Below are 222,041 nucleotides of genomic sequence, written 5' to 3'. Positions count from 1 at the left end.
AATCCATTTCTGCTGTAAGAAGGGATGACATATTAGCGGGTTCATCAAATTAGGCTATTTGGGTGGAATTGAGAAATAGAAAAGGGGCATGCACCTTACTGGGTGTATACTACAGACCCCCAAACAGTCAGAGGGAAATAGAAGAACATATTTGTAGGCAAATCTCGGGGGTGTGTGAAAACAACAGGGTAGTAATAGTAGGGGATTTCAACTTCCCGAATATTGATTGGGATAGCCAAAGTGTCAAGGGCCCTGAGGGTGCAGAGTTCCTAAGGGTCATCCAGGAGGGCTTTTTGAGCCAATATGTTCAAAGTCCAACAAGGGAGGGGGCGGTATTGGACTTAATCTTGGGAAATGAGGCCGGACAGGTGGCTGAAGTGTCAGTGGCAGAGCATTTTGGTGACAGTGATCACAATTCAGTGATATTTAAGGTGGTAATGGAAAAGGATAAAGAGGGACCAGAGGAAAGAGGAAAATTTCTAAATTGGGGCAAGGCCGATTTTAATCTGATAAGGCAGAAGTTGGCCCTGGTGGACTGGGATCAGCTTCTCGTGGGGAGGACAGCATCAGAACAGTGGGAGTCATTCAAAGGAATAATTGAAAAAGTACAGAGGAAGCATGTTCCCCTAAAGTTTAAGGGTGGGACAAACAAGTCCAAAGAACCTTGGATGTCGAACAATATAGTAGGAATGATTCGAAAAAAAAGGGGGGCTTTTGGAAGGCATAAAGAACTTAAGGCACAGGCATCATTAGAGGAATACAGAAGGTGTAGGGCGGTTCTTAAAAAAGAAATTAGGAGAGCAAAAAGGGGCCATGAGATAGCACTAGCGGGCAAAATAAAAGAAAATCCCAAAGTGTTCTATAAGTATATCAAGGGTAAGAGGATAACGAGGGAAAGAGTGGGGCCCATCAGGGACCATAGTGGAAAGCTGTGTGTGGAGCCAGAGGATGTAGGAGATGTTTTCATGTACCAACTTCTTAATTTTTTTTATTTTATAATTGATTACAATGCATATAACAACAACAGTAAACCCCATCCCTCCCCTTCCCTACATAATCATGAAAACAAACAAACAAAAACAAACAAATAAATAAATAAAAATACATTTTAAAAAAACATAACTACAATGTAACAAAAAAAGACAAAAGCACAAAAACATGAGGCAAGGTAATTTTCACAAGTCAAATATTTCAGTATTTTCACTGCTGGATTCAAAGAAGGTACAAAAGCATGTGGCATTGAGGGGATAGTTTTACTTGTCCTTAATATGCTGCAGCACTGGGTTCCATATGTTGAAGAACTTTTGAGGGTTGCCAGACAATTCATATCTCAACCTCTCTACGTGTAATATGCCCATTAATTCTCTTAACCAAGTCTCAAACTGAGGAGCAGAGTCTGATTTCCATAGTTTCAAAATACATCTGTTGGCAATTACCATACCATAAACCAAGATTGTGCGAGCATTATGGTCTAGCTTCTCAAGCGTTGTGGAATACCCGAATAGAGCAGTTTCAGGGTCCGGAGTTAAAGTGACGTTTAAAACAGTGGAGTACCATTGAAATAAAAGACACCAAAAGTTGTGAAGTTTTGGACAAGCTTTTGAGATCCTGTGTGCTTTATATCCCCAAATAAATGGCATAATGATAGAATCGATTAACTTAAAGTAGGATTTGGGGATAAAAACAGGAACATTCTGAAATAAATACAGAAATCTCGGCAGGGAGACCATCTTTACTGCGTTCACGCGGCCAATCAAGGAAATAGGCAACGTTCTCCATTTCTCTATGTTCTCCTTTAGCTTGTTCAACCTTTCGGTAAAGTTAATTTTAAAAAGGGTCTTGGGGTTTTTAGATATTTTAATGCCCAGATATTTTATACTATCCGGATTTGTTTTAAACTGCATGTTGGCTAAGAATACAGGGTCTAATTCTGTTGTTATCGATATAAGTTCACTCTTCTGCCAGTTTATAGTGTAACCTGAGACCTCGCCAAAGGAATTAATAAGCTGGAATAGGTAAGGAACAGAATGTTCAGGGTCAGATACAAAGATGGCAATATCATTCGCATAAAGCGAAATCTTATGTTCCACCCCACCCAGTATTATCGGTTTTATAAGCGCATGCCCTCTTATGCCGATTGCCAGCGGCTCAATGGCTAACGCAAAGAGGAGCGGCGAGAGGGGGCAGCCCTGTCGCGTACCCCTCTGAAGGGCAAAAGGGGGTGACCTATCCTGGTTTGTGAGTATGGAAGCGGTGGGATGAGCATATATAAGACGTACCCAGGAAATAAAAGAGGCTCCAAGACCAAACTCTTCCAGCACTCTGAGTAAATATCCCCACTCAACCTGATCGAAAGCTTTTTCTGCGTCTAAACACAGAATGGCTTGTTTGGAAGAACTATCGAATTTGTGATACATAATGTTCATTACTCTTCTAACATTAAAGAAAGAGAACCTATTGGGGATGAACCCGGTCTGATCCGTATGGATAATGGATTCTATACACTTATTTAGTCTAGTCGCCATTAGTTTAGTAAAAATCTTGAAATCCAAATTAAGCATAGAAATTGGTCGGTATGAGGAGGGATTGGTTTCATCCCTGTCTTGTTTCAATAAGAGAGAAATATTAGCATTGTACAATGACGGTGGGAGCTTTTTCAACTCGATTGAGTGGGAGAGCATCCTGTGCAGAATCGGAGTTACCTGGTCAGCAAACTTCTTATAAAATTCGACTCCAAAACCGTCTGGCCCAGGGCTCTTGCCGTTTTGCAACGACCTAATTGCATCCTTGATTTCTACAGAGGAGGGTTCTGAGTTTAAGGCCTCACAAGAGGCACTATCTAATTTTGGTATGTCCAACTTTTTTAACCATGCATTGATATCACCGTTAGCTTTGGATTTATACAGCTCTTGATAATACTCCTCAAAGCGTTCATTTATTAATTTTGGATCGGTTAAAGCAACACCCTTGCCTGATTTTATTATATGTATGGCCCTACTTGCTTGTTGCCCTCTAAGCTGACGGGCTAACAATGTATGCGGTTTGTCCCCTAATTCAAAATATCGCTGTTTCAGTCGCAGTAGCTGGTCACTGACTTGATTTGTTAGAATCGTGTTATACTCATATTTAAGACTGAGCATATTTTGCAGCGTTTGGGGGTTGTTTGTGCTCCGATACAACGTCTCCATTGGAGAAAGCTCCGAATCAATTTCTTGTAGACGTCTCTCTCTGGATTTCTTTAAAGACGCTTCATACGAAATAATATGACCCCTCATAACTGCCTTGAAAGCTTCCCACAAGGTGGAGTCCGAGACATCAGAAGTGTCATTGGTCTCCAAATATTCTGTAATTTTTTCAGACATGTATTTACAGAAAGTTCCATCATTAAGCAAGGAAAGGCGTAGTCGCCATTTAGCACATCGTTTAGACAGCTTAAAGTCAAAGATAATTGAGGTTGGAGCGTGATCTGAGATCAAAATGTTATGATATTTGGTATTTATTACATTAGGTATGAGTTTCGAGTCTAATAAAAAATAATCGATACGAGAGTATGAATTGTGCATTTTAGAAAAAAAAGAGTATTCTCTGTCTGTGGGATGCTGTATCCTCCAAATGTCAACTAAATTGGTGGAGGAGATGAGATTTTTCAAAACCGTGGATGCATTCGAAGGGCTACACATTTTATTTGATGACCTATCCAGGTGCCAGTCAAGGATTGTATTATGGTCCCCTGCAACAATCACATTCGTATTAGAAAGGTCAGGTAGCTTATCAAAGATTTTGCGAAAGAAAGAAAGCTGCATCATCAATATTCGGACCATAAATGTTAAGCAGTGTTACATGAACAGAGTAAAGGTACCCAGTTACTATGAGAAATCGACCATTCGGGTCACTTACTGTAGAAATATGTCTGAAATCTATGTTTTTCTTAACCATAATTGCCACCCCGCGGGCTTTGCTAGAAAATGTGGATTGAAATATCTGATCTGCCCATCTGCAGCGCAACTGTCTCTGCCCCAATGTTCTAATGTGAGTTTCTTGGAGGAACACAAGGTCGGCAGATAAAGACCTAAGATGTGAAAACACCTTAGCTCGTTTAATTGGGTGGCCCATGCCGCGGACATTCCAGCTCACCATGGTAACCCTCCCACGCACATCATCATCCCCAGGTACCATCAGAAGGTGTAAATTGTATTACATAAGCAGCGACATAATAATTTGCCTCAAACAAAAAAACAGGAAGACCACCAACACAAAAACACACACAAAACTCGGACTTTCCCTCCCCCCATCCCCACTCTCCCAAACAAAGTGAGAGAAAATATCCTAACATACTGTAAATGGGGGTTACTTCAACTATCTAGCCTGTTAAGCCCAAAGGCTAGCTAAAGGCTAAATTGTGAAACCGCTAGCTAGTTAACTACAAATTCAGTCGGCATCCGCTCCGATGAACAAACAAAATTACGGATCTGTTCAACAAAAAAAACGTTTCCCTTTGAAAAATTAGCAGGAACCCATCCTGTAAAATCATCCTATTCCTGAAACGAATTAAGCACATTAAACAAAGTTAAAGTTAAATCTATTGAGTCCAACGTCTACCTTTCGTGTGAATGACCATGTCCATGGCTCAGAGTTAACTCGTTCGCATGTTAGCCGACGCCCGCCGTCCACTCCGGGCCAGCGGCTTAAACATGGATAGACATGGGAGAGTCAGTGCACTTGGACAAAAGCTTGTATCCTCAGGATTTAAGCTTACTCGACAAGAGGGTGACCATGCCCCCACGTTGAGATTGGCTGAAACAGCTGGTCTGGAGACCAGCTAGTCAGTGTTAGTCTGTTAGCCGACATTAGCCCACCGTTGTCACCGGGCTGGGCGGCAGGTTATCCGCGAATAGTTTGGCCTCCTCCGGGGTGCTAAATATCGATGTGTCGATACCCTGGGTAACCCGGAGGCGAGCAGGGTAGATATATCCGGTTCGCAGGCCTGCCTCTTTGAGCTTCTTCCTCGTGACCTCGAAAAGACGACGTTGTTTCATTATCTCTGCCGGGAGATCAGGAAAAATGTGAATTTGCTTCCCATTGTAGTTCAGCAGGTATTGTTGTTGTGACAGTCGCATTATCCGCTCTTTCTGATGGCCGCTGTGGATCTTAACTATCATGACTCTGGGGCGCGCGAGATCGTTAGCCGATTGTCCTCCCAGCCTATACGCCCTATCAACTTCTATGGGCATCGAGAAATGTTCTGCCCCCAACAAGTCCCGAATAAAGTTACCAATGAACTCCATGGGGCGGCCGCCTTCAATCTTTTCTGGTAGTCCGACCACTTTTATGTTCTGGCGTCTGGAGCGCGCCTCCAGATCAATAACTTTATCCTGGAGGGCCTTGTTAGCATATTCTAGCCTTAGCCACTGCTGCTCCAACTGAATTAGTCGAGTGTCATGGTCACTGCTCGCATCTTCTACCATAGATATCCGTGCTCCATGTTCAGTCAGAGTGGCTTGGGTAACTTGGAGGGACACCTCCAGGGTATTAAATCGGTCATCCATCTTCTTGCTCATTTCATTTATAGCTGTAAGAATGATGGCTGTTTCAGGAGTTCCTTCTGCCGATAGTGTGATTAGCTCCGGCTCTCCACCACTAGGCCGCTCCTCATCCAGTGACGATGCTGGGTTTTCATTAAATTTCCTGACGGCTGGCTGCTTTCTGGACGACTTCTGCGTTGTCATTTTATGTCGGTCTGTTATTACAGCAGTAGACACAACTTAAAGTGGGAGTTGTACTATAAATAGTCTTTTATTCCTTAATCTCGATTTATCGGAGGGGAGCTCTAGCAAAACACGTCTATTACATCATATGCACACTAGCGCCCCCCCGTAGGAGATGTTTTAAATGAATTTTTTGCATCTGTTTTTACGAGGGAGGAGGGCGATGCGGACTTAGAAATGGAGCAGGAGGGTTGTGATGTTCTTGAGCATATTGCTATTGACAGGGAGGCGGTGCTGGAGGCTCTGGCAGGCTTAAAAGTGGATAAGTCTCCGGGCCCTGACGAGATGTATCCCAGGATGCTGAGAGAGGCAAGGGAGGAGATTGCGGGGGTTCTGGCACAAATTTTCAGAGCCTCTCTTGCAACAGGGGATGTACCGGAGGACTGGAGGATAGCTAATGTGGTGCCATTATTTAAAAAGGGCAGTAGGGATAAACCTGGGAACTACAGGCCGGTGAGTCTGACATCGGTGGTGGGGAAGCTGCTAGAAAAGATTCTGAGGGACAGAATCAGTCTTCACTTGGAGGATCGAGGGTTAATTAAGGATAGTCAACATGGCTTTGTTAAGGGAAGGTCGTGTCTGACTAACTTGATTGAATTTTTTGAAGGGGTGACCAAGGAGGTAGATGGGGGTAGTGCAGTGGATGTGGTATACATGGATTTCAGTAAGGCTTTTGACAAGGTCCCACACAGGAGACTAGTCAAGAAGGTAAGAGCCCATGGGATCCAGGGCACCTTGGCAAAATGGATAAAAAACTGGCTTAGTGACAGAAGGCAGAGGGTGATGGTAGAATGGTGCTTCTGTGATTGGAGGCCGGTGTCCAGTGGGGTGCCGCAGGGATCGGTGTTGGGTCCCTTACTGTTTGTAATCTACATAAATGATCTGGATGTCAACGTACAGGGCATGATCAGCAAGTTTGCAGATGACACAAAGGTAGGGGGGGTGGTGAATAGCGAGGAAGGGATCTGCAAGCTGCAGGAAGATATAGATGAGATGGTCAGATGGGCGGAGCAGTGGCAAATGGAATTTAATCCTGAAAAGTGCGAGGTGATGCACTTTGGCAGAAATAACTTGGAGAGGGAGTACACCATGAATGGAAGGACCCTAGGGAAGACAGGGGTACAGAGGGACCTTGGAGTACAGGTACACAAGTCCTTGAAGGCAGCAGGACAGGTGGACAGGGTGGTCAAAAAGCATATGGGTTACTGGCCTTCATTAGCCGGGGCATCGAATATAAAAGTAGGGGGGTAATGATGGAATTGTACAGAACATTGGTGAGGCCACAGCTGGAGTATTGTGTGCAGTTCTGGTCACCACATTATAGAAAGGATGTGATAGCTTTGGAGAGGGTGCAGAGGAGATTCACCAGGATGCTGCCAGGGATGAAGGGCCTCGGCTATGAGGAGAGACTGAGCAGACTGGGGTTGTTTTCCCTGGAGCAGAGAAGGCTGAGAGGGGACATGATCGAGGTGTACAAGATCATGAGGGGCATAGATAAGGTAGATGGCGGGGAACTTCTTCCACTGGTGGAAGGTTCAACAACGAGGGGACATAGATACAGGGTAAGGGGAGGGATGTTTCGGGGGGATGTGAGAAATAACTTTTTCACCCAGAGGGTGGTTGGAGTCTGGAACTCACTGCCTGGGGTGGTGGTGGAGGCGGGAACACTCACAATGTTTAAGAGGCATTTGGATGGGCACTTGAAATGCTACAACATTCAGGGCTACGGTCCAAATGCGGGAAAATGGGATTAAAATTAGACTATATTTGGTAACGGGCGGCGCGGACACGATGGGCCGAAGGGCCTCTTTCTGTGCTGTAGGATTCTATGACTATGAGAGGAATAGATCGGGTAGATGCACAGAGTCTCTTGCCCAGAGTAGGGGAATGGAGAACCAGAGGACATAGGTTTAAGGTGAGGGGGGAAAGATTTAATAGGAACCTGAGGGGTAACTTTTTCACGCGAAGGGTGGTAGGTGTATGGAATGAGCTACCGGAGGAGGTAGTTGAGGCAGGTACTATTGCAACGTTTAAGAAACATTTAGATTGGAGCATGGATAGAACATGTTTAGAGGGATTTGGGCCAAATGCAGGCAGGTGGGACTTGTGTTGATCGGACATGTTGGTCAGTGTGGGCAAGTTGGGCCAACGGGCCTGTTTCCAGAGGTCTCCTGGAGTTGGAAGGAAATTTATTTCACTGCGATCATTGATTGTGGAGACAAGTATATTGGAATCCATTAATTTTCAGGCAAAATAAATAATACTTGGTATAAAATGACATACACTAGATAGTGTGTGAGCCAAACTCTACGACTCTGAGTTTGCTTGTAGCAATGTTTGGTGTATGAAGGTGAAGTGAAATACATTAGTTGTAGAGATTGTGGCAAGTAAATGATGTTGATGGGGATTCTTCCACAAGTTAGTCGTACAATTATTTTTAGGGCAAACAATGTAACCCCCCCCCCTTTTGAATGCGTTTTGTTGTAATTTTCACAGATTTCAATGTGCACTACGAGAAGGTTTTTGATATGTTTTGGCATATCTTCAAGCATAACATTATTTGGTGGCGGTGGGGCAGTGATCATCCATCAGGCATCCACTGACCATGGGGCAGAAAGGTCATTAAATCAGGAACCATCTTGCTGAAAGAGACAATGTGACATTCTCTGAAGAATGTGACCCTTCTCCGAAGAAGGGTCTCGACCCGAAACGTCACCCATTCCTTCTCTCCTGAGATGCTGCCTGACCTGCTGAGTTACTTCAGCATTTTGTGAATATATACCTTCGATTTGTACCAGCATCTACAGTTATTTTCTTACACTATGTGACATCACGGATTAATTACAAATAGACATTATGTATTACATAAAGATGATTTATATGCAAATATTTCTTGACTAATAATATTAAGCGATTGTTTAAATTGTTGTTTCATTGTCCGTATAATTGTAACATTTTTCAGAATTCTTTTTACAGGAGTTTACTTTTAACATTAGTTAAATGTAACAGTCTGTTGGTCTTCTGGTGAACTTTTTTTTCTTCAACCCACATAACTAGGCGTGCTGTGTATGTTTTTGTTTTCTCTTCAAAGGAACAGCTGGCTCGTGACATATGCGTGACCAGAGCCTCCAGTCATAATTCAGTGTAAATAGGTCAGTTGTCCCAAAGTTCTGTTATACTTTAACCTAACGCATAAGTCAATGTACATTTTTCTAACCAAAGTGGAGCAAGGAAAGATTTATAAAGGGAATGATGTTTCATTTCATTTAAATTTGCTTACATTTTGCCAACATGCATTTACATCCAGCAATACTTGGCACCAAAGGCTTAAGCAGAGCCTTTCATTTGTTATTTTAACTTTTCATGTGAATTAGGAGTTAGAAAAGGCATTTATTGAAGTAATGAATAGCAACTTGGAAGTATTGTAGCCATTTATTTTCAATGGACCCACCACAAAGTCTGCCTTTGCCAAGAACTCAATTTCCTCCTTGGCTACTGTTCCAGCTTGAAGCAGACTTTTCACCACTTCAGAATTCCATTCAACTCCAGACAGGAATTTTCATCTCATTCTCTTTCCCTGTAAAGACCATGTATGTCTGTGCTATGCTCTGCAATGCCTTTTCTCTACATGACTGCTGTTCCCACACCTTTTCGCTTCCAGGCTAGTTATAAATGATCAGCCTTCTATCCTTCTTCTGTAAAATTCAGCTCACCCAATACTATACCACAACCTGCACCAACCCTCATTCATTCATTCATTCATTCATTATCTTGCTTACCTCCAATGATTCATAGTCCTTTAATGCCCCAGTGCCTCAGAGTCAAATTTCTTAAATGCTTTCTCAGCAATAAGTTCTTTCAATTGAATTTTCATTTTGCTGGTGCACTTCATATTCATTTAATATTCATTTTCATTTAATACTGATTAATTGAAAATATTTTAAGTTGATCAAAATGTTGATTGCAACTTAAAAAAAACAAACATGCCAAACATGACCTGTGGAGACAGGAACACTGAATATTTCAGTCCAAAATCCTGGAAATCTGAAATAAGAGCAAGTGAAATTTAAAATACACAGCAGGTAAGAGAGCATCTGTGAAGAGAAAAAAAGAGTTAATGATTCAAGTCGAAGATATTTTATTCTGCTTTGGAACAGTAAGGGGCCTGTCCCAATTAGGCGTTTTTTTAGGCGACTGCCGGCGACTGTCATAGTCATAGCAGGTCACCGAAAAATCGGCGACTGGATCCCCCCTACGACAATGTCTACAACAAGCTACAACAACCTACCACCTAGTCGAAGTCAAGCTATGGCAAGCTACCGACAACCGGCGACCCAGTCGTCACGACTTAGGACGTCCACCTACGACCGCGCCTACGACAACCTAAGACCACGCGGGCAATAACCTACGACAACTGAAGTCAACCTACGTCTACCCGCTACGACAAGTTACGACCGTGTTGGCGACAACTGAAGACAATTCACGTCATTTTGGCCTCCAGTTGTGACGCCGGTACCTGCTGCCGGTTGACGTAGGTAGTCGCCAATGAAATTTAACGAAGTCAGCACCGGCGCCAACCTACGTCACCTGGTGACAACCTACGACAGCGCCCACGTCAAGAGACGTCAAGCTACGATCATTGGCGTCAAACCAACAGTCGGCGAAAAATTTTAAACATTTCAAAATCCAGCGGCAACCAGAAAAACGCTACGACTCTTTGGAGACGACTCACGACCAAACAGGCGACACCCCGGCGACCGTGTGACAACAGCCTAGTCACCTGTAGTCGTCTAAAAAATCGCCTAAGTGGGACAGGGGTTTAAGAGATAAACGTAATTTCAGATCAATATCTAAATTAGAACTAGAATTTGTCAGTCGGAGAGCTTTTGAACCATTATGGCACCCAGGAATGGGAATAAGCATGACCTGTGATAGGGTTATAGGTTCAAAATAAAAAGAATTGATAATGAGACCAGTGTTGAATCAAACATTAGTCTCAAAGAGGGAATAATGGTTATTTGCAGGAAAGAGCAGAAAGCATGGTAATGGAACTGTATTGGCAAAGAGGCAGATGGGATACCAGCGTGTCCAAACGTGGATGATCATTTTGTTTGTTTTTGTGTCTATCTTCGGTTTAAACCTGCATCTGCAGTTCCTACCTACACAGACAGGATAACCTTACTGGTATACGAAAGTAGGCTACACCCATTGATTTAAAATAACATAATGCCAGCACTTAGGTTGAACTCGCAGAGTCGAAAAAGCTGATAGCTTTAAAAAATATAAAATAATTGAAAAAAAATTTAAAGAGAAAAAGAGAAGTAAAGTTGTGTTATTGTTTAGATTTTCATCTGATTATAAAAAGAACATTGTTGAGGCTTTTTATAAAATGACATAACCTTTAGCCTTTAAGCTTATTAATGAAATGTTAAAAAATTACTTTATGCATCTCATGTCTGAAAATATTTAAAATTAACTAGGTTAGCAGGTGCAAAATATTGATCTTTCCCTCTGCTTTCTAATCAGCGGCAATAGATTTCATAATAATGGTCTCCTGGAGTTGGGAAGAAATCTATTTCACTGCGATCATTGATTGTGGAGACATTTTTTTTAATTTTTAGATTTAGAGATACAGATTTAGAGATTATGGATATTTAGATTTAGATTTAGAGATATTGGAATCCATTTAATTTCAGGCAAAATAAATAATACTTGGTATAAAATGACATATATTAGGTAGTAGACACACAATGCTGGTGTAACTCAGTGGGTCATGCAGCATCTCAGGAGAGAAGGAATAAGTGATGTTTTGAGTCGAGACCCTTCTTCAGACTGAAATGTTGACCCGAAATGTTACCCATTCCTTCTCTCCTGAGATGCTGCATGACCCGATGAGTTAATCCAGCATTGTGTGTCTACCTTCGATTTTAACCAGCATCTGCAGTATTTTTTCTGCATTTATATTAGGTAGTGTCTGAGCCAAACTCTATTTGGAGATTCTATTATCTCACAGCTCTACATTGTTGAGAAATACCCCAAGTGGAGTGATTTTTGATTTTTATGTAAGTACATGATTCTTATCAACAGTTTTAAAAACAATTCTGGTGCCTGAACCACTGGCAGCTAGGACTGACATCATGCTGTTAGATCTTGCCCTTACTTGCACACAATTAATTATTAAGCCCAACCAAAGATCATAGAGATGGAGGCTCTGCAAACCATAGCCATAGGATGTGAACTGCATGTTTGTGCACCAGGGAAATATCACAAGTATAACATTATTAGTAACTTATCAGACTGTTTAGTTTATTTTTATTTCTAGCCCATACACTATCAAGCTTGACATTCCATTCTGGAGTAAAAATTGATAAGAACCCCATCGATGCTATTTTGCATTGGCAGGGCAATTAGTTTTGGGTCATACTAATCAGTACTTTCTATGGCTGAATAGGTTGGTCGGTTTTTCAAACCTTGTTTGGATTTTCCAGCTCCATGCACTATTACTACCTAAGATACATGTAGCCAAATAGCAAGCCTTGAGTTAGGTCTTTTATAATTGACCATTAGGATTATGCGATGGTGTGTTTTGTGTGGTTTCGTGGAGGCATCCGATCTCTACTCTGAGCCTTTCCAGATCATTGCGATCCATGTGTTAGTTGAGATCTAAAACCCGGCAAGCATTTTTTTTCTGGGGTGGGTGTTAGTAAATCGATAGCCACAACAGGTGCACATTCGACCAGCTTGAAGAGGGAAAGAAGCTGCTTATAATCTGAAATATGTAGGAAGGAGCTGCAAATGCTGGTTCAAACCGAAGATAGATACAAAAAGCTGGAATAACTCAACGGGGTCAGACAGCATCTCTGGAGAAAAGGAAAAGGTAATGTTTCGGGTCGAGACCTTTCTTCAGAATCTGAAGAAGGATCTCGACCCGATACGTCACCTATTCCTTTTCTCCAGAGATGCTGCCTGACCCGCTGAGTTACTACAGCTTTTTGTGTCGATCTATAATCTGTAATGATTTGGCTACTGTGACATTGCAAAAATATGAAGATTGTATATTGACAAAAAATACACTACATATGTATATTGACATAAAATTTAAGGCAATAGAACCATACTTGGCTTTCACTGCATTAACAATTGAATGTAAATGGTTTCTCCAATGGAACAAACTTTTTCACTTCACTAAAGCTACTAGCAAAATAACATGATTGAATTCTTAATGATGGATTTATAGAGAAAAATTCTTGTTTAAGAAAGAATACTACTCTTGCTAGAACCTTGATAAATGACATGTTAACAATATTACATTCTTCTATACCATTATTTTCAAATCTGCATGTTTTGCCAAGTTCAAGTAGTTAATTATGGAGAAAAATAGCCTTCTGCTGCTTATTGTTAAAAATAGGAGTTTTATCACTGTGTGTTCTTGTCAAAAACAACGTTCAACCACATGCTAAGATTCAAATAATGAAATGCTTATCACAGACAGACATCAGTATAATGGGAACATTGTTGAAAGCATTTTTAAGTTAAGTTTTATATATATAATAATAACCCAAATATTGATTGTGAGAATATCATTTCACAATTTGTGGTCAGACAACACTCTAAACTGTAGGGAACAATCATGAGAATACCTCTCCTGAAAACATGGCTCAGCCCACAGTGGATGAAATTACAAATGCAAATCTGTAAAGTGATACATTTTGGTAGGAAGAAAGCAAAAAAGGAGATAAAATATAACTGATATAATGTTAAAGGCGATGCAGGAACAGAAAGAAATAAGAATATACAAACTCAAAACTTTAAAAGGTGGCAAGACATAAAGCAAAGAAAACTAGCCTTTAATATTGGTTAGATTTCATCAGGAGTATTGGAATAGGCCATTCAACCTCACGTCCCTCCCTCACTTATCAATGACTTGTAGATTCACATCTGGGATGTCCTCATTCTTCAGGGAATGGGGATTCCCCTCTTTTATCATAGAGGCGGCCCTCACATGTGTCTCCTCGGTACTCTGCAGTTCTGCTCTTGATCCCCCTACCTCCAGTCGCATCAGGGACAGAGTCCCCCTCGTTCTCACCTTCCACCCCATCTGCAGTTACATACAGCACATAATCTTCCAAATGTTTGCCACCTCCAACGGGATCCTACCACTAGTCGCATCTTTCCATCTCCACCCCTTTCTGCTTTCCGCAGAGACCATTCCCACCGCAATTCCCCAGTTAACTCATCCCTTTCCACCCACACCACCTCATCCCTTTCCACCCAAACCACCCCCCTCCCTAGGTACCTTCCCCTGCAACCGCAGGAGATGCAACACCTGTCCCTATATCACCTCCCTCGACTCTGTCCAGGGACCTCAACAGACCTTTCAGGTGAGGCAAAGGTTCACTTGCACCTCCTCCAACTTCATCTACTGTATCCGCTGTCCTTCGTGTGGACTACTATATATCAGCGCAGACGAGGCGATTGTTTTGCTACTCACCTTCGCTCAGTCCACTTTGTCTCCCGGTTGCCAAACACTTTAACTCCCCTTCACATTCCTATAGTGACCTTTTTGTCCTGGTCCTCCTCCATTGTCAGAGTGAGGCCAAATGCAAATTGAAGGAACAGCACCTCATATTTCGCTTGGGCAGCTAACAACCCAGCTGTATTAATATTGATTTCTCTAACTTCAAGTAACCCTTGCATTCCCTCTCTCTCTGTCCCTCCCCAACCCTAGTCATTCTACTAGTTTCACTGCAGACCTGCTTGGTTTCACTGTTTGTATCCACTTGTTATCACCTTTCCCACAGCCAACAAGGCCAACTATTGCCTCCAGCATTCCTTGATCATCGTTGCTGGCTTTGATTTGTCTTTTTGCATAGCTTTTATTCATTTGTTCTTTGCCCCTTTTCATGCCTGTAGATTCCCTCCCCCCTGATTCTCAGTCTGAAGAAGGGTCTCGACCTGAAACTTCACCCATTCCGTTTCTCCAGAGATGCAGCCTGACCCGCTGAGTTACTCCAGCAATTTGTGTCCGTCTATTTGTAGATTCAATGCAGGTTGCTCGGCGTTCTTTGTGAAGCGTGTAAACAGCACATTGAGGTTAGTTGTCTGACCGCATGGTGTACTCCATGTTATTTGGTGTTCATCATTGCACCAAGGATAATATGTGACTTCTCTCTTGTGCTGATCTCATAGCTTGACAGATGATTGATATAAGACACATTATGTCCCGGGATCTTTATGTCAATCATCTTGGAGGAAGCATGAGTGTGAAAAATCAAAAATTATAGACACTGTTCCTTTCATTTTATTGTTTGCCCAAAATAAGTCTGTCATGTGGCCTGCTATTTTGGACAAACAATTATATGGCAAAGCAAATCAAATTCATCCTCCTTGCCCTGCTCCCAACACACCCTGGAGTCCCAAACCGAGCCAGAGATGTTGCGAAGAGTAAGGTCTCACTCAACTAGAGGGCTCTCGTCATTCTGCTATCAATGCAACATTGACTTGATCAATGGCAGGGGCCACCTCCTGACCGACACAAATTCTGTTCCTGGCGGCATCTAATAATAATAATATTCATTTATTGTCATTGCAACGAGTACAACGAAATTAAAAAACAGCCAATCCTGACGGTGCGTACAAACATATATGCAATAAATGCAAAAACAAATAAATACATAAATACAATTAAATTAAGTACAAGATTTTTTAACGGTGTTGCCTAGTGCACAGGTAGTGTTCAGTTCTCGTATGGCCCTGGGGTAAAAACTGTTCTTAAGTCTGTTTGTTCGGGATTTGATTGACCTGAAACGTCGACCAGAGGGCAGATGAACAAACAGACGGTGGCCGGGGTGGGATGGATCTTTTATTATTTTGCCTGCTCTACTGAGGCAGCGCAGGCTGAACAGGTGCTCCAGGGAGGGCAGTGAGCAGCCGATGATTTTCTGGGCCGTCGTGATGACCCTCTGAAGGGCCTTCCTGTCCTTTTCTGAGCAGCTGGCATACCATGTGGTTATACAGTATGCCAGCACACTCTCGATGGAGCAGCGATAGAAGGACAACATGAGCTTCTCCTGCAGGTTGGTTTTCCTGAGGATCCTCAGGAAGTGGAGTCTCTGCTGTGCCTTCTTTACTGTGGTGATGGTGTTGGTAGACCAGGTGAGATCCTCTGCGATGTGCGTACCCAGGAACCTGAAAGCTGGTACCCTTTCCACGCAGACCCCATTGATGTAGAGTGGGTCGTAATCTCCACTGGTTTTTCTAAAGTCAATTATAAGTTCCTTTGTTTTGGAGGAGTTCAGGACCAGATTGTTCACTGAACACCATGCTGCCAGCCTTTGGATTTCATCCCTATAGGCTGTCTCATCTCCTTCTGAGATAAGTCCAACCACAGTCGTGTCATCCGCGAACTTGATGATGGTGTTGGTGGGATGGGTGGGGGCGCAGTCGTGAGTGTAGAGGGAGTAAAGGATGGGGCTCAACACACAGCCCTGTGGTGAGCCGGTGCTCAGTGTAATGGTGGAGGAGAGGTGAGGGCCTATTTTGACTGTCTGGGGGCGGTTGGTCAGGAAGTCCTTGATCCATTTGCAGATGGTTAGGGAAAATCCAAGGTCGGAAAGTTTGGTGACCAGTCTGCTCGGGATGACCGTGTTAAAGGCAGAGCTGAAGTCGAGAAAGAGCATCCTCACATAGCTCCCCTGGTGTTCAAGGTGGGTCAGTGCAGTGTGAAGAGCAGTGTCGATGGCATCCCCTGTAGACCTATTTGCTCTGTAGGCAAACTGGTATGGGTCGAAGGTGGGTGGGAGGCTGGCTTTGATGTGCTGCAGGACCAGTCTCTCGAAGCACTTTGTGATGACCGGTGTGAGTGCTACCGGACGGTAGTCGTTAAGACCGCTGATGACAGGCTTTTTCGGCAGTGGGATGATTATGGCGGACTTCAGGCAGGGAGGGATGGTGGATTTTAAAAGGGACAGGTTGAAGATTTTTGTGAAGACCTCAGATAATTGGTCTGCACATTCCCTCAGCACTCTGCCCGTCACACCATCGGGGCCTGCAGCTTTCCTGGGATTCACTGCTCTGAGCACTCGCTTAACGTCATACTCCTGCACAGTGAAGGTGTTGCTCTCAGGTGCTGGAGAGGGTGTAATGTCTGCCACTGTAGCTTTCACCTCGAAACGAGCAAAGAAACAGTTAAGTTCCTCAGCCAACGAGGCGTCGCCGTCGGCAGTCGTGCGGTTGCTGGTCTTGTAATTGGTGATGTGCTGGATGCCTTGCCATACCCGCCGTGGGTCATTGTTGGAAAAGTGGTCCTCAATCTTCCTCTTGTAGGACGCTTTGGCATCCTTGATGCCTCTCTTCAGGTTGGTTCTAGCAGCACTGTATAGAGCTCTGTCACTAGACCTGAAGGCGGTGTTACGGTCCTTGAGGAGAGACCTGACATCCTTTGTCATCCAGGGTTTTTGATTGGGGTACAACCGGATGCGTTTGTCGACGGTGACATTGTCAACGCAGTTTTTGATGTAGCAAAGTACAGTTGATGTGTACTCCTCCAAGTCCTGATCCTCAAAAATATCCCAGTTGGTCCTTTCGAAGCAATCCTGCAGCTGCGAGGAAGCTCCTTCAGGCCATGTCTTCACAGTCTTTATGGTGACTGGAGCTTTCCTCCTGAGTGGGGTGTATGCTGGGGTTAGGAATATGGACAGGTGATCTGACTGCCCCAGGTGTGGTAGTGGTGCTGACCTGAACCCCTTCTTAATATTTGAGTAAACCTTGTCTAGTTGGTGAACGATTGGCCGTAAGGTGACAGGCTAGGTAACTGGCAAGCCGCTCTGCCAATATGGGTATCATTCAACTCAGAACATGAGTAAGTCCCAGCACCGAGTCCAGTAATCCTTTGGATCAAAAAACAGAATGCTAGATATACTCAGTGGGCTAAAACAGTGTTTGTGGAGACAAAGGGTGTAAGTTGGCAGCTTGTGTCCAGTCCTTGCATCAGGAAGAATGGGCAAGCTGCACACAGATAGCACCCAGGACCAAGACTGAACCTGGGTTACTGGCACCGTGAGGCAGTGGCTCTACTAGCTATGTCACTGTGTCTCCCTGCACTTTAGTGGTGAACTCTATGAAAAGAGCAAAGGAGTGCCTTTAATTGGATAATTCTGCCTTTCGAGCCAGTACAGGCATCATAGAACAAAGAGCAGCACTTTGGCCCACAATGTTTGTGCTAAACATGATGTCAAGTTAAACTGATGTCATCTGCCTACACGATCCATATCCCTCTATTTCCTGCACTTCCATGTGTCTACCCAAAAGCTTCTTAAACACTGTTATCATATTTGCCTCCACCACCAGCCTTGGCAGCACGTTCCAGGCCCCGACCACATATTGTGTAAAGAAACTTGCCCTGCACATCTCCATTAAACATTACCCCTCTCACTTTATAGCTATGCCCTCTAGAGTTGGACATTTCCACTCTGGGAAAAGGGTTCTGACTGTCTACCATATCTATGCCTCTCATAATTTAATATATTTCTATCAAATATATTTCTCTGAATCTCCGGCATTCCAGAGAAAACATTCCATCTATTTAAGCCCTCCCTGCAGATGAAACACTCTAATCCAGGCAGCATCCTGGTAAATCTCATCTGCACCTTCTCCAAAGCCTCCATATCTTTCCTATAATGGTGTGACTAGAATGATGTAGCAGATGGCTTCCTTTGTGCTGGTCAATAGAATAAGCCTGGATGGGAAAGGCATGAGTGGCAGTTTCATACCAACCTCTTTCTAAGTGGCTGCCTTCTTTGTTATAAAGATATCATTGATGATTATCAGACATCATCCCGCTCTACTACAATGTACTACTATATATATTTTTGCTTTCAATTACAATCCTCACAACTTGTGCCTGCCTCACTGACTTTAATGCAAGAGTGGATATGGGTAATAATCAAGAAACAAAAAAAAATGTCCCGATGCTGGAAATCTAAAATAAAAATAGAATGTATTGGAAATACTGAGCAGGTCAGGAAGCATGAGCAGAAAGAAAAAAAGTGAATCTTTTTGAACAATGCGATTTCATCAAAACTTGGCAGAGTTAGGAAGTTAACATGTTTTGATACTCTTTTTATATGCTATAATCTGGCATGAAATAAATTGTCATTTGGAAAAGGAAAGGTTAAATGATTGCCAAAAGGATTCCTAAAAAACAAATCATTCCTGCTCAGTTTGATAGTTAATTAATAAAAGACCAAAGAGGATGGTTTCATATTCTTGTCTTTGAAGTTTTTTTCTTTCATTGGCCCCTCCCAATTTCATGCTCTGAGCCTCTCAGAAGGACGAAGGTAATATGCATCTGGGAACTACACTGCCTCCATTCTCCTCTCGTACACAGTCTGGATATCTACAAGTCTACATTGCTGTTACTCCATCATTGCTGGGTCCAAATACTAGATCTCCCTCTCTAACGGCATTACAGACATCCAAGAAAGTGCATCACCACCACATTTTCAGCAGCAATTGGGGATAATCAATAAACGTGAACATCCCATGAGGAAATATATAAAATAATATATATAATAGCATTGAAAGTATGACGAATGATTAGGAATGATGCCAGTTTATCTGTACCTTTTTTAACTGTGGTGTTAACAGCAACACCTCATTTCCTAATTAGAAGCTTTTATATTAATGCAATAAAGGATTGAGGGAACTTTCACCCACTGTGGAGAATGTTGTGATGATTATCTTGCATCTACCCATATTAGATTTTAAGCCTTCTATAGTCATCGAGTCATAGAGTGATACAGTGTGGAAACAGGCCCTTCGGCCCAACATGCCCGCACCAGCCAACATGTCCCAGTTACACTCGTCCCACTTGCCCGCATTTGGTCCATATCCCTCCAAACTTGTCCCATGCAAGTAGGTGTTGGAATAGTCCCTGCCTTAACTACCTCCTCTGGCAGCTTGTTCCATACACCCACCACCCTTTGTGTGAAAAAGTTACCTCTCAGATTCCTATGAAATCTTGTCCCCTTCACCTAACACCTATGTCCTATAGTCCTCGATTCACCTTCTCTGGGCAATCTACCCGATCTATTGCTCTCATGATTTTATACACCTCTATAAGATCTCCCCTTGTCCTCCAGCGCTCCAGGGAATAGAGTCCGAGCCTACTCAACCTCCCCCTATAGCTCAGACCCTCTAGTCCTGGCAACATCCTTGTAAATGTTCTCTGTACCCTTTCCAGCTTGACAACATCTTTCCTATAGCACGGTGCCCAGAACTGAACACGATATTCTAAAGGCAGACTCACCAACGTCTTATACAACTGCAACATGACCTCCCAAAATTCTCTTTCTATTCCTAAAAGTTTTATTTTAGGGGACAGCTTATGAAGTTTTGCAGGGCATAAAGGTTTCAATTGTCCTTTGCAATGTAACAATATTTTTGTTTTAAACTCCTGAAAGCCTTTCTGATTCTGTCCCAATGCTATCAGAACCCACTTCATCATCCTTACGGTGCTATTTATTGCCAGATATGGATAAATACATTTATGTGTCTGATGTCTACACATTAAAGCAGAAATGCAGGTACATTCTTTGGAAGAAAAAGTGTTATATTACTTCGAAAGATCTACAGCTCGGGAACACAATTTTTTAAAATACAAAAATGATTGACTTACCTCTGCTGACCTAAGCAGCTTCCAGTTTCTTGTAAAATTGAAGTTCATAAATGGTAACGTTTTTATTCAATATTTCAAATCCATTTAGGTGAAGAGCTAAAGATAACACAAAAAGCAGGAGTAACTCAGCAGAACTGGCAGCATCTCTGGAGAGAAGGAATGGGTGACGTTTCGGGTCGAGACCCTTCTTCAGACGAGTTAGGGAAAAGGGAAATGAGATATAAAAGATGATGTGGAGAGATAAAGAACAATGATTGAAAGATTTGCAAAAAAGCAACAATGATAAAGGAAAGGCCATTGATAACTGTTTGTAGGATGAAAACGAGAAGCTGGTGCCACTTGTGTGGGGGAGGGATAGAGAGAGAGGGAATGCCGGTGTTCCTTGAAATTAGAGATCAATATTCATACCACTGGGCTGTAAGCTGCCCAAGCGAAATATGAGATGCTGTTCCTCCAATTTGCATTTAGCCTCACTCTGACAATGGAGGAGACCGAGGACAGAAAGGTCAGTGTAGGAATGGGAAACCAGTTATGTTAGAAGTCACCAAGCTACAGGCAAAGACAGTGGGCTTAAATTTCTTTGGCGTTGAGCGCATTTAATGGAGATCAATTTTTAGATGTGGAGAGAATCTGTTCAACTTAGATCTCTGACGCTAATCATCAGCTCAAGGATTCATTTCAGCTTAACAAATATTATATTTCTAAAAAATAAATGACATGCTGTTTCAAATTGTATATGTTGGGAGATGTTTGCAATATTGCTAAAATTTAAATTTGGAGAATGCTCATATATTGCATAATTTCTCTACGTGTTTTGATCGGCCACGGTGGCGCAGCGGTGGAGTTGCTGCCTTACAGCACTTGCAGCACCAAAGACCCGAGTTCGATCCCAACTACGGGTGCCGTCTGTACGGAATTTGAACGTTCTCCTCGTGACCACGTGGGTTTTGACCGAGATTTTCGGTTTGCTCCAACACTCGAAGACGTACAGGTTTGTAGGTTAATTGCCTTGGTGTATGTGTAAATTGTCCCTAGTGTGTGTAGGATCGTGTTAATGTGCAGGGATCGCTGGTCGGCGTGGACTCGGTGGGCCGAAGGGCCTGTTTCCGCGTTGTATCACTAAACTAAAAAAAAACTGTTTCTTCTAAACATACATTTAAATAAAAACTTTCCAATCTATAATGGCCACCATAATAATAGTTTGATAGAATAGTTTGATAGTAGAAGTTTCACTAATTCTACACAAGCAAGAGTGGACTTTCATTCATAAACGTTTTACGAACAGTAAAGTCAACTAAAAGGTTAAATAGATATTATGACATACTTACTTCGTAACTGCAGAAAGATGTTCCAAATCTTAATTGTACAAAAATGAAGAATAGACCAGCGGCTTCCCCAATTCCTATTTCAGGTGCAATGAGTCTGTGCTAAACTTTCAAAGGTAAATATGTTCCCAATTTTCCCCCTCAGTTTTACAAAAGGAAACTTTATCAGCCTATTTGTTGCAAAAATCATCATTTATCATCAATGTTCACTGCTTTTGACTTCAAACTCAAAGATTAAATATCAGAAAGTGGCAAAACATGTTGCTGCCTGTTAATTCCAGTCGCGCCATCACCAATTCTGCTTATCTTCACTTTGATAGTGGGACTGACACAAGTGAAGTGAGAGTTTTCATTATTGCTCAACTTGCCCCTGTTCTTTAAGACTGGTATTTTTCTAATTGTTTATTGATTACAATGAAAACACAATGTATGTGCTATAAGTCAAGTCAAGTCAAGTCAATTTTATTTGTATAGCACATTTAAAAACAACCCACGTTGACCAAAGTGCTGTACATCTGATTAGGTTCCAATGGGAAAAAAAATGAAACATACAGTAGCACGCAAACAGTTCACGGCGCCTCCTCAATGAGCCTCAAACGCTAGGGAGTAGAAATAGGTTTTGAGCCTGGACTTAAAGGAGTCGATGGAGGGGGCAGTTCTGATGGGGAGAGGGATGCTGTTCCACAGTCTAGGAGCTGCAACCGCAAAAGCGCGGTCACCCCTGAGCTTAAGCCTAGACCGCGGGATAGTGAGTAGCCCCAAGTCGGCCGACCTGAGGGACCTGGAGTTAGAGAGGGGGGTTAGAAGATTTTTGATGTAGGGGGGGGGAATGTCCATTTCGGGCTTTATACGTGAATAGGAGGAGCTTGAAGTTGATTCTGTACCGTACAGGGAGCCAGTGGAGAGAGGCCAGAATCGGGGTGATGTGGTCATGATGTATAATACCAGGATAAGTGCTCACCCAAGAAAACCAAGTTCAAAGCCCATTGTCCTTGGCACAAGTTGGTATCATCAGTTTAAATAGTACTATCTAAACTGATTATACCAACTTGTGCTAAGGCCAATGACTAACTCCAAATGCTATAATCAGCTCCCTACATGTTAACAAGCACATTAAAAAGAACTGATCGTGGAGATGCAAGTTTATCATTGGGATTATCAAGTGGGCACCTCCCTTCACTGGTGTTTCGTTGAGTTAGGCCCATGACACCTCGGGAAGGCTCAACAGTTAGTTCTGGCCAAAGATACTAGAGGAGCAAGATGAACCACTCCATCAAAATCGCCTATACTGAAGTGTAGTACGCAAAGGAGCGTAACATTCGCCATTTTCGTAAGCAAAACCCACCGTTCGCTATGCCTCTCGCAGTGTAATCAGTGTTTTGGGGGAACTGTACATAGACATAGACATAGAAAATAGGTGCAGGAGGAGGCCATTTGGCCCTTCGAGCCAGCACCGCCATTCATTGTGATCATGGCTGATCGTCCCCAATCAATACCCCGTGCCTGCCTTCTTCCCATAAGCCTTGATTCCACTAGCCCCTAGAGCTCTATCTAACTCTCTCTTAAATCCATCCAGTGATTTGGCTTCCACTGCCCTCTGTGGCAGAGAATTCCACGTGTGATGATACCATAAAATGCAGAACATATCTCATCTATCAATTCACAGATTTTTGTTCTTTTTCTTTTTAAATGTTTCTGCAAGTTTCTGCCTACTAAAATGGCCCCGTGACATACTACAGTTTTTAGGGTCGAATGGTCTATCGTGCTCTGCTCTATTATCTTTGGTTCTGGTGTCCCAGAACAACCCCCCTCAATTCCTGCTCGCACCACCTATGCTACCAGTATCTACTAAGAAAAGGAAACGACAGACAAATAATTCATTAACAATTGTACAGAGACATATTCTGCAAAGAGCATGAGGATAGATAAATGTTAGGTTTTAGAAATTGCTATAAACATGTGTGAAGCAGCTTCGTAGCAGAGAGAAAACAGCAGAAAAAGAACATGTTGCACTGAAAGTATTGAAATATCAGAATTGATGAAAATAGTTAAACATAAAGTCACAAAGTGCTAGAGTAACTCCAAGTAAAACATATGTCGATATAAAGTTTTTTTTGATGAAAGATCCTGATCCAAACTTTTGCCTATCGTCCTCCAGAGAAACAACCTGACCTGTTGTTACTCCAGCACTTTGTGTTTCGATAAAGCATTGTTCATGCTGTTTTTATAAGTTGCAGAGGTATTTACCATGAATGTAATAGAAGAAGCGCTAGTGAAAGGATCTTTTGCGTAATTGCAATAGAGTTTTGTGAAGTAGGGTAGAAAGAAGTGCTGAGGGCAACACCATCCAGGACAAAGCACCACCACCAAGAAATAAAAAGACCGAGTTGCACAGGAGCAATCTGCCAGTTGATTAGGTTCTGCAAATTGCACACCATCCTGACGTGGAAATATATCTTCAATGAGTCAATACTACAGCTCTGTAGTCTTCAGCCAAAGAACTGCAATGTTTCAAAAAATATCTCAGGGCCACCTTTTCAGTGATATTCAGAATTAATGCTAACGTTGCTAGCATCCACTGCCCAAATCTCAAAAATAAATAAAAATTAAAACTCAGATTTTGAAGGGAAATATGGGATGTTGTGTGTATAAATGTAAATATTTCCCTGCAAATTCCAGGACATGATCTCCAAAAGGCTGCCTTTATTTTCACATAATTTATAGCATTACTTTAGGAAAGAAACTTTAGTTACTTCTTCTTGTACATAGTTCTGAAGGAGACTTAAAATATATCAATGGAAGTAAAATAAACAGGAAGCCTGCCCCTAAATTACTAAAAAGGGAAGATGAAATGGGGTGAAAGCAGGATTAATAACAGGCTGAATCCTTTGGGGAGTTGTCAACATATCTTCCGTTAATTGCCTTTCAGTTTGGGATTGCCATACAAACGCTGAAATTCTGGACTTGCCAGTAATTTTCCAACTGAAGTCTGATGTAGAATTCCTCATGCAGCTCGGTAGAAGAGTGTAAATTTACAGTAATTCTTGAAGACCCAAGATCAGTGTCTCTAATCATTTGAATGAAGAAGAATGCCTAAGGGAATGAGGTAAGTATTAAATAATTTAGGGCAGAAGCCAAGCCACTGATGCAACTCAACAGGTCAGCAGATGAAGTTTTGGGTCATTTACTTTGATTTGAATTAATAGAATTTAATAAAATGATTTTAATATTTAATATCTCCTCCACAAGTAGGATGTGTTAAATGCTGAGACTGTCTAGGTGAAGATTTACAAATACTTCTTTAGCAAGTGATTTTAGGGTGGTCCAAGGAATATCACAGCCAAGACTGAAATATTATTGGTCAGTGGAAATTACATCTTATTAGACGATGGTGTTCAAATGGCTGGAGCTAAAATGATCATATACTGTACATGAAGGCCATATGACACAGCGAAATGCAAGGTAAAAAGCAACAATAATTACCACATGGTCAACACAAAATGCTGGAGTAACGGCGCGGGACAGGCAGCATCTCTGGAGACCCTTCTCCAGTTTCAGGTTCAATAATTACCGTATCATTTCTTTTTCTTTTGCAGAACAAGGATTCCCTGAGAAAACTGTGTTTTATAATGGAAGCCAACTTACCCAGAGAGAATTTGAGAATATGTAGTCTTGGCTCCACACTCTCCAATAGGATATGGTTTCACACAGAGATATGTCCAGCCAAGAGAACCATTATCAAATGCAGAGATACAAAGGGAGACGCAAACCTTGAGTTATTGGTGCTCCAAGATACACCTCGAATATTGAACTGAAATCACCAGATGGGTTAATGAATGATAGAAAGTACAAGATGACTTCACCAAGAAGGTCTCCACACGACAAGAAGAAGACATGGACTGACTGGTGTGCATTAATGGTACCCAACACAATAGCCTTTAAAAATACACACAGTAATGAATAGGTTCCAGTTATAGAAACCTGAAATCAGCTGAAGTTCTTAATAAATTTAATATCCCGAGGCCATATATGATCAAGACCTAGATAGCTCTTAGTTGAGATGGGACAGAAAGCATCACCAGCATACACTAGTACTGATAACACAGAGTGTATCACCAGAAACATTGCAGACCAACAACGTCAGCAACAACAGCAAGAACATCATGTGTAACTTCCAAGCCAAGAGTATCTGGCATCACATCTCCAAAGCAGTGTACCAACTCATTGTGGAGGGAGTTTACTTCATCGACATCTACCTCTTAACCTTGAGTAGAATTAATTACGATGCTTTAAGAAGCATGACAAATAATAATACTTAAGTTACATTTTAAAATAGATTATTTGAGGGAATTGTTTTCAAGGAAATAGATGGGAGAAGAAAACAAATAATGAATAAGAAATGTTTAATTTAGAAGAATAAATAGGAAACCATAATGTTATAAGTATTTCTATCGCATCACTCATAATGCACTATATTCTGTATGCAAAATAATCAATGTATCATTCAGCAGCACATGGCCTTGTTTTATGAAAATAAATTAAGGTGTAAGCCACAGAATTTAAATGTAAGGTGTAATTAAGGAACGGAGTCCAGGGACAAGTTTTATTTGCCTTTTTCGAATGACAATGTGGAAAGTGACAAAAGATAATTAACTTGAAAGAAAATTACATTTTCAGTTAATTTCCAAATACTTAAGAGTGTGACATGACTTTTGAATTGTTGTTGCTGTAATCTATTATATATTGTAAAACAACGCGCTGTTAATTTTAAAATGTGATAGGCACAAGGCTGCCTGACCCTTCAAATATTATTTAAGGGAAATTTAGAGTGATTTATACCATTTTCTCTAGGTATAAATGAACTTTCACATTGTTCAATTCACTGTAACATATGAGACATTATATATGGTTGGCATTGAAATACAGTCAGTAATCGAATTCAACAGCCACCTCATGTCAACCTTCCTTAATATAATTACTTCCATTCTTTCTTTATAATGTACCATTTTTCATTTCTATTCTTTACAACATACAATTTATAGTATTTATCATTTAGTAGCAGATTGCCGTGATATTGCTCTTGAATAGTCCACAGGCTAGATTGGACCGATGGTACTTGCCTGAGCCAGGCATTGCTACTGCGTCTCACTTTCACCTCTGACTCTGCGGTTGTGGTTTTAAGAACTGAAGTGGGGTCTCGACCCGAAACGTCACCCATTCCTTCTCTCCAGAGAAGCTGCCTGACACGCTGAGTTACTCCAGCATTTTGTGTCTATCTTAGCTGATTTACCTTTACGTTTGCATTTCCCCTTGTCATATGGCTAGAAACTCTGACCACACCAGCTGCTTATTAATGGACATTACCTATGTTGGAAGAGTCCAGTTACATATGAGCCAAGCTCAATTTTTCTCCCCATGAAATTGCAGCTCTGACTTATCCTGCAAATACTCCTCATTCTTTCCCCAGAATCACTCGAATCAAACTGCTCAGACTCGTGTAAAAAGTGTTATGATTGATTGCCCATGGCTAGTAACCCTGAACTGAGGAGAAGATTAAGAGTCAACAAATTGGGTGAGTCTGGAGTCACATATTGGTCGGCCAGGTAAAGAGAACAGATAGGCTTCCTGCAAGTACATTAGTGAATCATGTTAACTTTTATGGTAATTCAGCAGATTCACAGTCACCATCGCCAATACTATTTATTTAATGCACATCAGTCTGAAGAAGGGTCTCGACCCGAAATGTCACTCATTCCTTCTCTCCAGAGATGCTGCCTGACCTGCTGAGTTACTCCAACATTTTGTGTCTACCTTCAATTTATTTAATGATGCCCTTAAGATCCTCCAGCTATCACAATGGCGTCAATGATCCAAACTTCTGGCTATCTGTCCCAGATATTAACTATTATGTAGTCATATCCCTCTCAATCTTGGTCCAAGAGATGTCCCTGTTGGCCTCACTCTCCCCATGTTCCCTGATCAGAATTTAAAGTAAGACCTAGGTTATGCTAAATAAATATTACTGTCCTCTCACTGAAAATTAAGTTCAATTTACTTCACATTGGAAAAGTTTAGGCAATCGCCTATAGGTTTATTTATTTGTTTTATGCTGAAGATATATTTCATTGTAGCAAGGTCAAGGTGGCGCAGCGGTAGAGTTGCTGCCTTACAGCGAATGCAGCGCCGGAGACCCGGGTTCGATCCAGACTATGGGTGCCGTCTGTACGGAGTTTGTATGTTCTCCCCGTGACCTGCGTGGGTTTTCTCCGGGATCTTCAGTTTCCTCCCACACTCCAAAGTTGTACAGGTTTGTAGGTTAATTGGCTTGGTAAATGTACAACATTGTCCCTAGTGGGTATAGGTTAGTGTTAATGTGTGGGGATCGCTGGTCGGCACGGACCCGGTGGGCCAAAAGGGCCTGTTTCCACCCTGTATCCCTAAACTAAACGAAAAGGAGAGAAAATAACAGTTTCAGGTCAATCATTTGGTGGATGTATGTAGTTCTGCGGATTTTATGGTTGACTTGTTTTCTTTTAGCAGATAAAACACATGGTGTGACTGGTTTTGGTTGGCTACATGTACAAATACTGTTACTCCAGTCATGACTGAGGTGCCAAGATTTGTACACAAGATTCATGATTACAATTAGATATGAACTGTAATTCACGTGTGATAGAAACATCACAGTCACTCAACTATCAAGCCTGTGCTGGCTGTTTGCATGGGCAATCTAGCTGGTCCCATCCACTACCTCTCCCCTAAAACCTACATTTCATCCTTCAAGTACTTGGCACCATAGAGTCATATGGAACCGAATTAGGCCCTTCAACCCAACTTGCACATGCTGACCAAAATGCCCCATCTACCCACTTTTGGTCCATATCCTTCTAAACCTTTGCTATCATTGTACCTATATTTTAAATGTTATTGTAGCTGCCTCAACTACTTCATCTGGCAGCTTATTCCCCATACCCATCACTCTTTGTGTGAAGAAGTTGCCCCTCAGGTTTCTATTAAATCATTTTGCTCACCTTAAACCTATGCCCTCTCGTTCTTGATTCTTCTACCCTGGAAAAAAGACTGCATTCATCTATTCCCCTTATGATTTTCTACACGTCTATGAGAATACCCCTCAGCCACCTGCATTACAGATTTTATAACGTTAAATTTCAGTATGTGTACTTTTTAGATTAGATTCTACGACTTTCTCCCCCTGGTTCCTCCTTTACGATCTCCAAACTCCTGCAATCCAGGAGATACAGGACTTGCTTTATCGATTAGAATATCTGCCAACCTAAACTTCCACAGGAGGTAATGATTGTCAGTGCTAGAATCATAGCGACACTTGTGTACTGCCTCGGTGTAATCTGCTGTATAATTTTACCGGGTTGAATTCAAAACAAAGCATTTCACAGTACCTAGGTACATGAAACAATAAAGTGTCATGGAATTGCATTTTGGGCGGCACGGTGGCGCTGCGGTAGAATTGCTGCCTTACAGTGAAAGCAGCGCCGGAGACCCTGGTTCGATCCCGACTACGGGTGCTGTCTGTACGGAGTTTGTACGTTCTCCCCGTGACCTGCGTGGGTTTTCTCCGAGATTTTCGATTTCTTCCCACACTCTAAAGACATACAGATTTGTAGGTTAATTTGTAGGTTAATGTAAAAATTGTCCTTAGTGGGTGTAGTATAGTGTAAAAGTGCGGGGATCGCTGGTCGGCGTGGACTCGGTGGGCCAAAGGGCCTGTTTCCGCACTGTATCTCCAAACTAAACTAAAAATTGAATGGTTTGAATTGTTTCACCCACAGTTCCCTCTCTTTCAGATCACTTTTCAAAAAGATTACCCAACATTTATGCACTTGAACGCAAGACTTCTTCCCATCTTTCTCTTCGATCTCATTGAGCTTGTTACTGCTTCCTGAATCTCTTAATTTCTGACATGACTTTCTCTGATTAGATTACTGCTCCTGTCAGCAACACTAATACATTCCGGGTCAAAATACTAAACTAATCATTGCAATTGTGTCCAAATACATTATCTTTTATCACCCTTTCCAGAGTTACTAACACAGCGTTTGTCATCCAGGGTTCCCTGGAACCCTGGGGTTCCGCGAGAGGTCACGAGGGGTTCCGAAAGAAATAGTGATAAATAGGCTAATCATATGTAAATGCATTTTTGAGTAATTTTTTTGTGTTTAATTTCATATTCGTAATTTTATTATACACGTACGGCATATTCTTGGAAAATTCTTGAGTATTATAATAAAGTTTTCAACCTGTTATCTATTTTCCCTCGCCGTCAGCCGTGTTGAACGTCACAATGGGACCCGCCCGAGTGACGGGAGTGGCGGCTAATGAGGGGGGGGGGGCACTGCCGAGCCGTTCACCTGCCGCTGTTGCTGAGCCATCGAGCTGAAACTTTAATAAATGTGCTCCCCCCCCCCACCAGGAGGACCAGTACCCGTCCCAGCGTGCCCCATGCCTGACCTTCCTCCTGTGGTGCAGTGCGGCGGCAGAGGGTCAAACAAGATGGCCGTGGCCGGTGTGGCTGCTGCTGCAGGAGTGGTTTCCACCCAACGGGACCACGCCTCGCTCTGGCCAACGCGATGGCCGCCCGGGGCCGAGGTGAGTGGCTCCCTCTCCACTTTCCTGTCCCCCCTCGCCCACCCACGGCCCCGGGGGACACTCCCCGGCCGCCAACAGGTCCACGGATCGTCAGCTGGGGAAGGGTTGCCAGGCCCGCAGGAGAGGTTTGCATGAATGGTTCAGTTTCATTTGTTTAAGTGTCATTTACCAAGTTAATAAAGATATATAATAATTTTAATGTAGGGGTTCCGCTGCTCTAACATGATGAAACATGTAACCCCCTGCACTGCATGTCCTCCATTGCAAAGTTCACTGGAACTAACCTATTTGGTTCTGCTCATGTATACCCAATTGTACTTGGAACGTCTTCCCATCGAGTCACTTAGTCAATGCTGCTCTCAAATCTTCAAGCAATCCTTTGATGAAATCAACTACAAGCACAAGATCAGCATTTACACGCATGCTGATGACACTCCGTTTCACCTTCAACCCGCCTTGCTAACCCCCTGCTCTCCCTGTTAGTACACTGCCTATTTATCATCCACCCTATGATCAAATCACAATTTCATTTTGTTTAGATTTCTTTAAATAGAGTCATAGAGTCATAGACAACAGCACATTGAACTGGCTACAGCGCCTGGAGGGCATTGCATAACTTCTGCTGCCTCAAACGCAAGAAGAAGAAGATAGTCAAGGAGTGATACAGTGTGGAAACAGGCCCTTCTGTCCAACCTGCCCACACTGGCCAACACGTCCCAGGTACACTGGTCCCACCAGCCTGTGTTTGGTTCATAACCCTCCAAGATAATATATCTCTCCAATATCCAATATCGCTTTTATATTAATGATTTGGATAAGGGGATTGAAGGCTTTGTGGCCAAGTTTGCAGATTATTTGAAAATAGGCGGATGGGTAGGTAGTGTGGAGAAAGCAGGGTCTCTGCAGAAGGACTTGGACAGGTTGGGAGAATGGGCAGAGAAGTGGCAGAGAGATGGAATATAGTGGAGTCATGCATTTTGGTAGTAGGAATAAAGGCGTAGACTATTTTCCAAATGGGGAGAGAATCCAGAAATCGGAGGTGCAAAGGGACTTGGGAGTGCTGGTGCAGGATTCCCAAAACATTAATCTGTAAGTCAAATCAGGAGCGAATGAAAGTAAGCTCAATGCTAGCATTTATTTCAAGAGGGCTTGTATACAATAACAGGGATGTAATGTTGAGGCTCTATAAGGTGCTGGTTAGGCCGCATTTGGAATATTGTGAGCAGGTTTGGACACCATATCTGAGAAAGGATGTGCTGGCTCTGGAGAGGGTCCAGAGGAGGTTTACAAAAGTGATCCCAGGAATGAGTGGGTTAACATATGATGAGCGTTTGTCGGCACTGGGCCTGTACTCGCTGGAGTTTAGAAGAATGAGGGGGGACCTCATTGTAACGTACAGAATAGTGAAAGGCTTGGATAGAGTGGATGTGGAGAGGATGTTTCCACTAGTGGGAGAGTCTAGGACTAGAGGTCACAGCCTCAGAATTAAAGGGCATTCTTTTAGGAGGAGATGAGGAGAAATTTCTTTAGTCAGAGAGTGGTGAATCTGTGGAATTCTTTGCCACAGAAGGCTGTAGAAGCCATGACAGTGGATATTTTTATGGCAGAGATAGATTTTTGATTAGTACAGATGTCAGAGGTTATGGGGAAAAGGCAAGCGAATGGGACTACAAGGGAGAGATAGATCAGCCACGATTGAATGGCGGAGTAGACTTAATGGGCTGAATGGCCTAATTCTACTTCTATCACTTATCCCCTTATGACCTTATGACCTGTCCTATCTATTTACCTGTCTAACTGTTTTTTAAACGATGGGATAGTCCCAGCTTCAACTACCTCCTCTGGCAGCTTGTTCCAAACACCCACCACCCTTTGTGTGAAAAAGTTACCCCTCAGATTTCTATGAAATCTTTTCCCCTTCATCTTAAACCTATGTCCTCTGGTCCTCGTTTCACCTACTCTGGGCAAGATTCTGTGCATCTAAATAGTAGGATCAAAAGTTGCATCTTTGAAAATGCAAGTATCACAGATTAAGAATAAATAGCCCCCTCCCCCCCTCCCTCCACCCCCCCCCCCGTACTTTTTCACTGACTGATAATATAGCTGTACTCCAAAGACGTACAGGTATGTAGGTTAATTGGCTGGGTAAATGTAAAAATTGTCCCTAGTGGGTGTAGGATAGTGTTAATGTACGGGGATCACTGGGCGGCACGGACTTGGAGGGCCGAAAAGGCCTGTTTCCGGCTGTATATATATGATATGATAGCAAAGGGGATTACAGCGTATAGCAAAGGGGATTACAGAAGCATGAGGCAGGAGCTGGCCAAAATTGACTGGAAGGAGGCCCTAGCAGGGAAGACGGTAGAACAGCAATGGCAGGTATTCCTGGGAATAATGCAGAGGTTGCAGGATCAATTTATTCCAAAGAGGTGGAAAGACTCTAAGGGGAGTAAGAGACACCTGTGGCTGACAAGGGAAGTCAGGGACAGCATAAAAATTAAGGAGAGGAAGTATAACATAGCAAAGAAGAGTGGGAAGACAGAGGATTGGGACTCTTTTAAAGAGCAACAAAAGTTAACTAAAAAGGCAATACGGGGAGAAAAGATGAGGTACGAGGGTAAACTAGCCAATAATATAAAGGAGGATAGCAAAAGTTTTTTTAGGTACGTGAAGAGGAAAAAAATAGTCAAGGCAAATGTGGGTCCCTTGAAGACAGAAGCAGGGGAATTTATTATGGGGAACAAAGAAATGGCAGACGAGTTAAACCATTACTTTGGATCTGTCTTCACTGAGGAAGATACACACAATCTCCCAAATGTTCTAGGGGCCAGAGAACCTAGGGTGATGGAGGAACTGAAGGAAATCCACATTAGGCAGGAAATGGTTTTGGGTAGACTGATGGGACTGAAGGCTGATAAATCCCCAGGGCCTGATGGTCTGCATCCCAGAGTACTTAAGGAGGTGGCTCTAGAAATAGTGGAAGCATTGGAGATCATTTTTCAATGTTCTATAGATTCAGGATCAGTTCCTGTGGATTGGAGGATAGCAAATGTTATCCCACTTTTTTAAGAAAGGAGGGAGAGAGAAAACGGGTAATTATAGACCAGTTAGTCTGACATCAGTGGTGGGGAAGATGCTGGAGTCAATCATAAAAGACGAAATTGCTGAGCATTTGGATAGCAGTAACGGGATCATTCCGAGTCAGCATGGATTTACGAAGGGGAAATCATGCTTGACAAATCTACTGGAATTTTTTGAGGATGTAACTAGGAAAATTGACAAGGGAGAGTCAGTGGATGTGGTGTACCTCGACTTTCAGAAAGCCTTCGACAAGGTCCCACATAGGAGATTAGTGGGCAAAATTAGAGCACATGGTATTGGGGGTAGGGTACTGACATGGATAGAAAATTGGTTGACAGACAGAAAGCAAAGAGTGGGGATAAATGGGTCCCTTTCGGAATGGTGAAGGTGTGGAATTCTCTGCCTCAGAAGGCAGTGGAGGCCAGTTCGTTGGATGCTTTCAAGAGAGAGCTGGATAGAGCTCTTAAGGATAGCGGAGTGAGGGGGTATGGGGAGAAGGCAGGAACGGGGTACTGATTGAGAGTGATCAGCCATGATCGCATTGAATGGCGGTGCTGGCTCGAAGGGCTGAATGGCCTACTCCTGCACCTATTGTCTATTGTCTATTGTCTATTGGCAGGCAGTGACCAGTGGGGTACCGCAAGGTTCGGTGCTGGGACCCCAGCTATTTACGATATACATTAATGACTTAGACGAAGGGATTAAAAGTACCATTAGCAAATTTGCAGATGATACTAAGTTGGGGGGTAGTGTGAATTGTGAGGAAGATGCACTAAGGCTGCAGGGTGACTTGGACAGGTTGTGTGAGTGGGCGGATACATGGCAGATGCAGTTTAATGTAGATAAGTGTGAGGTTATTCACTTTGGAAGTAAGAATAGAAAGGCAGATTATTATCTGAATGGTGTCAAGTTAGGAGGAGGGGGCGTTCAACGAGATCTGGGTGTCCTAGTGCATCAGTCAATGAAAGGAAGCATGCAGGTACAGCAGGCAGTGAAGAAAGCCAATGGAATGTTGGCCTTCGTAACAAGAGGAGTTGAGTATAGGAGCAAAGAGGTCCTTCTACAGTTGTACCGGGCCCTGGTGAGACCGCAGCTGGAGTACTGTGTGCAGTTTTGGTCTCCAAATTTGAGGAAGGATATTCTTGCTATGGAGGGCGTGCAGCGTAGGTTCACTAGGTTAATTCCCGGAATGGCGGGACTGTCGTATGTTGAAAGGCTGGAGCGATTGGGCTTGTATACACTGGAATTTAGAAGGATGAGGGGGGATCTTATTGAAACATATAAGATAATTAGGGGATTGGACACATTAGAGGCAGATAACATGTTCCCAATGTTGGGGGAGTCCAGAACAAGGGGCAACAGTTTAAGAATAAGGGGTAGGCCATTTAGAACGGAGATGAGGAAGAACTTTTTCAGTCAGAGAGTGGTGAAGGTGTGGAATTCTCTGCCTCAGAAGGCAGTGGAGGCCAGTTCGTTGGATGCTTTCAAGAGAGAGCTGGATAGAGCTCTTAAGGATAGCGGAGTGAGGGGGTATGGGGAGAAGGCAGGAACGGGGTACTGATTGAGAGTGATCAGCCATGATCGCATTGAATGGCGGTGCTGGCTCGAAGGGCTGAATGGCCTACTCCTGCACCTATTGTCTATTGTCTATTGTCTATTGAACCACAGTTGGGTGTTCTTTGGTAAATAAATAATTCTGTTATGCTTAGCTTCTGCTCATTGCTTGATTTATAATCTTAACCAGGTACTTAGCTTCTGCTCATTGCTTGATTTATAATCTTAACCAGGTACGTTGCTTCATTACGTTGGGTCTAGATTAGTGCCAGCTCATGGACAAATACCATTGATCACTGACTATGGCTTCAAGACCCAGGCATTTCAGCTGTTCTCCAAATCTTCCATATATCACTGATGTTATCTCACAACACGATACCCTCCATCTTTGTTAAGTATACTGTACAGGTTAAATGCTTAAAATTATTTATGCTTAAAATAACTTTGCCGCAAAAGTTAAAATGAAACTTTTAAAACAAAATCATTGCATTTATAAAATGTCGAAAGGTTTTACTATGTATCTGAATAGTAGATAAACAGAGTAAACATTTGCAAACAGTTATGTCAAAAATTAAGTGGGGGAGAATATATATTTTAAAATATCTTGATAAATGGTTCTGCAGAATTTGCCAGATGTCAAATGGTAAAATTTAATGTCTTGATTTCTAGAGCAATACATTTTTAAACATGTTTTTGGCCTTGTTTTTAATTTCAATTATTAGTGGCAGTCTTCATAAAAAGATTTGAGTATTCAATTAATTAAAATACAATAATTTTAGTCTTTGTATGATTTTAAAGGTCATGTCACTTGAAAACAACATAAAACTACTTTGTAGCTAGATCGATGAAGAAATTGCCTCAATTCTCTTACAAAACTAGTTATTACCAAAAAAGTAAATTAGTGGAGGATCTCAATAGGTGAGGCAGCATCTGTGGAGGGAAATGGACAAATGATGTTTTGGGTCTGAAGAAGGATCTTGACCTGAAAGGTCTCCTGTCCATTTCCCCCCAACGTTACCCCTCGGATTTAATAGGAATCCAAGGGGTAACTTTTTCACACAGAGGGTGGTGGGTGTATGGAACAAGCTGCCAGAGGAGGTGGTTGAGGCTGGGACTATCCCATCGTTTAAGAAACAGTTGGACAGGTACATGGATAGAACAGGTTTGGAGGGTTATGGACCAAGTGCAGACAAGTGGGACAAGGGTAGCTGGGACATTGTTGGCCAGTGTGGGCGAGTTGGGCCGAAGGGCCTGTTTCCACCCTGTATCACTCTATGACTCTACTGCCTGACCTGCTGTGACCTCCAGCAGTTTGCTTTTTATTCAGGTTCCAGCAACTGCACTCTCTTGTATCACCAGTTATTGATCAGAACCCAAGTAACCTTTGCATTCATTCCTTTGTCTTCCTTTCACAGCATTATCAAACATAAGACACTCTGGATAAATGTATCACTCTTTCAATATTGCTTTAGTCCTTCTGCCTTTGGACTAAGAATTGAAATCTCAGGGTGTGCTACCAATTGCCATCATTCAAATCAATGGTCTGCCTTAAACCACTTGAAAATACCTATAACAATTTATTGATATATAAATGTCTTTCTAGATATAAGCACAGAAAGTTCCCAACCCGAAATGTAATGTATTCACGTTACCAGCTGGACCCGTTGAGTTACTCCAGCACTTGGTATTTTATTTTGTAAACCATCTTCAGTTCTTTGATGACCTAAGTGTATTATTTATTATTTCATATGCTGAAATTAAATGCTCAATTCCATGTTTCCTCATAGACGAATGAAAGGCGGAACCAGTAATCTAAAATTGACATGTTCATTCACACAGGTGCATACAGTCAAGTTATGAAAGAAATCTAAGTGAAACATGTAAATGCTATTGAAGAAGAACATGACTTTATTGTTCACTCAATGCAATGTGATGGTCATAAATCCATCCCGGATGATAAGAATAAATAATAAAAGAAAATATTCGTTTCCGCGTTCCTCTGCATGCAATGTTCAGTGACTGGTCCCCTAAAGAGAACGTTTGCCTTCCTTGACACTGCTAGAAAATGAAAGATGATGGATTCAGATTTGGTCCGAAGATAGACACAGAATGCTGGAGTCACTCATCATCTCGAGATAGAAGGGATGGGTGACGTTTCAGGTCGAGACCCTTCCTCAGTCTGAAATAACGTCTTGACCCGAATCATCACCCATTCCTTCTATCCAGAGACGCTGCCTGTCCCACTGAGTTACTCCAGCATTTTGTATCTATCTTCGGTTTAAACCAGCATCTGCAGTTCCTTCCTACACAACTCAGGTTTGGTAATATGCAAATTTATGAGATTCTGCATATAGAGTATCCAATATTGAGCAATGCAGCCATTTTTCTTACTTGCACTGTACAGCAAGGTGCATTTGTTCGACAAAAAGTTGTCTAAATTGCAATTACTTAATTAGACAGTTGAGCAAGTTCCCAAGTTCACAAGTTAAAGGAGTAGAATACGGCCATTCGCCTCATCGAGTCGACTCCACCATTCTATCATGGCTGATCTCTGCCCCCTAATCCCATTTTTCTTCCTTCTCCCCATAACCCTTGACACCCGTTCTAATCAAGAATTTGTCTATCTCTGCCTTAAAAATATCCACTGTCATGGCTTCTACAGCCTTCTGTGGCAATGAGTTCCACAGATTAACTACCCTCTGACTAAAGAAGTTCCTCTTCACCTCCTTTCTAAAAAAGCGCCCTTTAATTCTGAGGCTGTGGTCTCTGATCGTAGACTCTCCCACCAGTGGAAACATCCTCTCCGCATCCACTCTATCTAAGCCTTTCATTATTCTGTAAGTTTCAATGAGGTCCCCCCTCAACCTTCTAAACTCCAGCGAGTACAGGCCCAGTGCCGACAAACGCTCATCATATGCTAACCCACTCATTCCTGGAATCATTCTTGTAAACCTCCTCTGGACCCTCTCCAGAGCCAGTACATCCTTCCTCAGATATGGGGCCCAAATTTGCTCACAGTATTCCAAATGCCTTATAGAGCCTCAGCATTACATCTCTGTTTTTGTATTCCAGTCCTCGTGATATAAATGCTAGCATTGAATTTGCCTTCCTTACTACCGATTCGACTTGCAAATGAACTTTTTGGGAATCCTGCACCAGCACTCCCAAGTCCCTTTGCACCTCCGATTTCTGGATTCTCTCCCCATTTGGAAAATAGTCTACGCCTTTATTCCTACTACCAAAATGCATGACTCCACTATATTCCATCTCTCTGCCACTTCTCTGCCCATTCTCCCAACCTGTCCAAGTCCTTCTGCAGAGACCCTGCTTTCTCCACACTACCTGCCCATCCGCCTACTTTCGTATAATCTGCAAACTTGGCCACAAAGCATTCAATCCCCTTATCCAAATCATTGATATACAACGTGAACAGTGGCGCCCCAGCACCGACCCTTGCGGAACTTTCACAAATATACCATTCCTCTTCCACCTGTACGTAAGAAAGCATGATTCCACATTTAACAAAGTATAGAAAGATATAAATGCAAATGAAATCTGTTCCATAGGGTAAATTAAGAAATAAAATTGGCATAACTTCACATGAGACAGAGGTGTATATAAATCTGTTTTACAAAGGCTAGCATTCTGTCAAAAATAATTTGCATCTTTCAGACTTTTAGTAACAATTGGCTGGGCGGCATTGCACAGATAAAAATTTGAGAGCAGTATTTTAGTGTAACATTATCCATCTAAAGGCTGAAGATCAAAATATTTGGAATTAAATATGAAACGCTACCACTGAGGTATTCGAGACATGATAAAAAATTAGTTCCTCATTTTAAAATTATAAATTGATCATTCGCTCAGAAAAATGGTTTTGTTTTGGTTTACATTTATTACAGCATGGAAAAAAGCCTTTGGGCCCACCGAGCCTGTGCCGACCGATTGAACCAGTCCAATGTCATCTCATTTTCGCATCTACTCCTTATGCACTCGTGCCAATTTACACCGACCAATGAATCAGCAAACAGGCACATCTTTGGGATGTGGGAGGAAACTGGAGCACCCAGTGGGACCCCCACATGGTCACAGGGAGAACGTGCAAACTCCACACACACAGACAGCACCCAATCCAATCCAATCCAGGTTTCTGGCGCTGTGAGGCTGCAGTTCTACCAGTTGCTCCACTGTGCCACTTACAATACGATACGATATGACACGATACGATACGATAGAACTTGATTTATCCCAGGAGGGAAGTTGATCTCATGGAAACTTGTTCATCTTCTGAATTTGTTTGATCCATCATGCTTTTTAAAATGCACTTCTTCTTCTTGCGTGTGAGGCAGCAGAAGTTATGAAGCTGCTTCTGCTTCTGCTGTCTCTGTTTGATGTCGTTCGCCTGACTGAGGTCCAGTTGACAGGGCTCACCACGGGGAGCTCGACAACATGAGCCCCTAAAATGCACTCAGGGCCTGTTTGTGCTGCATGCATTATAAACCATGAAAAGGTGTGCTGATAAATCTTAATCATATGATAAACATTTTGCTTTATGGAATTATTGAAGTTTCTTGATGCCATTTTGATTGTTGTTCTGAATTGTGTGGGTTCTTCACCAACTGAAACATATCTACAGCACAGTAGTTTTAGATTGTAACCTTTCCATTGTTGACTTCTATATAGGTTTACTCTTCTGCTATTCCTCTAAATAAAACAGTTCATCTCTCTAAATGCCTTGTTTTAAATGCCCCTGTTAGACTATCTTTAGATTGATTAAATACAATTGATCTGCTGTCTGAGGATACAGTTATCTTGCAACTTGAGCTGCAAAGCAGTTTCTGCTCCAATGCATCCAAGAAGTTCTGATGCAACTACAAAGTCACCCTGGAGATCACATGAAAGATGTCACCTTACACCACTGGGATTAATACAGCAGGGAGGATGAAAGAGCAATATTATATCAGAATAATATTTTGTTCATTTCTAATAGGGGCAATATTTAAACATTTTATTATCGCTTAAATGTACTGTGTATCCAGATAGACGCAAAATGCTGGAGTAACTCAGCAGGACAGGCAGCATCTCTGGAGAGAAGGAATGTCTGATGGTTTGGGTCGAGACCCCTCTTCAGACCAGACATGTCACCCATTCCTTCTCTCCAGAGTTGCTGAGCGACCCGCTGAGCTACTCCAGCATTTTGTGTGTATCTTCGATGTAAACCAGCATCTGCACTTCTGAACACCTCTGCTCAGTCCACCTAAACCTACCTGATCTCCCGTTTGCTAAACACTTTAACTCCCACTCCCACACTGACCTTTCTGTCCTGGGCCTCCTCCATTGTCAGAGTGAGACCCAGCGCAAATTGGAGGAACAGCACCTCATATTTCGCTTGGGTAGGGGTACACCCCAGGGGTATGAACATTGACTCCTCTAACTTCAAGTAACCCTTGCGTTTCCTCTCTCTCCATCCCTCCCCCTTGTCAGTTATCCGACCAGTCTGTCTGTCTCCAATTACATTTTATCTCTGTTTGCTTTATTGTTACCTTCTCCCAGCTAACCATGACCTATTCTACAATCTCCATGACCTTCATCCCCTTTGTCTCGTTTTCACACCTTACACTTCCTTATCTCTGTATCTCCCTCTCCCCTGACTCAGTCTGAAGAAGGGTCTCGACCCAAAACGTCACCTATTCCTTCTATCCAGAGATGCTGCCTGTCCCGCTGAGTTACTCCAGCATTTTGTGTCTATCTGCAGTCCCTTCCTGCACATGTGTATCCAGATACTTCTGCCTGTACACTGACCCCAGAGATACTTGTTTGGGCTTTAAGACTGGAAATGCTGGGAGCAGTCAAGGATCACCTGTGTGAAAGTAACAGAGTTAAGGTGTCAGGTTGAAGACTCGTTATCAGAAAAGGCCTCTGGAGATTTTTAATTATCAATTCACGTTTTTTTAGAGGTTGGATGGCAGGCCGGGAATGTGTGTTGCAAGTGACAGGGCACGGAGCTCTCTCCTGGAGCGGACAGTACAAGTTAGCAACACAAGATGACAGGAGACAAACTGAGACCAAGATCAGGTGCAGTGACTCCATTGATTATGATTGAAACATTACAGGAGTGCAACACTTGCAAACACATGCAGGCTAAAAGGACTCAGCCGTCTATTATTTGGGAACAGCAAGACCCCTACAGGTCCAAAACAGCAGCTGCAATGTGCACACAGGACAGCAGCACAAATTGTATCAGGTGCCATGCTGTTGAGTGAGACAGCACAAACCGTGAGTGACTGCCGAGTGGGTATGCCAAGTAGCCAGTTCACCAAGTCAGCCATAGTATTCAGTGCCAACTAGGGATGTCAACTTTCTCACTCCTAAACAAGTGACACGGTGATGTTGCCACCCCGCGCCCCACGTGACCTCATCCAGCCAGCGGCCACGTGCTCTCGCTCCACCAATGGCGGCCACCCGGGCCGGGAGACGGGTTGCTATGCAACCTCCGTTAGGCGGCGCCCAGGCCTCCGGACCTACACTGTCCGGCCCTACACTGTCAGGACCTACACTGTCCGGGCCTACAGCGTCTGGGCCTACAGCGTACGGGCCTACAACGTCCGGGCCTACAGCATCCGGGCCTACAGCGTATGGGCCTACAGCATAAGGGCCTACAGCTTCCGGGACTACAGCATACGGGCCTACAGCGTATGGGCCTACAGCATATGGGCCTACAGCATAAAGGCCTACAGCGTCCGGGCCTACAGCGTACGGGCCTACAGCGTAAGGGCCTACAGCGTAAGGGCCTACAGCGTAAGGGCCTACAGCATCCGGGCCTACAGCATACGGGCCTACAGCGTCTGGACCTACACTCTCCGGACCTACAGCGTCCAGTCCTACAGCGTCCGGGCCTACAGCGTATGGGCCTACAGCGTCCGGGCCTACAGCATACGGGCCTACAGCGTACGGGCCTACAGCGTATGGGCCTACAGTGTAAGGGCCTACAGCGTACCGGCCTACAGCGCCCCCCTTTCGTGGGCCTAATACGGAACAAGGGCGGTCCCATATGGAACAAACCAATTTAGCCCAATATATCATATCATATCATATCATATATATACAGCCGGAAACAGGCCTTTTCGGCCCTCCAAGTCCGTGCCGCCCAGCGATCCCCGTACATTAACACTATCCTACACCCACTAGGGACAATTTTTACATTTACCCAGCCAATTAACCTACATACCTGCATATACGGGATGTCCCGGCTAATATGGGACAGTTGGCAACCCTAGTGCCAACAATGTCACATTAGAGATACAGATTAATTCCCTACCCCACATTACACATTTGAAATACGTTCAGTTTCAGTTTAGTTTATTGCCACGTGTACCGAGGTACAGTGAAAAGCTTTTTGTTGCGTGCTATCCAGTCGGCAGAAAAACAACACATGATTACAATCAATCCATTTACAGTGTCCAGATACATGATAAGGGAATAACGTTTAGTGCAAGGTAAAGCCAGCAAGCCCGATCAAGGATAGTCTGAGGGACATCAGAGGTAGAAAGTAGTTCAGCGCCGCTCTCTAGTTGGGTAGGATGATTCAGTTGCCTGATAATAGCTGGGAAGAAACTGTCCCTGACTCAAAGGTAGTCCGAGGGTCAGCAAGGAGGGTAATTCAACAACAGATGGTATTCCACCCACACAAACAACCCCACCCACCACCACTAAGATAGCATGAAGTGACCACTGTGGTTGCGACCAAGGTGCCAGAGGAGGTAGATGAGGCAGGGACTATCCCAACATTTAAGAAACATTTAAGGGCCTGTCCCACTTAGCCGATTTTTTTGCCGACTGCCGGCGACTGTCAAAGTTGCAGCAGATCGCCAAAATTTTCTTTTACCCGACGACAATGACTACGACAATGCCGAGTCAGGTCGAGATTACAGCGTCTTCGGAAACATCGCAAAATCCCCACGCTGTCAATGCTTCTCCGGCGTCCTGATTTTCGTTGAAATCACTGACAAGTCGGTAAGTACTTGAGAGTTTTGAACATCTTGTATGGGTTACTTAAAAACCAAGCTTCACTGTAACAAGGTATAAACTGGATTTACTTCCAGTTTATTAATAGCTGTATTAAAAACACTAATTTTAAAAGTGGTTAAGTGGATTTTTGTGAAAAGTGTGTGGGCATTCTTTGAAAATGTACGGGAGATGCATATCTGGTTTCTGGGTTGCATATCTGGGTTGGGAGCCCACTTTAAATGTAACGGCTGATGGCCATAAACATCGCGAAAATTCCCACGATTACCTGACCGTCAAACTGTCGCCTCCAATCTACCTGTCAAATGTCCTGACGGTAAATAAATTGGTTAAACACAAGCATTTTATGGTATCTTGAAATGACTTTACTTATTTTAATATTACTTGCTTCTAAATGCATCTAAGACAACCTAGCAAACCTGGGGACAGCATGCGACAGCGCCCGCAATAAGCAACGATACCTGGCGACAAGCCAGCTGTCGCCGAGAAATTTCAAACTGGATGATTTCTCAGCGACATTAAATTTTACCATTTGACATCTGGCAAATTCTGCAGAACCATTTATCAAGATATTTAAAAATATATATTCTCCCCCACTTAATTTTTGACATAGCTGTTTGCAAATCTTTACTCTGTTTATCAACTATTCAGATAAATAGTAAAACCTTTCGACAATGCTTGATATTTTATAAATGCAATGATTCTGTTTTAAAAGTTTCATTTTAACTTTTGCGGCAAAATTATTTTAAGCATAAATAATTTTAAGCATTTAACCTGTACAGTATGCTTAACAAAGGTGGAGGGTATCGGGTTGTGAGATAACATCAGTGATATATGGAAGATTTGGAGAACAGCTGAAATGCCTGGGTCTTGATGCCATAGTCAGTGATCAATGGTATTTGCCCATGAGCTGGCACTAATCTAGACCCCAGCTGAGGTTGCTAATGAAGCAATGTACGTGGTTAAGATTATAAATCAAGCAATGAACAGAAGCTAAGCATAACAGAATTATTTATTTATCATAGAACACCCAACTGTGGTTCATTATCAGTCAGTGAAAAAGTACGGGGGGGTGGAGGGGGCTATGTATTCTTAATCTGTGATACTTGCATTTTCAAAGATGCAACTTTTTGATCCCACTATTTAGATGCACAGAATCTTGCCCAGAGTAAGTGAAACGAGGACCAGAGGACATAGGTTTAAGATGAAGGGGAAAAGATTTCATAGGAATCTGAGGGGTAACTTTTTCACACAAAGGGTGGTGGGTGTATGGAACAAGCTGCCAGAGGAGGTAGTTGAAGCTGGGACTATCCCATCGTTTAAGAAACAGTTAGACAAGTAAATGGATAGGACAGGTCATAAGGTCATAAGGGGATAAGTGATAGAAGTAGAATCAGGCCATTCAGCCCATTAAGTCTACTCCGCCATTCAATCGTGGCTGATCTATCTCTCCCTTGTAGTCCCATTCGCCTGCCTTTTCCCCATAACCTCTGACATCTGTACTAATCAAAAATCTATCTCTGCCTTAAAAATATCCACTGACATGGCTTCTACAGCCTTCTTTGGCAAAGAATTCCACAGATTCACCACCCTCTGACTAAAGAAATTTCTCCTCATCTCCTCCTAAAAGAATGTCCTTTAATTCTGAGGCTGTGACCTCTAGTCCTAGACTCTCCCACTAGTGGAAACATCCTCTCCACATCCACTCTATCCAAGCCTTTCACTATTCGGTACGTTTCATTGATGTCCCCCCTCATTCTTTTAAACTCCAGCGAGTACAGGCCCAGTGCCGACAAACGCTCATCATAGGTTAACCTACTCATTCCTGGGATCACTCTTGCAAACCTGCTCCTGAGAGAAGGAATGAAGTGACGTTTCCCATCGCCCATTCCTTCTCTCCAGAGATGCTGCCTGTCCCGCTGAGTTACTCGGTCATTTTGTGCCTATCTTTGGTGTAAACCAGCATCTGCAGTTCCTTCCTGCACAACCTGCAAACCGTGTAAGTCTTTGGAGTAAGGGAATAAACACCCGGAGAAAACAGGGGCTATGGACCAAAAGCGGGCAGGTGGGGCTAGATAGTACGGTTGCCAACTGTCCCGTATTAGCCGGGACATCCCGTATTTTGGCTAAATTGGTATGTCCTGTAAGGGACCGCCCTTATCCCGTATTAGGCCCGGGGGGCACTGTAGGCCCAGACGCTGTAGACCCCGACGCTGTAGGTGTGGACACTGTTGGTCCGGACAGTGTAGGTCCGGACAGTGTAGGTCTGGACACTGTAGGTCCGGACAGTGTTGGTCCGGATAGTGTAGGCCCGCAAAGAGTAGGCCTAGAGGCCCGGGCGCCGCCTAACGGAGGTTCCCTGCCCGCCTCCCTGCCCGGGCGGCCACCATTGGTGGAGCGGGAGCACATGGCCGCTGGCTTTGTGAGGGCATGTGGGGTGCGGGGCGGTGACATCACCTTGTCCCTTATTTGGGAGTGAGATAGTTGGCAACCCTACAAGGTAGACACAAAATGCTCAGCAGGTCAGGCAGCATCTCTGGGGAGAAGGAACAGGTGGGACCAGTGTAGCTGGGACATGTTGGCTGGTGTGGGCAAGTTGGGCTGAACGCTGTATCACTCTATGACTCTATGACAACTGGTTAGTTACTGCGTGATGTCTTTTAGCTATTGCTACTCTTGGGTGTGGGCCATCTTTCAAGTTATGTTGGTAGCAGCCAATAGTACAACCAGGAACTAATCTACATGAACTATTTGCAAATGTAAACTGCAAGCAGTAATCAGCTTTATAATTAAAAGTACAGTGAGGCAAACAAAGAATTCTATCTGCAGAGCACAGACCACTGGCTCACAGCAAAGGCCACTCAAGATTTATGGTTTGTAAACTGACAGACCATGAAGCATTCTCATGTATATTGATCAAATGAAAGACAATGGGACTGTTATTCGCCTACGTCAGACATCGTCTAAGTTATTTTGCACCATTTTGATAGAGATCAAAGAAGGTTTCAGGCCAGACTGATTATTTTTTCACTTAGCACATCAAACATGGTCACAATCATACATGCTCTGCCAATCAATATTTGGAGTGTTTGTGTACCCAGAGAGTCAGCGTGTATTAGAGATACAGCATGGAAACAGGCCCTTTGGCCCACCGTCCATGCCAACCAGCGATCACCCCGTACACTACCACTGTCCTATACAATAAGAATCATAGGAGGAGGGGGAGTTCAACGAGATCTGGGTGTCCTAGTGCATCAGTCAATGAAAGGAAGCATGCAGGTTCAGCAGGCAGTGAAGAAAGCCAATGGAATGTTGGCCTTCGTAACAAGAGGAGTTGAGTATAGGAGCAAAGAGGTCCTTCTACAGTTGTACCGGGCCCTGGTGAGACCGCACCTGGAGTACTGTGTGCAGTTTTGGTCTCCAAATTTGAGGAAGGATATTCTTGCTATGGAGGGCGTGCAGCGTAGGTTCACTAGGTTAATTCCCGGAATGGCGGGACTGTCGTATGTTGAAAGGCTGGAGCGATTGGGCTTGTATACACTGGAATTTAGAAGGATGAGGGGGGATCTTATTGAAACATATAAGATAATTAGGGGATTGGACACATTAGAGGCAGATAACATGTTCCCAATGTTGGGGGAGTCCAGAACAAGGGGCCACAGTTTGAGAATAAGGGGTAGGCCATTTAGAACGGAGATGAGGAAGAACTTTTTCAGTCAGAGGGTGGTGAAGGTGTGGAATTCTCTGCCTCAGAAGGCAGTGGAGGCCAGTTCGTTGGATGCTTTCAAGAGAGAGCTGGATAGAGCTCTTAAGGATAGCGGAGTGAGGGGGTATGGGGAGAAGGCAGGAACGGTGTACTGATTGAGAGTGATCAGCCATGATCGCATTGAATGGCGGTGCTGGCTCGAAGGGCTGAATGGCCTACTCCTGCACCTATTGTCTATTGTCTATTTACAATTTATAAAGAATTAAATTGACCTACATATCTGAAAATAGACACAAAAAGCTGGAGTAACTCAGCGGGACAGGCAGCTCCTCTGGAGAGAAGGAATGAAGTGACGTTTCCCATCACCCATTCCTTTTCTCCAGGGATGCTGCCTGTCCCGCTGAGTTGCTCCGGCATTTTGTGCCTATCTTTGGTGTAAACCAGCACCTGCAGTTCCTTCCTGCACAACCTGCAAACCGTGTAAGTCTTTGGAGTATGGGAAGAAACACCCGGAGAAAACCCATGTAGTCACAGGGAAAACGTACAAACTCCGTACAGACAGCACTCATAATTAGGATTGAACCCGGGTCTCCAGCGCTGTCAGGCAGCAACTCTACCACTGTGCCACTCTGGTGCTCACAACTCTTACTTTGAGTGACTGGTGTTTTTGTCCTCAGAGGTATTTGAACTATTCATGAAAATTATTTTGTCCTACAGAAGGATTTTCTTGACAGTTACGATATGTTTCAATTCAGTAATTTAATGGTGCTATTTACGTACCCCCCAGAAATTGAGGAAACTATGCAAAAATGTATTTAATCACCTGCTGGTAGATTTCTTCTTTAGAGTATAAAAACGCGATGTTCAGGGAAATCCTATCGAGAGGTTTTCCCAGGAGAGATTGTTCCATCATGTCTCTTTCTAAATGGCTGCTCGTGTGGATTAAATACCTTTTACATCTGCAACTCTGGTCTCTGGCTTATTCAAAATAACAACAGCTACAACTCCACATGTGTTTCATGTGTTCTTCATCGATTTCAAGTTGGAATCAAGTTGGAAAATCTAAAAATAATATGTCGCGAGTGCTCCCGAAGGTTCCCGAACCAAAACGTCCTGTCTGAAGAAGGGTCTCGACCCGAAACGTCACCCATTCCTTCTCTCCCGAGATGCTGCCTGACCTGCTGAGTTACTCCAGCATTTTGTGAATAAATCGTCTCCTATCCATGTTCTCCTGGCCCGTTGAGTTACTCCAGCACTTTGTGCCCTTTTTTGTAAACCAGCATCTGCAGATCCTTGTGTCTTTTCAAGGGCTTTTTCTTGGTTCCTTGGCTTTTGCGCGAATGAGATGTTCCTTGACATTGGCACATTAGTGGTCATTACCCTGGAAATATCACGTGCCTGGGAAAATGCAAAAAAGACATAGATGGACATAGAAAATGTCAAAGAGGACGAAGAAGATGTTGTTGGAAGGGATTACAATACCCCACAATTACAGGAGTAAATCTTATCCTTAAACTCGAGATGCAGGGTTTTGAATCCACGTTGGCACAAATCACCTGGACACGGCAGTAAATGTGCCAGTAAATGTAGTATTTTGTGTTTGGGTGATCAGACTCTCGGTTGGATAGTTAATTGCCTGTACTAGCTGTGAAATGTTAACTAACCTTATGTATGGGAGGATAGGGTGAAAGAATGATGTGTGAGCCGTAACTGATGCATATTACTGATGGGCGAATAATGATGAATTGAGCCACATTTGAGGCTAATGGTGCAATTGGAAGGATGATGCATTCGAACATGAGTGTGATTATTCATTAAATATTTGTGTGGTACAGCCTCTAGATTTTGGGGCTTGATTTCTTTGTGTATCAATATTGAAATACGTTCTAGCAATTACATTTGTTTCAATTTTCAAATGTTGTAATAATCTGTAAAATTCTATTATTGATAATTGTCTACTCGACTAAAATTGAAAGGAAAGCTTGAAGAATGTTGTGACTGCATCATTCAAGTTCTCAAAACAGGTAGCTATAAGCATTTTACTTTTTCATTGTGAAGTTTCAGAAATAAGGAAGAATTTCTGAAAGAGAAAGGTTTAGTTTAAATTTAGTTTCGTTTCGTTTTGAAATACAGCGCGGAAACAGGCCCTTCGGCTTACTGAGTCTGCACCGACTAGCGATCCCCACACATTAACACTATCCTACACATACACACTAGGGACAATTTACACCTACACCAAGCTAATTAACCTACAAATCTATACGTCTTTGGAGTGTGGAGGAAACCGAAGATCTCGGAGAAAACCCACGGGGAGAATGTACAAACTCCGCACAGACAGCATCTGTCTGTACCTGGGTCTCTGGTGCTTTAAGGCAGCAACTCCACCCCTCCGCCACCATGCTGTCTAGCGTAACTTTCCAATTAGTGCATCAATACAATTAATATCCGTCAATAAATATCAAACAAAATTAAAAGTGGTAATCAAATATTAGGAGTTCAATATAGATACAAATAATAGAAAGCTTGTCAACTTGGGTAACTCTCAGTGAGGCAAGCCTTTGAAATAGACATCAAAACTGAACCGGACAATTAATTAACGTGAAGTACAAAGGGAAGTATCGAACAAAACAAGAACTATAGCATAAACATTTTAGATGTCATACTGACATTCTATACATGCATCTAAGCACCGACATGTCTCAGTAAAATGACAATTTCAATCTCCCCTGCATTCTTGGGTGAGGTCAATTAGTCTTTCAAATCAGTTCATCCATTCAATAACATCCTGGTCAATCTGATCTAATTCTATCCCGAAGATAGAAACAAAATGCTGGAGTAACTCAGCGGGCCAGGCAGCATCTCTGGAGAGAAGGAATTTTAGACTTGAAGAAGGGTCATGGCCCAAAACGTCACCCATTCCTTCTCTCCAGTGATGCTGCCTGTCCCGCTGAGTTACCCCAGCATTTTGTGTCTATCTTCAGTGTAAACCAGCATCTGCAGTTCTTTCACTCAGAGAAGCTGTGGAATTCTCTGCCTCAGAAGGCAGTGGAGGCCAATTCCCTGGATGCTTTCAAGAGAGAGTTAGATAGAGCTCTTAATGATAGCGGGGTCAAGGAATATGGGGAGAAGGCAGGAACGGGGTACTGATTGTGGATGATCAGCCATGATCACGGTGAGTGGCGTTACTGGCTCGAAGGGCCGAATAGCCTACTCCTGCGCCTATTGTCTATTGTCTATTGTCTACACTAATTATATTCCTATCTTATTAACTTATTCTATCTTATTCTTGATAAAAATTTATCAAACTAAAAATTAAAATGAGTGTTTGATTTTGCATTTGCTGCTTTTTAGAAAAGCATAGAAAAATAGATGCAGGAGTAGGGCCTTTGAGCCAGCACTGCCATTCAATATGATCATGGCTGATCATTTAAAATCAGTACCCTGTTCCTGCTTTCTCCCCATATCCCTTGATTCCTTTAGCCCCTAGACCTAAATCTTTCTCTTGAAAACATCCAGTGAATTGGCCTCCACTGCCTTCTGTGGGAGAGAATTCCACAGATTCACAACTCTGTTGGTGAATACGTTTTTCTGCATCTCAGTCTTAAATGGCCTACCCCTTATTCTTAAACTGTGACCCTTGATTCTGGACTCCCACAACATCGGAACATTTTTCCTACATCTAGTCTTTCTAATCCTTTAAGAATTTTATGTTTCTATAAGATCCCCTCTCATCCTTCTAAATTCTAGTGAATACAAGCACAGTCGACCTAATCTATCAATCCCGCCATCCCAGGAATTAACCTGGTGAACCTATGCTGCACTCCCTCAATAGCAATAATATCCTTCCTCAAATTAGGAGACCAAAACTGCACACATTACTCCAGGTGTGGTCTTACCAGGGCCCTGTACAACTGCAGTAGGACCTCCTTGCTCCTACACTCAAATCATCTTGCTATGAGGCTAACATGCCATTAGCTTTCTTCACTGCCTGCTGTACCTGCATGCTTACTTTCAGTGACTGATGTACAAGCATACTCAGGTCTTGTTGCACCCCCTATTTTCCTAATCTGACACCATTCAGATAAAAATCTGCCTTCCTGTTCTTGCCACCAAAGTGGATAACCTCACATTTATCCACATTATACTGCATCTGCCATGCATCTGCCCACTCACCTAACCTATCCAAGTCACCCTGCAACCTCATAGCATCCTCCTCGCAGCTCACACTGCCACCCAGCTTAGTGTCATCTGCAAACTTGGAGATGTTACATTTAATTCCCTTGTCTAAATCGTTAATATATATTGTAAATAACTGGGTCCCCACACTGAACGTTGCGGTACCCCACTAGTCACTGCTTCCGCTTCTGCTGTCTCTGTTTGTTGTCGTTCGCCTGACTGAGGTCAGTTGACAGGGCTCACCATGGGGAGGTTAACAACATGAGCCCCGCAAAGAGTGGGTCGCCCTGAAACGGCTCCGCACAGCGGTCGGCCAGTTCAACGCCAACATGCATCATTGAGGGTTGCGTTCATCAGCAGCCTGCGTGTGTGGAGCAGACCAGCAAACAGCGTAGCACGTCATTCTCGACTGCGCTGCCTCCTGGTGGAGGGGTAGACCTCACGGCCCTCGACTACAGCACAGTGCACTGGCTACAGCGCCTGGCAGGCATTACATAACTCCTGCTGCTTCAAACGCAAGAAGAAGACTAGACACTGCCTGCCATTCTGAAAAGGACCCGTTAATTCCTACTCTTTGCTTCCTGCTTGCCAACCCAGTTCTCTATGTCAATACCCTACTCCAATACCACGTGCTCTAATTTTGCACATTAATCTCTTGTATCCTCAAAAAATTCCAGAAGATTAGTCAAGCATGATTTTCCCTTCATAAATCCATGCTGACTTTGACCGATCCTGTCACTGCTTTCCAAATGCGCTTCTATAACATCTTTAATAATCGATTCAAGCATCTTCCCCACTACTGATGTAAGGCTAATTGGTCTATAATTCCCCGTTTTCTTTCTTCCTCCTTTCTTAAAAAGTGGGGTTACATTGGCTACCCTCCAGTCCACAGGAACTGATCCAGAGTCGAGAGAACATTGGAAAATGATCACCAATGCATCCACGATTTCTAGGGCCACCTCCTTGAATACTCTGGGATGCAGACCATCAGACCCTGGGGATTTATCTGCCTTCAGTCCCAACAGTTTACCTAATACCATTTCTTGACTAATGTGGATTCCCTTCAGTTCCTCCCTCCCACTGGACCCTCAGTCCCCTAGTATTTCTGGGAGATTGTTTGTGTCTTCCTTAGTGAAGACAGAACCAAAGAAATTGTTTAACTGTTCTGCCATTTCCTTGTTTCCCATAATAAATTCACCTGTCTCTGATTATAAGGGACCTACATTTGTCTTCACAAATCTTTTCTGTTTTACATATCTAAAGAAGCTTTTACAGTCAGTTTTTATATTCCCTGCAAGCTTTTTTTCATGCTCATTTTTCCTCCTCTTAATTAACCCCTTTGTCCTCTGCTGAGTTCTAAATCTCTCCAAGTCCTCCGGTTTGCTGCTTCCTCTGTCCAATTGAAAGCCCCTTACTTGGCTTTAACACTATCCTTGATTTCCCTCGTCAGCCACGGTTGAGCTGCCTTCCCCGTTTTATTTTTTCGCCAGACAGGGATGAACAATTTTTGGAGTTCATCCATGCAGTCTTTAAATCTTTACTATTGCATCTCCACCGTCAACCCTTTAAGTATAATTTGCTGGTCTATTCTAGCCACTTCCCGTCTCATACCTTCAAGGGCCTGCCCCACTTTAGGTGATTTTAAGGCGACTGCCGGTGACTAGGCTGTCGCCGACAGTTCGCCGGGGTGTCGTGGACATGATCGTGAGGAGTCTTCCAAGAATCGTAGTGGATCTCAGCGTGTCACTGAGAAATCAACCGGATTGAAATTTCTTGGCGACAGCTGGCTTGTCGCCAGGTATCGTTGCTTATTGCGGGCGCTGTCACATGCTGTCCCCAGGTTTGCTAGGTTCTCTTAGATGCATTTAGAAGCACATAATATTAAATTAAGTTAAGTCATTTGAAGATACCATAAAATACTTGTGTTTAACCAATTTATTTACCGTCAGGACATTTGACAGGTAGATTGGACGCGACAGTTTGACGGTCAGGTAAGCGTGGGAATTTTGCGATGTTTATGGCCATCAGCCATTACATTTAAAGTAGTCTCCCAACCCAGATATGCAACTCAGAAACCAGATATGCAACTCCCGTACATTCTCAAAGAATGCCCACACTCCGCACAGAAATCCATTTAACCACGTTTAAAATTAAATTTCTTAATACTGCTATTAGTAAACTGGAAGTCAATCCAGTTTATGCTTTGTTACCATGAAGCTTGGTTTTCAAGTAACCCTGGCAAGATGTTATATTTCAAAACTCTCAAGTTATTACTGACTTGTCAGTGATTTCAGCGAAATTTAGGACGCCGGAGAAGCATTGATAAGGGCTTGGGAATTTAGCGATGTTTCCGAAGACGGAGTAATCTCGACCTGACTCGGCATTATCGTGGTCATTGTCGTGGGGTAAAAGAAAATTTTGGCGATCTGCTACGACTTTGACAGTCGCCGGCAGTCGCCTAAAAAATCGCTTAAGTGGGACAGGCCCTTCAAAGTCTCCATTCTTTAAGTTCAGGACCCTAGTCTCTGAATTAACTGTGTCACTCTCCATCCTAATGCAGAATTTCACCATATTATGGTCACTGTTGCCCAAGGGGCCTTGCACAACAAGATCGCTAACTAATCCTTCCTCATTACACAATACCCTGTCAAGGATGGCCTGTCCTCTAGTCAGTTCTTCTACATATTGGTTTACAAAACCATCCCGTATACATTCCAGGAAATCCTCCTCCTCAGCGCTGCTGCCAATATGGTTCGCCCAATCTATATGAGGATTAAAGCCCCCCATGATAACTGCTGTACCTTTGCTACACACATCCCTAATTCCCTGCCTGATGCTATCCCCAACCTCCCTGCTGCTGTCTGGTGGTCTGTACACAACTCCAACAAGCGTTTTCTGCCCTTGGCTATTTCGCAGTTCTACCCATACTGATTCTACAGCATCCAAGCTAATGTCTCTCCTTGCTAGTGCATTAATCTCCTCATTAACCAGCAATGCCACCCCACCTCCTCTTCCTTTCTGTCTATCCTTCCTGAATATTGAATACCCCTGTTGTTTAGCTCCCAGCCTTGGTCACCCTGGAGCCATGTCTCCGTAATTCCAACTATATCATATTCCTTAACTACTAACTGCACATTACGAATGATCCTCGCATTGAGGCACAAAACTTTCAGGTTTGTTTTTTTAATCTCCCTTCTACCTTTTGCTTCTGTCCTCCTTTTATATCCCTCTGTCTCCTTGAGTTTAGAAGGATGAGAGGGGACCTCATAGAGACATATAAAATTATAAAAGGACTGGACATGCTAGATGCAGGAAAAATGTTCCCAATGTTGGGGGAGTCCAGAACCAGGGGCCACAATCTTAGAATAAAGCGGAGGCCATTTAAAACTGAGATGAGAAGGAACTTTTTCACCCAGAGAGTTGTAAATTTGTAGAATTCTCTGCCACAGAGGGCAGTGGAGGCCAAATCACTGGATGAATTTAAGAGAGAGTTAGATAGAGCTCTAGGGGCTAGTGGAATCAAAGGATATGAGGAGAGGTTGGGCACAGGTTACTGATTGTGGATGATCAGCCATGATCATAATGAATGGCGATGTTGGCTCGAAGGGCTGAATGGCCTCCACCTGCAACTATTTTCTATGTTTCTATGTTTCTAAGTAAATGGGGCAGGCAAATGCAGACAGCACCAAATTCTTTTCACGTCAAAGCAAACACATGTGTTAGTAATGGACTTCATTGCTCCAGCCTATTAAGCATGAGAAAAAGCATGAACAAACAAAGATATAATGTGTAGGAAGGAACTACAGATGCTGGTTTAAACTGAAGATAGACACAAAATGCTGCAGTAACTCAGCAGGTCAGGCAGCATCTCTGGAGAGAAGGAATGGGTGACGTTTCGGGTCTCGACCAAATCACTGGATGCTGCCTGTCCCACTGAGTTACTCCAGTATTTTGTGTCTGTAAACACAAATATAATGTGAAGAATAGAACTAAAATGATTTTCTTCAGTAGTTTTCAAAAATCTATTGGCAGTGCAAGTTTTAGAGTCATAGAACTGTCCCTAAATTTCTAATATTTATGTATGTGTCCATGGCCAGGAGCTCCAGAAACGATGCCGTTACATTCTGCACGCTTCCCTGCCAGGAACCCATAGCGCACTGCTCAAGGTACAGCGGGCTCTGGGATTTTCCTTCCTTCTTGTCACGCCCCAATTGTAGAATGACTTACTTCCACTCCAGTTCAGTTTAGTTTTTATTTAGTTTAGAGATACAGTGCACAAACAGGCCCTTGGCCCCAACGATCCCGTTATCGCCAGGTTGTCACCAGGTGATTAAGGTTGTCGCCCGTGCTGACTTCGACGAATTCCAAGTGTGGACTTGATCTGATCATCCATCAGTGTAATGTGTCCATAGCTGTTAGGTTTTGTATGTTTTTGCACTGGTATTCTGTTTAAAGTTTGAATTTTAAAGTTTGAAATTTGAAATTTATTGAAATTTATTCTAGTTTATTAGAATATTTTTGTATGCACTTTTGTATGTTCTTATCAACCTTTAAAAAATTTTTGTTTGTATATCAATAAAGGAAATTCTTGACATTTTGACGGAAAATTGATGTATGAAGTTATTGTATTTCAGAGTAGTTTCTCATGGCATCACTTTCAAATAGTCATGATGCAGAATGATTGGAAACCCTACCATACACCACCTTTTATAGGGAAAGTGGGTGAAACGTGAATTGTCTTCAGTTATCTTCAGTCTTCAGGGTCATAGCTTGTCGCGGGTGGACGTAGGTTGACTTTGGTTGTCACCTCTGTGTTGGTAGGTTGTCGTAGGTGCGGTCATAGGTGAACGTTCTACTTGTGACGATAGGGTTGCCGATTGTCGGTAGCTTGCCGTAGCTTGACGTCGACTAGGTGGTAGGTTGTTTTAGCTTATCATAGACATTGTCGTAGGTGGGTTCCAGTCGCTGGTTTTTCGGCGACTTGCTAGGACTATGACAGTCGCCGGCAGTCGCCTTAAAAAACGCCTAACTGGGACAGGGCCTTAGGCAGGAAATGGTGTTGGGTAGACCGATGGGACTGAAGGCTGATAAATCCCCAGGGCCAGGATGGTCTGCATCCCAGGGTGCTAAAGGAAGTGGCTCTAGAAATTGTGGACGTATTGGTGATCATTTTGCAATGTTCTATAGATTCAGGATCAGTTCCTGTGCATTGGAGGGTAGCTAATGTTATCCCACTTTTTAAGAAAGGAAGGAGAGAGAAAACGGGAAATTATAGACCAGTTAGTCTGACATCAGTGGTGGGGAAGATGCTGGAGTCAATTATAAAAGAAGAAATTGCAGAACATTTGGATAGCAGTAACAGGATCGTTCCGAGTCAGCATGGATTTATGAAGGGGGAAATCATGCTTGACTAATCTTCTGGAATTTTTGAGAATGTAACTAGGAAAATGGACAATGGCGAGCCAGTGAATATAGTGTACCTGGACCTTCAGAAGTTCCCACATAGGAGATTAGTGGGCAAAATTAGAGCACATGGTATTGGGGGTAGAGTACTGACATGGATAGAAAATTGGTTGGCAGACAGGAAACAAAGAGTAGGGATTAACGGGTCCCTTTCAGAATGGCAGGCAGTGACTAGTGGGGTACCGCAAGGCTCGGTGCTGGGACCGCAGCTATTTACAATATACATTAATGACTTAGATGAAGGGATTAAAAGTAACATTAGCAAATTTGCAGATGACACAAAGCTGGGTGGTAGTGTGAACTGTGCTATGAGGATGCAAGGTGACTTGGACAGGTTGTGTGAGTGGGCGGATGCATGGCAGATGCAGTTTAATGTGGATAAATGTGAGGTTATCCACTTTGGTGGGAAGAACAGGAAGGCAGATTATTATCTGAATGGTGTCAAGTTATGAAAAGGGCAAGTACAAAGAGATCTGGGTGTCCTTGTTCATCAGTCACTTAAAGTAAGCATGCAAGTACAGCAGGCAGTGAAGAAAGCTAATGGCATGTTGGCCTTCATGACAAGAGGAGTTGAGTATAGGAGCAAAGAGGTCATTCTGCAGTTGTACAGGGCCGTAGTGAGACGACACCTGGAGTACTGTGCGCAGTTTTGGTCTCCAAATTTGAGGAAGGACATTTTTGCTATTGAGGGAGTGCAGCGTTCACTAGGTTAATTCCCGAAATGGCAGGACTGTCGTATGTTGAAAGACTGGAGTGACTGGGCTTGTATACACTGGAATTTAGAAGGATGAGAGGGGAATTTATTGAAACATTTAACATTATTAAGGGATTGGAGAAGCCAGAGGCAGGAAACATGTTCCCAATGTTGGGGGAGTCCAGAACCAAAGGCCACAGTTTAAGAATAAGGGGTCGGCCATTTAGAACGGAGATAAGGAAAAACGTTTTCACTCAGAGAGTTGTAAATCTGTGCAAATCTGTGTAAATCAGAAGGCAGTGGAGGCCGATTCTCTGGATGCTTTCAAGAGAGAGTTAGATAGAGCTCTTAACGATAGCGGAGTCAGGGGGTATGGGGAGAGGGCAGGAACGGGGTACTGATTGTGAATGATCAGCCATGATCACGTTGATTAGCGGTGATGGCTCGAAGGGCCGAATGGCCTACTTCTGCACCTATTTTCTATTCTATTGTCTATTAGAGAAACAGCGCCCTTCGGCCCACTGGGTGCGTGCCATCCAGCGATCCCCGCACACTTACGCTATCCTACACACACTAGGGACGATTTACAATTTTACCAAGCCAATTAACCTACGTGTTTGGAGTGTGGGAGGAAACCGGAGCTCCCGGGAAAACCCATGCAGTCACGGGGAGAACGGACAGGGAGTCAGCCCGTTTCCCTCCACAGATGCTGTCTGACCTGTTGAGTTTCTCCAACAGCTTGTTTTGTTATTGTCTTTCCCTGTGCGGTGACAATGGTACTGAATCAGGTGGTCCATGCTCAATGCCCGGTTTTGATGTCCATACAGATCAATGAACTTTACATTGTTTGATAAAGTATCGTTCAATTCCTGCCAACTCCCAAAGTGGTAGGTACGACAGTCGCTCCGTTTCTCGGTCCCTGCTGCAACTGCTCCAAAGATGGGGTACCCTAGAGCTCCACAGAATCAGGCGGAGACATTGCAATTTACAAGGAGATTCACGAAATCAAGCCGTCAAATCTTCCGTCATCCCAGAGCACCAACCGCCATGAAACAAGACAAAATACCGGTCTCTACATCATCAACTCAATAAACCTTGCCACCAATATCCCCTTTACCCGAGGACGATAAGGGAATGGAATAGTGTAAGAAAATAACTGCAGATGCTGGTACAAATCGAAGGTATTTATTCACAAAATGCTGGAGTAACTCAGCAGGTCAGGCAGCATCTCAGGAGAGAAGGAATGGGTCACGTTTCGGGTCGAGACCACTTCTTCAGACTTCTTCAGACTCCTTCTTCAGGGAATGGAATATGTTACCACCCAACACCCACTCCCGATGTTGTCATTTAAAAAGGGGATTGAGCAACGAGATCCACTCAAATTGGTCAAAAAGGCCCACTTCAAAATGTAATCACTGCTCTACTCACTCCGACCTGCGCGAGATCACCACTTATGAGGTGTTTGTGCAGTAATCAACCAGAAAGATGAGGTTTTCATTTTAGGACATCTGAGATCTTTCTTGATCAAATATGGTTCCCCCCGACCCCCACCTCCCTCAGTTGTGCATGAGGCCCTCACCTGTGCCTTTTCCATTTCCTGCAGTTCTGCTCCCATCCCCTCCCCACACACAGCAGCGATAGAGTTCCCCCGGTCCTTCCTTGTCACCCCACCAGCCTTTGCATCTAACACACAATTCCACAACAATTCAACCAGCTTCAACACAATCCCGCCACCTGTCACATCTCCCCTTCCTTCCCATCCCACCTTTCCGCTTTCCGCTGAGACCATACTTCTTACAACTCCTTGGTTCAATCATCCCTCCCCACCCACTCCTCCCCCCACCTCCACCCCTCTGACATTCCCCTGCAGTTGCAGTCGACACAACTCCCATCTTTGCACCTCCTCCATTCAGGGACCATGTCAGGCCTTTCAGGTAAGACAAGGGCTTACATGCACCTCCTCCAACCTCATCCACTGTATTCAGAGCTCTCAATGTGGCATCCTCCATCGGTGAGAACAAATGTAGACTGGCCAACCAATTTGCCTTAGATAGACACAAAAAGCTGGAGTAACTCACCGGGACAGGCAGCATCTCTGGAGAGAAGGAATGGGTGACACTTCGGGTCGAGACCCTTCTTCAGACTAGTCAGGAGAAAGGGAAACGAGAGATACAGACGGAGATGTCGAAAGATAAAGAACAATGAATGAAAGATATGCAAAAAAGTAACGATGATAAAGGCAACAGGCCATTGTTCATTGTTTGTTGGGTGAAAACGAGAAGCTGGTGTGACTTGGGTGGGGGAAGGATGGAGAGAGAGAGGGAACCACTTCACCTTGTTGTCTTTCAATTTGGCAGTAAGGCATTTGTCAACGTTCTTCATGGTGGGCTGATCCAGAAATTAAAGATGTACAGCATCCCAAGTGGGTTGGGAGATTGGATTCAGAGCTGCCTGACCCAGAGAAGCAGAGATCCCAAGTGGGTTGGGAGATTGGATTCAGAGCTGCCCGACCCAGAGAAGGCAGAGGATAGTGGGGGAAGGGTTTCAATCTGGCTGGGGGTCTGTGACCAGTGGTGCCCATCAGGAATCAGTGCTAGGACCTCCTGTTGTTTGTGATCATTTATCTACTTAGGTTTGGTTAGCAGGTTCCCATTCGCCATGCAAATTTGTGGAGTTGCAGACAGTTAAGATGGCTGACAAATGATACAGGAGAAAACAAAGAATTTCATTGAATCTAGTTACATGTGACAATGTGATGAAACGTCACACATTTCCTTCTCTCCACAGATGCTGCCTGACCTGCTGAGTTATTCTGGCATTTTGTGTCTATCTCCAGAGTTTGGACTTACTCCGATTGCTTTCTCTGGAGCACCAAAGGCTGAGTAGAAATGGTAGAAATGTTTGACATTAGAGTCGTAGAGTCATAGAGTGCTACAGCATGGAAACAGGCCCTTCAGCCCAACTTGCCCACACCGCCCAACATGTCCCATCTACACTAGTCCCACCTGCCCATGTTTGGCTGATATCCCTCCAAACCTGTCCTATCCATGTACCTGTCTAACTGTTTCTTAAACGTTGGGATAGTCCCTGCCTCAACTACCTCCTCTGGCAGCTTGTTCCATACACACGCCACCCTTTGTGTGAAAACGTTCCACTCAGATTCCTATTAAATCTTTTTCCCTTCACCTTAAACCTATGTCCTCTGGTCCTCGATTCACCTACTCTGGGCAAGAGACTGTGCATCTACCTGATCTATTCCTCTCATGATTTTATTATGATGAGAAGCAAAGATCAGGCGGGAAGTCGGAATCTTTTCCCTGTGGAGGAAATATCAAATACTAAAGGGCATAGCTTTAAGGCGAAAGGGGGAAAGTTTTATGGAGATGTTATGGGCAAGTTTGTTTTACGCAGAGGGTGCGTGGAATACGCTGCCGGGGGTGGTGATGGAGGCAGGGACCATTGTGGTGTTTAAAAGGCTTCCTGATAGGTACATGAATATGAATGAAATATGAGGGATATAAATCACGTGTAGGCAGAAAGACTTCGTTTAATTGGGCATCATGTTGGGTCCAGACATCATGGGCAGAAAGGTCAGTTCCTATGTTGTACTATCCCATGGTCTTGATTATGATCTAAGATTAGATTCTTGGAGTCTAGGAGGGAGAGGTAGAGTAGACCTGATGGGCCGAATGGCCGAATTGCACTCCTATCTCATATGATCTCTCGCCCTTGACCGGCAACCTGCGGTTTTGGTCTGAAGAAGAGTCTCGCCCCGAAACGTCACCCATTTCTTCTCTCCACAGATGCTGCCTGACCCGCTGAGTTACTCCAGCATTTTGTGTCTATCTTCGGTGTGAACCAGCATCTGCAGTTCCTACGCAACCTGCGGTTTAAACAGATGATGGTACATGTGCAAGAGGGGACTGTAGATGCTGGGTCTCTGGAGAGAAGGAGTTTGTAACGTTTCGGGGCGAGACCCTTCTTCAGACAGTGGCACAGTTTGATTATTAGCGTGAGGTTACGTGTAAATAGTTTTCTTTTGATGATTGGTACTGGTTTGAACTAACAAGCTGCTACCCTCCTAAAAGATGTCCCACGCCGAAATATCCCCGACGCTGCGCGATGGCACTGATTGATCAATCGCAGCAATGTTTCCAAACGCTATTTAGAAGTAACGGCTCATTAAAACAAAGACCTAAATGTTTGTGAGCCAAGGGGCAGTAAACAAACTTCCCATCGCACATGGGAACCGGCGACCAAGGCGGCACTTTCATGTTCCAGAGAGAACATTCTTTAAACTTGCTTGACTGATAAGCCCATTTCATTGGTACACTTGTTGGCAATCTAATAAGTATCCGATCATGATCTTACAGCCTATGGAAAAATAGTTAGAGAAAAATAAAATCAAATGCTAAAAAAAAAGAATAACGAATAACAGGGTTTTTTCACTGAAGATAGACACAAAAAGCTGGAGTAACTCAGTTGGTCAGGCAGCATCTCTGGAGAGAACGAATAGGTGATGATTCGGGCCAAGACTGTCTGACCCGCTGAGTTACTCCAGCGTTTTGTGTCTATCTTCGGTATCTGCAGTTCCTTCCTACACACCCAGGACTCACTGAATAGATTCAAGAACAATCTCAATTATTCTTACCATTCCATTGTGTCACCAGCTCCTAGAGTTATTAAACTGATGTTGAATACATTTTCGTCTGAATTCGTGTCTTGAAATATTACCGTCTGCCAATGTAAAGGGTAGTTCAAACTCAACAACGAAGCAAAGTGAAATCTTGGTCGTTGGAACATTCTCTTTGATTGTTGAAAAACAAGGTGCGCATTACACAAACAGCAAGATGAAGAGCATAAACTTCAATTAAAAGGCTCGATCTTCAGGCCGCTGTTTATTTGTGTTTGTATTTGTGGGTTATTTGTGTCTGTGGCGATGTTACTAATGGCCCGTTCACAGTCAGACTGATTTCTCCTTTGACTTGACAATATAAATGCCTGCATAATATCACTCTGGACAATAACCCAGTTCTGCTCCCGGGACTTGTATATAGGCATAAATAAATACAATTGACTGCAACATGCCAGTCCAGACATGCCTAGCCTCAGGGGAATCCTGTTGAAAATGGCAACTGTTAACTTCTGCCGAAGGCATCAATAAAGTGTTGGGCAATCAAATGGAAAGAGAGCTCGGTCCGTACAGTTTTGGACAGTATTTGGTACTGTTGCTGCCTGTCCCGTTGAGTTACTCCAGCGTTGTGTGTCTATCTTCGGTTTAAACCAGCATCTGCAGTTTCTTCCTACACAGTATTGGTGGTGTAGCGGGTTCGCTGGCTCTCCGGGCGGCCACCGACCAAACTGGAGGGGCAGGTATAAGGACCACTTGTACCCCTGTACATTGGTGAAGCGGAATCATTAAGCAGTTTAGAAATAGTATGAACACAAACGGTGGCTGGGAGAAGTTCCTTAACTTCGTCAAAGGGGAAAATAAACATTAATTCAATCAGAAAGTGCCCCACTACTAATCTGTCTTAAATGGGGTGTGAGCGTTCTTGTCTATGTGGGTATGCTAGACAAATGTTGCACTTTAAAACGTCCTGGCATCCCGGTGAATGGTGATACAATGGGATTTATTTATTGGCTTTTGATAAGTTCTTCAATAAAAGGAAAGCCATATATATACACTGTGTTTTGCGTCGAGATGGTGATTACAAGTCTGTTTCACGCAGGGAATGGTTTGTCGGCATGATTTGTCAGCTTGTTGTCGCTAACATCTTTTGAAGGCATATTAAAACTGTCGACCATGACTTGTTAAAACGATCGAAAACGATTTCCACATTTCAGCACAGCACACAACAATTTGCACTCCGTGCGTCTTAAGTAAACGTGAAAAGAAATATAAAATGTCCCAGGTTATAATATAACGTTGAAGAGAAGTCTGAAGAAGGGTCCCGACTCCAAACGTCATCTATCCATGTTCTCCTGACCCGCTGAGTTACTCCAGCACTCTGTGACTTGTTTCGTCAACCAGCATCTGCAGTTCCTCGTTTCTAAGTAATTTTTTCGACCATCAGAACCGACAGGTGGATGGGTACAAGTCCACCCACGAGAAAAGACAAGACCCAAACCACTTTAAAACAAAATTAATAACCCATTAACTGTAATTTATAAGTATTAGAATGCATGTGTTAACACCAATCCAGGGCGCCTAAGCGCATATAATGACTGCTAACCATTAATAAAACGACACGGCTGTCCGCTTATGGTGGTGAATGATTATAGGGAAATGGAAATGGGCAGCTATTTGACTCAATTTAAGTACTGGCAGTGAAAAAAAGTATTGTCATTGAGAAAATGGCACATTAGATTTTCATTGAGAGAATCGCATATTAGTGACAACTTTTTGGGCCCCTTCTCTCTCTCCCTCCTCCTCCTCCTTCTCTCTCTCTCTCTCTCCCTCCCTCTCTCTCTCTCTGGGCTGAGCAGTGACATCAGCAGACAGAGTTAATAAGGTAGGGTCCATGCAGACTCTGCTCCCAGGTAGTCGGTTCTCTTCACCAGGACACAATGCAGAGGTCACCTATAGAAAAAGCCAATGCCTTCTCCAAGCTCTTCTTCAGGTAAGATCAAACATTACCAACCCCCGAGCCCACCTTTCACTGGCGCACACGTTCTAGTTTCCATGGCAAAGGAAACTCGCAGAGGTGAAACTTTAACAGTAGTTACAAGAGTTTTTGTTTTAATGAAACTGCCGATAGTTTTTGTTTCACCGATTAGCAGGTCAGTGCTCGCCGGGCACGGAGGTCGGTTACTTTCAACCAGTTTAGTATTTTACGCTTGAAGAACAAAAGTGTAAATTGCGGATTGCCGTGATTCGGAGAGAAAAATCAACTGGAAACTTCAGACAAAGATTTGTCACAGTTGACTTGCCGCTAACAACTCCTACCAGCTGCACCGACCTACCCGGTCTACTGCCCTACGAATGATTCCGCAATCGTTGCCGAGCCTGGAGATCCCACATCACTTACCGGGACTTCTCGCAACCCCCAGCACCTCGTTCCTCCCATTAGATTTCCTCCCCAAATTTACCAACATTTTATTAGACTTTTTTTCATGACACGCATCGACCCTGACCGTACAGAGTGCAAAACCAAAACAAAAATCACGGGCTCATTTCGACATTCATTGCTGTAAGAAAAAGGAAGTATAAAATGATCCATTGATTTTAAAAAAAACTAAAATCGCTTGATATGCAACTGCATTGAGAAAGTTTTAACCGAGATCTGTGACCTGGATGTGAGTTACAATTGGCACATTGCGAAGCATGTGGTCGTGTGGAGAAATCATGTGCATCTATGTTTTCAGGTGCAGACATTTATAGGGATGTAAAAAATCTGTTTATTAAGAGTTGGATATTTCTCGTGCCCAAGGTGAGGTGAAGTTCAATTCAGCAGCGGGTAGCAATGTGAGAGCTTCTGTTAGAAATAGTTCAATATCTAAAAGATAACTCATTGACTCCATTTGTTGGCACGGTCATTTGTCAGTCTTTTATGTGAAAAAATGATAATAACTCCGAGGTGGCAATAGTGACAACTTTGAATCCGCAAAGCTTAAACATGTACATGTGATATCCTAGACTTCCGCCAATCAAATCGCAGAATGTCTACAGGTAATCACATCCTAGAAATGGAACCACTTATATCCTATTGTCCATTGTCCACATTTACCCAACCAGTCCGATTCCCAAGTCACCAAACAATGGGATTCAATCACCTATTTTCATTTTGGTCGATTGAAGACAGGGGGTGGGTGGGGGGAATGGCAGTTCACAGAGCACTAAAGAAATAAGTTCCCCTAAAATTCTTCAAAGGTAAAATTGTTAAGTAGACAATCAGACATAAGAAGATAAGATAGGCACAAAATCCTGGAGTAACTCAGCGGGCCAGGCAGAATCTCTGGAGAGAAGGAATGGCCGATGTTTCGGGTCGAGACCCTTCTTCAGACGAGAAACATCACCCATTCCTTCTCTCCATAGATGCTGCCTGGAGTCACTCCAGCATTTTGTGTCTATCTTTGGTGTAAACCAGCATCTGCAGTTCCTTCCTGCACATAACAAGATAAGAAATGGCTACAGGAATCAACCTCAGTTCCATATCCTTCACAACCCCCATAACCATGGATTCTTTAATGTTCAAAATATATTCCATTCTTAACCATCCGAACATAATGGACCACTGGGCAGCACAGTGGCGCAGTTGGCAGAGCTGCCGTCTCACTGTGCCAGAGACATGGGTTTGATGGGTGATATGGAAGATAATAATAATAATGCATTACATTTATATAGCGCTTTTCTAAACACTCAAAGATGCTTTACAAGGTTTACTAAAACATAAAAGAAAATAAATAGATAAATAAGTAAACGATATTTACGATATACATTAATGACTTAGATGAAGGGATTAAAAGTACCATTAGCAAATTTGCAGATGATACTAAGCTGGGGGGTAGTGTGAATTGTGAGGAAGATGCAATAAGGCTGCAGGGTGACTTGGACAGGTTGTGTGAGTGGGCGGATACATGGCAGATGCAGTTTAATGTAGATAAGTGTGAGGTTATTCACTTTGGAAGTAAGAATAGAAAGGCAGATTATTATCTGAATGGTGTCAAGTTAGGAAGAGGGGATGTTCAACGAGATCTGGGTGTCCTAGTGCATCAGTCACTGAAAGGAAGCATGCAGGTACAGCAGGCAGTGAAGAAAGCCAATGGAATGTTGGCCTTCGTAACAAGAGGAGTTGAGTATAGGAGCAAAGAGGTCCTTCTACAGTTGTACCGGGCCCTGGTGAGACCGCACCTGGAGTACTGTGTGCAGTTTTGGTCTCCAAATTTGAGGAAGGATATTCTTGCTATTGAGGGCGTGCAGCGTAGGTTCACTAGGTTGATTCCCGGAATGGCGGGACTGTCGTATGTTGAAGGGCTGGAGCAATTAGGCTTGTCTACACTGGAATTTAGAAGGATGAGGGGGGATCTTATTGAAACGTATAAGATAATTAGGGGATTGGACACATTAGAGGCAGGAAACATGTTCCCAATGTTGGGGGAGTCCAGAACAAGGGGCCACAGTTTAAGAATAAGGGGTAGGCCATTTAGAATGACAGTTAAAGAGAGAAGCTAGAGCCTCCACATAAACAGCTCAGTTCCAGAGGTCAGGATTGCTGTGGCTGTGAGTCAACAGGTCTACTAGCTGCATCAATGTGCCACTCTTAACAAGATCAATTGCAGTAACAGGCCAAAGTTTTATTACCACCTTGAAATCGGTCACGTTATCATGGCTATCATAGTGTCATAGAGTCATAGAGTCATCCAGCATGGAACTTGACCTTTCAGCCCAACTCGTCCAAGCCAGCCTATATGCCCCATCTCAGCTAGTCTCATTTGCCTGCATTTGGTCTATATCCCTCTCAACCTTTCCGATCCATTTATCTTTTAAAGGTTGTTATTGTACCTGCATCAACTATCTCCTTTGCCAGCTCTTTCCACATCATCATCACCCTCTGTGTGAAAAAGTTACCCCCTCAGGTTCCGATTAAATCTTTTCCCTCTCACCTTAAACCTATGCCTTGATTTACCCTATCCTGGGTAAAGGAGTGTGCATTTACCCTATCTATTCCCATCGTGATTTTATACACCTCTATAAGATCACCTCTTAGGAATAAGGTCCTGCCCAATCCCTCTCTATAGTTCAGGCCCTCAAGTCCCCGCAATAATTGAAATTGAGTGCAGGAAACTATTGCAAATGAATATGGAAAACTCATTCAAAGATGTTTTAGTGATACAAGCAGTACTAATTTCAGAAGAATTTTTAAATGGGATCTCTCCTGAAAAAAAGTACTTTCACCTCTTAATTTTAGTAATGACCTGGTCACCACATTGAAAGTCAAGGTTCAAGAAGGAGTCCCATCATCACCTTTCATAACTAGTTTGGGTTATCAATAACCATGAATAAATGATTAGATATTTTAAATCAAAAGGAAAAATGTACATGAAATATTCTTACTTTGCATCCCACCACGTTAGTTAAAAAAGTAAATCTCTCAGCACAGCAAGTTTCCATTTAAACACCTGTACAACTATTCTCAGTGCTAACATATAGAAACATCTAATTTGGATAAAATCTTACTCTCTTGAGCATGTGCATCTTGTTTGCCAGCAGATGTTTGCTTCGAAAGACCCTTTTAAAAATTCTCTGCCTCTGCTTTGATTACAAATGCTTTATTATCTTTACAATTTATAAAAAAGTCAATGTTAATTATAATTTTCGATGTTAATTATGTTGACAAATCTGGTATTGGCAAATGCATTGTGAGGGCATTGCATGATTACATGGTGAAGTGATCTGTATATAGTGGCGCCTGGCCCACAGGTATGAGGATGCAATATTAAGTTATCTCCAAAGCAACATTGACTCCATAAAGTTAATACATGTTTGGTTATTACACAATGCTAATTATTATAACACATAGCATTGCGTGTATGCATCAACTTTGTGGAAATAATGTGCCTTTGAAGATAACCCAATGTTGCAACCTCAACAAATTTCCATTTAAACACCCGTACATCTATTTTTAGTGTTAACATATAGAACCATTTCATTAACACTTAATGCTTTACATTAATACTTAATTACTTAATACTCCCCGTTAATACTTAACAACATTAATACTTTCCGCTGCTTGTGTATGGTATGTTTGAGATTAATGGCAATGTTTCTGAGATTTACACAATTATTTACAAAATGTATATATTTCATAGATAACACTTAACATTGCTGACTTCAGACAATACCCAACTTTTCACTTATAATTATGATTGCAACATGAATTTAGAAAACTATCACAAACAGTTTTGCAATGAACCAGTGATACCACTTTCAGAAGACACGGTCTTACCTTCCAGAAGCAAGTTCCTATCAACTTCAGTCAAATTCATCTTTTCTATTCATTTGACATTACATAGGATTTTTAAATGGATGGGTTGGAAGTGGTTCCTATATTTGAATTGAATTGGATTGAACTTTATTGTCACATTGACAAGTCATAGTGAAATTCTTTGCTTGCGTACCCAAAGTATGCAAATAGTCGCCACGTAAAGGGCGCTGACAAAGTTACAAAGTATCCCGTGTCTGGTCCTCCTTTGTGCAAATATAATAATATATTCCTTTATTCGTCCCACACCGGGGAAATTTACAGTGTTACAGCAGCAAAATGGATAGCAAGAGATAAATATATGCAAAATATGATGCTGAAACTATTGAGTTTACAGACTTACGTTATTCTGATGGTTGCAGTCTGAATCATTTGCAACAGAGAAACAGATTCTTGGTTTATTTCAATTTAATATTGACAGAATCGGCAGATTAATTTTGAATTTGATGGTGAAGAGTATATTGCTGGAAACAGCAATGTGATGTAGCAACCACAGGTTATAGGTTAATTGCATTTTCTCCTTGTGAGTGTGTGGCCTTCCTTCACGTGATCCAGTGACAACTGACATTCCAGAGATCATAAGATCATAAGTGATAGGAGTAGAATTAGGCCATTCAGCCCATCAAGTCTACTCTACCATCCTACCTTCTCCCCATAACCACTGACACCCGTACTAAATCAAGAATCTATCTATCTCTGCCTTAAATATATCCACTGACTTTGCCTCCACAGCCTTCTGTGGCATCCTCCCCAAGTCCACTCTATCCAAGCCTTTCACTATTCTGTACGTTTCAACGAGGTCCCCCCTCATTCTTCTAATTTTTTCTAAGATGTGCAGGTCGGTGGAATAATTTGCTTACGGTCTGTAGGTGAATGGTTGAATGTGGGGAAATGATGGTGGGAATGAAAAGAGAATAAAATGAGAGTAATGTAGGATTAAGGTAATTGGATGCTTGATGATTGGTATGGACTCGGTGGACCAGAAGGCTGTTTCTTGCTGTATGACTGTATCACCATGGCTGAAATCTTCTCTTAGTGTAAGTGTTTAGCTGTGGGGAATTGATGGGTATGTGTACGAGAAAGGTTTACAGGGAAATAGGTGGGGCAATGGTATTGACGTGGGTACTCTGAGAACCAGCATAGACTCAATGGGGCAAAGGCCTTTTTCTGCAATGTAAACATATAACATATAACATATAACATATAACAACTACAGCATGGAAACAGGCCTGTCCGGCCCTACCAGTCCACGCCGACCATTCTCCCTGACCTAGTCTCATCTACCTGCACTCAGACCATAACCCTCCAATCCCCTCCTATCCATATACCTATCCAATTTACTCTTAAATAATAAAATCGAGCCAGCCTCCACCACTTCCACCGGAAGCCCATTCCATACAGCCACAACCCTCTGAGTAAAGAAGTTCCCCCTCATGTTACCCCTAAACCTTTGTCCCTCAATTCTGAAGCTATGTCCCCTTGTTGGAATCTTCCCCACTCTCAAAGGGAAAAGCCTACCCACGTCAACTCTGTCCGTCCCTCTCAAAATTTTAAAAACCTCTATCAAGTCCCCCCTCAACCTTCTACGCTCCAAAGAATAAAGACCCAACCTGTTCAACCTGAAAAACAATCCTGTCAAATTAATTCCCAAATTACACAAATCCTTGTGCGCATTAGGAATTGCATCAGACTGACATGCAATTGAGAATACAAGGTATTTGTAATCAACTTTGCTCTGACCATTGTAAGAAAACACAATATATTTTGAAGATAGACACGAAATGCTGGAGTAACTCAGCGGGACAGGCATTATCTCTGGAGAGGAATGGGTGATGTTTCGGGTCGAGACGCTTCTTCAGACTGAGAGTCAAGGGAGAGGGAGACTAGAGATATCATATCATATCATATATCATATATCTACAGCCGGAAACAGGCCTTTTCGGCCCTCCAAGTCCGTGCCGCCCAGTGATCCCCGTACATTAACACTATCCTACACCCACTAGGGACAATTTTTACATTTACCCAGCCAATTAACCTACATACCTGTACGTCTTTGGACCATATGGAAGGGGAAGGTGTGAAAATGACAGATCAAAGCAGTGAAACCATGAATACCTCTGCTCAGTCCACCTAGGCCTACGCGATCTCCCAGTTACTAAACACTTTAACTCCCCCTCCCATTCCCACACTGACCTTTCTGTCCTGGGCCTCCTCCACTGTCCGAGTGAGGCTCAATGCAAAATAGGGGAACAGCATCTAATAATTTGCTTGGGCAGCTTACAACCCAGCGGAGGTATTTATTCACAAAATGCTGGAGTAACTCAGCAGGTCAGGCAGCATCTCGGGAGAGAAGGAATGGGTGACGTTTCGGGTCGAGACCCTTCTTCAGACTGCTCCACTTACAACCCAGCGGTATGAATATTGATTCCTCTAACTTCAAGTAACCCTTGCTTTCCCTCCATCTCTCCCCAACCCTAGTTCTCCAACTTGTTTCACTGTCCTCCTGATTAATTTTACTGTTTGGATGCCTCATTGTCACCTTCCCCTCAGCTAACAATGAACCATTCTACATTTCCTTGATCAACGTCTGCTTTGATCAGTTGTTTTCACACCTTACCCTGCCATATCTCTAATCCCCCTCTCTTCTGACTCCCAGTCTGAAGAAGGGTTTTGACCCAAAATGTCACCCATTCCTTCTCTTCAGAGAAGCTGCCTGTCCTGCTGAGTTACTCCAGCATTGTGTGTCTATCATCAGTGCAGACCAGCATCTGCTGTTCCTTCCTACAGAATATATTTTGAGCTGGTCCCAAGCAGATCAGTGGATTGTATCATCCTGCATCTGGGGTGCTGCTGGAACCCATTCCATGCCAAGAGTCAAGAGTCAAGAATGTTTTATATGTTCCTGATAGAACAATGAAATTCTTATTTGCAGCAGCACAACAGAATATGTAAACATCGTGCTCTGTAAACAATATAATAAACGAGAAAAAATGTTCACTATGTGTATGTTTCCACATATACACACACATATACATACATACATATACACACACCCATATATATTGCATGTTTGTATATAGTGCCTGTATGTGTACTATATATATGTGTGTGTGTGTGTGTGTGTGTGTGTGTGTGTATATGTGTATACATACAAATACTGAACTTTTTTTTCTCATTAATTATATTGTTTAGAGTGTACTGTTTACATATTCTGTTGTGCTGCTGCAGTGTATGTGTGTATATATATATATATATATATATATATATATATATATATATATATAATGTGTACACACACCAAACACACCAGCATACACATAAAAAGTAAACAATAATAGTGCAAAAAGACAACCAGTGCCCCCAAGTCTATAGTTCAGAGCTTATTTGCAGGTTGTAGTGTTTAATAGCCTAATGGCTGTAGGTAAGAGGCTGTTCCTGAACCTGGACGTTACAGTTTTCAGGCTTCAGGAAGGATATAGGTGGAGACAGGACGATAGAGGAAGATTTTCTTTAGTCAGATGGTGGTGATTGTTGAATTCTTTGCTGCAGAAGGCTGTGGAGGCCAAGTCAATGAATATTTTTAAGACAGAGACAGATAGATTCTTGATTAGTACGGGTGTCAGGGGTTATGTGGAGAAGGCAGGAGAATGCGGTTAGGAGGGAAAGATAGTTTAGCCATGATTCAATGGTGGAGTAGACTTGATGGGTCGAATGGCCTATTTCTGCTCCTATCACCTATATCACTTAGTACTTAAGGTCACCCCAATAAACTGATAATGCGCTGGGAATCAGTGGAAACCCTGTGTTTCTGTACTTAACTGCGAACATTCATGCTGTGAAAATTTCTCTGCAATGGGGATTATCACAATCTCATTCAGGCTAACGGGACCTTTTGTTCTGACCCACTGGTAACTACTTTCTACTTTGGTTAATGTGCCTGTTCGTCCTATTCATGAATGCCAATTCTAGGTTTATATCGAACTCTATGAAGATGATCTAATAATTTTTGTTAAAACTGTAAGAAAAAGGCTTAAAGATGTAGTGATTTAGCACATATATATAGAGCGATTCTTCTGTTTATTTACATCTATGCCTTATTGTCCCAAAAGATCTTACAAATGATTTGGAGTTAAAGTCAAATACATAGAATAGATAAGCTATCCACTGGCCTTTCTTCCGCTGCAGAAGTCATTGTTCGCAGTTGTTTGATCCTATTATGCTCGTTAGAATTTAGCAACAGAATTGGCCGTGACTTCAAATAAAATATATTTTAGTAAGCATGAATAACATATTTTATGTGTGCATATTATTTATGATTAATGCAAATCTTCGGTTTATAAAATACCCATTGAATGCTCACAATTTTTAGAATCAACTTTTGATACATTGTGCCCTTTGTTAGTGGGTTGTGAAGGGAATCCTGCAGCCACATAAGTTCTGGAAGCCTGAGACGGTGTAATTTAGGGATGCATGGGGTGACAGTGCATCTCTTACACTGCTCAGTCGATAAGCCCCACTGGAGTCCCAACGAAACGCTGGGGGATCTGGCCGTTGCAATCTTTAAGAATAAGGACTGAGATAGGAAAAACTTTTTCACCCAGAGAGTTGTGAATCTGTGGAATTCTCTGCCACAGAAGGCAGTGGAAGCCAATTCACTGGATGTTTTCAAGAGAGAGTTAGATAGAGCTCTTAGGGCTAACGGAATCAAGGGGTATGGGGAGAAATCAGGAACGGGGTACTGATTTCGGATGATTGGCCATGATCATATTGAATGGGGTTGCTGGCTAGAAGGGCCGAATGGCCTACTCCTGCACCTATTTTCTATGTTTCAATGTTTCTAATCTCACATGGACAGATTTAGCACAGTTTCAGAATCCCTATTTATTTCAAATGCCAATTCCAAGACTGAAGCAAGGAGGAAAGAGCCAAGTGAAGTTTTTTTTTCTTATTTTAGTTTAATGTTTTTGCATCAGTTATTTGTGTTTTTAATGTATTTTAATTTTCTGGTATTTTAATTTAATGTATTTAATTGTTAATTTTTATATCAGAGATAAGAGGTAAAGCTACTTCACCTGTATTCAAGAGAGAGTTAGATTTAGCTCTTAGGGCTCGTACGGAATCAAGGGATATGGGGAGAAGGCAGAAACGGGGTACTGATTTTGGATGATCAGACTTGATCATATTGTATGGCGGTGTTGGCTGGAAGGGCTGCTTGCACCTATTTTCTATGTTTCCATGTATGCCCTTTTTTTCAAATTCTACAGGGACCTATTTGGACACTTCTCAGATGCCGAAGGCCACCTCAGCTTCTGCTCTGTGTGCAGTTCAGGCAACAGCCTCATATAAAGTCCAGCAAAAGTTTGCTTAATAACAGTGTCTTAACTATACCAAATGTATGAACATGTAGAACAGAAAAAAAATCAATGGGTGCTTTTGCAATGCCTTTAGCTGCACGATTCCCAACGTCAACGAGACCTGGGTGTCCTTGCACACCAGTCACTGAAAGTAAACATGCAGGTACAGCAGGCAGGGAAGAAAGCTAATGGCATGTTGGCCTTCATTACAAGAGGATTTGAGTATTGGAGTAAAGAGGTCCTTATGCAGTTGTACAGGGCCCTGGTGAGACTACATCTGTGGAGTATTGTGTGCAGTTTTGGTCTCCTAATTGGAGGAAGGACATCCTTGCTATTAAGGCCATGCAGCATAGGTTCACAAGGTTAATCCCTGGGATGGCGGGACTGTCATATGAGGAAAGATTGGAAAGACTGGGCTTGTATTCACTGGAATTTAGAAGGATGAGAGGGGATCTTATAGAAATGTATAAAATTATAAAAGGACTGGACAAGCTAGATGCAGGAAAAATGTTCCCAATGTTGGGGGCGTCCAGAACCAGGGGCCAAAGTCTAAGAATAAAGGGAAGACCATTTAAAACTGAGATGAGAAAGAACTTTTTCACTTAGAGTGTTGTGAATTTGTGGAATTCTCTGCCACAGAAGGCAGTGGAGGCCAAATCACTGGGTGAATTTTAAAGAGAGTTAGAGAGAGCTCTAGGGGCTAGTGGAATCAAGGGATATGGGGAGAAGGCAGGCACAGGTTACTGATTGTGGATGATCAGCCATGATCACAATGAATGGCGGTGCTGGCTCGAAGGGCCAAATGGCCTCCTCCTGCACCTATTTTCTATGTTTCTATGTTTCTATAGAAATACTCTCCCAGTTATGTTACTTCTTGGAGAGTGTTACAAAAAAGATAATTTACAGAAAAAAAAAGATTTTGCGTTTTCTTTTCGATGTAAATTGACTATGTTAATGTTATTCAGTATCTCGCCGAAAGGTTATATTCTTGGATATCCGAACAAAAGATGAAACTAAATGATCTGAGTTTCTTTAAAAAAAAGGTAACAAATTGGCACGCAGTGGAAAAGCCACAAATGAGTGAACTGACCTACAACACATCAGATATCTAGTGAAACATGAGACTGCAGGTGCTGCAGTCTGGAGCAAAAACATGCTGTTGGAGAATTCAGCGGCTTTCAACCCAAAACTGATCCTGCTTAACCTGCTGAGTTGCTCCAGCAGTTTGTTTTTCACAACTGATATCTACCTTTGTTTTTCTCATTTGCGACTTAAATACAAGATGCTACAATGTGAGGAAATATTACATGATGGAGGCAATAGAAAAATAATTTCTTGCTTTCTAACATTGAGAAATGAGAAAATGTTGAACAACCTTATGTGCTGGTTCACGAAACACAGAAGGTAAACATACAGATACAAACAGCAACCAGAAAGATATTGAAACATAGAAAATAGGTGCAGGAGGAGGTCATTCGGCCCTTCGAGCCATTCATTGTGATCATGGCTGATCGTCCACAATCAGTAACCTGTGCCCAACTTCTCCCCATATCCCTTGATTCCACTAGCCCCCAGAGCTCTGTCTAACTCTCTCTTACATGGTAGTATGCTGATCTTTATAGCAAAGACTTTAGGGTAGGAGTACAAATGTAAACAGTTGCTGAAATTGTGAAGGGACACTACACCAGAGTACTGGACCCATAGCTAGACTGATTCTTTGGAAAACGGACATGGAAGGATGTCTTATAAAGAGCGATTGAGCAAGGATTGCCAATAAAAATTGTAAATCAGAAAAATGAAATCGAGGCATTTACGATTCTGAGAGGGATTGGCATGATAAGCAATAAAAAACTATTTGTTCAAGCTGGAGAATTTTGATCTATGAGCACACTGTCAGGATAAGAGGTCAGTTATTTTGCAGTAAGATGAAGGTAAACACAAAATGCTGGAGTAACTCAGTGGGACAGGCAGCATCTCTGGAGAGAAGGAATGGGTGACGTTTCAGGTCGAGACCCTTCTTCGGATGAACCAGTTTGTAAACCTTTGCACTTCTTCCTCAGAGGGCTGTGAATATCCAGTTGTTGAGAATATGCAGGGCTGATGCTGACAGATGTTTGTATACTTAAGGAGCCTGGGAATATGGTAGTTGGGAACGAAGGGAATTTGAGATATAGGGTCAACCTGGATCTTAACGGTTATCCAAACATGTTTGAGGAATAGGGTTGTCACCTATCTCACTCCCAAATATGGGACAAGGTGACACCCCACATGACCTCACCCAGCCAGTGGCCATGTGCTCCCACTCCACCAACGGCGGCCACCAGGGCTGGGAGGTGGGTTGCTCCGCAACCTCCATTAGGCGAACACACTCCATTAGCCTACACTGTCCCGGCCAACAGCTGCCCGCGGGCTGACAGCGGTCCGGGATGTCCCGGGACAAGGGCGGTCCCGTATGGGACAAACCAATTTAGCCCAAAATTACGGGATGTCCCGGATAATACAGGACAGTTGGCAACGCTATTGAGGAATCATATAACCTACTCCAGCATCTGTGTACTTTTCTTACAACTAGACAATAGACAACTAGTTAACCCTGATCTATCTCATTGACAGAATCCATTAAAGAAACATCAACTGCACCTTCTATATTTTAATAAAAAAGTATATTCAATTGGTCTCAAGGAGTTTATTCATTCACAATGTAAATATTCCCATCCATCAGTGATTGAAATGCATACTTTTCTTGTCATTTATCTTGGATCTTTAACTGAAGGTTTTATAGTTTGCTTCTTGTGAATAACCCAAAACTAGGCACCTAACTAGAATATTATCTAAAGAAAGAAGACAATGCATTCAACTGTACATCACATTATCCTAACAATGGAATTTAACATATTACTTTCTTAAATAAAATCAGAAAATGCTGAAGTTGCACAGAAGACTAGGCAGAGATGGTGGAGAGAGAGACAAATTTAATTTTTCATTACATGAGGTTTGGTGAAAAATCATATATCTAAAGTTTTAACAGCCTCCTTCTCTTCAAATTCTGTTTGAAGTCTTAATTATTTCTACCATTTGCTTTTATTTCAATTTAAGGAGATCTTATAGCTCAATAAACATTTTCTGAAATACATTCTCAGGTAGATGTCGTGAGGATATATAGGGATTGAGTTCCATTGAGATTTCTAATGCTGTCCATGATGGCATCTTTTTTGTCTCTTTATTGTCCCATATGTATCATGATACTCAATATCGGTAAACTTTTTTTCAGAGATAAATAAATGATTTGTATGGGAATGTACAAGGCATGGTTAATATGTTTGCTGGTAATACTAAAATAGGTAGCATTGGAGGCAGTGAAGAAGGTTACCAAGAATTACAGCGAAATCTGGGTGAGCGGGCCGAGGAGTTTAGTTTAGAGATACAGTGCGGAAACAGGCCCTTCAGCCCACTGAGACCGCGCCGACCAGCGATCCCCGCACACTAACACAAGCCTACGCACACTAAGGACAATTTACACTTATACCAAGTATACAAACCCAAGCCAATTAATCTACAAACCTGTACGTCTTTGGAGTGAGTGAGGAAACCAAAGATCTCGGAGAAAACCCACGCGGTCACGGGGGGAACGTACAAACTCCGTACAGACAGCACCCGTAGTCGGGATCGAACCCAGGTCTCCGGCGCTGCATTCGCTGAAAGGCAGCAACTCTACCTTTTTTTTATTACCAAAAAATACTTTATTCAAGAAATAAATATATACAAAACATGTTCCTTCCAACACTCCATCCGACATTCTCGGAGGCTATACATACATTCAATACATACATTCAATACACCAATTACATAAAATTACCCCCCACCCTTGCCACTCATGTGGCCCACTGGCATGGAATCCCTTCCCTTATTTGGAGGGGCGTCTCCACCACACCCTGCCCCACGTGTCCAGCAGCGGAAGGACCCTAGAATGTGGTCCTCCCCCACAGAGCCTTGGCGTTGGCCGCACCGAGCAGACGAACAAGACAGGGGAGAGAGGGCAACCCTGCCTGACTCCAGACCTGACGGGGAAGCTGTCTGATTCCCACCCATTAATTGGACTGCACTACAGATATCGGTGTAGAACAGTTGGATCCAATTCCTGATTCCCTCCCCAAAGCCCATTTTGGAGAGCACGTCCCTCATGTACTGTACGTGTGCGATATCCTGTCGAAGGCCTTTTCCTGGTCCAAGCTGACCAGGCAGGCATCCACCCGTCTGTCCTGCACGTAGGCAATGGTATCTCTCAGCAGCGCCAGGCTGTCTGAGATTTTCCTGCCAGGTACAGCACAGGTTTGGTCCGGCTGGATCACCTGTCCCAGAGCAGACTTGACCCGGTTGGTGATGACCTTAGACAGGATCTTGTAATCTACATTCAACAATGTGATGGGTCTCCAATTCCTTATATCATCCATCTCCCCATTCTGCTTGTTGCCCTTCCTCATAGAGTCTGACATGCTGTCAGCTAGAAGCATGTCATTGTACACTTCCAGCAGGTCCGGGCCCACCCAGTCCCACAGAGCCCAATACAACAATTCAACTGCTGTGCCACCGTGCCGTGAGGTAATGTGAGGTTGCATTTTGGAAAGTCAAACCAGGGTAAGACTCTTACAGTAAACAGTAGGGCCGTGGAGAGTGTCATTGAACAGGGGGACTTAGAAGCATAAGTATATAGTTCCCAGAATGTGGGGTCACAGCTAGGCACGGCGGTGAAGAAGGCTTTTGGCATCATTCAGGGCTTTGAATTGGTGAGGCTGCACTTGGATTATTTTGTTCAGTTTTGGTCACTCTGCCAAAGGAAAGATGCCATTAAACTGAACTGTGTACAGAAAAGAGTTATGAGGATGTTGCAAAGACTCAAAGACATGAGTTATAGGGAGAGGTTGGGCAGGCTAGGACTTGGGTGAGACGGAAGGGTGATCTTATAAAGGTGTTTAAATCATGAGTTGTATATTCATTTCCCCAGGGTTGGTGAATCAAGTGCTGGAGAGCATACATTTAAGATGAGAATGGAAAGGTGGTGGGTGTATGGAACGAGCAGCCAGGGGAGGTAGTTGAGGCAGGGACTATCGCAACATTTAAGAACCAATTAGACAGGTACATAGATAGGACAGGTTTAGAAGGATATGGGCCAGATGCAGGAGTAAATGGGACATGTTGATCGGAGTGGGCAAGTTGGGCCGAAGTGCCTGTTTCCACACTGTTTGACTCTATGACTATTTAATAGGAACTTGAGAGGCAACTTTTTCACACAGAGGATGATTCCTATGTGGAGTGAGCTGCCAGGACAAACTGGGGCAGGTGCAAAAAACAACTTTTAAAAGACATTTGGACAGATACATGGATATGAAAGGTTTAGAGGGATATGCTGGGACTTTATTCCTTGGAGGACGGGAGGTTAAAGGGTGATCTTACAGAGGTGCATAAAATCATGATGGGAATAAATACAGTCTTTTTACCCAATATGGGGGAATCCAGACAAAAGGCATTGGTTTTTGGTGAGAGGGGAAAGATTTACTAAGAACCTGAGGCCACCTTTTCTCACAGAGGTTGGTGATTATACAGAGAGAGCTGCCATAGGAGGTTCATAGGTTTATGTTACAGAAGCAGAATTAAGCCATTCAGCCCCTCGATTCATGATTGGTACGGGTGCCAGGGGTTTTGTGGAGAAGGCAGGAGAAAGGAGGTAGGAGGGAGAGATAGATCAGCCATGATTGAATGGCGTAGATCTTATGGTCTGAATGGCCTAATTCTGCTCCTATCACTTATGACCTTATGATCTTATGAGTCTACTCTGCCATTCAATCATGGCTGATCTATCTTCCCCTCTCAACCCCATTCTCCTGCCTTCTTCCAGTAACCTTTGGCACACTTACTAATCAAGAACCTGTCAATCTCTGCTTTAAAAATACCCAAACACTCCTTAACCACCTGTAGTAATGGATTCAACAGACTCACCACCCTCTGAGCAAAGAAATCCCTCCTCATCTCCTTTCTAAAGGTTCTGTGCCCTCCGATCCTCGACTCCACGTCCACTCTATCCAGGCCAAGGTAAGTTAAGGCAGGTACACTAACAACATTTAAAAGACAACTGGACAGGTACATGGAGAGGAAAGGTTTAGAGGAATATGGACCAAATGCAGGCCCATGGGTCGAGTTTGGATGGGGCATCTTGTTGGCATGGACGAGTTGGACTGAGGCACCTGGATGGGGCATCTTGTTGGCATGGACGAGTTGGACTGAGGCACCTGGATGGGGCATCTTGTTGGCATGGACGAGTTGGACTGAGGCACCTGGATGGGGCATCTTGTTGGCATGGACGAGTTGGACTGAGGCACCTGGTTCCATCTCAAACCAGAGTTTGTGTTGCAAATAATGCTGGGATTATCAGTGAATATCTTTGTCAGATTGTAGCACATGAATAACTGGAGATGGAACCAAGGACGTTGTGTTCTGAGTTGCCATGCCCCTCTCTTAGTTTTGCAGTGACAATATGGCTTCAAGAATATTAACACTGAAAAATATCAGATGCTGCACTGTAATTGAGTTGAGTGATAGACACGCTTAAGACAGACACAAAATGCTTGAGTAACTTCAGTGTCTATCTTCTGTGTCAACCAGCATCTGCAGTTCTTTCCTACACATGATAGATGCACTTGCCTGAAAACGGTAAAACTTGGCCAGGCCAGAGCAATTACATTTTTAACTGTGTGATAAGGCTTAATTATTACCAAACAACCTCTCTTGCATTGAAGATTAACTTGACTTTTATAAGTGTGAATTCCCATTCCTGCAGTATGTTGGGGATTTAAAGCATATTAAAACACTTTGCATTTGTAAACACTTGCTGTGTATTTGATCTCTCTAATCTCAGTCCCCTCTCCTTTTGTCCTTCTCTGCGGATTTGGACATTGGATGAAGTATTCTAACTGGCTTTTACCATTCAGTCTTCACGACTTGGTGATCTTTCTTGCACCAAATTGGTTCAGGAGAAGCATTGTTGATTGGCCTCTGTGCGTAGGTCGCTAGTCCGTTGTGGAGTTTGCTTTGCTGAAAAGTTTTTTTTAACAGTGTGTTCCATTGCAAGTCCTCATTAAAACGCTGTAGGTATTTGCAATAAATAGCTGGCAATGTCTCTTCATTGCGAACCACAAAATCCGGCCCATGGTATTTAAACAGCAGGACCGACCTTGATTTCTTTATAATGTTAAATGCAGATCACTCTGCAGATGCCAATCTGCACAGTAAGCTACCATAAATTCAAGTTCACTGGAGTGCGTGGCAATCTCAAAATGTCCACTTTGGTTCACTTCTGTGAAAAATACAATTTAAAAGTATTAGAGCTTTTATTATACACTTCCATTTGAATTTCATCCTTCTTGCTCTAATAGCTGCAAGATAAGAGGCTGGTCGTTTAAAGCAGAGATGCAATGAAATTTCCTTTTGCAGAGACTGGTAAATTTCTGGAATTTTTTTACACCGGAATGTTTGGAGGCTAAACAAGTACTAAATGTACTTAAGGTGTATGTAGACAAATTTTGAAAGCAAACACAAAGTAACTGGAGTAACTCAGCAAGTCAGACAACATCTCCAGAGAACATGGAGAGGTGACATTTCGGGTCAGAATCTGTCCGAAGAAGGATTCTGACCCGAAACGTCATCTATCCATGTCCTCCGGAGATGCTGCCTGACCTGCTGACACTAAGTTTTTTTTTGTAAATCAGCATTTGCAGTTCCTTGTGTCTGATTTTCTGCAAGATCGGGAAATTGAAGGCCAGGAGAACTGGCCCAAGTTGAGGGAGCGTGGGTCAACAATGATCATACTAAATGGTGGGGTGGAATGGAAGGCCAGGAGCCTACTCTTGCTCTCATTGTCTTGAATGTTTGTGTTTTCTAATGGATGCAAGATATTTGTAGGGAATTGAGTAGGATTATGGTGGAATTGGCTTCACAGGACCCAAGGTCCAGGAAGCAGAACTATGAACACGTCAATGATACCAATATGAAAGCTGTTGTTTACTTTTGGAAACAATAAAACTAGTCTGTTGAGACAAAGGTAGATAAACTGTTGTACTTCTGCTGGATTAGTGCTCAGAGTTCTGGACTCTTCATAAAATACCGAACTTCTAATCGCACCACAGTTGGTGTGAAATAAATCTGGTATTTCAAAAACATTAGTGTTATTTGCATTAGATAGTTCAAGACCTATCTCAATTTATTGGCCTCAGGGAAATAAATCTGGGATATTTAATTAATTTGGGTTTACGTTTGATTCCATATCCATCAGTTTGGTTGACAAATAATTGACCTATGAGATGATTTAACCAATCAGCTCAATATGTAATTGAAGAAAAAGGCAATAAATTGTTCTCTTGACGTCCAAATACATAAAATGAATAAATAAATGAACGTGTAATTAGATGGCTGAACAGAAGGTGATGCTAGAAAATATTGAGAGTTAAGAAAATTCATGGATGTTGACCTTAATTTGTGTTATTATTTGTCATATTTCTCAATGTAATGAACATGCTATGTTTGTGTTTCTCAGATGGCCAAGGCGCATTTTGAGAAAAGGCTACAGACAGAAGCTGGAACTGTCAGACATCTATCAGATTCCTTCATCTGACTCTGCCGACGAACTATCGGAGAGGTTAGAAAGGTACAATATTCGTCTTTCAATAAAGGTTTTTAAATATAACATTCAATAACTTATTAAATGGTTTACACCGAAGATAGACACAAAATGCTAGAGTTACTCAGCAGGACAGACAGCATCTCTGGTTATAAGGAATGGGTGACGTTTCAGCTCGAGACCCTTCTTCAAACGTCACCCATTCCTTCTCCCCAGAGATGTTGCCTGTCCTGCTGAGTTACTTCAGCATTTTGTGTCTATCTTCAGTGTAAACCAGCATCTGTAGCTCCTTCCTACACGTATTAAATGGTGGTGGATGGGACTGGGTAACTGGACTGATGGAACTATCATTTCAGTGGGGCACTCGGGACTGCAAGCTGGTCGCAGGATGTTTGCGGGCAGCATCTTTCCTTATGTTGAAAAACATATGGCCAACAAGTGGCAGTCAGCCAACACATGGCTAGGTGCTGCCAGTTCCCAGCAATGTCCCAACAGCATGGATGATTCATTGTAGCAAGAGTTACGGTGGCACGGTGGCGTAGCAATAGAGCTACTGCCTTACAGAGCCAGAGACCTGGGTTCGAACCTGACTACCGGTGCTGTCTGTACGGAGTTTATACGTTCTTCTCTGACCACGTGAGTTTTCTCCGAGATCTTCAGTTTTCTCCCACACTCCCAAGACGTACAGGTTTGTAGGTTAACTGGCTTGGTATAAATATAAAATTGTACCGAGTGTGTGTAAGATAGTGTTAATATGCGGGGATCGCTGGTTGGTGCGGACTTGGTGGGCCGAAGGGCCTGTTTCCACGCTGTATCTCTAAACTAAACTAAACTAAACTAAAAAATATCAAAGGTGATCCAGTTTGGCATGAAGAACACACAACCAAGGAATTATTGCAATAGTAAGAGAATATTAGCAAGAGTGCAGAGGTTTGAAGTGAGGGGAAGATGTTTTAAAGGGAATTTGAGGGCAGAAAGTTTATTTTAGCAGAGAGTGCAATTCACTGAGGCAGGGATGTGTGGGGGTGATTGGGGGGAGTTAGATAAACTTCAGAGGCATTTAAACAGGCACTCAAATAGGGCAGGCACAGAAGGACAGAGACCTAAAGCGGGCAAATTAAATGAATGTAGATGGCCAAAACGGTCGGCATGGATGCGTTGGCTGTAGGGTCCTTTTCTGTGTGGCTCAACTTTATGACTCCATCTCTGAGGGAAATCAGGCCTGGCCGATCCAATCACTCCCGATATCTAAAGTCCAGCAACCCAGGTGAATCTTCCTGGTCATCCTGGTGAATTTTCTCTCTGGTCCATCATCTCCAGTGCAACCACATCCTATAAGATCTGCGAGGAAGCATGAAGAGGGATATCAGTGTAAAATTCATCAGCTGGATTTTCCTCAGCTACAATACCCCAATTTGGGGTACAATTTGTCAGCGACAATACCCCTACGGCAATCAAAGGGAATCGGGCGGGGAGACACCATCTCTTTGCACAGCAACAGGTATAGAGCCCTATTCTCTAACCTACTGTCAGCTCATTTCCTGAGTTCGTCAACAATGTGTCTTCGTTTTCATGAACTTCATGTTTAGGTAACAATCTCTTTTGAAAGAAATGTTCTGAAAACCCATATCTGTTATATCTCCAAACATTCGCCCATATCATTTTGTCATCTTTTCAAAAGCATTTTTCGTCAGATGTGAACTATTTATTACCGATTTGTATTTACTCTCAATCGGTCAGTGTCTAGTGATTCGATTTTTAATTATTAACGCTGATAATTTCCTGATAACACGTCAATAAATGTCTAGATTTCGTACTCCTCTTAGATAGTACCATGTAATGTTCCAATCTAAAGAAGTTAATGGTTTCCAAATCGAGAACTTTAGCGGAGGGAAGGATATCTTCATATTTTTAGTCATGCACTTAAAAATGTTGGAATGGAAGTAAATGGTTTTAGTTTAGTTTAGTTTAGTTTAGAGATAGAGAATGGAAACAGACCTTTGGCCCACCATGTCCGTGGCAACCATTGATCGCCCTTTCACACAAGATCCATATTATCCCGCTTTCTCATCCACTCCTGACACACTTGGGGCACTTTACAGAGGACAATTAACCTACAAACCCGCACGTCTTTAGGATGTCGGAGGAAACCAGAGCACCTAGAGGATGACTTTGAGTATAGGAGCAGGGAGGTTCTGCTGCAGTTGTACAGGGCCTTGGTGAGACGGCACCTGGAGTATTGTGTACAGTTTTGGTCTCCTAATCTGAGGAAAGATATTCTAGCCTTAGAGGGAGTACAGAGAAGATTCACCAGATTGATCCCTGGGATGGCAGGACTTTCATACGAAGAAAGACTAGATAGACTAGGCTTATACTCATTGGAATTTAGAAGACTGAGGGAGGATCTTATTGAAACATATAAAATTCTTAAGGGGTTGGAGAGGCTAGATGCGGGAAGATTGTTCCCGATGTTGGGGAAGTCCAGAACCAGGGGTCACAGCTTAAGGATAAGGGGGAAGTCTTTTAGGACCGAGATGAGAAAACATTTCTTCACACAGAGAGTGGTGAGTCTGTGGAATTCTCTGCCACGGAAGGTAGTTGAGGCCAGTTCATTGGCTATATTTAAGAGGGAGTTAGATGTGGCCCTTGTGGCTAAAGGGATCAGGGGGTTTGGAGAGAAGGCAGGTACAGGTTACTGAGCTGGATGATCAGCCATGATCATATTGAATGGCGGTGCAGGCTCGAAGGGCCGAATGGCCTACTCCTGCACCTATTTTCTATGTTTCTATGACCACAGGGTCACAGGGAGAATGTTCAAACTCCACCCAGATAGAACCCAAGGTCAAGATCACACAGTGGAACTCTGGCACTGTGAGGCAGCAGCTCTAACAGCTGTTTTTGTCTTTAGTTTCTTCCCCATTTTATTTGGGTTCCGTCAATTTTGGTGAGTCCTCATTATTGATTTAATATTAGTCTGATTAAGATGCAGAGCAAGTTGTTCACTTTTTCTATAGTACTTAAAAACTTACCATATTTCAGGCACAAGCATTTGATTGACTTGGTTTGTAATAGCAAATTATTGACTTTGTTCAGTTTTAATTTATTTAATTATTTTGTTTTAATTTATTGACTTTTTTCATCAATAGTATATACTTGAAGTTTCATGCACTTTCCTGGCCCTTTCATTATGGTTGTGACAAAAGTATAGAGCTCTTAAGGATAGCGGAGTCAGGGGGTATGGGGAGAAGGCAGGAACGGGGTACTGATTGAGAATGATCAGCCATGATCACATTGAATGGCGGTGCTGGCTCGAAGGGCCGAATGGCTTCCTCCTGCACCTATTGTCTATTGTCTATTGTCTATCCGCAGTACACATCCAGAATCTTGACACATTCAGCTGGTGATCAATGCTTCCCGGTGGCAGCAGAATATGAATCCTTTATGAACTTTGTAGTGTTGACATGGTGTTTAATAGATCCTGGCAAGTGCTTGAATTGACCTTTTAAAATTATTTTACTCTTTGATAGCTCCTGTGCTACCTCTCACACATATTACTTTTGCTCAATGTTATGCTGTTAGTTCTGGTGCATGAAACTCTGTGTATTCACCATCCAGTGTAGTAGGTTATTCAGGATAGATTTCACCCTCGATGGCAAATTTTCAGTGAGAAAGTGATTTCTATGCTGTTATCGACAACGGTCTGTCTTCGTCATTTTCATTCTTTGTGTTTTTAGTTTGTTTTAAAATGTATGTTTTAGTTTATCTTTAGTTTTGTATTTGTGGGGGGTGGGGGGGAAACTTTTTAAATCTCCTCGACGGAGATGCGACTTTTTCCGTGTCGTGTCTCCGTCTGCACGTGGAGTTGGTGGCCACTTGTTTGGGACTTCTCGAGCTCCAAAACCGCAGAGCCTGCGGACTTTACCATCTTAGAGCGGGTGATCCCTTTGCCAGGGGTTGGACTATGGTGCTCCAACCCGCGGGAGCTGCGGACTTTGACGTTGTGGAGCTCGCCGTCCCTGGTTTGGGACTGACCTCGGGAACTTCGAGTCGCAGGAGTTTCGACCGTCCCGATGCGGTAGCTTAGACCCCCCGACGACCGCGGGAGGAAAGAAGATAAGACTTTATCACCGTCCATCACATTGGGGAATGTGGAGGAGCCGCTGTGGTGGATGTACATGTTAATTTTTATGTAGTTGTGTGTCTTGTTGCTTTTTTGGTATGACTGTATGGCAAACCAAATTCCTTGTATGTTGCAAAACATACTTGGCTAATAGATTATGATTATGATTATTATGATGATTATGCATTTTTCTTCGTTTTTTTAAAATGGACTAATCTTGTCAATTCCCATGGACTCCATATTGTGATTCTATGTCATATTGTATTTGTTATGAAAACACCTGAACCACAAGAAACTCGGTTGTGGCAACCAAATCCTTAGAATTATTACAGTAATACCTATGGCAGGTTATATTTGTAACGCATCTTTACTGTAGTAAAATATCTCTGGGTTTTTTATAACAATTAGCAGGGAGAGCTTGCTTTCATTTCATCATTCAGATTTGGAACTGTTGAAATGAGAGAATGTTTACCATCCTCTATATTGATAATCCCAGTTTTTTAGGATTTTGTTTGAAGACATCATTGTAAGTAATAGGGGAAGATCTTTTAGGGCAGTTAGAGTATTGTAATATAAGAAAATAACTGCAGATGCTGGTACAAATCGATTTATTCACAAAATGCTAGTTAGAGTATTGTGTTCAGTTCTAGGCACCATGTTGTAGGAAAGATGTTGTCAAGCTGAAAAAGGTGCAGAGAAGATTCACAAAGATTTTGCCAGGACGAGCCTGAGCTATCGGGAGAGATTCAGCAGGCTAGGACTCTACTGAGCTATCAGGAGAGATTCAGCAGGCTAGGACTCTATTCCTTGGAGCTCAGGATTTTATAGAGGTGTACAAAATCATGAGAGGAATAGATCGGGTAGACGCACAGAGTCTTCTAACAAGAGAAGGGGATTCGAGAACCAGAGGACATAGGTTTAAGGTGAGGGGGAAAAAATTTAGTAGGAACCTGAGGGGTAACTTTTTCACACAGAGGGTGGTGGGTGTATGGAACGAGCTGCCAAAGGAGGTAGTTGAGGCAGTTACTATCGTAACATATAACAAACATTTAGACAGGTACATGTATATTAGAGATTTAGGCAACTGGGACGAGTGTAGGTAGGACATACACTGGAATTTAGAAGGATGAGAGGGGATCTTATCGAAACGTATATGATTATTAAGGGGTTGGACACATTAGAGGCAGGAAACATGTTCCCAATGTTAGGAGAGTCTAGAACCAGGGGCCACAGTTTAAGAATAAGGGGTGGGCCATTTAGAACAGAGATGAGGAAAAACTTTTTCAGTCAGAGAGTTGTGAATCTGTGGAATTCTCTGCCTCAGAGGGCAGTGGAGGCCAATTCTCTGAATACATTCAAGGGAGAGCTAGATAGAGCTCTTAAGGATAGCGGAGTCAGGGAGTATGGGGAGAAAGCAGGAACGGGGTACTGATTGAGAATGATCAGCCATGATCACATTGAATGGCGGTGCTGGCTCGAAGGGCCGAATGGTCTACTCCTGCACCTATTGTCTATTGTCTATTGTATATTGACATGTTGGGACTAGTGTAGATAGGACAGTGTTGGCAAGTTGGGCCGAAGGGCCTGTTTCCATGCTTTATGACCCTATGTTTCTATGATTCTATCCTTTTTTTGGAGAAAATTGATTAATGATTTTATCAATTGCTTCTGTGTCATATTTTTCCTAGAAAGTCACATAAATAAAATAATCCTGTGGATTGGAGGGTAGCTAATGTCATCTCACTTTTCAAGAAAGGAGCGAGAGAGAAAACAAGGAATTATAGACCAGTTAGCCTGACATCGGTGGTGGGGAAGATGCTGGAGTCAATTATTAAAGAGGTAATAATGGCACATTTGGATAGCAGTAAAAGGATTGGTCCAAGTCAACATCGATTTATGAAGGGGAAATCCTGCTTGACTAATCTTCTGGAATTTTTTGAGGATGTGACAAGTAAAATGGATGAAGGAGAGCCAGTGGATGTAGTGTATCTAGACTTTCGGAAAGCCTTTGATAAGGTCCCACACAGGAGATTAGTGGGCAAAATTAGAGCACATGGTATTGGGGGTAGGGCATTGACATGGATAGAGAATTGGTTGGCAAACAGGAAGCAAAGAGTAGGAATAAACGGGTCTTTTTTAGAATGGCAGGCAGTGGCGAGTGGAGTGCCGCAAGGCTCGGTGCTGGGGCCGCAACAATTTACAATATATATTAATGATTTGGATGATGGAATTAGAAGTAGCATTAGCAAGTTTGCAGATGACACAAAGCTGGGTGGCAGTGTGAACTGCGAAGAGGATGTTGAGAGGTTGCAGGGTGACTTGGACAGGTTGAGTGAGTGGGCAGATGCATGGCAGATGCAGTATAATGTAAATAAATGTGAGGTTATTAACTTTGGCAGCAAAAACTAGGAGGTAGATTATTATCACAATGTTGTCAGGTTTGGTAAAGGGGAAATGCAACGAGACCTTGGTGGCTTTGTACACCAGTCACTGAAAGTAAGCATGCAGGTACAGCAGGCAGTGAAGAAAGCTAATGGCATGTTGGCCATCATAACGAGAGGATTTGAGTATCGGAGCAAAGAGGTCTGCCCTGGTGAGATCACATCTGGAGTATTGTGTGCAGTTTTGGTCTCCTAATTTGAGGAAGGACATCCTTGTAATTGAGGCAGTGCAGCGTAGGTTCACGAGGTTAATCCCTGGGATGGCGGGACTGTCATATGAGGAAAGATTGGAAAGACTGGGCTTGTATTCACTGGAGTTTAGAAGGATGAGAGGGGATCTTATAGAGACGTATAAAATTATAAAAGGACTGGACAAGTTAGATGCAGGAAAAATGTTCCCAAAGTTGGGGGAGTCCAGAACCGGGGGGCACAGTCTAAGAATAAAGGGGAGGTCATTTAAAACTGAGGTGAGAAGAAACTTTTTCACCCAGAGTGTTGTGAATTATGTGGAACTCTCACAGAAAGCAGTGGAGGCCAATTCACTGGATGAATTTAAAAGAGAGTTAGATAGAGCTCTAGGGGCTAGTGGAGTCAAGGGATATGGGGAGAAGGCAGGCACGGGTTACTGATTGTGGATGATCAGCTATGATCACAATGAATGGCGGTGGTGGCTCAAAGGGCCAAGTGGCCTCGTCCTGCACCTATTTTCTATGTTTCTAAGTGATCATTTTGCTAATGGATGAGAAGGAGCAGGATTAGAAGTCATGACTATTTATAACGATGCTTTAAAATCTTGACTATTTTAAGTTTATACTTATAAAACAGTATAGTTATGGAAGAAATCTTAGTATCGTAGAATAATCTAGCATGGAAAGAGACCTTTCCACCCAACTCATACATGCCAACCAGGATGCTCATCTCAACAAGTTCCATTCACCTACGTTTAGCCCAACATCCCTCTAAATCTTTCCTCTCTACACACCTGTCCAAATGTCTTTCAAATGCTGATATTTTACCTGCCTCAACTACTTTAAGTGGCAACTCGTTCCACATCTGCACCATCCTCTGTACGAAGAAACTTCCCTTCAGGTCTCTTTTAAATACTTTCCCTCTCACCTTAAATTTATGCCCTCTAGTTTTTAATTCCCCTTCCCTGGGAAAAGACTGTTTGCATTTACTTTATCGATGCTCCTCCTGATTTTATATATCTCCGTAAAATTAATCCTCAATCTCCTACATTCCAAGGAATAAAATCCCAGGCTGCCGAACCAGTCCGTGTAACTCAGGAACTTGAGTTCTGGCAACGTTCTTGTCAATCTTTGATGCATTCTTTCTATTGCAAATAACAGAAATTATACACAATTCTCCAAGTGTAAGCCTCACGAACATCTTGTACAACTGCATCATAATATCTCAACTCAGCATCCTGACAGATGAAGGTCAGCATGGCAAATATCCTACTCAGCCACCTTGTCCGTCTGTAATGCCATTCTAATTGGAACTACATGCTTGTACTAGATCCCTCTATTATACAACACTCCCCAGGGCCCTACTGATCACTCTGAAAGTCCTATGCGGATCTGACTTCCCAAAATTCAACACCTCACACTTAAGATAAACACAAAAGCTGGAGTAACTCAGCGGGACAGGCAGCATCTCTGGAGAGAAGGAACGGGTGACGTTTCGGGTTGAGAACCTTCTTCAGTCTGAAGAAGGGTCTCGACCCGAGATGCTGCCTGTCCCGCTGAGTTACTCCAGCTTTTTGTGTCTACCTTCGGTTTAAACCAGCATCTGCAGTTTCTTCCTACACACCTCACACTTATCTGAATTGAACAACATTAGGGTCTGAAGAAGGATCTCGACCCAAAACATTACCTATTCCTTCTCTCCAGAGAAGCTGTCTGGCCCGCTGAGTTACTCCAGCATTTTGTGTCCATATTCAGTGTAAACCGCATTTGTAGTTCCTTCCTACACGTTTGCCATTGCCATCAGGCTGTAGATTTTCATAACCCTGTTCACTGTCTATGTTGCCACCTATTTTAGCGTCGTCTGCAAACTTGCTAACCAAATCTTGCACATTCTCATCCTCTTGGTAAATGGCGCTGAGGGATCAGTCACTTTGGATTAATTTATTGATAATTAATTGCCATGAAACCATCAATAAGCATTCCATTTGTAACTTCCCTAGAGAGGACAAATGTGTGTAAATGCTCTAATTACCCTAAACAGCCGTGACAGATCTCCCAGACCTAGGGTGATTAATTAATTAATTAAAATTGTTGAAAACATTAGCGACGAGGTGGTGCTGGTTTGCGACGGGCACAGTGATGGACGCCCCACACATCTCTGTCCTCCATACAGCTTGCCAGCTCCTCTGTTGTCTCTACATATGCGTCTTCCATCAACGTCTTCAGCATGGTCTTGTTTGGTGGTCCTGGGTTCCGTCTTCCATGGGTGGGTTCCCACAGCACAACCTTGTTTGCTGGTATTTCTGGATGGCAGTGGCAATGACCAGCGGATGGTTAGTAATGTGTTCCACAATCACATTAGTTAAGATTGTGCACTTTCATTACCAGTTTGGACAGATACTATATAGGTATCCTGTTGAATTTTGAATAGCTTTAATTGCGGGCAATAAGACTGAATCAATACCTTGATTAAAGTATTGAGATACTGTTTTAACCTTGACTTAAAACAGTAATTAAACCTTTATTTCCATTGTAGTCATCATGAACTTAAAGGATACCATATTGGTTTACAGCCAAAATATACATAATTTTGGCAAAGTAATAGATAAAAGTAATATTTTACAGGCAATTTAACTGTATCGGCAAAAAGGAGTGTTATCAAAGGTTTATTGATTTGTGTCTGCGAAAATAAATCACAAAGGGAATCATTTTGCCTATGATTAGTATAACTGAATGTTGCTTTGCTCACTCACTTGCACAGATTCAGGGAAGACATGATCAGGAAAGCCACCACTGGATTTGAGATTAAGTCCTTCAGAATCCAGATGTGAAAAATCTAACATTTTATGACACCTGTGATTTCTTGCAGCTTCCATTTTTCAGAACTTGCACCTTTAAGGTGTGTCACAACATTACAGCAAAGGCCAGGCCAGCTTAAACGCATGGCAAATTTATCTTCAGGAACAAAGTTGTGCAACCAATTTTCTGTACTTTAAATCTTCCCATTTCAAACTTGAATCTTTCTTCTCTTGACTATATTTTGAGATATTTAGGGAACAAAAATGGAGCGAGGCAAGAAGAGAAAGAGGGAAGGGAAGTATAAGTTTGAAAAGAAGATACAGATTGTTCATTGCTGGGTCATTGCAGGAGAAAGGAGAGGGAAGGAGGGACCAGATGTGAACAATGGCTGCAACGGTGGGGCAGAGAGGCTGCAACGGTGGGGCAGAGAGGCTGCAACGGTGGGGCAGAGAGGCTGCAACGGTGGGGCAGAGAGGCTGCAACGGTGGGGCAGAGAGGCTGCAACGGTGGGGCAGAGAGGCTGCAACGGTGGGGCAGAGAGGCTGCAACGGTGGGGCAGAGAGGCTGCAACGGTGGGGCAGAGAGGCTGCAACGGTGGGGCAGAGAGGCTGCCTCAGCTCCATGCCATTTGACTGACTGTCCTCCTGATTAAATTTTACTTTATCTGCCTTGTTGTCACCCCCCCCAGCTAACAATGATCTATTCTACAGTTTCCTTGATCTTCGTCCCCTTTGACCAGTCGTTTTCACACCTTACCCTTCCATATCTCTCGTTTCCTTCTTCCCTGACTCTCTTTCTGAAGAACGGTCTCGAGCAGAAACGTCACCCATTCCTTCTCCCCAGAGATGCTGCCTGTCCTGCTGAGTTACTCCAGCATTTTGTGTCTATCTCCCCATACCTCTGGTTCTCTGTTTCTCTCTGTCATCTGCATGGAACGTTGACATCTTTAGACACCATTGTATTCCATATTCGCCCGTCATTCATTGTCCTTTACTTTTCCATCTGTTCTGGGCAGGTGTCAAGGAGACACTTTCATTTCTTTACTGCTTTGCTGGCAAGTATCCGCCATTAATCTAGAACAGCACTATTGTGCCACCAAGTGGAGATTTTAAATTATTACTCTGCATGGGCAGAAAGGGGCCATATTCAATCAGTCACACGTCATGAAACATTTGACGGCACAACATCGAGCTCATGGAGGCAAACATAAAGACAAGAACAATGTAACCCTACCTTTTAAGAAAGGAGGGAGAGAGAAAAAGGGGAATTATAGACCAGTTAGCCTTACATTGGTAGTGGGGAAGATGCTTGAGTCGACTGTTAAAGATGTTATAGCAGCGCATTTGGAAAGCAGTGAAAGGATAAGTCAAGTCAAGTCAAGTCAAGTTTATTTGTCACATACACATACAATAGACAATAGACAACAGGTGCAGGAGTAGGCCATTCGGCCCTTCGAGCCAGCACCGCCATTCAATGTGATCATGGCTGATCATTCTCAATCAGTACCCCGTTCCTGCTTTCTCCCCATACCCCCTGACTCCGCTATCCTTAAGAGCTCTATCTAGCTCTCTCTTGAATGTATTCAGAGAATTGGCCTCCACTGCCCTCTGAGGCAGAGAATTTCACAGATTCACAACTCTCTGACTAAAAAAGTTTTTCCTCATCTCTGTTCTAAATGGCCTACCCCTTATTCTTAAACTGTGGCCCCTGGTTCTGGACTCCCCCATCATTGGGAACATGTTTCCTGCCTCTAACATGTCCAACCCCTTAATAATCTTATATGTTTCGATAAGAACCCCTCTCATCCTTCTAAATTCCAGTGTATACAAACCTAGTCGCTCCAGTCTTTCAACATATGGCAGTCCCGCCATTCCGGGAATTAACCAAGTAAACCTACGCTGCACACCCTCAATAGTAAGTGCAGTATAGCGATGTGCAGTGAAATGAAAGTGGCAATGCCTGCGGATTGTGCAAAAAAAGAATTACAGTTACAGCATATAAATAAAGTTAATACAGAGAAGACAAAATTTAGTCCCTGGAGTTATAATAGTTAACAGTCCTGATGGCCTGTGGGAATAAACTCCGTCTCATCCTCTCCGTTTTCACAGCGTGACAGCGGAGGCGTTTGTCTGACCGTAGCAGCTGGAACAGTCCGTGGCAGGGGTCCCCCATAATCTTGCTTGCTCTCGATCTACACCTCCTGATGTATAGGTCCTGCTCAGCTATCTAAGGTGGATCAGTCAAAGTCAGCATGGATTTATCAAAGGGAAATCATGCCTGGCTAATCTTCTGGGATTATTTGAGGATGTAACAAGTAGAATAGATAAGGGAGAGCTAGTGGATGTGGTGTAACTGGACTTTCAAAAAGCCTTTGACAAGGTCCCACTCAAGAGATTAGTGTGCAAAATTAGAACATATAGTTTTGGGGTAGGGTATTGACATGGATAGAGAACTGGTTGGCAGGCAGGAAGCAAAAAGTAGGAATTAACGGTTCCTTTTCAGAATGGCAGGCAGTGACTAATGTGGTGCCGCAAGGCTCGGTGCTGGGACCCCAGTTATTTACAATATATATTAACGACTTAGACGAGGGAATTATATGTGACATCTCCAAGTTTGCGGATGACACAAAGCTGGGTGGCACTGTGAGCTGCGATGAGGATGCTATGAGGCTGCAGGGTGACTTGGATAGGTTGAGTGAGTGGGCAGATGCATGGCAGATGCAGTATAATGTGGATAAATGTGGATTGACATCCTAAAATGTCACCATATGTAGGATGGTGAAAATGTGCAGAGATTGCTGGTCGTCGTAGGCTCGATGGGCAGAAGGGCCTGTTTCCATGCTGTATCTCTAAACTAAACTAAACGAAACTCTTTTATTTGAAGTTATAAATATATATTTTATTGTATTCTGATGGTAGGCTACGTTGTGATCGAGGTGGACAAAAATTCACACAATGAGTAATGTGTGATACAAAAGTCTTTAGTTGGGAGGTAGTTTCCACAAATTGTTTCAGTGGATGTCTTAACTGATTTCTATTAAAAATTGGTCAGTGGAGAATGAATCAGCAGGTTGGAACATTTGGAGAACATATAATTTTTGAAAATATGCATAAATAAATTTAAAATACATAAAAAGTAAAGCAATAAATAAATATCTCGTGCTGAACATTCACATTGAATGACAAACGAAACTCCGAAAGAAACTTCCAAAAGACTTATTAACACACAATCACCACGTGGCAGTAACTTACTTCCCTCAAGATCCATTGGAACTAGTCATAGTGAAATTTAGTTTTAAATTACTTGATTAGATAGCTGGGACACACACAGTGGTGATTGCACAGTGCTGTCCAATGTCTTTCATGCAAAGAGTGGTGGGTGTATGGAACAAGCTGCCAGAGGAGGTGGTTGAGGCTGGGACTATCCCAACGGTTAAGTAACAGTTAAACAGGTACATGGATAGGACAGGTTTGGAGGGATATGGACCAAACGCTGTCAGGTGAGACTAGTGTAGCTGGGACATGTGGGCAAGTTGGGTCGAAGGGCCTGTTTCCATCCTGTATCACTCTATGACTCTATGAATAGACATAAATAAGTAATTTGCCATGACAACAGCAGAAATCCTAATGCTCAGTAGGACAGGCAGCATCTGTGAAAAGTGGAACAGAATTTCTGATTTTCATATAAATAAAATTCACAGCTTATCCTATTCTAATACACTGCATTACCATACATGAGCCAAGAAATATAAATGACCAGGATTTAACCTGATTTAAAGTTAGATAGAGCTCTAGGGGCTAGTGGAATCAAGGGATATGGGAAGAAGGCAGGCACGGGTTATTGATTGTGGATGATCAGCCATGATCACAATGAATGGCGGTGCTGGCTTGAAGGGCCGAATGGCCTCCTCCTGCACCTATGTTTCTATGTAAAAAATAATTGGATGTCTTTTTAAGTCTGAGAAAGGTTTATTGCACACATGCACTTGCCCAGTTTAGCAAATAGCTTTATATTGAAAATGAAGAATTGAATTGAGCAAGACACGAAACAGAGACTGGTACAATAAAGTTAATGGATAAGTGAAGTGATAGCTGAGTACAGAACCTCTCAGATTAAAGTTGGAGGAAGTATTACAATTCTTCATAACAACAAGTTAACTCCGTCAGCTACAGTGCCCTCCATAATGTTTGGGACAAAGACCCATTCAGTTATTTATTTGCCTCTGTACTCCACAATTTGAGATTTGGAATAGAAAGAAAATCACATGTGGTTAAAGTGCACATTGTCAGATTTTAATAAAGGCCATTTTTTGTACATTTTGGTTTTACCATGTAGAAATTACAGCTGTGTTTATACATAGTCCCCCAATTTCAGGGCACCATAATGTTTGGGACACAGCAATGTCATGTAAATGAAAGTAGTCATGTTTAGTATTTTGTTGCATATCCTTTGCATGCAATGACTGCTTGAAATCTGCGATTCATGGACATCACCAGTTGCTGGGTGTCTTCTCTGGTGATGCTCGGCCAGGCTTGTATTGCAGCCATCTTTAGCTTATGCTTGTTTTGGGGGCTAGTCCCCTTCAGCTTTCTCTTCAGCATATAAAAAAGGCATGTTCAATTGGGTTCAGATCGTGTGATTGACTTGGCCACTCAAGAATTGACCATTTTTTAGCTTTGAAAAACTCCTTTGTTGCTTTAGCAGTATGTTTGGGATCATTGTCTTGCTGCAGAATGAACCGCCGGCCAATGAGTTTTGAGGCATTTGTTTGAACTTGGGCAGATAGGATGTGTCTATACACTTCAGAATTCATTATGCTACTACCATCAGCAGTTGTATCATCAATGAAGCTAAGTGAGCCAGTACCTTCAGCAGCCATACTTGCCCAGGCCATAACACCCCCACCACCGTGTTTCACAGATGAGGTGGTACGCTTTGGATCTTGGGCAGTTCCTTCTCTCCTCCATACTTTGCTCTTACCATCACTCTGATAGAAGTTAATCTTCATCTCATCTGTCCACAAGCCCTATTTCCAGAACTGTGGTTGCTTTTTTAAGTACTTCTCTGTAACCTGGCCATCCTATTTTTGCAGCTAACCAGTGGTTTGCATCTTGCAGTGTGGCCTCTGTATTTCTGTTCATGAAAGCGGACAGTGGTCATTGACAAATCCACACCTGACACCTGAAGAGTTTTTCTGATCTGTTGGACAGGTGTTTGGGATTTTTTTTAAATATAGAGAGAATTCTACTATCATCAGCTGTTGAGGTCTTCTTGGCCTGCCAGTCCCTTTGCGATTAGTAAGCTCAACAGTGCTCTGTTTCTTCTTAATGATGTTCCAAACAGTTGATTTTGGTAAGTCTAAGGTTTGACTGATGTCACTTAACAGTTTTATGCTTGTTTCTCAGTCTCATAATGGCTTCTTTTACTTTAATTGGCACAACTTTGGTCCTCATGTTGATAAAATTTATCAGTAAAAGTTGCCAAAGGACTCTGTATAAACACAGCTGTAATTTCTACATGGTGAAACCAAAATGTATAAAAATGGCCTTAAAATCTTAAATTCTTAAATTATTGGCTATTTTTTAATGCTTTTACTTATTTAAAATTGTTGAGTATCGTTTTTGTGTTGCAATTTTTAAGTTTTAAAATTATTTTTACGATGACTTCTACGTTTATTTTTTTAATAAAAAGTACTGAAAGTGCTTCTCAAGGTTGAAACATTGAAAAATCTTGTTAGCTTTGTAGCCAACAATGCTGGTTTTAGGACTTTGCCTGGTGCCAAAAAGTTACGAAAGATTGTAATTGATGGGGCGTGCTCTGTTCCATTTATATTGCTCATTTATATCGTTCAAGACAGAGCCACTGTTTAAGCACTTGCTCTATGGGTCCAGGACTGGCTAGGTCTGCAGAATCAGCATTTTCAATTTGGTTAAGTTTGATGGAATGGGGAACACAGGCAGAATGGATGGTGGGCTAGTGTCAGTAAAGTTGTGGCTTATTTCACATTGAAATCACAATTAATTCTTGTTTAAATTTTATCTTACTCTTTAAAAATTTCAATATCCTCTTAGCATGTGGGACTAATAACAGGAAGGTTGTCTAGTGGGAACAATTGTTCAGTTAGAAATCAAGTACATGCCAAATCCTGGGATGACATAGAACTTGTGCACAGGTGGTCGTTGGCTGGTGTGGGCTGAAGGGCTATCTCTAAACTCAACTAAACTCAACTAAACTAGTGGTACTACGCAGAAGAAAGAAAGCTGAAAGTTATAGGAAAATGAACCTCATGTGGCTGGCACCATGAGGCACAACTACTGTAGAGATTACACCTGCTGCCACTCAGGGCCAGAAACCTGGATGTGATCCTGACCTCATGCAGAGTTTGAACGTTCTCCCTGTCAACAAGTGGGTTTCTTCTGGGCGATCTGGTTTCCTTTCACTTCCCAAAGATATGGGTCTCATCGGTTATTTGGCCTCTGTAAATTGCCCCTAGTGTGAAGGGAATAGATAAGAAAGTAGGATGCATAGAACTAGTGTGAACGGGGGATCGATGGTTGGCGTGGACAGGGTGGGCCGAATGGCCTGTTCCAATGCTGTATCTCTAATCTATAATTGAGAATTTTTTAGAATCCATCATTAAGGAGGAAAAAACCCCCTCAATACGTATTGAAAATCATAAGGCCATCAAGCAAAGTCAACATGGTTTTATGAAATGAAAATCATGTTTGACAAACTTGCTAGAGTTCTTTGAGGATGTAACAAATGATGAAATAAAGGACAATTGACACCATCTTTTTGACTTCAGGAAGGCATTTGAAAAGGTTCATGCAATAGCTAATAGCACAAAGGGATGGGCGTGAATAGGAGAGTAGCTCAGTAACGGGAAAGAGTGTTGGGATAAATAAGTCGCCTTTAGATTACAGCTACCAACTAATGGGGTGGCATATTGCTGGGGCACAGAATGAAAATGAAAGGGCGTTTTCATACAGCTGAGATTCCACACAAGGGTGCTTATGAGACCAGGCTGGGAATACAGCATGTTGTTTTGGTTTCCATATTTAAGGATGAGTGCAAAGTCAGTGCAAAAGAGGTTCACTGGGTTGATTATGGACATGAGGGTGTCAAGTTTGAGGGGGCTGGGGTGGTCTCATTGGAGTTTAAAAGAATGAGAGGTGATCGGATTGAAACATGTAAGATTCTGAACATACGAGACATGGAGGTTCCTAAAAGGATGTTTCTGCCAAGGGAGTATCTATTGGTTGCCCATTTGAGACCATAAAGAGGAGGGATCTCCTTCCTCAAGGAGTGTGAATCCATGGCATTCTCTCTGCTAAAGCTCTGTGGAAGTAGTCAATGAATAGATTTTCTGATGCTTTTTCATTTGTTACATGTCTTATGAAGATGTTTGTTATTGTTTCACAAAATGCTGGAGTAACTCAGCAGGTCAGGCAGCATCTCAGGAGAGAAGGAATGGGTGACGTTTTGGGTCGAGACCCTTCAAGATCTTATGAAGATGTTTGTTGTTGTTTCACAAAATGCTGGAGTAACTCAGCAGGTCAGGCAGCATCTCAGGAGAGAAGGAATGGGTGACGTTTCGGGTCGAGACCCTTCAAGATCTTATGAAAATGTTTGTTATTATTTCACAAAATGCTGGAGTAACTCAGCAGGTCAGGCAGCATCTCAGGAGAGAAGGAACTTTTCGAGTCGAGACCCTTGAAGTGACGTCACCCGAAACGTCACCCATTCCTTCTCTCCTGAGATGCTGCCTGACCTGCTGAGTTACTCCAGGATTTTGTGAAACAAATACCTTCGATTTGTACCAGCATCTGCAGTTATTTTCTTGCACTGTTTGTTATTGTTTGTATGCCCCAAAATATAATGGCACAATCTGAACGTCATGTTTCTCTGCATTGTTTTTCTTTTGGTTTTGTCATGTTCACAAAGATGTTGATTACCTATCTCATTGGGTATCCCTGGAAGGTGTTTTTACATAAGTTAAGCAGAAAAGAATGCAGCTGGCAATATTGGATATGGGATTGCTGTGTGGTTTTGTAGAAAGGATGCAGTCTGTAATTTCTCTGTGGCGTAAATAGTGACGGCAACTTTACTTTTCATATCTTTCTCTAGTTTTAGTTTAGAGATACCGCACGGAAACAGGCCCTTCGGCCCACCGAGTCCGCGCCGACCAGCGATCCCCACACATTAACATGATCCTACACATACTAGGGACAATTTACATTTACATCAAGCCAATTAACCAACAAACCTTCACGTCTTTGGAGTGTGGGAGGAAACCGAAGATCTCTGAGAAACCCCCCGCAGGTCATGGGAAGAACGTACAAACTCCTTACAGAGAAGCACCTGTAGTCAGGACAGAACCCGGGTCTCTGGCGCTGTAAGGCAGTAGCTCTACCGCTATACCACCATGCTGCTCCTATTCACTAATGGCAGATGGAAAATCAGGTGGGATTTTGTGATGTGAAGTTGTTGGCAGATGTCCCTGACATTATTACTGCTGACCAATGGCCTGTTGTCCATGCTGACTGGACAACATAACACACTGGAGAGACCCAATTAAATTCTGAGGTGGTATCTTTAACATACATAGAGATGACAATTTCTACCATGGAGAATTTGGTCTCATCATTCAACTTTATGTGCAAATGATGACCAGAGTACAATCTGCAAAACCAGTTTCAACATCAACCCATGACCTTTTGGTTAATTCTGACTTATATTATTTCTTCCCTTAGATTTGTCATCATAACTGCTTAATGACGTTTATTGATACTGCATTCAATCTATGATCTATTCCTGGGAACCACATCTTTTATATCATCCATTGTTTTGTTTTCACAATGGTTTGATTGACTTTGTAAGCAAAATCTGCCATATCCTTCATTAGTGATGTTAACATCTCACAGCACAACATACAGGGTAGGTGTAATTGTGAGTTCATCACCAATGTTGTGTAAATCTCATAGTATACATACGATTTCACAAGAGAATGTAGTTTCCATGAATTGTTTTTATTTTTGTTACTGGTTTTCTGTTAGACACAGTGCAAAAGCACTGTTATGGCCAGTTTACTAATTTTCAGTGTTTAGGGCATTGGGTTCATGCTCACATAAGTCTTATGCTGTTCTATTATCTTTTCTTTGTGAGGTGAAGATATTTGAAGGGTTTGCATTTGTGAACACTGCAGTGACAATGGTTGTTGCTGTGCTGAAGCTCAAAAACGTATCACAGTCGCTCAAGATTCAGAAGTGTTGTGTTGACACTTTTGAATTTGAACGACTTTTCCAATGAAAAAGTCCCTCTAAAACGTCAAAGATGTGGTGCTTTTATGAGGGAATATCCCATCACCTCATCACTGAGTTGGAGAAGGATTGAAAGGAAGATCGCTGAAGGCTTTTCACATCGTTTGCTAGCTGTACAAGTTGTAAATGTTCGCTTCCACCCCTGGCTGAGAGCTCTGAGCAGTCTGGTGAATAACAAACCAGTGTATTGTTGATCTTTGCATGGCTTCAGTACTCGTTACATTCTTTGGAGATTTCTGACTCAGAGTTTGCCGAATGACAAATTTTGGCAGAAGGGTGGGTTTTTCCACACGACCTACAGTGCTTCCCTTCAGCAGATCAAACCGTTTTGTGGGGCGAGCTACCATCAGAATAATAGCACGGTTTGGAGATATAATTATCTTGCTGATGCTGATTGTTGTTCTGCATTACTGGCGTGGAGAAAAAAGTTCAGCTCTAGAGTTTTTTCCCCTTTTGCTGCCTTTCACTGCAACGTTTAATATTTCATAAGTTATTCATACCTCCTTACCACCCTTACGTAACAAGAGTACTTTTGTTTATTGAATCCACAATCCTGTGACACACCTCCACATTGGAGAACCTGTAATGTGGCACGACCATCACTGAATTAACAAATGAAGCGCAAGTGCATATTGAGCATTACTACTTATGCAATTCTAAATTTCTGATTAATGTTGACTTGACGATTAATTAGGTTTGGTATGACATCTCCAGCCTTCTCCACAACCATACCTCAGATACTGAACATGGTCTTAAAGGTCATTAAACATAGTTAAAAGTGAAATGTTGCAACATAACATAATAATAACATCACAAGATGCATTAAACCATCTGTAGCATATTAATCTTAATTATAACTTGTTGGTTTGTAAGTTCAATTATATCCAATGAAACAGGGCAGTTGAAAGTAAACATGCAGGTACAGCAGGCAGTGAAGAAAGCTAACGGCATGTTGGCCTTCATAACAAAAAGATTTCAGTATAGGAGTAAAGAGGTTCTTCTGCAGTTGTACAGGGCCCTGGTGAGACCACATCTGGAGTATTGTGTACAGTTTTGGTCACCTAATTTGAGGAAGGACATCCTTGTAATTGAGGCAGTGCAGCGTAGGTTCACGAGATTGATCCCTGGGATGGCGGGACTGTCATATGAGGAAAGATTGAAAAGACTAGGCTTTTATTCGCTGGAGTTTAGAAGGATGAGAGGGGACCTTATAGAGACATACAAAATTATAAAAGGACTGGACATGCTAGATGCAGGAAAAATGTTCCCAATGTTGGGGGAGTCCAGAACCAGGGGCCACAGTCTTAGAATAAAGGGGAGGCCATATAAAACTGAGGTGAGAAGGAACCTTTTCACCCAGAGAGTTATGAATTTGCGGAGCTCTAGGGGCTAGTGGAATCAAGGGATATGGGGAGAAGTTGGGCACGGGTTACTGATTGTGGATGATCAGCCATGATCACAATGAATGGCGGTGCTGGCTCGATGGGCCTAATGGCCTCCTCCTGCACCTATTTTCTATGTTTCTATGATAAGCAAGTTCAACTATGGTCATTGGAAAGATATATGGGCTTCTTTGGTTCTCCCCTCTGAATATTTGCGTCCACGTTTGATCTATGTACACTGATAGTACAACATATTACTACCCATTTTCCACTTGTAAGGAAAGTTGAATTTCTTCCTTAAAATATCAATAACTTCTGACATTAAAAAGAAGTGCATGCCTTTAATGGAGACAATGTTCCCGTAGTAAACAACCTTACATTTTCCAATCATCTGGGTTTTGGTTTGTTCTCATTTCTCCTTCCAAAAAGGGGCTGGGAAAATTCCACCCACGTTGGTTTGGTTGTTATTTATGCTGGTGCTCCTGAGACTCTTGGCCGTATTGTAACTCAGCATGGAACATGACCTTTTAAATAATTAAACCCCAACAGAGTGATATATGGTTTGGGGGGGGTGGGGGGTAGTCTGCCAAAAATGTGGCTCAGTTGGAATGTGAACTTTCATTCACTTATAATGTTTGCCAAAGTTACATCTCCATTATCTCCTCCTGCATTTTTCTTTATCTAATTGGCTACCTTTGCCAAATCTCCTTGGCTATGCTGATGTGGAACAAAGTATTCCTGAGATCTCCACTGTTCCTTTAAGGACATTTACATGTGACTAATCGTCTTGTCTTTGTTCGCTTGCAGAGAATGGGACCGAGAGTTAGCAACATCAAAGAAAAACCCCAAACTTGTCAATGCTCTTCGCCGATGCTTCTTCTGGAGATTTTTATCTTATGGAATTCTGCTGTATTTTGTGGTGAGATTTTGTTCAATACAGTTTCTATTAAGTGACCCAATGAAGTGTTAAATATTTTGGTATTAGAGCAAATGTATTTTGCGATTTTATGTAAATCGTTTGAGTTATCTTAGCAATTAAAGCGTGATTGTATTAATAGAGTAAGCTAGCCAGCCTGTCGTATCTGTACATATAGCTTCTGGTTGAACCCCCATAGCAGAACGCAAGAACAATAACACCAGAAAACAGGAACATGAACAGATTATCAAGTACCTCAAACCTGCTCTGCCATTCATTACGATCAGGGCCGGATTAACATAGTGGCAAAAGTAGCATTTGCTATGGGCCCCACTCTTTCGAGGGCCCCGCGCTAAATGCCCTAAATCGGCATCCCACTGGGGGGCGCTGTGTTATGTGCGCTACTCCCCAACCACCATGGTTTGAATGTGTTGGCAGGGCTGCGCGGACCAATGAGCAGCCGGCGCATCACCGCCCAACCGCCAACCCCGAGACACAGACCCTCACTCCCCCACACACACCCAGAGGGACAGAGACCGGCAGCAAGGCAGAGGCAGACAGTGGCAGCAGCACAGAGGTGAGAGACCGGGGAAGGGTAGACTGTGGGGTGGGGGGAGCACCCACGGTTGCCAAATGTCGAATATTGGCCGGGACATCCCGTATTTGGGGCAAAATTTGTTTGTCCCGTTACGGGACCGCCCTTGTCCCGTATTAGGCCCAGGGGCCCCTGTAGGCCCTGACACTGTAGGCCCGGACAGTGTAGGTCCTGACACTGTAGGCCCGGACAGTGTAGGCTAATGGAGCTCATTAACGTTAACGGAGTTCGGGGAGCGGGGCCGAGTGTGTTCGGGGAGCGGGGCCGAGTGTGTTGGGGCAAGTGTGTTCGGGCCGAGTGTGTTCGGGGAGCGGGGCTGAGTGTGTTCGGGGAGCGGGGCCGAGTGTGTTAGGGGAGCGGGGCCGAGTGTGTTCGCTTAACGGAGGTTGCAACCCGCCTCCTGGCCCGGGCGGCCGTCATTGGTGGAGCGGGAGCACATGGCCGCTGGCTGGGTGAGGTCACGTGGGGCGCGGACTGTGACGGCATCTTGTCCCGTATTTAAGGCCCCTTTATAACATATGCTATGGGCCCTGCACTAGCTTAATCCGGCCCTGATTAGGATCAAAACTGATCTGTGCTGGCCTCAACTCCTGTTCGGGACCAGTTCCACAATGACCATTACTTTGTTTAATGAATCATTTAACATATCCAATAATCCAGCCTACATCACCATCAGGGCAGAGAATTCTAGAGGTTCACCACCCTCTGAGAGAGGACTTTTCTACACATCTCTGTTTTAAATGACTGGCTCCTTATTTTTTCATTATGTCCCCTTGTTTGTATTTTGCCCGCTAATTAGAACATTTCAACATCTACCCTGTCAAGCCTCCTTAGAATGTTTCAAGGAAGTCAACTTCTTTCTTCCAAGGGATAGTAAACCAAACTATCTAGTCTCTCTTAGAGTCATAGAGTCAAACAGCATGGAAACAGGCCCTTCGGCCCAACCTGGCCTGTGAAAAAGTTGCCCCTCAGGTTCCGATTGAGTTTTTTCCTCTCTCACCTTAAATTTACGTCCTCTGGTTCTTGATTCCTCTTCTCCGGGTAAAAGGCAATGTGGATTCAGTCTGACTATTCTTCATAGACCAACTTTCCCATCCCAGGGATTAGCCTGGCGAACATCCTTTGGACTGCCTTCAATGCTATCATATCTTTTTTTAGTGAAGGGGATCAAAACTGGGCACAGTTTTTCAGGTGTGGCCTTACCAACGTCCTTGTGGTTAGCCCCCAACCTCATTGCATAAAGGCCACAATGTCATATGCCTTCTTAACTATTTGTTGGAGCTGCCTGCTTGCTTTTCATGATCCATGAAGTTCGATCTTCCTGAACTTCACCGATTTGCAGTCTCTCTTCATTTTGAAAATAATCTGCATTTTGATTCCTCTTAGTGAAGTGCATGAACAAAAGTTTGAGGAGAGACAGAGCTAAGGACTGTGATGACAAAAAATAGATTTAATTGTTGCTAAAATAGACAACTGTTATACAAAATAACATGGTTGTAGTCTAAATTGGCCATTTCTCGAAAGCAGGTTCTGCGACTGCAACATATTATTTGAAAAAGGTTCAGACAGCTATCAAATTAGTACTACAACATTCTTGTCATAATTACAGTCCAAACCACAGTACATTGCCTTAACGAGTAATTGCTGGGTTTAATTTTATGAATGGCCAGAAGCAGGTTATATTTACCAATACTGATTAAAGCCAGCTGGACCATTCACAAAGGAGGTGTTCTGTGGCAGGAAGAACTGCTAAGAGCCAAACTACACCTTGGCAGCTTGGCAGGGGAGATGTCAGAACATGGGCATGTAGGTACTCCAATTTTCTCTGCAGCTTTAGAAGACTCCGACAACAGGCAGGGGAGGAAGAGAAAGACCCTCTACAACAGAGCTCTAGGAAGTTCCCTTAACACTGTGTCAGCGAGCAAATGAGGTTTAGTCGCGTTACACACATAGTGAAGATGAATTGATACTGGCACATAACACGCTCATGGATAGGCACATGGAATTGCAGGCCATTGAGAGATATGGATGACGCGCAGGCAGGGGAGATTAGTATAACTTGGCGTCATGCTTGGCTTGGGCACTGTGGGGACATTTTGCAATGGAGCAGTAAAATGGAGCTACAAGGAACGGAGTGGTACATTGCCGACTGTGGCGAAGAATATTTTAGATCACAGGAGGACGTGGAAAGGTTACATGCAGTGTTTTGCAAAGTAAAATATACCTTATAGCTTCTCCCAGGACTCCATCCAGGGACCCCAACGGTCCTGTCAGGTGAGGCAGAGGTTTACTTGCACCTCCAAAAAACCTCGTCTACTCCGTCCGTTGTTGGTGGTGCGGGCTCCTATATATCAGCGAGACCAACCACAGATGGTTTCGCTGAACACTTACTCTCAGTCCGCCGTGGCCTAAGCAATCTCCCGGTTGCCAAACTGCCCTTCCCATTCCCACACTGACCTGGGCCTCCTCGACTGTCAGTGTAAAGCCCATCGCAAATTGGTGGAACAGCACCTCATATTTCAATAGACAATAGGTGCAGGAGGAGGCCATTTGGCCCTTCGAGCCAGCACCGCCATTCAATGTGATCATGGCTGATCATTCTCAATCAGTACCCCGTTCCCGCCTTCTCCCCATACCCCCTGACTCCGCTATTCTTAAGAGCTCTATCCAGCTCTCTCTTGAATTTCACTTGGGCAGCTTACAATCCAGTGGTATGAACATTGATTTGTTTAATTTCAAGTGATTCCTGCATTCCCTCTACCCCCACCCTGGTCATCCTATCTGTTCCACTGGTCACATCCTTGTAACCCTCTTGTTATCAGAGCTTCCCCCGCCAACAATGAGCCATTGTGGGCTCCTCCCTTCCTGAGGTCTTCTGTTGCTGGCCCTGATTTGTTCCAGTCTTTCCTTGGCTCCAGTTTATTTCCTCTCCCCCCACCCATCCCCCCTCCCCCCACCTCTACTTTCAGTCTGAAGAACGGTTCTGACCCGAAACGACACCTACTCCTTTTGTCCAGAAATGCTGCCTGACCCACTGAGTTACTCTGGCAATTTATCTCTATCTTCGATATGAACCAGCATATGCAGTTCCTTCCTAAATAAACTATAAGGGATATATTTTGGGAAAAGCAGCATTGAATAAAGATGTACTATAAAGGCTAATTTATTTAACAAAGTGAAGGAGGGAGGTCAGGTGAATGCACTGATATGTAAAGCTTAATAGATGGGAAAGAAGGTTGAAAATGCCAGTAGTATTCTGGGTTCTTAGATAGACAATTAATCTGTAGAAAACATTAATAAGCCACTTATGAAATATTAGTCATAAGAATCATAGAGTGATATAGTGTGGAAACATGCCCTTCGGACCAACTTGTCCACACCGGCCAACATATTCCAGCTACACCTGCCCGCGTCTGGTCCATATCCCTCCAAACCTGTCCTATCCATGTACCTGTTTAACTGTTTCTTAAATGTTGGGATAGTCCCAGCCTCAACTACCTCCTCTGGCAGCTTGTTCCATACACCCACCACCCTTTGTGTGAAAAAGGTACCCCTCAAATTCCTATTAAATCTTTTCCCCTTTCACCTTAAACATGTCCTCTGGTCCTCGATTCACCTACTCTGGGGAAGAGACTCTGTGCATCTACCCGATCCATTCCTCTCATGATTTGTGTGCTGCATAATAAGATTGCAGAACCATGGAAAATGCTCTCTCCCACTTTCCCATTCTCAATCACCACCCTGTCAAATCCCAAACATCCTTGCGGTCTCAGCTTAGACCCGAGCAAGCAGGTTCAACTCAAGCCTGATTGGAGGCAGCAGGTCTGCTGATGTATTCTGATGCAAACTCCATTGTGCAGACAATCCCCAGGTTACATGACCGTTCTGCCTTGAGAATAGTGCAGAAGCTGAATTCTGTGTACGTTAACATCTATTTTCTATAGTAATCCATACACCATGCACAAACTTGCTGCAATTCTTAAATTTCATTCAACAATCCCCCTAACGCAATCCATAATTAAACTAATGGAATATATACTGTGTCCAGTCAATGATGGATACTCTGAAACATTATTACTGGCTTGAAAAGTACTTTAAAAATAGATAGGCGAATTTGTGTTTGTAATCCAAGGAGATACGATGTCTTGATCTTCTCTTGAGTGCGACTCGTATCCAAAAACATCTAAGAAAAAAGATCTCATTTGGAAAAGATGAATATTAGAGCCAAACTGGGAATGTGTTTTTAAATACAAACAGTTAAAAACTTAGCTTTTTAAAAATCTGGCACATGTGATATGTTGATAGTTGCCACATAATCAAATACAACTCCTCCGGGCCTTAACTAGATCGGGAGCCACTCCAGTACATCACGCGCGTGGACCGGACTTTGGACTGTTTGTAAATGGTGCTAAAATATGGTAACTTGTGCATGTGTGATCTATGCAAAAAACGATTTCACTGTGCAGTGCACACATGACAATAACGCACCATTGATCCATTAAATAACGATGAAAATTAACGCCATTTCCGCTTGATTTCAACAGGAATTCACGAAAGCTGTTCAGCCTCTCTGTCTCGGACGTATAATAGCATCGTATAATGAGAAGAACACCTATGAACGGGAAATAGCATACTACCTAGCATTAGGCCTCTGTCTCCTATTTGTCGTGAGAACCCTCTTTCTACATCCTGCGGTTTTTGGTCTCCAGCACTTGGGAATGCAGATGAGAATAGCGTTGTTCAGCTTAATTTATAAAAAGGTAACTATATTAAAGTATATAAATGTAATTTTAATCAGGATAACTAAGCGGCATCATTTGGAAGGTGGAACTGAGTGTTTGGGATACTGGTGGGTGGTGGGTGGCACACTGTGTAGATCAGTTAGCAATGGAGCCTCATGGCTCCAGTGACCCAGGTTCCATCCTGACCTCTGATGCTGATGTGTGCTGTTTGCACCAAAGATACTAGAGGAACAAGATAGACCACCCGACCCTAAAAACCATAGTATGTCATGGCACCATTTTAGAAGGCAGAAACTTGCAGAAACATTTTAAAAGAAAAATAACAAAAATCTGTGAATTGATAGACGAGATATATTCTGCATTTTAATGGTATCATCACACATACTGTTCCCCCAAAACACTGATTACACTGTGAGAGGCACAGTGAACGGCGGGTTTCGCTGACTAAAATGGTGGACGTTACGCTCCCTTGCGTACTACACTTCAGTATTGGCGATTTCAACTGAGTGGTCCATCTTGTTCCTCTAGTGTCTTTGGTTTGCACATTCTCCCTATGACCTTTTGGTTGTCCTTTGAGTCAAGGAGAATGATAGAATCATTCGGTTTCCTCTCACACTCCAAAGAAGTACAGGTTTGTAGGTTAGTTGGCTTGTAAAAGAAATTGTCCCTAGTGTTTGTAGGATAGTGTTAATGTGCGGTGATCGCTGGTCAATGCGGTTTCGGTGGGCTGAAGGCCCTGTTACCCCACTCTATCTCGAAAAAAAACCTAAACTAAACTAAATCATGAATTGCAGCACTTATTTGTTTATCCAGTATTCAACTGTGAACAAGCACGTTCCACCAAAATATCAACTTAAACCTGTTAGCTCCCAACAAAATCTCTGTGTTCGGTGCTTTTGCCTTTCTCAATGACTGCTCAGTCAGTTTGTTTAAATCATATATATATATATATCATATCATATATATATATACAGCCGGAAACAGGCCTTTTCGGCCCTCCAAGTCCGTGCCGCCCAGCGATCCCCGCACATTAACACTATCCTACCATTGAACTAGTTTGAACCATTACCAAACAGTGACATGCTCCTGGATGAAACTGAACTGCATTAACACTTGTATCCAACCTGGTACTGATTTGTCCTCACTCAAATTATCAATCACACACATTCCTTTCCTCTCTCTATCTCACAGCAACCAAACAAACAGGCTTATTACTCACTTTTTCCAGTTCTGATAAAAGGTCATTGATTTGAAACGCAGAGTCTGTTTTTCTCCCCACAAATGCTGTCGGACCTGCTGGTTAACTCTAGCATTTGCTGTTATTTTAAACGTCCAGCATCTGCAGTTCTTTGTTTACCTTGTCGGGATTAGATTCGGCAGAGCAGTTTTGTAAACTGGACATGTTACCGGAACAATAAGCAACGATACGATTGAAGTGCTTTGGCATCTAAAGGAATTGTATAACGTGGACCTTGAGAAATAGTTTTACTTTGCACAGAGCTAGAAAACCTTAATGAGGACAATTACAAAATTGTCGAGCATTATTTCAAGGAGCAATTCATCAATCAGGTCGAGCATTATTTCAAGGAACAATTCATCAATCAGAATAAACAAAGACAGTGTTGTTTCATTCAGGAGTTATTTAAATCACATTTATTTCAGGAAGTAGTCCTTTGGGTTTATGCTACGCAAGTAACGTGACAACACTTAAAAGCTATGTTTTTGCCAGGATTACACATTCAAACTTTCCATCTTTGAAAATGAAGATAATTATTTGAAAATAATAATCTGTCAAAGGAACTAATGTCACTGAACAGCATGGTCCTAACACAGCATCCTCCCAATTGACTCCGAGCATCGTAACACATGGCATCCCTGTGTGGTATCTCAGCTGCACGGAGGCAGAGAGGAAAGCTCTTCAGCGGGTAGTCCATAGAGCTCAGAGGACCATCGGAACACAGCTACCAGCCTTGGAGGGCATCTACAACACACGATGCCTCAGAAAAGCCACCAGCATCCACAAAGACTCTTCACACCCCTGCAACAGTCTGTTCGAACTTCTACCATCGGGCAGACGATACAAGGCCGCCTGCGCCCACACCTCCAGACTCAGGAACAGCTTCATCCCCAGGGCCATAGCTGCTATGAACCGGTCCTGCTGAGCAAGATGGTCACATTGCACAGTGAACCGGCACAGATCTACTTGCACTTTATTCTGTTTTAAAACTGTTCTAATTTGTTTCATTGGGTTGTTTAAATTAATACTGATTAGCTAATTGATTTATTGCATCGTATGGGAGGCACATTCCCAATCTCATTGTACCCCTGTACAATGACAATAAAGATATATTGTATTGTATTGTATTAAGTGCGTATTCAAAGATTCAAAATACATGTTAAATTAAGCAGTATTTCTCACACAAATCTATGTGATAAATTGTGGTAATGAAACTAAACATGATTTAATGACTGCTTTGCTAAAATGTTGTTTCATTTTCTTCGCAGATCCTAAAAATGTCGAGCAGAGTACTTGATAAAATTGATACTGGGCAACTTGTGAGCCTTCTATCCAATAACCTCAACAAATTTGATGAGGTAGATACATTTGTGCACAATTCATTATGCACAAGTAGGGAGAGATTTTGGTTTGCGTCTGTCCTGTTTAAATAAAGGTGTCAATTTGTTTCGGTTATACACAATATCAAAGCAAACAAGCTGTCTTTTATATAGTACAAGGAAGTAAAGCTGCAGTGGAGAATGTCAATGCATATTGTCCATGCAACTGAGATGCTCAATTTCATGACAATAATCCCAATAGTGGGTCTTGTGAAACAAAACAATTTTGTTTATAGAAACATAGAGACAGAAAATAGGTGCAGGAGTAGGCCATTCGGCCCTTCGAGCCAGTACCGCCATTCAATATGATCATGGCTGATCATCCAAAATCAGTACCCCGTGATCTCTCCTGAAATCATTTGCGGCACGGTGGCACAGCGGTAGAGTTGCTGCCTTACGGCGAATGTTCGATCCTGACTACGGGCGCCGTCTGTACGGAGTTTGTACGTTCTCCCCGTGACCTGCGTGGGTTATCTCCGAGATCTTCGGTTTCCTCCCACACTCCAAAGACGTACAGGTATGTAGGTTAATTGGCTAGGCAAATGTAAAAATTGTCCCCAGTGGACAATTTACCATATAGTGTTAGTGTGCAGGGATCGCCGGGCGGCGCGGACCCGGTGGGCCGAAAGGCCTGTTTCTGCGCTGTATCTCTAAATCTAAAAAAAATCTAAAAATCTACCCCGTTCCTGCTTTCTCCCCATATCCCTTGATTCCCTTAGCCCTTAGAGTTATTTCGAACTCTCTCCTGTAAACATCCCTTTTACTGATATAAGGAGCAAATACCTGATAAGGTCTTGAAAGGTGAGCCATGAGACGTTGTCATAGTGTGCTTTATAAAGTGGTGAATAATAGTTTCCTGAGAAGCATAATTTTTACTTAGGCTTGACAGGTTACAGAGAACATCCTATCCTCCATTTCTTTAAGTAAATGGACAGCAACTGAGAAATGTCTACAGAGTGAAGGGCAAAAATGTACCTTTACTTCACATCTACTTTAAGCCCAAATCCATCCAAAATAGATCAGGTATCCATTAATAACATTATGAGAGCTAGTTAGAAGTAGTTCAGAAGTTCCAGTACTTCGATTCCACTGTGACCACTAGCCTTGAGACTCATGTGTTCTCATTGGAAATACTTACATCACCTTGAAAAGACGAACTGAAAGCAATTAGAAACAACTCCCAACCTATCGCTAAGACCAAAACACCAGTTCTCATTGTTAAATTTACTTTATTAAAGTATATATTCAAAAGTCATTGTCTGTTTCTGTAGTAAAACTCTCTATACACAAAGGAAAAATAAAGGGAGAGCATTGAATATCCTTAAAGAAAGTTTAATATTATCTTCCTTGGATCATTTACCATATTTAATTAAGGTTATTTAGAAATTTAATACTGGTCTCAGCTTTTCGCCCCATCAATATATCAAAACCCAGTATCAAAACCTAAGTGCATTGTTGAAAGAGCGTAATCCATCGTAAACTTTTCAACAAAATATCATACATAATTATTCAGTTAAATTCAGTTACCTATAAAATATCATCTTAAACCACCAACTAAAACAATAAAAAACAAAATAGCAGTTTAAAATAAATAAGATAAATAAGCTCGAAGGGCTGAATGGCCTACTCCTGCACCTATTGTCTATTGTCTATTGTTACCAAAAATTATTACAGTTTTATTATCTCTGACTAAAAGCACGTTCACCATCTATATCTTCTTATTTCACGTTCTAGTTAAAAACTTCCTCTTTGATCAAAACTTTGGTTAACCATCTTAACCATTTCCTTGATTAGACCTCTCCAGTATTTTGTCATCTGTTTCTACAAAAAGTTACAAGCATCTGATGTTGAATTTCCCATTCTTGGTACAAGGAATCAAATTACACAGGCAGACAGTATCTCACTCTATTCCTTAAATTATATGAATTTACAATATTTGTTTCCTTTTCTTAGTTTTTTTCCCCCATTATTCTATGATAGTTGTTGATTTAAAATAATAATTGAATGGGCAGATAGGGCAAATTACCAACTAAAGTGAAATGGAACCAAATTCCATATCCACTCAGAAAGATAACCATTTACTGCATCCCACATTAAGTTCATCAAATCATTAACAAAATGAGTAGGAAGAATGGCCTACTGCTGCACCTATTGTCTATAATGATTTGAAGCTTCCTCTAAACTGGACTGAATTCAGCAATTTTGGAATCAAGGTTGGATCTTATTTTGGGTTTATTGTGGGTTATCCTAACGCATGTGTTTAAAATAACAGTTTAGCAATTTATATTGCCAATCCTCTCATTTCCTGTATTGAAGTAAAACGTACCATCTATGAGTGATTGTGTACTCAGTGTGACTAAACTACATGATAACACAAGGTCAATTGCTTCCTTTGCAGGGCGTAGCAGTTGCTCACTACGTGTGGATTGCACCAGTACAAGTGGTCCTTTTAATGGGATTGCTGTGGAATGAATTGACTGAGTTTGCATTTTGTGGATTGGGCTTCTTAATAATACTGGCCCTTTTCCAAGCCTGGCTGGGAAAGAAGATGATGCAATACAGGTAAGAAAAATAATTAACTCGGTGTCAAAAAATCAAAAGCAAGGAATATGTGAGTGGCTGTAATAACAGTAACTGTTCAAATAATTTAGCACGCAACAAAAGCTTTTCACTGAACCTTGGTACACGTGACAATAAAACTAAACTGAACTAATTGTAGGAAGGAACTGCAGAAGCTGGTTTAAACCGACGATAGATATAAAAAGCTGGAGTAACTCAGCGGGACAGGCAGCATCTCTGGAGAGAAGGAATGGGTAACGTTTCGGGTCGAGACTGAAGAATGGTCTCGACCCAAAACTTCACCCATTCCTTCTGTTAAACTAAACTAATTCCTTTCAGCTGTCCTGCATAATTTTTAAATACACGTGAAGAAAGTCAATTGAAATTTACAGATATATAAAAGAGAGGGAAAAGGGTTACAAGACAAAAGAGAGACAGAAAAAGTTGAAGTAATGTAAAACATTTAACAAAATAATGTAAATATCAAACTTTAACATTCTTTGGAATAACTTGCTGCCTGCAGGAATGAGATCCCGGAGTTTCAGTTGTTCCATCTGGGGGTCAAAAAGGTTGAAGGTAATCATGGGATATCAATCTGATCATTAAAATATAGTGGCCTAACATTCTGGAGTAAGTTTCATTGATAGTCGATGTTCAAATGCAGCAATTTCTTGAAATTCATTAGAAAGTTAATGTCCAGTTGTCAATCTTGCAATGCTTCCAGCTGAGTGTCACATTATCACTTGGTGTGTGTCACATTGTCACTGGGTGTTTGTAGCTGATGGGGGTTATCTCCCTGACGAGAAATGTCTGGATGATTCATGGACAAAAATTGTCAAGCATAGAGTCATAGTGTAATGGAGCAATGCAATGTAGAAACAGGCTCCGGCCCAAATCACCCATGCCATCAAACATTGTTATTTTGCAAACAGATTTTGACCCACAATGTCAACAATAACAGCTAAGAGCACACAGAAAACTGATGACAATTTATGTATCTTTTATTTATAATGAATGATCTCTTGCTCTCTTGCTATCCACTTTGCTGCTGTAACACTGTAAATTTCCCCGGTGTGGTAAGAATAAAGGAATATATTACATTATATATTATATACTCTTAGTCTTGGCACAACACCAATTAAATACATTCAAATGCCAGCGCTTGAGCCCAGCAGCAGTGTTATTGTGTTGCTGGGGTTTTCACCCAAAACAGTTCAGTTTAGTTTAATGTCACGTGTACCAGGTGCAGTGAAAAGCTTTTGTTGCCTGCTATCCAGTCGGCAGGAAGTCAATACATGTTCACAATCGAGTCATTTACAGTGCATCGATTCATGATAAGGGAATAACGTTTAGTGCAAGGTAAAGCCAGCAAAGCCCAGTCAAGGATAGTCCGAGGGTCACCAATGAGGTAGATAGTAGTTCAGGACTGCTCTCTGGTTGTGGCAGGATGGATCCACAACAGAGTGGATTTTGAACTGATTGGAGGAATAATATTTACCAATAGATATCACTTGTTGAATATTTTTTATTATTTTGAATTTCAGGAGCAAATAGTTGTGACTAGCATTAAGACTTATGATAGTGTAAGAAAATAACTGCAGATGCTGGTACAAATCGGAGGTATTTATTCACAAAATGCTGGAGTAACTCAGCAGGTCAGGCAGCATCTCAGGAGAGAAGGAATGGGCGACGTTTCGGGTCGAGACCCTTCTCCTCATACTCAAACAAATTAATTTATTGATTGAAGTAAAACTGCTGTTAGGAACCTTATTTGTCTTATTCTGGCATCTTATGCACATCATTTCCCCCATGTTATTGGAAGTTAATGATGACTCTCCAAGGCAGGATGATTAATACTGCTTGCTAGATGTGAGCCAAAGTTTCACAAAAAGCAGTTACTGAATGACCTGCCAGTTGATTTTACTTGGCACCAATGGCAATTATTGAGCCGTAAAATCATACATCATGGAAATAGTCCCTTCGGCTAAACTCATCCATGCCGACAAAGTTGGTTAGAGGGATTTATGGGAAACATGGGAAAATGGGCTCGATGTTAGCCCATTTCCCCATGTTTGACCCAAATTCCTCTAAAGCTTTTGTAATTCTGTATATGGACAACCACGACATAGCCCCAAATGTCTGAACAGTGACTTTCAGATTGAGAAGTTAACATTAACCGAACAGTACAATTAAAATAACCTTCTGCTAGACCTAGTGAATGCCCTTTTGCTCATGACTCAGTTATTTGCAGCTGGTAGACCCTCTGCCCCACTGCCTCCAAGTAACTTGGGTTAAGTTCTGACCTGTCGTGCTGCTTCTTTGAGGTGTGCATGTTCTTCCTGTGACCAAGCGGGTTTCCTCTGGGCACTGCCGTTTCCTCCCTCATGCCCCACTGTAACTTAATCGGCCAGTGTCAATTTCCGTCAGTGTGCAGATAAGTGGGAGAATCTGGGAGAGGTGGAGGGAATGTGGGGAGAATCAAAAAGATGCAATGAATGTAAGGGGGTGCTTGATGGTTGCTGTGGGATTGAGGGGGCAAGCGGTCTACTCCTGTGATGTATGACTGAGTATAATGTGAACCAGAGTGGGCATGATTGTGTGAGTTGATTATATGTGTGGGAAAAAATGTCGGCGGGACCAAGTGCAGGCTCGGCGATTGTTTCGCTGAACACCTCCGCTCCGTCTTAACCAACCTAATCTCCTGGTGTCTCAGCACTTCAACTCCCCCATCCCATTCCCAATCTGACCTTTCTGTCCTGGGCCTCCTCCATTGTCAGAGTGAGTGAGGCCCAGTGCAAATTGGAGGAACAGCACCTCATATTTTGCTTGGGTAGTTTACAGCCCAGGGTATGAACATTGACTTCTGTAACTTCAGATAGTCCCTGCTTTCCCACTCTATCCCCTCCCCTTCCCAGTTCTCCCACTAGTCTTCCTGTCACCGACTACATTCTATCTTTGTCCCGCCCCCTCCCATGACATCAGTCTGAAGAAGGGTCTCGACCCGAAACATCACCCATTCCTTCTCTCCCGAGATGCTGTCTGACCCGCTGAGTTACTCCAGCTTTTTGTGTCTCCCTTTGAGTTGATTATATGTTCTCTTTTTATCAATAAACAGAGACAAACGTGCAGGAAAAATAAATGAACGACTTGCTATTACCTCTGAAATTATCGACAATATTCAATCAGTGAAGGTGTATTGTTGGGAAGATGCGATGGAAAAGATTATTGATGACATACGACAGTGAGTTATATTATGATTTACTCTTATGAAAATAATATAACTTGTGAATTTAGAAATTCCCTGGAAACTAGCTACTTTTGCCATGTTATTTAGATCTAATTGACTAGATTTTCAGTCGGTTTTAGTTTTAACTAGACCAAGAGGACCCGTTGGGCCCAAGCCTCTCCTGCATTGGTGCAGCACCCTCTCCTACCCCTCTCCCCTCCCCCTCCCTTCCCCCTCTCTCCTCCCCTCCCTCTTTCCCCACTCGCCTCCATCCCTTCCCCTCCCCTCTCCCTCCCTCCCCTCCCCTCTTTCCCCTCCCTCCACTCCACCCCCCTCACCCCCCCTTATCCTCCCTCCTCCCCCTCCCTCCCTAGGGGATAGATTTAAACTTTAAAATGTGAATAACTTTTAAAATATAACACCGATTTCAATGAAACTTCTTCCATTAGCACCAAAGGGATGATGGTGAGTAAGGTGGGCCTAAAATTGTTGCTCTATCGTGTACCGTTTTGGCTGTAGTTCAGGAACAAACAAACAAACAAACGAGAGTTTTAGTATATAGCTTTTAGAGATACAGTGCGGAAACAGGTCCTTCGGCCCACCGAATCCTCGCCGACCAGCGATCCCCACATGTTAACACTATCTTACACACACTAGGGACAATTTACACTTATACCAAGCCAATTATCCTACAAACCTGTCGGCCTTTGGAGTGTGGGAGGAAATTGAAGATCTCAGAGAAAACCCACGCGGTCACGGGGAGAACGTACAAACTCCGTATAGACAGCACCCGTAGTCAGGATCGAACCTGGGTCTCTGGCGCTGCAAACGCTGTAAGGCAACAATTCTACCGCTGCGCCACCGTGCTGCCTTGGGGGTGACAATTTATTTTTAGTCTACATTCAATGTTATTAAAGGATCCTAACTGAAGTAGATTGAATTATTAAGCAACTTTCCTGCTGTGATATCAACACTTACTAAAACATACAATTGCTTTAGACTCACCTCCCTCATTGGTTCTGTGGCATTACTTGACTAAATTCCCAACCATCATTATCCTGAGCGTTTCCATTGTCCAGAAATCTATCTGTGCCAGTCATATTAATGTAGTGGCTGTAAGAACAGATCAAAGCCTATGTAAGCTGTGGCTCCTGCCTCTCCAAATAATTTCCACATGGTACAAATCAGAGGTGTGATGAAATATTATCCCGTTTAGTTCAGTTCAGTTTAGTTTAGTGATGTAGTAGGGAAGCAGGCCCTTCGGCCCACCGAGTCTGCACTGCCCAGCGATCCGCTCACATTAACACTATCCTACACACACTAGGGACAATTTAAATTTATACCAAGCCAAATAACCTACAAACCTATACATCTTTGGAGTGTGGGAGGAGACCGAAGTTCTCGGAGAAAACCCACGCAGGTCACGGGGAGAACGTAGAAACTCTGAACAGACAAACACACGTAGCCAGGATGGAACCCGGGTCTCTGGCACTTTAAGCGCTGTAAGGCAGCAACTCGACCGCTGCACCACCATGCCACCCTTGTATCAGCTCAGATACAACAACACTCAGGCTTGGCACAATACAGGACAAAGCAGCCTGCTTCACTGGTAATTCAACCATTGGCTACAAGAAGCATTCCCTCGACAAGAAACAGATCAGTGAAAGAGAATGTACCTGTGAGGTGCACTGCAACACATCGCCAAGGTTTCTTTGAATGCACTTGACTAACTCACAACTCAGTCGGCTAAAAAGACAGCAGATACGTGGGGAAACCCACTACCTTTAATTGAAGCAGAAAATGTTGCAAGTATCCAACTAGTCCGAGCAGGATCAGTTGAGAGTCAATGCTCCAGTCAATGGTGGTAAGAATAGGAAGGCAGATTATTATCTGAATGGTGTCAAGTTAGGAACAGGGGACGTACAACAAGATCTGGGTGTCTTAGTGCATCAGTCACTGAAAGGAAGCATGCAGGTACAGCAGGCAGTGAAGAAAACCAATGGAATGTTGGCCTTCATAACAAGAGGAGTTGAGTATAGGAGCAAAGATGTCCTTCTGCAGTTGTACAGGGCCCTAGTGAGATCGCACCTGGAGTACTGTGTGCAGTTTTGGTCTCCAAATTTGAGGAAGGATATTCTTGCTATTGAGGGCGTGCAGCATAGGTTTACTAGGTTAATTCCCGGAATGGCGGGACTGTCATATGTTGAAAGACTGGAGCGACTAGGTTTGTATACACTGAAATTTAGAAGGATGAGAGGGGATCTTATCGAAACGTATAAAATTATTAAGGGGTTGGACACGTTAGAGGCAGGAAACATGTTCCCAATGTTGGGGGAGTCCAGAACCAGGGGCCACAGTTTAAGAATAAGGGGTAGGCCATTTAGAACAGAGATGAGGAAAAACTTTTTCAGTCAGAGAGTTGTGAATCTGTGGAATTCTCTGCCTCAGAGGGCAGTGGAGGCCAATTCTCTGAATACATTCAAGAGAGAGCTAGATAGAGCTCTTAAGGATAGCGGAGTCAGGGGGTATGGGGAGAAGGCAGGAACGGGGTACTGATTGAGAATGATCAGCCATGATCACATTGAATGGCGGTGCTGGCTCGAAGGGCCGAATGGCCTCTTCCTGCACCTATTTTCTATTGTCTATTGTCTATTGTCATCCATGTGCGGCAAATATTTACCCCCTGTTAGCAATGTGTTTCCACTGTCTAAAAGGTTCAAGATCGTTGACTTGAAACATTTTTTCTCTTCTTCTCTCTTTGCTGAAGCTGCCTGTGCTGATGAGTATTCCCTGCAATCTCTGTGTTCTCTTTATCTCAGACTTCCAGAAACTGTGGTATTTGCGTGTGGACCACAACACTCATCACCCTGACATGGAATTGCAATGCCGTCATTTTGTTATTGTGGGGCTACAGTCATAGTGTTATAGACTCATACAGTGTGGAAATAGGCCCTTTGGCCTAACACCCACACCAACCAACATGCCCCATCTACACTAGTCTCACTCGCCTACATTGGGTCCATATCCCACCAAACCACTCCAATCCATGTATCTGTCCAAATGATTTTTAAATGTTGTGATAGTACCTGCCTCAACTACTTCCTCTAGCAGTTCATTCCAAAAACCTACCATTCCTTTGTGTAAAAACATTGCCCCTTCGGTTCCTATGAAATCCTCTCTGCCTCACCTTAAACCTCTGTCTTCTGGTTATGATTCCCCTACAGGTAAAAGACCCTGTGCATTTACCCTATCTAGTCCTCCCAGGATTATTTTCACTTCTATCACCCTCATCCCCCTACACTACAAGGAATGAAGTCCTAGCCTGCTCAACCATAAGTTCCTGGAACCTTGGCTAACAGAGAAACCTTCAGCAGGGGTTCAGCAGAATGGCCTGGATAGAGTGGATGTGGAGAGTCAAGGACTAAAGGTCATAGCCTCAGAATTAAAGGACGTTCCTTTAGGAAGGAAATGAGGGGGAATTTCTTTAGTCAGAGGGTGGTGAATCTGTGGAATTCATTGCCACAAAAAGCTGTGGAGGCACTGGCAATGGATATTTTTAAGTCAGTGATAGATTCTTGAATAGTACGGGTGTCAGGGGATATGGGGAGAAGGCTGGAGAATGGGGCCGAGAGGGAGAGACAGATCAGCCATGATTGAATGGCAGAGTAGATGATGGCCGAATGGTGTAATTCTGCTCCTGTCACTTATGACCTTATGAACACACAAGCTGAAACTTTCACTCACTTTCTGGAGAGTAATTGGGAAAAGGCAATAAACGTCACCTGTAAGTGATTACTTCACCCCCTAAATGAAACAAAAGCTCTCCCTTGCTGATGCTGGAAGCCCTCGTGTTAGTGCTAAAGGCAAGGTTGAAGTAATGAGAAACAAGTCCAGTCAGAAGTGCCAAGTAAGGCTTCCTCCTGTGATCAGTACCATCACTTTAGCCAATATCAGGAAATGGCTAAGGGCGTTGGAGACAGCAGCAGTCCCGGGATAATATCCCACTTGTAGTACTGAAGTCTTGTGCACCAGAACGGGGTGTGCTCTGGCCAAGCTACAACTACAACACAGGCAAACACACGACAATGTCAAAAATAGCCAGGGTCTGTCCTGGTCAAATCCTGTCCAACGTATGACACCCCAATCAGTCTCAATCACCCACACAACTATCAGATGGTACTTGCTCATCAGTAACTTGTTTCCTATTGTAAAACTTGACATTTGACTATCCCAGCCATGGCCCAAAGAGCTGAATTCCACTGGTGGTGTGAAAATGATTCCTTGATGGTGTGGCAGCCAGGAACCCTGATAACACTGGTCCATGGGCATCGAGGGAAAAACACTGAACTCCAGAGTCAGACCTCCTGCAAAGGAAGAAACCTACATTTCCATGAGCTCGTGTCTTAACCATTCTTGATCTCAACACTACTTTCCCACTCTTTTTAATCTCCTAAAATTGTACACCTGTTGCAGATTCATTGTCAGTCGATGTCTGCTTTGACTCTGCCCCCCCAGGCAAATGATCTAGGATAGATAATTTAAGTGATTCCTCCTCACCTATCTGAACTGTAAGGATCCCACCCCCTCTTCTTGAAACCATGGCCAGACCTCCCAACCCTTCCGAATTTGGCGGAAAGTTTCCGCTTTCTTATTTCATTTCTGCCATTCTGATTTCGCCTCACATTTTTCTGCAAAACACATCACTCGCCACTCGCCTCGCCTCGCCGCTAGCCTCACCTCGCCGCTAGCCTCACCTCGCCGCTAGCCTCACCTCGCCGCTAGCCTGGCCTCGCCTCGCCGCTGGCCAGGCCTCGCCTCGCCGCTAGCCTCACCTCGCCGCTAGCCTCACCTCGCCGCTAGCCTCACCTCGCCGCTAGCCTGGCCTCGCCTCGCCGCTGGCCAGGCCTCGCCTCGCCGCTAGCCTCACCTCGCCGCTAGCCTGGCCTGGCCTCGTCGCTGGTCTCGCCGCTGGTCTCGCCGCTGTACTCGCCTCGCCTCGCCGCTGTACTCGCCTCGCCTCACCGCTAGCCTCACCTCGCCGCTGGCCTGGCCTCGCCTCGCCGCTGGTCTCGCCGCTGGTCTCGCCGCTGTACTCGCCTCGCCTCGCCGCTGGTCTCGCCGCTGGTCTCGCCGCTGGTCTCGCCGCTGTACTCGCCTCGCCTCGCCGCTGTACTCGCCTCGCCTCGCCGCTGTACTTGCCTTGCCTCGCCGCTGTACTCGCCTCGCCTCACCGCTAGCCTCACCTCGCCGCTGGTCTCGCCGCTGGTCTCGCCGCTGGTCTCGCCGCTGTACTCGCCTCGCCTCGCCGCTGTACTCGCCTCGCCTCGCCGCTGGTCTCGCCTCGCCTCGCCTCGCCGCTGATCTCGCCTTGCCTCTGGCCCGGCCTCGCCGCTCACATGGCCTTACTTTGTCGCTGGCCCGGCCTCACCTCGCCGCTGGCCTCGCCTGGGCGCTGGCCTGGCCTCGCCGCTAGCCTCGCCTCGCCTCGCCTCGCCTCTCGCCCGGCCTCGCCGCTGGCCTAGCCTTGCTGCGGAGCGAGTGGGGGGAATAGGGGGGAGGGGTGGGGGGGGGTGGGGGGGGTCGGGGGGACATGGACTGTTGTGATTTGCTGTTGAAGACCACTGGAGCAAGTATGTCTTCAATTAAATTAGGTATGTGCAGTTTTAAATGAAAGTCTTTCTTCATAACTTAGTCATTCATTTTATGACCATTATTCTTTTATTCAATACCAAGAGAATTGGGATGTGTACGGAAAAAACAAAATAGAAAAAACAAAACAAAACAAATTTTTCTTTGTTGTAAAAAGTATTTTGTTCAATAATCTTTCTATAATAATAGAATATACTCATGATAGGCCTGACATTGTACATGTAGTCCAAGAACTACAGACTGTTGGAAATAATAGTAGTTTTTCACATGTGAATGTATCGTAATGCGTATGCGCATTTGGCGTGCATACTTTCTTTTGCTGAAAAGTTGCGCCATATTATGAATTTTGATGTAAAATTCTGAATTTTGGACATCAAAATTCTGAATTTGTAAAATCAAATGTTGGGAGGTCTGCATGCCCCCCCTAACATCCACGCTGTCTCAATCCCTTTCAGAATCTTTTAGATTTCATCTCTCATTCTTCTGAGTGTACACCCAACCCAGTCTGCTCAACCTTGCTTGTGCACACGTGACAATAAACAGACCTTTGAAACCTTTGTGTAGGAAGGAATTGCAGATGCTGGTTTAAACCGAAGATAGACACAAAAACCCAAAGAAGGTTCTCGATCCGAAACGTCACCCATTCCTTTTCTCCAGCTCAACCCTTCTTCACAGATTCACAGACGGCTGTGGAGGCCAAGTCATTAGGTATTTTTAAAGCAGAGATTGACAGGTTCTTGTCTCTTAAGGGTGTCAAAGGTTAAGGGAGAAGGGAGGAGAATGAGCTTAAGGGAAGGATAGATCAGCCATGATTGAATGGCGGAGTAGGCTCGATGGACCGAGTCTGTCTCGGCCTTTTCCTTCTTTGTTGTTTTTTAGTATGTGTTAAATGTATGTTTTAGTGTTCTTTAGCTTGTTTTATGTGGGGGGGGGTTGGGGGAAACTTTTTTTAATCTCTTACTCAATGGAGATGAGACTTTTTCCGTATCGTATCTCCGTCCGGGGCATAATATCGTGGAGCTGGCGGCCTCTTGCTGGGGATCGACCTTGGGAGCTCTAACCGCGGGAGCCTGCAGACCTAACATCTCGGAGCTGGCGGTCTCTTTGCCAGGGATCGACTCCGGAAGCTCCAACCGTGGGGGCCTACAGACTTAACACTGTGGAGCTCACGGTCCCTGGTTAGAGACCGACTTCGGGAGCTCCAAGCCGCAGGAGCTTCGCCCACCCCAATCACGGGAGCTTTGATCGCCAGCTGCAGGAACTTCGATCGCCCTGACTGTGGATGGTTCGACTCCCCCAACCGCGAGAGAATAAAGAGGGAAGCAGATTAGAAATTTTTGCCTTCCATCACAGTGAGGAATGTGGGGAATCCGCTGTGGTGGATGTTTATGTTAACTTTTATGTAGTTGTGTGTCTTGTTGCTTTTTTTAGTATGGCTGTATGGTAATCGTGTTTCACTGTACCTTAATTGGTACATGTGACAATAAACAGGCCTTGAAACCTTGAAGTATGGAGAGCATAGCTACACAACGTACTCCAAGCACGGTCTCACAAGTATCCGGTAAAATTGCATCACATTTCTCTGCTCCCCTCAACAATAACCAATATTCCATTACTTTTCTTAATTATTTGCTGCACTTGCATGCTAACATTTGTGTTTCAAGCACTAAGACTATTATATCGCTTTGTACAACAAGATTTTGTAAGCTCAGGTTAATTAAATAATCATTTGTTTTTCTATTCTTGCATCCAAAGTAACCAACCTCTAATCTCCCCATGTTATACTCCTGCCAATCTCATGTCATTTAATACCTGTGTCCCTTTGCAGGTTCATGGTGAACTCCTCATAACTTGCTGACCAACTCTTTTTGCATCATCAGTAAATTTGCCCACAGAGCACTAAGTCCCTTCATCCAATTCATGAATATAGATTGTAAATAGTTGTGGCCCTACCACTAATCACTAGGGTCCCATTCATTTGTTCTATATCTCTCTACATCCCCATCTATATCTCTTGTTTCCTTTTTACATCGATTCTCAGTCTGAAGAAGGGTCTCGACCAGAAACGTCACCCATTCCGTCTCTCCAGAGATGCTGCCTGTCCCGTTGAGTTACTCCAGCATTTTGTGTCTATCTATGGTCCCATTTGATATTGCTTGCCATTTGGAAAATGCTATCTTTTTTGTTAGTTAATCATTCCCTAACATGTTACTTACAATCTTTTGACATGAAAATAAAATTGTTGTATGCACCAATTATCACGAGTTAACACATATGGAAAAAATATTCCAATGATTTCTGTGTAATAATTTTGTCCTCATTCTAATTTGACAGGGTTGAACTGAAGTTGACCAGGAAGGTTGCCTACTGCAGATACTTCAGTAGCTCAGCTTTCTTTTTCTCTGGCTTTTTTGTTGTGTTTCTGTCTGTGGTGCCTTATGCCTTAATTCACACCGTAAAACTGCGGAGGATATTCACCACCATATCGTACAACATCGTGCTTCGAATGACGGTTACCAGACAGTTTCCAGCGTCAATACAAATGTGGTATGATTCTTTAGGAGCCATACGCAAAATACAGGTATGTCAGTGAAATATTGCTGTGGATGGAGTGAGTCAAAATCCTAATGTTTCTAATAAAATGTATATTTTACATCTCATGTTCCTAATAATAATCAATATTCCCAACTCCCTCTTGGCTGTCGCTATTACTAGAATAAAATCCAACTGTTTGACAATTTACCTATTGTTTATTGCTAATGTGAGCATTATGTTAAATATTCTGCAACAAACTAGATTGCAACACTCCTCTAGATTCAGACTTTAGAGTACTGTGTGGAAACAGGCCTGTGCCGACCAGCGATCACCCCGTACACTAGCACTATCCGACACACTAGCGACAATTTACAGTTTTACCTAAGCAAATTAACCCACAAACCTGTACGTCTTGGAGTGTGGGAGGAAACCGGTGCACCCGGAGAAAACCCACGCGGTCACAGGGAGAACATGCAAACTCCATACAGACAGCACCCGTAGTCAAGATTGGACCCCGGTCTCTGACCCCGCAGGGAGCAACTCTACAACTGCGCCACTGTGTCGCCGAATTCATCTTTCCTCTTTTAGAGAATACACGTGGATATTTTAACTATCTGAATGAATTTAATCTTGCAACACAGTAATCCAAACACCTGCTTATAACAATCATTCACAAATAGGTTATGATGCATACAAAGATTTGAATCTTGAAAAGTAAAATCAGACTTTTACGACTAGAATTCCAGTCATGAATTTCATCTCCGCTAAACAGGAAATTGATGAATTATTTTTTACAAGTGTCAATACTGTGTCACACATGTATGCTTGAACGCTGTTTAATGATGGATATTCTTTGTACTACATTCAAGTTGGCAGTGATAACAATAGATAACCAGTTTAAGTATTATTTTCTAATGAACCAGTTTAAAAAAATAATTTCCTGAATGCCTAAGTAAAATTACATTCAGGTACATAATAATCAATGCTTTCTATCATTTAAATAGAAGTATGGATGAATGCAATCTGAATTAGTTGGGCTTTTGTCAGGTTGTGTTTCTATAACACTCATAGCTTGTGAAATTATGAATTTTCCGCATTGATCCAAAATATACAGTAGTTAATGTCCTGTGCCCAGCTCACAAATGTCAACATCAAGAGTTTAATAATATTTTGTCTTTCAGGACTTCCTGCATAAAGATGAACATAAGACTGTGGAATACAACTTGTCAACAAAGGAGGTCGAGATGGTAAATGTCACGGGATCTTGGGATGAGGTGAGAACCCAATTTTTGAAGCTCAGTGAACCTTTTAATCCTTCATGTACATTTGTAAATATACAAATATACAAGTTTATGTTTCTGAAGCTCGTAAACAACAGTTAAAGATATCCTGTCTGATATCCATGGTTAGAACCTTCAGGTAGACACAAATGCTGGAGTAACTCAGCGGAACAGGCAGCATCTCGGGAGAGAAGGAATGGGTGACATTTCAGGTCGTGAACCTTATTCAGACTGACCTGGGTCTCGACCCGAAACGTAACCCATTCCTTCTCTCCAGAGATGCTGCCTGACCCGCTGAGTTACTCCAGCATTTTGTGTCCACCTTCGATTTAAACCAGCATCTGGAGTTCTTTCCTACACGTTAGAACCTTCATATTATCATCATCATATTATTATTATTATTGTTATTGTTATTGTTATTGTTATTGTTATTGTAATTGTTCTTGTTATTGTTATTGTTATTAGTGTTGTTATTATTATTGAATTATTATTGAATTATTTATTGAATGTTCAAATAATCAAAATTCCCATTGAAATGAGTGGTGTGTTTCTGGAGATTCTCACCAAGCTTTCCATCCACTGCCACATCCAATATTGTAAATGCAATCAATAAATGTTCTTTCAAATCTTTCGGATAGAAATACCACACATAATGTTATGTTACAATACGTCAGTGAGACGGCACGTAGAGTATTGCATTCAGCTCTGTTTTCTCTACTCTAGGAGAGGTTCTATTGAGCTGGAAAGAGTGCTGAGGTGATTATGAGAATGTTGCAAGGACTTGATGGCCTGCACTCGAGCTGATAAAGTCCTAGCTTACACAACCTCTTCCGTCAGTCCTGGTAACAATCTCGTCATTCTCTGCGCTCCTTCCAGCTTAATTCTATCCCTCCCACAGCAGGCAGCAAGGTACTTCTCACCCACATCGCAAGACAGCGCCCCGACGTCTGTACTCCGAACCCCGACTGATGAAGGCCAATGGACCATAACCCTTCTTTATCACCCTGTGATGTCACTTTCAGGGAACTACGTACCCCCTTGACTATAATAGGGACTGTCAGTAAGACATGTCCATTAACTTAAAGTTCACCAGCCTTCACGTTTTTCTCCATGGTAAAAACAGAGGAGAATTACAGAGTGAGGACCTTGCTCATCTCCTGTGGAGTCACACATAGATGGCTGCTTTTATTTCTGAAGGCCTTCATCTCTCTTTTGTTAACCTCTTTCCCTTATTTACCTATAAAATCTCTTTGGGTTCACCTTCATTTTATCTGTCAAAGCTGTCTCTCCACTGTCTCTTTTTTTGTTCTCCTGATTTCCTTCTTAAGTATGTTCCACAGTTCCCGAAACCCCTCCAAGGATACTGTGAATCCCACCTGCCTGTACCTGGCCCAAGCCTCCTTTCCACTGACCAGAGCCACAATTTCTCCCATCATCCAGGGTCCTGTCTCCCCTGCTGCCTTGCCCTTCACTCTAACGAGAAGGTGCACGATTTAAACTCTTGCCATCACCCTTTTAAAAGCATCCCACTTTCCAGACATCCCTTTGCCCGCAAACATCCTACTGCAATCAATTTGAGCAAGCTTCTGTCTTACGCAATCAAAGTTGGCCTTGCCCCAATTCAGAACCTTAGCCTTTGGGCCTATCCTGTCTTTATCCATAACTATTTTAAAGCTAAGGCAGACACAAAATGCTGGAGTAACTCAGCGGGTCAGGCAGCATCTCGGGAGTGAAGGAATGGGTGACTTTTCGGGTCGAGACCCTTCTTCAGGCTGATATCAGGGGAGGGGGTGGGACAAAGATAGGATATAGACGGAGACAGGAAGACTAGTGGGAGAGCTGGGAAAGGGGAGGGGATAGCGAGGGAAAGCAGGAACTAACTGAAGTTAGAGAAGTCAATGTTCATACCGCTGGGGTGTAAACTACCCAAGCGAAATACGAGGTGCTGTTCCTCCAATTTGCACTGGGCCTCACTCTGACAATGGAGGAGGCCCAGGACAGAAAGGTCAGATTGGGAATGGGCCACCAGGGAGATCAAGTAGGTTAAGACGGACTGAGTGGAGGTGTTCAGCGAAACGATCGGCTACTATTTTAAACCTATTAGAACTGTGGTCTCTGGTCTCAATAAGTTTGCCACTTCAGTCATCTGTCTAAGTCTAATTGAAACCTTTTTCCAATTTATGATAAACATTTTACCATAGAATTTGTACCCTCTGTGGCATAAACTATAAAATAACTGTTGGAGCTTCACCCGAGCACATGCCATCGTGCCAATAAATTGAACATTAGGGCATAACATTGTCAATATTTCTGATCTAAAGATTGTACCAAAAGTGAGCGGATTGTGTGAATGCTGTTCTCTCCATCCAACACAGACACTCACAAGTGATTTGGGCGGAAGAAGAGGTATTTTTCTTGTTGGTCAGAGTCATACTCAAGCAGGATGTAGAGGCCGACACACATGAGAGGGCAACACTGGATCTAGTATTGGGAAATTGGGAAGGGCAAGTAAATGAAGTGTTTGTGGAGGAGCCTTTTGGGACCAGTGACCATAGTTCGATTAGGTTTAAGATAATAATAATAATTTTTTTATTATCAAAAAATACTTTATTCAAGAAATAAATATTTAGAAAACATGTTCCTTCCAACACTCCAGCCGACATTCTCGGAGGCTATACATACATTCAATACATATATTCAATACACCAATTACATAAAATTACCCCCCACCCTTGCCACTCATGTGGCCCACTGGCGTGGAATCCCTTCCCTTATTTTGAGGGGCGTCGCTCAACAACCACACCAAGCCCCCCATGTCCAGCAGCGGAAGGACCCTAGACTGTGGTCCTTCCCCACAGGGCCTTGGCGTTGGCTGCACCAAGCTTCAGTGTGTCCCTCAGCACGTACACCTGCAGTCTGCAGCGGGCCAGTCGGCAACATTCCCCGACGGACAGCTCGCTCCGCTGGGAGGTCAACAAGGCTCGGGCAGACCAAAGAGCGTCTTTCACCAAGTTGATGACCTTCCAGCAGCACTCGATGTCAGTCTCCGAATACGTCCCTGGGAACAGTCCGTAAATCACAGAGTCCTCTGTGACGGAGCTGCTTGGAATAAATCATGACAGGGACTCTTGCAAACCCCTCCAGACTCTCTTTGCAAATCCACACTCTGCTAAGAGTTGGGCAAAATAGGTGTGGAGAGGGTCCACGTGTTAAAATGCTCATCTGGGGTAAGGCCAACTTTGAGGGTATGAGAGAAGGTCTCGCTCAAGTTGACTGGAGCAGGTTATTAGAGGGGAAAGGAACATCGGCCAAGTGGGATGTTTTTAAAAGTGTGCTGACAAAAGCTTAGGATACGTACGTCCCCGTTAGAGTGAAGGACAAAGCATGCAAACGTAAGGAAGCTTGTCTGACGAGGGAAATTGAGGCATTGGTCAAAAACAAGAAGGATACATGGGACAGGTATAGGCAGCTGGGATCAAGTGCATCCCTGGAGGAGTTTCGGGAACTAAGGAGTAAACTGAAAAAGGAGATCAAAAGCGCAAAAAGGGGCCGGGAGATAGCTCTGGCGGGTAGAGTTAAGGACAATCCCAAATACATAAGGGGGAAAAGGGTAACTAGAGAGAAAGCAGGACCTCTCAGGAATCAAAGCGGTCACCTCTGTGTGGAGCCACAGGAGATGGGCAAGGTTCTCAATATTTCTCTGTATTTACCGAGGAGAAAGACAGGAGGACGGAGGAACTTGGGGCAGTCACTGGAAGTGTCTTGATAGCAGTCAGTGTTACCGTTGAAGAAGTACTGAAGGTACTGTCGTGTTTGAAGGTAGACATATCTCCAGGGCCTGATCAGAAATATCCGAGGACATTGTGGGAAACTAGAGAGGACATTGCGGAAGCCATGGTTGAAATTTACGAGTCGTCCATAAATACAGGAGAGGTGCCGGGAGACTGGAGGGTGGCAAATGTTGTGACTCTTTTCAAGAAGAACTGCAGGGAAAATGTTGGGAACTATAGGCCGGTGAGCTTAACATCTGTAATTGGAAAGTTACTTGAGAGTATTCTGAGGGATAGGATATACAGGCGTTTCAGGTCAAGTCTGAAATGTGATGAAGGATCTTGACCCAAACGGTCACCTATTCCTTTTCTCCAGAGATGCTGTCTGACCTGCTGAGTTATTCCAGCTTTTTGTGTCTATCTTCATGTATGGCATATATATATGCATGAAGAGGATTTGGAGGCCTGTAGGCCAAATGCTGGTAAAAGGGATTGACCACTTGATTGGTTCATAGAAACGTAGAAACGTAGAAAATAGGTGCAGGAGGAGGCCATTCGGCCCTTCGAGCCATTGTGATCATGGCTGATCATCCACAATCAGTAACCCGTGCCCAACCTCTCCCCATATCCCTTGATTCCACTAGCCCCTAGAGCTCTATCTAACTCTCTCTTAAATTCATCCAGTGAATTGCCATCCACTGCACTCTGTGGCAGAGAATTCCACAAATTCACAACTCTCTGGGTGAAAAAGTTCCTTCTCACCTCAGTTTTAAATGGCCTCCCCTTTATTCTTAAGACTGTGGCCCGTGGTTCTGGACTCCCCCAACACGGTGAACATTTTTCCTGCATCTAGCTTGTCCAGTCCTTTTATAATTTTCCCCTCTCATCCTTCTAAACTCCAGTGAAAACAAGCCTAGTCTTTTCAATCTTTCCTCATATGACAGTCCTGCCATCCCAGGGATCAATCTCGTGAACCTACGCTGCACTGCCTCAATTACAAGGATGTCCCTCCTCAAATTAGGTGACCAAAACTGTACACAATACTCCAGATGTGGTCTTACCAGGACCCTATACAACTGCAGAAGAACCTCTTTACTCCTCTATTGAAATCCTCTCGTTATGAAGGCCAACATGCCATTAGCTTTCTTCACTGCCTGCTGTATCTTCACACCAACCTTCAGTGACTGGTGTACAAGGTCACCCAGGTCTCGTTGCATTTCCCCCTTGCCTAACCTGACACCATTGAGATAATAATCTGCCTCCTTGTTTTTGCCGCCAAAGTGGATAACCTCACAGTTATCTACATTTTGCTGCATCTGCTAGATACGATACGGTACAATAATACTTTATTATCAGATCAAGTCTAAAATGTTTCTTGCATCTCAGCAGTTTCACTTGCAACATCAACAAAGACAAAGAATGTAAGACAAGAAACGAGGATACATATATTCACCATAACATTACAATCACACATTCAAGACCCTTCAATGTACATTTGATCTGGGATTAAGTTCTATGTTTGGTTTCAGGATTAACTGGTGCACAAAAGAGTGCTTCAGTCCAACCTTATTAAACCTTGGTACCCTGTACCTCTGATTTGATGGTAACAATTCATATTCACTGTTCAGGACATGGTTGGGGTCAGAGACAATGTTGTTGGCCAACCTTAGCATGTTATTGTGGTAGGCTGATTCATAGAGTTTCTTAAGGGGTTGATCGACGATCTTTGAGCAGATTTTCATTTGGTGGAGCAGTTTTGACTTTAAAGTGGTGGATAAACACTTGTACCAAGTCAAGTCAAGTCAAGTCAATTTATTTGTATAGCACATTTAAAAACAACCCACGTTGACCAAAGTGCTGCACATCTGACCAGGAAAAAAAAGAAACATACAGTGGCAGGCAGCCAAACACAACGGCGCGGCCATCTTGAACAAAATGTTAATTCAATCACCCACAGTCCAACAATAAAAGCACTAAACAGGCACCCAAAATTACCCAACCCCAAAAACCCCCCAAAACACAGTCCAACAATAAAAGCATTAAATAGGCATTCAAATCACACACCCCAAAACCCCCAAAAACACAGTCCAACAATAAAAGCATCAAACAGGCACTCAAACCACCCAACCCCAAAAACACACAAAAAAAGAAACATCCATCAAAGAAACATCCATCACAGTGAGTCTCCTCCAGTCCTCTCTCTCCTCACTGTGATGGAAGGCCACAATGTCTTTCCCTTCTCCCGCTGTCCTCGCCCGCAGTCAGGTTGTTGTGGTTGCAGGCCGCACCGGACGGTCCACAGCGGGCCGAGCCCAAGGCGCGTCTACAATACTGAAGAACACTCATAATCACAGACATAAGGAACAAAAGAAGAATTTATCCACTCGCCCCAAAGGACCTAAAGCAGCGGAGAAAATAAATTCTTTGTTTTGTCCTTTTGCAGACAGATTCAATGTGGTCTTTCCAGGATAGCAGATGGTCTATCATTACACCCAAGTATTTAAATGAACACACCTGCTCAATTTTTTCATTATGGATAACAATGGGAACTATATGAGAGTCAGATGGTGAACCAAATACTATTTCTTCCATTTTCTCTGCATTAATCTCAAGAGCATTCTTATCTCTCCACTCGATCACTTTGTTTACACCATGTTGTTGCAGCTCAGAGTTGTCTGATTTACTCAACAGAGATATTAAAACTGTATCATCAGAATACATTAGAATGTATTGATTTGGTTTATTCGTACGACAGTCGTCAGTTTAAAAAATAAATGGTTCTGGACAAAGTGAGTTGAAATGCCTATTTCTGTGCTGTACAGCTCTGAGACTGTCATGTTTTCTAAAACAAACAGGGAATCGGAGAGCTATTTGAAAAAGTTAAACAGAATGATTCTGAACGTAAGATGGTGGATGGGGATGAAGGACTGTTTTTCAGCAACTTCTCACTTCATGTTACACCGGTCTTGAAAAACATCAGCTTTAAGTTAGAGAAAGGAGAACTCCTGGCTGTGGCTGGCTCCACCGGTTCTGGCAAGGTAGGAGTTTCTATGTTTGGTGGCCTACTCTCAGTGTTTCCATAATACCGCTGAAAGCAGTGATTTACTCACGGGATCAGCTGCACAGTTACATTGCACTTGAAAGCAGTGCTGACCGTTAAATATACCTCCTGAAATGTAGAGACTTCCAATTGAAAACAGATACTGTGACTGTGCGGCAGCAAAACTTTACATCTGTCGCTATGTTCATGATATACATAATGGAAATTGTCACCTCCACTCTGCTGTGGTGGAGCCAACAGATTTGCGATATTATTCCAATCCTTGCCATTTCACTTCAAGGGATGGGAAGAAATTTGCCTTTAGCTAATTAAATTGGGGGGGGGGGGTGGGGGTGTATTTGCAGCACTTAGATTCTGGCATTTGAATCTAATTAAATTGCTGGAATTAATAACACGAAGCAGGGTCAAAATGTCAGTTACATAGAAACATAGAAACACAGAAAATAGGTGCAGGAGGATGCAATTTGGCCCATCGAGCCAGCACCACCATTCATTGTGATCATGGCTGATCATCCACAATCAGTAACCCATGCCTGCCTTCTCCTCATATCCCATGATTTGCCGCTAGCCCCTAGAGTGTCTAACTCTCTTTTAAATTCATCCAGTGAATTGGCCTCCACTGCCTTCTGTGGCAGAGAATTCCACAAATTCTTAAAGATAGCGGAGTCAGGGGTATGGGGAGAAGGCAGGAACGGGGTACTGATTGTGGATGATCAGCCATGATCACATTGAATGGCGGTGCTGGCTCGAAGTGCCGAATGGCCTACTCCTGCACCTATTGTCTATTGTCTATAAATTCACAACTCTCTGGGTGAAAAAGCTTTTTCTTATTTCAGTTTTAAATGGCCTCCCCTTTATTCTTATACTGTGGCCTCTCCCCCAACATTGCAAACATTTTTCCTGCATCTAGCTTGTCCAGTCCTTTTATAATTTTATATATTTCTATAAGATCGAAAGATCCAGTTAATACTCTTCTATACATTGAGCTCTAGCAACCAAAGATGATTTCCTCGCCCATAATGTCTTGATCTTGGTCACTAAGATAACAGATTACATTGATAAAGTGTTTTGCTTACAATGGCGAGTTCACTGCCGCAGGGGGTTTTGGTTGTAATGGGTACCGACCGGGACGTTGGAATTTTAATAGCGGCACACATAGTGGATGAATTTGAACACAATGTACTTTAGTTCAAACAATGACGGTATTGTCAATAGCTGTTTCTGTCATGTCTTATGTAGAGCTCACTATTGATGATGTTAATGGGAGAACTGGAGCCGACAGAGGGCAAAATTAAACACAGCGGGAGGATTTCCTTCTCACCACAGGTGCCCTGGATCATGCCCGGGACTATTAAGGAAAACATTATATTTGGACTTTCATTTGATGAATACAGATACACCAGTGTCGTCAATGCATGCCAACTGGAAGAGGTAAGTTTGCTGTTTCATGGCATGTCGATTTATCATATTTGATTGCATTGATTAAACAATTAAACAGAGAACATAGTAAAGTACAGACACAAAAAGCAGGTCTCAGCCTGCCTCCAGAGAGAAGGGACGGGTGATGTTTTGGGTCGAGACCCTTCTTCAGATGTCTCCACCCGAAACGTCACCCATTCCTTCGCTCCAGAGATGCTGCCTGTCCCGCTGAGTGACTCCAGCTTTTTGTGTCTATCTTCGGTTTAAGCCGGCATCTGCAGTTCCTTCCTGCACATAGTGAAGTACACTATGACCCACAAAAGCCATCAAAGGCTCTGGCATGAAGGTAGTCCTTCTCAATATTAGGAAAGTTAAAGCTACCCACTATAACAATCTTTCCATAGCCTGTTTACAAATCTGTTTCTCTATCTGGCGCCAGCTATTGAAAGGCCAGCAGTATAAGCCCATCAAAGTGGTTGCACCTTTCTTATTTCTGAGCTCTATTCACACAGCTTCAGTGGATAAACCTCACCCCCATTACTTCACTTCACATATTTAAAATAAGAAATAACTAAGAGTTGAGATAATAAAGTCACTCTTTATTCTCTTTTGTGAATGTCGTCAAGCATCAGGAATATAACTGACAAACCGTCCTCATTTAAACACAAAATGCTGGATTAACTGAGCGGGACAGGCAGCAGCTGTGGAGAGAAGGAATGGGTCTGAAGAAGGGTCTCGACCCGAAACGTCACCCATTCCTTCTCTCCAGAGATGCAGCCTGTCCCGCTGAGTTACTCCAGCTTTTTGGTGCCTATCTTTAGCTTAAATCAGCAGCTGCAGTTCCTTCTTACACACGTCCTCATTTAAAATTTGGGCAACACAGAACAAAAGGTCTATATTGAAGTGCAGCACAAGGAACACAAGGCTTATTCTGATTAGTTAACATGCCCATTATCGGTTGGTCAAGATTCACTCCTGAATTCCTCAATTATGTAATGCCATGTCGTCATTGAGTCATACAGCACAGAAACAAGTCCTTCAGGCCAACTTGGTCATACCAACCGAGATGCCTCATCTAACTTAGTCCTAGTCCTAATGACAGTTAATTAAAACTGAGAGACAATAACATTTAAAAGGCATTTGGACAAGTACGTTATTAGGAAAGATTCACAGGGATATATGGTCCCTATCCCTCTAAATCTTTCCTAATAACGTACTTGTCCAAATGTCTTTTAAATGTTATCATATTCATCATCATCATCATCATCATCATCATCATCATCATCATCATAATCATACTTTATTAGCCAAGTATGTTTTGCAACATACGAGGAATTTCATTTACTATACAGTCATACCAATAAAAAGCAACAGAACACACAAATACAGTTTAGTATGAACATCCACCACAGTGACTCCTCCACATTCTTCACTGTGATGGAAGGTGAAAAAAAGTTTGATCTCTTCCCTTCTTTGTTCTCCCGCGGTCAGGGGCCTCGGGCCTTCCGTTGACGGGACGATCTTACTCCCATAGCTGGCGGTCAGGCCCTCTGTATCGGGGCGATCAAGCTCCAGCATCGGGGGGAAGTTTCAGCTCCCCCGCGCCGGGCGATCAGACCCCGGATCGGGGCTAGTCGAACCTTCCGCGTTCTTTGGAGCTTCCTGACATCGGTCTCAACCCGAGACTGCGAGCTCCTCGATGTTGAAATCCGCAGGCCGCAGATGGAGCGTGGATCCCAGGCAAGGGATCGCACGCTCCAATGGTAAGTCTACAGCCCCACGGTGGGGCTCAAAGTCAGTCCCAAGCAAGGCTGCCAGCTCCATGATGTTAGGCCGCAGAGCGACCGGAGATACGGTCTGGAAAACAATCGCATCTCCGGTAAAGTAAGAGATTGAAAAACGGTTTCCCCCGACCCCCTCCCCCACCCCCCACATAAAACAAACCAGGGAACATTAACACATACTTTTAAAACGCACTAAAAATAATTTAAAAATACATGAAAAATACCAGACAGACTGTTGTCTCTCAGTTTTAATTAACTGTCATTATATAAATTGAATATTGTACAATTTTCTGCAGCTTTTATATTAGAGTTGTTTGCAGTTAAGAGATGAAAAATCAGTTTCAAACATTATCCTGTCTATTTCTTGATTGTGATTTTATTTTTAGTTCTTTCACAAATTTAGGTGAATTTAAATGGTAATAATTCAAGTATAGTGCATTCCTAACTTAGGACATTGCTGCTCCATCTTCTCCCTTTTGTCACCTTAAATCTTAGACGACAAACCATCACTCCATCCCACACCTTGGATCCATTTCCCGTGCCACCTCCCTCTGCCCACCATCTCCCTCTACTCTCAACACTCTCCCCCCCCACCCCTGTATGTTTTACTAAACTTGTTTTGTCTTCTGGGCACCTTATTCCACAGTGCAAAACAATGTAGGAGTGAGGTTTGTATCTGGGCTTGTGATAACTGAAAGCCGTGCAAAATAAATCCTTTATCTAATCCACACTATATTACTCTTGCAAAAGCAAGCACTTATTTATTAACAGTAATTTTCCATCTTGTGAAGCAATTCTGATCTGCGTTAGCCTGGGAATAGTAAGCATATCATGATCGCAAACATCATAAAAATAGAAGCAGGTCTGACTGATACTGTTGCCCAAGGTCAATTATACTGCAGAAAATCTGGGAATTTTAAAGGAGTGTTGGTTAGTGAATGGGTAGAATCTGATAGACAATAGACAATAGACAATAGGTGCAGGAGTAGACCTTCGAGCCAGCACCACCATTCAATGTGATCATGGCTGATCATTCTCAATCAGTACCCGGTTCCTGCCTTCTGTTAGGACCTTGAGAATAATCATATTTGTTTTCTTTTTCTTTCTGTTCTCAAAATGGGTAAAAGTTTATTTTAAAGTACGAGTGCATGGTGGTGATTATTCAATTAGCCATTTAAACTGAGGCTGATACTCTGTCCCATTGAAGCCAGGTGCCATAGTTTGCAAAAGGAGGTGAGACTGAAGTGTCATAAAACCATTAGGGATTGCCTTGAAGTGACCTTGAACTAAAGATTAAAATAAATGATTAACCTCATGAAACTTAGTAGGAAAATAACTGCAGATGCTGGTTCAAATCGAAGGTAGACACAAAATGCTGGAGTAACTCAGCGGGTCAGGCAGCATCTCAGGAGAGAAGGAATTGGTGATGTTTCGGGTCAAGACCCTTCAGTTTCCAAAGACATTTTGAGCATATCTTTTAATCTTTTTTTCTGCCATCAGGCAACCTTTTCCAATGACAGAACTTTGAACAACATATCTATTTTAGAAGCCTTGTGTTATTAGATTTTGTTTCATGTCTTTCTTATGTATATTACAGCGTGGGGTCTCAATCATTCAATACCTGAAGATAGGTTGCAAATTACAGAGTCACCCCGATAAAAAAAGTCTGTTCAACCAGCCTTCCACCAAAGAGAAGATAGGGACACAAAATGCTGGAGTAACTCAGTGGGGCAGGCAGCATCTCTTTGGAAGACAGCTCAATTTGGCTAATTATTTGCTCCTCATTTTGGTTTAGTCTACAGTACCTCTTTATAAAACCTCTTATTTTTCCCAGGCCACGTTAAAGACATTACAAACAAAGATTGTTGAGTCTTTATCATTTTTTTTCCGAATTGAGTACACTAACATTCTGTCTTAGTTGTGTAACCAAGTAAATAAGCTTTGATTTCCTTGTTTGTGTAATAGAAGTCCATCAGCATGGCTGTTTGGAAGCTCATTAGAAATCATGGTATCATAGAACAGAATCAAAACCGGGCTAGTCAACCTAACACCACTGATAAAGAAACTACCAAGATAATGACTCAGGCCAAACTTAATAGACATTCAGGAAATGATGAGCCAATTAAAGTAAGACAGCATCCAAATATGTGTAGGAAGGAACTGCAGATGCTGGTTCAAACTGAAGATAGACACAAAAAGCTGGACTAATTCAGCGGGTCAGACAGCATCTCCTGGGATAAGGAATAGGTGATGTTTCAGGTTGAGACCGTTCTGCAGACGAAGGGTCTTCAGGAGAAGGGGTCTCGACCCGAAACGTCAGCGATTTATTTTCTCGAGCGATGCTGTCTGACCCGCTGAGTTACTCCAGCTTTTTGTGTCTATCTTCAGCACACAACTATTATAAGGTAAACTGATTCTCACAAACTTGATTGAGTGTATTGATGCTGTAATGGAAATGGTTGCTATGGTTGATGCAGCATAAAAATGTGCCTTTTCAAAAGGTTTTTGATAAAGTACCACATAAAGAAGTTGTCAACAAAGTGAAAGCCCGGGGAATTAAAGGAGGAAAGGTTACATAGACACAAAATTGGTCTAGTGGGGGAAATTGAGAGCAGTGGCAGATAATAATTCTTTGGCTGCCAGCAAGTTTATAGTGGTGTCCATGGGAGGCATTATAAAGGCTGGCTTCTTTTGTTCATATTTTACTGACATAGACAAGATTAATAAGTTCACAGATAATACAGGAGTCAGAAGTATTGTAAGGTGAGCTGCATAATGTGCATCTAAATGATGTAGACTAATAAAATACGCTGCAATATAGCTGAGGAAGTTTAATGCGGAAGAATGTTAAGTGAATGCATATGATGGGAAAAATTGGAGAGGCAATTTAAGAAAGTGGTACCGAAGGGGTTAAGGAACAAAGATTTATGGATGATAGACACAAAAAGCCGGAGGAACTCAGCAGGAACAGAGTACTGATTGAGAATGATCAGCCATGATCACATTGAATGGCGGTGCTGGCTCGAAGGGCCGAATGGCCTCCTCCTGCACCTATTGTCTATTGTCTATAGGACAGGCAGCCTTTCTGGAGAGAAGGAATGGATGTCGTTTCGGGTCACCAATTCTTTCTCTCCAGAGATGCTGCCTGTCCTGCTGAGTTACTCCAGTTTTTTGTGGTTGACCCATTATAGTTCTCCTCCTGCTCCCACTCCATCCTGACATTTTGTGGCCTCCAGCACTGATGTGATATTACCCAATGCAAGCTGAAGGAATGGCATGTCATTTTCTGTCTGAGTATGTTGAGGCCTCGATTCAATGGAGAATTATAGTTTCAGATAACTCACCTTCTCTGTCTCTCATAGAACTGGCTACTTCTGCTCTATGTCACCCTTCTATGGCATGGGGTCTGTGTCTCTCTCCAATAGCACTGCCCTGCCTGCTGGTACGTACCATCAATCATGCTTTGTTCATCTTTCATTGTCTATGCTCTCTTCCTGCCCCCCTGTCACTTTTTTCTCTCTCTAAATGCTCCCTTTAATTCATTCACAAAATGGAATCTACAACCTTTTCCCAGGGTAATCTTGGCTCTAATCTAATAATCCCAATTCCTATCAATCTCTCCTCCACCTTCTCTGCAACATTAAATGAACACCTTTTCTCTTTTCCGTTGTTTTGATGGAGCGATAATGCATGGAGATAGGCCTCCGGCCCACTGAGTCCATGTCAGCGATCATCCATTTTCACTAGTTCAAATGGGAAAAGGTTGTAGATTCCTTCTTGTCCACTTCCTTCTTACTAGGAAAATTTTACAGAGTCCAATTAGCCTTCAAACCCGCGCGTCTTTGGGATGTGGGAGGAAACCGGAGCAAATCCACATGCTCACATGGAGAAGATGTAAACTCCACACAGACTCAAAGTCAAGATCAAACCCAGGTTTCTTGCACTGTGAGGTAGCATCTCCACCACCTATGCCACCCAGTTCTGTCAAAAGTTTTTCAAACTTCTCCAACTTTAGATAGTTCTTCTGCCCCTCTCTTCCCCTCCTCCTTCCCAGATCTCCCTCTATCTTCCTGTCTCCACCTATATCCTTCCTTTGTCCCGCCCCCCCCCCGACATCAGTCTGAAGAAGGGTCTCGACCCGAAACGTCACCCATTCCTTCTCTCCCGAGATGCTGCCTGACCTGCTGAGTTACTCCAGCATTTTGCGAATAAATACCTTCGATTTGTACCAGCATCTGCAGTTATTTTCTTATATTATTCAACCTACAATGTTAACTTTGTTTCTTTCTTCATGGTCACTGCCTGACTTGCTGAATGTTTCAAGCATTTTCTGTTTTATAATCAGAAGTTGGTTTGCTTATGGCCTTTCTAAATAACAAACGAGTCTTGAGTTATAGGATCATAGCATCGTAGATTAGAGAATGGGTCCTTTGGCCCATCATCCAATGCTGACCTTTTTTGCCCATCTACATTAATTCCATTCGCCTACTTTAGGATTCCATTCTCCTAGGTTACAAGGCAGCTTCTGAAATGTTGGACATCCCTGATAATTTTATCCCTGCGTAGAATGTTGCAATCAACAAGTAAAAATATTCATTCTTAATCATTACAAAACAAGGATGAATTATCAACTGCCGATGATAAATGAAACCTTGTGAAGCCTATTCTGATAAAGGCAACGCAAACAAGAACACATATAATAAAGTACTCGGCCTAAGGTCATTTTAACCTAAAATATTTATTTGTGTATAATAAATTCATTTAAATTATATTCAGGCACTAAAGCACTAAGATTATTTTTAACCATCTATTCTGTTGGCATTTTGCATCATAACGTAGCTACTGGTCATTTAACACTGGTCATTTATTTTTGTCACTGTCGACTAATTGACCTTATATTGCTAGTTATGCACAGGATAATAATTTTGTACAAATCTTATAAATTTACAAAAGACAAAATAACTCAACTGCTCTGCCTTTAAACCTCAAGAGATCCAAAATGTAACCATCTGCATACAACACTATTCTAATACTTACAGTGAATAGAATTGCCACTGTACGTTCTAGGAAGTGTAAGAAAATAAGTGCAGATGCTGGTACAAATCGAAGGTATTTATTCACAAAATGCTGGAGTAACTCAGCAGGTCAGGCAGCATCTCAGGAGAGAAGGAGGGTCTCGACCCGAAACGTCACCCATTCCTTCTCTCCTGAGATGCTGCCTGACATGCTGAGTTACTCCAGCATTTTGTGAATAAGTACGTTCTAGGAAAGTCACTTCCTCCTCTCTGTCACCACCTCAGTGGTCAATTAGCACAATTTCTCCTGTTAGCCTGTTCAATTTTCACAAATGCTTCTTCTGTTTCGGTGCTTGTTACAGGAGTTAAGGCATGGGCTTCCACTGACACATTGCGGGTGCTGGAAATCTGAATTTAAAAACAGGAAATTTTGCAAATGCACAATAATTCGGGCAGCGTTTATGGAGAGAGAAATGAAATTAGCATTTCAGGATTGAAGGTTTTTCACCAGAAGTTTTAAAAAATAAAACGAAATCCTCTTCCAGAGGGACAAAAGAAACTGCAGATGCCGGAATTTTGAGCAAAGCACAAAGTACTGGAGGATCTTTGCAGGTCAGGCAGCATCTGTGGAAGAGTTTGAAGAAGGGTCCTGACCAGAAACGTCACCTGTCCATTCTCTTCATAGCCGCTGCCAGATCTGCTGATCTCCTCCAGCACTTTGTGTTTAAATCCTCTTTCACATTTGTTTCGACGATGAAGCCTGTGCAGAGAGTTTGGTCTATCACTACCACATCTAAGAAATAGTTACTTATGATAAGAATCAGTCCTGTTCAAAATAGCTACTTTTAAAAATGTGATCAGCTATATTGAGAAAGGAACCTGAACTGTAATGCCTTAAAATCCTGGGTAATTCTGGATTCCGGGCGATAGCTTGATCCAGGTTAGATTTGGGCTCATTTCATGTGAGGCAGAATCAGGCATGAAGATTTGCCATGTGCAGGTGCTGAACATTACATTATTCCAGCCTTACCAGGATATACGTATTGGAGGAACAGCACCTCATATTTCGCCTGGGCAGCTTGCAGCCCAGTGGTATGAACATCGACTTCTCCAACTTTAGACAGTTCCTCTGTCCCTCCCTTCCCCTCCTCCTTCCCAGATCTCCCTCTTATCTTCCTGTCTCCACCTATATCCTTCCTTTGTCCCACCCCCCTGACATCAGTCTGAAGAAGGGTCTCGACCCGAAACGTCACCCATTCCTTCTCTCCCGAGATGCTGCCTGACCTGCTGAGTTACTCCAGCATTTTGTGAATAAATACCTTTGATTTGTACCAGCATCTGCAGTTATTTTCTTATCTTACATCAAAGTGAGAGACTGAAAATTCTTTCTAACAGACCTCGGGTCTAAAAATCTTACAATTTAACTTTTGTGAAATTATTGTCACTATTTTTGACCATTTACAAATGAATCATATGCTTCACTCATTGTTCATACTTATTTTTAATAGCTCTTGATAAACAATGTACTTTTATGGTCAATGAGTTAATTAATGTTATCAAACAACAAGGCTCTGGGAAAGTTGTGAAGACTGTAGCAAATATATCTGAGAGAATTAGGAAATATATCTTATACCCAAATTAGCCTTTAAGTTTTCACTGTCTCTCACTACACTAAAACTGGTAGCTTTAATCATACAAAAATATAGAAAATTACCTGAAGGGTTAAAATTGCTTTATAATAGAAAAGTAAGGATTTTACACGTTTTTAAATAAGATGTTAGCTGCATATTGGCATTTGGTCAGATTATAATGGCAATGATTTAAATGAACAAAAATTGAATAGTGAATAAAGAACATGCCGTGGAACACACTTGTGGAAATGCTTCAAAAAAAATTAAACATCAATAAACATAGCAACCTGTCAATGGAAACAGAAAGGTTGACTGTAAAACAAAACATTATTTATATAAGAATGTAGAAGTGCAGGTTTTCAACATTGGATCCTTTCAGTATCAATTCTTATCTAATAACTAATGTTCCATACAAACTTATTGTTAAATATTATATATTACATTTCTATTCATTTGACTTCTCGGCTTTCATGCCCAGATTTTCACACAGAGTTTCATCAGTTATCAGATACAGGTCCAAGTTCATGGTCTATTTATTCAACCACATGACATGTTTTTATGCTTTTATGTAATTGTGCTATTGTGCAGAGTCAATCGCCACGTGCCATTGGGACCTTCGAGTGCTTATTCCACCACGTCTTCTCCAGCAGCCTCTTTGGTTAGAGGATGACTTGCTACCATTCTGTTTTTATTGGTTCTGGTGGACTAATGAAGCCAACGTGGGAACGACAGACTTCCACAGATAGGGCAGGAGGTAGCTGATGGAACTACTTGTGTGTAGGAAGGAACTGCAGATGCTGGTTTACACCAAAGATAGACACAAAATGCTGGAGCAACAGCGGGACTGGCAGCATCTCTGGAGAGAAGGAATGGGGGACATTTTGGGACAAGACTCTTCTTCAGACTCGGCCCATGTGGTGGTGTACTCCTTCTATCACTTGTGCTGGGCGTCCGTGTGCTCCCAACACATGACCCTTAGGTTCTCCACACCAACTTGAGTGCCCCTTCTTTACTTTGAGTGGTCATGGGCAGAAGGAATGTTGCACTATTTGACTTCAGACTCAGTCTTGACCCAAAACGCATTCCTTCTATCCAGAGATGCTGCCTGTCCCGCTGAGTTACTCCAGTATTTTGTGTCTATCTTCTGTTTTTTTTTTTTACTTTATTTTTATTATTTTTTTTTTTACATACATACAAACACACACTAAACAAACATAGGAGATGCATATTGAATGTAAATACCCTTACTTTAAGTTCCCAAAAACGGAAGAGACTCGAGTCCCGGCATTGCCTGTATTAATAATGACCATCTTTTATCAAACATGTCTGTTGTCAACTGTAACCTTGCTGTGATTTTTTCCATTATATACACATTTTTTACCCTATCTCTCCATTGCATTATGCTTGGAGGCTGTGGTTTCAACCACGAAGTTGTTATCGTCTTCTTTGCTATCAGCAGCAGGATTGTCAGTAAATGTTTCGAACTCTTATCTGTCATACTGTCAGGAATTATACCCAAAATGTAAAGTGCTGGTTCCAGAGGGAAGTTAATGCCCATAATCTGTTTAATTTCCTTTTGAATATTCTTCCAGAAATCCTGTATTTTTGGGCAATCCCAGAATATATGAGTGGAGTCCCCAACTTCTCCACACTCCCTCCAACATAAATCAGTTGTATTACTATATTTCGATGTAATGAATGGAGTATAAAAGTAACGCATTTTAACTTTCCAGTCAAATTCCCTCCATGTTGGGCTCTTAGTTAGTTTATGTCCCTCTTTAAATGATTCCTCCCACCCTTCTTCTGATATTATGATATTCGCTTCCAGTTCCCATTTTTCTTTGATATGTAAGTTGTTCTCTTTGGATTCATGTTGTAGTGCTTCATAAATTTTTGATATAATCCCTTTTTTTGACTTGTCTTCCGAGAACCCCCACAACACTTCCTCTAATTTAGATGGAGTCTTGCAGATGTTCTCCCATTCCTGATGTTTCTGTAGGTAATCTCTTAGCTGTAAGAATTTGTAAAAGTCATGAGCAGGTAAATTGAATTCTTTTTGAAGTTGTGTGAATATTTTCATTGTTTGTCCCTGAAACATTTGATCTATGTATATTAGCCCTTTGTCAGCCCATCTGTCAAATCCTGAGTCCATGGTAGATGGTACAAAGTCTGGGTTTTTTGCTATTCTAGTAGCCCTGCTTACCGAATTTGACAGCTTCAGCTTCTTTCTTACTGCTGACCAGATTTTCATTGTTACCCTAATCCACTCGTTGCCCATCCTGAGCCTCTTCAGGGCCTTCTCGTTTAAAAATGGGAGTGATTCTAAAGGCAAATTTTTACAAGCGTTTTGCTCCATCTCCACCCACATTGAATCTTTCTCTTTAGTGGTCCACATGATTAAGGCTCTGAGTTGCGTTGCCCAATAATAATTTCTTAAATTAGGCAAGTTCAACCCTCCCTTTTCTTTTTTGCTAAGAAGCGTCTTGTATTTAATTCTTGCTTTTTTACTTTGCCATAAGAATTTCGATATAATTTTATCCAGTTTTTTTAGAAAAGCTCCCGAGATCATAATAGGCAACGATTGGAACAAAAACAACAGTCTTGGCAATATATTCATTCTGACTGTTTCTACTCTTCCCACCAGAGTCAACGGTAAAATCTCCCATCCAGCCAAATCATCCTTTATCTCAGATATCAGTTTCCCATAATTAGCTTCAAATTGCTGTGCTGTATTCGAAGTGATAATTATACCAAGGTATCTAAACCCTTTTTTGGTCCATTTAAAATGGACTTTTTCTTTAAGTTCCACTGGACAATCTCCTGAGAGCATCATTGCTATTGATTTGGCTTCATTTGTCAAATATCCTGATATTTCACCATATTCTTTTAGGTTATCTAGTAGAGCTGGTATAGACGTGGAGGGCTCCACTATGTATGTTAATAAATCGTCCGCAAATAATGACGTCTTGTGTTCTATGCCCCCTTCATCTTTTATTCCTTTAATGTTTTTATTTTGTCTTATTGACTCTGCTAACGGTTCAATACTTGCAGCAAACAGTAGCGGGCTCAGGCAATCTCCTTGCCTGACTCCTCTTTTGAGGTAGAAGAAGTCTGAGCAGCAGCCATTAATTCTGATCCGTGATTTGGGATTTTTATAAACAATTCTTACCCAGTCTATAAACGTTGAGTGAAACCCAAAAACCTTCAATGTTTGATATAAAAAGTTCCATTTCACACGGTCAAACGCTTTTTGTGCATCTAGGCTAAGCAGCATGGTAGGTCTGGGATTATTTTTAGCACATGATATAAGATTTAGCGTTCTCCTGATATTGTTAGCCCCCTGTCTCCCCGGGATAAACCCCGTTTGATCTGGCTTGATTAATTTAGTTATATGTTGTTGCATTCTCTGTGCTAGTATGCTTGTTAATATTTTTAAATCATTACAGAGCAAGCTGACCGGTCTATATCCCTCACATGAAGTCGGATCTTTGCCCTCCTTATGTAATACGGAAATTATGGCTTCTGACCAAGTATCTGGGCGGTTTCCTGTTGATAGCGCATAATTAAAAACTTTACATAATTCTGGTGTTATGTCTTCTGCAAAACATTTATAATACTCCCCTGAGAAGCCATCTGTACCTGGGGATTTGTTACTTTTAAGGGTTTTTATAGTATCGGCTATTTCTTGTGACGAAATTGGTTTTATCATTTCAGATGCTTCTTCTACCTTTAATGCTGGTAAATGTAGTTTTTTGAAAAATTCTTGTGTTTTGGTCTCAGTGAGATTAGATTCTGAGTCACTGTATAAGTTTTTATAATATTCTGCAAAGGCCTTTGCTATCTCTTTTGGCTTAGCCATAATAAAATTGGAAGTGGGATGTCTTATTTTTGTAACTATTCTATTTGTTTGAGCTTTTCGCAGTTGGAATGCCAGTAACCGGCTTGCTCTGTTACCCATCTCATAATATCTTTGATTTATAAAACGAAGAGCTCCTTCTGCTTTATATGTTAAAAGTTCGTCTAACTCTTGTCTCATTTTTTTTAATTCGACGAGAATAGAGTTGTTTCTTGTTCTTTTATGTTCTAACTCCAACTCTCTGATTTTACTTTCTAGCTTTCCTTGCCTTTCCATTCGGGTTTTTTTCAATCTGGAAGTTATCTCTATTATTTTCCCTCTCATGACTGCTTTTCCTCCCTCCCATAATGTCGATGGTGAGACCTCGCCATTGTCATTTATTTGAAAATATTCCTTTAAGTTTAGTTTTAGTTCTTTGACAACCTTTTCATCTGATAGGATTGACACATTAAGTCTCCAGTACTTAAAGAAGGATTCCCTGCCCAGCTCAATGGATAGTATGACAGGGGCGTGGTCACTTATAGTTATGGATTCTATACTGCAGTCCCTGACTGTATGTATCTGTTGTTTTGACACACAAAAAAAGTCTATTCTCGAATAACTCCCATGTGGGTTAGAATAAAAGGTAAAATCTCTTCCTTTAGGATTATTATGTCTCCATGGATCAACCAGACCTAATTCTTTTATAACATTATTTAGGACTCTGGATTTTTTTGTTTTTGGTCCCCTCTCAGATGGCAACCTGTCTAAGTTACCATTCTGTATGGTATTAAAATCCCCTCCCAAAATTATCATCCCTCGTCCGTTACTGGTAAGTATATTGGCTATGTTTTTAAAGAATGTTTCATTTTCTTCATTTGGGGCATAGATGTTTAATATTGAAATACTCATATCTCCTATTGTGCCAACCACCATGATATATCTTCCCATATCACCTTTAATCACTTTCTCTACAGAAAATGGTAGGGATTTATTAATTAGTATGGCCACCCCCCTTTTCTTGCCATATGAAGCATGGAATACTTGGTTTACCCATTCCCTTTTCAGTTTTTTATGTTCATTTTCACTCAAGTGAGTTTCTTGGATTAGTGCAATGGCACATTGTAGTTTCTTCAACTGACTCAATATTTTCTTTCTCTTAATAGGGTGATTTAGACCGTGCACATTATAAGAAACAAGGTTCAACTTATTCATGACATTTTAAGATGTAGGCCATAAACTCGGTTCCTCCTATAAATCAAAACAACTGTGCAAAACGATACACAGCGAACAAACAAACAAACAATACACATCTCCCTCTGAACTACTATACAAAAATAACATGTGACTCCCAAAAGTCCCGTCATCAGAGAGTGTGGCAATCTCTCTGGGGAAATAGCACAATGTGCACCTGCAACTTCTCAGAATTAAGTTGCTCCTTGCTCAAATTGAGATCCAGCTTTGCTCCTTCAACCAATTTTGACATTATTCAGTATAAGTGTTACTTAAATCCCATAACTAGCTCCTTTTCAATTCTTTGAACATTAAACATAAATTCAGATTGTCCGCATTATATATACTTCAGGATTGTCATTATTTTTTTACCCTTAGTTCCAGGCTGTTTTTTTTTTTTTTTTAGTCCTTACCACTGTGAACCTCAGAGTTCACAGACCGAGGGCTTGTATGTCCGCCTCTGTGATGGGTGGCTGTCTCCTCTTTCCCTTCTGTCCTGTCCCCGTAGTCCAGCTGCCCTCCATCCTCACTCTCTGTAGTTTCTCCCACTCGTCCTCCTCCACATGGATCCCCATGTCCTTCAGCATGGGGGCAGCCTCCATCAGTGTATTGAATGTCTTCGTCTCTGTTCCCAGAAACACCTTCAGTCTTGCAGGATATGGGGACTGTGCCTTTATGTTTTTCTCCTTCAACTTTTTTATTACTTCCCGCACTTGTTTCCTCTTCTTCTGTATCTCGGTAGTGTAGTCATGGTTGAAGTAAATGGTCCGTTCCTCATATGTTATTTTTTGTTTCCATGCTTGTTGTATGATGCGGTCTTTCACCTGGTGGTCAATGAAGCGGGCGATGATGGCTCGCGGGGGAGCCGCACTCTCTTTCGGTTTGGTAGTCAGCGAGCGGTGCGCTCTTTCGATGCGGATATCGACGGCCGCCGAGATTTGTAATGTTGTTCGGATGAAATCAGTCACAAATCCTATGGTGTCGCCTTTCTCAGCGCCCTCCGGGATCCCATGTATCCGTATGTTATTACGTCTCGCTCTTGCTTCCAAGTCGTCACATTTTGCGGCTAACGCCGCCTCTCTTTGAAGAAGAAAGGCGACTGATCTTTCCAGCCGCGCTGCCCTGTCTTCCGTCTCCCCCAACCTTTCTTCTATGTTCACTGTTCGTCGCTCCAGTGAAGCGGTTCTCTCCAAAAGCTCCTTTAAATTAGTTTCTAGTCTCACCAGAGCTTTTTTGTTGTCATTTACCGCTTCTGTGTGCTTTTGTCTTAACTTGCGTAGCTCCGCCAATATTACGGAGTCTTGTTCCCCACAGCTGGTTCCCTTATCTGGCGTGGCTCTCTTTGCCGAGTCCGTAGCTTTAGTATCCGCATTATCCTTTTTGTTTAACCTTGTCTCCATATTTTTATTTATCGTTAACTTTCGTTGTCGATATAACTTGCGATTGGCCCGCTTCCTGTTGTTACTAATGTTTAAAAGAGCTAGTTTTAATTGGTTTCTTTGAGAGCTAACTTTTTAGATTGTCTAGTCCAACATGGCGCCACCGGAAGTCGTCTATCTTCTGTTTAAACCAGCACCTGCAGTTTCCTCCTCCAACATTACACTTTTTAATTTAAGCTTTGTATATATCTTTGATTCTTTCTCTGTTTATCTGGTAATCTCCTCCCACGACAGACAGTGGAATAGTGGGCAACACATGGGGTGACAGCAACCCTTCTAACATTCACAACTTCACAGAGGAAGAATGCTAAGTAGGTCCAAAGGAAAAAAAGGTGCAAAAACCATCTCTGTGCAACCTAATAAAGGATGCATCGTAGTCCCATTGATCCGGGGAAAGAACCAAACATGAAATCTCTCTTGCAAAGAAGGTTGAAAGGAAAGGGCATTAGGGCCTTGTGTTCACCCAGAGAGTGTGCTTGCCATGGTTCAGTCACTGTTCTCACTAATGGGGACAAGCAGTCTTGTGTTCTCGCCTCCCATCTCCACAGCGGGCTCTTGGTTATGCTGGTGAGCATAATAATAGTGATGCCAAATGCAATTGCGTGGAGTGTGCCAACGCGATCCTCAAGATAAAATGACAGTGGAGGTTCCCCATCCAAGGGGGAAGGCCATGTGATTATCAACCACAAAGTGTAGAGTATCTTGAGTGTAAATTTACATTCTATTTCCAACAGAGTGGCACAGATGGTAGAGCTGCTGCCCCACAGCACCAGAGACCTGACCTCATGTGCTCTCTGCATGGAGCTTGCACGTTCTGCCTGTGGTTGCATGGCTTTCCTCAATGGTGCTCCAGTTTTGTCCCCCGTCCTGGGTTTGTACATTCATTCGCCTCTGCAAATTGTCCCGAGCGCGAAAGGAACGATGGGACAAAAATGGGACCACTTATAGTGTGAACAGGTGATTGATGGTCAGCATGGACTCGGTGGGCCAAAGGGACTGTTTCCATGCTGTATCTCTGACCTAAACTAAACTACTGTCCAATTTTTATTATATTGCACGTTCATTGTATTTTGAACAAATAATTCATCTTGAAAGCTTCAAAATTAAGCTAGATGGGACCCCTGGTATCAGGTCATGTGATAGGAGCAGAATTAGGCATTTCAGCCCATTGAGTCTAATTTACCATTCAATCATAGCTGATCTATCTCTCCCTCTTAACCACATTCTACCTTCTCCTAATAACCCCGGACACCCGTACTAATCAAAAATCCATCTATCTTTGCCTTTGCCCCTCAGTCTTCTAAACTCCAGCGAGTACAGGCCCAGTGTCGTCAAACACTCATCATATGTTAACCTACTTATTCCTGGGATCATTCTTGCAAACCTCCTCTCGGCCCTCACCAGAGCCAGCACATCCAATACGGTGCCCAAAATTGCTCACAATACTCCAAATGAGGCCTGATCAGCACCTTATAGTGCCTCAGCATTAGCTTCAGCTGTTTTTTATTCTAGCCCTCTTGAAATAAATGCTAGCATTGCGTTTGCCTTCCTTACTACTGATTCGACTTGCAGATTCACTTGCTGGGAATCCTGCACCAGCACTGCCAACATGCATGACTGCTCACTATGCTACACTGTATTCCATCTGCCACCTCTCAGCCCACTCTGCCCAAGCTCTTCTGCAGAGTCCCTGCTTTCCCTACACTACCTGTCCCTCCACCTATTTTTGTATCTTCTGCAAACTTGGCCACACAGCCTTCAATCCCCTCATTCAAATTGTTACTATACAACGTGAAGAGTTGCGGCCCCAACACCGAGCCCTGCGGAACTCCGCTAGCCACTGGCAGCCACCCAGAGAAGGCCCTCTTTATTGCCACTCTTTGCCTTCTGCCATCTAGCCAACCTGCTATCCATGCTAGCCCCTCTGATACCGTGGGATCTCATCTTACGCTCCAATACGATAGAACTTTATTTATCCCAGGAGGGAAATTGATCTGCCATCAGTCATAAAACACACGGTACATGAAACATGAAATTAAAGTGATGAGTGGAAAGGATTGGGGGATGTACAAAGATTGGGAAGTGGGGGGGGAAGTCAGTCTCAGTCTACCCCACGACAGAAGGGGGAGGAGTTGTACAGTTTGGTAGCTCACAGGGAAGAAGGATCTCCTGTGGCGTTCTGTGCTGCATCTTGGTGGGACCAGTCTGTTGCTGAAGGTGCTCCTCAGGTTGACCAGTGTGTCATGGAGGGGGTGAGCTGTATTGTCCAGGATGCTCCGCAGTTTGAGGAGCATCCTCCCCTCCAAGACCCCCTCCCATGAATCCATCTCCACCCCCAGGACGGAGCCAGCCTTCCTGATGTTTGTTGATCCTATTGGTGTCCGCACTCTTCGCCCTGCTGCCCCGGCACACGGCAGCGAAGGAGATGGCACTGGCCACCACCGATTGGTAGAACATCTGCAGCATCTCACTGCAGATGTTGAAGGAGCGGAGCCTTCTCAAAATGTACAGCCGGCTCTGTCCCTTCTTGTACAGGGCCTCAGCGTTCCTGGACCAGTCCAATTTACTGTCCAGGTACACTCCAAGGTACTTGTACTCCCTGGTAAACTGCACATCCACACCATCGATGGAGAATAAACTGCATATCGATACAATTGAAGTTAGTGGAGTGGCTATTACTAAGGAGAAGCTGAAACAGCTGAAGGTGGATAAGTCACCTGGACCGGTTGGACTGAACCCTAAGGTTCTGAAAGAGGTTGCTTTAGAGATTGGGGAGGCATTAATAGTGATATTTCAAGAATCACTAGAGTCAGGAGTGTTCCAGACAATTGGAAAGTTGCCAATGGAGGGGAGAATGCATCTTATGGCTAACCGGCCTATAATTTCCACTATTCTGCTTTGCTCCCTTCTTGTGCAGCGAGGTAATATTGGCAATTTTCTCCCTCTCAAATTGCAGGTTAAATCTTATCATGTTGTGGTCGCTACCTCCTAATGGTTCCTTTACCTTGAGTTCCCTAATCAAATTTGGTTCATTACGCATCACTAAATCCTGAATTGCATTTTCCCTGGTAGGTTCCACTCTAAGAATCCATCTCGGAGGCACTCTACAAATTCCCGCTCTTGGGGTCCAGTACCAACCTGATTTTCTCAGTCTACCTACATATTGAAATCCCCCATGACCACCATAACATTGCCTTTCTTACATGCTGATTGTACCTCCTGATGTAATGTATCGTTTATCCAGGCTACTGTTTGGGGGCCTGTAAATAACTCTCATTAGGGTCTTTTTATCCTTGCAATTTCTCAGCTCCACCCACAATGACAACATCTTCTGATCCCATGTCACCCCTTCCTAAGGACCGAATTTCATTCCTCACCAACCTAGCTAACCCACCCCCTCTGCCCACCTGTCTGTCTTTCCGATAGGGTGTGTTACCTTGAATATTCAGCTCCCAGCTGCAATCCTCTTGCAGCCACGTCTCTATAGTTCCCACAACATCATAGCTACCAATTTCTAACTGTGTCATCCACTTTGTTCCTTATACTACGTGCATTCAAATATAACACCTTTAATTTAGTATTCATATAACACCTTTAATTTAGTATTCACTTCCCCTCCTCTCACACTGGTCACGAATGTGCACCAACCTCACTTTCTTACCCTTCTTAAACTTTCCGTCCCATTAATTCTGGAGACTTCTGTAACTTTTCCTGCACTCTTTTTCCCTTTAGCTTCACCCGTACATTTCCAATTTGTTAACCCCATACTGTTTAGTTTAAAGCTCTATCTACGCCCCTGGGCGTACGTTATACGGTTTGCCAGGACCCTGGTCCCAGTCGGGTTCAGGTGGAGTTCGTCCCTTCACAACAGCTCCATCCTTCCCCAATACTGGAGCCAATGTCCCACAAATTCACAACCACCTTTTCCACACCAGACTTTGAGCCACACGTTTAACTCTCTCATCTTCTCAACCCTGTGACAATTTGCACATGGCTCAGGGAGCAATCCAGAGATTATTACCTTCTTGAGTTACTCCAGCATTTTGTGTCTATGTTCGATGTAAACCAGCATCTGCAGTTCCTTCCTGCACATTATTACCATCTTGGTTCTGCTTTTCAACTTGGTGCCTAGCTGTTCAAATTCCCTCAGCAGAACCTCTTTCCTCGTTCTACCTATGTTATTGACACCCAAATGGACCATGACAGCTGGATTTATTCCCTTCCTGTTCCAAGTTCCTCTGCAGATCAGACGAGATGTCCTGGACCTGGGCACCAGGCAGGCAACACAGCCTTCAGGGACTCCCGATCCTCGTGACCCACAACAGTGTCAATGCCCCAAACTATACAATCGCCAACGACAACAACATTTTTCTTCCCCATCTCCTCTCGAATGGCCCCCTGAACCACTGTGCTCTGGTCAGGTTGCTCATCCTTCCTACAACCTCCACTCTTGCCTGCACTGCGAGCAAGAATCTCAGACCTGCTTGACAAGCTCAAGGGCTGAGGGTCCTCTAACTCAGTCCTCACCTCTGCTCCCCAGCCTGCCTCACTAGCAGTCACACCCTCTACATCACCACGGACCACCTTGGAAGCAGTTACTCTAGCGGGCGTATCTGCCTGGATACACAGCGTCCAGGTCATTCTCCCCGTCTCTGAAGTACCGCAGCGTTTGAAGCTCAGAGTCCATGTCGCCCACCTTCAGTCTGAGTTCCTCAATTAACCAGCATTGGCTGCAGATGTGGTCACCAACATTCACCAAGGGGTCCGTCCCCCAGCTCCTACATCATGCAGCTGCAGCACATCACGTCATCCTGCATGTCTCCTTAGCGTATCATTCTCCTTCCTTTTTTTTTTTTTCATCAAAAAATACTTTATTCAAGTCATAAATATTTACAAAACATCTTCTTTCTTAACAACCCCATCCGACATTTCCGGAGGTTACACATTCGATACAGGCATTCACTTCCAAATTTACAGACATTTACACAGTATCCCTTATTTGGAGGGGCGTCTCTCTCCACCACACCCTGCCCCCCATGTCCAGCAGCGGAAGGATCCTAGACTGTGGTCCTCCCCCACAGGGCCTTGGCGTTGGCTGCACCGAGCTTCAGTGCGTCCCTCAGCACGTACTCCTGCAGTCTGCAGCGGGCCAGTCGGCAACATTCCTTGACGGACAGCATTCTCCTTCCTGCTTGCTGCTGCTCTGGGTCTGACAGGTCCGCTCCTCTCAGCCCTTCTCACAAAAGCCTCGCGAGCCAAAGCCTCAAGATGCACTTTTCCACCACAAGGCACTTCACCTCAACACAGCCGCCCGCTCCCAGCACGCTGCTCCGCCTGTGCTTCATTGTTATTTACTAACTAAGACCACAAGACGCCTGCTTCATGCTAATGTCCCGCCTCCACAATTAGCAAAATCTGAAAAAGCAACTCTGCAACTTCTTCCCGACGGTTTTTAAAAAACCTTTTTCTTTTAAAAAGCAGATTCTTACTTGCAGCAAGATGCCTCTTCTCCCTCCGTCTAAAGTCTTGCAGCAGAAACAATCTGTTGCTGTCATTTCAGTCTGCTGAAAGCAAAGATAGGACACTTAATTGGAGTACAATAGAAAGAAACATGTTTTAGCACTGTGAAATGAAAATAAATGACAAATGGCCTTTCACTCTTATCCACCAGGATATCACAATATTTCCTAACAAGGATAAAACTGTTCTGGGAGATGGCGGGATTACTCTCAGCGGAGGTCAGCGAGCAAGAATCTCCCTGGCAAGGTTTGTTTTGCAACTTAACTTTGTTAACAAAACATTTTTATACAAAAGAAAAACGATGTGTCTGATTTGGGAAATCTTTTTAAGGTGCCCTGATAAGGCAATCCTTTTTCCACTCCAGACAATGAACAAATAGTGCATGAGAATGGACGATTCTTGGCAAAGTTCTATCATCCGTAGAATGTCATTCCACTGTGGCAAATTCATACAGAATGTTACTTTTTGTTTCATCAAAATAAACTTTATTCAGAGTAAAAAAAATATACAAAACAGGTATTGTGCAAAAATTCTTCCGACATTCTCGGAGGCTATCCACACATTCAATGCGTCGCAGTGAAGTGTTCACACAATTTCCAATGCGTCGTAATGTGGCGTTTACACAATTTTACCCGAAACGCTCACAACTCATGTTATCCTTCCCTTATTTGAGGGATAATACCCCCCACCCCCCCACAATGTGTAGCAGCCAATGCACAGAATGTTACTTAAGTTAAATGCCTTTGGTTACTGAATGGGCACTGATGGTTGCTGGTGAGGTAACGTCCAGAGAACTGAGACCGTTGTTGACCAAGGTCCTTCAATAAAGGAGGAAATATGACATCCCTGGAATTTAGCATGTGACTCCAGTCCCACGAATGTCGTTGACTCTTAAAATTACCTCACTCATTCACCAAAACTGCAAAGCGACTATTCAGAATTTGTATTAGTGGACAGCATATCACCTCAGGAAGTTAATCAAAGGGCAGAATAAGGTTTAATTTAAGCATAGAGTCATAGAGTGATACAGTGTGGAAACAGGCCCTTCGGTTCAACTTGCCCGCAACGGCCAACAATGTCCCAGCTACACTAGTCCCAATTGCCTGCGCTTGGTCCATATCCCTCCAAACCTGTCCTATCCATGTACCTGTCTAACTGTTTCTTAAACGATGGGATAGTCCCAGCTTCAACTATCTCCTCTGGCAGCTTGTTCCATACACCCACCACCCTTTGTTTGAAAAAGTTACTCCTCAGATTCCTATTAAATCTCTTCCCCTTCATCTTGAACCTATGTCATCTGGTCCTCGATTCCCCTACTCTGGGCAAGGGACTCTGTGCATCTACCTAATCTACTCCTCTCATGATTTTGTACACCCCTCATCCTCCTGCACTCCATGGAATAGAGACCCAGCCTACACAACCTCTCCCTATAGCCCCCACCCTCTAGTCCTGGAAACATCCTCGTAAATCTTTTTTGAACCCTTTCAAGCTTGACAATATCTTTCCTATAACATGGTGCCCAGAACTGAACACAGAATAGTCTAAATGCGGTCTCACCAACACCTTATACAACTGCAACAAGACCTCCCAACTTCTATACTCAATACTCTGACTGAAGAAGGCTAAAGTGCCAAAAGCCTTTTTGACCACCTCATATACATGCGACTCGACCTCTAAAGAACCATGCACCTGTACTCCTAGATCCCTCTGCTCTACAACACTCCCCAGAGGCCTACCATTTACTGTGTAGGTCCTGCCCTTGTTTGACGTCCCAAAATGCAACACCTCACACTTCTCTGTATTAAATTCCATCAACCATTCCTCTGCCCACCTGGCCAATCGATCCAGATCCTGCTGCAATCGTTCACAACCATCTTCACTACTTGCAAAACCACTAACTTTTGTATCATCAGCAAACTTGCCTTGTATGTTTACATCCAAATCATTGATGTGGATGACAAACAGTAACAGGCCCAGCACCGAACCCTGAGGCACACCACTGGTCACAGGCCTCCAGTCCGAGAAGAAACCTTCCACCATCACCCTCTGCTTCCTTCCATGGAGCCAATTTGCTATCCATTCAGCTATCTCTCCTTGGATCCCATGCGATCTAACCTTCCAGAGCAGCCTACCATGCGGAACCTTATCAAATGCCTTACTGAAAGCAGTTTTAGAGATTAGAGATACTGTGTGGAAACAGGCCCTTTGGCCCACTGAGTCTATGCCAACCAGCGGTCCCCGTACGCTAACACTATCCTACACACTAGGGAAAATTTCACAATTTTTTAACAAAGCCAAATTAACCTACAAACCTTTGGGCACCATATCTGAGGAATGATGTGCTGGCTCTGGAGAGGGTCCAGAGGAGGTTTACAATAGGCTACAGAGAGTGGTGGACATTGCCCAGTCAGCTCATCACAAGTACTGACCCCCCCCCCCCCCCCAACACTGAAGGGATCGCGAGGAGGTGCTATGTCTAAAAGGTGACCAATATCATCAAAGACCTTGACCTTCTGCTGCTATAATTGAGAGAGATATGGGCCAAACACAGGGAAGGAACAGGAGGCTGAGAACCATTACCTCCGGATTCAAGAACATCTTCTCAACTGTAGGGATCTTGAACAGCTCTTAAGTATAGCCCTACCTCAGCACTGAACCACTCAGGCTTTGTACTGCTAAGGTTGCTTTCTGCACTGTGATTTTCGCACTATCATCGTCTAGTTTACATAGATTAACTGATACCATTATATATTTATTGTTGTCGTTGCATCTGATGTGCCTGAGAAGCTGCAGCAAGTAATTTTGATGTTCCAGTTCAAAACCGGTGCATACGACAAATAAACACTGACTCGATATAGTTTTTCAAAAAGTAACTTAACTTTTCATTTGCCTTTTCACCTGAAGCCATACAATTCCCAGTGAAATCAGACAGCCCTCAGATTCTGTGGCAGATTGGACCTGGAGCAGAATCTGAGGTGATAATTGAGGGTAATGCTGAGGTACATCAGCCCCAGACTGCTTGGTGTTTGGCAGAGGAATGAATTGGCAGATCAGGTTCTCCAGTCTATTCGTAAGTCTAGGTGTTGAGTGGCCAATAAAGCCCGCACAAATGTCAAGGACATTTCGACATCATAAACTGTTAAATGCTGTTGCTTCTGAATGCTACTTCAGGCATTAGCCAGCAAGATCGGGCCCATTAGACTGACATGCTCATGTTCTTTCCTTCTGCCACAGGGCCCTGTATAAAGATGCCGATCTCTATCTACTGGATTCACCATTTAGTCACCTTGATGTAACAACAGAAAAGGACATTTTTGAAAGGTATCTTTCAATATTCTATGAAAAACTTATTTAGTTTAGCTTCGTTTTTAGTTTATAGATACAGCATAGAAACAGACCCTTCGGCCCACCGAGTCCACCAGTGATCCCCGCACACTTACACTATCCTGCATGCACTAGGGACAATTCACAATTATACCAAGCCAATTTACGTATAAACCTGCACGTCACTGGAGAATGGGAGGAATCCTTTCAGAATGGCAGGCAGTGACTAGTGGGGTACCACAAGGCTCGGTGTGGAACCGCAGCTATTTACAATATACATTAATGACTTGGATGAAGGGATTAAAAGTACCATTAGCAAATTTGTAGATGATACAAAGCTGGGTGGCAGTGTGAACTGTGAGGAAGATGCTATGAGCTTGGACAGGTTGTGTGAGTGGGCGGATGCATGGCAGATGCAGTTTAATAGACAATAGACAATAGGTGCAGGAGTAGGCCATTCGGCCCTTCGAGCCAATGTGATCATGGCTGATCATTCAATGTGATCATGGCTGATCATTCTCAATCAGTACCCCGTTCCTGCCTTCTCCCCATACCCACTTACTCCGCTATCCTTAAGAGCTCTATCTAGCTCCCTCTTGAATGCATTCAGAGAATTGGCCTCCACTGCCTTCTGAGGCAGAGAATTCCACAGATTCACAACTCTCTGACTGAAAAAGCTTTTCCTCATCTCCGTTCTAAATGGCCTACCCCTTATTATTAAACTGTGGCCCCTGGTTCGGGACTCCCCCAACATTGGGAACATGTTTCCTGCCTCTAATGTGTCCAACCCCTTAATAATCTTATATGTTTCGATAAGATCTCCTCTCATCCTTCTAAATTCCAGTGTAGACAAACCTAGTCGCTCCAGTCTTTCAACATATGACAGTCCTGCCATTCCGGGAATTAACCTAGTAAACCTACGCTGCACGCCCTCAATAGCAAGAATATCCTTCCTCAAATTTGGAGACCAAAACTGCACACAGTACTCCAGGTGCGGTCTCACTAGGGCCCTGTACAACTGCAGAAGGACATCTTTGCTCCTATACTCAACTCCTCTTGTTATGAAGGCCAACATTCCATTGACTTTCTTTACTGCCTGCTGTACCTGCATGCTTCCTTTCAGTGACTGATGCACTAGGACACCCAGCTCTCGTTGTACGTCCCCTTTTCCTAACTTGACACCATTCAGATAATAATCTGCCTTCTTATTCTTACTAATTCTCTGAATGCATTCAAGAGAGAGCTAGATAGAGCTCTTAAGGATAGCAGAGTCAGGGGGTATGGGGAGAAGGCAGAAATGGGGTACTGATTGAGAATGATCAGCCATGATCACATTGAATGGTGGTGCTGGCTTGAAGGGCCGAATGGCCTACTCCTGCCTATTGTCTATTGTCTATTGAAACTGGACACCTGGGGAAAAACCACGCAGGTCACGGGAGAACGTACAAACTCTGCACAGACAGCATCCGTAGTCAGGATCAAACCCAGGTCTCTGGCGCTGTAAGGCAGCAACTCTACCGCCGCGCCACCTTCCAGTTTTTAAACAATTCCTCAAAATAAGTTAAAATAAAATAAGTAAGTAAAGTGAGAAGTAGGTTGTGATAATGTATCATCATTGTATCACATCGACTGTGCAATGTTAATGAGATCTGACTTCCGAGACATTCTCTATGTCTATGTGCTGAAGTTATCCATGGTGTGAGTAATGAGGAACAGGTGAAGCTGCTCACAAAACAGATTACCTAATCAGTGAATCTGAAACCATTATGTTTCCAAGCCCACAGAATCATCACTTGTGGTTTGCTTCTGGCTACTTAATATATATTTTAATTGATTGATTTGGATACAGCTTGGAAACAGGCCCTTCGGCCCACCGAGTCCACACCAACCATTAATCACCCATTCATACTAGTTCCATGTTATCCCACTTTCTCATCCACTCCTTGCACACTAAGGGGCCACTTACAGAGGCCAATTAACCTTCAAACTCGCCCGTCTTTGGGATGAAAGATCCTTTCGTGTCCATTTTCATGTATTGAACGTCTTTCTCAGTTACTTATTTATATCGGCGAAACCAAGCACAGGCTTGGCGATCACTTCGCTGAACACCTGCGCTCGGTCTGCATTAACAAAACTGATCTCCCGGTGGCCGAGCACTTTAACTCCCCCTCCCATTCCCAGTCTGACCTTTCTGTCATGGGCCTCCTCCAGTGCCATAGTGAGGCCCACCGGAAGTTGGAGGAGTAGCACCTCATATTTCGCCTGAGCAGTTTGCAGCCCAGTGGTATGAACGTTGACTTCTCCAACTTCAGATAGCTCATCTGTCCCTCCCTTCCCCTCCTCCTTCCCAGATCGCCCTCTATCTTCCTGTCTCCACCTATATCCTTCCTTTCTCCCGCCCCCCTGACATCAGTCTGAAGAAGGGTCTCGACCTGAAACGTCACCCATTCCTTCTCTCCCGAGATGCTGCCTGACCTGCTGAGTTACTCCAGCATTTTGTGAATAAGTCTTTCTCAGTTAAATGATTCATAATCTATTTAGTTTGTCAGAGTGCATCCGCGTACATTAATGCAGAGGATATTTTATTTGCATCGATATCTTTTATAATGAATCTCTCAAAAATCAAATGTAAAGCTGCTTATTCATAGTCATAGAGTCATGCAGCACAGAAACAAACCTGTAGCCCAACTTGTCCATGCCAACCAAAATAGCCCATCTGAGCTAGTTCCAGCTGCTTGTGTTTGGCCCATATTCCTCTAAACCTTACCTGTCCAAATGTCATTTCAATGTTGTTAATGTACCTGCTTCAAATACCTCCTCTGGCAGCTCACTCTATATACTCACTGCTCACTGAGTGAAAAGGTTGCCCCTCAGATTCCTATGAAATATTTCCCCAATCATTTTAAACCTTTGTCCTATGGTTCATGATTCCGCTACTCTGGGTTAAAGACTGTGCATTCACCCTATCAATTCCCCTCATGATTTTTAAACACCTCAACAAGGTCAACCCTTAGCCTCCTGTGCTGAATGTTCTAATGGAAGCACTCTAGAGCCATAGAGTGATACAGTGTGGAAACAGGCCGTTCGGCCCAACTCGCCCACACCGGCCAACAATGTCCTGGCTACCCTAGTCCCACTTACCAGCGCTTGGTCCATAACCCTCCAAACCTGTCGTATCCATGTACCTGTCTAACTGTTTCTTAACCGATGGGATAGTCCCAGCCTCAACTACCTCCTCTGGCAGCTTGTTCCATACACCCACCACCCTCTGTGTGAAAAAGTTACCACTCGGATTCCTATTAAATCTTTTCCCCTTCACCTTGAACCTATGTCCCCTGGTCCTCGATTCCCCTACTCTGGGAAAAAGACTCTGTGCATCTACCCGATGTATTCCTCTCGTGATGTTATACACCTCTATAAGATCACCCCTCATCCTTCTGCGCTCCATGGAATAGAGACCCATCCTACTCAACCTCTCCCAATAGCTCACACCCTCTAGTCCTGGCAACATCCTTGAAAAGATTATATTTTCTGTTTTTGTTTTAAACAGTTGTCTCTGTAAGCTCATGGCAAACAAAATTCGAATCTTGGTGACTTCAAAACTGGAGCATTTGAAGAAGGCGGATAAAATTCTGCTCCTTCACGAGGGCCACTGCTACTTCTACGGAACCTTTTCTGAACTTCAAGGAGAAAAGCCCGACTTCAGTTCACAGCTGCTGGGTTCGGAGGGCTTTGATAGTTTCAGTGCCGAGAGAAGGAGCTCGATTCTCACTGAAACCTTCCGCCGGTGCTCGGTAACCTCAGGAGATGGAGCCGGTCAGGGAGGCTTCAGTGAAACACGGAAAGCATCCTTCAAGCAGCCACCAACAGAAATTATCGAGAAAAGAAAATCCTCGCTGAAGCTCAATCCTATAACCTCAAACAAGAATTTCTCCCTGATACAAACAGCGATGTCGTTCCCACAGACCAACGGTGTAGAAGACAGCGGCACGGAGCCGGGGGAAAGGCGTTTCTCTCTCATTCCTGAGAATGAGCTGGGGGAACCTACGCAGCCCTGGAACAACTTGTTCAAAAGCGAGATGTCTTTCCAGCCTCACAGGCGCCAGTCTGTTCTGGCACTCATGACCAACTCTTCCGCAGCCCAGAATAAGAGCCGCTCGCGCCGCAGCACAGTACGCAAGCTGTCCATGGCTTCCCAAACTAACTTTGCCTCTTCAGATATTGATCTTTACTCAAGACGTTTGTCCGAAGACGGATCTTTTGAAATTAGTGAAGAAATAAATGAAGAGGATCTAAAGGTATGTGGAATCATCCCAGTGCTGAACATTATAATTTAACAGAATAATTGCAAGAAAATACACATCAACATTTTTTTATGGCTGATCTCTGCCTCCTGATCCCATTTTCCTCCCTTCGCCCCATAACCCTCGACACCCGTTGTAATCAATAATTTCCTTATGTATGCCTTAACAATATCCACTGACTTGGCCTCCACAGCCCTCTGTGGCAACGAGTTCCACAGATGAACTACTCTCTGACACAGTGTCCTGTGGGGAAAGAGGTTTTGTTAGCCGTATATGTGAACCGAGAGCTGCATTAGACAATAGACAATAGGCAATAGGTGCAGGAGGAGGCCATTCGGCCCTTCGAGCCAGCACCGCCATTCAATGTGATCATTCTCAATCAGTACCCCGTTCTGCCTTCTCCCCATACCCCCTGACTCCGCTATCCTTAAGAGCTCTATCTAGCTCTCTCTTGAATGCATTCAGAGAATTGGCCTCCACTGCCTTAATGTGACTGGTCCTAACCATGCTGTGACATGGTGCAGCAAGCCACATAGTTCAAGGGGTGGGCAAAAACTAATGCCTAATCAGCAGTACTCACACCTGTGAATGAATAGAAAGAATAAACTGCACTGGCTTTGTCAGGATTATCATATTTGTTTCTTTATTATTCTGGGGTTAAAAAGATGAAAATGTAACTAAAGAATGCCACAATGTTGGTCAGACATTATCTAAAGTAGCATACGAACATAGGGAAAACATTCAGCTCTTCAAGTTTGTTCTGCTATTCATTGAGATCATGGCTGATATGTACCTTAACTCCATCCACTTGTGTTAGTTCTGTAGAAGGTCTCCTCTAGCTTTAGTAGAAATCTCCGTACTTTGCATTGACAACCATGCACCTTAATGAAACTTCAAAGAGTGCTGGAGATCATAGAAACTGACCCTCTAACCTCCATGTCCATCCCAATCTCGTTGTACCCCTGTACAATGACAATAAAGATATATTGTATTGTAAGTAATCATCTATTAAAAATCCCCTTTAGCAGCAATTAGTTTGCAGTCTACAGTGCTTTAATATTTCAAGTGCTCTTCGAGATGCTTCTTAAATGTCATAATAGAACCTGCCTTCACTATTTTCTCAGGCAGTATATTCTAACACAGAGTCACACTGCATGGAAATAGGCCTGACATGATAGAATTATATAATATTATCATTGGCATAGATAGGGTAGATAGTCAGGGTCTTTCTGTCCAGGGTGAGAAATTTCAACTCCAAGAGGGCATAGGTTTAAGGTGAGAGGGAGAAGGTTAAAAAATATATTTAAAGGGCAAGTTTTGTTTTTACACAAAGAGTGGTAGGTCGATGCACTGCCGGAGAAAATGGTAGAAATAGGGTAGCAGCATTTAAAAAATATTTAGAAAGGCTTGTGAACAGGTAGGAATGCAAACCGTGTAAGGCAGATGCGATTAGATTGGTATCAAGGTCAGTGCAGACATTATGGGCGGAATGGCCTCTTCCTGTACTACAGTGCTTTATGTCTTGAGTATCACCTTCACGGACATTTCAATGGCCGCCAATAAGATGCCAACCTAGCTTGAAAGCAGGTGATGGTTAATTTGTCTTCCTCTGCCTGGGTGACCTGCCCAAGGCTGATGAAGTAGCTACAAGGAACTGCAGATGCTGTAATCTTGACCAGAAACCACAAAGTGCTGTAGTAACTGAGTGGATCAGGAAGCATCACTGGAGCCCATGGATAGGTGACGTTTCAGGCCGGGACTGAAGCCTTTCTTGAGACTGAAGAAGAACTGTAGATAGAAACATAGAAAATAGATGCAGGAGGAGGCCATTTGGTCCTTCGAGCCAGCACCGCCATTCTTTGTGATCATGGCTGATCATCTACAATCAGTAACCCGTGCCTGCCTTCTCCCCATATCCTTTGATTCTGCTAGCCCCTAGAGCTCTATCTAACTCTCTCTTAAATTTATCCAGTGAATTGGCTTCCACTGTCCTCTGTGGCAGAGAATTCCACAAATTCACAATTCTCTGGGTGAAAAAGTTTCTTCTCACAGTTTTAAATGGCCTCCCCTTAATTCTTAGACTGTGTCCCCTGGTTCTGGACTCCCCCAACATTGGGAACATTTTTACTGCATTTAGCTTGTCTAGTACTTTAAAAAATTTATTTGTCTATATAAGAACCCCTCTCATCCTTCTAAACTCCAGTGATTACAAGCCCAGTCTTTCCAATCTTTCCTCATATGACAGTCCCTCCATCCCAGGGATTAATCTCGTGAGCCTATGCTGCACTGCCTCAATAGTAAGGACGTCCTTCCTCAAATTAAATCTACTGAAAAAGGGTCCAGACCTGAAAAATCGCCCATCCATGGCCTCCAGAGATGCTGCCTGACCTACTGAGTTACTCTAGCACCTTGTGTTTTTTTCTCAATGCTGATGAAACTTGCCAAGAGGGAAACATTTGTGAAATATCAGAATTTGAACTCACCTTTTCAGAGTCAATTACAGGGTATTATAGCCACTTTGTAAACAATAGTAGCCCATGCAATTTTTGTAACCAATTCACACTCTGTTGAAAGAGCAAATAATTGGCAAACAAAGATGAACGCATAGAAATATGAGGTTTAGGTAGATAGAATACATTACTTCGGAATTGCAAATCTGTGTGGGGCAGGGAACCAAATGGATGTTGGACGACACTTAGATAACTTGGTTAGGCCTTACTTAATGGTTCTGCATTCGCTTGCAGTCAGCGTTTTATAGAAACACTATGGAGGCACAGAAGAGGTTTTAGAGAGGATTTACGAAGGTGACACCAGAAATACAAGAGTATGGAGAAAAGGTCTGAGGGGTACCTAACAAATATGTTTAAGACCATGAAACAAAACCTTCAAGAGTGTTGTGGGGAAGACCATAACTATAATGGGCGGCACAGCGGTAGAGTTGCTGCCTTACAGCGAATGCAGCGCCGAAGACCCGGGTTCCATCCCGACTTCGGGTGCAGTTTGTACGGAGTTTGTACGTTCTCCCCGTGACCCGCGTGGGTTTTCTCCGACATCTTCAGTTTCCTCCCACACTTCAAAGACGTGCAGGTTTGTAGGTTAATTGGCTTGGAAAATGTAAAAATTGTCCCTAGTGGGTATAGGATAGTGTTAATGTGCGGGGATCGCTGGTCGGCGCGGTCCCGGTGGGCCGAAAGGACTTGTTTCCGCGCTGTATCTCTAAACTAAACCAAACTAAACTATAAGTCCTGGCTACAGTGTGAAATCCAGCAGAAAACGCAGGAAAATAATCTTTCCCCAAAGATTGTAAGAATGTGAGATTGCTACCACACGCAGTAGTTGGTGCATTCAAGGCATGTCTGGAGGGAGAAGGAATAGTAGATTATGCTACTGAATTTAGGTAGAAAAGGTGAGAGGAGAATTGCAGCATAATTGATCGGAGAGTTGGATTGAATGGTCTGTTTCTATGTAATCCTTCTCCCTGGCATCTATCGGAAACTGAACTGGATCATTTGCAAACGTTGACCCAAGACGACCCAAACACCACATGTCAAGTCTAAGATGCTGAAACCTTGATATCTCTCAATAAACCATTCCAAAACAATGCTGCTGGAAGTTCAAACTCCCCCTCATGTCCAGCTTCATGCTAACTCCCTCTAACTCATTTCTCTGCATCTTTGAGTTAAACTCTGCTTTTATTCTAAACTCTCATCCTTATGTTCAAACCCCATCATTGCCTTTACTCCACCATTTCTGTTATTGCCCCCTTCTCCATTTTCTGGGTTCTCTCTTCATTTCCAATTTAGGTTTCTTGTGTTTAAAATTCTCCACCTCTAATGGTCCTGCCATCAGCTGCCAAGAGTTGGAGATTTGTTGCTGAATATTCATGCTTCTCTACATCTCCATTATTCTCAAACATGCATCTTGAAACCCTCATCTCCTGGTTGTCTTTCTGCTGACTGGTTAGCACACAACAAAAGCTTTACACTGTACCTCGGTACACGTGACAATAAACTCAACTAAACTAAGCTTTTGGTCATTTGCCTAAATATCACCTCATGTATCTCAGTGACAAATATTGTTTGGTAATGCTGCCCTTAGATGTTGATATTTGTGCTGTTTTACCTGTGCAATGCGAGTACAGCTTGTTGCTATTGCTGTGGTATTAAGAATCTCACTCTGTTTTCCTTTAGGAATGCTTTGTTGATGAAGAGGAAAGCCATAGCATTACTACTACATGGAGCACTTATCTCAGATACCTTACCCTTAATCGCAGCTTGGTCATTGTGCTCATCCTTTGCCTTGTTATATTTTTAGCAGAGGTAAGAATAAAAAATGGAACAGCTGTAGATCTTAATGACTTGTTCATGAATTTTCTTTTTTTCCAGCGGCATCATTTAGTTTTTTAGTATAGTTTAGAGATACAGCGTGGAAACGGGCCCTTCAACCCACCGAGCCCACAACGACCAGCGATCATCGCACATTAACACAAGCTTACACACACTATTTACACTTATACCAAGTAGACAAACCCAAGCCAATTAACCTACAAACCTGTACGTCTTTGGAGTGTGGGAGGAAACCGAAGATTTCGGAGAAAACCCACGTGGTCACGGGGAGAACGTACAAACTCCGAACAGACAGCACCCATAGTTGGGATTGAACCCGGGTCTCTGGCACTGTAAGCGCTGTAAGGCAGCAACTCTACTGCTACGCCACCGTGCCGCCCGGTAATTTAATTCATGTACATTTAGAACAGAGGACAATTTAGTACTGGCCCTTCAGCCCACGATGTGCCAAACATGATGCCAGGACCTACTCATATTTGCCTGCACTTAATCCACATCCCTCCATTCCTTGCTGTTCAACCTGACTATCACAAAGTCTCTTAAATACCATTATCGTATCAGCCTCAACCACCACCCCGAGTAGTTCATTCTAGACACCACCCTCTTTTAAAAATGTCGCCCCAAACACCTCCTTCAAATTTTGCCCCTCTCGCCTTAAAGCTAACCCCTCGAGTATTTGATTTTTTCACCCTGGGAAAAAGGTTCTGACTGTCTACCCTATCTACACCTCTCATCATTTTATATACTTCTCTAAGGCCTGTATCACACAGCCCACAACCTCTGGGGTTCCAGAAAAAAGCAATGAAATACAAACACATTTCAAACTCTTTATTAGGGCAAACATTGCGAATTATTATTAATACATTGTATTAATCAATACAATGAAACTAAAATCAAAAGAAAGATCTTGGAGGACCTTTGTACCTGGTAGGGTTTTATATCGTTTGCACACTTGATGCATTGACAATGCATTTTGCTTAACTACTGAATGAGTTGGTAATATAAAATATAACATCCCACATAGAAGCAGGACTAGGCTATCTGGATATTCCTGCATGCTCTGTCATTCAGTAAGATAATGATGATCTTTTGCCTTCAGACCACTTTCCTGCACGGACCCCATTTTTCTCGAATCCTTTAATCTCTAAAATGTGCTGGTTATCCTCAGCAACCAAGACTCCAAGGCCCTCTTGTGTAAAGGGCCTGCAGAGAGTGCAAGACATGATGAATCTATGAGCTAGTCCAGGTACAGTATCTTGATGATGATAGATCTTGCCCTTTAGAATATTGAGCTGATAAACACAGTGGGAAAGTTTGCATTCACTTATTTTGCTCAGGGATGTGGAAGTCATGAATAGTTTAATTACAAGTAATGGCTTGTGCTCTTGGAAGTTTGTTGCTTGCAAAATAACGTCAATTGTGACTTCATGCACAAAATTCTCTGCCACAGAAGTGGAATTCTCTGCCACAGAAGGCAGAGGAGGCCAATTCACTGGATGTTTTCAAGAGAGAGTTAGATATAGCTCTTAGGGCTAACGGAATCAAGGGATGTGGGGAGCAAGCAGGAACGGGGTACTGATTTAGGATGTACAGCCATGATCATATTGAATGGTGGTGCTGGCTCTAACAGCCGAATGGCCTCCTGCACCTATTTTGTTTTCTATTAACACCATCCTACACTAGAAACATTTTTTTAACATTTATACCAAGCAAATTAATCTACAAAGCTGTATGTCTTTGGGGTGTGGGAGGATACTGAAGTTCTCGGAGAAAACCCACGCAGTCACGGGGAGAACGTACAAACTCTGTACAGACAGCGCTCGTAGTCAGGATCAAAGCCAGGTCTCTGGTGCTGTAAGGCAGCAACTCTACCGCTGCGCAAACGTGCTGCCCCAAAACTATTATAGGGGGTTCTTGGCAAAGCGAATCTGTATCCAAATCTGAAGACACACATCAGTTTAAAATTATATCATAATAATAACAATAAATTTTATTTGCCATATGTAGGTTGGCACAGGGTCAACGATACAATAAAATGTATTTGACAAGACAACGGGTCACTTCAGCATTAATATTCCATGGATAAATATGATTAAAAAAATGACATCAGTAAGGTAAAAAGACAATATAATAAATAGTTAAAAAGACAATATTAAAAATAATCAACATATATGATTTGAAATGTGTTTATGAGTTCAGAAGCCTGATGGGCTGATGGTAGAAACTGTTCTTAAGTCTGGTGGTACGTGCAGCCATACTCCTGTATCGTCTGCCTGACGGTAACAAGGAGAACAGCCTGCGTGCTGGGTGGCTGCGGTCCTTGATGATGCTGCGTACCTTCCGCAGGCACGTGAATTATTTCCAAAATATAAGACTTTGTGCTTAATTTGTTAGCAGAGAGATTTCTTCTTAAATGTTACGCAGGGCGAGGTTCTGACAATTTCTGTCCCAGAGACCAGGGTTTGTGTCAAGCAATTTATCACTTGATGGAAATGTAATGGTTCACTGTTCTCTCACGTTACCAGATGATACGCCATGTGGCCAGAACATTTAATTTTCTTAATTTATCCAAGTATTAAAATTATTTAAAATTCTAATTGTGAAATCAAATTACCTCTCTGTCCATGGATTCAACTTCTTTCATGAAATAGCTTGTTCAGAAGATTATATGTTGCTTGTTACATTGTTAGTGATTGGAATAGCCAAGTCTCATTCAATAGTCTTTTACCCAGAATAGGGGAATGAAAAACCAGAAGACATAGGTTTAAGGTCAGAGGGGGAAAGATTTAATAGGAAACTGAGGAGCAACCTTTTCACATTATGTTCTATTGTTCTGATCCCTTGAAAGTTGCAATGAAATCACCCTCTCGAGCTTGAATTCCATATATGGAGTCACATTCTGCCTAATTCCTGTTCATACAAAAAATGCCATTCCAAGCATCAATCTGAGGAACATTTGCTGCACTGCTCTCCTTCCATTGTGAATATATCTTTCCCTCAATAGGGATGCCAGAGGCCTATACAATATCTGCAGATGGGGGTCTCACCAGACCTGTGTATAATTGGAGGAATATATCTCCACTTTTGAACTCATATCCGTCTACATTAAAGGCCTTCCTTATTGCCCAATGAACATGCATGTTAACCTTTAGGACACCTAGATCTCCCTTAAAACCAAAGTCATTCAATCCTGAATAAACTGAAACAAAAATCATCCTTTATATTTTGGGTGATCTCAAGATTTTTGTGACATTATATTCCAACTGCTCTGTTTGTCTATTCACTGGTCAATATTTCCTTCAAGCCTCTTTGTATTATCCCAACAATGCCTCCTGGTAATAACAATTTAAAATATATTTTTCCCTTAAATAAAAGGTTAACTGAAACATCAGTGCCTTCCATTTCACCAGTTTTACAAATCTGAACTTTGCAACAATAATTCTTGTCACAATCCTTTAAAAGCTAAATATTGGGAGTGTGGCCGATACAGAAACTGTGGACATAACAATGTATAAGACAATTAAATTAAGTTAAATATTTTAGAATTAATCACCTCCAGGATGTTTTGAGGCAGAATCGTTCTTCCCATCACATCTTGGTTGTGAATCTTGAGTTTTCTGTATTGTTCTTGTGTAGGGTTGTATGGAGAGATGTAAAGAGGGTATACATTGTGTCCGTAAGCTCATATTATAAATGTTTTGGATGATTTTGAGGAGGAGGAGAGAGGGCATCTTGCATTACTACTGTGGGTGAAAGAGTGGCACAGTGGTAGAGTCGCTGCCTTACAGCACCAGAGACCCAGGTTCGAGCCTCACTCTGGGTGCTGTCTGTATGGAGTTTGTTCGTTCTGCCTGTGACTGCATGGGTTATCTCCAGGTGTTCCGGTCTCCTCCCACACTCCAAAAGACGTACAGATTTGTAGGTTAAAGGGCTCCTGTAAAATTGTAAATTATCCGTAGTGTGTGGGATAGTGCTAGTGTACAGGTAATCGCTGGTAGGCATTGACTTGATGCGCTGAAGGGCCTGTTTCCACACTGTAGCTTTAACAGTAAACAAAAAAACGAAGTACTTGCACCATCTTGAACATATTCCCCTGTGCTGATCAATCCATTTGGCCTATCTCCACAGATTAGCACTTATAGCTGATATTTCACATTCAATCACTTCTGCTTTTCTTTGCTGCTTCTAATTTTGAGTCTGCGTTGACAGGGCTCCCTCTGCTAACAATTTAGGCACAAAGTCTTATATTTTGGAAATAATTCACAATAATACTGATTAATTTTAAACTGATGTGTTTCTTCAGATTTAAATACAGGGCAGCTTCACCAAGAACACACCTATATTAGTTAATTTTTGAATTTCATGCAGGGGGCCGCAATTGACATCTAAAGATTTCCTGCAAGGACAGTTATTACTTTGATGCTGCTATGATGCAAAACGCTTTTCCTAGCACTAGCAAAGGGATGAAGGGATGTGCGCCCCATATTTCCTGGAGGGCCTTGGCTACTATGAGTTAGACTCTGGCATCAAGTCAAAATCTCACGTCGCTCCAGAGAAACTGAACACAGCATGATCTCCAACTTCAAGTCACCTTTACATCCCCTCTCTCTCCGTCCCTCCCCCACCCTGGTCGTTGTACTAGTTTCACTGTCGTCCTGGTGAGTTTCATTGACTGTACAACTCTTTATCACCTAGCCCACAGCTATCAATAGATGGTTTCCTTGATCATCGTTACTTTTTTGCATATCTTTCATTTCTTTGTTCTATCTCCCTCTACATCACTGTATATATGTCTCTTGTTTCCATTTCCCCGACTCTAGAAGGGACTAGTGGGGTGCCGCAAGGCTCGGTGCTGGGACCGCAGCTATTTACAATCTACATTCATGATTTAGATGAAGGAATTAAAAGTAACATTTGCAAATTTGCAGATGACACAAAGCTGGGTGGCAGTGTGAACTGTGAAGAGGATGCAGGGTGACTTGGACAGGTTGGGTGAGTGGGCAGATGCATGGCAGATGCAGTGTAATGTGGATCAATGGTAGGTTATCCACTTTGGTGGCAATAACAGGAAGGCAGAGCATTATCTGAATGGTGTCAGGTTAGGAAAAGGGGAAGTACAACGAGACCTGGATGTCCTTGTACATCAGTCACTTAAAGTAAGCATGCAGGTAGAGCAGGCAGTGAAGAAAGCTAATGGCATGTTGGCCTTCATAATGAGGGGAGTTGAGTATCGGAGCAAAGAGGTCCTTCTGCAGTTGTATAGGGCCCTGGTGAGACCACATCTGGAGTATTGTGTGCAGTTTTGGTCTCCTAATTTGAGGAAGGACATTATTGCTATTGAGGGAGTGCAGCGTAGGTTCATGAGGTTAATTTCCGGGACTGTTATATGATGAAAAAATTGAGTGACTGGGCTTGTATTCACTGGAATTTAGAAGGATAGGGGATCTTATAGAAACATATAAAATTATTAAGGGATTGAACACGTTAGAGGCAGGAACCATGTTCCCAATGTTGGGGGAGTCCAGAACCATGGGCCACAGTTTAAGAATAAGGGGTCGGCTATTTAGAACTGAGATGAGGAAAAACTTTTTCACCCAGAGAGTTGTGAATTTGTGGAATTCTCTGCCTCAGAAGGCAGTGGAGGCCAATTAACTGGACGCATTCAAAAGAGAGTAGATAGAGCTCTTAGGGCTAGCGGAATGAAGGGATATGGGGAGAGGGCAGAAATGGAGTACTGATTGTGGATGATCAGCCATGATCAGATTGAACGGTGGTCAAAGGGCTGAATGGCCTACTCCTGCACCTATTGTCTATGTATCTATGACCCGAAACGTCACCCATTCCTTCTCTCCAGAGATGCTGTCTGTCCTGTTGCGTTACTCCAGCATTTGTGTCTGTCTTTATTGTAAACCAGCATCTGCTGCTCATTTTCTACACACAGCATGATCCAGTTAACTGCACCAAAATAAGTAGGCCCTTTGGTTCCATTCTGGGCCAGTGAACTGAAACATTAAAGGTAACATGATCACTCACTCATATATTAGCCTTACATTAAAAAAAAATGAACTGCCCAATCTTAATCGAGTCCTTTAAAGCAGAGTGGCAACAATAAAACGCGTATTGTTTGCTTTTATGTGGTCCAAGATATATCAGTACTTTGTGGTTAGTGCCTGTTTCAGACAAATGTCCTAAATACTCTGGTACCGGTGAGGTTATGCTTTAATCTCATTTGCAGGATGAAATGTTCATTCTGCCTCGTTGCAGTTGCAGATCAAGGTGGTGGATCCTGGCCATGTGATCCTTATAAATCAATGGGCTGAACATCAAAAAGGTTCTACAATGGGCTGTACCAGATTAATGTCCTGGTTGTTGGTCGAATTAGTAACAACTCCCAGCACTTCTGGTGACGTCTTGATTTTTAAACAAATTCTGCTTTGGCCCTCCAAACCTCTTGTAAAGTAATTTGTGATTGATTGTCACATGAACATTGCTGTTTGGCATTGAATGCAAATTATTATTCTCTCAGAAAATATGCGATTTTTAAGATATAGGTAGATCCTTTACTTGCTCAAGCCTCTTATGGCTTTCAGTAGGATTGTACTTGAAAAACAACCCACCCCCATTGAGCTATTTGGTCCCATTTTCCTTCCTAACTTTAGTTGACAAAATGTACATTAATTCCCAGTTTAAAATAATGAACCAGCATCAATTCCTTTTGTTTTCAAACTTTCAATATCCTTTCTGATTCGGTCAGTTTCCTAACTTCACAAAAACTTAGCACTAATTTATAACTCTGCTCCCTAGTCTTTGGTTCCATGTTGGCATAGTGGTAGAGCTACAGACTGACAGCGCCAGAGACCCGGGTTCAATCCCGACTACGGGTCCTGTCTGTACGGAGTTCATACGTTCTCCCCATGAAGGTGGGCTACATCAAGTACTTAGAAGGCTACAAGCAAAACATTGTATAATATTCACTTATTAATGAAAATCCACAGAAATGCAGCTAACTCCGATAACCATACCTATCCACAATGGTATTTATTCACAAAATGCTGGAGTAACTCAGCAGGTCAGGCAGCATCTCAGGAGAGAAGGAATGGGCGACGTTTCGGGTCAAATAGAGATTTGTTCAAATATTCACCCTAAAGAACAGTTCAAGAGAGATCCCTGTGCTAATGAACTAGTACACTACAATATTGACAACTATATTCAGCACACTGTATCTTCCCCTTTGATTATTGACTTGTTTATATTTCTGTATAGTATTATATGATCACATTAGATAGAAAGGAGAACAAAGTTTTTCCACTGCACCTTAATACACAGAACATTAATAAACAGAAACCTGAACCGATATTCAGAAAGAATTGGCGGCACGGTGGTGCAGCGGTAGAGTTGCTGCCTTACAGCGCTTGCAGTGCCGGAGACCCAGGTTCAATCCCGACTACGGGTACTGTCTGTATGGAGTTTGTATGTTCTCCCCGTGACCCCCATGAGTTTTCTCCAATATCTTCGGTTTCTTCCCACACTCCAAAGACGTATGTTTGAAAATTGGTATAAATGTAAATTGTCCTTAGTGGGTGTAGGATGGTGTTAATGTGTGGGGATCGCTGGTCGGCGCGGACCCGGTGGGCCGAATGGCCTGTTTCCGCGCTGTATCTCTAAACTAAACTAAACTAAATTAAACTAAACTAAACTATAGAATTGATGAGATTGAGCATAAAGTGACATTTTTCTAAATGTTTGTTGATGGTCGATTCAGAACTAAATCAATTTCTCAAAGGAACAGCTGTATTTGTTTGCCATTGAATTTGGTGCCTGGAACTGTAGTTGATGCCATTTTGTAAGCAACAATTTTGTAACAGCACAAAGCATTAGTCAAAATTATATTGTTGGAGAAAGAAACGCAAATCGTTCCAGAACACCACAAAGAAAAATGGGAAAAAGGAAAAATTCTCTAAGGTGTTCTGATCTCCTTGGATGGTCATTTTGTAAAGGCTGAAATCTCTTCCCTTTCATTATAAAAACAACCTGTTTCACTCCATACTCACATTTGCTCATTGGTTCTCTCCTATCATGCAGGTGAGAAGATGGTGGAGACATTTGCTGAGCAGAGCCAAGACATGCTAGTAGATTTTTAGATATAAGGGAACCAAAAGACCAGTAGTTGGCACCGGAACAAGTTGCCAAAGGAAACGATTGACTATGATCTTATTGAAGAATGGAGTCGGCAATAGTGGCTGAATGGCCTAAACTGGCATCTTGTTCTTATGGTCTCTGTTTACATCTGTCGAGCATAATATGCTTGAAGCCTAGGCTTGCCAGAAGCCCAATATGCATCTGCAGCAAGAGGCTAATGCAAGATGATTCTTGGATCTCATCTGCATGGTGGCTCTTCCACTGGCAGCTCGTTCGAGCAGAAATGTTTGAGAAAGCCTGTCTGCCTGCTTTGTTAAGTTCTCATGAGTATTGAGCAGGAACAACGTCATAGAGTTATATAGCACGGAAACAGGCCCTTTAGCCCACTTGCCCCTGCCAACCAAGATGCCTTATCTACACTCGTCCCACCTGCCTGCATTTGGCCCATATCCTGCTAAACCTTTCCTATCCATGTACCTGTTCAAATATATTTTAAATGTTGCTATAGTACCTGCCTCAACTAACTCCTCTGGCAACTTGTTCCATATTCCCTCCACCCTCTGTGTGAAAATGCTGCGCCCCTGGTTTATATCACATATCTTTCTCTTTTCACCTTAAATCCAAGTCATCTTGTTCTTGATTCCCCTACTCTGGGTAAAATACTGAGGATTCTGGCTTTATCTTGCACTAAACGTTATTCCCTTATCACGTATCTGTTCACTGTGAACGGCTCGATCGTTCGTAATCATGTTTTGTCTTTCCACTGACTGGTTAGCATGCACCAAATTCCTTTCACTGTACCTCGGTGCACATGACGATAAACTAAACAGAACTGAACTATTCGCCCTATTAATTCCTGTCATGATTTTATAGACAATGGATTAGCAAAGTGGTGCATTTATAGCCGAAGAGGTGCTGAGGAATCTTGAGATTGCAGGTATTTATTCACAAAATTCTGGAGTAAAATGTCCTTCTCTCCTGAGATGCTGCCTGACCTGCTGAGTTACTCCAGCATTTTGTGAATAAATACCTTCGATTTGTACCAGCATCTGCAGTTATTTTCTTACAATCTTGAGATTGCGATCAGATTTCTTGAAGAAGTTCTCGCTGGCCATGCACACCCAAAGGAACATAACAACTATCTACACCACCACGAGAAACTACCTAAAAATAGGTCTTGTGCAAGAGGAACAACAATTTAAAAGATTAAACATGGTCTGTTCAACTATTGTGCTTTGTATCAGAAATGCAACTGTAATGCAGGTCACTATCAACCACGATATCAGCAAAGTTATTAACTTCAAGGAAAGAATACAGACAAATTATTTTTTGTTGTTCATTACAGGGGAGTGTTTTATGTTAATTACTAATACAAGAAACAATATATTCCACTTGAGCATAAAAGAGTTTATTTTCACATGATTTGGAAAAACATCGTATGATGATAAGATGTGTTGCAGTGTTATTGTTGCGATCTTCCTTGTGTCTCTAAAGGTGGCTGCCTCCTTGGTTGGACTTTGGATAATCAATATGTGAGTAGAGTTGCAGTTTACAATTCGAGGATTACCTCTCAGTTCTGTTTTGTTAGTGATCTCATCAGGAAGTGAATCAGACGCAATATAGGTCAAGGGCGTAAACAAAAACAAAAAATATTCGCAGGTCATGGCTATTTGTTTGTACAATAGCAGGCACTGTAAGAACCATGTTTTACGCACCAATGTTTAATGTTTTACTTGAGCTACCTGTAATCATTAATGCAAATATCTGCTCTGAAGTAGAAACTTGACCACATTGTATGAGTCATTTCTTTCAATGATTGCCGCCAATTTCGAAAGAGTTAACATTTCACACTGAAAGAAGGGTCTCGATCCAAAACGTCACCCATTCCTTCCAGCCAGAGATGCTGCCTGTCCTGCTGAGTTACTCCAGCATTTTGTGTCTGTCTTCACACTGAAAGGCTTTGTTTTGACAGCAATATTCTGCAGTGTGCATTAATTCTGGATTTCCTCATTGCAGCTTTCTTTAAATACTTCTATTTTGAAATAGCTTTACACTCCCAACTTCAGCAAGGATAAATCACTGCAGACTGAATCATTGTTTCGGTCAATATGTGTGCTTTAAATCACCCTCTGCCATAAACTTCCATCTCAATCATTTACAGTGGTGGCAATTGCCACCTGCAGTTTTGAGTTGATTTGAACAGGTTCATGTGTTCTATGTTCTCCTGCATGCCTCTTTCCATACTGGCACTTTAGACATTTCGTCATTCCTGATTGCTGCTCGAATTTTTAAATATTTTGTCACTAACATATTCACAAAAAAATATGTTCTCACTCGCATTGAATTATTAAATGATACATCTGGTGCTTTATTTCATTATGCCAAGTCTTTCTCTTCTCATTTTTGTCGTCCAATTTTTAATATCCACCAGATAGACTGTGATGAAAACTATAAGCTTCCTTCAACCTATTTTTCAATGTTCCAAATTCAGAAGAAATCAGTTGTACTGTCTGTTGGTAGCCAGTGATCATTGCATAACTTGTCCAGAGTTAGTTCATCATATAAGTACTTTTTTGAGTACTTTATTCCAATCAGTTGGTTGTGGAGAGTGGTTGTAAATTGAGTGCAGTCCAGCAAGTGATTTCAAATTATTCCTTTGTATATCATTGACTTTATTAACTACTAGACCAAATGGACCTGTTGGGCCCAAACCTCTCCTGCATTGGTGCACCCCCCCTCCCCCCTCCCCCTCCCCCATTCCCCCTTCCCCACCCCTCTTCCCCTCCCCCCCCACTCCACCCCCCTCAACCCCCCTTATTCTCCCTTCTCTCTCCCTCCACCCCCCTGCCCTCCACCCCCCTCCCTCCCTCCCTAGGAGATGATTTAAACTTTAAAATGTGAATAACTTAAAAAATATAACACTGATTTCAATGAAACTTCTTCCATTAGCACCAAAGGGATGATGCTGAGTAAGGTGGGCCTAAAATTGTTGTGCTATGGTGTACCGTTTTGGCTGTAGTTCAGGAACAAACAAATAAACAAGAGTTTTAGTATATAGATAATGAAAATCCCACGTTAGATTCTCCGAAAGAGTTCCATTCAACATTAGAGTTCGGCATAAAGCGTCACACAGTGGCTCCCAGACCTCACAAGCTGTGAATTAATTATGAGGGTTTTTCTCATGAGTGAAAGAACAAGAACAATGTGTCCTGCGGGGAATATCGGGTTTAAATTTAAAATGGTTCCGGAACACAAACCCTTTTAAATGCTTTGCTGCATCATCCTGGAATTGTGTTTTGTAAAATGGCCTTGACTTAGTTCCTGGATTTTTTTTAAACACAATGTTTTTGTAAAATCATATGGTTGCTCAATAGTGATTTTATTTCCAACTTCTTTATCTAATAAAATGATTTGCACAAGTTAAAGGCATATGTGAGACAACCAGCAACAGCAGAAAATATACTTTAAACCTATCAATATGTGAAACAATGAAGTGAATGTTTTGGGTTGTGATTGTGCATTCGAGACTCTAATGCCAGGTGTTGAGCACCTTGTTAATTCACACACAAAGCCGTCTTGAGCCAAAATACGACTGTGTAATAAGCTTAAGACAGACACAAAAGGCTAGGGTAACTCAGCGGGCCAGGCAGCATCCCTGGAGCAAAGGAATAGGTGATGTTTCGGGTTGAGACCCTTCTTCAGACTGATAAGCTTGATCTTTGCACAGGATGTGAGCTATATAAATTGCCAATTCAACAATGCCGACGGTCACTCTCACAGGGTGGGGTCTAATTATAGTAAACCACAATGGCTGAGTGCCAACATGTAGGCCACAGTGGTGCAGCTTTTGTAGATGTAGGAAAGGAATGTTATTCACTCTGCTTTGAGATTTTTAGAGATACCGCGCGAAAACAGGCCCTTCAGCCCTACGAGTCCACACCAACCAGTGATCCCCGCACACTCACACTATCCTGCACACACTAGGGACAGTTTACACTTATACCAAACCAATTAACCTACAAACCTGTATGTCTTTGGACTTGGGAGGAAACCGAAGATCGCAGAGAAAACCCACGCAGGTCAAACTCCGTACAGACAGCACCCGTAGTCGGGATCGAACCCTGGGTCTCTGGCACTGTAAGGCAGTACCACTGCACAACCGTGCTACCAATGACAGGTGGCTACAGGTTTATCATCATGGGTTTACTTCGGTATTTAATTCTGTATGAATCCCCCTGAAAGAAAAAATGTAGGCAGATCAAAGACTAATTAAATGCTTCAACTATTCCCACTAACAAATCTTAACTAATGTTTACATAATGGATAAAGTAGAATATATAATTTAGATTTAGATAATATTCGAAAGGTGAATGGAAAGCTGGTTGGAGACAGAAGTAGTAAAACAAATTATGTTTACCAACTTGATAAATAAAGATGAATTAGTTTCCACATTTGTAAGCTCAATAAACATTTTCATATACTATATAAACATTAACTAATCAGTGTACTTGGATTTACTGGGCAGATCTTCTGCTGAAAAGCTGGTTGATCCACTCACACAGTAGAACTGATGCACTAGAATGTGCTGCATTTTCTGCTAGTCTGTTTAGGCAAGAGCATAACATGAGCCCAAACTTTCACGCACAAATCAATAGATTTGCAGCTAACCAATACAACGGACTTTCCAGCTTTCCCATGAGGAACCATGAGTAAGTTGGCTGTTAAAATAGACCAGTTTTCTGACTTGCATTAGTGTCTTAATGTGAACATAGGCATTCTTTGGGGAATTCATCACTGTCCTCTATACCATTGGGTCCTTCAATGAATCTCAACTGGACCATTCCTAATCACAGATAAGATTAGCTCCACACATCTCTTCAGTAAGGAATGCATGATGCCTTTCAGTTCATTGAGAATCGGCCTTCCTCGGCTTGGGGCAAACCACATTTGCAGTTATGGATGGAGGATATGGAGGAAAAAGGGGCAAGAGAGTCATCAGTCTCTTACCTCTGCAGAATCATCGGCTGAGAAAAAGAACATTGGACAGACCACTGTGTCCACACAATCAGAAAAAGAGATACCTTGACTAATGGAGGCCTAGTGGCAGAGCTTGTAAAATTGCTGCCTCACTGCTGTGGTTACTCAGGTTATAGAAACAGAAAATAGGTGCAGGAGTAGGCCATTCGGCCTTTTGAGCCAACACCGCCATTCATTGTGATTATGGCTGCTCATTCAAAATCAGTAACCCATGCCAGCCTTCTCTGCACACCCCTTGATTCCGCTAGCCCCAAGAGCTCTATCTAACTCTCTTTTAAATGCATCCAGTGAATTGGCCTCCACTGCCTTCTGTGGCAGAGAATTTCACAAATTCACAACTCTCTGGGTGAAAAGGTTTTTCTCATCTCAGTTTTAAATGGCCTTCCCTTTATTCTTAGACTGTGGCCCCTGGTTCTGGACTCCCCCAACATTGGGAACATTTTTCCTGCATCTAGCTTGTCCAGTCCTTTTATAATTTGATATGTTTCTATAAGATCCCCTCTCATCCTTCTAACTTGCTGTGAAAACAAGCCCAGTCTTTCCAATCTCTCCTCATACGACAGTCCCGCCATCCCGGGGATTAACCTCGTGAACCTACGCTGCACTGCCTCAATAGCAAGGATGTCCTTCCTCAAATTAGCTGACGAAAACTGTACACAATACTCCAGATGTGGTCTCACCAGGGGCCTGTACAACTGCAGAAGGACCTCTTTACTCCTATACTCAAATCCTCTCGTCATGAAGGCCAACATGCCATTAGCTTTCTTCACTGCCCCAATGCTGTGGGCCTTGACAATGTAGGCCCCGAAGCTGTAGGTCCCGACACTCTAGGTTTCCGACATATTAGCTCTGGACAGTCTAAGTCCGGAGGCCCGGGCGCCGCCTAACTGAGGTTGCATAGCAACCCGCCCCCCCCGGCCTGGGCGGCCACCATTGGTGGAGCGGGAGCACGTGGCCGCTGGCTGGGTGAGGTTCTGGACGTCACCTGGGCGGTGACGTCCTGGCTGGGCGGTGACGTCACCTTGTCCCGTATTTGAGAGTGAGATCGTTGGCAACCCCTAATTCTACCTAATGGAAGGAACTGCCTTGTTTCGTGGTTTCTGAGCAGAGCGAGCCCTGTTCTATCGCCGAGGCCTTGCAATACCGTTCTTTGTGTTGATCCATGCTGATCAGTTCAAAGCCAGAGTTCCAGCAGAAAACCGTGCCCTGGTCATCTGTAGGAATGGAACCCCACGCCATTCAGCCGAATGTCTGTCCAAAGTATCGCCAAAATAAGCTGGTGTTCTGTCTGATTCATCTCTGCGCCTTTGTGCACGTTGAACTTTGCCTCTGGAACTGGTGTGCTACAATACCGAGAACTATATTCTGCGCTCTGTATCTATGTGTAGAATTAGCTGAAGATGGACACAAAATGCTGGAGTAACTCAGCGGGACAGGCAGCATCCCTGGATAGAAGGAATGGGTGACGTTTCTGGTCGAGACCCTTCTTCAGACTTGATTGGATATTATGCAATACAAAGCTTTTCACTATACCTCGCTACACGTGATAATAATAATAAACCTAAGCCTAAAATCTACCACACATCCCGAGCTATTTGTCTTGCCACCTGGGAGGCTGTCTGCAAGAAAGAGTGTCTCTCTCCTTAGTTACTCCAATTGTTATCATTTAAAGCAGCCTCTTCAGTTTATGGCGGCGCGCACGGACGCAGCGGCTCACAGCTCTCCCTTTCGGTGCGTTTTATGTGTGTTATCTGTGTTATGTCTGTTAGTCAATTTTAGTCATGCAAACCAGGCAAATCAGGCAAATCCTACCTACAACCGAAAGGATCTTCTGATCATAGGATTCCAGTGCAATCGGGACCTTGTGCGCGAATTTCCACACCCGCGAAATATACCGGAAGAGATAGCCAGGACACCGGGCGCTCCGTGGATAGTTGTCGGCGCGAACAGGCGTCGCAGGCGGAGGAGAAACAGGAAGCAAAAGCGAGGATGCCGGTCCGGTATACTTGCCAAGCTAAAGAGACAGCCACACAAACCACCGCTACCCAGCATGTTTCTCACCAACGCCAGATCCATCATCAACAAAATGGACGAACTAAAACTACAGATATCAGCAAACAAACTCGTGGAGGACTGTTGCATTCTCCTAGTAACAGAGACATGGCTTCATCCACTTATCCCAGACGGAGCCATTGAGCTAGCCGGGCGTACAGCGTTTCGTTGGGACAGAAACATCGACTCCGGTAAGAGCAAGGGGGGGGGGGTTATGCATTTACGTGCACAACAACTGGTGCACTAACATCCAAATCATAGATAGCCACTGTTCTCCTGATCTGGAGTCCCTAACAGTTAAATGCAGGCCTTTTTACCTTCCTCGCGAATTTACAGGGGTTATAGTAACAGCAGTCTACATCCCACCGAATGCTAACGCTAGCACAGCTTTAGGCTACCTGCTCGGTGCAATAAACTCACAACAGAGCACATATCCAGAAGCAGCCCACATCATAGCCGGGGACTTCAATCATGCAGACCTAAAGTCAGTTCTCCCGAAACTTGAACAACACATAAGATGTGCTACCAGGGGGAAAAACACACTAGACAAGGTTTATTCAAACATTAAGAAGGGTTTCAGGTCAGCACCACTACCACACCTGGGGCAGTCAGATCACCTGTCCATATTCCTAACTCCAGCATACACCCCACTCAGGAGGAAAGCTCCAGTCACCATAAAGACTGTTAAGACATGGCCTGAAGGAGCTTCCTCGCAGCTGCAGGATTGCTTCGAAAGGACCAACTGGGATATTTTTGAGGATCAGGACTTGGAGGAGTACACATCAACTGTACTTTGCTACATCCAAAACTGTGTTGACAATGTCACCGTCGACAAACGCATCCGGTTGTATCCCAATCAGAAACCCTGGATGTCAAAGGATGTCAGGTCTCTCCTCAAGGACCGTAACACCGCCTTCAGGTCTAGTGATAGAGCTCTATACAGTGCTGCTAGAACCAACCTGAAGAGAGGCATCAAGGATGCCAAAGCGTCCTACAAGAGGAAGATTGAGGACCACTTTACCAACAATGACCCACGGCGGGTATGGCAAGGCATCCAGCACATCACCAACTACAAGACCAGCAACCGCACGACTGCCGACGGCGATGCCTCGCTGGCAGAGGAACTTAACTGTTTCTTTGCTCGTTTCGAGGTGAAAGCTACAGTGGCAGACATAACACCCTCTCCAGCACCTGACAGCAACACCTTCACTGTGCAGGAGTATGATGTTAAGCGCGTGCTCAGAGCAGTGAATCCCAGGAAAGCTGCAGGCCCCGATGGTGTGACGGGCAGAGTGCTGAGGGAATGTGCAGACCAATTATCTGAGGTCTTCACAAAAATCTTCAACCTGTCCCTTTTAAAATCCACCATCCCTCCCTGCCTGAAGTCCGCCACAATCATCCCACTGCCGAAAAAGTCTGTCATCAGCGGCCTTAACGACTACCGTCCGGTAGCACTCACACCGGTCATCACAAAGTGCTTCGAGAGACTAGTCCTGCAGCACATCAAAGCCAGCCTCCCACCCACCTTCGACCCACACCAGTTTGCCTACAGAGCAAATAGGTCTACAGGGGATGCCATCGACACTGCTCTTCACACTGCACTGACCCACCTTGAACACCAGGGGAGCTATGTGAGGATGCTCTTCCTCGACTTCAGCTCTGCCTTTAACACGGTCATCCCGAGCAGACTGGTCACCAAACTTTCCGACCTTGGATTTTCCCATACCATCTGCCAATGGATCAAGGACTTCCTGACCAACCGCCCCCAGACCGTCAAAATAGGCCCTCACCTCTCCTCCACCATTACACTGAGCACCGGCTCACCACAGGGCTGTGTGTTGAGCCCCATCCTTTACTCCCTCTACACTCACGACTGCGCCCCCACCCATCCCACCAACACCATCATCAAGTTCGCGGATGACACGACTGTGGTTGGACTCATCTCAGGAGGAGATGAGACAGCCTATAGGGATGAAATCCAAAGGCTGGCAGCATGGTGTTCAGTGAACAATCTGGTCCTGAACTCCTCCAAAACAAAGGAACTTATAATTGACTTTAGAAAAACCAGTGTAGAATACGACCCACTCTACATCAATGGGGTCTGTGTGGAAAGGGTACCCGCTTTCAGGTTCCTGGGTACGCACATCGCAGAGGATCTTACCTGGTCTACCAACACCATCACCACAGTAAAGAAGGCACAGCAGAGACTCCACTTCCTGAGGATCCTCAGGAAAACCAACCTGCAGGAGAAGCTCATGTTGTCCTTCTATCGCTGCTCCATCGAGAGTGTGCTGGCATACTGTATAACCACATGGTACGCCAGCTGCTCAGAAAAGGACAGGAAGGCCCTTCAGAGGGTCATCACGACGGCCCAGAAGATCATCGGCTGCTCACTGCCCTCCCTGGAGCACCTGTTCAGCCTACGCTGCCTCAGTAGAGCAGGCAAAATAATAAAAGATCCATCCCACCCCGGCCACCGTCTGTTTGTTCATCTGCCCTCTGGTCGACGTTTCAGGTCGATCAAATCCCGAACAAACAGACTTAAGAACAGTTTTTACCCCAGGGCCATACGAGAACTGAACACTACCTTTGCACTAGGCAACAGCGTTAAAAAATCTTGTACTTAATATAATTGTATTTATGTATTTATTTGTTTTTGCATTTATTGCATATATGTTTGTACGCACCGTCAGGATTGGCTATTTTTTAATTTCGTTGTACTCGTTGCAATGACAATAAATGAATATTATTATTATTATTATTATTATATCAAGCCTCTGCAACAGGTATTGTTGCTATGGTTAAGCTTTGACATTCATTCACAGTGTCCCCTTCCCAGTAACAGCAGACATGCTCCTTGAAACTACTGCAGTTTCCCAGCAGTTTACAATTCCACACACATTTCACACTAGACTCCCAACTAGAGACACTTATTCACAGTAAGAAATGTTAATTAAGCAAACCATGGAGATTTACAGTAGGTCAATAATAAAACAGAACATGGGTTAATAATGTACTGTCAAACTTGTGCAACAATGCTCAGAGAAATGCTGTCTAATTCAAATACTATTTGATTCATAGTAATCTACCATCTTGACTGCAACATAGCTATTAAAAGATACTTTTGCAATATTCTTTTTCCAAAGTGAAAATGTGAAATATTAAAGAAAATATTGTGAGGTCATTTCTGCATGAGTGAACATTTTGCAATGTTCGTTGTTTCCCTCATGGACAAAGTTGAAACTTGATTACGGTGCTGAACGTGCCAAAGACGTACAGGTATGTAGGTTAATTGGCTGGGTAAATGTAAAAAATTGTCCCTAGTGGGTGTAGGATAGTGTTAATGTACGGGGATCGCTGGGCGGCGCGGACTTGGTGGGCCGAAAAGGCCTGTTTCCGCGCTGTATATATATGATATGATATGATAATTACGGATTATTTCGGAGTCATCAGGAAATTTAGAATCGTTGAGCCCATTCACAATTCTTCACAACCTGCTTTTAAGTCTGACTAAAAAGGCCACATTCAATAACGTTAGCCCTCCTTCCACAGTTGTACATATTTAGTTGTGGTCAGATTTATACCAAATCAACCATGATAACATGCATGGATTGTTCAACTAACATCACTTAATGCACAAAGATGCTGACAGGTTTTCTCAGCAGTCTGTAAAGCTTTAAAAAAAATGTAATTTCTTTTCTCAAATGCAGTCTATATTTCATTATTTCAGGTTAGCAGAAGATTCTGGAGCAGGAACCAACGACACCTCAACCAACATCTCCAACTTTTCTATATTTTCTAAATTCATTACCAATGGCAGTTATTACTACATATTCTACATCTATGTGGGACTTTCAGACAGCTTCCTTGCACTTGGTGTGATTCGAGGACTGCCTCTGGTTCATACCCTTGTTACAGTCTCCAAAAACCTGCACAAACAAATGCTGCACTCAGTTCTCCAAGCACCCATGACTGCATTTAACAGGATGAAAGCAGGTAACAACTCTCTGAAATAGCTTAAGCATGCGGCGTGTTTTTGGATGGGAATTTTGGATTTTATTTATCAGATCTTTATGCAAAAAGAAACAAAAATGAAGGAAAGTATCTCTTAGATGAAAGCTAGTTTATATCCATAGAAATCTAACCTTCGTTCATAGGCTAAGCAAAGCTAAGAGGAAATAATAACAGGCTATAGTGTGTTTGATAACGTATTACTTTCACCATAGGAAGTCATAGATTTAATGCACTGTTTTCCTTGGTCAATTACACATGCACCATTTATATTTGAATTATTTAATGTTATATCAAATGACCTGAGATTATAGAGAACAATTCAGTGCAATCTACAGATAATCAATTCGTATCCATTGTTATCTCCTACAGTATTTTTATATTAGCTTTTGACTGAAGCAAAATTTGTTAACATTTTCTTTACTGTTATATTTCAAGACCTAAGGGTTTGAATAATTTTGACCATGGTGGATCATTAGCAAAAGGTTTTAAAATTGATCTGGCGACAAAATCAATAACTCTAGGGAAAATGATTAAAGATTGGAGTCCAAATCTTTCAACTGGATAATCTAACAATAAAAATAAGGAAGGAAATATTTTGATCTGATGGTTTTAATTTGATAATTTGTTTGATTTAGTTGTGCTTTAGCTTTCTGTGTGTACCACATAAATCTAACAATGTCACAAAGGCAGAAACCAAGTGAAAGGGCAAGCAAATGTAGTATAACATATACAGTTTAATTAACCTGTTACAAGATGCAAGTGAGAGACTGATTTGCAAGATTGGCTTTTATTCCTGTGATCTGCAATTAAACTGAAAATGAGTCAAAGTTGTAACCAATGGCCTTATAAATTATTTTGGAAAGAAAGCACATACAATATTGGAATGCATAAATCTACAGTGCATTAAGAAACGTATTAACTAATAGCGATGCGGGGGATTTCTACACACATTGGACTTGCGTCTTATCTGATAGGAATGAACTTGCTACTGTAATTGAATCTGACAAAAATGGGTCAAAATGTTCTGTGATAAGTAACAGAATTCTACAAGATTTTTTACAACTGATTGTAAGGTGCAGGGAATGGCAGCAAATGGGGAACAGGAACATGTATTTTATGCATTGATGTCAGCAAAGGGCCTGGCTTTCCTTTATTACCAAAGTAGTCAGTGTAGAATTTTGAATTGAATTCTCAAAGCAGCCCATTTAATAATTTGTGTAGGAAGGAACTGCAGATGTTGGTTTAAACTGAAGATAGACCGATGGGCCGAAGGGCCTCTTTCTGTGCTGTAGGACTCTATGACTCTATGACTCTATAGACACAAAAAGCTAGAGTAACTCAGCGGGTCAAACGGCATCCCTGAAAAGGAATAGGTCGAGACACTTCTTAAAACTGAATCGGTGTGAATAGGAATAGGTGACGATTCTGAAGAAGGGTCTCGACCCAAAACATCACCTATTCCTTTTCTCCAGAGATGCTGTCTGACCTGCTGAGTTACTCCAACTTTTTGTGTCTACCTTCCATTTGATAATTTACTGAGTAATCTAATTCTAAATGAAATAGATTATCTTTCATGTTCTACAGTATCTCAACAAAGGAATACTATTTGTATATCAGCATTTTACCCATAGAGTATGGACCTAGGAGTACAAGTGCAGGTCGCAAGTCGAGTTGCAGGATAAGGTGGTCGATAAGGCTTTTGGCACTTTGGCCTTCATCAGTCAGAGTATTGAGTATAGAAGTTGGGAGGTCATGTTGCAGTTGTATAAGATGTTGGTGAGACCACATTTAGAATATTGTGTTCAGTTCTGGGCACCATGTTATTCAGAAAAGATTTACGAGGATGTTGCCAGGACTAGAGGGTGGGAGCTATAGGGAGAGGTTGAGTAGGCTGGGTCTCTATTCCATGGAGCGCAGGAGGATGAGGGGTGATCTTATAGAGGTGTACAAAATCATGAGAGGAATAGACCGGGTAGATGCACAGAGTCTTTTACCCAGAGTAGGGGAATCGAGGACCAGAGGACATAGATTCAAGGTGAAGGGGAAAAGATTTAATAGGAATCCGAGGGGTAACTTTTTCACACAGAGGGTGGTGGGTGTATGGAACAAGCTGCCAGAGGAGGTAGTTGAGGCTGGGACTATCCCATCGTTTAAGAAACAGTTGGACAAGTACATAGATAGGACAGGTTTGGAGGGTTATGGATCAAGCACAGGCAAGTGGGACTAGGGTAGCTGGGACATTGTTGGGCGGTGTGGGCGAGTTGGGCCGAAGGGCCTGTTTCCACATTGTATCAATCTATGACTCTGACTCTAGTGAAGTACTTCCCTCTGAATGATAAGAAACTATAGCACAGACTTTTGCAGTGAAGTAGCATTTAGCTGAAAAAGGTCACAGTTACAATACAAAGTGTTTGTGTGAAGTATGATGCATATGAAGCTGACCTAGTGAAATGCTTGCACATGGAGATATTACCAACTTTGATTTAACGTGATCTCAACATGTAAATAGGTTAATATACTTGTATGCTGTAGTCATTACGACACAGAGGAGACAATTCAGGCCATTGGATCTACACTGACTGTCAAAGAACAGACCTATCGGCCACACTTCTGCTTTCCTAATTTCCCTGGATCTCTGTAACTGAAGCTCTCTCATGTCTATCAAACCCCCCTTTTTGATTCCATTTCCACTTACCAGCACGAAGGCACAACTTGGAGGTGCCAATTAATCTACCACCATCTCTCTGTTGATGTGGAAGGAAAATGGAGCATCAGAGGAAAGACACAGGATTATGGGAGCATGTGCGTATTCCACGTGAGATCAGGATTTAATCTCGGTCTGCCTTGCACATAAACCATTCCCTTTTCAGGGAACTTTCTCCCCTAACCAGCAATAGGAAAGCTTGATTATTAATAATTCTTACACGTTCTGTTTTCAACACCATAAATTGGTTGCTGTTGAGCACATTGCCAATGAGCAGCACAGTGGCACAGCTGGTAGAGTTGCGGCACTCCAGACCTGGGTGCAACCCTGACCTCAGGTGCTTTCTGTGTGGAGTTTGCATGTACCTGTGTCCTTGTGACTGTGTGGATTTCCTCTGGGTGCTTCACTTTCCTCCCACATCCCAAAGCATGCAGGTTTGTAGGTTAGTTGGTCTCTGTAAATTGTCCCTACTGTGTAGGAAGAGGCTGCGAAAGTGGGATAACATAGAACCGGTAAGAACAGGGGTTCCATGGTTGGTGTAGACTTGGTGGGACGAAGGGCCTATATTCATGCTGTATCTTTCAATTAATGTAACAATGTAGATGCTAGTACTACAATGTAGGGTCTGTAGAAAGAGTAAAATGTCCTTTACAGTTGCACTGGTACTCATTAGAAATTGATCTATAAGCATTTAGATACAACTAGACCAAGTTGGGCCCAAACCTCTCCTGCATTGGTGCAGCACCCTCTCCTCTCCCCCTTCCCTCTCCCCCTCCCCCTCCCCTGCTCCCCCCTCCCTCCCCATCCCCCTCCCCTTTCCCTTCCCCTTTTCCCTTCCCCTCCCCCTTTCCCTCCCCTTCCCCTTCCCCCCACTCCATCCCCTCCTCCCCCCTCCTTTCCTCCGTCCATCCCACCACTCCCTCCCCCCTAGATTTAAACTTTAAAATGTGAATAACTTAAAAAATATAACACTGATTTCAATGAAACTTCTTCCATTTGCACTGAAGGGACGACGGTGAGTAAGATGGCCCTAGAATTGTCGCGCTATCGTGTACCGTTTTGGCTGTAGTTCAGGAACAAACAAACAAACAAATGAGAGTTTTAGTATATAGATGAAAGAATTTGTGATGGTACTTAAGCAGATTTATGCCTTACATTGAGCCTATTACGGTATTTAAAGCAACATGCAGTTAATTTTAGTGTAGTACTGTATTGCTCGTGAAGCATGGATGCTTCAAAACGTGTTTCTATTTCTTTACATTTGCAGGCAGAATCCTAAACCGATTCATCAAAGACACTGCCATTATTGATGATGTGCTACCACTCACCGTCTTTGACTTTGTGCAGGTCAGAGAATTTCAGATGAAACTCTTTTCTACTTTCTCAAAATATTTGTTGACGCAAAAATTGTTTTCATATTTAGAGTTGATCTTGACATCATGATCAGCAGAGACATTGTGGGCCAAAGGGCCTATCCCTGTGCTATACTGTTCTATATTCTATAGCCCATATCTGAAATGTGTGTAGCTTGTACAATGACGTTATTTATCTAATTATCGAGATTCTTGAATAAAGTGAGTTCAGATTGCACACTAAGGATTTTTTAAGATGTAAATTGAGTTAAAAAATTCAAAATAAAAACACTGACTAATGCTGATAGGGTTGCACTTGACTTTCTTATGTAGCAATCTGACAAACTATTTAGTCAGTTTAAGTCTACAAGGAGTTTTTTAAAATCAGCACAAGCACTAACAGGTTTAAATGAAACATAAACAGATTTAAACTGCTGGGAAATGCACAGAAATCTATCTTTACAAACCTGTAGTGCTGCTGCAAGTAAGAATTTCACTGTTCCCTTTCAGTACATACGACAATAAAACACTTTGTCTTGCCTCTTGACTCCTCTGTTTGCTCAATATTAAGAATGCATTTTTTCTATGTGGGCAAACTATTCAAAGCCAGGCTAATTTGGCCTGTAGTTCACTAGCTCTGTCTCACTACCTACAATCATTACCCCCCTGAACTTACCACATCTAAAGACCTTAAATGCTAGTCACAAAGGAACTGCAGATGCTGGAATCATAACCAAACTACACAGAATGCTGGAGTAACTTAATGGGTCAGGCAGCATCTCTGGAGGACATGGATCGGTGACGTTTTGGGTTGTGAACCTTCTTTCGACTGGTTGTAGTAGGGGGTGGGAGAAAGCTGTAGGAGAGGCAGGGGTGGGGGAAAAAGGTCTGGCAAGTGATGGGCGGATACAGATGGTGGACAAAGGCCAGAGATGAAAAGGAAACAAAAGGAAGTGAGAGGCGTGAATTGTGAGACCAGAGGAAGGGAGATAGGTGGAAGAGGACGGGAGGAATTGACTTTGAACAACAAACGAGAGCAAATGGACTGCCGAGATCATGCCACACATATATCCTCTGGAAGCTTTGACAGCCTGCAAAGGATTTAAAATGTTTTCAATCTATTTGTTGTTTAAATGATAGTAATAATTATTAAAATTAAAATAGATCAATGAAAATACTTCAACTACTTTTAGGTAATTAAAAACATTAAGCAAATTAGATATTTTTCTAAAATTCCTTTCTCCTCTCTGTTTTTTCCTGCAATTCTATGATTCCTATTGAAATCTGAGGGTTTACAGGCCCTTCTCCAGTCCAACCTGGTACATGTGTAAGAAGGAACTGCACATGCTGGTTTAAACCGAAGATAGACACAAAAAGCTGGAGTAACTCAACGGGACAGGCAGCATCTCTGGAGAAAGGGAATAGATGACGTTTCGGGTCGAGACTCTTCTTCAGACTGAGGGTCAGGGGAAAGAGAAATGAGAGAGATAGACGGTGATATAGAGATATAGAAATGAATGGGAGATAGGCAAAAAAGTGACAATGATCAAGGAAGGAAACAGCCCATGTGGACCAGGTGAAAACGAGTTACAGACAATGAAACTCAACAAGATGACTTTGAAACTAGTACAACAACTTGGGTGGGGGAGTGACAGAGAGAGAGGGGATGCAAGGGTTACTTGAAGTCAGAGAAATCAATATTCGTACCGTTGGGTTGTATGCGAAATATGAGGTGCTGTTCCTCCGATTTGCTTTTGGCCTCACTCTGACAGTGGAGGAGATTCCAGGAAAGTGTGGGGAAAAGGAAGGGGAATTAAAGTGTTTGACAAGCAGGAAGGAAAGAACTACAAGCTCTGAAATTCCATGCCCAGAGCCATCAGAGGCTCGCCTGCAATAATAAGACTAAATCCTTTTTATTCTGAATGGTTTCTGGCAAGCAGAGCGACGAGCATAAATCTAATAAAGGATGAAGTAAAACATTTATCTATTAAGATTCAAGATTCAAGATAGCTTTATTGTCATCCAAATTGGACGAAATTCAGTCACCCACAGTCCAACAACAAAAGCATCAAAATAGGCATTAAAATTACACAACCCCCAAAACACACAAAAGAAACATCCATCAAGAAAACATCCATGCGTTGGTGAATACATAATGGCTTTGCTTACCTGAGCTAGGGCTTATTTAGAACATTGGCTTCCCCAAGTCTTTCTGATTTGAAAATAAGTAATCTTACCCTTCTTTGTCAAAAGTACAAGTCAAAATTCTGGCACTTCAGTCCCAACTGCACCGTCAAACCAAGATGTGGTGCAGTGATGGAGTTCAGAAACTCCTCAGGGACACTTAGAGAAGATCGTCAAGTGTTGACTTTGCCTGTACCGCCCACATCTCATGAGTAGATAGGAATAACCATGCAATCTCCTGGAATGGCAGGTCACAAGCTTCATTTTAATGTCGGTCCAAAGGTACTCGGACTAGAGATATCAGAGCATACTAGTTATTCTATCATGGACACAAAATGCTGGAGTAACTCAGCGGGTCAGGCAGCATCTCTGGAGAGAAGGAATGGGTGACGTTTCGGGTCGAGACCCAAGGGTCTTGACTCGAAACATCACCCATTCCTTCTCTCTCTCAAGATGCTGCCTGACCCGCTGAGTTACTCCAGCATTTTGTGTCTCCTTCGATTTAAACCAGCATTTACATTTTTTTCCCCTAGTTATTCTATCCTTTGGCCCTAGATTATTGGGACCGCCAGAGAGTTTACGACCCATAACAAATTTAGCTATAGTTGGTATAAGATGATAATTTTGATAAATGAGAGGCGATGTAATGATTTTGCGTTCCATTTGCAGTTGATATTGATCGTAGTGGGTGCCATCATTGTGGTGTCTGTTTTGCAACCGTACACTCTGCTGGCTGCGATCCCAGTGATGGTTATTTTCATTATGTTGAGGAATTACTTCCTCCGCACATCACAGCAGCTGAAACAGCTGGAATCTGAAGGTATGCATAAAGAGAGCAGATACAGGTCGCTTAACCTGACAAAACCTAAAGGGGTGGCACAGCGGTAGAGTTGCTGCAGAGACCTGACTTGATCCTGACTCTTTTACGGAGTTTGTACCTTTCCCCTGTGACCGTGTGGGGTTTTCTCTGGGTGCTGCGGTTTCCTCCCACATTCCAAAACCGTGTGTGTAGTTTAATTGTCCCTGGTCTGTAGGATAGAACTACGGGTGATCACTGGTCAGCACGTGGTTGGTGGGCTGAAGGGCCTATTTCCATGCAACATCTCTAAACTAAACTAAAATCCTGCAATCTAGTAATCAATAGAATCATCCACAGGTTAAGCTCTTTGTCCAAGTGTCCTAGTGTTACGGCATCTTTTATCCTTGTTTTAGCATATCAACAAAGATAAGAGATTTCTAGTGGACACATACCTTCTTGGTGTCTTATGGCCTGGGCCTCATCTGCACCCCACTCCCACTCAGGCTCAAGCCTCAGTTTCCCTTATTATCTCAGTGAGTGTTATAGAAAGATACAGCAAGGAAACAGGCCCATGGAGTCTGTGCCAACTATCAACCACCCAGTCACACTAATCCTCCACTAATCCTGTTCTCACTACATGCTCTCAACTCCCCCACAGATTCTACAATTAGCTTACACTCGAGGAGCAGGTTGTGGTGGCTAATTAATCCATCGGCCTACGTATCTCTGGGATGTGGGAGGAACCCGGAGGAAAAGAGGGGAAAAACACGTGCTAACATGGTGACTGTAAGAACTCCACGCAGACAGTGCCTGAGGTGCGGTGCTGTGATGGAGCTGCTCTGCCAACTGCACCACTGGGCTACCGGGGTTCATGTTCTTAATGGGGTTAATGAACTTAATGTTCAAAATGTCAAGGGCGGTCACAGTGGCGCAGCGGTAGAGTTGCTGCCTTACAGCGAATGCAGCACCAGAGACCCGGGTTTGATCCCGACTACGGGCGCTGTCTGTACGGTGTTTGTACGTTCTCCCCGTGACCTGCGTGGGTTTTCTCCGAGATCTTCGGTCTCCTCCCACACTCCAAAGACATACAGGTTTGTAGGTTAATTGGCTTTGTAAAATGTAGAAATTGTCCCTAGTGGGTGTAGGATGATGTTAATGTGCGGGGATCGCTGGTCGGCACGGACCCGGTGGGCCGAAGGGCCTGTTTCCGCGCTGTATCTCTAAACTAAACTAAACTAAATCTGCATTGATAAATCCTTCTTTCTGGGCATTTAAAATATAGTTAGTGCTAGCTGAATTTTTCAGTTCTTACACTATCTTGGTCAATCAAAATGGTGATGAATCAAGCTCGGTAGATTCCTCAGGCAGGTTTTCCCCACCTGCATTACCTTGGGCCTTGAACTTGAAGCTATCCCCTCCATTCCATACCCCGTGTCTAGGCTGATGGATTCCCTGCCCTCTTCCCCCAATACCCCACCCAGGAAAAGTGTGCCCTGATATTTCCTACCAGTAATCTGGCCACCTTACGCTGCACTGATAATGAATGACGAAACAAAAATCATTGCAAGGATGGATTTTATCCATTGCAGAACTCCAGGCATTCCATTTATTGAATTGAATTGAATTGAATTGAATTGAATACATTTTATTAGCCAAGTATGTACACATACAAGGAATATGCCTTGGTGCTTTGCTCGCAAGTAACAACATGACATACAGTAAACAATCAAGAATAAAACATTATAATTTACCCATGTGAAGAATATTTATATTTATATTTATCCTTTATAGACATGATCAATTTTCAATATTGAATCTTTATAACCATAATGTTAATTGCTACCTTTACCAAATCACCTTTCTGGTGATGTTTGCATTTGCAGAATAAATGAAAGCAAAATACCCCAAGTTTATAATTCAGTTTTTTGCAAAGAAGCGCTCAAATAATTGAATCAGATCAGCAACGTGTCTAAATCCCACATTTTCATACTTAGTTTTGCTACTTAATTTAGAGGGTCTTGTTATCATATCATATCATATATTTACAGCGCGGAAACAGGCCTTTTCGGCCCACCAAGTCCGCGCCGCCCAGCGATCCCCGCACAGGAAGCCGTTCAGGGAAAGTATGATAAAAAATATTAATGAGATAAGTAGTGAAGGTCAGGATAGTGAGCCAAATGTGTCACAAATGTGTCACCATCATCATTTTAATTTAATTTTAGTTTAGAGATACAGTGTGGAAACAGGCCCTTCGGCCCACCAAGTCCTCACCGACTGGCGATCCCCACACATTAACACTATCCTACACTGGGGACGTTTTTTACAATAATAACAATTGACCGACAAACCTGAACGTCTTTGGAGGAAACCAAAGTTCTCGGAGGAAACCCATGCGGTCACGGGGAGAACGTACACGCACTGTATAGACATCCTCCCAAATCTAGGATGGAACCCGGGTCTCTGGCGCGGTAGGCGCTGTAAGGCAGCAGCTCTACTACTGTGCCACCGTGCTATGCTATCCCACAGTCCGGTGCAGTAATGCAGACTGAGAAGTCCTTTTTGGAGGCAGACTCCTAATGCAATCCTCCTATTTAACCACGTTTAACCTATCATTCTGCCAGTTGTTATGATATTTGATAATTCACTCACTGGCAGGTGCAAAATAATTACCAGTAAAACAGAAATTTACTTTATGGAAATTCTCCACCAGAGTATTAGCTGAAATCATAACTAGAGATCAGATTAATAACAATATCTGTGTTATCTCTCCTTGGTTATAGCTCGGAGTCCTATCTTCAGCCATCTCATCACGTCATTGAGGGGACTGTGGACAGTGAGAGCATTTGGCCGCCAGTCCTACTTTGAGACACTTTTTCACAAGGCTTTGAACCTCCACACTGCAAACTGGTTTCTCTACCTCTCAACGCTGCGCTGGTTCCAGATGAGGATTGACATTATATTTGTCCTCTTCTTTATTGCAGTTACGTTCATCTCCATAGCAACACACAGTAAGTTGGTGAGATAATAAGAACCCATAAACAGCACATTCATCAGCACCAATGGGTAATGACTGGTTAACGTTCTTATCAGAAGCCCACACACCTTAGTTGATATAATGGATCTTTATCATGCTCAAGTACTTAGGAGTACTGGGTCAAAGTTAATAAATGTAATGAGTGGGTAATAGCAACAAGAGGCCCCCTTCCCAGGCCTGGAGGTTTTATGCTCTAACCTTGATTAAGGCAATCATTCTGGTAAACACTGGCCTTCATAAGTCATAAGTGAACACCCACACCCCGATCCGTGACCATATCACCCCCGTCCTTTACAAACTCCACTGGCTCCCCATCCCCCAGAGAATCCAGTACAAAATCCTCCTCATGACCTACAAAGCGCCTCCATAACCTGGCCCCATCCTACCTGACCGACCTCCTCCACAGGCACACTCCCACCTGCACCCTCCGCTCTGCTACTGCCAATCTCCTATCCCCCCACATCCGGACCAAACTCAGATCCTGGAGGGACAGGGCTTTCTCCATCGCTGCTCCCACCCTATGGAACTCACTACCTCAAACCGTCAGAGACTCCTCCACACTCACCACATTCAAAACATCACTGAAGTCTCACCTGTTCAGTACTGCCTTCAACCACTGAAGGTCACCTCACCTTCTGTCTCCTTTCTCTGTTCGTTTACTTATTTATCTATTTATTCACTTCCCTATGTTCTCTAAATCCCTGTAAAGCGTCTTTGAGTATATGAAAAGCGCTATATAAATGTAATGCATTATTATTATTATTATTATTAAAGGAGCAGAATTATGCCATTTGGCCCATCAAGTCTACTCCACCATTCAATCATGGCTGATCTATCTCTCCCTCCTAACCACATTCTCCTGCCTTCTCCCCATAACCCCTGACACTCTTACTAATCAAGAATCTGTCTATCTCTGCCTTAAATATATCCACTGACATGGGCTCCACAGCCTTCGGTGGCAATGACTTCATAGATTCACCACCTTCTGACTGCAGAAATCTCCTCATCTCTGTCCTAAAGGAACTTCCTTTAATTCTGAGGCTATGACCTCTGGTCCTAGACTCCCCCACTACTGGAAACATCCTCTCCACATCCACTCTATCCAGGCCTTTCACTATTCGATACGTTTCAATGAGGCCCCCTCTCATTCTTCTAAAGTCCAGCGAGTACAGGCCCAGTGCCAAGTGCTCATCATATGTTAACCTTCTCATTCCTGGGATCATTCTTGTAAACCTCCTCTGGACCCTCTCCAGAGCCAGTACATCCTTCCTCAGATTGCCGAAGATTACGCAAAATACTCCAAATGCGGTCTGACCAGAGCCTCATAAAGCCTCGGGATTACATCCCTGTTTTTGTATTCTAGTTCTCTCGAAATAAATGCATTGCATTTGCCTTTCTAACTATCGATTCAACTTGCAAATTAACTTTTTGGGAATCCTGCACCAGCACTCTCAAGTCTCTTTACACCTCTGATTTCTGAATTCTCCCCCCATTTAGAAAATAGTCTACACCTTTATTCCTGCTACCAAAATGCATGACTCTACACTTTGCGATACTATATTCCATCTGCCACTTCTCTGCCCACTCTCCCAACCTGCCCAAGTCCTTCTGCAGGGTCCCTGCTTTCTCCACACTACCTGCTCCTCCACCTATCTTTGTATCATCTGCAAACTTGGCCACAAAACCTTCAATCCCTCATCCAAATCATTGATATACATCGTGAAGAGTAGCGGCCCCAGCACCAACCCCTGCGGAACTCCGCTAGTCACTGGCAGCCAACCTGAAAAAGCCCCCTTTATTGCCACTCTTTACCTTCTGCCATCCAGCCAACCTGCTATCCAGATGGAATATAGTATCTATTGCATCCGCTGCTCTAGATGTTAACTTCTTTACATCGGCGAAACCAAACGCAGGCTCAGCGATCGTTTCGCTCAACACCTTCGCTCAGTCCGCCTTAACCAACCTGATCTCCCGGTGGCTGAGCACTTCAACTCCCCCTCCCAGTCTGACCTTTCTGTCATGGGCCTCCTCCAGTGCCATAAATGAGGCCCACCGGAAATTGGAGGAACAGCACCTCATATTTCGCTTGTGCAGCTTGCAGCCCAGCGGTATGAACATTGACTTCTCCAACTTTAGATAGTTCCTCTGTCCCTCTCTCCCCCCCCCCCTTCCCAGATCTCCCTCCATCTTCCTGTCTGCACCTATATCCTTCCTTTGTCCCGCCCCCCTGACATCAGTCTGAAGAAGGGTCTCGACCCGAAACGTCACCCATTCCTTCTTTCCTGAGATGCTGCCTGACCTGCTGAGTTACTCCAACATTTTGTGAATAAATACCTTCGATTTGTACCAGCATCTGCAGTTATTTTCTTATGCTATCCATGCTAGTATCTGCCCTTTGATACCATTGCCTTCTTTAGCAGCCTCACGCATGGCACCTTATCAAAGGCTTTCTGAAAATCCAAGTAAACAATATCCATTGACTCTTCTTTATCTGTCCTGCTATTTACGCCCCCTCAAAGAATTCCAATAGATTTGTCAAGCAAGGCCTCCCCTTCACAAAACCATACCTATTTTAGCCTATTTTATCGTGCTTCTAAGTACTCAGAAACCTCGACTTTTATAATGCACTCTAAATTCTTACCAACCACTGAAGTCAGACTAACCAGCCTTGAAAGTGGCAGTTACACACATAAATCTGTGCTGCCCCATATGTGTATTAATATATCCTAAATGTAGGGGCTTGAAGAAGTTCTTGGCTGTTCAGTGAATTAGGGCAGTAACCCTTGGACAACATACAGGGACATCCGGCCAAGAACTTTAGTAGCAGTTGGGAGAAGGAGCTTGCCCCGATCATTATAAAGATAGACCAGTTATAAAGATATCACCGTTAATTGTTTATATCTGTTTACATCCTGGGGTCCAAGCCATGATAATGGAGGGTTGATTCAGAGAAGGTAGACACAAAATGCTGGAGTAACTCAGCGGGTCAGGCAGCATCTCTGGAGAGAAGGAATGGGTGACGTTTCGGGCCGAGACCCTTCTTCAGACTGATGTCAGGGTACAGAGATAAAATGGTTCAGAGAATCATTTTGCCAGTTGTGGCAACTATATGCCAACTATTTGACAGAATTCTAATGTACCCCAATTACTGACTGGATTTACATTTGTTTTCTTTAGATGTCGGGGAAGGAAGAGTTGGAATTATCCTAACCTTAGCCATGAACATCACAAGTACTATGCAATGGGCTGTCAACTCAAGCATAGATGTGGATAGTTTGGTAAAGAAAATGTGCTCTAATTCACAATGTGCTCTAATTTTTTGCTGTAAATTTATTAGTGCAAAATTACTAAATAATCAAAAATATTGGCAACAATCCAATAATTTGTCGGTTCGTTCATTAAAAGTATTCCATGAAAAAACTCATCTACATCCCCTGAAAATCTAAAATACGTGGGAATGTACAATATTCAGTGATCATATTTTTAGGTGAAACTAAAATGGAAATATTGTGCACATCAACCACATCTCCAATGAGAAACCAGTGGTGAGGAGTGGCTGGAGGTTCAGACTTTCCTATGGGATTTTCAACCTGGTGGCAGCCATGTAGAGAGACAAGGAGGTTCAATATGGAATCAATATCATTCCCAGAAAATTCCTGTCCTAACAAAAATCATGGAAAATTAAGGAACAGATTCTGGCATTAAAATTAAATCTTAATGGTTGTCACCCCTCTGTGGCTTTGCACTGATGACAGACGTTACAATAATAGTTCCTGACTATACATGTTACAAGATCTATCTAAGATGTTCTCTGCCACAGAAGGTAGTTGAGGCCAGTTCATTGGCTATATTTAAGAGGGAGTTAGATGTGGCCCTTGTGGCTAAAGGGATCAGGGTGTATAGAGAGAAGGCAGGTACAGGATACTGAGGTGGATGATCAGCCATGATCATATTGAATGGCGGTGCAGGCTCGAAGGGCCCAACTGGCCTACTCCTGCACCTAGTTTCTATGTTTCTATGTTCAACGTCTAGAAGTTTCAGCCTTTTGTATGAAAAGTTGTTTTTTTCAAATATATCGTTAGACTTGATTTCCGTTAAGGGCATTTTTTTAAATCTGCCATTATATCCCCATTTGTAATAGATAAGTAAAACTTACTTTTATAAATCCTCCAATAATAATTTTTGGTCAACCATTGCACTTGGATAAGCAAATGTTTAACAAATATCAAACTCATTCAACCATGGCTGAGAACCATTAAATCAATAGTACTCCTTGTTGTGCATCTCGTCATGATCTGCAATAATGTTCTTGACTCTAGATGCGATCTGTAAGTCGTGTTTTTAAATACATTGACATACCCCCAGAAGGATCTGAAATCAAGAATCAACATAATGTCAACAACTCATTGGATGCACTTGTGATTGAGAATAAACATCTAACAAATGAGTGGCCATCTGGAGGCCAAATGACGGTGAACAACCTCACAGCCAAGTACACCAATGATGGACACGCAGTGCTGCAGGACCTTTCCTTCTCAGTGAATGCCGGGCAAAGGGTAAGGCAGTGGATACATCCATTCCAATGCACTTGACTTCAATGTTGATTGATTAAATGGTATAGCATGGAAATAGGCCCTTCAGCCCATTGAGTCCATGCCAACCACCATTCACCCATTTGCACTAGTTCTGTGTTGTTCCACTGTGGAATCCACTCCTTGTACAGCAAGGGCAACTGGCCTCTAAGCCGCATATCTTTGGGACTTGGGAGAAAACCCAGAGGAAACTCATATGGTCATAGGGAGAACGCACAAACTCCACACAGACAGCATGCCAGGTTAGGATCGAACCCTCGTCTCCGGCGCGGTGTGGCAGCAGCTCCACCAGCTGCTTTATTTCTTTATTTCCAGTTAAAAATATGTTTTTATGCTAAGAGAATGACTCAATATAAATTGAGAAATGCTCAATTAAAGATACCTAGGAAGATAGGATGTTAAATGATAAAAACTGAATAATTATATTTTATTCCTAGAATAGAAGAGTCTGCAAATTCCCCAAGTATTCTGATTCATGCCTTGTACATTCTCATCCAAATCATTGATATAAACCATAAACTGCAATGGGCCCAGCACTGATCCCTGAGGCACACCACGACTCATAGACCTCCAGTCCGATAAACAACTTTCCACCATTATGTGTAGATTGAGCAGATTGGATTTATTTTGCCACTGTCGGGGAGTTATGGATTTGGCCCCCAAGATCGCACTGTACAGCAATGCAGTTCAGTGTCTTACCATTAACTGCATACTTCCCCCTTCCATTTAAGACACTTGGCCAAGTACATAGATAGGAAGGGTTAGGTGGGATATGGACCAAATGCAGGTAAATAATACTAGCTTGAATAGGACATCTTGGTTGGCATGGATAAGTTGGGCCAAAGGACCTATTTCTGCATTGTATGACACTACGACTCTAAGCCAATTCTCTATCCAGTCGGCTAGCATTCCTTGGATCCCATGAGAGCTTACCTTCCAGAGCAGCCTACCTTGCAGAACCTTATTAAATGCCTTGCTGAAGTCCACATAGATGACATCATTGGCTTTGCCCTCATCAACCTTTTTTGTTACATCTTCAAAAAACTCCCTGATCTATAGTTTCCAGCCTTTTCCTTGCAGCCCTTCTTAAATAGAGGCACAAAAATAGCCACCCTCTAGTCTTGAGGCACCTCACCTGTATCTAATAATGATTCATATATCTCAGCCAGGGCACCTGCGATTTCCTCTCTAAATTCACTGCCCTAGGATATATCTGATAAGGCTTGGGAGATATGTTCACCTTCATACTCCCTAAGACATTCAGCACCTCCTCGACCACAACACGGACAGTCCTCGTGTCATTTCCATTAACTGTCCCAAGTTCCCCAGTCTTCATATCTTTCTCCATGGTAAAAACAGAGGAGAAATATTCATTTAGGACCATGCCCATCTCCTGCAGCTCAACACAGAGCAGGCTCACGATTATAATTGCAGGTTAAATATTAAATTGTCAGGGCCGCGCTCGCAGAACTGTACGGTTCCAAGTTGCAACCCACTACTGCATACCACCCCCAGGCAAATGGACTTGTAGAAAGGTTCCACCGTCAACTTAAGGCGTCCCTCAGTGCAAGGCTTGAAGGCCCGGACTGGGTAGACCAACTCCCCTGGGTTGTTCTGGGCATCCGGACTGCTCCTAAGCAAGATCTCGGTGCGTCGTCCGCGGAGCTAGTATATGGCTCGACACTTCGAGTATCCGGAGATTTGTTTCCGGAACCCTCAGACCAGCTGCCTCCAGTCCCATCAGTCTTAGCATCTCTCCGGGCACGGGTGGGTTCCCTGGCTCCAGTTCCGACTTCACGTCATGGGTGTCCCATGGTACCTGAAGGACTGTGAGTTTGTGTTTCTGCGAAAAGATTCCCATCGTGCCCCGTTGCAGAGGGTCTATCAAGGGCCGTTCCGGGTTTTGCGTAAGGGAACGGCTACCTTCACCTTAGACATGTGCGGCAGGAGTGAGCTCGTCTCGGTGTCCCGGCTCAAACCTGCACACTTGGATCCGGATCAACCAGTCCTGGTCGGCCAAACCCCTAGGAGAGGCCGACCTCCATCAGTTCCGCTCAGTCCAGGACCCCCCGTTCCGGCAGTTCCTCCAGGACCCCCCGTTCCGGCAGTTCCTCCAAGTCCAGAATCCCCTGCTCCTGTGGTTCAGGCTGCCCCTCTCCGTACTCGTTATGGTCGCGAAATCCGGCTCCCTGCTAGGTTCCGTACCTCGGGTTCTGGGGGGGGGGGTCATGTAGCGACCATAGAGAATGGTCCGGGTCATCGAACCCTCAGATTGGCCAGCAAGGTCACGTGTGAGCGCGACTGTAGGGATTGGTCCAGAGAGCGACATCGCTGATTGGCCAGCGTTGTCATGTGCGCTTTTGGCGCCCGAAATGTTCAGTTCGGCGAAGTCTTCGAAGAAGACAGTAAGTTTTTGATGGTTGTCCTTTACCTTGTTGTTTAACTTTGTATTCGAATATTGCGGCTGCAATAAACTTCTTCTACAACCAACAAGTTTTCGGACTCGCCATAAAATATTCAAAAGTAATAATTTTTAAAAGACATTCTTTAAATGTTTGGCATGTATTTTCACATTGCTAGTAATTCCACAGGCTTTTGTAATTTGATGTCTCTCTGGCATTAATCCTTTTGTGCAAGACTGATTACATTTGCTGTAATCTCTGATTTCGCTCTGAACACCATGACTACTGGATATCCTTTTGAATGGCCAACCCCTTTGAAATAAACTGTCCAAAAGGATTTCCTAAGATTGTTTAATATACTAGGCAGTTTCATGCATTGTGTGAGCAGCTGCCTTGTAAAATAGTGAGTTTCACCACTAGCCTTTGGCAGCTAACTTGATTAAATGGTCATGTTTATTTTGTGAAAACCAAAGGCAATATGGTCAAAATAGTTGTTGCTATTTATTTGATGATCCACTTCTGAAACACTGAGAAATGGCAAAAACTCAGCCCTAAACAACACATTGATTTTTTTCTTTAAGATAGTTACTTTACAAACACATCCAGACTTATTTCCTGTGTCCGTTTAATTCTGTTATTAAGCACTGTGCTCTGAACACAATAGGTTGGACTGTTGGGACGGACGGGTGCTGGGAAAAGCACGTTACTTTCTGCTTTCTTGCGCCTGCTGTCTACTGAAGGGGACATACAAATCGATGGGGTTTCCTGGAATTCAGTCTCTCTGCGAAAGTGGCGGAAAGCATTTGGTGTGATACCTCAGGTAATGTTCCCGACATAATTCACTGTATTTAGTACATGGCACACACAGTAACATGGCAAGGTGTCATTCCAGTACTCTCCACAGCACATCAGTAAAAGCCTTGATTGATTTTCTCTTGCAACTTCAAGACAATAACCTGAGTAATTCAGCATGAGTCACGTGAAGAACTTTACCACCCGTAATGATTAAAGTTTAGCTTAGCTTAGAGACACAGCGCGAAACAGGCCCATCGGCCCACCCATGTCCGCGCCGACCAGTGATCCCCACACACTAACACACACACACACACACACACACACACACACACACACACACACACGACAATTTTTACATGTACCAAGCCAATTAACCTACAAACCTGTACGTCTTTGGAGGTGGAGCTAGAAAAGAAGGTTTGTGGATTCATGGTGAAAATTGCAATTATAATCCTGACATAATAGGTGTGTCAAGAACATAGGCTGTTTATTAAATTCCAGTGCATTCGAAACAGTAGAGCAAAAAACTGTAGAATAGTCAGCAATTGGCACAGGTACACAGCAGTGCTGTCTCCAGCTTGCACACTTAAACAGGGGAGGGCAAACATAGTAACCTGTTCTTCCGAAGTTCATCTTGTTTGATAACATGTTGCTGATATCCCTGCACACTGTTGTAAATCTGCATGCCTCTCAGAAATCAACCGACATTTAATATTCCACCTTACAGAAAGTCTTTGTGTTCTCTGGGACCTTCCGGAAGAATCTAGACCCTTATGAACAGTGGACTGATGAGGAAATCTGGAAGGTCACTGAAGAGGTATATCATTAAAAAAAAATTAAATAAAAATAGCACGTTATTCTTTTTTTTTGCATGGAATAAATGTGATATTGGGATCTACAATTTCAAATAAATAACTAATGTGATTGATTTTTGTCTTGCTATAAATAACCTGTTTTTTAATTGTTGAAAGTGACTTCACGTTCATAACATGCTTGGAACTGAAAAATGTCGAGAGGGCAGAAGCTGAAATGTCAAACACATTTAAAATGAAAAAGCAGGGGAGTCTTTACAACAGGGGACATCTGTATGATCTCAGCCCTCAGGGGCACTGGGAGCTGTTTCTTTTGCTTGTGATTAGGGTTGCCAACTTCCTCACTCCCAAATAAGGGACAAATGGCGACATTACCGCCCCGCGCCCCACGTGACCTCACCCAGCCAGCGGCCACGTGCTCCCGCTCCACCAATGGTTGCTACGCAACCCGCCTCCCGGCCCGGGATGCCATCTTTGGTGGAGCGGGAGCACGCGGCCGCTGGCTGGGTGAGGTCACATGGGGCGTGGGGCAGTGACGTCACCCTTTGTCCCTTATTTGGGAGTGAGGAAGTTGGCAATGCGGGACAAGGGCGGTCCCGTACGGGACAAACTAATTTAGCCCGAAATACGGGATGTCTCGGCTAATACGGGACAGTTGGCAACTCCACTTGTGATCCAATCCAAGACATCCTTTGTTTTAGAATAATTAACTTCCTGGCCTCTCTTGATGGACACCAAAAGTCTCTCTCAAAGTTCTAATTACAATGAGCGTCAGGGACTGGAGGCACTGTTGCTCCTGTTGAAAGGGGGCCTTCAGGAGTTGTGAGCTAAGGTTTGAGGAGAGATAACTGTTGGGCCTTGCAGGTCCTTGAGGCTGTCACATTGGTTTCCACAAAAAGCTCAGCGGGGACAGGCAGCATCTCTGAACAGAAGGAATAGGTGACGTTTCGGGTCGAAACCTTTCTTCCGACCGTCTTGACTCAAAATGCCACCCATTCCTTCTCTCCAGAGGTGCTGCATGTTTACTGAGTTACTCCAGCTTTCTGTATCCATCTTCGATTTAAAACAGCAACGGCTATTCATTCCTACCAATTAGTTTTCAAGCAGCAACATTTTTTATTGCCAGCACTGATTTAGGGCAGACTGATGTAGTCAGCAGAATACATTAGGCAGTGTGGTCTTCCCAGCCTCACGGTTTGTCCAATGATAGGTGACGCACAGGTGATGTTGAATCCTTCTGGTCTCTCTCTTGAATTATGCTTGACTGAACATTTTGCTTAGTTTATTGTCATTTGTACCGAGGTACAGTGAAAAGCTTTTGTTGTGTACCATCCAGGCAGCAGAAAGACAATACATGATTACAATCGATACATGATAAGGAAATAAGCTTAGTGCAAGGTAAAGCCAGCAAAGTCTGACCAAGGATAGTCCGAGTGTCACCAATGAGGTAGATAGTAGTTCAGCACTGCTCTCTGGTTGTGGAAGGCTGATTCAGTTGCCTGATAATAGCTGGGAAGAAACTGTCTCTGAATCTGGAGGTGTGCGTTTTCACACTTCTATATGTGCTTCTCTCTCTGGTGGAAAGGAGTGCTGGTTACGACAGTCATTTTGTTAGAGGGGAGGACTTTGTCACAGATAGCTTTCCCTACTCCTTCTTTGAAAATTCTGTCTTTCCTGAACTTTTTTTTTCATTTCCAACCCTGACATTGAAGTAATCCAGGTGAATCAGCGTGTCTCCCTCTGAGATTCAGGCCAAAGTTTTTGCAAGAATGTAATGAAAGCCCTCTGTGGCCTTAGCTTTGGTTTCCAGAGTTGCATTACATGTACTGATGACCATAGCGTGTTGCATTACATGTACTGATGGCCATAGCATGTTGCATTACATGTACTGATGACCACAGCATGTTGCATTACATGGACTGATGACCATAGCGTGTTGCATTACATGTACTGATGGCCATAGCATGTTGCATTACATGTACTGATGACCACAGCATGTTGCATTACATGGACTGATGACCATAGCATGTTGCATTACATGTACTGATGACTATAGCATAGGTATTTATTCACAAAATGCTGAAGTAACAGCAGGTCAGGCAGCATCTCAGGAGAGAAGGAATGGGTGATGTTTCGGGTTGAGACCCTTCTTCAGACTGATGTCAGGGGGGCGGGACAAAGGAAGGATATAGGTGGAGACAGGAAGATAGAGGGAGAATTGGGAAGGGGGAGGGGAAGAGAGGGACAGAGGAACTATCTAAAGCTGGAGAAGTCAATTTTAATACTGCTGGGCTGCAAGCTGCCCAGGCAAAATATGAGGTGCTGTTCCTCCAATTTCCGGTGGGCCTCACTATGGCACTGGAGGAGGCCCATGACAGAAAGGTCAGACTGGAAGTGGGAGGGGGAGTTGAAGTGCTCAGCCACCGGGAGATCAGGTTGGTTAAGGCGGACTGAGCAAAGGTGTTGAGCGAAACGATCGCCGAGCCTGCGTTTGGTTTCGCCGATGTAAAGAAGTTGTCATCTAGAGCAGCGGATACAATAGATGAGGTTGGAGGAGGTGCAGGTAAACCTCTGTCTCACCTGGAAAGACGGTTTGAGTCCTTGGATGGAGTTGAGGGGGGAGGTAAAGGGACAGGTGTTGTATCTCCTGCGGTTGCAGGGGAAAGTGCCCGGGGATGGGGTGGTTTGGGTAGGAAGGGACGAGTGGACCAGGGAGTCAAGGAGGGAACAGTCTCTGCGGAACGCAGCAAGGGGAGGGGATGGGAAGATGTGGCCAGTAGTGGGGTCCCGTTGTGGGTGACGGAAATGTTGGAGGATGATATGTTGGATACGTTGACTGATGGGGTGGAAGGTGAGAATGAGGGGGATTCTGTCCTTGTTACGAATGGGGGGAGGGGGAGCAAGAGCGGAGCTGCGGGATGTAGAAGAGGCCCTAGTGAGAGCCTCATCTATAATGGAGGAGGGGAACCCCCGTTTCCTGAAGAATGAGGACATCTCTGATGCCCTAGTGTGAAACACCTCATCCCGGGCGCAGATGCGGCGTAGATGGAGGAATTGCGAGTAGGGGATAGACTTTTTGCAGGAGACCGGGTGGGAAGAAGTGTAGTCCAGATAGCTGTGGGAGTCAGTGGGTTTATAGTGGATGTCAGTCTCCTGTGATGGAGATGGTGAGGTCCAGAAACCATAGCATGTTGCATTACATGTACTGATGACCATAACATGTTGCATTACATGTACTGATGACCATAGCGTGTTGTGTCACATTTCCCGATGACCATAGCATGTTGCATTACATGTACTGATGACCATAACGTGTTGCATTACATGTACTGATGACCATAGCATGTTGCATTACATGCACTGATGGCCATAGCATGTTGCATCACATGTACTGATGGCCATAGCATGTTGCATTACATGTACTGATGACCAGAGCATGTTGCATTACATGTACTGATGACCATCGCATGTTGTTCCCACATCAGAACTTGTTCGAGTGGCTGAGATACCAGATTCTTATTGTTGACAGCAAAACCCGCCCCACAAAGATGGTATTCCAAGTCACCGATTTTACGCAGATGATTGAAATTTTTAATGATATTACAATCTATTGCCATCCAACATTTGAACATAACGTGTCTCGATGTCATTCATCATTGTCCGACTGCACCACTGCAGTTGTCTTTTGCAAAAAATTTTTTTTTTTTTTTAAATTTTATTTTACAATAGGTGCAGGAGTAGGCCATTCAGCCCTTCGAGCCAGCACCGCCATTCAATGTGATCATGGCTGATCACTCTCAATCAGTACCCCGTTCCTGCCTTCTCCCCATACCCCCTCACTCCGCTATCCTTAAGAGCTCTATCCAGCTCTCTCTTGAAAGCATCCAACGAACTGGCCTCCACTGCCTTCTGAGGCAGAGAATTCCACACCTTCACCACTCTCTGACTGAAAAAGTTCTTCCTCATCTCCGTTCTAAATGGCCTACCCCTTATTCTTAAACTGTTGCCCCTTGTTCTGGACTCCCCCAACATTGGGAACATGTTTCCTGCCTCTAATGTGTCCAATCCCCTTATTATCTTATATGTTTCAATAAGATCCCCCTCATCCTTCTAAATTCCAGTGTATACAAGCCCAATCGCTCCAGCCTTTCAACATACGACAGTCCCGCCATTCCGGGAATTAACCTAGTGAACCTACGCTGCACGCCCTCCATAGCAAGAATATCCTTCCTCAAATTTGGAGACCAAAACTGCACACAGTACTCCAGGTGCGGTCTCACCAGGGCCCGGTACAACTGTAGAAGGACCTCTTTGCTCCTATACTCAACTCCTCTTGTTACGAAGGCCAACATTCCATTGGCTTTCTTCACTGCCTGCTGTACCTGCATGCTTCCTTTCATTGACTGATGCACTAGGACACCCAGATCTCGTTGAAGTCCCCCTCCTCCTAACTTGACACCATTCAGATAATAATCTGCCTTTCTATTCTTACTTCCAAAGTGAATAACCTCACACTTATCTACATTAAACTGCATCTGCCATGTATCCGCCCACTCACACAACCTGTCCAAGTCACCCTGCAGCCTTATTGCATCTTCCTCACAATTCACACTACCCCCCAACTTAGTATCATCTGCAAATTTGCTAATGGTACTTTTAATCCCTTCGTCTAAGTCATTAATGTATATCGTAAATAGCTGCGGTCCCAGCACCGAACCTTGCGGTACCCCACTGGTCACTGCCTGCCATTCCGAAAGGGACCCATTTATCCCCACTCTTTGCTTTCTGTCTGTCAACCAATTTTCTATCCATGTCAGTACCCTACCCCCAATACCATGTGCCCTAATTTTGCCCACTAATCTCCTAAGTGGGACCTTGTCAAAGGCTTTCTGAAAGTCGAGGTACACCACATCCACTGACTCTCCCCTGTCAATTTTCCTAGTTACATCCTCAAAAAATTCCAGTAGATTTGTCAAGCATGATTTCCCCTTCGTAAATCCATGCTGACTCGGAATGATCCCGTTTCAAGGTGGAATTGTGACTGGATGTGCTTCTGCCGGCTAAAGGGGGCCTAATTGTGGCAAAAAAATAAACTCATGAAGCTCATGTGAAGCCAATATAATTTACTTTAAAATTCAACATTGTGTCTTCGAGCACCCTTCCTGCAAAGTTGTGCAATGTTACATTAAAATACATGGGCTAAATAAGACATGAGAGATATTTCCTTTGAATGCAACAACACACAGATGCGGGGATCAGAGCCAACATGAAATATAAATTAATTCTGATTGAATTAAAGGGGAACAGAGCACAGAACTTAGAAACGTACAGCACAGGAACAGGCTCCAGCTCACAATATCCGTGCTGAACACGATGCCAAACTCAACTAATCTCATCTGCCTGCACGTGATCCTTTTTCTCTGTGGCTATCAAACTATACAACTCCTCTCCCTTCTGTCGTGGGGTAGACTGAGACAGACTCCCCCCCGCCTCCCCAATCTTTGCACATCCGCCATCCTTTCCACTCGTCACTTTAATTTCATGTTTCATGTATCTTGTTGTTTTATGACTGTTGGCCTCCTGGGATAAATAAAGTTCTATCATATCGTACCATATGATCCATATTCCTCCATTCCCTGCACACCCATGTGATATATTCATATTCAGAGAAAATATGAGTTTGTGTTGCGATTTAAGCTTACGCAAGCCTCACATATTATTTTACTTGCCTCTCGTGTGTAGATGAGTGGTAGATTCAAGGGAATTGATGGGAATGTGGGGAGAATAAAATGGGATTAGTATAAATGGGTACTGGATGGTTAATGTGGACCAGGAAGGTCCTCTTTCCATTCAATGGTGGGAATGACCAAAAGCAGGCCAATGGCTCTTTATATAAATGATCTTCCTTCATTTGCTTACCAGTGTGTGCTGGTGGACATCTGGTTTCAGTGTGATGCTTGACAATGGGACAGCACAAACAAGCCATTTATGGCAGAGATTGACATATTCTTGATTTGTGCTGGTGTCAGCCGTTAAGGGCAGTGAGCAGGAGAATGGGGATGAGAGGGAAAGATAGATCAGCCATGATTGAATGGCGGAGTAGACTTGATGGGCCGAATGGTGTAATTCTGCTCCTGTAACTTATGAACTTACGAACTTTACTGATGTTTATTATATCCATGTAGGTTGGCTTGAAATCAATGATTGAACAATTTCCGGATAATCTTAACTTTGTTTTGGTGGATGGCGGCTACATTCTCAGCAATGGCCACAAACAACTGATGTGTTTGGCTCGATCTATTCTCAGCAAGGCCAAAATCCTGTTGCTCGATGAACCTACTGCTCACCTGGACCCTGTGTAAGTCGGCATACAGAGTGGGAATGGATTGATATAAATGACGACTATTTTTATTTATTAATTTCTCGTGATGTAGGCATCTCTGTCAGAGCCACCATTTGATTTAGTTTTTTTTTTAGATTTAGAGATACAGTGCGGAAACAGGCCCTTCGGCCCACCGAGTCCGCGCCGCCCAGCGATCCCCGCACATTAACACTAACATTTGTTACCCATCCTCAATTGCCCTTGAGAAGATAGTGGTGGTGAGCCATCATCTGGAACCACTACAGTCCTTATCATAAAGCTACTCCCACAGTGCTGTTGGGATAAGAAAATAATCTCCATACCAGGCCAAGGTGCAGGCTTGGCTAGAATATGAATGCAGCACCTACTGCATTTAACTTGTCACAAATCATTAACGAAGAATACTTACATAGGCCAACAAGCCCACTGGCAGAGCAGAATTTGAATTTATGTCCTGTTGTGCCTTTATTATTTATAATTTTATTCTAAAAACGTGCCCAACTGATAACATAGCCAAAGTAAACCCAAGTGTAATATGAGCATTGGTATGGGTCAGTGTATTAAAAAAAAACATAATTTCAAAAGATTGTAATATTATTTGACATCAAATCTATCGCGTATGGTGTGGATTTGTGAAAGGGATTAGTTGGTACCAAACTAATCGCTTGTTAGAATTGTTATGTCATAAATAATTATATATTTAGATGGGATATAAAATGACAATTTAGAATCTAAATCCTTTTCTTTCAACAGAACATTCCAAATCATAAGGAAGACTCTGAAAAATACATTTTCAAACTGCACAGTTATTCTGTCAGAGCACAGAGTGGAAGCTCTCCTTGATTGCCAGCAATTTCTGGTATGTTCTTTTGTTTGCTATCTCTTCCTTGCATTTCATTTTTAATGGGAAGCAGCATGGTTATTTGTGTAGAGACACAAAGGTCAAACAGTTCTTGGCAGGAACCGAGAAATCTGGTTTAAACGTTATATACCTCTTTAGTGAAGGAAGGAAGCTTGTCCTGAAAGATATCTACCAGATTACCCTATTTCTCATCACTTTCATTTGCGCCATAATCACTTTTGGCATTTAATCACACCTTCCTTCCATCTTATCACTTGTTCAGTTTAGTCAAGTCAAGTCAATTTTATTTGTATAGCACATTTAAAAACAACCCACGTTGACCAAAGTGCTGTACATCTGATTAGGAAAAAAATGAAACATACAGTAGCACGCAAACATAACAGCACATACAAAACAGTTCACAGCGCCTCCTCAATGAGCCTCAAACGCTAGGGAGTAGAAATAGGTTTTGAGTCTGGACTTAAAGGAGTCGATGGAGGGGGCAGTTCTGATGGGGAGAGGGATGCTGTTCCACAGTCTAGGAGCTGCAACCGCAAAAGCGCGGTCACCCCTGAGCTTAAGCCTAGACCGCGAGATAGTGAGTAGCCCCAAGTCGGCCGACCTGAGGGACCTGGAGTTAGAGAGGTGGGTTAGAAGATTTTTGATGTGGGGGGGGGGAATGTTCATTTAGGGCTTTATATGTGAATAGGAGGAGCTTGAAGTTGATTCTGTACCGTACAGAGAGCCAGTGGAGAGTGGCCAGAATCGGCGTGATGTGGTCCCTTTTACGGGTACCCGTCAGGAGTCTCGCTGCGGCGTTTTGGACCAGTTGCAGGCGGGACAGGGATGATTGGCTGATCCCAGTGTATAGGGAGTTGCAGTAGTCTAAGCGGGAGGAAATGAAAGCGTGAATGATTTTTCAGTGTCGTTGAATTGGAGGAAAGGTTTGATTTTAGCTATGGTACGAAGTTGGAAGAAGCTGGCTTTTACCACAGCTTTGACTTGCTTGTCAAATTTTAATGCAGAGTCAAATATCACGCCGAGCTTTTTGACATGCGGTTTGACTAGGCAGGATAGGCTTCCAAGACTGCCTGTTATCGATTTGATGGAGTCGGGGGGGTCGAATAGGATGACCTCAGTTTAGTTTAGAGATACAGCGCGGAAACAGGCTCTTCAGCCACCGAGTCCGCTCCGACCAGCGAACCCCGCACATTAACACAACCCTACACAGATCAGGGACAATTTACACTTTACCAAGCCAATTAACCTACGAACCTGTACGTCTTTGGAGTGTGGGAGGAAAGCGAAGATCTCAGAGAAAACCCACGCGGTCACGGGGAGAGCATACAAACTCCGTACAGACAGCACCCGTAGTTGGGATCGAACCCGGGTCTCTGGGGCTGCAAGTGCTGTAAGGCAGCGACTCTACCGCTGCGCCACCGTGCCGCCCGTTCTTCCCTCTCCTTTCCCTTGGTATCTTTATATTTTTTACTCTACAGCTTTTCCCAGTTCTGATGAAAGGTCTTCAGCCCTTCTCTGTTGATGCCCTCTGTTTTTCTGCTGATTATATCCTAATTTCAGATCATTGACAAAGGTAGAAAAGAAACATAGGTGGTGTTCAATTTCCTGAATGATTGGACTAGTTGCCTGGCGAACAATTTAATTTCCCCCTCCCTCTATGTGCAACCATCCCTTTCACAAATCCACACCATAAATTAATCTGAAAAGCCACGAAAGATTAACTTCGCTGTGAGGGATCACTTTGGGATCACTTTGGGATCACTTTGGGATCACTTTGGGATCACTTTCTGTTCCTAAAGCTGATGAAACATACTATTTTTAAATTGAACATAGAACAGTACAGCAGTACAACAACATGCCCTTTGGCCCACAATGTCCGTGCCAAACATAATACCTAGTCCAGGTAGATGCAGAATGCTGGAGTAACTCAGCGGGTTAGGCAGCATCTCGGGAGAGAAGGAATGGGTGACATTTTAGGTCGAGACCCTTCTTCAGACTGATGTCAGGGGAGGGGGCAGGTGAGCTGACAGTGCCCTGGGAAGAGCGTATTGAAGAAGCTAATGAGAGGAAACGCGCAAGGTTCCAGGTACTGGTGGAGATGTGCCGGGACAGAGGCTGGAAGACACGCTATGAACCCATAGAGGTGGGCTGTAGAGGCTTTGCAGGATACTCACTCTGCAAAGTCCTCAACCAATTGGGCATTACGGGGCTGGCAAAGAAGAGGGCCATTCAATCCGCAAGCGAAGCCGCAGAGAAAGCCACTAGATGCTTTGGATTAAGAGGGCTGATCCGTGGGCAGTTGCTGCTGGGACGCAAGTCAGGGCTTGATCAACCCCGGCTGGGTCGCCTGGGTGAGGGTGTCTGATGTTGTGAGACCCAAAACACCCGATGACCCCAGGTCACATCACTGAGGATGTGTCCCAGTGCATCCAGAAGATGTATCTTGCACATCACAATAAAAAAAATATTTTGTCCAATACCTAATTGTGTGGTTTGATTTCATTTTAGGTGATAGAAGGATGTTCAGTTAAACAGTTTGATGCTCTGCAGAAACTTCTAACTGAAGCAAGCCTTTTCAAGCAGGTCTTTGGGCATTTGGACCGTGCTAAGCTGTTTACAGCTCACAAAAGGAATTCAACCAAAAGGAAAACACATCCAACAATAACTGCCTTACAGGAAGAGGCAGAAGAGGACCTCCAAGAAACAAGGTTATGAAGCTACAAAGAACAAAATGCACAACATTCTTATCAAGCTATTGGAAGCAGGGAATTGCAGAGAACCTACAACTGCAGCACAAAACTCTGCACTACTCTTAGAAACTGGTAGCCTGTTCAAATCCTCACGGACCTTTAGGTTCGTGTGGAAGTACTTATTTACATCTAAATTAATCCACGTTATAGACATGTGACTTACATAGGATCCCATAGGGAAAGCTAATCTTCGGTCAGTCACGGTCAGTCTTGGCTCTGACTGCACCCAACTTAAAGTACCATTTATTGACAGGGCACTATGATCTTTCATTTACGAACAGCTCCAAATCAGTAAATTTGGAAAGGGTCAGAACATTTGCACGGCTGAGATGCATTATGAAGTATTGTTCTTAGTGTTGCTCTAAACTTTGATATAGAAGGCGAGAGACAACCAAGTAGTTTCAAACATTATTTCAAATAATTGACTGTGCCCAGGAAATGGTAAAAGTTCAATATGGAAATTCACCTCATAGTCTTCATATATATTTGATTATTGGAGAGTATTTTGTAGACATCTGAACCCTGGAAGAGACAAGGGTGGAGCAGATTATTCGGTCCACATCCATTTTTAGTAATCCTACATTCATTCTATTTTTTATTCTCCCCATGTTCTCATTAATTTCCCTAAGATTATACCACTCTTTGACACATTAGGACGTTTTACAGTGCCCAATTAACAGACCAGCCTGTACACACCGATCAGCCAAAACATTCTGACCACTGACAGGCGAAGTGAATAACATTGATTATCTTGTTACAATGGCACCTGTCAAGGGGTGGGATATATTAGGCAGCAAGTGAACAGTCAGTTCTTGAAGTTGATGTGTTGGATGCAGGAGAAATGGGCAGGAGCAAATACCTGAGCGACTTTGACAAGGGCCAAATTGTTATGGCCAGACAACTGGGTCAGAGCATCTCTGAAACGGCAAGGCTTGTGGGGTGCTCCCAGTCAGCAGTGGTGAGTACCTACCGACAGTAGTCCGAGGAGGGACAAACCACAAACCAGCGACAGGGTGTTGGGCACCCAAGGCTCATCGATGTGCGAGGGCAACGAAGGCTATCCCGTCTGGTCCGAACCGACGGAAGGTCTACTGTGGCAAAAGTCACAGAAAATTTTAATGGTGATCACGGGAGGAATGTGTCACATCGCACCCTGCTGCGTATGGGGCTGCACACGGAAGACCAACAGCATATTAGGCAGGTGGTCATAATGTTTTGGCTCATCAGGTCATAATGTTTTGGCTGAAAACATATGCGGTAAAAAATCTACCTAGTCATAAGGGGAATGTGCAAACTCTAAGGTCAGGACTGAACCCAAATCTCTGGCACTGCATTATTGTGAGCTGTGCACCACTGAAAATATGCAATGGATTGGAGAATTTCATTCCTACAAGACACTGAATATTGATTTCTCTCACTCCAGGTAGCCCCAGCATTCCTTCTCTCTACCCCTCCCACACCTAAGTCGCACCAGCTTCTCGTTCTCACCCAACAAACAGCTAACAATGGCCTGTTTCCTTTATCATCGTGACTTTTTTGCATACCTTTTATTCATTGTTCTTTATCTCTCCACATCACCATCTATATCTCTCGTTTCCCTTATCCCTATCCAGTCAGGAGAAGGGTCTCAACCCGAAGAAGGGTCTCACCCATTCCTTCTCTCCAGGTCCCGCTGAATTACTCCAGCTTTTTGTGTCTATCTACTGTATATTTTCAAAGCAGTTATCCTTGGAAAATGCGCATCAGGAAAAGGCCAGCATTTATTACCTATTTCATCCTACCTGAGGTCATATTGTGACTTCTGGAACCACTGTAGATTTGATCAGAAGTCCGAAGATTTTGCCTGAGTGACCAAGAGGAAATGGAGGGGAACTCTAAAGTGAAGATGCCTCCTGCACTTGTCCCTTTGGATGTTTGAAGCCACAGGAGGTTTCTGGCTACAAAAGAACAATTGTAATTTTCTACGCAAGTGGAGTAATGGTTATCTATCTTCCAGTTTTAATACTGTTCCACTGAAGTAAAATGTATCATCTACCTTGTGGTACATTAACTGACACAGATTCTCACATGGGGACAAAAGCTGTTGGGAAGATATTGTCACACATTTCATGGAAAAAATGTTATAGATTCAAACTAATATTTAACAACAGGAATATTTTTTGTATCTTTGGACATTACAATCATCAGTGTGATTGGTATTTAAAAAGGGAGCATTAATCTGTTTCACTGTAAACAAATGAATACTTATATAATTGATCTATATTTTTTAAACAAGAATTCAGTGTGCTCATGTTAGGAATTCTTTAATCAGAGCATCTATTGGAAACAAAATAGCGTCATAAACAATTTAATGAAAAGCCTAATTTACCTTTTAACTTCTATTAAACTTAGAACTGCCTACACGCTAGGCCTAGCACAAATAATTAAAACAAAAATAGTAATTAGCATATTTGAAGGTACTATAGTCATTGTATGACAAACATGTTTGGCAAAATTCATGTTCAGGTAATTGACATGCATTTATAACTTTATTTAATCATTTTAGAGAGATATTAGTGTTCGAGTGAAATAGCGTGTGCAATAAAGATTTCTATATAAACAACGGCTATCTAACCTGATTCATTTCGACTCTGGACAAGTCTTTGCTCGATCTAATTTTTCAAGCTGCGAAGTTTATAAATAAATGTGCTGAGATTTGGCTGAGTAATAAATATTGGGTGCTGTCTGTCTGTGACCTGTACTTTCCCAACATGTATACTATCTTCATATTGTTTTTCTTTTGCACAATGACAAACCGATACCAATAAGGATGCAGAACAGGCAAATCACGATGTCAGTCGGTCAGTGTGTGTCATTCTGAGCTTTCTTACAAGCAAGGTGAGAATGAGGCTGACGAGGGAAGTCAGGGACAGCATAAAAATTAAGGAGAGGAAGTATAACATAGCAAAGAAGAGTGGGAAGACAGAGGATTGGGACTCTTTTAAAGAGCAACAAAAGTTAACTAAAAAGGCAATACGGGGAGAAAAGATGAGGTACGAGGGTAAACTAGCCAATAATATAAAGGAGGATAGCAAAAGTTTTTTTAGGTATGTGAAGAGGAAAAAAATAGTCAAGGCAAATGTGGGTCCCTTGAAGACAGAAACAGGGGAATTTATTATGGGGAACAAAGAAATGGCAGACGAGTTAAACCGTTACTTTGGATCTGTCTTCACTGAGGAAGATACACACAATCTCCCAAATGTTCTAGGGGCCGGAGAACCTAGGGTGATGGAGGAACTGAAGGAAATCCACATTAGGCAGGAAATGGTTTTGGGTAGACTGATGGGACTGAAGGCTGATAAATCCCCAGGGCCTGATGGTCTGCATCCCAGGGTACTTAAGGAGGTGGCTCTAGAAATAGTGGAAGCATTGGAGATCATTTTTCAATGTTCTATAGATTCAGGATCAGTTCCTGTGGATTGGAGGATAGCAAATGTTATCCCACTTTTTAAGAAAGGAGGGAGAGAGAAAACGGGTAATTATAGACCAGTTAGTCTGACATCAGTGGTGGGGAAGATGCGGGAGTCAATTATAAAAGACGAAATTGCTGAGCATTTGGATAGCAGTAACGGGATCATTCCGAGTCAGCATGGATTTACGAAGGGGAAATCATGCTTGACAAATCTACTGGAATTTTTTGAGGATGTAACTAGGAATATTGACAGGGGAGAGTCAGTGGATGTGGTGTACCTCAACTTTCAGAAAGCCTTCGACAAGGTCCCACATAGGAGATTAGTGGGCAAAATTAGGGCACATGGTATTGGGGGTAGGGTACTGACATGGATAGAAAATTGGTTAACAGGCAGAAAGCAAAGAGTGGGGATAAATGGGGCCCTTTCGGAATGGCAGGCAGTGACCAGTGGGGTACCGCAAGGTTCGGTGCTGGGACCCCAGCTATTTACAATATACATTAATGACTTAGACGAAGGGATTAAAAGTACCATTAGCAAATTTGCAGATGATACTAAGCTGGGGGGTAGTGTGAATTGTGAGGAAGATGCAATAAGGCTGCAGGGTGACTTGGACAGGTTGTGTGAGTGGGCGGATACATGGCAGATGCAGTTTAATGTAGATAAGTGTGAGGTTATTCACTTTGGAAGTAAGAATAGAAAGGCAGATTATTATCTGAATGGTGTCAAGTTAGGAGGAGGGGTAGTTCAACGAGATCTGGGTGTCTTAGTGCATCAGTCAATGAAAGGAAGCATGCAGGTACAGCAGGCAGTGAAGAAAGCCAATGGAATGTTGGCCTTCGTAACAAGAGGAGTTGAGTATAGGAGCAAAGAGGTCCTTCTACAGTTGTACCGGGCCCTGGTGAGACCGCACCTGGAGTACTGTGTGCAGTTTTGGTCTCCAAATTTGAGGAAGGATATTCTTGCTATGGAGGGAGTGCAGCGTAGGTTCACTAGGTTAATTCCCGGAATGGCGGGACTGTCGTATGTTGAAAGGCTGGAGCGATTGGGCTTGTATACACTGGAATTTAGAAGGATGAGGGGGGATCTTATTGAAACATATAAGATAATTAGGGGATTGGACACATTAGAGGCAGGAAACATGTTCCCAATGTTGGGGGAGTCCAGAACAAGGGGCCACAGTTTAAGAATAAGGGGTAGGCCATTTAGAACGGAGATGAGGAAGAACTTTTTCAGTCAGAGAGTGGTGAAGGTGTGGAATTCTCTGCCTCAGAAGGCAGTGGAGGCCAGTTCGTTGGATGCTTTCAAGAGAGCTGGATAGAGCTCTTAAGGATAGCGGAGTGAGGGGGTATGGGGAGAAGGCAGGAACGGGGTACTGATTGAGAGTGATCAGCCATGATCGCATTGAATGGCAGTGCTGGCTCGAAGGGCTGAATGGCTTACTCCTGCACCTATTGTCTATTGAATAGCAGAGGGTTTGGCTGCAGAAGATACTGTTATTTGAAAATGTGTTACAGTTGTGCCAATAGCAAGTTGGACATGTGACCATCCTCTCCATGTTGGGAAGGCTGGGCTGCAAGATCCATACGTACCGTTATCAGATTCATGCTGCTTCCAGGGCAAGAGGTGCACGCAGCCAGTAACTGTCTAGTTGCCAGTATACACTGGAATTTAGAAGGATGAGAGGGGATCTTATCGAAACGTATAAGATTATTAAGGGGGTGGACACATTAGAGGCAGGAAACATGTTCCCAATGTTGGGGGAGTCCAGAACCAGGGGCCAGTTTAAGAATAAGGGGTAGGCCATTTAGAACAGAGACGAGGAAAAACTTTTTCAGTCAGAGAGTTGTGAATCTGTGGAATTCTCTGCCTCAGAGGGCAGTGGAGGCCAATTCTCTGAATACATTCAAGAGAGAGCTAGATAGAGCTCTTAAGGATAGCGGAGTCAGGGGGTATGGGGAGAAAGCAGGAACGGGGTACTGATTGAGAATGATCAGCCATGATCACATTGAATGGCGGTGCTGGCTCGAAGGGCCGAATGGCCTCCTCCTGCACCTATTGTCTATTGTCTACAGAACCCATTCATGTCAGCAGGTGACCTCTGAAGGATTCGTGTGCAATCTCACGACAAACGTGTCTTGAGCAAAGCACATTGTTGGAGTGATTCAGCGGGTCAGACTGCAACCATGGAGGGAATGGATAGGTTATATTTTGCGTCAGGACTGCTGAGTTACTCCAGTATTTGTTATTCCTTGGCGTGTATGAGGCCGAGGGGTGATCTTATAGAGTGTTATGAAATCTTGAGGGTTATACATGGGGTGAATGCAGTCTATCCACCCCACCAACCCAAGGCTGGGAAATCAAGAACTAAGCATAGGTTCAAGATGAGAGGAGAATTTGAGGGTTACATAGAGGGCGATATGTATATGGAACGATTTGCTACAATGACAGCATTTAAAAGGTATTTTGATAGGTACATGGATATGAAAGGTTTTGAGCGATATGCAAGATGGGCCCAGCAAATGGGACTGGTTTAGATGTGCATCCTGGTTGGCATGGCAACGTTCATACTACACTCTGTCAAGAAATGGAATTCCTCTGGCACTAGAGGAATTTCTCAGCAATACCACAGCCCAAAATGGCAAGAATGTCTCTTCCACGTAGATTAGAACAAAAAAGAACCATTTCTCCCTTCCATTAATTTCTGCCACCTGTTATAGTGGCAACATCACTTGCAAGGGGAATGTGTGGCAGCATATTTTATCACCACCGTCAGCGGATTGCTGCCTCTGCATGGAAGTTTTGCAATGTGTGCACAAGGATAAATTGGTGGGGGAAAACAAATGATGGTTAACTACGAGTTAACGAATTGTGTAGTGAATGACGCAGGACAATATGGCATCTGAAAATGCATAAAGAACTGCTAACGTATCACATCACTGATTTTAGTGCTGGAATGCCTTGACATTATGTTTATGTTATGATGCTTCCTCTTTACATCCCTTCTACCTCTCCTTTGTCTTCCACCAAGATTTTCATATGCATCAAAAACGTTGATGTGCATGGAACTATACAATGTGAGGTACAATTCAACCCCTCTAAAGAGGTACAGATCCACCTTACAGATTATTTGGCAGTAAAACCAATGGCCCACTGCTGAAGCATACAGCGTGGAAATGTGGGACCGTACTTAGCAATCATGGAAACTAGCTGGCAGCAAAGATTTGAGTTCTACCAGAAATATATCTACGAGCTTAATGGATTCATGCACCCAATGCAACCCCCAGACAATCCTGTGTAAGAAAATAACTGCAGATGCTGGTACAAATCGAAGGTATTTATTTCACAAAATGCTGGAGTAACTCAGCAGGTCAGGCAGCATCTCAGGAGAGAAGGAATGGGTGACGTTTCGGGTCGAGACCCTTCATAAGAATAAGAAGAAGGGTCTCGACCTGAAACGTCACCCATTCCTTCTCTCCTGAGATGCTGCCTGACCCGCTGAGTTACTCCAGCATTTTGTGAAATAAATACCCCAGACAATCCTGGTAGACTCACG

General features: G+C 43.1%; 1 protein-coding gene across 1 annotated transcript; it reads left to right on the top strand.

Moving 5' to 3' along the window:
* The first annotated feature begins 41,071 nt into the window (after window positions 1–41,071).
* cftr (CF transmembrane conductance regulator) lies at window positions 41,072–217,609 on the top strand. The gene is made up of 27 exons (XM_078416674.1): window positions 41,072–41,271; window positions 82,015–82,125; window positions 103,156–103,267; window positions 108,404–108,619; window positions 111,107–111,196; window positions 113,616–113,779; window positions 116,892–117,017; window positions 124,986–125,232; window positions 126,368–126,460; window positions 133,092–133,274; window positions 134,537–134,728; window positions 155,325–155,419; window positions 158,408–158,494; window positions 162,048–162,795; window positions 166,992–167,120; window positions 176,781–176,818; window positions 186,106–186,371; window positions 190,361–190,440; window positions 193,299–193,449; window positions 196,209–196,436; window positions 199,640–199,740; window positions 200,782–201,018; window positions 204,121–204,276; window positions 204,979–205,068; window positions 211,249–211,421; window positions 212,178–212,283; window positions 214,795–217,609. The coding sequence occupies exons 1-27, from the start codon at window positions 41,072–41,074 to the stop codon at window positions 214,999–215,001; spliced, it is 4,626 nt and encodes a 1,541-aa protein (XP_078272800.1). The 3' UTR covers window positions 215,002–217,609.
* Window positions 217,610–222,041: the final 4,432 nt, after the last annotated feature.

The sequence above is a fragment of the Rhinoraja longicauda genome, chromosome 20 (genome assembly GCF_053455715.1).
Source record: "Rhinoraja longicauda isolate Sanriku21f chromosome 20, sRhiLon1.1, whole genome shotgun sequence".
NCBI classification, from domain to species: domain Eukaryota; kingdom Metazoa; phylum Chordata; class Chondrichthyes; order Rajiformes; family Arhynchobatidae; genus Rhinoraja; species Rhinoraja longicauda.
Note: the sequence above shows the minus strand (reverse complement) of the source record. Positions and strands in the feature narration are given on the sequence as shown.

Excerpts from the sequence above, each read along its gene's own strand:
- cftr (XM_078416674.1), top strand. The coding sequence starts at position 41,072 with ATGACAGGAGACAAACTGAGACCAAGATCAGGTGCAGTGACTCCATTG. Across the intron at positions 190,441-193,298 it reads CCGTCTTTGACTTTGTGCAG|TTGATATTGATCGTAGTGGG; the intron begins GTCAGAGAATTT and ends TTCCATTTGCAG. Across the intron at positions 212,284-214,794 it reads TTGATTGCCAGCAATTTCTG|GTGATAGAAGGATGTTCAGT; the intron begins GTATGTTCTTTT and ends ATTTCATTTTAG.